Consider the following 288,358-nt stretch of genomic DNA (forward strand, 5'->3'; position numbering starts at 1 on the left):
ACTCACCAAAAGTAGAGACAGTGTACAAGGATGTCGACATATCGGACACGGCCATCCCGACGGTCCTGACTGGCAGCTCTGTGGGCCGCTGTTATTTGAATATAAAGTTGTTTTGGGACACTTGCTCAAATGATGCTGATCCTGTCCTTTATTTTGGTAGAGTGGTCTCTGAACGTGTCATTAAGTTTCTGCAAGTCAGTTTTTCTGGGAAAAAGTCACTTTTACACTTTGGGCCCACCCAAAATCCAGTATCTGCCCGCGACACGGCTGGAGACTTCAGTACTCACTGCTCGGTCTATCACACTCTACATCAGTGCTGCTTTTCAGAACTTTTCAGAAGTACCGTGACTATCTCTAATTGAAAATGAATCCTGCGCTTGGAGCCCGACAGTCAGTGTCAATCAGCTGATTCAAAGGGCTGGATATAAGAACATGCGAGACAGGGAGAAGGAGATAATGGGCTGAATAACTCGCTGGAAGGGAAAGGATCTATTTGACGGAGAGCCCGAGCGTGGAGAATGTGATGTTTGTGTGGAAGCGGTTATTGGGACAGAGAGTTTAGAGATCACAGCGGAATACAAAAAAGAACAACAACAACAGACGCCTACTTAGAAACACATGAAGAAATGTAGGACATCTCTGCTCTGTTCTGTTTCCTCTGTTTCACGTTCTCATTATGTTCTTTAGCAGAAACAAAAAAGAGAGCAGTGGCTTTCTAGCTTAAGTCTGCAGGCTCCCAGTCAGTAGCTCACCTTTAGTTACAGATGAGGAGGACCGATGAGTGAAACTCCAGATGCACCGATCCACTTTTTTCAGTTCCGATCCAACTGCAGTATCTGATTTTTTATATCTGCTCTTTTTTCTTGAATATCATTATTATTGTTGTTGTTGATATTATTATTATCATTATTATTATGTGTAAGGTTACATATGTGATTTACATGTGGTAAACAACACCAAACTTTAAATTAAAATCGCAACAAAATACAAAAATGCATTACATTTCAATGTATTTTCATGCAAACAGGTTTTGAGAGCAATTTCTGATGGAAACTCCCTTTTGTTTTTGAAAAATGTGAAAAAATGAAGTGCACAGCCATGAAGTATCAACTATTAGTGAGTAGATTTCTGTACATGAGCTAAGAAGTAATAGAATTTAAAAAATGCAATGGTAAACTGAAAATCAATCAATCCGACCACAGAGTCTGGGTCAGTAACTGCATCAGCCTGATATCAGATAACATCGGTAAACTGGATCGGATTGATCCCAACTCAGTGTTAAATAAGCTGCCGTACGATTTGGCTTTCAGGCAAACCTGATGCACAACATGTTGAGAACCACCTTGATACAGAACAAGCTGCCATATTCTCCACAATCTGTTCTCATTAGCTTGTTCTCTCTGGTTCCACCGGTGTGTGTGTGTGTGTGTGTGTGTGTGTGTGTGTGTGTGTGTGTGTGTGTGTGTGTGTGAGGAGAGACACGAGCGTCCGTCTCGACACATCAACAGGTACAGGGAGGCAGCTCCATGTACATCTGGACAATCCATACAAGAAAGTAAAAGGAGGGATCTTTGAAAAGCTTCGCATCCACTTAAAGGTGCACTACATAGTTTTGGAGAAAGATCTTCATTGGCTGTTGTTTTTATGCCTAAACAAACTAAATAAACACAATTTCGTACTGTTTTACTTTGTTTATATGTGGCGGACCCTGCCACCTTTCTAGCTTCAAACACTGTTCTGCGGACCTAATTTTCCTCTGAGAACAGCTTGTTTGTCAGTGATGGAAAAATGAGTTTGTGTCATTCATATTAAAAATCTATAAATGTCTCCTCCAAAACTACATAGTGCCCCTTTAAAGTGTAACTCCCTTACTCAAATATTGAAATCCAATCATCCAATAGTGAACGGCACACTGCTCTCCAACAGACTTGATTAAATTAAAAAAGATTCAAAGCCTCCATCGAAAGCAAAGGTGAGGAAGGAGCTCATTCGATATGCAAGGAGACATCCCCAGATGAGCCTGTAGCACCACTGTAATGGTCCCTGTGGGAATACTGTAATGCCATAACTGGAGGAGATCACATTATAGGGAAGTCTGGAAGTCCCTTCAGGAACATGACTGTTACATGAATAAAAAAAATACCAGGAGAACATTATAGAAACATTAATTAAGAACCATTAGCCTCTGAAGCCACTTTACTGTCCCTGCAGGGAAGCCAGTGGGATACTGGAAAGAAATTGAGGAAGTTTGTTACATGTATGACACAGATGGAAGGTGGGAAATTGCTTCTACTATCAGACTTGGATCCACTGTGTGCCTGTTCCAAACGTTTTAGGTAATTTCGACACATTTGCCACAAAAAACAGCCAGAATCATGTGAAACAAACCCTCCACTCACCCAGTGTTGTGTTGTTGAGCTCGTGTCCATCTGCCTCAGCCCTCAACATGCAGCATGCCTTTAAGTTTTCCACGCAGATGCTCTGGGACATCGTAGTACAATCATCTTTGGAGCGCACACACGCCGCGCGGACTTTTCATCGCCCTTTAAAAAAAAAAAAAAAAAGTCGCTGTTTAAACGTTCAAAAAATAAAACAACGCGTTTAAACGTCCGGCGAGCCCCAAACGCATCATTTGGTCCATGAGAGAGGTAGACATGTTACTCCACATCCACACAGTCTCCGTCACACTGTCCTCCTCTCCATCTGAGACGACGTGGCAGATGTTGCAGGGGAGTGTGTGTGTGAGTGTGTGTGAGAGTGAGTGTGTGTCTGAGTGAGTGTGTGTGTGGCTCAGGGCAGGTGAGAGGCTGTCTCCAGCTCACTGGTGGTCACACACACCGCTCAGACTGTTCAGGTGCGTCCGGAGCTGCGCGCTCAGTCCGCGCCGCGCTGCGCTCCGACAAACTGCGTCTCTGGGAAACCACGAAGCGCTTCAGTGCAATTTCACAGCAGCGTCAGGGGGAGGGTTTGTTATGTATGTCTCCTCACTGTTAGGAGACAAGCATGGACTCCTGTTATTTTTCTTGCCTTGTGGACAATTTTGGATTGTGCCATCATCCTCATATTCCTCTCTTGGCACCAAAATCTGCTTATAAAATGTGTCTGGGTTGTAAAGTTTATCACTTAGATGTCACTGGAGCTTTTGTAGGTAATTTTACAATCATACTAGCTCAGCCGAGTGTTCATATAATGTAATTTTACTGAAATGTAGTCTTCTAAATCGTTTCTGGAACACTTTGCATACATCCTTGCGCTTCAAGATCAATTTTTGGAGAGATCCACAGCTTCCCAGAGAGAAGAGCTGTCTAATAGATTGGGACATGCACACTGTGTTAGAGTGGTTCACACTGTGGCTGAGGCATCCACCACACTGGACATAAAGCCAGAGGCAGACACACCCTGCTGGTACAGTAGGTGTGGCTTTGCAGACCAGCAGGAAGAGAGCTCCTCTCTAATTTCAGGCGGGCTTGTCAACACAACGTCAGCTCAGCCGAGTGTGTTCAACATGAGAGACAATAATTGCAAGAGTCTGATTGATGCCAGAGTAAACAGTGGTGATGGCAGTAGAAGCGTCCATTTGCAGGTTATCTGCTTTGCTAAACGCCTGCTAACAGCTCAGGGTGAAATGTGGTGACATAGAAAATGGCTATCGGTGCAATTTAAATAGAAAGCATTTTCAAGGACTAAAAATAGAATCAAGGACCAGTGATTGTTTATAGAGAAACTGCTCGTCAACAAAACCCCCATTCATCATGCTGAAGTGTCCTTGAGCAAAACAACAAACACACAACAGAGGTGCTGCTCTGTGGGTGTGAGTTTGACCTCTGACCTCCCAGTAAAGGCAGAAAAAAATGAATTTTTTAGCGACTGAACTGCTTTGGGACAAAAAACACTTCATCATTCATTCTTTTACTATTTATTTGTCATGTATGCAACAAACATCATTCTGTTAAAGGAACAGTTCACTCAAAAATAAAAAAAATCAGTCATTATCCACTCACCCCAATGCTGATGGAAAGTGGGGTGAAGTTTCATAGTCCACAAAACATCTCTGGGGCTTCACAGCAAGAAAAGCGTTCATTTCTTCAAGCGAGCATTCTCCTAAACAATTGAAGTGGCTGGGGACTTGTTTTAAAAAGTAAAAAAAAAATCAATCCATCCATTATCTTCCGCTTATCCGGGGTTGGGTCGCATAGGCAGCAGGCTTAGAAGTGTATTCCAGATCTCCTCTTCCCCAGCAATGCTTTCCAGCTCCTCCTGGGGGATCCCAAGGCGTTCCCAGGCCAGAGGGGATATATAGTCCCTCCAGCGAGTTCTGGGCCTCAACAAAGGAAGCACGTAACATCTTTTCAAATTAATTTGAGACAAGACAAGGTCTATGGAGCCTTCTTCTCCTTCTCTTTTCTTTCTTTTTTGACATTTCAAAACAAGTCACCATCTACTTCAGTTGTTTGGGAGAATGCTGCAACACTGTTGTGCTGCGAAGCTCCAGATATGTTTTGTGAGCTATGAATCTTTGCCAGACTTTCCATCGGCGTAGGGGTGAGCAGATAATGACAGAATCTCCTTTCTTTTCTAGGTGAGCTTATCCTTTAACAGAATGACGTTTGTTGCATAAACCAACAGATCCACAGAGGATGCCATATCTACTGGCCTTCACTCAGTCTTTATGCACCTGGAAAATAAGTCAAACCCAGCAGTTAAGTATCAACCTCAGAATCGACGCACAGGCTGACACATGCTGACGTTTACTCCCTGGTGTGGATCAAGCACCCAAAGTACATCCATTCCCTATAATGCAGTGCCACATAAAGCAAATCTTTCCCCGCTCAGTAAATGCACCTGTCTTACAAACTCGGTGCGTGTACTCTGTAATGCTGGCTTCCTGCAAATGTTTTGTCTTCTAGTCCCAACCCAGATAACCTCGGACTAGAACAGGAGTTATTTTCTCAGACTTGGCAAAGTGCCTACAGAGTACAGTAGACATTATATAAGTATTTCCACAGACTGAGTAGCAGCCTGCCCTCCATCTGAGGACATCTGCCGCGATCATTATCATTACATTAAAGCTTGTAGCCTGATTGGACACAATGATGTATGGGTCGTTAGAAAAAATCAAGTAGAGCACCTCCAGCAACCTGTGCAGAGGAGTCGGCAAACTGCATTTGGCATTAGTTTACATTCAAAACACATACAAACATGCATACACGCATCATCATGAGACGCATCCATGGGTACAGGAGGCGTTTAAAATGTGGACAATTTTAACAGAGGTTTGCATTCTGGTGCCAGGTGGGCCGACATTTTGCCATTTTATCGAGAGGACGTGCCCCAGATCACATATTTGAAGATAATAAAAAGCTAAACGTATGTAAACTGATCCAATGACTAACTTATAACAGGTGTGTGGCACAGGTACATGATATGCTGTACTTTTTCAGCTATATTTCAAATAAAAATAAATTGAAATTCAACACATAGAACCAAAAATATAATGAAATATCTAAATGAATATGAAACAATGAATCACCAACAATGACTTTTGCTGTTTTCATTCCATCCTTTTCTTTCTCTCCCTCTGTTTTAGTCTCATTTGCCATCTTCTTTCCTCTCAGACACTGTGGTGACAGTGGTGACAGTGTCTGACCTACCTTGACTGAGCTCCCCGGCACCAGCACTTCAATGAATAGTTAACGTCAGCAGGGCATTTGTGTTTATGTGTCCAATAATGGATGAAAGGGTATAAAGGAGTCCTGCCTTTATACCCTTCATGCCTTTTTGTTTGCTTCACTTGTTCCTTCGTTACCTCTTTCCATCCCTTTCTTTCTTTATTCAATATTTTCTTCTTTATTCAATATTCTCTCTTTTTGTGGGGACAGTGTCTGACCCATCTTAACTGAGCTGCTCGGCACCGGCACTTGGCAATGACTAATAAACGTTAGCAGCGCACTTATGTGTATGTGTGTCTGAAACCCCGAGTTGATATGAGCAAGGGTGTATTTTATTTAATCAACTTTTCCTTTGTAGGAGGAAGAATGGGTTATTTCTTCTTTCAAAAATCACACAGCCTGGCTTTAAAAAATAACAGGAAGCAGGCAGATAATCAACACCAGTGGCAGCCGCCTTAAAGTAATGTGTTGTTTGAAATGGCGACATTTGTTCTTTTTTATTCACTTATCTCTGACATGCCACTCCTGCCCTGACTTTGGAGAACTGCACAAAGTACCAAGTCTGCACCATTAAGGAACAAAAATTTCATATCTTGCACTATCTACAGGGTAAAATGTCCTGACTCGAGTCAGAAATAGCCCAATAGGGACACTTTGGGGACAAAAGGCCATAAAGAGCTGATAGAGAGAGAGACCTTAAATTTGGGAAAAGTTAATTGGACTTTTTATTCGAGTGGGGAAACTCACACAGTCAGCGATACAAAGAAACCCTGTAGACATTCCCTGTAGGAGTTATGAACTCCGCGAGTCTGTTCCTCTTTGTTTGTGTCTCTCACTTTAGTTGGTTTGTGTCTTCGGTTAATTCCAGCTCACATCAAGGTAAGAGATCCTCCCAGGCTCCGTTTGTTGGCCGACAGACATTATTAATCTGCCATCCGTTCCCCTTTATTCATCTCTCCCTCGCACAAAAGCCAGACTCCAGACTTCTCTCGTCCCTGTGCGTGAACTTGTTATTCAAAGTTTTCTCAGTTCACGTCACTTGATGAAATGAAAAAGGAAGTCTGTTGTGTAAAATCATGTTTAATTCAGCCGTTCTGAGACAGGCGGCTGTTTTAAGTTTTCATCCATTACACAGAAAGCTTACTCATACATACAAACATATAGCAGGCAAAAAAAACAACCCCCAGCACAATGAGTTTCCTGCCTGAGAGTTAAGTAACCATAAGTTACGCTGATACAGCTATTAGCCGCTCTCCACGAGTGCCTGACATTGATGAATTACCATGCTGGAAATATGCTGCATCAGCCATGTTGGTACATAATAAACGTTGACTTCATCATCTCACTCCTCTCCCTCCCTCTGTGGGGGGATGATGTGACTAGATTGTGAGTTACAAGCTGATAAACCTGCGATTATGGTCACAACATGTTTCCAGCCTTGAGCCCTCTAAGGCCTGAACGTGTACAGAGAAGAGCCAATAAATTAATAAATAAATAAAAGGCCTTGTTCTCCAGACAAAGCAGGACCAAGAAGTGTTTGCCGTCGATTAATGGTGTTTGTTCCCGCTAATGTCCACAGAAAGGATTTTTTGTTGGTCTTAACGGATCATCACCAATGTTTTAGTTAAGTGTTGTAGAGGGTTGGCCATGTTGTATTTACCAAACAGTCTAGGTCAGTAAGTTGTCTCAGATGTTTCCCTACAGCTCTGTCAGATGAACTCTGTATTGTTACAGTATTGTATTCATACAATTGAATTGAAATTCTTTGATGGTTTGGTTAATTTTGCATTTGTACTACGATCAACTGGACCCACAGAGGCTGGACATTTCAACCATTTATTCATTATTTTTAGCTAACTACTAGAAGACATATTGAATCAACTCATCTTTTCTCATTAACTTAAGTTGATTAAACTTAAAATTTATAGTTTTTATTTTCAGACCACTTCGGAACTTCGTTTTGAAACATTACAAAATTACCTCTACTTGTCTTTTTCAAATTCAGTCAAGTTAAAATTTGAAGTTTAAACAAATTGTTTGTTTTTACAGTTTCAACCATTAATCCTTTATTTTTGGCTTTCTGTTTCAACTGTCCTTTGCTTTTAGCAAACTATTTCAATTATTTATCTTTTCCACCAATGTAATTATGTCTAACTACAGTATGTTCCATTCATGTTGACTTGAGCATAGCTTTTCCACTTGGTAACAGTTGTGCACTCGGGTGTGTATACAGAGGAATTCATTTTAATGCCTATATTTTTTAATCAGTTGACAGCAGAAGTGCCTCATGGGCTACGAGAACCCCGGGTTGAGAATCACTGACATATATGTCTCAATGTGCTGCTAATTAAAACTCATGAGCTTTGTTGTGTCTCGTTGCTATGTGAGCTGTTGAAAGCAGGTCATAGGTTAGCCTATTGTTTTTAATAATACTGTTTCCTCTACAGTATTGATTAAAAACGTTTGTACAGGTTTTCATTCGGTCCTGCTGGGGATATTGATCCATTTCCTCTAATGGGTTCTTTTTTTCAAGGGCACAGCAGCTCTACCTGAGTGAACACGTGTGGCCTCCTTCCACGATGTAAATTATGAATCAGCTAATACCAGGTTTGGCCTTATGATTACGACCTGCAGTCTTAATGAGATGCGCACCCTGAGGGAGATCTCGTCATGACCCCAGGCCCGGCAGAGAGGGCTTCAGTATTAATGACGCAAGCTGTTGATGTGCCTACCTATCAGTCCTCTGGCGCTCATCTCGCAGCTTGTTGATATTAGGCGGAGCAGAGACCTTCTGGTGAAGGAAGAAGGATGAGCTCAGAGTCTGAAGACAGACACGTCCTTGTAAACAGTCAGTAAAGTTGTTGATGTTGTCCAAGTTCACAGACTAAGGGAGTGTGTGTTGATAGGGTTGATTTAGTCCTTCATCCAGAGTGCTGTCGTTACATCTAACTCTGTGAATAAACATAATTACTTTGATTTACTTTTAATCCTTGTTCGTGCACCCTACCTTCAAACTGTGGAACATGTACTCAGTATAAGGTGATATCACATTATTTCTGTGCAGTTTTCACGGCTGTGTCACAGCAAAAACAGGCAGATTCAACGCGCTTAATTTCACTGCCTCACACCACAATGAACACATTTCTACGGCACAGCAGAGACACAGTGATCTAAACACAAATAGACGTGCAGATATAATTTGTCAAACATAATGGAATAGAGTTGTTCCATTACTTTTTCACTCTGAAGACCAAGGCGAGACAAGCAGTCACTGGGGCAACAGCTAATGGGGATCTGAGCAGAAATAAAGCTGCAAAATAAATGCTTATACAAGTGGAAAAAAGCCAAATGTCACCTCTGAATGGCATTCATTCCCACATCAGCCTCGCAGCCATTTACCTTTTCTCGCTGCATTTTCCTTTAAGTGAAAAGATATATCCGTCCTGTTCTGCAGAAGGTCTGACATGCCAACATCCAGCAATCATTATGAGATAATGAGTCATGGTCAAATGGTTTAAGAAAAAAGGCACTTTAGACTTGAATAAATTACATAGATGCATTCCATTGTGAGCACTTTTCCTCTCCTTTTATGGACTTTTACTTAAATGTCAGTTCGACTCTGAGCGGAAGGAGGGGGTCAGCAAGTATCAATCAAGGCCAGACCTTGTCACTGAGAGGCAGCACAGAGAGACAAGAGCTGAATCTGTAGCCAAGGTTGTGCTGGTGATTAATGTGCTCTTATGCATCGATATGCAATATTTAAAAAGGCGAACTGTCTTCAGTCTTTATAAGATACTTATTCACATTAATGGGACTGTATATGCATTAATTATATTATCATAAACACTTTAATTGTTAGATAATAAGACATTTATGAGCTTTATTAAACAATTTCTGAGCTTGAGCTTGTTAAATGAGTTAGTCTTATTTGTTTATCAAAACAGCTTTCTCCAGGCCTAATAAATATAATTTATGGCGGTGCAGTCTTCTGTTAGACTGCCTCGTTACGTGCCTCTCTTGTGTGCAGCAAGCCGGAGAGAAAACAGCTCTGTGACCACACTGAAAATGTTATTTTTAAGGCTAAACAGCAACTAATTTCGAGTGAGGCAGAATATTTCATTAGACAAAAATGTGTTGCAAATTTTTGACTTTTGGACTTTTCAAAGGTGAGCAAGGCCGAAGCGCTACTAGATTCATACATGCAAAGTTTGCAGACATAGTAGCTTCTGTAAATCAGTGCAGTGTCGGCCTACTTGCTGGAGTGAACTTGTTTTTATTACAAATAGGAGTCTGCTGACATGACTCATTGTTTTCCAGTTTTTAGTCAGAGCCCATGTATTTCCAGGGACTAGCAAAGGGTTATTTTCATTTTGACATGATTATTTTGATTTTATCTTTAATTTTGTTGGTAAAAGGCGTATAAATGCAACATTACACTCGAAGTTGATGCGGTCAGAACCAAGGCGCTTGTGCACCCTCACATAGCTTTTTCTCTCACAAAAATAAAACTGCATAAACAGACATTTTAAATCATAATTATTTAAAGGTGCAATATGTAAGAATATATGTATATAACAATAACAACAAATAGGGGGGAGCTTTTCACGGGAGTTATTAATAGTAGCTGCCATTAGCTAGTTAACTCCGGTAGCAATGGAGCTCATGGTCTGGGCTGTGAGCTTGGAGCACTGCACGGAAGCTTTGGACTATGACAGGCCAGACCAAGGCTAGCTGGTTAGCATGCTAACTTCATTAGATACCTCTTCAACATGATTCTTCACATTGGGTCAATCATTTTAGTTCTTTTTTAAAAAAATTCTAACATATTGCATCTTTACATTTTTTTTTTTTCCAGAAACATCTGGCGGACCGATTTGAGCCTTATGCCAACTATGGCCCATGGGCCCACTTTGGGACTAGAGATTCATGGTAGAAACACATCTCTGAATGAATGTTAATGATGTTCTGTATCAGCTGGATGTGTAACAAGTGTGGTTATCATTTGCTAGATTGGTGATATAATATCTGAAAGCTGTTGTGTTTTGCAGTAGCTTGTTCTCTCAAGTGGATAAATATGGAGAACTACTGCTTCAACCCCCTCACTGAAAACAATGGAAATGATGTTTTACTTTCAGGGCCATGAACAGCTTTCATTGTGAGACCTGCTGTAACAGTACATGGTCGGTTTGTTGAGACGGGCTCTGATTGTGAATTTAAAGACTATTTGCTGAAAGAAATGCCTTCAGGCCATACTAAAATGAAAAAAGAAAAGTCAATACTTTAGGTTTCTGGTGAGCTAAGGCGCCATTATCCTGAAAAATTGTGCAAATGGCACCCACAGGATACAGGGCACTGGTGGCAGCTCCCCATGGACTCAACCTTTTGTAGAATATAGAATTTATATGATTCAAGACATTGGAAGCGATAACGATGTGGACGTCTGAGTAGCTGTTTGTAGGTCTGTTGGCAAGAGAAACATAGATTTAGAGGGGACAGAAGTGCAGCCCAGCTCACAGTAATCTCAGTGTTGAAGATTGTTTCATCTGGAGTCGCAGCGATAAGAGTGTTGAAGAAAGTAAATAATGTAGAATCTCCTGGCAAGCTTTCCTCGTGGTATCACATCCCATCAGAGAACAGGTCCTTCTCTGTCTTTATTGGCCCCATCATGTTGACAAGAGCTCTGCTGCTGTTGTGCAATATTGAAGAGAAGGGAGAGGAACAGAGGGAAGAAATCCCCTCACCATCCTCCGTCCTCCAATACTGTGAATACTGTGTATTTTTTTTCCTTTATGTCACAATCACGTCCTCCTGAGATGAGGAAAATCTAATCTTTACAAAGCCTGGGAGATGAAACGATCCCTCCGTCCACCACAGACAGAACTTCTCCGGGCCGTTTTAATGGTGCCAGATTGTGTACAGTAGGTGTACACATTGTGCAAATGTGCATTAACATGTGTGGGATCTAGACCTGAGCGTGGCTCGATTTGATTTGGAGGGAAACTGGCAGGAGAGGAAAATGTCACCGGGAAACACAAAAGCTCCGGCGTCTGAAGAAGGAGGAAACACGGCACTTACTGCACAGTTTACGTCAGCTGTTCTACCACGGCACATCCTCGACTTGCAACAGTCCCCCGAGTCGGAGATGAATAAGGAACTGCTTGCACAATCTGACATCCCTCGTCAAACAGCATGCACAAAGAGGAGCTCTGCTGGCATCAGAGAGCAGCCTCAGCAGCAGCTGGATCTCTGGATGAACCCCCAACCGCTGACAACCTGGACTGCTTTGTTTTACACACAGGCTGGCTCTCTTCCCTGGCAGCAAAAAAGAGCTTAATGAGAATCAGCCTATACACTGTCTTAACAATTCTCACATCGAGCTTTAAGTCTTATTTTTCTTGAAACAAAATGGGTTGCCAGCGGGATAACTCCATGTGCTGCCAGTGCAGTTGTAGCAGGCCAACATCTTGAGACGAGATTAAATCACTGCACTGGAAATGAGGGAGTTCTTTACACGAGCTGATCTGGTTGGCAAAGAGGGAAAAGGAATTCATAGTAAAACAGATCATCTTTGCTTTTTGGAGGAAACTTTGGGACTAAAAAACTCCACGGTGGTAATACTGGCAGTGTATTGACAAGATAAAAAACAAACTAAAATTATTAATTTAAAGCCAAATATTCACCATTGTGGTTAGAGTATTTGCATCACTTCAGGCACCATACTGAGGTTGTAAGTTGTGAAGTCGTTCTTCCGACTTTGATGAAGTCATGTGGAAACAAGATGGACACCAACTTTTCTAACCAATCTAGGTCACTCTCTACATCAACCATCAACCAGCTAATGGTTACAAACTAGAACCGTAATACCTGAGTCTTAAGCATGTGGGCCACAAAACTTGGACATTTTTTATTCTTTAAAACATGTTGATGTGTCTGAAAGTTCACATTGACATGAACCCAACAAATTATCAGCAAACACTAACTTGAAAAAATATTGAATTTAAACCACACTTACCTTGAAAAATGTTGTCGACCCCTGCCATATTATAACCACACGTAAATCTTTAAATAAAAATGTAGATGGGATATGTGATTAAACAATTTCTTACTATCTACTGAACGTTTACTATTATCAGCCACGTTTCTGTGTACGTGACCTCAAGGTCGGCAAGACGTGCACCGAAAATACATTGACTTTCAATACATACAATGTACTCTGAAGATCAAATCAATGAACATTGATTTCATTATTTTAAGTCAAAGTTCTGGATGTCTCATGGAGGGATGATTTTTTTCCCCTCCCAGCCTGTCAGAGCATCTGTGTGTTCGATGCCCTTCATCGTCAGCGTGGCTCCGGTGTCAGAGACAATCAGCACCCAGCTGCAGACAGGCGTGTGGGGCGGATTCATGGGGTGGCACTGTCTGCCACATTTGTTACTCCTGTCACCAGCTGCAGGAGACGCCTCATAAATGGAGTGGGCTGCGGGTGTCAGAGGACGTCCGTCTCGTCACACAGAAACGTTCAGCTCTGCCTGTGCCTACACCCCCCCTCACCCTCACCCTCACCCTCACCCTCACCACAACCACCACCTCCCTTCACCATCCGTCTGCTTCCCTGCTCATTGTTTCTGTACGACATTGAAAGATGGTCAGAGCTGCACAGAATACAATGCAGTGATTTGCAAAGTGACAGTTCCTGAGAGGAAGCAAAATTAATTATATTTATTATGGAGAGTGCACTTTAATCAACATTTGACTCGACACAGACCAGGATTAGCAATGAAACTGCAAACAGACAATCATGGTCCCGAGAGGATAAGTCATTGTGACTTTAATGATCCTCCGACTTTTCCTCTGGCATTCACAGCAGATCAGAGGTTTCACTCAAGTGAGAAGTGTGCCACCATATTTCTTTCATTCGTGGTTCCCAGATGATGTAGCCTAATCACTTTTGGGATCCCCTGAGGTTGACAGTTGTGAGTTGTCATCAGGTCAGAAAATTCAGTATCTAATCCTTAACTTCATGACCAAATACTTGTTATATGCATCAGTCTCAGCTGTGATTGGTGTTTAATGCTAATGTTAGCATGCTAAAACACTAAACTAAGGGCATTGTCACACCAGCAGTTGGCCGCTTGGTTCGTTTGTGTTCACAGGACAATTTTCAATCGTGGTCCAAAAGTTGTAAACAGATGCCAAGAGAAAGCAAGCTGTTCTCTCATCTGTCAGAAACATCCGCGGGAAGAATCACCACAATGCCTCCTCCTCTTCCTTTGTATTCCACTTAATTATGGAGCACCAGCAGCATGTATTAGTAATTGTTCTCATTGTGTTTATGTGGTTCATATACCAGTGTTAATTAAATTGTACCCAGTTGCTGAGAGCATCCAGACTGCGACTAGGAAACAGTGTCCTGATGCGTGTTATTGGGAGATGTGTCGCCTCAAGAGTCTGTTGTCTGAGATGGTCTCTGATGGCTGCATACCAGCACAAACTTGCTCATCAGATGGTCAGGTGCACTGGATTAGATTATGTTTTAATCATCGGGCAACTCGTTTCAGATCTGTTTGCATTCTGACCGCAGACAAACCGCTCCAGAGTTCGAGTGTTCTCCGCCTTCTTGTTTTGCCCCGCATCTGAGCGCAACTGCAACTAACCCTAATCTTGTAGACTTTATAAGAGAGGAAATGAGCCACTTAAAGTATTCAAATAGAAAACTGTGCACATGTGCAGTTGAAGCACAACCTGTGGTGGAAAAAAACTTATTTTTGAGCAAAGTCACCCACCTTTTTAAAGGTTTAATCAGATTTGACTGTTGATTTTACACGTGCAGTCTTTATGTCTTGGTGACCATTAAAAGTGAAGTTATTGCTCTCTCCCCATTCATTTAGATAGAGAACTGTCCTTGTTAGCCAAAAATGACTGCCTGGTGGCGTTGCCAAGATGGCTGCTTAGCTGCGAGACTTGCCTAAAAGGACTCAAAGCACAGCCTGGCTTTAGTCTTGTTATGTAATTCCTTCTTCAGATTGGCTGTCATGCAGAATAACCTTCAGCTTCCTGCGCTTTCGAGATGAAATATCTGAAATAGAAAATATGAAGTTATTCTCGTGTGCACAAACAGTAGAAATTCCCTCTTCCTGCTGTATGTCCTCCTCCTTCCTAAGGCAATGGTGGCATCTTAAAATGCTGGATTAATGAAAAAAGGCCTGTAAAGCAGCTTATTTCCATCAGGGTAATTGATACCTGCCGTTAACCAGACGGTTTGCTGCTGTTGCATTTAAGAGTCATAAAGTGTTCTTTTACAGCAAACCAATAAGCCCTGCACACATTTAGGCAATCAGGGCTGAGCACTAAGCATGACTTGACTTGCTGGGGTAATAATAACCTGATAAAGTCCGGCTTCTCCTGCAGTAAAGCCACTTCCTGATTAATTAACCCTGGTCTGCGTGGCTTTTCTATCTATGGCTGGGACATGAGAGAGCGCTCCGTGGCTCCCCTCTGAAGCCCGGGGCCACTGGCTTTATGAGGACTCTAAATCAAAGCAGCACAGATGTGTAATTTTTCACCAAGTTTTGTTTTTTATTGGAGGATCGTGTGGATGATTGTGCTGGTTGTGTACCTGCTGCTCCTTTTGGTGCGAATACAATGAATAAAATATAAACTTCTCTCCGCTGTCTATCACTAATGGTGCCGATGATATAACTCCCCTTGTTATCAAGGTTGGCATCCCAGCTGCTGTGTGAAATCATGATTAGTGATATATATTACCTCCGATATGATTATCCCATTAAGTATCAGCCATCTAATCAAATCATAATGATGTTTATATCATCCAGGGTGTGCGGTTCACTCATCAACTGTAAAAAATGAAGTCTCCTGACAGCCAGTAGGGCATGAAAACACAGATGAACATTTTCTACTCCCTTTATTGTCAAACTGCTTGTTAGCAGGATCATAAACCTCTTGTTTTTAACTTGAGGGATGGTAATAGGAAAGTAAAATTGTATCATCCATTGGTGTGGACGTGATTGGAGTATTACCTTTAGTATTAGAATTCACATTGTCCTGCCAACAAGAAACTCTTATTCTGATGAACATTGCCTTTCTCTAACTTGTGTTTTTGTTTTCTGTTCCCCAAAGCTGCAAGCTGTGTTGCTCTCTTACTGTCCACTCTCTATAGTTTCCTCCTCCTCCTCCTCCTCCTCCTCTCTTTTCATTCAGGCTCCCTTCTGATGGACCACGGGCCCCTGGGACCATCTACCTCTCCTGGCTCCTGCTGCCTCACATATTGATGGATCTGGATCGTCACACCCTGGGCTCCACTGGTTCATTGCTCTCCTCTGTTTTACTCTCCTTATATCTGTATTTCTTTAAACATTTTTGCCTCTTCGCTCTGATGTTTTTTTTATTTTTTACTGCTAATTATCTTTTGTGGCTCAGCCTGCTCAGTCGACTCCTGGATCCACGCACTTTACATATATTATAATTTGTATCAGATATTCTGTCAATGCAACTTGTAAACTGTGATTTTGTTGTTCTCGTCTGTACATGCGACATCTACTGCATGTCTGTCCGTCCTGGGAGAGGGATCGCTCCTCTGTGGCTCCCTGAGGTTCCTTCCATCTTTTTCTCCTTGTTAAAAGGGTTTTTTTCCCTCAATATGACAGAGGGTGTCGTTCGCTGTACAGATTGTAAAGCCCACTGAGGCAATGTGATTGTGATTTTGGGCTGTATAAATAAAATTGATTTCATTTGAATATGTAGACCTGTTATGTTGCTGATCTCCCTGATACAGATCCTGGATCCAAAGGTCAACTGGAGGCCGTGATCAGTGATCCCAGGCTGAACCTCCCCAGAGAGAGGCAGAAGATACAACTGGCTCATCATAAAGCCAACAAGAGAGAGCTTGTTATCCACAATCACGCATTCGCTGCCCCAAATACTCACTCACCATTAATAAATCCCACACTCTGCAGGAAATACAGTAACCAGGGACCAGCTTTTCTTTTTGACTTGAGACAGTGGCAACGTTGTTTCTCTGATTGTGTCTTTCAACAGCAGGCTCTCTTTGAATAGTTGATAAGAAGCGTGTACTTGCCGTTGGCATTGTTTTTTGTCTTGCCTCCTACGTCCTGCTCCTCCAAATCTGTTTATTCGGTTAATAAACATCATGTTCAGCTCCATCTGCTGCGAGAAGGACATCTTTTGAGAAATCTCGATGCAGAAATGTTGGATTCTAGTGGAGTCACATGAATAAAAAAGAGCTGGATAAAATGGTCTCAGCACTTTTCACCTGTTCTGCAAGTACTGATGTGCAGTGACGTCCTATTTAGCTGCATGGGGATGAATCCATTTAAGAAGGTTGATTTGCATTGTAAACAATTGAATTAATCCACTCAATTATGACTGACGTCCATGCATTTTGAGAAAACAACATTTTAAGGCTCATCACTGAACAAATGAACATGCTAAGATGGATATTTTTTGCTCTACAGGAAGCTCAGTCAGGCTTTGTTTCTTGTGGTGTAAATCCATGTTACATAAACAGTGCATAACAGCAAACAGAGCAATGAAGAAGTCTGCCACTTCAATATGCAATCTATAAAAGTCTTTGTTTTCAGAAAATCAACAGAATATGGCAATGGACAAAAATACCCTGAGTATTAGTGAGTGCTGTATTTCTGGAGGAACGGAAATGAGCTGAGGTGTGAGATTTTGATTAATATTGCCAGCCACTAATGACTCGGGACCAGAGAGCTATTGGCTGATAAAGGCTAGATCACCCTGTGAGATGCATGTGATCTGGATATATGAAGAAACGTTCAGTCATTATGATAAGTGGTGAGCAGTGTCTTCCCTTTTTACAACACTAATTTATCAAAGCAGTGAAAGAATGAAAGAAGTAGGAATAACCCTCATTGGCTTTCTTGCCTAAAGGTCGACGAGAAGATTCATGACAAGCTAGACTGGAAGCCAGGGGAAACCGCTAGCCTGGCTCGCTCAGCAGGTTAAAGGGGGTTATCAGGTTCATAATTTTATTTTAGGTTACTGCTGGAACAGGATGACATGCCTTAGTGCTCAAAAACACATCAGTTTTCTCATACTGTCCAGTCCTGCAGCTCTGTATTCCCCCTCTGTCTGAAACGCTCTGTTTTAGCTCCTGTCTCTTTAAGAAAAGTCAGATGAGGGAGGAGGCTGGAGATGGAAGGTTGGGTTAAACAAGCACAGGACTTTGATTCAGGAGACCACTGTTCATGTCCAGTGTGAAACCAGAAGTCAACAGAGAGTTAACTTACTAACGTAGTTACATCACAAACATAACAACAGTTACTTACGTAATGCAGTTACATTTGAAATTGAAGTCACAGAAGTAACATAGTGATTTAAACCCAAACTGCAATGTTTTCCTTAACCTAACCAAGTAGTTTTATTGCCTAAACCTAACCAAACTGTGAGAGTACTGTAACATTGTGTTGGGAATGGTGATATATGAGGTTTTGGGAGTTGTGGCAATGGACCTATTCAGTAAACAAAATGCAGTGTAAAAAATTCAAGCTGTGGTTTTACAGGGACTATTTCTTGGCTGGGAGCAGTGACTTTCTGAGGTCTTGTGTTACAGATAAAACAAACAAGGTATAACGTATTATTAGTGAGTATTAGAGGTGCTCGTGGGCAGATTCTGTTACTGTACAGGCTGTCTGTTTCCCCTGTTTCCAGGTTTTATGCTAAGCTAAGCTAGACAGCTGGCTGAAGCCTTATGTTTACCAGCTGTATGAGAGTGCTATCAATTCTTCTTAACTAAGCCCCATTTACACTTAATCACTCCATGTCTCTTGGGCCGACTGGATGGGTATCTGATCTCAAAAAAAGTATAAATGTGTGTAAGTGTAAATGAATGCAAGAAGCGCTCAAGATGGATTGAAATTCGATTCAAACCTTGAGAGGTGGTTCATCTAATCATCTGCAGGCTGTAGCTTCACATTTAGTGGACAGACATGAGAGTGGTATCGACCTTCTCATCTAAATCTGTGCCAGTAAGCAGAAAAGGGTATTTCTCAAAAAGCCGCACTATTCCTTCAGTCAGATCAGCGTCGATTAAAAAAAAAAGGCTCAATTTAAGCTCACTATTGAAAGAAAGAACAATGAGACACAGTTTCCTGACCTGGCCCAGATATCAGCTCTACATTTCTTAGATCTACACATTTTATTAAAATAGTGCCTGTCATTTATTTCTGGAAACTATTAAAAACCAACTTTATCAGTCACTTTATTGACCTGTTTTAAAAAGTGGGCTTCAGTCTGTCAGTCTGCGTCCGCCTTGACTTTTAGTTAGTTGGAAAAGGAACATATCGGTTATTCTGAACATGCCCTCAAGCTGTGAAATCACAAGTCTGACTTGATTTATCATGTTTCATTATGCAGCTTTGAGCTCATGCTGTTATCCATCTTGGTAAGTTACACGGGGGATGATTGATTATCATGGTCGTGGACCTTGTGTAAGGACTTTCCAGTAAAACCATTTCAGAGATTTTGACGGATTACATGGCTGGGAACATACGCATCATACAGGGTCTGTACAGTAATAATGATAACGGAGCGATGCGTTCAAGTTGCCACTGCTCAGACAGTTGCTGATGAAGCTCAGAGGCTTCAGTGTGCTTCCTGTAACCAGCAACAATTTAAGATAAGGTTAAATTTAGTGTTGGTAATTCAAACAGGATAAACGATGCTCTAATCCCAAGTGTAGGACCAGTTTTACCTCATTTATTTTCATGGGAAGCGATGCTTATTTAACAGACTGAGTCAATATCAGTGGATGCTGTAATGGCCTGCTAAAATCTGAGTAATCAGTCGTGTTCATTCAGCTCGCAGCGATTTACAGCCACTGTCACCTCCCCCTGCTGCCCTACATACTGTACCATAACAGCTGCTGCACGTCTGCAGTCTGCTGATGAAAGGTGTGAGAGGGTCGGACAACCTTTGATCTGAGCCTTGTTGTGATTCTTCACCTGGTTTTACCTTTGAGATGCACTTGCATGACTCAAGATGTGGAAATAAACACATTCATATTTCACGGTCTGGTGAATGACAGATTGAGCATCGGTCACATCTTCTGCAACTGTAGGTTTGTTTCCATCCAAAAAGTTTCACGCTTAATGTGACAAAGTGCGATAAAAGCAACAACAGACAGATAAATCATGACGTACATGAAGAAGGTGAGGTAAATGTCCACTGAGGCGGACTAAACATCAGGTCTATGAGGAGCGATGAGGCAACCCAATCACCGGATTGAATTTTAGTCAAGTACGTGTCTGTTAAACCACAGATAGGTTCAAACTGAACGTTTCTTTATGTTGCAACTTTCCGTTTGGTGAGATTGAATTTTCTATTTCTCTTTTGTGACAACTCTGCTTGTGTTCTGTTTATGTTTAGGCACAAGAACCCCTTGCTTAGGGTTAGGCGAGCATAATGGTTTGGCTTAAAATACCGGTTTTGATTGCCATGCTCAGGGACGGAGATGGTGCGACTTCCTGTGAAAAATAGCTGGTTTTGGTCCCCACAGAAACACTCTCATGTCACCGGATGTCCCTAAAAATATCCAGTGGTGTGACTCAAACTCTGGTTGTCCACATGGCAGCCTTGTTGGCTTGTATGTAATAACACCAGCACCCTTCCCCTCACCTCCTGCTGCACTAGGTGGCTAATGAGCACATAATGTGAACGTGATATGTCATGTTTGCTCCACATGTCAACCAGGTTAACTACTAACATTATATTCTAAATACCAAGACTTTGAGTTGGTAGCTGCCATCCAAGGCTCCAGCATTGGATGACCTCACCATGAGGCTCAACAACCAACCATCTACCTCCAAAATCGCTTAGGTAGGAATTGTTGGTGTTGGTCTGTGACAAGTGGGAGAGAACATTGTTTTTTTGCTGCTCAATGCACTAACATGACGACATGTTTCAAGCTTCAGAGGCTGAATGCAACTAAGTTATGGACATGTGGTTCGGAGACAAGGACGCTTCTAATCGTCACAATCGTCTGATATATAGCTAAGATGTATCTCGGACGCTCGCCCAGCTGGGTTGTGAGAGTTGATCTGCCAGCTCCCTTTGCTAGTGACGGGAGACAAAGTTTCATGGCTGTGCGGGACAGTTAAAGGTTGCCGTCAGAGCGACAGTGGTGTCTATCATGGTGAGCTGATAAGCAACTCCAGCCTTACAGCAACTCCTAGAGGCACACTACCTCATGCACAGAAACACAGAGTAATCACCCCCCACACACACACATCCTCCAAAAACAATGTCATCATCCATTGCAATGTTTCATTGTGGACCTTATCATATGCATTTTGGTCGACATCAACCAGCAGCAACTGACAAATCCAGCGTAGTATGCCTTTAAGATGCTTCTGATGACTCACAAAATTGTAAAGGAGCTCTCCCCATTATACCTGTCTGACCTCATTAAGCCGTATATCCCACCTAGTACATTACACTCTTTGCAAGGCTCCTGTCTGTCCACAGAGTTAACAGAGAACAGCAGGCTGCAGAGCCTTTTCCAATCATGCCCACTTCCCCTGTAATAACCTCCCTGCTGACATCAGACAGTCTGACTACACTGAGGCCATTCAATCCAAACTTAAAACTCCTTTTTTTGCCTTAATCTTCACTTGGTGCTTATTCTTAGATTCAATTTGTTATCAATGATCCTTTTGATGGGTGGGTCTTAGAGTCTCCATGAATTTATGGACCCTTCTCTCTGTCTATGTTTTCTCCTTTGTCTCTTCGCCCTCTCTCCTGTAACATCAGCTCGCCTGGCTCATCCAGATGTTTGGACCTGGATCACGGTCTCCCAGGAGATTCAGCCTCTCCTCTTTCCCCCCTCTGTGTGATTGTCTGTCTCTCCTATCCGTGTGAATGCTGTGCTGCCTCTTCTTTGTTTATGCTGTCTGTCCTCCTTCCAGGTCTCCATGGTTGAGAGGAGGTCGTGTGGCTCAGGTTTTACCGAAAGCTGCTCAACGACCCTCTGGATCCATTTTGCTTTGCCTTGCTTTCTTTGTGTGGCCTCTCTTCCAGGTCTCCATGGCTTAGGGTTCACTTTGCAACACCTAAAGTTAGTCAGAGCCCTCCTGGAGCCACACTCTTCACATATATTTTTTAATCTACTTGTATGTTGAAATGTTGTCAAGTTATTTTATACACTAATTTTGTTGGGCTGCTCCGTACATGGGTATAAAAATTGAAGAAACATCAGGAAGAGCCACATGGGGATAGATATTTGCCTCCCCTGTGGCTCTTCCTGAGGTTTCTTCAATTTTTCCCCATTTAAAGGTTTGGAGGATCTAAGGACAGATGGTGTTGTATGCTGAACAGATTGTAAAGTCCCGTGAAGCAAACTGTGGTTGGTGATTTTGGTCTGTATAAATAAAAACTGACTCGACACATAGCTTGTTTACAAATACTCCTGCATTTAGACAGTCACTCAGATTATTGGGTATTATCCTGTGTCGCTGAGAATTAAGCCTTCAGACTCTCTCCATAATGTGCCATGATCAAAAGTGCAAGAAGAAAAGGAGCTTAACAAATCACCTTCAGTGTTCTGTTTACAAATTACATTTAGGGAAACCCAGAACCACAATCACAATAAATAAACAAAATAAGTCTTGGTTTATGTGAAGAGATATAAACTTTTTGTTGTAGATAACACAAAAAGTGACCCAAAAGCAAGACACAAGGAGGCAGGCAGGTAAACGAACAAAAGGAGAGATTTAATGACAAAGCTTAAGTCCCAAACACAAAAATCCAAGAAAACCAAAATACAGGTATAAAAGGAAGTAGACAAAAGACTGGCAGCAAAAGGAAACACAAACAGAGGAAGCAGGCAAACACAAGAACATGAGGTACACGAGAAAGACAGGGAACAATGGGAACACAGGGAGCACAAGAAACACAGGACTGATACCAGGACACAGAACAGGAACTCAGGATATAAGACTAAGACAGAAAAACAGGCTTAAATAGACAGGACTAATTAACAAATGAAACTGGTGAACAGGAAAAAAGCGGGAAAAGGACAAAAGAAGGAAGTGAAAAGTAAAACGTGACACACAAGGAGCATGAGGAACTTCAAAATAAAACAGGAAATAATTGAAAAAAAGACTCAAACCATGACACTTACAAGGCTTTTGGAACAAAAATTTGCCCATATGATCAAAAGCCACCCTTAAATACTTTTGTCTTGTCCAATCAACACAAACAAGCCAACTGGCTACCAAATCTGGCAACCTTGTTTTTACATGGACTCACACAGGGAGATATGTGGGACTCTTTTCACTCTGCGTCCTACATACACATTATTCCCACTCCTCGACATCTCAGTTAACTATTAACTTGGCAATGGGGGTGATGACGATGGCAGATGTTAATTATCATGATGATAGTTGTAATGATAATGATGATCGGGACAATGACAATGTCATTATTAATCTGATTTTCATTACTATCCATCAAGGTGCATTTGTGTGAAAGGACTATATAGATGATCATGAAAATGATGATTATGATTACACTATTATTCACTTCACCTACAGCTCTCTGAGTTGTGTGTCATCATGTGTACCCTCAGTTCTCAGGACCATAAACTTACACCCTACTCATGCACAGTAACACAGCAGTACAGCCAACATATTGTACATTTGTTAAGGTGTTTGGCCAGTAGAAAGTCACGTAAATGGTTAACAGACCAATGAGAGAAAGACAATGTTAATCAGAACTGGTGCTCAGCTTTGAGTTCCTTTCTTCAGCGTCACTGTCTGAGCTATCATCCCTGAGCAGAACTCTGCAGAGACACTGCAAGTGGAACAGAGATCTGACCTCAAGTGCCAATCAAACCAAAGTTTTTCATTGGCTTCATGGATTATCTATCACATCCAGGTCTCGCCACCTTCGGGAGGAAGACAAAAGAAGAAAATCAGACTCAGCAGAAGTAAGATCAGAGATATGAAGGAGTATCCTTGGGAAGGCACCAGTGGGAGCGGCTGTCACTCACCAGTGAAGGAAACATTTTTCATGTTGGTGGAGGACATCTGGAGAAAAGAGTGATGTTAAAGGGTAACATCTGCATGCTCATCTGCATTTCAGGTCTTGCCACACAGCTAGAGGTTTGCAGGTTATTTCAGAATAAAGCACACGACTTCAAACGAGACTGACAGAATAGTTTTAAGTCATGGTCCACCTACAAATATTTCCAGAGCTTTCAACTGTGTCACGGTTTTTCTTCCTTGAAAACTTGAAAGCCTGGTCAGTATTACAATGTACTTCAAATGAATCGCCAGGATTACCACATTTGCTCACAGATCTTGCTTCTTGTCAAATTTTGATCATAACTAAGTACCAAAATTTATCCAAACAGAGAGCTGGAGAGTCAAAAACAGAGGAGGCTAACATAGGCTAGCATATTAGCTGTCTATACTCGCCTGCTCTGGGCACTAACTGGGCAAAACTTCTTCTGCTCATACAGAATGTAAGACCATGTACGGAGGTATGAAGCTCTGTAAAAAGCTACTATGTGGACATTGAGTTAAAGTTGTTTGAATTAGTTGCTCCCGTTTTGTTTATCCTGTGTGAGGGCAGTAACACATCAAGATACTGCCCGCTCCAACAAAGACAGGGAAGAAGAAGACTGCTGCCCAGTATAAAAAAAAAAAGGATGTACATGCAGGATGCAGGATTTAAAAATGCTTTAACCAACTGTCTTTGTAAATGTTTTATGAGGTGGAAAATGCATTCAACACATTTGCTGGACCTCAAGGATTCACACAATGTGTTTGGGTGAGTCACACTGAATGTAAAAAAAAATGTTCTTTGTTCCACAGGGCACCTTTAAGATATTCAGCCTCCTGTTGTTCTTACTGTTCTCAGTGTCTTTAATCTCTGTAAACACTCTTGCTGAACCTTATTTTGGGTGTATTTTTTTCAAAGGTTGAAACCATGTAACACCAAGTCTGCGATGCTTAGCAGCTTTGTTTCAAATGGCGGGATGCCAGTGGATTATGAAGTACTGTGTGATTTTGAACTCTTCTGTAACTGAGGGAGGAAAATTGTAGCAATTTGCGTCTGTATTAAAACCAAAACTCAAAGCACAAGTTCATTCTCTTCCTTGACATCAGTAGTCAGCCACTTACAGATTCATAACACAAACATTTCACTTTCCTTTGATTCTTTTGTAAGATTGTTGAGAGCTCTGTTTTACTTTGTCTGTTTTTTATCCGGGGCTGATTGGACATTTAAGTGCACAATACAATCAATAATGCGTTCTGATGCATGCTTTTAGGAAATTCTGTTGGTAGGTGGTGCTTTTATCTTTTTGTGCTGAGCCACTGAATAGTTATCACTCATAGTAACTACGCAGGTGTCATAGTATTTATTCCCAGCATGCTCCTGTTGTTGCTTCGCCCAGTGACGCCCGTGAAAATGTAGCCCAGAAAAATAACATCACTTAAGGTTTATGGGTTGCTCATTTTATGATTTTACATAGGTCACTTGCTTTAGATTGTATCTTCAACCATAAGCCATGTTAGGACCATCTTATTTAGGCTTAAAGTAGACCTATTATGCTTCTTCGTTTTCTTTTCCTTTAGTGTCTTGTATATGTTCTTGAATGTTGAAAAGGTCCACATTAACAGAAGCTCCTCTCTCCCACAGAAAACACTGCTCCTGAAACGCCTCGTCAGTAGTCCTGCCTTAAAATTTGTGACGGTGTGACATCACACTACGCCACCATGTCACACATTTGCATAATTTATGCCTAGTGGCTAGTTTGGCTAATTTATTTAGCACAGCTGCTCGTTGTTGGGTCAGGCATGTGTGAGCTGACCAATCAGAGCAGACTGGGTATTCAGGAGGGAGGGCCTTAAAGAGACAGGAGCTATAACAGAGTTTCAGACAGAGGGGGAATACAGAGCTGCAGAACTGGACAGTATGAGAAAAACTGATTTGTTTTTTGAGCGTAAAGCATGTTAACCTGTTCTAGTAGTAACCAAAAATAAAAACTGTGAAAATGAGCATAATATGTCTCCTTTAATCACCTTCATGGATCATAAACACAAAACAAGATGGCATTTATTTACATTCAAATGTGGACAGCACTGACCACTGTGGCTCTGTGAGAAAAAAATACACCCTGGAGGAAAATACTGCCTTATCACAGGATAAACAGCTCTCTGTTTATTGCTGTTTGCTTTGGCCTTGGAGGCAGTGGATCATCAGGCGTTCCGGGAAAGAAACGCACCGAGCACCATAACAGAGCCGCTACAGCGTCATGCTTTTAATAGGCTTTATGAGCTTGACTTCTTCTGCTCTGTACTGTGCAGTCAACATCACACAAGGATGAATTACGGGTTTTTATTTTGTTTGGGTTACACCTGATCCTGTTGTATTTATTTGTAAGAGAATGAAATGTCATACTCTTCCCCACCACATATTATTCTTTCGGCCCTTCTTTCTTTTCCCTTCCTGCATCTAAAATTGCAAACTGATGACTCGTGCCGTCTGTCCAATGATGAGGCCACTTGTCTCAGTGTAATAAGAAGGAAAACAGGTCTGTCGCAGGCTGAAACATATTTGCTACACACGTATCAACCCAGGCGGCAAGATGGAACGAGGCCTAATGGTTCTGGTGTGGTTTTCATGTCACAGAGCCCATTTAACTGAGTGGTGAGCCCTGGAGGGAGTCTCATAGCCCCACACACATTATGATTCTAAAGAAGAGGCTGCAAAAAGAAAAAAAAGCTAATGTGCTTTGTCTTTGTACGATTTAGTGATTTGGGAACACAGAGAGAATTTCCTGCACGCCATCCTCTTTGGGATGCAGAAAAAAGAACAACTCTGGATCCAGTCGCGTTACTTAGAAACATCTTTATTTAATGAAAGTATCTTTTCTGTCAGGGTCAAGTAGGAAATAGACTTTACAAATACTTTACATGTCAGTTGTTTGATTGAGAATCATAAAACCACCACAAACACGAACCAAACAAAAGGGGATGACTGTCACTGTGAAAGGAACACTGTGATATTTTTTTGAAGGTGAAGGTGAATAATTTATTGGTAGAGATTCAAACAGACATCTGCTCTCATGACAGTTATTTATTTATACAGCCGAAATGCAGAAGAAGGAAGATCTTTCACTGTTTAAACTCCTGAACGAGACAAAAAAAGTCAGTGCTGTGGGTTTTAAAGAACATCAACAGTAAATGTAAGCAACCTTGGTACAACATGTATGTTCCATTAGAGTCAAACGAGGCAACTTTACACAACGGTGGTGAGAAAACACAGTGAAAATGGAAGCGTTTGATCTACAATACGCAGAAATCCTGCAATGTTAGTAAAGTGCATTTACCAACCAGGCTGGTTTGAACCAAAGAACAGCAAAGGGATGAGATGCTGGTGAGTCCTGCTCTCTCTGCCACTATCTGTGAGTTTACTGCTTCCTTTGGACAGACAAGAACAACTTTACATTTTTAGGGATATTTTTATCCTCTTGAGGCATCTTGCCTCATGCAGGTTTCAAAGAGTCTGTTAACCCAACTTAACCCAAAACATGTTATCTAACTTACCTCTAGTGGTATCTAACATGCAGATATTTTTGTCTCTGAGATTTCTGCTGCACCCCAATACCACAGAGGTGAATTGAATTTGTTCTGGGCGTTCTCATCATTAGAAAAAAGAAGATTCTGAGTCACATATCTCTCCAGAATCAATGTCCTTGTGAAAGGTTTGTTTCTGGAGCCACTTTCAGCTTATTCGTGAGCTTGTATAAAAATAGTTGACAGCACTCACTGGACTGAATCAACAGGGACAATTATTCTGGAGAAAGGTGATAACTTGAATCTTTTAAATGTAGCTTTTCAATGATACAAGCACCACAAAACTGTATTAAGACCCTCGGAGTTCATATGGTAAGAAAAGATACTGGCCTGTAAATCCTCACACAGAGGACTCAGTCAAAATATAATGAATCTGACTGAACTTTTGCATCAACGCCACCTAACACCACCTGACAGGATGGTGTGTTGGCCAAACAACTGTGTGCAAGCTAACATTCCTGTTAGATTATATATAACGTGAGCGCTGCATTTCTGTTTACTTCACAATACATGAATAAAGATGTCACAGTTATAACCTTCTGTCACTCAAATGAAACTTTATGAATCGTATTTCATTCTCTCATTAGTACTGACACCAACACACCTTCACCAATGCAGCCACAACTGATTTATTTTTAAACACAGGGCTGTTTTTGGTTGCCTCATAGAAAGGCTGTTTATATACAACTAATTTGCAACAGCTAATTTGTTTTGAAGGAAACATTTCTTCACTTTTTTCTCTCGTTTTTTTTAAATAATGGGGAAATTGCTGTATTTATATGGCACTTTTGTCCAAAGAGCAATTTGTCTCTCATCTACCCATTCACACTTTCACACTAATGGCAGCACTGAAGCTGCCTAGGTTGTTGAAATGTTGCTCATAATATAACCGGCAAGTCACAGTTACAAACATCTATTCTTCATTTGTTTTCTGACAAAATATCCAATCTTACAGAGCAATATCTGCTCAGTGGCAAAAGCATTAGTAAAAATGTTAAGGTTATGTTTGGGCACAGGCAGCACTTAGTTAAGATTGGAGGGTGATTGGAGTTTTGCTTTGAGTTGATACAAAAAGTCCAAAGTGGCTTAAACAAGAAGATTTTTAAAACCAAAATCTTTTCCAAACCTCAACTAAAGTGCTGTTATGGCACTAACCCATACCCGCCATCCACCCCGATGACCACCTGCGGCTCGCTCCTTTGTTGTACATAAATGCAGTGCTTGATTTACACGTTGCCTCTGAAAATCATCAAGCTAGCGATTACAGTTCTAGTGACAACATGTTAGCCTCATAAATGAATCACCATCCATTCACTCAGTTTAGTTTTAGTTCTGAAGATTTCCACATCAATATACATATATTTTCTACAATATGAACCCCCTGGGCCCTCCATACGACTGTGAAGGTGTAAATGCTGAAGCGTCCCCCCCGCCCCCCCAAAAAAACTATCTGCATAGCTGGATAACACTAAAGGTAGAATATGTTGATTTTTTTGTAATTTGGGTGAACTTACCCTTCAGGGCTTCACAAGCTATAAGCTCCAGTGTACACAAGCAGAGGTCTGGTGAGAGTGCCTGTCCTTCTGAACTGTACAATATCGATAGTACTGTAGAAGTGGGTCGCCAAGGGACAGGTGAACTAACACTTATGAAACACATGATAATAAACTGGGAGTTGAGTTAGAAGAATAGGTTCACACTGTTAATGCACCGAGGGGCTGGTTTTCACAAAGACTGAGAAACTGACCTTACTGTTATGCTATCAAAAGTACAAACACCATGAGGAGGAAGAAATGACTCAAGGAAAACACATTCAAATGTCTAGATCCGCTGGTTGCATTTATGACCCTAAAAAACTGTTGAGGCCAAAAGAAAAGTAAAACTGGAAGTCCAGAGTAAAATGTTTAGCTGCACGCCTTGGCAAACCTATTCCAAACTCTTTGGCATGTACGACCAGCAAAATGTACGGTTTATAATTTCATTTATCTTTTCATCATCAATATAAAAATTGAAATAGAAAAAAGTAAAACAAAAAAAGGTATCAAATTCATGTCTCCTATGGTTTGTTATCTTACAATAAAATGTTAACATCAAAGTGTTTTATGCCAAAAAGGGCCATATATCAATGCTACAAAAAAAATCTAAGCCTTTATTTACACCGCAACAAGTCATTTCTGTACAGGACATTCATTTTTATTACAGCACACACTCATGGCTCATACATCCTAAGTACACACCGATTCCAAAGCAGAAAAATAGGATTTTTAGGTACCACTTGTAGGGGCGACTGGGGCTGATTTTTTGTTGTCCTCTTCCTGTGACTGAGTCCCTTCATTTTCCAAGTCACATAAAGTCATTGAGCTCCGCCTCCAAGGCAGCGGCCATCTCGTCCGCCTCTGAGCTGCTGCCGCCTTCTTCCTCATTGGAGTCTTTAGAAGACTCGTCAGCAGATTCCTCTGCCGCCTCCTTCTTCTCATCGTCACCCTCCTCCTCCTTGGCTTCATCATGCTTTCGTTTGTGTCCCCTGTAGAAATAAAAAAAGATGATTTAGAAAGAGAACTGTCAACCTTTAACCTGAGGGACATTTCTACTGCTGCCTAAAAGAGGATTTACATCAAACATGAATGTCTCTGTAGTTTTTATTACAAGATAAAATGCAACCAGAGAAAAAGCTGAAAGTGAAATTTGAAAATAATCACAAAACCATGGACTGCACTCGTTTACTTGGTTACTTAGGAAGTTTAGTCATGTGCAACTATTTTGGTTGCACATGACTAAACATTTATCTTGGTTGCACTGGTGCAAGTGCAATTTGGCAGTTGTTTTTTTTTAAACAATTGATGTTATTGAAATGTATTTGCACCTTTTTTCCCATTTACAATCATTTACATCATGTGTTAAGAAATTAAATTAAAATGCACCTCATTTCTGTGCTGGTGCACCCAAATGAAAAAGTTAGGCTCACCAGTGCAACCAATGTGAAAAACTAGTCTGCAGACCTCTATACATTCACAGGTTTAGCCTAACAAACCCATTTCACATTTTAAGGGATTAGATAAACTGATGACATGGTCGTTTGCTAGCTGGCTAACCAAATGGCTAGGTTGGTTAGCCAGCAAGTTGCCCCAGAAGTAGACCCCATGTACTTAGCTACACATGCTAATGTGTGTTTACTTTTGTTTGGACTCTGAAACAAGCATTTTGAAATGATTTATGTAAAATGGAAGTTTACTTGAAAAGCTCTAAGAAGCTTGCGCAGGCTGCCTCGATATGCCGTCTTGCTTGAGTCATGTTTCCAGAATCTCAACAACAGAGACGGTGAGGGCAACATTAGCATGGCCCATTAGTCGGAATGGACACAGTTTTGAAGCCAAAGTGGAAAAATACCAAATTTCTCACAGAGAAAGGCATCCTCCCCCACACCTGATTCAGACTGCAACTCTACCAGCTGATGTTGCTTTTTGCTTTCAATTTTCTAAGTAAAAACACAAGGCTGCTGTTCTAGAAATATATGGTTTTATAAACCAACCATCAAAATCTGCTTCTGAATCAATGCCAGGCAAAATAAAAAGTTAGCCTAGTTTCAAGAGTTATTCAAGTGTTTGTGGGGGCGTCATCACCTAAACATTTGAGAAGTGGTCATGTGCGTATCTGAATGAAGTCTCAAGTGGATGTTTTCCAGCTAGGAAAGTGAGCTCTCGAGATGTAGTCAATGAATAGCATTTCATAATGAATAAAAAAAATAAACAAAAGACCAGTTGTTTTTCCTGGAATATGAAAGAAATACAGTATACTGCATTTAAAAAAACAGAACATATAAAGAAAAGGGAAGAATTCGCTGGGATGCTTGTTCAGCACAGCATGTCCCCTTGAGAATATCACAATGCAATTAACAAGGGCTTGTTCTACACACAGACTGTATCCGGTGCACAGCCGAACTCCTCACAAGCTGAAGACATTCACAAAGGACTGACAGGAGCTGCTAGGAGATGTGAAGGCCCTCCAACATTAAAGAACAAAACAGTACTGTGGTGATGAGGGATTCAGAACAATCAGGAAAGCAGGGACTCGGAGATGGAGGAGACATGAAAAGAGAGACAGCAGGAGGAGAGAGATAAAGATTGTTAGGAAAAGCAAAGAGGACGAGATAAGAAGGAAACACCTTTGGGAAAAGAAAGCAAATTGGGGGGAAAAGATAAATCTCATGAAATTTAAGTGCAAATGAGGCCCAGGGTGCTGTAAAGATCCAAACCACTCTGGAGATGGTCACATTAAAATCAAAATGAAGACACTGTGTCTTAATTAACTAAATAAATACAGAAACAAAAATAACCTTCCAATAAAGTAGACATTGCAAATCAAACATGAGCTGTAGTAGGCTATCTGAGAAACACATACAAAAACAATGAGTTATCAACAAAAGCTCTCCAAAGTTCGAAATTTTTTAAAGAAACAGTAAACATTTATAGAAAATATGCGTAGGTGCTTTCTTTCTGGGCGTGACATGAAAAAGTTTATATCTCTCTCGTGTGTTCAGTATTAAGTCTGGACAAGGTTAGCGTAGCTTAGCTTGAAGAGTGGAGGCATGAAGAAACAGCCAGACAGGTTCTTGAAGGCTGTGGCTCTCTGGACTGTGGTGCGTCAGTGGAAAAAAGCAGTGGCACGTTTGAGCAGAAGTGAGGTTTGAATTTCAAAAATCAATCACAAACTTTTACCTTAACATTTCTTTTTGTGTACGATTTAAACAAATAACAAAGTACAATGTGTTAATTAGTGTGCTTAAAAGCTGCTCGTATGTATACATTTCCAATTTTGGTCAAAGTCAGGCCAGCTTTCTCTTATGATACAGTCAGTAGGTCGATATTTATCTGCTAAGCTACGCTAACCATGTTCTGACTCCAGCTCTTTACCTAAAAAACAGCCATGATATTGCATTAATCTTCTCACCACACTCTCAGAGGACATTAAAAGCAATAACAAAACTTTGCCAAAATAAAATAAAAAATTGCTAAATTATGATTTAAATCTGAAAATTTCAGATAAAATGTTAAGAACAGTAGGAATCTGAGCAGCATTTGGTTCCTGCTTTAATACTTGACATTTCTCGATAGTCTGTGCTATGGCAACATCTCACACACAACCAAAAAAGGTACTGAGGTTTGATACCCAGCCCTAGGCTATATGTTGACCACAAGGACTAAAATATATATCAGTTTTAGATGTGTATGCTGGAGACGCATGTTCATTAAAGTTTCAAATGGAACGAATCTTACATGTTTCTGTAAACATGGCACTCAAGTGGATTCAAGATGAACCCAGAGAAAAAAAGAAATGGAAGCACAAATTCCTAAGTGTCCGACGAATTCTTCGCTATGGCTGTAAACATGCCATCCCTCTTTCCACTCCATTTTAGCTTCTCCATGACAACGTCTGCAGAGTGGCTTATTAGCATGATGCTAATGAGGGCTTGGAGGGCTTCTGTATGGATATTGTGGAGGACTGACACCGCCTCTGCTGAGAGGGCCCCTCTCATTAGACCACACTGCTGTCAGACAGCCTCGCTAACATCCCACAACAGCGGGGCTCTGGTTGTGTGTTCATTAAAGGTCAGATGTCGGCTAATATCAGCAGAGAGGCTCTGTGACATGCGGACGTTACACTGGACCCCTGTGGACTGTGTGGTTAGTGTGGGAGTGTTTGTGTTACAACAGCACAGCTCTGATCCTCCAAATTGACAAGATGTTTAATTTTCAGAGCCACAACATGGAGGCTCAGTGGTCAGAGGGTTAATGTGAGGCTGAGCTGTAATGAGATGAGCGATTAATGATTATTTATTTGGCAACAATGTGAGAAAATGAGCCAATATACCACAATCAGTGATACTGTTCCTGCTACCTGGGCTGCTGGGTGACAATGTATGAGTCACTGCAGTTGAGTGTATATGTGTGTGTATATATACACACTGTGAGGATGAGTAAAAACTTGTTGTGTGTGTGATTTTACACCCATACCCCACCATCTCTCTCCCATTTCCAAATATTAACAGTTGAGACAGCGGGGGGTGAGGGGGGCGCGTTCTTTCATTGCATTCTGCTTCGCATCATTACATCCAATCTAAATTCTCTTCGTCTATTAATCCAACCACCCACAGACGTACACGCGGCAGACTCACCACGTTCACTCGTGTCAGCTCCGAAGCGGGCTTCAGTTGTAAATCCACTTTTATTAGATTTTTGCTGCTTTCACATGCTGTTAAAGTGCACTGTTATGAAGGGGGGGTTCCTGCAGTCAACACTTAGAGTAGAGTAATCAATAACAAATAGTCTTGTCCAGACTTAATTTGGAATTTTACAAATTTCATTTTCATTTTGATTTTAAATAGCAATGGTTCAGGCATTATGCATAATCTGCAAAGCAACAATGCTCGTAAAAAGGCTTAACAAAGGATCGATGAAGCTGGATGTTCCCACCACAGAAGATGTTTACTTTCAATTCTGGTAAGAATTAGGGATGCACTGATGGGCTGATGATCCTCACTGCATACATCAATGTTATTATAAAATTTGGTGGGACCCCACATAGCAATCTCTGTCTCTAACTTTACATAACAATGATCTGAATGAGATCCATGTAGAGCCAAGGGTACTAGAATTGGATCAAGAATCTGTATCTGTTGATTGCCTGAGTAGGTATCTGAATTGGTACTGGAAGACAAAAAGGTGAGATTGGTGGATCACAAGTGAGAACATGTATATTTTTTGATGCCCGAGCACCACAGTTGTGGCTGTGCGAACCATGCCCTGACAAATGTATCAGGTTTGGCCACTTTGTACCGACATCTGGAAAACCCAGACCATTTGCCAATCTTCTGTGTTCTCTTGGCACTGTGTCGAAGCCATTCACAGGATCTGGCGGCAAACCGAGGAACAAGGAGACCAGATACTCTCCGAAATGGACACTGATGCTGAATCGTGGAATTATGGACGTGAACACAGTTCTAAACATATTGTAGGTTTTTGCATTGGGATGAGTTCCACACTTACCATCTGACAACGAGTAATATGAGTTCTTTCGTTGTATTATTGAACAAGGCATCGGATGTCTTTATATTTCTGTGCAGCGAGTGTACGTAGAGTACAGTATGCATGGACATTATCAGCTAATGAAATTCCTGTCACATGTACCTAAAAGTATATTTTTGGCTTGGTGTTTTTGATGGTTTTATATACTTCTTTGTGCATGACTCTACAGCTACACCAAATCGTATTGTAATCCATCCAACAGTTGTAGAGACATTTCACTCTGAACCACGAATGTTCATCTGCTCACAGAGCTGAAGAAAAAGTCTGGAAAGTCATTGTGATTCAACATCTGGGCGCCTTGACTATCAATATCAAATTTCATAGCAATCCATCCCATAGTTGTCATGGTGGTGCTAGAGGGAACATAAAGGTATCACCAAAGTTGGTAGACTTCATCTTTTGGGAGCCATAAATGTCTCCATCAAATTTAATGGCTATCTATCCAACAGTAGTTCAGATATTTCAGTCCGGACAAAAATGGTGGACTGAACACCTGACACCGACATCCCTAGAGCCACACCAGTAGCATAGCAGGAAATGATTTATGTCAGTACTGAAATTATTCCTCAAGGACAAACAACTCAAGGACACATTATTCTTTTCGATCTGATAAAATTCCCATTTGAATACAAATATTCTCATGAAAACTGCACACGTGGTGCCCCGAGGACGCAGGTACTTCTTCTTTGCCAATATCATCGAACACACGATCAAATCTAAAATCGAAAGTACTGTAATCATTACCATCTAACCTTTCCGAAGGCCTGAGGGGTTTGTGGTTTTGACCAATTTGCCCTTTGAAATTCTCGGTATAGTCCAACACCCCACTCTCTCTTAAAGGAGTACAGTCCTATTGTTTTAAGTGACTCCTTAGGAAAAATCAAAGACTGAGCATAATCAAATCAACCATCACAACTTCAGAGGGCAGTCGCAAGAAAGTGTACTTTTATGTGTCAAGAGGAACTTTTGACTTGGTTATATTTCTCAGTGAGAGACAGTATACAATAAAGAAAAACTGCCTTGTCCAATAGTTCTAAAATGTTGACAGTTAAATAAATGTACCCAAGACTGAGACAGAACCTTAGCCCTGAGGGGGCACTTAAAATCAAGCTGCTATCAATGACAGATGAAGCCCTGACCCCACAGATAGAAAACATCAGGTGGAGCTCTGGTTATTTATGCAACGATTAGGGACCTCGATTTGGGTGAAAACTGCGGCCAAAACAAAAACAAAAAACAGATTTATTGCTGAAATCTTGCATTATAAGCTCTCCAGATGGTTTACAAAATTAAATTTGTGCATGGAACAAAATTCTGTGTCTTACAAAAAGCAACAAATGTCGGTTATGAGAGTGCAAATGGTGAAAATGTGTCTATTATTATAGACACAGATGTTGAGGTCATTACATTGAGATGTTATTATCTCTGTGTACTATGGGAGGATGATTGCATTAGGGATGTCAAGAGGACATGCTACAGAGTACCTGCTGGTGAACAAACAGCCTGCAGCTACACCTGCCTCAACACATCATTAGAGATGCATTAGAAACATAAGATGTCTCGTACAAGTCAGGAAAACTGCATCTGCTCTGAGCCGAGATACATTTATAGGCACTGTGGACCTAACGCCACCCAAGGGAGAAATCAGAGATGCAAAGTCGCAGAAAGAATTTACAGAACGGCCAGGACTACAGTTTAATCTTGTGACACAGAGAAACTAATACCGCTTAAAAAGAAGTAAGCTCTTACTTAAGTCCAAGGCTGCAAACTCTACCCAAGGCATCCTAATCTAGGACTGGTGAGGAAGGAAGCAGAGAAAAATGGGGAGAGGAAGAAGTAAAAGCAAAGACTTCAAATGCCTCTGACAACTCTGCTCACAGCAGAAGGAGGGGAGTGAGGGGAAAGAGGCAGCAAAAGGGCAAATGGAGGAAATTAAGTGTGAAAGAGGAGGAAACAGAGCACGGAATACAGAACAGTGAGCTAATGAACTCGATAATGAACTCACAACTTTTAGGACTCAGACCAAGTTTCCTCCGGTGTGTGTAGGAGGATCGACATTGACAGGTCTTATCCCGAGAGACAATGATCCGAATAACTGACCATGACTTAGATTTATGATGTATCCTTCCACACTCTTCAATAGCTTCCATCCATACGGGTCAATTAGTTACAAAAGCATCTACGGACTCTGTATTAGCCGACTCCAAATGTGGGCCTGATCTTTACAGTTACTGAGTTATTGCTTTGAAAAGAAGCCCAACAAGCACGTTTGCAACTCAGCAATGCTGGTCATCACTGTCCTGTATCATAACAGTACCTTCCCCCACAATCCAATATCATTTACAGCAGATGTGTCAAATGCAGATGGCGAGATATAATCACCCCCGTCCCTCATGCATTCAACAGCTCCATATGCAGTGAGCTGATAAGCGGTGCAGTTAAATGATTGTTTTTATACAGGCATTATCTTTCCCTGCCCCTCGTTATATTATCTTACTATGAAAACTGACAAACAGGAGGATAAAAGAGACAGGCGCTGTTGTGGGGGAGAGGAGGATTTATGAGGGACGTGTCAGTTTTGCTTAGCAACGTTTCAAAAACTCTCTGACTTTCAGCCGTGTTGCAAGGAAAAGGGAGACAGAGATGCATGATGGTGCAACAATAAAGCCCTCAAACAATGACTGAGAAGTTTTTTTGAGGTTGCCTGCTTTTAAGTTTCACTTGTGACAAATATTTTAGGTGGGATGTTCACGGTGGAAAGATTCAGTTTGCATTGGAGCAGCGTTGTGCACAGCTGTAAATCACAGATCTTCAGCAGCTCTGGATATGTGGAAGAGCTGGTTAATTGTTGCTTTGCCCTACTTGGAGTACAGTATATGGCCAGCTACTGTAAGGATAATTTCACATTATCTGTCTTTTAGTCTTAAAACAATACTCACATAATCAATAAAAAATCTAATTTTATGAAGTTGACATGTTCTTTGGGTTTGCAGCCCTAGCTTAACCTGATGCCCCAGATGGGTTGTTGCAGAGAACCATCTGGAAAGGAGCCTCTAGAAACTGTTTGGAAAAGGGCAGGCACTTTCAAATAACAGACAACAAATCAGATCAACAGTAGCAGAGCTTTAATCAAACTCATACCAAATCCATTTGGGAGAAGATTCAAAACATATTTTCCATCGAGAAAAGTCTTCAGCGCTAATATATTCTCCAATTCTGATGTAACTGATGCTATAGCAGCATCTATGCTAACCTCTTGAGGAGCCGCCATTGTTATGTATTTTCAAACAACAGTCACATCTCTTGCTGGTCATTAAACGCTGAATAATCAGCTTGCGGGACACAATTACATGATCACACGACCGTGCGAATCCAGTTTCCTCCCGAGCTAAACCCCGTCTATGCCCCCAAAATAAAGCAGATTTGCTTGATTTTTGTTGGCCATCTGGGGGTAGGGGAACAAGCTGTAAGCTGTAAACACTGACTTGTCAGCTTTTAAAGTTGGTGTGGTAAATGTGTTAGCAAACATTTGCCAAATTGCCACTCGACAAATGCAGGTCAAGTAGTCATCTCCTTTTAGCTCTGTATCCTGTGGGATATATGCATTACTTTAGCTGCTAAATGCCTAAGTGTGTTCACCGAGAAGCCCCTAACTTTGACTTTATGCTGTTTGGTGATGGGCAGGAAGAATACAGTGGTTTGTGGACTGCTTTTTTTGTTCGTTTTTTGGCAGCCATCTGCTGTGTCCGGTAATGAGTTGATGAGAGCAGTGAGAGTGAAAAAGAAGAGTGAAGCTGGGGGATGTAAAACCAAAACAAAGAACTTTAAAACACTCATGACACTCTACTCAAAAACACATGTAAACACTCAATGCTGGTGGTCGTACCATACAAGAAAACTGTGTTCGTTTTATTTCTTTGGCCACTAACCTGTATTTGATGTTGGCTGTGTTGTGTGGCTCATAAAGGAATAACAGGAAAGTCTATCTCATGCAAATTTAATGGTCATGGCCATTTTTGAAACGCGAGGCTTAAACCTGTGTGGCTTGTGTTTAATTCAAGGGTAAGAACTTTATGGACTACAAATGGCTTTCCACAGTAATATGGTTGTCATACATAGATTTACTATTCCTGAGACTAAAACTAGCCATTGTGTTGAGGTTACCTAGAGATTTGTTTTTGCCTGCATCGTGGCCTTGATATAATCGCTATAAACTGTGAATGTAAAATTGACATACAGCTGGGTTTGATACCTGCTCTATCAGAGAGTAAAACAGTGAGCAGACTTTTCACATTAAACAAAAGGTAAATTAATGTGACAGGTTTATTAGACCATAGACGATACATAGAAGAAAAAGCCTTGCTAACAGCAGCATCCTAGAGTGTGACAAAGGTATGATGCAGCATGTCAACTGGGTGATTCACTGTCAGTGTCATTTATATCTCCCCAGTCACCCATGTCTGCATCAAACCAACCTAATCTCTGGCTCAGCCACAGGCAGCAGAATCAGATTAAAGCCCCCAGGCATCCTTTCATAGGAGATACTTCTTTTCTTTCTCTGCTTACTGGCAGCACTGGTTTTGACAAGGCTGTAGGAATCTTTTTCACAGGCGCTCGAGACAAATTTGGACTCAGAACTCTGGAGTTGGTTCAAAGAGTAGGGGAACAAAAAGTATATGCCTCCGTTCTTTTTACAAACCAGCAAGGTGGGACATTAGTTAAAGGCACTTTCCCATAAAGAAGAGGCCTCAGGCTTGATCCACACTCAGTGTGCCAATAAACAACCATAAAATGTTCACACTGTCCTTGAGAAAGGGTGGAGAAGACAAATTGTTTGGACTTTGATTGGTAAGGTTTAAAGTTTTTTTAAAGGAAGTTCTCTTTGGACCAGTTCCAAAGCTGCTTAATTCATTTATCAGCTCAGAGGGTCCCTGCTCATAAAATATTTGAGATGAGTTTTTGCTTTGGGGTTATTCGTTTCTACACTCTAGCAGAGCTTTGCAAACAACTCTGTTGCCCCTGCTCTCTGCGTTCCTTCTTGTATCTCCCAAATATTAAAACCTACTCAAGCAAGCCCACAATGACAGGTGACACATGCAAGCTGGGCCGAGGAATAAAATTCAAAATAGTAGAGAGGAAAATTTAATGCGACTATGCGGAGCTCAAACAGCTCTGAGATTTTTTTTTTGCATGAGTGCCTTTGATGCCGATGAAACTCAAACCCTGGCACACAAATGCGAATGTTACACAAAGTAATCAAAGCGCATTGGCAGAAACAGAACACTTCACTTGATTCATCGATTGTTCTTTCATTGGGGGAGTGACTCTGTGTTCATATGTTCAGTTCAGTCAATTGGAAAAGCGTAGAGTTAAAACGTTAATCTATGTAAAGGCGAGGTGTCGAGAATCAAGTCACCAAAACAATGGGAAATGTGCCTGGCAGAAGAAGGCTGGACATGTTGAAAGGAGTTTGTGAATACATTGTGTGAGTGGGATGTTTAAAGGTGCACTCCAGCAATTCAGTACTGCGTTTTGATAATGCTGGGTGACTTACAAGAAACACATTTAAGGACTGATCATCAAACTGAAGCAGCAGATCTTAAGATGTCCTGAATGTACTGGCATCAGATGTACATCAAGCTATCAAAAACACAGAATCCTACATTTCCCACAATGAAACTCAACAGCACCCTTTGTTCTAAACAACAAACTACAACCCTAAGTTTGTAGTCTAATAGGACTCTTTGATGCATGAACTGAAATCAGTAGAGTACCCCATCTAAAAAAACAGTTTACAACATATGCTTATTTCCTATGGGAACTAAACTGTGTCCAAAATCAATCTCTACTCACTTTAGACACTACTGTCAGAATTACAGACGGGTAAAAAGTGTAAATAGGATCATGTGTGCGAAAAGACAAGGAAGAAGAATGGGCCAACTCCTCAGGTCAAGACTCTGCTGTCCACTTAAATCTGAAGGACAAAGGTCATTTCTTTAAGGACAACAATATTCACATCTTGGTCAGAGAGGTAGTGTATACCTATTGTCTCTTCAAGGTCTTCCATCAATTCATACTTTGGGTCTGAGGTAATTATGACGGTGGTTTACAGCTTAAATACTCAGATCTGCTCGACTCTGAAGCAGGATACCTGCTGAGGCAGAAAGCTCAGATGGATATTGTTTGATTGGACATGAATGAAACAGAATTTGAAACCTCTCATCTAAGAGAATATGTAAGAGAGGCGGTGGTGAGAGACAATAAGGGGAATGATCTTGAATAAGGTATACATTACAGAGGCTAATTAAAATGAGGTTTATACAGTACTATGAACACTAGCAGCAACTAAGATATCAGTGTTCAAAGAAAATTTGTGGATGAAATCATGGTTGAAGTGAAAATGATTTCTGAACGTGAACATGAAGGTTTTATAACAAAGCTGCCATAAAACCATGACTACTTTGATACTCCCACCTTCCCACCACCCCTGTTCTCCTCATCAGTCCATGCAGTGGGTGGAGAGCACTGAGCAGCGTCTGAGCTCAAAGCATTTTCTCCCAAGCCGACTAATTGCCCCACTATGACGAGGTGGCTCCTAATGAGGTACTCTTCTCTTCATACCTCCATTGTTGGTAGCTGTCCAGGAACAAACCTAATGGTAATCTATTTCTCAATATTCAGCCCGATGCAAAGACCACACTCAGGCTCTTCAGTCAGCTGTGGGTGAAGCATGGAAGCGTATGCGTTTTGATAAAAACAAGGAAGGTTTATTTTGTTTTGATTCTGGCGTGGCTTATTCATCTTTTATTATTTGAACAAGTCCAATAATCTGAACGTTTCCATTGGAATGAATTAAAATAGCAGCAACAAGGAAGTATAACTCAAAGTGTACTACCTGTATCACATTTCATATTCTGCTTGGTACCTGAAGAACCAGCCCACACCAACGCAGCCCCCTTGTGTTGCTTTAACAGACTTCTATTTTCAGTCTGAACGCCCACTGACATTAAACCTCAGACCCTTCTCTTTCTGGACTCAGGATCAATGGTGCACATTGCAGCACTGCTAAGAATTTGGGGTATGTCTGTGCAGACTCTCATACGTAGGCCAGGGACTAGCTCAGTCAGGAGCCTTTTGGAAAAGAGACAAAACACCTTCAAGAACCCAAAGCAGGCCTAGTTGCCTTGGAACATCACACTTTTAGATCAAAACTTTGGATGTCTTCGGCTTTTCTTTTTCCACATAGCCATAAAATGTTCAGCTGACAGTAACAGGTTACCTGAGGACGCTTAACGTTATTCTGGGTATACAAAGTGCATATACCACAAAAATACATTCAACATTTTCTCGCAAAATAACCGTCCACATGCACTGGACATAACAACATGGCAAAATCTAACAGTGCAAGAGATAAAGTTGGAGATAAAGCTGGAGAATGAAGATAATAAATCTACAGATGGTCCTCAAGGGCATTGCAAAAGCTATTTTTCCTATGCAGATAAAAATACTATATGCACTTTTCTGTGTGAGGAAAAAAAAGCTTATGCATGTGTATGGGTGCTGATAAACAATGGCTATTAACAGGCCAGCCTTCCCCTGAGATGCATCTCGTTGCCACATAGTGAGATCAATCCGAAGCAGAGAGCATAAATAGAAAAACTGCTTGCATCACCAGCTCGAAGCCACGAGCCAGCGGGAAAAAAATGGGTCAGATTACTAGCAGTTTTTTTTCCTACTTACGTATTCCTCCTTCCTCCTCTTTTCATATATGTGAAAAGCCTGAGTAAGCAATCCTATTCCTCACAGCCTGCCCTCTCTCTCGCACTGCTGGGCTGTGTTTGTCAGGGACAGGGAGCACGGGGATCATCGCGTCGTTTCTCCACACTGCTCCGCTGAGAAACACACACTCCTGGATTCAGTGTGCTCACAAGGGGCAGCCGGGCAAGGCGGACTGCTGTCAATGTCTTTTAAACCCGCGTTACATTCATAATCCTCCCTTCCTGCGTGTGACACCTTTCAAAGCACCTTTGGGATTCAGGTGTCAGGCTTCATTGTCAGACTAACAGGACAGCTGGGTGTCACTAGACAAAATGTCCCGTGGGCCAGACTGATGGATCTGATCGACTCCATGAGGCGAGACCAGGCTTTAAAATTACTTCTCACAACACATTCACACAGTGTTGTATAACTATACTTGTGAATATCTCCATGGCTTTTAGTTTTGGGCACTCCAGGCTTCTGAGTAAACATGTATAGAAGACAACCACTATTAAATACTGACCCATGGCTAAACCTTGCAATGAAATAAGAATATGGTCACCTGTGTTAATGGACTGTCACTTATTGTTGTGTTTTATGGGACAAAGATCTCTGGAAACTGTCAGGAAAACATAACAGCAGAGCAGGAAACAACAGCCGAAGCACAGAAAGAACAGTGTCAGGCCAATAATGTTGAAGCATTGAACAAATTTAGAGAAAATAACTTTACAGCAACGCTATTTGTCCAGAGTACACTTCTGAAAATCATATGTCGAGAAAAATAATGATGTCATGACATTTCTGACCATGTAAGGACCCTTGGAACAAGACCTTTACTTATGGATTTCTACTGTACGGTGTCTTGATATGAGCAGGGTACAGTACATGACTATTAAGGTTTGTTACCACTGCAGGAAAGTAGTCAGCGATCACGCTCAGCTTTATTTGGAGCAATAAGGCATTTAGGATTGGTCAGCATAATAGCATCATTTTTAAAAAGCTTTTTTACTCTGGGAGGGTTCACTAAAACTAATTTTCTCTTTTTGTAGGAATTCCCTTATCACACTCACTCAGTTCACAGTCTTATCTAAACATGATGTATTGTCAAGCACTTTGTAACTCTGGCATTTTGTATTAATCTTATTATCTATGATATCATCTATTGGCTACACTGGAATAGTTGAGTATTATGAGCCTTGCTCAAGGGCATCTCAGTGGAGATAATGAGGGAGGGGCAAGTGCTGCTCTTCTAGAGCGGCAAGAAATTCTGGGTAGACCTCTGGGGATGTACATATTTTTCTTCTTTTCATTACACAGATAAAGCAATTTATCAGTGTTTCTCTTACAGTACTTCATTATATGGTAAAGAGCTTTCATATTGCGAATGCCTGAACCCTAGTCCCTACTAGGACTGCAATGATCAGTTGATTAATCGATCAGTAAATCAAACTTACGTTTTTTTGCCAACTATGATGACAATCGGTTAATCTTTTTGTTTTCCAAGCAAAAATGTCAAACATCTGCTGGTTCTGGCTTCTCAAATGCAAGGATCTGCTGCCTTTTCTTGACGTTTATAGTAAATAAAGAGTCGTAACAAAAGAATGAAGCAATTTGAAGAAGTAATTTTGGAGTCTGGGTTATGTGAATTGTCCATATCAACTTTATTTTATTATTTTACATTTTATAAACCCAGGGTTTTCAAGGTTATTCAAGCTAAGGGCCTCTATTTTATTATTATTATTTTTTTAAATGGACGGAGCAGGGACCCACTACTACATATGAATATTGTATGAAATTCTGTTGCATAATAAACTGGGCCTACAATAATGTGCAGGGTTGCCTATAGTGCCATGTTGAAACAAGTCAGCAGCAGTTGCAGCGTGGCTAATGTTAGGTGTGTCAGCCTCACACTCTGCACTTTCTCTGGTGGTTTCTGAGGTGGAGGGTATGTCAGACTCTCTTGCTCAGTGAGGTGCAAAACAATCCATTGCGGTTCACAAGAATGTCCGTACATTTGGGATAATAATACAGCCAATATGATTAAATAATACATCATTTGCTGACTAGTTCCCCATTATACGACGATCACTCTGGTGTAAAACATTTTTATTTTAAAATAACATATCTTTGCTTATAATATATTGGATTCATGCTAGTGTGTATTTGTAGACACATTATAATTTTTGACAGAACTTAAACTTTATGTTTGCTCTGTTGAAGACCCAGGTTACAGACTAAACAATTAATTGATTAATCACGAAAATGATATGTAGATGAATCAAAAATGATAAACTATGCAATCAATGACGAAATGGTAAGTCGATTTTTTCAACTATGTAATGTGAAATCACTTTTAAATAACCTCAAACAGTTTTACACTTAAATTTGTTGTTACCTAATGGCCGTCATTAATGACAATACATATCCATCTGTGATAAATTAAAATAGTTGGATAATACAGGTCGGCAGGAACTTTTGTGGGAACAGAAAGAAGTAGATTTATAGGCAAGCACATTTGGGGAAAAAGCTGCAGTAGCACAGAGTTACAGGTTTTTAACCATTCGGCACCCAAAAACCCTTTACAATCCTGTAACAATAAATGTCAAGGGGAACCACTGTGCACACTCACACCTTACCTGTTCAACTCATCGGACAGCTGACCTTTTAGCAACTCAAACACACTGTTACTCACGTTTCAGGCAACAGTTTGTCTGAAAACGAATTCTAGACAGCAAGGCAGAAGGAAACAGAGGCTTTGTTCCCTGAATCAACGGGCTACAGCTGCCAAGGAGTGTTTGTACCTGACAAATCACATAATCACAGAGGCCGGTCCAACAGAAGCAGCTCTGACTACGTGCCGCAAGAAAAAGAACAGAATCACTGCAGCCAGCTGTTTTTAGATATGAATCAGGTGTAGAGGAAAAACTGTTGCAAGTGACGAGCTAAATTCAATTAGGATGTTTATTTCAGTCTCAATGTGAATGTCAGACACTCGTATAAATTCCAGCTGTAATGGTAGACATTTAATTAATCTGCAGCAAGCATCAACGTGCCCTGCGACAGAGGACAGATATAAAAGCTTTGCCTTCAGAGGGGAAAAAAAGCATTCCTGGTACAACAAACAACATTTATCTCTGAGCTCAACACAACAGCTTCCATAAATGTAAATAGAATAATTTGAGCTCATGCTGGTGAGATACAGTGCCATTACAGCAGTCTTCAGGGTATTAGCCAATCCTTAAAAACAATTACCCACAACAGGGCCCTCGGGTGCAGATGTTCTAATTGGAAAGCTCATGGAGTCTAACTTACAATACAGGCATGGAGATAACAGCCTGATTTTCCCATTTACACTCCAATCATCTTCTCTGGTAGAAAATGTGGAGTGAGACATTCACAAACACCAGCTACTCAAATTTAAATCAACATCATGATGAAGCTCAGTGTTAAGTAGCAATTCTGTTACATTTCACCACATTAACAAGGTTTATGTGCTGAATGCCTAAACAGTGAACTCAAAGACCCAACAGTTTTCAGCATTAGGGCCCTGACACACCAGGCAGAAGGTCAGGTGTCGGCCGATGACGGGGCCGTTGGTAAGCGTTTGTGTCATTGGTTGTTGTGTTGTGACCCGCACAGTTAGCACTAATTCGTTGACATCTTTATGGTCGATTGGGTACGTACAATCGGCTGTGGGCCTGTTGGTGAGAGAAATCCCTCTGATTGGCTGTTCAGTTAAGCGAATCAGTGCATGAGAAGAGAAAGACAAATGACAAGAAAAGCCCCCTTAGTCTGTTACTGTAGTATCCATGACTTCGCTCACTGCAGTTTCACCTCTGCCCTTCACCAGTGCCATTTGAAACTTTTTATCAGACATGTCCTCGACAAGGAGTGGTTATATTAAGAGTGGTGTCAATAATTTCAGGCCATATTGCCTAGCCCTATAGTATAGATACATATACTGTACATGTTTTCATTTATAATGGCAGTCAAAAAAACAATACAAAAAACAAACAAACAAAAAAACCCTACATGTATATAAATTAATGTGCTGAGACTACTTAAAGTTCTTACACACCATGAGGACATTTTGACCATGAGTAGTGCTATGGAGCAATACCGAGTAGAGTCTATGAAGCCAGATATTTGAAAACTATAAAACTACATGGGAAGAACATTGTGAATCAATTTTGTTTGGGCTGATTTCTACACTAAAAATAAGTGTATATTGTGCTCAGAACAAAACACATTCAGACAGAGGAAAACCCTCACAGAAAGCAAAGAAAGAAGACGCATATTAGCTGCAATGTTTACTGGCAGAAAACCTCACAGTTGATCTGCATGCACAGTTAAATTAAATGGAGCAGTCACTGTTGGAAGAAGGTTTTATTGGCCTTTGGAAAATTGCATCTCTTACTCATGTGTCACAAAATACGTAAGACTGGATGTGTAGGTTGTTGCACAATTTCTCTAATAGTTTTGCTAAATCCACTCAGTAGGAAGACAATAACACCTTGCATAGAAAGCTAATAATTACAATATTTAGGACATTAGAATTTGTTTAAGCCTTCATGCTGTGAACAGATAATTAGTGTTAAACTGCTTAAAGAGTAATGCCCACAAATAAGTCCAACAGGACAGGAATAATTAAGACTAGCAATAATTACATAACAGGCTCTGTGAAGGAATTGAGAATTCACACTGAATGATTAAAAGCCCTAGAACAAGGACAGACGTTTCATGAGACTGTGTAGTCCATATATGAGGCTCTCTGTTAATTCCCAGTATAAGGAAGGGCAGAGTGCCAGACTACAGCCAGCTCCACGTACAACTATAGCCTGGATATGAGGAACGAAAACCTACTGGGGTGGGAGAAGAAAGCAAGGCAAGAGTGAGTGGAAGAAAGCGAGAGTCCAATTCACAGAACACCAAGATGGGTTGTATTTTTATTTTTCTCTTTCATCTCGGTCAGCGCACACACTGAACAAAAGGCGGCAAATGCTGATGAGACCAACCAGGCCGACCATGTGGTTTGTGCTCCGGTGTTTGGTGAGGAGGAGGATCAGCAGTGGGATTTAGATAACCAGGTTTGGTTCGACAGTGTTTTATTAAAACACAGTAGCAGAGCTGCACTTTAAACTCACGGTGAAGTTTATTTTCCCTTTAATAAATATACTTTTTTAGATCAGAATTTTCTGTACCTTGTGAATATTTACTTTTAGATGTGGAGTGAAAAATTAACCATACTGAATCTCATTTTATGTAACCATGCCATTACCAAGACTGAGGTGTCTTTACAAGGCAAAGCAGCTGTAAACACCATGAATGCATCACCAGCAAGCAAGGTGTGTGTTTGTGTCCTACTTGTCTTTTTTCAAACAAATCCTCAAACAACAAATCTCGCACTAAATCTAAAAAGCTCATTTAGTCTTATTTGTTCTAAGTGCCACTTAAGTTCAGGCCACGACTAAATCAGCAGAAGTCGTGTTGGCTAAGCAGTGAGGGGGCAGTTGCATTGCAATTTGATGAGGTGATGAATGTCGAGTATGGTAATTTACTGTAGCTGCACAAACTGTTCACTGAGAAAAGTTGACTCTGGGGAACTTCTATGTTGTGAAAGCATCTATTATTTAATTAGGCAAATCGCAGTTCTGGTGGGTGGTCAGGGTTCACTGCAAACAAACACACCATCACTGACAGACCATTTACAGTCAGCAAGATGGCAGTGAGATATAAGGAGTGGGTTTGAAGACAATGATATATTGTTAGTTGCACTGATGTTTAGCTTCATGGCATCAAAAAGGCATTTATACATGTTACAGGGTAGTGTGGAGAGTGTTATATAATCTTGTAACACCAACTGTTTGAAAACAGTTTTATCAGTTGCAGAGAAGCATGTTTTAACAAATTGATTTAAAGTGTTATTTCAAATGTCCTAAATTGACTGGGACATAATTTGTGATTCACATTTAGTCCTGTTTTGCATAATTCCATGAAACTGCAAGATGAGAACTGAAGACAAAACTGCCCTAAGGAACTGATGGCACCACTGTAATATCATTATTATAGTATGAAAGAGGCTTTGAAGTTGCCTTTTTAATAAAGCCAACTATACTACTGATTACACCTTAATGAAATATATTGGCCCTGCCAAAAAACAAAGCAACAGACCATCTTGCGATGGGATCACACCAGCTGCAGCGCCTGTCAACATGTTCACATTTAGACCCATGAGCAGTCAGTAGTCATTACTACAATATTAATTTAGAACTTAGTACTCGTGGGTCGCATCTCAACTACACACCTGTAAGGTTTCCTGACTTCCTTTTTTATTTTGTTATGATTCTATCACGCTGACAAAATCAGTCTAGACAGAAATATAAACAACTGGCCAATTACTAAAAACTGCTTCTGTGGTAGTTCCCACTAAAAAATGGTGCCTCCAGGCCCACATTTTGTCATGATGACAAAAAAAAACAAAAACCAAAAAAAACAAAAAACAAAAAAAAAACACGGATTTACAAGGTAACTGAAAACATAATCAGCCAGTGCTGTCACAGCTGGTAAAATTGAGTAGGAATCAGCTGCCTTTGCAACGATACACAGCAATGTGTTATTGTTATAATGTATGTATACATGTATAGCTAATGCCAGTACCTAGCTTAGTAGTCCAATAGAGCGCGCTAGCATTTTGTTACCAGACGCCAGCACGAACACCGTTTATCTGTCACTTAACTTATTCATTACCAAAGAGCAAGCTTTTTTGAGAAAGAGTATTAGCTGTTTCCATTAAACTAACAGACGGCTTCTAGTTGACCAAACAAACAGTGTTAGGTACTGCCAACAGCCACCAAGGCTATGTTCATGTAGCATAGCCACCCAAGCCCTAATAAAGCATTGCTAATCTTTCCTGTCTCCCTCACTTAAGCTATCTATGCCAAGCTTCCTTAACCTGTAAGGAACTAGCCTGTATCTATATCCATCTCTATTTTGGCAGACAGCAAATCACTACCAAACAATACCTATCATTATGGACACTTCTAAGGTGTGTTTGATACGTGCTGTGAGCAGCATCCATACATTCTGAATTATTTATGCTGCTTTATCTGCCAGGCTAGCTTAGTATTCATGGATACAAACGTTATCAGGGAACACAGGTTACAGATAAGTAACTTTAAGTTTCTGGAGTGTAGCTGGTGAAGGAGACAGATGAAGCAGCACTTTGATAAAGCTGCATAAGACAAGAGTTGACCTAGATTTGATGTAAGAACATCACTCTTTAAACGTCTTTGAAATATCAGTTTCACCTTATACCTGAGGCCCTGTAGATTTACCTTATTTGTCCAGAAATCAGTCTACACCCCATGTAGAGAATAACAGTCTCAAGAGTGAAATACAAGTTTCCACTGAGCAGTAAACAAGAAAGAGCTCTGTCCAGTTAGACTGTTAGATGTTGTGCCTCCTTTCTCCCTGTGGCTCTTTTGCATAAGGCATCACAGACTGGCTGGGTTGGCAGACATGAGCTTGCTGTATCCAGCTTACTGATGTCATGTTGGATGATTTCTGGAAATGAAGTTAAACTTTATCAAAGAGTTCTGGGTACCACTTGGAGATGCCAGTTTAAAACTCTGCAAATCAATTTTGTGGGTCCTGTACTGAAATGACCAAACGAGACAATGGTGCAATCAGCCCGAACAGTTTCATCAGCCCAGGTCTAAAGCTTTGGCAGGGTGGAGGTGTGTGGGCTGGATGTCCTGAGCAGTCAAGAGAATATAGGGCTGAAACACTTTCCCCTGGAAGGAAAGCTGAGCTTTATCAAAGAAAGAACAAAAAAGCCGTGCCAAGTGATGTCTGGAAAATGAACTGGCTCTCCTTTGGAGCCGGGGGACATCTGAAAGCACTGCAGAAATGGGGGGATAGGGTGGATTTGGTACAAAATGAGTTTCAGTGTGAGGATGGGGAGGCAGTGGGTTTTCTGTTTGTCTTGGGGGCTTTGATTTGACTGCCTGGCTTTCAGCTAATGGCCACGAGAAAGAGAGAGGCCCAGACATCAGGTGTCATCCTCCAGAAAAACAAACAATGAACTGATTCATCAAGCGACTAATGCCTCGGTGAGCAACAGTAGCTTCCATGTACTACACGCAAAATAAATTATTTCTGCACTAATCAGTGTAATTTTCTTGATGCTCCTGACAAACTGCCCAATGTTACAAGCAATTTTACTCTAATGAATCTCGGGTGCCAAGAACAACAGGCTGTACTTGCTGCAGGAAATACACGCTTCCCAAGAAATTTAGTAATGATGCCAGCATGAGAGATGACAAATGAAACTGGTGGGAGAGAGTGGTTATAGACACAGAATAGAAAAACAACTCTCAAACCATGGACTCCATTCATCGAGGTGTGCTACATTACACAGCCTACTATATACTCGCCAGCCCATGTGCGCACAAAGACACACAAGTTGCAACCACATATGGACTCTCCATACAACTTAGAGACCTGTAGGAGTATTAAGGGTTACTACCAATTGACATTAGAAGCAGCGCCAACATGTGGTGAAATTTACATGAGTCTTGGGTTATAAATATGGTGCATCAGCCTTCAGTGTGTCTACAGCACTCAGACCAACTAACACACCAGTCACACTTTACCATAATTCATACAACAAGATTTAAGCCCTGATCTCCCACTTGCAGATGTTTTTTGGAGATTACCGACAAAAAGCCCCAGATCAGAGGCAGATCGGTGCACCCTCCTGTGAATGACGAACAGTATATGTGAACTGTTCAAAGATACGACTCAGTTGCTCAGGGACAGCTCGCCGACGCCTGCTGGAAATCTAGCAGGTAAATATCTGGTTGAGTTGCACACAGGTCGAGGAGCCATGAACGAGCTACACGCTCTCTCCTCTACTCTCATTTGCGGGAGCTCTCTGTACCCAGTCTAATCGTGCATCTATGTATATGGACTGAGCACATTAATAGCCCATAGTTTCTCTCAGAATATATACACTCGAGCTGCTCAGTCTTTGTAACAGTGTCGCCCTTGCTGAACCACAAAATGAGCAGACAGTTTCATGTCTGTGCAACATTAGTCCTTGCTGTCTGAGCATCCAAACCCATCCTCTCAACTATATTCTTTTCTTCTTCCTCTTTGGCACAAAAATAACTTTGACTGTTTGGACAGCGTCATTCCCGTGTCATGTGATCTTCTAGTATGCGACCCCCTGTCGCGGATCAGTCAGCAAGACTCCGATTACAAGACAGAAAGTTGTGCAGTGTGAGTAGAACAATGATCTGACGACTTTGAAAGTTATGTAGTGCGACCAAGGCATTATAGATGTATAAAGTGACTAGAAAGCTTGCAACTACATACATGTTTTTATACCTGTTAGTTTACAAATGTTACTGTTTGGCTAGAATAAATCTTCAAAACCTTTGTAATTGAGATCTAAGACAAAATTGCACTGTGTTGGTCAAATATGTGCAAATACACCTTCCCACCTTGTAATAAGGACTTGGTAATTATGGTATTTTGCTTTGCTATAGTTGAGTTATAGGATAAAATAACGGTCACTTTAATGACTTTCCAGTGTTGTATAATTCTGCCTCAGAGTAATACAAACTGCTGTGTAGTGTGTTTTGACATCTGATAAGCCTTAAAACTTATAGATGGTATCCTTCAAACTGGCCTGTCAGGATCAGATTCAATCTTTTCACCAGTAACTGTAGAAATACACAGTTACTGGTGTAAAATGTATTTTTATTTTACTGGAGTTCTATTTTCCGTCTTTAAACGCCTGCTCATGACTGCTGCTATGATTTTTATGGCAGAAATCTTGCCTGTTTTTCAAGTAGTGTGGACACAATATTATTTTATACAGTAATGCATTTATCCTATACACATACCTATGGGGATGTCTGATGACACCTGTTCTAATCTTTGAACAGAGAAAAAGTACAAGATCCACATATTAAAACAATGGACATGAAATAAAAATGGAGAGCTTTGCTCCGACTTTAAAGCCGGTTGAAGACTTAACAGCACAGCACCTTCGAGAGTGTGAGGCCATCATAAATCTCATGACTACATACAGTGGGAATACACTGGGGAATCCCTTATGTAGAAACACTGATGTAAAAGCTTTGATAATAATTCATCCAAACCTACAGTATAACAAATACTGCTAAATCAGCACAAATGGCAAATACAGTAGTGTTGCTCAGAACCTGTTATGGTGCCGGAGGCAGGATACATCCCATGCTGTGCTGTGATTCCTTTCCTTTACACAGCAGTGGCCCATTTGTTTGAACCCATTTTTAAAATGTGCCTCAGGTTTATTGCTGTGGCACCAACAGCGTCCACTGAGGAAAAAGTGGACATGCGTCATTATGTGAAACATTTCCCAGGGTGCCTCTTATTCGCAAACATCATGTTACTTAAGAACAGCCACCACGTCTGCAGTACGTTCTTGCAGAGGCACAAGCTGACGAAGCTTGTCGGAAAACATTTACAAGAGTGGCTGGTACATACTGTAAGGTCACTCAGAACTGTCGTCTCTGCAGAAAAGCTTTCTTTTTCATTTACGAAGCAGACACCTCGGCCTGAATCAGATTTATGAGAATTACATATTAATACTGATGAGTGTCAAACAATAATCATTTATTACAGCCCACTGAGGGGAGAAACTAGGTAGTAAAGTAATATGCAAGCAGGGCAGGTGTGTCAGCTGTGACAAATTAATGTAAATGCTTCAGTGCACAAGATTTATCAGTGATTTTTTATTTCACACTAGATCTGAATGTGCCACTTTCAATTGCAATACAAGTTAACGTATAGAATAATGTCTGAAAGAGCTGTAGGAGGTGGTTCCTGGTTCAAAAATGTGAGGACCTGCTGTATTTTGTTTTATAACACTGTAAATAGAACATCTTTGGGATTTGTCGGACAGTGACTAGCTTGAAGATGAAAAATGTGGGAAGTAATTCATAGACAAACAATTGATCAACTAAAAAAAAAAGTTATTGATTGTTAACATTAACAAGCATTAGTTGTATCCCAATCCCCCAAATCAGTTCTTATTCTGCTAATGCTGAAGAATGTGAGGGAATATTTTAGGCCAAATTAACTTTATTAATCCCTAAGGGGAATCTGGGGCATTGCGGCAGCTAACGACAGAGAATGAGAGAGATATTCAACAGGCAGCAAACTGCTCTGGGTCATATAAACTGGAGTATGCGGAGGTGGTTTGCTTCATTATCAGAAGCCTTCAAAAAGGCTTGTCCAAGAGCCTAAATGTCTGTGACTATGCTGTTAATGATTTAAGGATAAAATGGTACAGGATAAAATCCTCTTTTTAACATCTGGCTATCCATAGCCTCCGTCCCAGTTGAACTATAAGCAGACAGCCCCTCTAGGATTGCCCAGAAAAACTTTAAACTTTTCACGAGTAGAATGGTTAAAATGGGATCGGGACTATAAATCTTTAAAATGTAAGAAAAGTAGAGCATCATCAGCTTCTATTCTTCACTGGGGTCAAAAGGTTTAAGCTACAGTCCAGCAACAGGAAAAGTGAACGAAAAAAATAGTGTAAGCATCTTGGTAGGTCCGGTGCTCTGTGTTTCATTCATGTTTAATCGGCTCTCAGACCAAAGCACCTCTTTGATATCACACAGTGGGTGCGGTGGGTTGAATGGTGCCATTTCAATTTTTTCTCCAAGAGTAGAAGTTTTAGAAACCTGCCCTGTGTAAGGAACAGGCATCATTTCCTAGAACCGTCATTTTTGTCACTCTAACCAGACTGACACTTTGAGCATAGGTTTGTCCGTCCACGTATACGTTTGGGTGCTGTAGAAACAACTTTACACATACACAGGTTTGAATTGATCATACGTGAACTGCAGGAAACAGCAAATCAGGCAACCTCAGGTTCAGACATCCAACAAAGAGCATCAAAGAGGATGAAACACATTCTGAATTTCACACTCTGCTGCCTGACAACCTGAATGGAAAACTTTACAACCCATCTGCCTCCTCCATCACCTCTGCTCTGATGATGTTATAATAACATGCTCACTCAAGCTGACAACTTTCACACTTTCATTTTCACTCTGACATAAATACACTCCAGAGGTACACGGTGTAGAAAAGAGGAGTGATGGAGCATCTGAATGAAAGCCTATCACCAAGAGACACAGGAAATTAAAAGTGAGGAGAGCTGATAACAGCAGATGTGTTGGAGTGGTGAATGGGTCTAATTGCCGGGTCTTTATTGCTGTAGAAGTCATGACAGAAAGTCTGTGATGTAATACGTTGAATTGAATGGAAAGGTAATGGTAATGAGAGATGGGAAGCTACCTAGTTAATCAGTGACCTTCATTTTATTCAAAAGACTAAAGCTTGGCCAATTATTTAAAATGACTCCTGAAGAATGGACGTACTTCCTGTCCTTGTTTAAGTACAGTCTTTATCAATGAGGAAAAAAAAAAATCTCTCATCAGTTGAATCTCTTGACTATGACACTAACTGCCACATATATCAAGTGTCTATCTGTAAACACATGCATGGACACGTTCAAATGTGATCATCTTGGTCGTAAAAGTGTAGCAGTACTGATGAGTAAATCCCTGAGCTGTGCATTACTTGGCACCAAGAGTTCCACACATACACACTAATCCTCAGTTGAAAGCCTGCTTGTTGTTTGGCTTCAGCTCCATAATCAGTCTGCAGTATGCAGTCTCAGAATTCCTCCTAATAAACTGAGCATAGTGCTGTTCAATCCCTCATAATGTAAAACTACTTTTTATAGAGCATACCCAAAGACAAATGGGAGCAACCAGAACCTAAGCCAATGCAATAAATACATAAGCATAATCACTCTATAAATGGCTCAAGAGGTGATCAGTGATCCACCTCAACTAGGACCCCATCTAAAGTGACATTTTAAAGCACTTAACATGGTGACCATAAGTAGTGTGTGAGCCAGGGCTGTCTGGAAGGGGGCCAGAATGGGCTCTTAGTACTTATTCTAGGGGTTACTTCTCCTCCAAGGTCGACAATAAACGATCCTACGAAAACTGTGCATTAGTGAGTGCTACATTTATTATTATTCAGCATATTCTAACAGACACAGAGCTGCTTTTGTTTTTAGTAGTTATGGCCATGTATTTGTCTACTTAGGGTAACTGAGAGTAAGGTGATAGTTAAAGCTCAAGTTATCAGATATCATCTAAATGATATATACCAAGCCTGCCAACGGCATTGATTCTACCCTTGCTTTTATGGGCGACAATTTATGGGTGCACGGAGGTTGCAGTGATGGGACATTTTATGTTTTAAGGGCGTCATTTTCGCAACGGCTTGCTCTGGTTCAAACCTTGCATATGAGTTGTGGATGGTGGTTTGAAAGTTGTAAAGTGAAAGCACTTAAACATTCTGTGGCAACATAATTTTTCTCCATTGCTGTGTATCGACTATACTTCTCTCCAGCCCATTGCACTTTTACTTGATAAAACCCATTTCCTTATTACCTCCGCCAAGGAGGTTATGTTTGAAGCCGTTTCCATTTGTAGGTTGGTTGGTCAGCGAAAGTACTGTACCTAGGTACAAATTTGAGGTACTTTACTTCAGTATTTCTTTTTTCTGCTACTTTATACTTCCTCTCCACTAAACTTGGTTTTAAGTTACTTTGCAGATTGTTATCATTTTAGTGTTTATAGGCTTTTTTTATGTGTTACCATACAGATAGTATAGTGGGCAAAGATATTATGTGATAACATGTTGCATCAGAGCCAAAGTAGCACATCTTTAAATTCATTTATTTTACCAGCAATCTGACCGAAAAAACCATTGATACCTGTCACCTCCTGTCAACTTTAGTAAGACGAACCTTAAATCTGCCACTGAATACAAGATTTTTCCAAATGCATGTACATTTTCGGCAAGAAGCACCATATGCCAAATTAATATAACACATCTGCAACATGGTTTGGAATGGAAAAGATGTTAGCAGGCCTGTATGTGATGCTGGGTAAGAGAAATAAGAAACAAGTCTGAGAGGAGACCCAAGGTCATTCAGCCTTCATTAAAAGCCTACATGTGCCCTGTTGGATGTACCATTCATTGTTGCAGTTCCTAGCAGGGAGGACTATCAATTATTCATACTGTTCATATTACTTTAAGAATAACCTAATTTGAGAAACCTTCTACTTGAAGGCTGAAATTTACAGCCTAATAATTCCACTGACCGATCCCTGGTGTATGAGAAACAATAATGTGTGAACTTGTGAAGACATATGTAAACTGTATGTCTGGACTGAAACTGGGGCAGCACTGCTTTAACCAGGATGTGACAACAGTTTCTGTGAGCCTGTGGGAAAGGAAAGTTCATCCACCTTTTATATCAACCCTGCAACCTCCTTGTTAAATCTTAAATCTGTTAGAGCCCTAAGTGCCACTGCTCACCATAAATCATTCACATCAATCCGCACTAACAGCTAATGACTGCCAACACATCCACAAGTGGGCTGAAATAACAGCTTGTTGGAAACCTTCCTCATTTCTGAGTTATAGAGATGCATCCAACTTGCATTAAAGCACTTCAATATCAAGGAGCCCAGACAGGAGCACAAAAGACAGAGTTAAGATGGTTGGGGCTAAGCCAGTTCAAGGATAACTTTGATTGCACAAGGTCAGTAAACTCTTCCTTTAGCTCAGCAGCTAATTAGAGCAGACGGTAATGGAAGGGTGTATGCTCAAAACGCATTAGCAATGATTCTTCCCTGCATCACACTTGATTCCCCAGTACACTCATGATGTGCCAGTCATGCAAGGGGAGCTTTGTGGACTACTAGACCCTTATGTATCTACTCAAGAAACAACCAAACATAAAAAATATTGCAAATAATAACAGTATTTATTCAATTCTTTGATATGTACATATATACCATAAATGCTCCCAAGGAGAAGAACAGAGTGGTTAATTTGGTAGAAACAGGTTTTAAGCTCAGGGATCTTAAAGCAGGTTATTTGCTCAGTACTGACTGTATGTCGGTGCAACTTGACATGTATCACCCACCCAAAAACTGTGACCAAGTACACTTCCTCATGGAAGTGGCCCTCCCAGTAGGAGGATGCACCCTGGGACACCACAAAAACTTGTAAGTGACAAAGAGCTCAAGGTGTTAAACTGGCTTCAAAATTCCCCAGATCTCAATCTGATCAAGCACCTGTGGGATGCAATGGAACAAGTGTGGATTGGACTTGGATCTGACCCATTGACACATAAACACAGGACCTCTAAGGGCATCCTGTGGTGCACTGGCAGTGGATCTTTTGAGTCCTGTGGGTTATGAGGTGGGACCTCTGTGGATAAGATTAGGGATTGGGATCTGGGGAAATCTAGTGGCCAGTTTGATGCCTTGAAGTCTTTTTCATGTTCCTTGGGCCTGCTTATTCCTGAACAGTTTTTGCCGATCAATGTTAATCACTTCACCTGTCAGTGGTTTTAATGTTATTGCTTGTTGGTGAATTTTCCCCCAGAATTGCTTACTCCACCTTTAATACAATTCAAATTGTGCTTGACTGGACCTGAGAGATTGAAATACTTTGGACTTCATTAGATCCCTGCTTAAGACGTATTAAGACTTTGAGGGTCTGCAGATATGCTGGTATGTGCCACATGATTTGTGCCTGTGGCAGTGTGGCAATGTGGCAGAAAATTGATTCACTAAAATAAAGAACTTGAAACCGACAAACAAAAAAGCAGAATCAGCCCGATGCAGATTCTTATTAGCCCATTATGCCTTCATGGATTTGAAAAAGACAGAGCATGTAATTATCCATGTGAAAAGATTTAAAAAGCTTACGCACGACCATGCAATGATGTTAAAGAAGCTAAGAGCTGTGTGAGTATGACTTATCCTTTTCAAAATGTGCAGGGAAATAAAACATCTTTGGATCACCTTTGTTAAGGCTAATTAATTTAATTTTCCTCAAGCAATGGTTCCAAACACTGGTCCTTGATACCTACAGTACGGCTTATTTTCAACAAAACTAGAATGCAACTTGCTTTAAACAAGCTTTGTGGGTGTAAATTCCTCCATGCTTAATATTAGGCAGGACATTATTTCCATGCATTTAGTCTAAATGTAGCCGAAACAGGTAACAAATAAATCCTGTTAATGTGGATATGGCTGCATTTCCAGTGTTACCTTTGTGGATTAGAGCAGAATGAACAGAAATAAGAGCAACGTTGTTTTACTTTAGAGGGAAACAATAAAGAAAGGCAGGAGCAGATAGTGAATGAGAACAAAACAGAGACATTCACATCACTACAGTATCTTAGCAACAGATGTATGTCTATTTTGTGCTAAATATGAGAAGGTGGTGAGGCCAGGGATGGAGACTGACAGAATGACAACTATTAAGCCAGCTCCTGGGGGAGTGGAGGTCCCACAGAGTCTTGTCTGAATCAGGAAGCAGCTATACGACGTCTTGTATGAATCTTAAAATGCCTCTAATGGCCTACTGGGCAACAATACAGTCAAGTTCTTTTCTCTGTTAGACAGGAGAATTACATTAAAGCAGCCTGGAAGACAGTTAAAGGTGGATGTCAGACTTCATTTGTACTTGTACCTTTGCTATTCCTTGCAAAATATAGTGTGTACACCTGTTGTTCATGCTGTTGAAAATAAAAATCAAGGTTGATTCTCAGTAGAGTTGAATGTATGAAAGTATTCTCATCTTTGACATCTGATAAATTTTCTGATGTGAATATTTGGCACTTATGTTGTAGTGAAGATGAATGTGTTTTAAATCTTATTTTGGGGCAAAGTCACCAAACTTGTTAAGAGTTGTTTCATCAGATTTGACTTGTTATTCTACACATGCAGTTTGTTATGTCCCAGTGACCACTGAAAATGAAGTTACGGCTATCGCCAATTTAATTTAAATAGGGTTCTGGTCTTGTTAGCAGGAAATAAATGTCCAGGGTCATTGCCAAGATGACTGCTGAGTGGAAAGACTTGCCTAAAAGGACTTAAGTGACAATCTGGATCCTTTCCAACCTGGACAATCAATGTCCCTGATTTCCAAAAATAATTTGAGATGTGGACTCGTCAGACTAAAGCAGAATGTTCCACTTTCCATCAGTCAATCTCAGATGAGCTCAGGCCTAGAGAAATCAACAGTGTTCCTGAATGCTGTAGATATATACCTTTGCTTTGCAAGGCAGTTTTAACTTGCATTTATAAATGCAGCAACAAAACTGTGTTGACAGGCAATGGTTTTCGGAAGTGTTCCGGTGCCCATGTAGTAATATCCTTTATCCAATCATGTCAGTTTTTAATGCAATGCCGCCTGAGGGATCAACAATTTTATTTATGATTTATTCAGCTTCCCAGCTTCTTTGAAATCAAGGTCATAGGGTCTAGTATTTCTGGAGCTTGACCATTCTTTTAATCATTTTTCTTGTGAGTCCTCCAACTTTATGGAAGTACAGCACTTTTGCATCTCAATGTAGCTTGAGGGAATGTAGTACAAACTTTGTTGTCATTCCAGGCTATTGCGAATGTGTAATTGATGAAGAAACTATATTTTTAGAATGAGTATTCCTTTAAGGCAACATTGTGGTTCAGAATAGACTGTACAAGATGGCATGCAAGCATGTCTTTCCTTCTTTTAAATCTTTCATTTTTATGTTGCTCTAATAGCACGCAAGGACATCAGTTCTTTTGCAGTTCTTTTATTCATACAGGACTCCTATAGTAGTGTGAGAGCAGAGCCAAGGGAGGGGATAGAAGTAGATGTTAGTTCATGTTGCTCAAAAACAAAAAACTGAACCAAAAGCAGTTTCTTGGTTTTAAAAAGTGATATCAGAAGCACATTCCGGTGAAGAGAAAGAGTTGTCATGGCATCATCGTAGTTAAAAATATAGACAAAAGACGAAGACAGAGGTAGAGGGACAGAGGGCTCAGAGCGTTTCAGCACCTGGTAAGCTGTAATATAAACAGACCGTCTCTCTGGTATCTTTATGTGGAAGGACCAAAGACCTACCTACCAATTTGAGTGGACAGTGCTCTCAGAATCAAACATACACTCCTCCCCTTGTGTGTCATGCCTGTGCTGCTGCTGATTGGAGCTGGACTTCCAGAGGTTTTCAGCAATAAGTAATCAACACAGCAGACGGTGTATTTCAGGGTTGGCTCATTAGCAGCAACCAATGGTGTCAGACCAGGTGTCAGACAGACTGATGTATTCAAAAGAGGTAGGCAAAGGATCATCATCATAAATCATTATGCCGATGCCTGCTGAGGCCTGGGTAGCCATGGATACCGAGGCACAACCAAGACCATTAAACAAAAAAAGGTTTTTGAGAGTGTTACTGGTGTAAAAAAGCACCCAACATTAGGGCTATTACAGAGGAGCTCAAGAATACAGGCTATAATTTTTGTTTGGTCAGCCGAGGCGTAATGGCTCTTATTTCTCCATCTAGCCAGTGAAATTTGGGCTTGTATAGATATTTTCCCAGGGGACATTTGGACTTGTTAATAACAGGTGTAAATAATAACATTATCAACTGCTGCATTGCAATAGTTGCTATAAAGGTGCATTTATGTTATTAGATCCACCCGTGTCTTTACTGCTATAAACAGTACATGACGTGTACGAATTTGTTGTGTGAAACATATGCACTATGACCTCGTGTCAGAGATTCCAACAACTAGACAAAAAGTCTGAGCGCAAAGCATAAGTCTGAAATCACATTTCCATGCATTTACAGAGTAAATAATTGAGCGACTACTTCATAGGGAAAAGGGATAAGTGAAGTGAACACATCTTCAGAATCTGATTCATTCAGGAACAATAAAGAAAACAAGAGTATTCTGATGCTGGGACGACTATCACAATTGAGGTTAGAAAAATAACATGAAGCCAAAGATGAGTGAGTATTCCCACTGAAGAAGGGAGAAACTGGTGTTTCTCATCAAGCACATACTGGTCAATTCCAGGATTTAAAGAAGCACATCTTACTCTTGAGTTCACTTTCAAACAGCAGGGGAGCACCTTGTGTCTTTACTGCATGTGGAAAATATTTGGTAGTAGCAAAAGTTTGATTTGCATTTTTCATTTGCACACCACAAACTAGAAGGTAGACTACAGAAACATTCAGAACAATAATGCAGCTTATGCTCTTGCTAATGTTATTTTTTGCGTTAATCGTTTAGTTTTTCAACTTTCAAAGTTGGGCTGTGACAAAATAAGCTTGGAAACCTCTGTTGTGCCTCACATGATTTACTTTTGTCTTGTGTTTTTCTTTCTTTCTATATACTTTTTTTAATGTTTGACCTTTGGTTAGTTTGGTGCTATATGAATGTTTATTTATTTATTGTTTTACGCATGAAAGCACTGTAAAATGTATGATGTAATGTATTTCACTGACTAGCCTGGGTGGTTTTTGTATTTGCATCTGTATTTGCTCAAGGTGCTTTGCTCACCAGTCAAACTAATTGTGTCCTTTAATTGGATATCTGAGGCAGCTTCTATGTGCATATACTATATGGAACTGTTATGATGCTTGCCAACATATCCAATGAAGGCCAAACAGACCGAACGTATTCAATAAAATATACCAGCAGTAAGCGTGACAGTGTGCTAGAATGTTCTCATTGCTTATTCCGGTTGTGCTTTTCTCTGATGCACTTGTCACATATTCAGGTGTGCCCTGCGTTATTGTTCTTATAATAATAGGAAATGGAAAGTTTTTTCCTGATGAACAACCCACTTTGTGTTCCACTTGTCTTTAGAGAGCAACACTGCATTACCTCGCCTGTCTAGATAAAATTAAACAGATAAAGAGAGCACAGATAAAGTTCCATCCACTATAAAGCCACCACAGGTGTCAGGTGTGTCATATTTAAAATCACCACATAGTGCTTAAACAAACATAACAGCACCAGAGGAGGTTTCCAAAGGTCCTAGGCCAAAGTCATTTAACTATGGGACTCAACAGATCCTACAGTATTATGCAAGAAAGTTACAGTAACTGTAGAAATGCATATTATTTGTGTCGGAAGAATGAGCAATGAGAGAAAAGAGAAAGTAAACGTAGCAACAGACAACTGTACTGAATTTCACTTACTTTTACTCTTTTTCTGGGTTTATTTCATGTTCTTTCCCATGTTGATGTTTTCGATGTGGAGACATTTGTTACTGAACTTTGAAATAAACTGCACAAGCTTCTATTTATGGAAAACTTCAAATGAATTCTCTACAGCAATATCACAATGCTGAGGATTTAAATAAGTCAACAAAATCAACTGCCAGGAGAGAGCGAATCTAACAGCTCGGCTCAACTCAGGCCCATCTCTCAGCAATAAGAGCCTCTTATATGTTCAGAAATGTTCGACTGCCTGCTGTCTGTTTGAAATGTGTCTCCATGACAACCGACCAGGCTGTCTGGCTTCAGCATGGTAGCGCTGATTAAGTGGTGTGTTATGATATTGGAGAAGTAGGATCTGAAAATATACAATGCATTTGTACGGGTTCTCAATGGATTTAGATTCTTGCCAACTGCAATTTATGTGAAGCATCCTTCTCGCCCGCAGGTGTTTGTGCAAGATGCAGAGGAGCGACAGTGAAAGAGGAGAGTGCCAAGAGTGATGAGAAAGGAAACACATAATTGTAAATATTTGGGCTGAAGAGAGACAGAGAAAAGAGAGTTGTCCATGTTCAACATTTTACGTAAGAGGGGATGCTGCAGTGGAAAGAGTCAGGGCACAAAAAAAAGGGTCAGCGAGGTGGGAATACTGAAAAAAAGCAACAGTAAATGACGAGATATGAAGGTGAAATTGGCAATGAAGTTCGGTGTCTCACCTTGGCACACTATCCGGCATACTGGCCTCACTGGGTGACGTCTGCATCCCCTCCTCCAGCGCCTGAGGGCCAGGCCCTCCTCCTGCAATCTGTCCAGCTCCTGTCTGCTGCTGCTGCTGCGGCTGCTGCTCCTCCTCGTCATCCTCCACCTCTTCATTACCTGGCTTCTCCTTCCCTCTGCCCTCACTTTCGTTGTCGCTCTCCTCGCCTAAGATGTCGTCCACCTATTTTGAAAATAAAGGAGCTTTTGTGAGATGTTGTTTTAAGCTTTGGACAGAACGAGGTCATGAAATTTATGCGTCACTACAGCCTCAGACAAATCCTCTTTCTACTTTCAGTTTTGTTTTGAGTTTATATATCAATATTTCAAAGTGCATATATAGCGTGTAGATACTACCAAAAATATCCAAGCACTTTGCATATGGATTACTGTGCATTACACGCACAAATGATTAATTACTGTCTCTCCTTTCACTGAATACCAATTAGTTTGGCCTTTAATGATTTTGTATAAGATATCCACTAACAAATTTCATGGAATAACTTATTTGTAGGTGATCAAACTTCTGTTCAATTAATAATCTCTGCTTAACGTGTCATGAAGAGGAACCATGTGTGTTAGTCCATTCCCTTGACGCACTGCAGATTCCAATTATGCATCTCATTATATCTGGAAAGTGGTTTTCCTTCTAGAAATAATTAGGCTACATACTGTACTGTAACCTTGGAAGGTGATTAAACTTGAGGCCAACAGTTAAGAGTCTCATTTAAAGAACAGAGACTGGCCGATAACATTTTTTTTTTAATGCCGATATTGTACTATGTTTGAGGGTTTAGAACCAATATATATGTGTATATATGTGTATATATGTGTATACATATATATATATATATATATATATATACATATATATATGCTTTTTTACACAACTGCATAAAATGAAACTGTTTGATGTGGATCCCTTAATGAAATAGTTTGAAAATTTGGGAAATACACACTTTCTTACGAGTTAAGTGGCAAAATTGAAACCATTCTTACATCTCATATATGTACAGTAATATGGCTACAGTGAGCAGCCTGTTAGCTTGACACCGAAAGTGAAAAAAGAAGAAGAAAAAATCCAACTACCAGCAAGGACATACAGAAAAACCACAACCTGTAATTGTTATACTTCTTTTTGAGAAGCTAACTGGCTGCTGGTAGTAGTATCATATTTAACGCCAGACATGAGCGTTGTCAATCATCCGTCTCATCAAGGAAGCCATTAGTTAAAATGTCTAACTATTTCTTGAACTTTGATAATTAAAGATTTATCCATAAGCCGATATTGGCTGTGCTGGTATATTGCTCAAGTTCTGAAAGTAAACTGTTTGGTTGGATTGGGTTGTTTATTCAATTAATGCAACAATGCAGGATGTGGATACAGCCCAATAATTAATATAATGTTGACAAATACAAGAAGAAAAACCATAGATCAAAAATCACATCAGTTTTTCAACTACTCTTTCATATATAAAACCAAATATTATTAAAAGTAAAAAAATGTGTCTTAATTAGTTGTTATAGTAATGGATAATAAATTGAACAGGGTTGGATTGGTGTAGTCCACCCTCATACAGATGGAATAATATTTGAGGTAGAGTGATAAACTCATCACATCAAATTTCTACCATGAGGAAACAATCTGGAGCCGAATAAACAAAGTTAATCTATCCAGCGGGATATGCTGCCAGCCATAGAAAGAGAAATTGTCAGCTCCACCAGCTCATCAATGTTTGATTCCTCGAGCAGCTCATAATTTATCATGCCCCAAGGTTACTGACCATTTACAGCAGGTTAGCTAATTGACAACCATTAGATCAATGGAAATCAGAGGTGAATATTACCACAGCAAATATGCAGCATCCCATCCACTGCCTCATTAGCAGCGCGTGGCTGAGGGAAAACTGGGATGAATGCAGGAGGACACTCTCTTGGGGCTGGAGTCAGGATCATTACTGGCATCAAGCCAGTCTAATTAAAGCCTTGTTGTTGGTTATTTGGACAACCACAGAGAGCCCTGGTGAAAGTAGAAGGTAACAGTGCCTGAGGCCGGGCTGCTCTGAAGGGAAAAAAAAGGAACAAGAAACTTGGTTGTCCTCCATTTCTAACTGCCGCATCAAATTTTAATTGAGAGTGACCCTGCAGGGCACCAACAAATTACTGGGTAGGACACAAATAAGAAAGGGGTTTTGTTTGTTCCCTCACTGTTGTCAACAGACAATTTAAGATTTCATCCCAACACAAACAGCTTTTTTTGTCTCCACTAAAATGTTTCTCCTCTCATGGCATTTTCCCCATCACTAGCTCTCACGAGCGCCAGCTGCGACAATTTGTTTGGCCTCGCCTTTGTGACAGCTGCTAAAGATTTAAAAAGAGGTTTATTTTCAAGTCAATACAGTGAAAATACAGAGAGCTGAATATAGACAGATGTAAGAAGGCCACAGGTTGACTTTCAGGCAGCAGATTGGCTGACGGAAAAAGTATGTGCTAAAAGTTCATATAATAACACTCAGATATTTATGAAAACAGAAAGAAAGATATTTCAGTTGAGTAAAACTAATATTAGCAGGTTAACATTCATAAATAAGCAGGTGCATGGTACAAATCAAGCATATTATTCATGAAAATGTTGATTTTGGACACCATCGCTACAGTAATTTGATTAATGCAATATCTGTGTGGACGAGAAATAACACCTTAATTCTGACGGCTATGCAACATTCAACCAGCTGGGGGCCAGAGTTGTAAGCTTTGAGCACTCACTTTGTAACACACTGTGTTATACCAGTAATTCATATCACAAAGTGATGTGACCATCTCCACAACTAAAACCATGTAGCAGAGACAGCTAACGCTTGCCAGACCCCCTCCTTTGTATAAGCTGTCCATGACTCAGCGGATGAGTATATAATCATAAAATGTAATGTTTAGTGGGAATCAGTGCTGACATATTCAAGCTGGATTAACTAGCTTTCCCTTTTCCAAACAACATTTTGCAAGTGAAAGCTACTTAGCCTTGCATGCCTGCTTGTAATTCAAATAAAAAAGAAAAAAACATGTTTACAATCATTTACATAAAATGTTAATTAATTTAAAATGCACCTAAATTCTGTGCTGGTGCACCTAAATGAAAAAGACAGGTGCACCAGTGTAACCAGTGTGAAAAATTAGTCTGGAGCCATGCCAGAGGTTTGAAGCTTTGACATTGTTGGCACTAAAAATTTCAAAAAATAGTTTGATCTTTTTTTAATAAAATGGAAAAAATATAAGAACAAGCTTTGACAAACTTCTGAGCAAACAAGGCCAAACTTCAAGCAGAGATAGGAAAAGGATAAGAAGTCGTTTTGGTCCATTTCTCCAACACCAACAAGGGCAAACATATGAAAATTTAAGGGCAAAGACTTTCTCTGTGTGGATCAGAGAAGTTCTTATCTACCACTGACAAATAGCTCTGAGGCACTGTACAGTAAATGGCCAGTGTAGCTGTGTCTGCTTCAGATCACAGCCATTTAAAAACCAATCTACAGTTCACTGTGTCAGGAGGGGTCTTATAACCTTCGCAAAAATGGAAGCATTAACAATCTCTCACAAACGGCGTGGTCAACTTCCCACAGCATCTTTTTCCTGGCTGTAATCAAAGGCCAAGCAAAGAGCACACCATGAAACTTTTCAAAGCACAGCACGGCACCCCCCCAAAGCTAGTTTGCAGTAAGGCTACTGGTCTCATCACTGCAAGCTGCAAATAGAGCTTCGTACAAGTGTTATTCCAGGGCAGAGATTTTATTTTTGGCTGAGTGTTTCAGTGGCTGCACTATTGTGTTTGGCACAGTTTGTGACTACCCTGTTGTCTCCTGTGATGATTTATCTGTTGCGGGGAAGATGTACTGATGTGGAGAACAGAATAGCAAACATGACATAGAGCACACTTTTTTGTGCACACAAGAGGACATTGACTGGTTTCAACACAAAAAAACAGAATATAATGGGGCTGACAAATAAAAACATACATCAATTGCAGTTAAGGAAGATTAGATGTTTCCTGTCCAGCAAAGGTATTTAGATTTCATTTCTAACTTCCGGACATGGGTTTTTTAACTCCAGACTCAAACCTGGCCTGAGGTGTTACTCAAACTAAAAGATTCATGTGCAGCAAAAGCGGCCGACAGTCATTCATTTTAAATGAAAGCTGGCAATTTAGAGTAGCTGTTACTGTGGGAGCAGTGAACTGCTGTTGCCCACAGCAATGAGCTTTAGCTAGTGCTGAGCCCAACTTAATGAAAATTAGCAGCCATTGCACAGGGCTTTGATTAAGTTGCTACGGCAATATATTTTACATCTAGACAGGTTGGAGCCTTAAGATTTATTGATGATGTAATTTGATCCTGATTTATTGCCATACATGTGCCAAAATTAAATGTTTTTGTTGCCTTTTCAAAGGTATCTTACTTCAGATACAAGAGTACAGAATAAGGCTGTAGCTAATCCCATGTCTAGACAGTAGTTGTCACGTCAGTGTCGCTCTTGCATGATGACAGCGTTAATGTGCCACACAAACATCTTCAGTCTCACTGAGAAGACAAGAAGCTGTAACAAAACATCCTGGACAAAAGATACACACATGGAGGTCAGTCCACCAGCATTTGTATAAACGTAAGCTAATGTTAAAGAGTAACACAAGCCTGGAAACTAGTGTTTCACTGCCCTCTGTGACTGTTAAATCCTGTTTTATCTTTAACCACAACCAGGTCACTGATAGGTGTGGTTGGATGTGGTCAGAAGTGATGTCCCAGTGTACTGACACACCCTGGAGAGCACGTCTACCTCAGGGCAGCAAGGTGAGAAGGTAGTAGGGGTGTCACAATCCATGAAACAGGATCAATATATCGATTCAGTGATTAATAATCCAATGTGATCAACGAAAAGTGAAAACATCGAGACATATTATTTTTCAGATATGCCTTTAGTTTGACCGTCTGTGTGACATTGGCCGTCCAAGCACACCTCCTTCCTCATCATTCAAACAGGGATAGTGGCAGGAAGATGGACAAGACAATGAGGATATTTACTCCCCTCTCAGGAATGAATCAGTAATGTGTAAATATTTTGGATTCTGGAGAAAAGACAGGACCAACAAACAAACAGCATCTCACTCAGCAATCCACTAACTTGTTGCTCTCACTCTGGCATTATTAGCTGCTCAGTTTTAACAAGGTCAGGCTGAATAATTGGGCATGCAGACTAAAATTCAGCAGTGGTGTTCGGAGGGGATATGCAGTGACTTCGACCAGCGGAGTGTAAGAAAAACTTTAAATAAAGCATGTAATTTTATAAGATATGTGTACAGAAAAAAAATGCTGTACACATATTAAGCCTATGGCAATGTAAAAGGCCATAGGCTTAAGCTAGTAATAGTGACTAGCAAAAAAGAAAAACGATGGTTTTGTCTCCTTGACAGTTAATATTGACCCAAATCTACTCTTGTTAATTGTTCCTGTTATTGAGGCACATTTTTCAAGTACATTTTTAACTTAACCGCTTACATTTATTTATAATTAGAAGTAAAGGGTGGAAACTTCTTCTGTAACTGACTTTGTTATATGGGCCCTCAAAGCAGGCCCCTGAATTGAACTGATTTCGTATTGTGGCAGACGTGCAGTGAAATCAGCAAATATCACATAGTTTTCCAAAGAATCAACATAATATCACATCGTGATGAAACAGGGGATTTATACCAATAAACAAAACTAGACTAAAAATAATAAACTCAAACTAAATATGACTAAAACAAATAAAACATTGAACGTTGTTATGAATTATGTATGATGAGTGAGACACACTAGGTAATGCCAGCTGAGATGGCCTTTAGCTGCTTTCAGCAACACAGCAGAGCTTCACATGCACTGAAGTTGTCCAAGCAAAAACTTTCATGTTCACAAAGGAGTTGTTCTTTCAAGTTTTTGAATAGCACAGGTTCACAACCTCAGGTCTGGCTTTAAAAGAAAAATATCAGTGTCTCAGTACATTAACATAACTCAGAAGAGACAATAGTATACCTGCCAGTAAAAATCAGCAGCAGAATAGGTGAAGCAGGAGCTCACAGTGAGAGCTCAACACATTTCCGTGCAGTCAGTCAATCGTCTCTCATTGTCCTGACCAATTTCTGTTTGCGCTGTGTTATTGTTCAAGGCTGAGGACTGCACAGGGAGAAATTTTCATAGCCAATTCCCACTGAAGGGGGTTTGTAACAAGCTTTATTCCCTCCCAAAATTACTGAATCCATCTGTGAGAGGTAGTCAGAGGTGGTAATAGGGCAGACGTTTGATTGCTGAGTGGAGTAAGACCGTTGACGGGTCATTATTTGTGGGTGTGAAGGAAAAGAAGGGCTTTGTATGTAGAGGAAAGCTCACCTGAGGCCAATGGGAGAAGGAAATTAATGCAAATGTATACAAGGAGAGGTAGACGTGAGGATATGAAGCATCACCGGCAAACCCACAAAAGTCAAGTTATGAATTAAAATTTGTTGGAACCAGTGAAACAGGAGAACAAAGACTTCAACCACCTCCTGCTCATAACTGTATTCAACCTGAGTTGTTCACTAAGGTCACATCAAACGCCAAAAGCCATACGGCCATAGAGTCAAGGACAAGCCCCATTCTGATGAGAACAATCGTAAACAAGAGTTCTCATCTTCACTCCACCTCTGCCTACTCCTACATGAAGGAAGCACTCATATGCAGAGAATACAACCATCTTTTCAGAGCACGGCGCCTCTGCAAACAGGAAGATATTGGCTTCTTTTCACCATCATCTCAGAAAGATGTGCTACACTGCAGCTGAGGTTAGGCAAGGCTAGTTACATAAGGCTGAACTGAAAACATTACTTTGGAATGGAACAGCCTCAGACATGAAATACTTCAGAGTTCATTCAGAGACTTCAGATTTCAGGGGGCTTTTATATCAATGATGTGCTTTTCTGAATCTGTATGGTTCAGAAAGAATTTCCTACCAATTTACTCCTCATTGAATGGATAAGAAAGGAGCAAAACTGGACATGTTGTCACAGTCAGATGACTGAAGAGATTTCTGTAAGGCTGCCAAGGACTGTATCCAAATGGAAAGTGGAGGAGAGGGAATATTCACAGTGGTCCAGGTTTAGGGACAGAGGATTGAGTCTGGTTTGGATGATGAAGAGGCTTGTCTGGGAGCAGCAATTTGCTGGTTGTGTGGGCATGATGGTTGACTGCATTTGACCCTGTAGCGCTGGTCTGATATCTTAAAACTCGCTGCTTTCTAAACTGTGGCTGTAAAACTCAGTGAAATGTATGAACATTTTCAGGACCATGGACAGCACCACAGACTCAGCTCAGGGCAACAGACCGATGATTTCATCTTTACTGTTGCATTTTGGGATATTAATATACTTAAAAAAATCTATATCTAAATATTTTTTTGGTTTTAAAAACAATGGTTTTGGACAAAACAAGAAATCTGAATATGTCACTTTGGGAAGTTTGTTGTAGGATTTTCTAATTAAATACGGACATTTGATGGGCCAGAAAAATACAGAAAAAAATAGTAGCAAAAAGTTCAAGGTTGACTTAAGTAACATTATTAAGAACATAAACTACATGTTTCTTTTCATGCATGTTCCAATGTTAAATGCAAATTTAAAAAGAAAACTTTATCTTTATTCTGAATAGGGATGGGACATATGCAAGACTTTATTATGGATTGCGATAAAAACCACTGAGGATAAGTTGATCATGGTGAATTTACCAGGATAACCATGAAAAGTCCTAAGGGGGAGCCTGCATCTTTCTAGTCACTCCAAAATCCTACACCTGTCACCATGGCTGAAGTACACAAAAAAGTACAAATCAAATGTGTGGAAATGCTACGGCTTCAAAACTAACAACAGGGAGATGAGGTGCCCACGGACAGAACCTGCTTTAAGAAGGCATCTGCCCTGGGGTAATATTGTGAATCGCAATTATATTGGCCCGGATAATCATGACCTAAAATGTTCATATTGCCCCAATCCTATTTCTGAATAAATCTTCTTAACTTTAATCTTCCCAACTTTAATCTTCAAAGCATAACGTTTGTTTTGTCTTTGTTGTTCACTAATGAATTAGATTCATAGACCTTGCTACAAGGGGAACTAATTTCAGTAATAATTGCAATGAAATTGTAGCAATTAATGATGTTATTTGTTGCACCATGTAAATGAGAGAAAGTCAAAATGGCTGGTTAACGACCTTCGGTTAGTTGGTCAGGAAACTGTATACTATTGAGCATTTCAAGTCATTTTTCAATCATAATTGTTTAACAATACGTTGTTTTTTCTTGTGGGGTTGGTAATCTGAGGACAGAGTGTGCCGTACACTGTACTCTTTGGACTATGTAAATAAAGTTGACTTTGTCCAACAACTCAAATGTGACAATTAGTTGCATTTCTTTGTCTTACAGTTTGTAGTAAACTGAACATGTATGTGTGTGTTGGATTTCTTGTCAGACAATAAATACATTAAGAATGTCACTGTGGGCTTCGGGAAAATTGTGATGCTCTTTTTGCATTACTTTTAAAGACCAAATTATTTATCGAAAAAATAATATGATGATAAATGACATAATTAGGTGCAGTTCTAGTCTGTTGTGTACCACCTAAGCCAATTAATCAACTTATTGTTTGAGCCCTAAATAGCAGCCTGAGGTAACATTAAAAAAGTTCTACTTGATTAATGTGATTTCAGTCCCACTGTTAACGTCAGTATTGATGGAAATAAACATTTGACACCATCCGATCAGATAGTCAAAATGACATGACATGGTCACATCATAACCACTAATAACATCTGCTCCACAAGGCCTATAAAAAGCAGCAGTTGCCATGTTTAATCTCTGTGGACTCCACGCCAAACAAGTGAAATCATCACCATAGTATTTCTTTATTCCACAACATTCACATCTTATCAGAGCCTGGGCCTTTGTGTTGATACTGTCTGTGAAATGTCAACTTGACAAGACTATCAGACCGTGGCAGCATGGCCAGCTGACAAGGAGCTTCAAACGAGAGTAAACATGGGACTTTATTGCAAAGAGAAGAATAAATGAGGCTTTTAAATCAACAGAAACCTCTTCATCAGCTGAATCAAATCCTTGAAACCATTTTATATCTGTGGAAGCTCTGTTGGGACTGCTTCAACTCTTCACACTGAAGCTGTAATTACAAGTCTGCAGCCCCAGAGTAATAAAGCCTTTCATTCTGTATAATACGTACTGCATACTGGATTACTTGACTCGTTTAGTTCATATTGGCCATAGCAGGGTGCACCAGGCAAAACACAGTCCTGGGACCCAACGGACTAGAAACACATTGCCAGGCTTGGTCGTAAAGTCTACTCTTCTCAGATGTATTAACTTACACTTATACAGTCATACAACAACATTTCTCTGTCTTTTTAGAATATTTTAAGGGGAATAAGCTGAAGGAGTACTTGGCCATCACCTAACGGAAAAATGAAAATTGTTGCAAAACACTACTGAGCTAAGCGCTAGGTAGAATGTTAACACAGACATAGGTGATCTGTGTTGCTTTACCCATGCTAACGTTCCCATGAACATTGTCAGACCGACCCAAACACAGCCTTCATGACCAACGTCCATCAGGAAATTGGGTAAATCTTTGAGATTATACGCTTTAGGTCCAGAAAATGTCAGAATACAAACCTGTACTATTTTGTTGGTCGATTTTAAATCTTGCTTCGGTAAAAGAAAGAAAATTGAATTCAGAAGGCATACAGTTATATTTTTCTGTTGAGTATGAAAAATAGCAATCAAAAATTTCCTTTATTGACATTGTGTGAGTCTATTTTGTTTACTTGTTAGACAAAGAGAAAAAAAACTTTGAAAACATTGCAAACTTGCCTGGCTATATCTTACCTACAAAATATGTATTTGTCATTGTTGGGCCAGATACTAGCAAATAGATGAAGACTAACAGAATGTGCGTAATACAAAAACTTAAACATCCTTCCTAATAAGCCTCTATATTCTGCACACTCATGCAGAAGCTTGTCCTCCCCGGTAACTCCCAAGGATTATGTCTCACCAAGGATGTGGGAGATCAATACCTGCAGGCAGAGGGAGAGCGAAGATCACTGTGACTGATGACTGTGTTAGATCTCCTATGATCTCAGGCTTAATGAGCCATGTCTCTGAGGGCCCCGATGGCGTCACACGTGCCACACCAACATGTTTCTAAATCCTCACCTGTAAAATAATCATTCACATCCAGTTCACCCCTGTAGCCTACACTCATCAGGATTTAAATTTCATTTTCTTTTTGTGAGCCAGAACAGTTGAAAGATGATAATAAATCCACTTCCTGACAGAAATGAAGGAAGTTTCAATATTAACTCCAGCAGGAGCTCAAATCCAGCCAATTTAACATTCACATTCAACTCTATTAATAGTGACTTGTGTTTTAACTCCTAAGAAATTCTGTTTAAATGCCCTGTTTTAAAACTGTAATGGTGCAAGAAATCAATATTGAATTGGAAAAATAAATTCTTAGTTATTTACATATTTTATATTTCATATCTGAAGAGGCTGACACAGATTATATCACGCACTGTGTACTGACTCAATGCTGTACTGGCAGAGAATGCAGACTAGAGGGATGGAGAGCCAGTCAAATTCATATTACTCAATAGACCATTTATTTAACAGAAATGTTGGCATGCTAGGGCAGAAACAGCACAGGCGTAATTAACAACATTATATACGACTGCATTCTATTTAGGTGATTAATTTCCAGGGTCCTGGTGTTGTGCATATTGGCTAAATGGGACACTTAATGGAACTGATCCATCATTAACTAAATTTGTATTAACTGTGCTTTATTTCTAGAACAAATGTCAAAATGTCTGCTGTGAAAATGGCTATTATCCTTTTAATCGTAACAAAGAACAGAAATCTAGAGAAATGATTAAATGTGAGCGAAGGACAACTTTTAATAAATGGTAAATAGTTCATTTAGGCAGTTCTGACAACACTACAAATCAAGATGGAGACAGCAGACAGCCCTGTCTGGACCGCTCAGACTGCACATGGTTCTACTAGAAAAACATTTTTTATGCTGCAGGAACATCAGTGACTGGGAAACTCATAATTCTGCCCTTAACAATATTATTGCATGAACAATGGGGTCAAGTGACTGGAACATAAAAGGAGTTACTTGCACTAATGAACACAGACTTTGCAGTTTCCCTCAATTCTCTGGAGCATTTTAATGACTTCTGGTTTTATGGCCCACAGCTTTAAAGCATAATTCACCTCAGGAGGTGGTGGAGACCAAAATAGAGCTACAAGGGGAGTGAATATTTGAATTTTAAAAGATTTACACAGTAATCAATATGCAAACATTACAAGTCTAGCCCAGTTCTGACATTACAGCGTCCTGTAGGAACCTGCAGAGTCACAGGTTAATCAGCATATATTTAGCACAGCCTGCTGGTGGGCTAGTTTTCTTATTTTTCATGATTGCTATTACAGAGTTTGAGAACAATATCTTTTTTTCAACAGCCACCTTAAACAAGTGTACAACTTTTCATTTGTTTCAACAGATCCTTTGATGCTTGTGTTAAATGCAAGTACAGAGGGAGAAATAGGTCATTCAAGAAGCTATTGCCTAAAACGAAATACACCCGCAAGGCAAAACTGTCTTAAGTAAGACTGATCATAGATCATCCAAGGTTAAACTGTAAGAGTATATGAGAGTGACATATAGGAAGCTGCTGATCTTACATAATTCACTTCTAAAACCCAAGAGATTTCTTTAAAAGCGTCCTCAGGCAGTACTTTTGATATTAACATTTCATCAAATGACTCCCTCTAATGTGCAAAGGTTGCTAGCAATGCTAATCCCACTGGCAACATTCATCTAATTCAGGAGACCTTAGCTGTGTTTAGTTGATTATTTTTCCCATAGCTGAGTGTCGACTTCACAGTTGTTAGATTTCATGTGCACTGTGACTTCTGTATAACTGAGGTAAAGTTAAGAATAGGCCACTAAAAAGGGTGGTTAAGGTTAAGTAGACTGTAAACATGGTTAAATATTAACAATGCCTGTATGACCCATTGTTCAATGTTATCCTGTCAATGAGATTGGGGCTGATGTGACTCAGCCACTCCCAAGTAGAAAACGATGGAAGCAGATGGGTGAGAGTGTTAGTGGAGCACCTCTATCAATCAGGACTACTGTCATACGTCATATTTTTATTTGTCACAACAACCATCCAACTTAAATTTTCTTCTTCTGAAGTCTAACATCAAAATAACTGGCAGAGTGCAACTTTAGAAATGGTGGCAGTAGCCACATTTAATTGCTTCTGGGAACCTTGCAAGTCAATAACTTATCTACAGTACATTCCTGCAAGTGTTTCACAATAAAAGCCTTGTTGAGAAATTAAGGGTTTCTTTCCACTGAAACGCTAGGAGGCTTTAAATCTGAAACTGATACATATATTGTGCACTAATTGCACATTATATATCGGAATAGCTGCTAATGTTTCTTACAACTGCTCACTTCAGTCTAACATAGAGAGACATCTAAGACTCACAATATGCACAATGCCACTTACTTTTTATGCCTATTTTACAGCTATACCTATTCATAACGCTATTTTTTGTACTTCATGTGTATATTTCATGTTTACATTTATATCCATGCTTATATTTTATGTTTCTATTTCTGATCTATTCCTTCTTGTAGCTTGGTAAGGCACACTGATTCTCGTGCATGTACAATGACAATAAAGGTATTGTATTCTAGGAAGTGTTCAGTTTTATTTAACAGTGTAACGCTAATACCTATAAAAGGGCAAACTGGTCTGGATTAAAACAAGGCTTTGTGATAAAGTGTTGTAGTGTGTGACATAGACAGCATCACCCGCACCAAGTCGTTACTGATGACAGTTCTCTCTTGTGGATGTCAGTCAGAGTAGTATAGTGGTACTGCGCACAAAATGCTCAACTCTAGTACATCAAAAAAAAAAGGCAGACCACCCTAAGGTGCTGAGATACTTTGCTGCCCTGGGGCTCCTGCTAACAAGCCACATGCTGCCAACTCTTTCCACTTACACCTGCCAAAAGCTGGTTCAGTTAGTTCACATAAAATCAAACCAGTTTAAGCTTGTACAATCGGACTGGACCGGCAAAACTGAATGCCTGGCCAACCCTACCTAGGCTATTTTTGTTCTGTTTGGTAACACTAAATGGTGAAAATGAGCCATCATTTTGGATTCAAGCACATGTGAGGATAAAGGTACGGCCTTGTGCCAGCTTTATGACATGCAACTGTTCGTCAAGTTTTCTTGTCACTCAAGACAACACTTATTGTTGAATGAGACAATGTGGGTTACGTTCTGAATGGAATTTGCATTAACAGGGTATTTGTTCCAACTAGAGTTTTGCAAAAAGCAACATTCCTAGAGTAGACTACACAAGACCACTTTTCCTGACTAATATTATCGAGTAAAGCACTAATAGTCCATGTGATGCATTATCGTTTTACTGGAAGTAGCAGAGGACCAAGAATCCAGCCAAACCCAGTCATCACACAGCCAACAAGGGAACAGCAATTTCAAAGAAAGGTCACCCAGTTGGTACACTGCTGTGATTCATAGCTGGGCGACTCTGCACATGTTGCTCCAGGTAAACTGACACATACCACCATGTAACCATTGGTGACATTTAAATGTAAGGCTGTCTACCTGACTCAGATGTATACCTTGCTCCAGCCAATTAAACCTGATTCTCTCCCTTTGCCCTGAGGATCCACTGCGTTTAAGAACGTCAAAGACTGCCCTTTAGCGAAAGCAGTCTGAGGAGGATGACATTTGAAATGCAGTGCATCTACAAAAGATCCTTCTTTTGAGTCAATTTCTTTACTTTTCCTGAAGTACAAAAGATGTTGGACAAGGATTTAATTATGGTTCCAAGAAGTTAATAGTCCTACTTTCAAATTAGGATGACGCCTGACAGAATTACTTGAGCCTTGGTGGTATTAAGCATCTTAAATCACAAATGTATAGCCCAGTATCAGGTGGGCTCATTTGGGTTGGGTCTTAAAGATGCAAGTACATGTTAAGTTCACAACTTTTAGTAACACTTGACATTTTTAATATTAGCGCCTGAATATGTGCCTGCCATTTTCATTTTGAATATATTATAACATTGAAAGAATGTTTATGTCTTCCAAATGAACAACATGAGCTTTTCCCTAAACCAACTGTGGGGACAGTGCCTTTTAGAAAACAAAAGCAACCACATGGGAAAAAACATGATAAAATCTTCCCCGCTCACTGGTGAACTTCACTCAGCTTTATGCTCAAGCCTTCTAAATGTCACATTTACACAATAAGTGCTGTTGGTGTTCTTGGAACGATGCCTAGTGTGAGCACTGAACATCTAATTAACCAACTTGATCTTCAACTATGACAAAGCTACATTACTGAGAGGCTGGCCTTTAATAAAATAAATGTTAGGTCCATGCTACCATAACAATGCTTGCACAATGGTATTGATTACAACAAAGGCCTTAAAGCACAGTGCACCTGAAATTAATGAAGTAGTTCTGGCAACTTTTTAACCATTCCAAGAGTGTTGACTGAGGCTGGATTGATCTCGTCATTGTGGGAATTCACAGAAGATGAATAACTATCAGAATGATCGAGCACATCTTCATAAGAGTGAAGTAACTCTTAATACAGTTAAAGAGACCTTCATAATTTTGACAAAACAGCACATGTTATAGGTGGGAACACATCCATCTGAGATCCATCGTTCTAAGTGCAAGACCACTTCTACTCAAGATCCTCTCTGATGAAAAACCCAACCATTCCAAAGTTCACATTATATTGTTAACATTTAAATTTATCTTGATGATAATGATGAATATGCTTTTCAAACACCACGTTCTCTCCTTTTAAATTACCCCACATTCTCCGATGAAGCAGAGACAGAGAACATTTCTAACTACCTCGGCTCAGACTCAATGATACAAAAGGCTTGACCCAACCCCTGACATAATGTACCATTTCCAGATTAATAATAGAAACACAATTTCCAGGTTGCTTCCTGCTGCAGTCATCATGATGTCTAATAGGCACAAACACAGATGTGATCTTTGAAAACGTGTCATACTTTTGCCATCGCTGCTGTGTATCAGGAACAATTACCATAAGAATGATCTTATCTCCAGACGAGACAGGGAGGAGGATTGGGTTCAAATACCATTAAGTCTTTTGTGTCATTTATTTAAAAAGAAATACAAAATTTTGATTTTTTCTTTAAGTTATCAGTTGATTATTCACTACACTGGTCTTTCAACTCGCAGTTATCCAATCATAGATTACCTACTGACACTAAGCATGGCAGGCCTGTCAAGCTTTGGGTTTCTCAGAAAGCCTAACCCAGCATTTAAAGAATTTGGGTGGGTGATTTTTTTTTTCTACACTACAAAAACACAGAAGCAAAAGTACGAGGGATGGATAATGGATAGAATTGGAATGAATTAATCTTCCCCTGATATAAATTGTAAACGTTGCATGATCTGCTAACTAGCCAACTTTGACCTGAGCTGCCTTGACCTTTGTGGGCACAGCCAAGGACTCCCAACCATTGTATGAACTGAAACATCAACTCATTAGATACGTTTCCATATTACCAGAACAATACAATAACAAACAGATTAATTACTGATAAGACCAGATAAAAAAGATATTCCCTAGGCAAAATACAAACATGCAGAGGCAGCTACTTGGTTTGATACAAAAGCACTGTTTGAGTCTCTGTAATGAAGTTGATGTCTGCCAGCAGTGTGCAGCTCAACACCCTTGTTATTCCGCTGTAATGTGAACATGCCTTAGGCAACGATAGTCTTTTTCTACAAAGATTAACTGGTGAAGATGCTTCCTTTCCTTTTAGACGTTCAATTATATAATAATAAAAATTATGATATGTAGCCATCAAGTGTAAATTTAAGACACTTAAGACAAGATTCTCGTTTTAAGACGAGTCAGGTGGAAACAGATAAAAGGTCAAACAGAGACCAAACTTTTAATCAACAGATGAAGCTTATGTTAGCTCAATAAGCGAGCTAGCTACAGGTATCATCAGTTGCAGCTATAGAAGAAAAAGTTTTAATCTGTCTATGAATTTATGAATTGTTAACTGACAAGTTGTTACAGAAACCTGGGATTTGTATTTAAGACAGTGGTCCTGCACTCAGAAACTGTAGGGTTGCCAAACCATCAACCTACCAACCCTTCATAATGCTGCTTCAACAGAGGGAAGCAAAACAATGTTTTGTGGTACCTGAGTATAATGACAATAAGATTAATCTGAATGTGAAAGCTCAGAGATATGGATAGAAAATGAAAAGAGAAATGTTAATAGTGTCAGCTTTGGCATTTCTCCAGTTCAATATTTTTTAGAGATTATAGGTGGCAGCCCTGCATCTTCTTTAAACACATAAGTGTAGATGAAAAAAGGAGAAGAAAATCTATTCCAGAAAGTCATGGCACAGCACTTCCCAGATGGAGCTGTCACCTGCAGCTACAGAGCTGCGCTTAACTCAGAATTCAACAAAATTAATAACTGGGCAGACTGATTTGCATCCCAGTAGCAGGAGTCAGTCTTCATTAACAGCATAACCAATCACACTGACATCAAGATCATTCTATTTAACTAAACAAAGTCCCATTTCCTTGTCGGATCTATACCCTGAGGTTTAAGGAGAGAAGGCCACAAAGCTACTATATTGTCTCTTTCTTTATATCCATCGTTTCTCACCAAAAGTCATTATGTGCAAAGCACACTTATAAGGCAAAGGCTCTTTTGGAAACTTTCTCTGCCTCTTTACTGGCACATTGCTTGACTCAACAGTTTGCAGCACATTAGCTCCATCAAAAGTCATTAAGCACAACACCCCTATGCAGTAAATGTACTCATGCTGAACCAATGGGTTCAATACATAAACCAGAAAAAGGGACAACACAATTACTTATCTTTAAAAAAACAACAACAAAAAAACAAACAAACTGCATATACATTGCCCAAAGCTATTTTCCCCTACCAATAAACACCACAGTAATTCCAGTGTTTCGCCAGGAAACCAGGGTTAATGAGAGCTGTGAGTGAGACAGAAGAGTTGCTTGCCTAAAAACCAAAACAATGTGCTGAACCACAGACTGATAAACATTCTCTGTGGGTTTGTTACTTCTAGCAAACCCTTTTTCACACATATTGTCATTTTATTAATTGCTAATTGTGCAGCTTCAAGATGGCTATAATATTAGGCAAAACAGAGTCAAAATTGCATACACTACTATTTACAGTATGTATACTTTATAATACAGACTACTGCATACAATTAGCCTCACTTTTTTTAGGTGATGTTAAGGTGAGAAATAAAAGCACCTGGGTGGAGACCAACACAAGAGTTCCAATGAGATATCCCTATAAATACAACAAAGAGACCTATGAAAATAACCACTAGCCAAAACGTGACCTCACTTCAATAATGGCTTGTCACATGTCATGTCCCACGTGAACAAGCCACAAAGCTCTTTTTTCAGAATAATAGCCTGCTGAGAGGCTCTTGACATATTTCAAGACTCCACTTTCCCCCCGCTGAAGCATTAGCAGAACTCAGACTCCATTATAGAGTATTATCCAAGCAGGAGGTGCAGAGCTTTCAGACGTTAGTTACCATGTCACCTGCCTTGCAAAGATGGCAAAAAATAGAAAATGCAGAAAGTAGACTGACATGGCAGCATAAGGCTTTAAATCTGCCTGGGTGGCGGTGGCTGGAAATGTAAGGAAGCAGCATTAAATGATGTGTTGCTCTCATGGTTTCATTGATGTTTATGGATCTCAGCATACACCTATCTGTCATTAACATTTACCTAAAGCTGCCTGATAAATTGTATTCAACTGCGATTTCATTTCATCCCTCTACACCATCTCATCCATAAATGACAATGCAGGGAGATCCAATCTCTCAAACAAAGTTCTCCAACCTATCAATAAGTTGCACCTACAAATGACAAGATGGGATAACGTGACACACACAGGCACAGGATAGCAGTCAACCCGACACAGCACCACAAATACCCCCAACACTTTTCTTATAGGGTAAGTGTCCATGTATCAAATCAACTTTTATTTGTATGGCACTTTTCATACATCAAGTAGCACAAAGTGCCTCACAGAGGATAAAAACAACAAAGAAAAACCATGAACAACAAAGAATAACCATGAAAACCCAAACCTCCCACCCCCACAAATATACACACAGAGATACACAAATACATACACACTCAGGCACATACGCAGGCGCGCACACACACACACACACACACACACACACACACACACACACACACACACACACACACACACACACACACACACACACACACACACACTAGCTGTCACTGAGGAGACATGGCTGGGCACCGAGATCTGAGGTGAGGAAGAAGCTACCTTTGGGGGCCGCACACACCAAGAGGAATCATGGTCCATGACCGCAGGGGGCGCCGCCACAGGGACCACCCCAGCCCAGGCAGACAGGAGGCTCCACACCAAGGTGCAGAGCCCTCTAGCCACCCGGGCCAGAGCCGTCCACGGGACTAAAACATTAAAATAAAACAATAAAACAGTATGATAGGGTAAAAGGTAAAAAAGAAATTGGATTAAGAAAGTAAAAGCTAAATTAAATAATATAAAATAGAATAATAAAAAATGTAAGAATAGGGGTATGAGCATAAAAGGAATTAGAAAGCATAGTATAGCAACTGACCACTAACCTTGGTCAACACGCCATGCAACCGCTTACCAATAAAAGTGCCAGCGGTTTGTATAGTGAAAGACTTTTATTGTGGAATAAGCGAGTAGTAAGTGCTGAGTTGGTAAATAAATACTTCATTACAGCTCCACCAGCACAACAAAAGAAGGCAGATTGGAAGGTTTTCAAATCAGACAAAGTTAAGAACAGGAACGAAAGAGCGAAAGAGGAGTTCAACCGAAAAGGAACATTTATGCAGGAGCTTTGAATCTACACACACAACACAGCAAGACTTCTGAAAATCAAGATGTTTATTGCAACATCGACAAAGCTTGTTTGATTGTGCACAGTTTGGCCCTCCAATGTAGAGCAATAATGTTGCAGGTGGATGCACTTATCCCCTGCTGTGAGGTTGCAAGGGAAATCTAAGAGCACAGACTCACCGCTGAGACAAGAGTACTTGAATTCCTCAGTTACTGTATATAAAGTCTCTGCTTAGTGCCTCATTTTTGGCCACGTAATATCTGCCACTGTGGGCAAATTACCACAAGAAATTCAACCAGACTACTGAGCAGCTTATTTCCTCAGGCTGTGAGACTCAATTCATCACCCACACTCCACTCCATAAAATAGTTTGTTTTGTTTCTCTTATGTAGCATAAACAGACTTAAACTCTTTTGTTTTGCATCCCTGGTGACAAATAAATGAACCGTTAACCTTATCAACATATAAGAGACTCACTAACTAATAGATGTCCAAACCTTTCTGGACATTTCTTCTCATTCTTTTCTTTTTGTAGCAGTAATGGTCACTCCCCCCCCCCCTCCTTACCTCTTTGTCCATACTCTCCAGGTCCTCCTTGCAAAGCGTGTACAGAGGCATAGTTTCTGACATGCTCGGCTGTCGTTTCCGACGAGACGGTCCGGGCTGCTCGTCATCTTGGCTCGACCCTGCTACGTCATCTTGCTGACTCTTTGAAGTTCCCCTGTTGTACAATAACAAATACATGAGCATAAAACACCATGAGTGCAAACTCCTTCGGTGCAGTCAAATAGGTGGACTAGCTAGCTAGTTACCCAAGTAGACAGAAAGATAAGGATGGCAGATTTTGATCTATTGTGTCAATATAATTAGTAGCTCAAGAGTTGTTTAGACTTGTCTTCATACAATTATTCTATCCCTCTATTCCCATTTGATACTGTAATAATCCTCCCAAGTTAGTATTTATATGATTTTATATCAATTGCCTTATTACCTCCACTAAAGGAGGTTATGTTTTCACCCTTGTCCGTTTGTTGGTTGGTTTGTCAGCAGGATTACACAAAAACTACTGAATGGATTTCACCCAAAACTTGGATGGAGGATGGGTCTTGGACGAGAATAGTGCCCATTAACTTTTGGTGCCGATCCAGATAAAGAGGCGGAATCCAGGATTTTTTTCTCACTTTAACATTGTGAGATGGGGCGTTTCTTGCCATATTCGTTAAATCTCAGGGAATGATACATGGATATGGATGAAAAATCTGGCGTATTTAGGTGGCTGTTACCTATGAGGGACTAGTGATGCGGATACTAGATCTGGTGAGCTCAAATTATGCTTAAGCAGTTGGGGTGGTTTAAAATTTAGAGTGATACAGAGAGGATTAGCCTTGATTGAATTAAAGGGGACTGTTGCATCTACTACTGCATCTATTTCTGGCTATGTAAGATAATAATATGGAGTCAACTTTGAGTAGTGTACCGTACCACCAGGCAGCACAATAGCTTTTTTCCTCAGGCTGCGAGATACCTCAATTCATCATCATAAAAAATAGTTTTCATTTTATGACTCCAACCCAGTGATCTCAGTGCTTGTCTTGTTTACTTATGAAGGCCATGTAGCATCAGTAGTAAATAGAGACTATTTTATAACTAGTTAAAAGTTTCTTGATGTTCGTTAAAAATCTTTTTAAAAAAAACTGATTTAAACTGACAAATTATTAACAAAGTCAATAAAGAAACGTGCTTATGTATCTGAAAATCGATCAATCCTCACAGTCTCACAAAGAATAATAATCACTTGCTTTTGTTTTGTTTATTTTTTACAGTCAAGATAACAGCAGAGTACATTGTTTCCCTGCTGCTTTGCTTGTTCTATTTCTATATGCATTCTAGTGTTACAGTCATCTTCACAGGAACCGAAAGGAAACAGTACTCATTCGCCAACGTTTTGCATACTGTAATCAGCACATTATTCACAACACAGACAATTTGTGGATGTAGAGAACAGGGTGAGAGTGAAAGTTGTGGCTGGGAACCAACGATGAGACGTGCAAAGGCTGTCTCTATCTAACGAGGGCCCTTTAAATGTAAATCTTATGCAAGTGGGAAGAGGAAGTTTCCACACTTTCACTTGGCAGTGCTTAATTGAACAGATCTTCTTTGATGATTTAATCCAAGTTCACGCAACTCCCAGAAAACTGCACGCTGCCTCCAATCCATTAATTATGTGGGCCAATTTTATGCTTGTGATTATTAATTAGAGTATCATCATAGACATTTCAAAACATTTGAAGCCACCGTGACTGTCTAGTAAAACGATGCCTAAAGTAAGCTTTTATTACTCTGGTGTTAAGTGAGAAACAGTGCGGCCACAGCTCCAATGACAAACAAATACACACTCTTCATTTGCATCTGTGACTGACAGATGAATGACGACTGGCGTGAAAGAGCACAGAGGTGACTTTGAGGAAGTGTGAAGCTTTTCTTTCACCTGTCACATCAAACTGTTGGTGGAAATTAAATGAGAACATGGCTGGAAAATCTAATATTTATATGACTGAATGAGTATGAAACGTATTTTAAGGTTAGTATTTTACACTGCTGAAGAGAGAATTCATCCCTTGTTGTATAAACTACCCTGAATTTTATTGTGCCTTTATTTATGGCCCAACATGCAGATAAAAATAACACAACCCAAGCTTGGAGGCTCGTCTGGGAGCTACACTACACACTCCGGGTTGACAGGTTTCCCCCGTCACCAAATGCTATAAACAATCCATACAATAAAAGCTTTGTTGGGGGCTTTATTGTGCCTCAGTTGATATTTGAAGCTGCTGCATGTCTCCTTTGAGGGTAATTCCTGTCAATTCAAAGCAGCGTTACACCACACCAACAGCTGTTTTAGTTTACAGAGAAGGGAGGGATGGAAATGAGGCCCAGAGGAAAGATCCATACATTTAAGATCTGTTATGAGCGATTCTGCAGTCAGTACTAAACAGAGAAACGTCAATAGCATAACTCTCACGATTTTACATGCTATAGTTCTGCAGGAGCCACAGGGGTTTTTCTGGATACAGTGCAACGGGATGCCTACTATTTCTGTCAGCAACAAAGGTCGAAAGTGAAGAAGAGAAAATGCAATAGTGTCACGATTTTTTTGACGATAGAAAATTAACTTAACGGTTGTAATTCCAACTGATTATCAGTTTAGCCATGACTAAGCAGTACAACTCGTGGAAACTGCTATATAATGTCTTTTGTGGCTCTAGATGAGCTTTGTGATCAGAGATATCAACATCATGATGCAACGCAAATGACACAGACACGCTAAACTTGTCTCATTCATGTATTCACACGAGTCGAAAATATTCCATTTTCAGCAAAAAATTCAGGTGTGTGTCAGCTTCTCAGAGCCAGCCAGCTGTGGAGGAGAGATTCAGGTGCAGAGTCAGACCTTCTGAAGGACTAAACAGCCAGAGTCACATCTGATTCTGCCTCCGATCCGGAGTCGTTTGACAACGATAAAATAGCTCAGAGATCACTTTTTAAATTTTGGGATTAAAAAGCGGATATATCTTCACTCCTATTTATCAACCTGACTACAGCAGTGATTTGCAGATGACCTCCATTGTCGGGTGTTTATGTACTGTAATGTTGATTGCTTGAGCGGGAGGGGAATTTTTTTTTTTATTCCACAAATGGCATTACAGAGAGGAGAGGGGGAAAGGGTTTCTGGGAAGTGCTGAGTTTAGTGAGGGGCTGGATTGTATTCAAACACATAGACACACACACACCGTCAGTGTGTGCCATTGCTCGCTAGCTTACAGCTGATGTACAGTAAAGTATTGTGGTTGTTGAACAATATTTTATCATTATAATGCACTGTTCCACTTCTGCTGTTACCTGAGACAAGTTTGCTCTCTCTTATCAGACAGCAACAAGGACCCTGATGGCTGGGAGTAGGGCGGTGGCCGTGAAACCTGAGGGCCCCTTCGGATCAGCTTCCCTGTGACGGGGTCGTAGGTCCGAACCTCAGGGGCTGGAGGTGGAGGTCTGTGGTGGATGGCAGCTGGGTGGAAAATAGGCTTCTGCAGGGAGCCTAGATGGTCAAGGAATGCTGCAGGACTGTTGCTCCTATAACAGGCAAGAAAAAGATGTCAGACTTGGAATTATCTTCAAGAAAGGTTAATGTATTGCAGCTCATACATTAGCAATATCTGTAATGCTTTTAAGTAAGCAGTTCAAATCTACAAGGTTTGGGGTGGCTTTTAAGACAACTGCTCCTTTACCGTGGCGTTTTGGAGTAGTCCTCCTTCAGTGGGTACAGCTGCTCCTCCACCCTCTCCCAGCGCTCCAGACAGCTCCACAGCCAGTCAGGGTTGACAACATGGAGGTGTTTGCAGCCTTGTGCCTGGCGAACCTTCTCGGTGCCTGGGTGACAGGAATGAACGAGAAAAAAGGTCAAAATTAAGAACAGGTTTCGACCTTGCGATCAAAAGCTATTAACCAAATACACAAACACGGGCACTGGTGAATAATTGAGATCAATGATGAGGCTGTCTTTGCTGGAAGAAAACAGAGGAAATAATTGCTTGGTCAATATTATTAGAAAGATAAAAACTAAAATGTCACTTGAGTCACTGTCCTTACACTTTTCTGCCAACTCAGTGGTTTTTATGTTGTCTTGGGTGAGCGCAATGTTTGTGCTTGAATAAGACCTATTGATGTTTGACACAAAGGAAGTCTAAAAGCTCATTAACCCCAGGTTATTTTGGTCATGCATGGCTAACGATGGCACACTGTTCACATATTGACACCCAGTGCTTGTTCACATGTCCTGTTCAGTTGGTTGAGATATTTCAGCCTGGAACAAAGATATTCCACTAGCATGGCAAAAAAATAACAAAGGGGGAAAATGTGGTTTATCAACAAAAAGTAAAGAAAAGTAATTTCTAACATCAGTCTGTGTATTAAAAACGAATGATGACTTGTGTGTCCATCTAAATCTGTGAACAATAACTTTTTGGCTGCCACAACTCATAATTCTGTCCACAAGAAAGAAAATGGATCCCACCGAAGTGCAAAGCATGCTGTTGAAAAAGCTTAGTTACTGTGTATCTGTAGCCACTCACTGAGTGAACACAATGTGAAACATAACAAAAACATATGCACATATGATACTTTTGTGACATGGACCTGATAAAAACCTGTCAAATGTGCTGTTCTGACAACACAGTGGACATTTTCAGCAGCTCTTTCCAGACTAAGTGCCATGCTGCTTATATTGTCCTGATTCCATCTTTGGCTGATTTTTCTCTCCTTCTGATGTACAACATGAGTGATTGCCAAGTGCTGCTCTCAGCCGGGATGGCTCCCAAGGCAACGGTGCCACTTCCTGTGTTTGTTTTCAGAAGGTAAACGGGACTAGCAACAATAGAGGAGTGAATGCAGTCTTTGGTGCTCTTCAGATAGAATAACCATTTTCTAAGCTGAGCAGAAGCTGTATTGTTTGTATCTCGTCAACTACCAGAAAATGTATGAAAGCGTGATGCATGTCTCTGCCGACAGCACTATTAGTTGATGACAAGAATGTATGAAGGGTGCTTAATAAACAACTGGCCTCATCAGCACTCAAAGCAAAACAGGACATTTTACAAACAACAGGTTTACACATGATGGGTTGGGCACATGTCTGTCAAGGCAGTACATTATTTTCAGCCTCATTATAATCAGCTTACAAATACAAACTAGCCTCCAAGTTATCAATTTTTCACAAACATTGCCACCAGCATTCACATGGTTCTCTAATGTCAGAGTGCAGTGAACTGTGTTCCCCTCAATCAAGTGGGCCTAATTACAGAAAAGGAGCTGTCTCAAGGAACTATATGTAAATCAATTTGAAGCATTATTATTTACAGCTGCATGAATCAATTTAGGCTATTAGTTCACAGGATAACTTCAAAACAAGCTGACCAGTAAGGAGCAGCAAGTCCAGATTCACAGCTGGGGCACCCAGCAACAATACAATACAACCTTAAAGCTCCTATTTGTAAGAAAAGCTGATTTTTGAGTCTCATTTCCAACTCATCAAATAATCTCTAAGCTCTGGGTTTTCCAGCTCGTCAGAATGCTTTGGGATTGTAGGATGGGCTGGCTGCCATCCCAAAGCGTCTTAGGAGTGAGACTCAAAAATAAATTTTTCTTACAAATAGGTTAACATACAGAAGTTATAATACTTCAGACTTCTATGAAATCAACTCCCATTTTTAATAATAGTAATGTAATTTTCTGCAAAAGCCATTCAATGTATTTTAGGGATGTTCCGATCAGGTTTTTTTTACCCCGATCCCGATCTGAGTCATTTAATATTTAGTATCTGCCGATACCGAGTCCCGATCCAATACTTAGCCCTAACTAATATTTTCTTAGATAATACAGCTGCATTAAGAAGAAAATCACCTGCATCCAAGCTGTTCTTAATAGCTTTTTTTATTTTGTTGAAACAAAGTAAATACTTTCATATGGCTCTTTCTTATTCTGCATATCCTATTGCAACATTGGTTTTCATTAGTTTTGTTTTTTTTTTTTTAACAAAAACAACAAGTAAACAAAGTCAGTAACTAAACCCTGATCCTCTACCACAGAGGTGGGCTGGTTATCCAGAGTGATGAATTCAATGACCTTCTCTGTAATATTTGTGGCCATGTCGCTGACTCGAGGATATTTCTCTTTCCTTTTGAAAGTATCCACGAGTGTTTGTTGCTTCGGTGCCTTTGCCTGTATTGCTTGAGTGAACTCATGTTTTTGTTTATGTGCCGTATCAAATTTGTAGTATTAAATGCAGCTCTTTTGTTACCAGCTCGTGAAACGGTCGTATTGCAGATGTTACATGTCGCCGTTGGACCGCGTTCACTTTCTAATTTGAATATTTCCACACTGCAGACATTTTATCCACAGGTTCTCCAGACTAACGTTACGAGCACGACTGCATTCTGCCACAAATTGTGCTCCGTTGACGACAGCTGACGTAAAAATAATCGGGCTTGGGTCCACATTCCTAATGTATTTACATTCTGTAAACATTGATAAATACACAATACACATTATTGTGTATTGGTAGTAGTGGATTCATGCTGCCTACCTAAATGACAGACTCACAAGAGATGATGCTCAGATGCAATTATGCACACATTTATCTCACTGATATCATCCTCACTGCTGAGGGGGTGAGAATCTTTGGCAGATTCAATTTCTTGCCTGTACGATTCAATTCAGAATCGATTTTTGATTTGGCATCGATTCGCGGGTGGATGAATAGATAAGGGGTCAGTATTTTTAGTCTCTTGCTCCAGTCCTGTGTGCTCAACCATTCACTGGTGTCCTTAATCTACTTTTTTGAAGATTAACTACAAGACAGCTTTAGCATGTGCGCACTGTAAATTGTCCAGGTGCTGCTCTGCCCTTGCAGTTGAGTTCGGCCTTTTTAATTCTGTCAACATCATGCTGTTAATGAACATTTAGAAAATCGATTTTGATATTTGTGAATCTCTTCTGAATCTTAGGAGATAAGAATCTCGATTCTTATGTGAATCGATTTTTTTGCCCACCCCTACGATATATCAGTCCAGAGCTGTATTAATTTGTTGCTAATGCAAATGTAACATTTCCAACTGCTGTTGCTGCTGGTGCTAGGAATTTAGCCAAGGTGTCTGCAGTGGTATATTCCTACAGCATTATTGTCATATGTTAACCAGAGCTCATCACACCAGCACTTTCCTAGAACTGCTGACCTACGAGATGCAGTAATTGTGATAACAGTGTATTAAATCTCAATTATCTCTGCTCAACCAAAGTTCTGACAAGGCTCACTTAACACAAATCTGCCAATGTGTCAGTAAGCCTGGCATTTAAACGAGCTGTACATGACTCTTCTTGAATTCAAGCCTCATTAGCAGACCTTTCCTTGCATCAGTTATGAGTGATTCTGGCACACGGCAACAAAAATACCTCAAATATATTCTGCAAAAGGAACAAACAGGCTCTGAATAGGAATTGTGGTTAAAAACTATGTTTGAGAAAAATAGCATGAAAGTTTGGAAAGACCAATTCAATGTCAGATTTGACCTTAATACGGCTACTGCTGTATGCTTGGTCAACAGCATACATACATTTCTACATACCAGCTCTTGCTGCGATGAGATGCGTCGTCCGGATGGGATCTTGGGAGCTCAGAATCAGACTCTTGCCAATCTTAGCCCCCAGTGCTTTGGCATGGTAGGACTCCCGGGTTCTCTCCATGGGGTAATTTGTTGGGTACAGGCCACTGAACACTATCATTGTGCCCTCCAGTGTCTTGCTTTTCAGCTCCGGGACAATCTTGCGGATGTCCGGCGTTTCAGAGGCCTCCTTCCTCAGGTAGGTCTCGTAACGTGCGTAGTACTCTGCATGGATCCTTTCCAGCACTTCCTCCAGGTAGATCAGGTGATCGTCCTGGTCGATATCAGCTTCCTCCTCCTCCTCCTCCTCATCCTCCATACTCTGGTCCAGCAGCTCCTCCCCCATAGTGACCCCAGATTGTTCACTATTCTGAGATTCTGTTTCTGGCTCTCTCCTATCAGAACAGCCATTACCCAGCTCAGGGTCAGGGAGAAGAACTCCTGAAGGTTCTGCTGCATCAGAGCTGGGTTCACCGTCACTTCGACCTTTACCGTCCCCCTCCCTTGCCCCATCCCCATGCTCTTGCGTGACTCCATCATGCCCAGATTTCTTTGCCTGGCAAGACTTGCCTTCACTATCACTCTCTGATGACGGAGGCTTTTCTGTAATGGAATCATTGTCGCTGTCACTGGAAAGGTCAAAGTCCAAGTTATTGGACTCATGTCCCGGTGCTGATGAGTTTGCACTGCCCTGTGCCTCTTGTGTCACCAGTGTCCTGTTACTATCATCTTCCTTGACATTTGTTCTGTCACCCACCTGAGTTTCCCTCGATCTCGCCCCAGACTCCATCTCAGTCTGCGAGCCTTTACCTTTCCCTGATTCATCTTCCACAACCCCTGTCGGATGTGTCCGTTCATTTGTTGGTACTCCCTGAGAAGATTGAGATGTTGTAGACTCTTCCTTTCCAGAAATGTCTTTCGCCCTTTTCCTGGGGCCATTATTTTGCTCATCGGCACCAAGTGACCCTACTGGTTCTGCGCTCTCTGCTGATCGACTCGACGGGCCTCCTGCTGGAACAAGACAAGGTGATCACACAGTATTCAAGGACACATGCATCAGAATCAATAGGTGAGGTGACAGCAAGATCCGCTATAGATTAAAGGATTATAATGAGTTAAATTTAATAATTTCTTCAATTATTTCACAAGTTGGCTCATTTATATATTTTACACAGTTTGTTCATGTGATTATTAATTTTATATTGAGAGTGAAGCCACATAGTAAACAGTGTATGGATGATTTAAATTTTAGTACCTGCCCTGGCTTTTGATTTTTTATTTGTTGTTTTTTAAGCAATAGGACGTTAGAGGGAAAAGAATAAAGCTTTATATTTCTTTGATCACTCCTTTTATGCATTCAGTTATATTTTCAACTTCTCTGATAACCTTTCACTACATTTTGTTAGTGTTCAAACTTAACCTTAACTCACCACCTATGACTCACCGTGATAATATAAAACCGATTTTGATACATTCAAGTAAAATTTAGGACCCAAATTTCTAGCTAGCAAACTTCAACAAACTCATCTTTTAAATGCTCTATCATGACTATCACGATCTATCAAGACCATAAAACCTCATCCGCAGTGATGGTGATGACCCATTTCATCATGAACTGAGCGTTAATGCTTTCTGGAAGGTCTGTGACCCTGTGATTATAAATCTCTTGGCAATGACCTTCCTAACGTTTCACACTAGTACATTTCACCCAGGGGATAACCCAAGGAGCTGGTCTGGCGGCCCCTGTTGGCACACACCTCTTGGTGTAAAATCTTCCTCTAAGGCAAATCAGAGTGATCTTGGTACACTGAGTCACTCCAGTGCAAGTAACTCTATTTGAGCATGAAATACAATCGAGCGATAACGTGTCAACAACACAGAATAATCCACATGACAGTGGTACTGATTCTGAGAAAGTCAAACTTGACAAATAAGAATTGTGTTTTGATATAGAAATGATATAGAAAGATGTACTGTAAACCCTGCATCACACAGAAGCACAGGGCTAGACGAACAAGAGAGGGCAGCTAAATACTCTGAGCAGCACAGCACACTAGGGCAGACACGGGCCAGTGGACACCAGCCTTCAGAACAAGAAAGCAGCAAATTAGACTGTGGGCAAAACTTTTCTATAGCATTTAATACATTCTCAAAAACAAAGTTTCCTTTTAAGACTTACATTTTTGCAGGATCTCAATATCAAGAATTGTTGACTGTCTACAGTGCAGTGGCTCAGCTCATGGATTGATACATTGAGTGATATAATATTCAACAGCACATAATGATTCAAATGGTCTTAGTGAAAGTTGTCCACAAGCCACATATGCGCCCTCTGCATTCAAAAATATACTGGCACATGGAATTTACCGTTTTTAAGTGTACTTAAAGCTGCAATAATTTTTTTGTTTTGAAGTTTTCTAATAACAACACACCAAATGACAGTGTGTGATGTGACAGGGATCGTTCGCAGCGATGAACCCACAAAGAATTATCACCCAAGTCTCCAGGTCTCCTCAGCTCTATGGAGCGTTTTAGTACCACTCAGCTCATTGTTTTGGTTTTAATGGCCCTCAACCCTCAGCTTCTTGTGCTGCTCCACTGTGGCAATGATAAACAAGCCGTAAATGTTCCTTCTTGAATTCTAGCCTCATTGGCAGATGATTCTAGCTCACGTTTAGCTTGTCATGTTAAGCTAGTCATGTTAAACTAGCTTTAGAGTCAAGTCCCTACCGAACATTGTGTCGTTGAGTGATGCTTCACTTCCCAACTTAGTAGGACAACAGAACAATTGTTAGTTTTGTCTTGACCACCAATGAAAATTATTCTCATTTCAAAATATCTATTCCATATTCATTTCATGTCTCCACATGTTACAAATAAAAAAATATCTATATATTTCATAACATATTTGAGTTAAGGGGTCACTGCTGGCTGCAGTTGCTTCACACATGACTAGTTAATGTTGCCTTGTTTATGCACTTTATTTTGAAATGTATTAGTTTGTTGATAAGATTTGATGTAGTCCTATCATGCGTTAGTTGCTGCTATTTGACCCTGTGTTGGCTAGGTGGCACTCGTAAGAGAATCTCAATGTGACTTCCTAGTTAAATGAAATTTACATACTGTATACAGTTTATGATTCAGATATACAGGTGCAACTGTTAATAGTAGTAATACAAATCACATAAGCAGCCACCAAGAGAACTTCTGATTTAGTAAAATCCTTTATGTAAATGTCTCCTTGTTGTTCATGTGATAGAGATTACTGGAACATGTACAGATAATTGTATCTATTTGCCTTGCAAAGCAGCAAGAGAGCTGCCTGAGGCAAAACAATGTCATATATCAAGATTTGAATTTGCATTGGACCAAATCTGCCTTAGGCAAATTGAAGCTTGTGTTTCAACAACTCTATTCTATCTTTGTATTTATCAACAACACAAGGGCCATTAGTGAGCCTGACAGCTGTTGTAACATGGGATCAGTACAACCAGGAGTTATCATTAATTGATGTGACAGCCGGGAGTGGGTGTAAATGAGGGGGGTCCTGCAACAGTCCCAAAGGAGACACACTGGCTGGCTCCACGCAGCTTGTTTCCTGCTATAATAATGAAGAGAACAGTGTCTTTGAGAGGATTCCCTTGTGAGTACAACACAGGAGGACATACAAAGGTGAAAGTATAGGAAGCCTTTAAGACGGTATCCTTGTCCATTGATAGGTACCTTTGACTCATAAAGAGCTTTGTGAATAGAGGTGTGTAGGCTCATCATGTGAACTCAGGATGTTGGCTGCACATCAATACAGCATTGATGAGTATTATATATTGTCTGGATCCTGAGTGGCTCTCAATAATAAATGATAAATGAATACCCTAATAAAGCAATCATTTACCTAATACCTAATATAAATGTAAATAGTATGTTATTAATTTCTTATCCATTTCCCCTGCAGCTCTAAGATCCACTGTTCAATGTTTAAAACCATCTTTTTCTTCCTCCTACTGCTAATTTATTCAGATGTTAGAATTCACACAATCATCAAACATATTTTAAAAGAAATTTGTTTAGGAACTACAGTATTTGTTTATTGTAGTTCATTGGTTTCACAAGTATTCACCTTCGCTCTAAGCTATTTAGCCAAACCTCACAGCTGCTTGTCACTCCCAGATCTGAGTAGTTGCATGATTTGAGTAAAGCATGCGCCAGTTTGTCTGCCACCTTGGAGAGTCAGGTATGGCAAAACCCCTTGAACAAACCACACATTGAACAGCAACATAATCAGAAATTTGTTAAGTGAATTTATGATCATGATAACATTTGCTTATGATTATATTGGACAGCGGAGCATGGTTGCCTGGTGTAGCATAGCATTTTTTCAATACAATTTAATTCAATTCCATTCAAAGGAGCTCTATTGACATGGAAGTTTCAGAAACCATATTGCCAAAGCATCACAGCACAATTTGTTGATATATTTGGACAGTACACAATAAAAGTGACATGAAAATTGAAACAAATACGATGCTATGACAGGCAACCATGCAACCCGAAATTATTATTTGCAAATGTAATCAGAACTAAAAAATCACAAATTTGAATGAAGTTCTGCATGTGATTTGTCCAAAGTGTTGCTGTACATAGCAGACCAGGCAGTGATGCTGCTGTATTTATTTTTTGTTTATTGCCGGTACATTAATCAAAGAACAAGATACATCATTTGTATATGGTTGTACTGTATGATTAGAAGTATTCACCTGCCAGCCAATCAGAATAAGGCATTCTCAGTGGCCATGTTATAAAACAAAATTAACTAACAAAATCGTGTATGTTCAACTGACAGACATTTGAAAAAAATATTTTGTACATACAAATAAATGTACAAAAAAAATACTATGTCTGCAATTCACCTCGAGGCACAGAGTTTACTGTCCTGTTCCTCACTGACACGGAGCTCTGACACCATTTCCAACTAAACAGAATAAATGACTGAAACATTCAGCATTAGCACTGTGAACTATGAGAGCAGCCCTAGCTCAGTGACTGACTTGCTTGTTAACCTTAGCTAAAAGTGTCTCTCGGGGGAATGTGCACAGTACTGGAAACGACTCATTGGACAGTGCAGTCGTTGTTGTCCATTTGACCCTCAGTGTTGCATAAACAGGCAGTTTGTTATCAAAGATGTGTGTTCACTGTACCTTTCTTTGCCATCTGAGCTTCCCGTGATCCAGGAGGAGCATTGATGTCCCCCGTGCCCTGGAAGTAGATGTATTTCTTCACAGTAATGAGGTTGGGTGCAAACTTCCACACATCCTCTCGGTCATCGATAATGCAGACCATTGAGTCACCACAAGGGAAAAGATTCCTGTCAGGAGAATTATGCAGAAGACACCAGTAAGACTGAGGAGCTTTTTGACAGATGTCCGAACTTTTACAGATAAACACTTTGAGGACATTATTCATGTTTCTTTGGCTGTGGTGACGTTGCAGTGACAGATTGTGTGTTTAGCTATGAATAAAAATAAGGGGCGCATCAATTTCTTACATCATCCATCCAATTTTTTTTTATTTGCAAGGAGATGTCAAAGACAACCTTTCAAAGTGACACTGAAAGAGAATAATAGATCTCCTCTCTTTGTGTTCATCTGCAGTCACTGACGACATAGACAGATGGTTACACAAGCTTAGAAAAGTAAAAAAAGACTGAAATAATGTCTAGAAAGTGGACAGGTGCAGGGTCACCACAGACTAAACTGCCAACGATCGATCTAGTTGTCATCTTTAGCAGAAGGCAATTCCCACCTAAGATTCCCCGTCTTGGAGAAAGGATCAATGCATTCGTCTCGAGAAAGGATCCGATGAGAGAAAAGCTTCTTTTCAGGATCCAGGAAGCCTGAAAAAGAGAAAAGGGTAAAATGAGGAAAAAGAGATGCATATTTAAATGCTAAATGAGAAATCATAAAGTACCTCTCTAAGGCTGCAGAAGGAATGTATGTAGTACAATCTACTACAGCACTTGCATTCAAATATGCCGTTTCATTTCTACACCATTTCCATGCCACATTAACAAAACTATCGACCTCTAAAGAAAAGAGCACTTTCTTCTATTTTAAAACATTTTCACTACTTTCTCTCCAGTATTTTCTCATGGAATCAAGCACTGAAAAACCTAACTTTCTCAGGCTTTCTTACTATGCCTGAAAAGAAATAAACAGTTTGAAGAAAACTTGGACAAAGATAGAACAAGACAGCCTGGCCAGAGTCTCCTTTACCCACAACAGAAGACGTCAATAACTTGAGCGCTGCTCTGAAACCTGCCGACCTCCCTGAATCAGGGCCAGTAGTAAAATCCAATTCAAAATGCATTAAACATTCATCATATGGAGGCAGAACAGTGCTAGACAGGGGCTGCTGCTATTATATACAGTATGATGAAAAATTGCAGCCTGCATACCAAAGAGACAGCCTATAAACACACTACCTACACTTCAATATAATCCAGCATTGAATCATAAACTGAAATATTTTCATCAGTCAGCTCCCACAAATGCTGCAAAACTAAGCTGGAATTTGACGATTGTGTTGTAAGGCTGCACATTTAGCAGGAGAGCATCCAAAATGTTAATGCACAACATTAACTGGCTTTACATGCATTTTAAAATTGCGCATCCCTGCTGCTTGCAAATAATACCAGGAGACATTAGATATACACCAGTGAACCAACATAACATCAGCTGAACCCAGAACATGAGCAGATACTTCCCTCTTATGGACACAAACAGGCAGTACAAGTAGCAGACCAAGAGTTTCCCTAAATTCAGACTTGAAATAGTTTGCATTCTATGGCATTTTAATTTCAATAATTTCATCAGGGCCTATAATGTGGGAAACGTGCTGTAAAATGTAAAACAATGAGTCCATTACCGGCAATGGTGTGTGCGTAAAGGCGGCTCCCGAATGTGAAGACGTGTAACTCATAGAGTTTGGCGATTTTCTCCAGGAATTCCTTGCAGTGTGGGCGTAGTCGTGTGTGGAGCATTGGCTCTCCTCGCCCGAGCTGGAAGTGGAAAATGCCCTGGAGGAAACAACAAGAGTGCTAACTGTGACAAACAGTTAATAAGCAGATTTTGTCGTCAACATCTGCTCTTAAAGGACGACTTTGAATAAGAGCTTTGGTTTAATAACAGTTCTGTGCTTTTACAGAATTACAACTAGATCTTTTTCTAATGATAAATGGAGTGACCCTGAGTGGAAATTACAGCGTGTTCTTAACACATAGTCACTTCTACTGAAGCTTTGCCATTATACTGGCAGACAGCCCTCTGATCTAGCACAGAATAATAATTCTGAATCCATCCACCTCCTGTGTGTCAGAAACTCAGACAGCTCTATTATGCTCATCAGAAACCAAAAGGGATTATAGTTATCATGAATGGCCATTCAAAGGTGGGGTGAAAAGCCAACTGCCATAGAGAGAGGAGAGACGCAAACTTATAACACACACTTTCAGACAGTCGTACTAGCAGCGAGTACACACATTTTACCTCATGTAACCCATAGATTAAGATTAAGGTTTTCACTAGTAGCACTTCAGAACAATGTTTGTATCGTGAATATGCATGAGGATGTAGGCGGTTCAATTTACATCTTGATGTTTATTTCACCCTATAGCACTCATTGACAGTTGCTGATGGTAACATGCTAATAAATGTAGCGATGCACCAAACTACTTAACAATCTTTCACGTCTTAAAACAGTTTTAATATTCAGCCTTACAAATATTTTAAGAGGAAATAATTGTGCATTTGCCGTACATGTTAGGCCTGCAATGAATATAAAAACTGTTGTTTGTTTGTTGACAAGATACCTCCAGGACTCACCCTTAGGTTCCTCTCGGACAGGTTTATTCATGTCAATACAAAGCCTCAAATCTGTACAGCTTGATGTTAAACATTTATTCTTGATGCATAAAATCCAGTTTGAGGTGAGACACTGAGTGCGCCTCTTCATCACAGTGATGACAGTATAGAGGATTGATGTGATGGGATAATACCTTATTAGACATACGCTGGCAGTGCTGTTCAGTGGTGTGGATCAGCGTCTGGTCCAGATCCACCATCAGGACCAGCTTTTTGTTCCGGTGGAGTCTCTGCTGGTCTTCTCTGCCCAGCTGTTCTGCTTGCTGTTGGAGCGAATAAAGATAACGAACAGACTGTCAGAAAAAGTGAGCAACAGCACATTGCTTTTTACATAATTATTTATTATTATCAAGTATTTGTCACTAGAATTTCGATTATGGTTTTAAGCTTACATCTTTTGGTCCCTTTAAGCTATGTTATTAACGGTTTTCCCCCCATTCTGTGTGCATGTGTATTCCTTGGTAGGGCACTGCCAGGGCTAACAGGGTTGTAAAGTTGTATCTAACTGGATTGAATTTAACTAGTTCATGGATGCAACTAAGTAAAGGGGTCAGCTGTTGCCCTGGCCTTGATTTTGGAGGGAATAAGACACATCATTCACATCCACCTTTGATATGGTAGAATACAGAATTTGCAATATATGATTACACATTTGCTGCTTAATTAAATTAGTTGTCTATGGAAACCTTGACCTAAACTTTTCTTATGCACAACTATATTATTATCATTTGTTTTTATCTGAAAGGTACATGCTTCTGCTGTGGCTAATGCTTTTTAAACTGATTTTAACCCTGAAATACCTAAAATTCCCCAGGAAACAGTGAGTATTTGTTACATTTTTCTGCATGAAAATGTATTACATTTGATGACAGAATATCTGAACAAACAAAACAGTTTATATATAATATCTTGGAAATGTATTGCAAAGACCGAAGGCACTGAGCTTCAAGAGCAATGCACATGCACACACAGGTCTTATAATGGAATGAATGTAAGGTATATCTGCCCCACTAACCCAGTCTTCCAGGTATCTCCTGCATGAGACTCACCTCTGAGCTGACCATCAGCTCGGGAACACTGTGCACCATGGAGACCGTTGCTGTGGAGATGGGAGTTTGCTGCTTCCCATTTGTGCTCTGCAGCCTGAGAAGGAAAAAAAAAAAGAAGAAGAGTGGGAGTCATGAATTTTGTGGTATGTGTATCTCTTGGTCCTTGAACACATTGTGACTGAGAAGAAAAGCAGCTTTCACAAACATGCAAATCAAATTTTGTCAGACAGCAGCTGATAGTGGTTTGATTTGAGCAAACATTCTTAGTGAGCCCAAAATGTACTCCAGTGAGCAAGTGATTAGTCTGATTGTTCAGACTCACCGTTTGGTCTATCAATACACAAAACATGTAATCAAATAACATGCCGTTTACCATTTCAGTAACAGGCAATAATTTTTAATAGCAGCCACACATTTCCCTCACAATAATAATGCACAGGAACTATGTTTCTTTATGTAAAATCTGTGATAAATTCAGCATGTCTTGGAGTCTAACTGACAGCTGTAAATTTTACATCTCTATCAAACTGACAGCAGAGACAGTGCAGAGGGGGAGCACTTGATTTATGACCTGAGTTTTACTCAGTTCTCCCTGTATGATATCTGGTGCCCCCTGATGGTGTTAAATAATACAGGATCCACCACAAATACTTTGGGTCAGATATATTTAGTCTGTTTTAAGGCACAGGAATGTAACATCCTTACAAAGACAAAGTCTAATCAGCTCTAAATTGTTTTGTTTACTAAATGACAGTGTGATAGTGTAAGCATCAACTTTCACATTCTTTTGGTTTGGGTGTTCTGCAATCAGTGCAGTGTTAGGGTCAATGTGTGAGCAAAAGTGTCAAACACATCATGAGTAAGTGTAATTTAAAAAAAAAGTAGAAAGTGTTTGCATTTCCTTACTGAGTCAGGTCCTGGCCACATTCAGCACATAAACCCTTCATAACTATTGGATGGCTGCATTCTTCTATTCTGACGATGACACCCCTGGAAAAAAAAGACAAGAAACATTAGTGTAAATACTTTTCTGTAAACCAGCAATAGTGCAGTGGTTCCATCTTTCTGCTTGCTTGCTTGCTTTGTGGCATGCAAGGGCTAGGTATAAGTTAATTCGATGTTTCATGTTTTAGCATTGGTACCTCACAGATAAGGTGTGAGCCTTGAATCTTTATAGTAGCAATTTGCCAACTGACAAATGCTATTACTGAGTTATTACTTTGAGAACAAGTTGTAAATCCAGCAAGCATGACTGTACTTACTGTAATAAACAGCTTGACATAATGCACTCAGTCGCTTTGTTTTGTAATTCACACAGTTGATAATGCCCTTTTTAAAAACATTACAATAGCTAATCACTCTGTTGTGTGTAATTGCTTTGTTGCTTGCCAGACCAAATTCCACCTGATTTTTAAAAGCAGAAGCTTTTGACACATGGTCTTTTTTGATATTATTTCAGTCTGAGGGCACTTTACTATCGCAACAAGCATGATGGGTTTTCAAACTCAGGTGTAGGAGTTTTACAAGCCGCACCTGAAGGCAGCACAAGCCCTTCTCTCAGTGGTATGGCAGCAAATCATTTTAACTTTTAAATAAGAGCCGTTAATGACATCAGAGGTGTTTTAATTTTAATTAAAAACTCAAATTTTACATACAAATATGCAACGTATTTTATATTAGGTACACTTCACTGACGCGCAATTTCAAGACCAAAAGCAAAAAAAGACAAGTGAAGCCAAGTAGTGATAATTAAAATATGTGCTTGTTTGTTCCTACGCAGCTGTTGTAAAACACATCTACTGTTGCTCTGAAATAAAAGGCGGTGAGGAGGAAGCAGGAGGGAACGACGGCCGTGTTAGATTCACTGGGACATCGGGAGACTTGGACCAGTCCTCCACCTGTCAACCTACACAGCATGTACACACTCCGTGCACGCGAGGAGCGGCTGCGTCAAGGCAAACACAACGAGACGGCGCTTCACGTGATTTTGCCTTCAAAATAAAAGCGTAAAATAATGTTAAGCCCGTAAACTTGACTGCACGTACATTCAAGTGACAGTTCAAGATATCATATAATGTTTACTGAATTTCTGCTTGCGACTGGTTTTCATTTCCAACACGTTTGCAAATCCGAAAAGGTCCAGAAAGGGTTAGTAGGTTACTATCTAACTAAATACACTTTTATTTTGAAAGCTCTGGCCAAAAGTCTCCTTGTTTGTTTTGACTGACTTGACACGAGCAAGTGCCGTGAGTGATTTGAGTACAGCTAGCAAACAAGCTAATGTTAACTTAGCACCTATATGTAGCAATGTTAGCTCGTTAGCTAGCTAACGTTGCACTGCGGGTTAAGTCTGAAGCTGGCAAAGCGGTACCAAAACTACAGCTGACATGCTGCCTGTAGCCTTTCCCGGCAATGGTTGGGTCAGTGAACATAGTTAGCTATAGCAAGCAGAGTGACTCACCCCGGGGGTATGACTTGTCCAAGTTGACAGCATAGCTCCTTGACTACTCCAGCACGGTCCGATTTCACCTTCTTCTCTGGCAGCCTGGCAGCCTCTGCCCCCTTCTCCTGAGGTATGGGAGCGCACAGTGCTAGCACGGAGTCCACGTTAATTAGAGACCCGGGTTTGACTTTCCACTCTAGGAGCCGTAGAGGGAGAGCCCCTGTCGGCCAGCAGATATCTGCCACCTGCACCGCGGGGCCCTCCGCTGCTGCACCGCCGCCACCACCGCCAGAATCTGCAGGAGGATCCTCCATCTGCCCCGCACTCTCAAAAAATCCCTCTAGTTTTTAGCAACGGCCCGCCTAAAAGGTATCCACGAGAGCTCGCAGTGCCCCGTGTATCATTAAAACGTGCAAACCATTAGCATGAAGGAAAATTAAAACAAATGTGCTGCCAATTTAAACCCAGTAGCTTCCACAGTCAGCTACGTTCGCTCTTCCCGCCCGTAAACAGGAAAGCGCAACACTGCAGCGACACGGGTCGCCACTGCATCCGGTGGACCATGCAGCCTGCTACAGCAAAACACACCGTCCACTCTGCTTTCAAAACAAAAGCCTTCGTGAAATACTCGGGCCATGTGGTTTATTAACACGTTTTCTTTTTGTTTGTTTTTTTTTAAAAACTACAGTTTCACATACGCTATCTAATCATCCCATTGGTTGATTTGAGTCCGGATGCTTGTTGTTATGATCAGTAACTATATCTGTTAGGTGCGAGTGAACTATTTTTCAACCTTTATTTTGAAGGCCGATTCATGTTTCCGGTTTCGTGCTGGCTGAATCTGTGTCATTTGATACGCTGTTATTCTGTACACACTGACAGCAATGCACTTGCGACAGCCGCAAAAAAACATTTTTACATTTGGTAATAATGTATTGTCTTTTAACACGAGAAACAAAATCTGGTCATAGTGATCTCTATGAATGAACTCTTAAAATCGACTCTAGTTATACCATCCTTTGTTTTTTCTTTGCTACTACTTTCCATAAAGCTTGAGATGAGGACTGTGGAACCCACAGAGACCTAAGTGATGTAAGATGATGAAACTCAGAAATAATACTTCAGCATATCTCATGTGGCACCTTTGGTGGTAACAGGCTCACTAGGTGCGTCATTATTATAAGCAATGGCACTCTTGTTACAGCCTACATTACTGACTCTTCAAGGTCATATCATTTTTGGGGGATACATTTTAAACAATTTAGTACAATAAAAAGTACAAGGGCATGCCTCGAACCACTCCGTATAACCAATGACGCATCATTAGGCACCTCCTACCAGAGAGTCCTCCACCAAGATGCATCTCTGCCCACCTAACAAACTTCACTTTAAATTTCACCCACTTTGTCAGGGGTATTTACCCCTGGGTTGGGTTGGACTTTCTTTAATTAGTCTCACTAAATGTTAATTAAAAAATGTTTTTTGTTTGTTTGTTTCGAACAGTGAGCGTTGCTTGATGTTACTTCACTTTGAAGTGTCATTGTGAAGCTTCGCTGTGAAGTTTTACATGCATCAGCTCCAGGGGGGAGTTTTTCTGTGCTTGCCTTAATTATGAGATGAAGATATTTACATGAGCACGACTTTTGTCACATCCCAACTATTTTGGAAGCCAATATTGTATCAGTAGCCTATGCATTTAATATAATATGTATATGTATCAAAATTACACAAGTGTGATGTCCAGTGCACATCATGTATCTACCAGTTTTTCTGTATTTTTCAGTAAGTAATTTTCCATTAAAAGGCAGAATAATGAAATAGAACTACATTCAACAATGCCTTAACAACTATTTTACCAGTAGTTTTCAATTACACTAATAAAATATATTCATTAACCTCACCACTAGCCTATTTTTATTTTTTCAAATAAAAACTCAAATTCATAATTATAATGAACAATTAATAAACTGTTAATGCTGATTTTTACGATTGTACACTCCATGCTCCATGTATTTGAGTGTCTCTACAGAGAAAACACACAGACCTGTGGACAAATAAAGCTCTCAATGACCCCCGGAAAAGTATTTTGACTAAATAACAAGCTTTAAACGAAAGCGGAAGTAAGAAGTTGGGAGCGCACCCTCTCGTTCTCGTACTCTTTGGCTAATGCTCGTGGCTATGTGCTGATTAATGAAGGAGGTGGCTCCACTAGACGGCTACAATCTCAACAGGAAGGACACTCTGGACACTAATTCATCACAGTGAGAGGAGCCTTGTTACTATCCCAGGAAACATGACAGGGGAGACGAACAGAGTGGTAAATAAACGTCATTTCTATATAATTTCAGCTTAGTTTGATAGTGGCGTTAGCTTAAGTTAGCGGCTTGACCAGCAGCTAGCTACGATAACTGTAATTAGCTGGTCCTGTTAGCAGTAGATACCAGTGGACTGTTGCAAGGGCACAGAGATAATGCTGTGAGCTATTTTGTGTAAAAGACGAACTGGAATATTCAAAGGAATATATTTGTCAAGGTTACACAACTGTATTTCACATTACAGTTGGGAACTGGAACTTAGTTTAACAGCAACAATCAGTCACATGCTCCCACAACATGAGTGTGAATGGGATTAGACCAAATATCAGCTGGCGTTTGCTCCTCGTTCACTGTTTATGTTATTCACCGTGGTGATGGGAAACACTCTTCAGACTTGTGTTGCTCAGTGTGTGAGTGACACAGAGTTTGTTTGATATGTCAGTGCTCTGGTCCCTGACATCACTGCTATCTGTACATCAATTTGTCAACACTGGAGACATTTTGTCCCTCAGATGCAGACAGCGAACAAAAACAACAAAGTACCCCGGCCTGTCATATTGGCCTTGATCTAGGACCACCTCAACCCACACACACACACAGACACACAGACACACACACACACACACACACACACACACACACACACACACACACACTCACTTTTCCTGCTGTTACTCAACATTACTGGGCCTGATTTTGATTTGATTTGCCTCAGATCTTGAGAAATCAGATTGAAAAATCTGTCAAAAGAAGGTGAAGGTCGCATTTTATTCAACATTTGAGACAGTGAATGAAGAGTCTTTGACTTTTGGACTGTTGGCTTGACAAAATAAGTCATTTGAAGACGTGACTTTGTGCAAACACATTTTATGGACTAAATAATTAATGGATTATTTGTGAAAATAATAGGCCTATTAGTCCCAATTGTGAGCAATTGCTGCTTTTCTCTGTTTTATATTATTCTGCAATGATGCTCTTTGGGTTTTGGACTGTTGGTCAGATAAAATAAGTGATATGAAGTTTAAAAAACTATGAGAGTTTTTTTCAACTTTTTATAATTTGTATTGACCATACAATCAAGATCAAGGGATTGGTCAAGAAAATAACTTTCAGATTAATCAATAATTGAAATGATCAATAGTTCCGCTCTAATTTTGGGGAAACCATCACGGCAGCACCAGAAAGCTTTGGATCCTGCAGGGAGAAGCAATCAGAACAAGCACAAGACTTTAGAATAAACACAAACTATTCTAAAACATAAAATGGAGAAAGTAATAATGCTAATAAGGTTAACCTAAGCCCAGGGCCATACGATTCACACTGCACTTATACTGGCCCTGGGTTAAATGAAGCTAATGTTAACATTTAGAATGTTGTGTGACTACTCTGTTTATTTAAGCCCCGTTTCACACTGGAATCACAAGCTTTCTTAGCTTGGGGCTGGGGTTAGGGCCAGGCTAAGAAAGTGTTCACACTGGCACAGTCCTGGCACATTCCAAAGGTGGCTAAGCCCGACCTTAGCCCAGGGCTCACTGGCTAGTTAGCCTCGAGTTTGTGTATTATTCCCTAAAAGTCAGCTAACACAGGCTGCCAGTGTGAAACGGCTTCAGTAAACGGAGTAATCACATGACTTCTTGAATGTTAACATTAGCTGTGTATTCCAACAGACTTTTAACCCAGGTTGAGTAGAATTGCATTATGAATCATAAAGCCCTGGGCTAAGGTTAACCCTGGGTTGGTTATCCCAGGGTTAACCTTAGCCCTGGGCTGAGTCTTTGCAGGGCTATTAGCTCCCATAGCCTGGGGCTAAGTGCAGTGTGAGACACATCAGTGGGCTAATCGGAGTAAGTAGACACTGTAAGTGGGAATAATGGGAAAGGGATTGATTGCCAACAACCCTGTTCTCCAAACAAGAGCATTTTATTTTAATGAATAACAGTGTGTGATCCAGATCATAATAACAGTAATACTCTTTAGTGAAATACAGTTGCTGCTGACAAGCCCAGCAGGAAATTTGCAGCTCTTGTAAATGGGAACATGAATGTGTTTTATTGCTGCCTGCTCATTATGGCACAGTTAACACACTTTTCATAGAAACAATGGTGTTGCCAATCTGCGGCTGTAAAAATACTGCATGCAGTGTTATTTTATGTTAATGTTCATGGCCAATTGCCAAAAGTGACAAGCCTCTTTTTAAGCTGTCCTCCAGAGCATGACAGGGCGTACTAGTAGTTTACATAGGAGATGTTTCTGTTAAAAAATAAGCCAACACTATGAGAGTGGTAGAGCCAGAGTCCACTGCCTGTCCGAAACCTAGTAATGTGTCCACAGGTTTCTGGTTAATATGGTGTTAGACTGAAAGTAGGGATGGGCGATCTGATGATTGATGATCTGATCGATCGTGAAGGCGTCCACAATCTACCTCTTTCAGGTGAATCAAGATTGAATAGTAGAGATTACAGTATTTCACGTCCCTTTCCTTCTGTTTCCATACTTTCTCTACGTGACCAAACCAATAGAGTAATATAGCCAACTAGATGGCTATGCTGATCGGACAAGCTACTTCAAGTGGCTCGTCCATTGGTGACGAATTGTAAACAATGCAACAGTCACAGTCATATTTCATACAGCACTTGTTTCCCTCTGTAGTTAAGGTTGTGTCTGCATCACATGGCTCTGCGCCGAAGATGCCCGCTTCCCGGCTCCCCACTGCGACCAGTCAGATCCTTCAGTTCACTCAGGTACCAAATAGCAACAAACCATGATCACAGATTAACTTCCCGTAATGATGGTGCAGTCTTGATGAATGGGACTGTCTCCTGCTTCCAGGGAAGGTAAGCGCAGAGGGCTGTTATGGAAGACACTTGTTGGCCTCTCTGTCGGTGTACCTGTGGCAGTGGGTGTCCAGTACGCAGTGTCAGAACCAAGAAAGAGGAGGAAGATGAGGATTGTCATTGAAGGATTTGGTCGCCTGTGCAGGTTAGTCTGTATCTTTGTCATCATTTGTGCAGTATAAGGCTGCCTGTTACTCTGATGACTTTATGAAATCCTTCCATCCATTCACATACTTAAAGTAAGACCATGTACCTTTTGCAGTACAGCAACAACCCCGTCTACGAGTTACACTAATGTTTTAACATTTATCAAGCAATTGTAACAGTGAAGTGACTCAGTAATATCAGTGGCTCTGTTTAAAGTTAGCTAACATTAGCCACATTACAATATGAGTTACAGGTATATTGCAGTCAGTCAGTCCGTTATGTGATAAATCCGTGAGATTCATTTTTAGATAAAAACATGATTTGTGTGACCACCATTCGAGTGTGTGAAAACGGACTGGTGGATAGTGTTGTGAATCGCTCACATTCCTGTTCATGTCACGTCACAAGTCAAACCTTTTGAAGTCCCAGCGAGCCTCTTATCTGTGCGTCCTCAGATCTCTCTCTGTGGGAATCTTTATCTCTGTGGATTACTGGTGGACCACCAATGTGGCTGTTCGGGGCCTGGATGAGGTAAGTTCCATGTCATGAAAATGGTTGGAGGAAGGTTTAATCAGTTTGTTTGTAGATGTCACGCTCCTGCTGGACATGGAAGGATGATAAATCGTTCCATTGTTGTTAGGCACTTGCTGATTGCTTCAAATGGCATTTAAAAAAAAAACACAAGAGATTTAATGCCTTTCTTATCACTGGTGCAATATTAGTTGAATTTGGGTGGATGATGAGGCATTTGAGGAGCCGAGTTCTGGAGATTCTCTGCTATTGAGAATCTTTTTAGATTTTCTGTTTAGATTCAGTGAAAGAGGGAAAAAGGACAAATCCTGGGACACATGTGGAACCCTAAATCAGTTGATGATGAAATGATCAGTCAATTACTGTGTTTTTAGTTGCATTATAATTGTCTGATTAGTTGACTGACAGGAAATGAATTGACAACAATTGCAATATTTCTGAACATTTTAAGTTCCTGCTTCTCAGATGTGACTATCTGCTCTGTTTTATACATTTTCTGTTGTCAGACAGAAAAATCAGTAATGACGGTTAGTTGCATTCTCTCGTGCAAAAAGTTAATCGGTTACTGTAAATTGTCCGTAGGTGTTAATGTGAGCGTGAATGGCTGTTTGTCCCTATATGTCAGCCCTGTGATAAACTGGTGACTTATCTAGGGTGTACCCCACCGCTCACCCAGTGTCAGCTGGGATCGGCTCCAGCCCCCCCGTGACCCTGAAAAGGATAAGCGGTTACAGACGATGGATGGATGGATGGATGGATGGATGGATATACGATTGTGCATTAACAGACAAGATGTTGCCACTCCAGGAAGAGACGCAGTGTACTTACTTTCAATGATTAACACACATATTTTTGTGTGTCTTTGGGATCTGAGTGTCATAACACGTCCCCAGTTCATACACAGTGAGGGAAATTTGTTGGCTATGGGGCCCCTCACTCACCCCACATTTCCTTCCACATCTCTTGTGCACCCAGAAATAAAGAACAACACCACAGGTTTACTGCTGCTTATGTACACTCTTGTCTTACTGCTGTCCTCCCCTGCTAGAGCAGCCCATCCTACTTGGCTGAGATGTCAGCCTGCCATCAGAGGGCAGCAGAATGCATGGTGGAAGGAGCCATAAGGAACGGAGGAATATACATCAAGCTTGGCCAAGGTCTGTGTTCCTTCAACCACCTCCTACCCCCCGAGTACATCCGCACCCTGCAAATACTAGAAGACAAGGCCTTGAACAGGAGGTACAAAGAGGTGAGAACCGCAATACAAACAAGGCACAAGGTTCATGGACGGTGGACTGTTTGAATTTTCTCAGGACTGTGTTTGTCTCTGTGATAGGTGGATGCTCTCTTCCAAGAAGACTTCAACAAAACCCCAGAGCAGCTTTTTAAAACGTTTGACCATGAGCCCATCGCTGCTGCCAGCCTGGCTCAGGTTCATAAAGCAGAACTGTTTGATGGGACTCCTGTCGCTGTTAAGGTGAGCATTGATTCTGAGACCACAACTTATTTCAGGGTTTCTGCAAAAACAATCAAAATTTTAGGCCTTACAATGTCTTAAAAGGGATTTTGGTGGTCCTGGTGGTCTTAAAGATTGACTGGAATATGCAGTAAACTTTACCTTTACGAAATTGCATTAACTTAAAAGTGCAATATTATGAATTGGCCACCTGTCAAATTCATACTCCACACAAATGGGGGGCAGCATATCACCAGAGTAACTGCTGAACTACTGCTCATAACTCTAGCTGCCCTTAGCTAGTTAGCTCAGTTAGCCCTGCAGCTAGCAGTTTAGACTGGAAGCTTAGGGACCAGGGGAGTGTTCACACTACACCCATGTGGGCTTTGGACCAGGATGGGCAGCTGGTTAGCATGCTTACTTCAGTAGATATCTCTGCAAAACAATACAGACATCATAATGTCAGAAACTGCTATTTGTTCACATTCTGATGATAATCCTAGTTAATTTTTCAACAAAAAATCTTACATATTGCCCCTTTTAAGATTAACTTTTAAATGTGTTTTTGGGAAATGTTTACCAGCTGCGAGATGGTCTACATGTTCACATTGTGACCCATGAGTACTAAGTAGATTTATCACTTCATTATTACTTCAGTAGTCAGACCTGATGGTACAGACTGCGCCCATCTTCTACCTCGGGCTTCATTTCATTTCACAAAAATCTGTCCACAGACATAAACACCTGGCAAAGACCTCAAAACCACATCTGTGTTAGTTCCTGTTACAATATGTAACTCAAGGAAAACATTATCCATGATGACTCACCGTGCACTCAGACTCACAAGGTGAAAAATAACACCAGGCGACACTGTCTGGGCTGGTAACTAGTAACCACAAATGTATCGGGGCGGGCCACACCCAGTTATTTTGTCTCAATGGGATGAAATAGAAGTGGCTACTTTTAGAAGTAATAAGTTAAACTGGTTTCTGTCAGTATTACTTTCAACTAAAATGTGTAGGAGAAGACTGCATTTTAGTGTTTGGTGGAAGCCTGTTGAAAATAATTAACTGCTCAGATTAGGAACTGGGTATGAAAGCATTAAAGTTGCATGGAGAGTTGGAAAAACACAAGCTGCTATAAAAAGCCAACAGCAAACAACACACCACTCAGTTCTGTGCAGTCATGTACAGTTGAATGTGAATAAATGAATTTACATTACAAGTAATTCTGGGGCTGATTTTGTTTTCTTTTGCCAGGACCTGAAATGGCTCTTACATTCATAAATATCTTAAAATGATCAGAAAAAGTCTTAAAATGAACTTGCTGAAACCAGCTGAATCCCTGTAGTTCCATTTTTGCCTGTGTTTTGGCTCGGCCATTCTCACTTACAGAACTCCAAAGTGATGGATAATATTGAATAGTTTACACAAATCCAGGACTCAAGGCAAATTTTAAATCACACTGATCCTAGTTTTTAGTACCAACCAACTTGAAAAAGTTTCCCGGTTTTTCACTTTCAGTAGGGGGAATCTTAAAGTTACATGAAAAAAGGTCTAATCATGAATCTTTTTGCTTTTAGACTGTGGACTGACCAAAATGTTCAACACAATCATTTAACAGCCTGTTTGTGTTCACTTCGGGTCCCCACAGGTGCAGTACATCGACCTCAGGGATCGGTTTGATGGTGATATCAGAACATTGGAGATCCTCCTGGATATTGTCAAGTTCATGCACCCCAGCTTTGGATTCAGATGGGTGCTTAAGGTCAGGAAATAGTTGTATTTCTTGACTAACCTACTGTAAAAGTATGGGGGGAGATGTTTAGCTAAATGACTGAGTTTAGACAAAGTCAATTATAGGATTTTTTTGGACTTTCTGTAGGACTTGAAGGGTACGTTGGCTCAAGAGCTGGACTTTGAGAACGAGGGCAAGAATTCTGAGAGGTGTGCAGAGGAGCTGAAACACTTCAGCTTTGTTACTGTTCCCAAAGTCTTCTGGGAGCTGACAAGTAAGGTGAGGATGTTATTGTTAATAGTACCACATAAAGAGACGTCATCCTGTTCTTGGCTAAAGCTTTGTCATTATTTTCTCTTCTTTTCAAAGAGAGTGTTGACAGCAGAGTTCTGCAACGGCTGCAAAATCAACAATGTGGAAGAAATCAAAAGACAAGGATTAAGTTTGAAAGATGTGAGTTGATGCACTCTACACAACACACTCAGACTGGAGTTTTGTTATAGAAAAGCTGTCTCAAACACCTCATCAAATATTTGTTTTTCAGACTGCAGATAAACTGATCCGAACATTCGCTGAACAAATATTCTACACTGGTTTCATCCACGCTGATCCTCACCCTGGAAATGGTGGGTATGACAGAAAGTCATTATTAGTATTTAGCATCAGTGACAAGGGCCCAATCCCATCTCTGTCTCCCTCTATATAATGATATTTAAAGTAAGCTATCAGAAGTGATTAAAAGAGGATGCTGATTCTGCAAGTCTGACTTGATCCATCAGGTCATTCCATGCTAACAGTTTCTTTTTGTTGGCAGTTCTAGTGAGACGAGGTCCTGATAACAAGGCAGAGCTGGTGCTCCTGGACCACGGCTTGTATGAGTACCTCAGTCAACGGTAAGATTTGACGGTTTAGTCTGTTTAGTAAAGAAACATCTGAGAATGCTGTGCTATGAGCTCTAACTGTGACCTTTTACTCCAGTGACAGAGTGGCCCTTTGTAAACTGTGGAGGTCCATAGTCCTGAGAGATGAGGCAGCAATGGAAAAGTACTCCACTGCACTCGGTGTCAAAGGTGAGGACACTGACCCGTACAGTATGTCATCAGTTATCCACTCGGTGTTGCCATCTCACAATAAAACAATAATCAGACTTCTCCTAATTTGCTCTGCAGAGTACTTCCTGTTCTGCGAGATGCTGCTACAGCGCCCCATCAACATGCGGCAGCTAGGTCTGTCCAACATCCTGAGTCGAGAGGAGACGGCCTACATGCGCCAGATGGCCAGCCACCGCTTCGACAGCATCATGCAGGTGCTCAAGTCGATGCCTCGGCCCATGCTGCTCGTCTTCCGCAACATCAACACGGTCCGAAGCATCAACATCTCTCTGGGAGCTCCGGTGGACCGCTACTTCGTCATGGCCAAGAGGTGAGTGCAGCCGCCTGTTACACTCAACACACACTAGCACCTGTAGGTTAATCCCCCTACAGGTGCTTTTATTTATGGCTTTGATTTTATTTCTTATCTGTTTATACTCTTTTAATGTATTTTATGACTGTGTAGCTTTTCTGTGTTTGAGCTCACCAAGACAAATTTCAATCAGTTATGTTGATATGGCACTGCAGTAAGGAATCTTGAATACAGAGCCGATGTCCCTCTTGTCATTTAGTGCGGTGCGAGGCTGGGGGAGGATCCAGGCAGAGCGGACAGGGATGCTGCCCCAGCTCTGGGTCTTCAGCTGGGTGAGGACGACGTGGGAGAGCCTCAAGTTTGAACTGGCTCTGAGGTAAAGACTCAGTTTGCATCAATCATACAAATCATGTTTTGTGATTGGAGCCTCAGAATATTAACGGCACGACTCGTTCACAGATGGGAGATGGCATCCATGAGTGTGACGCGCTCTTTCCTGAGCATGTTGTCGTACTTTGGCCTCATATCTTTGGACGCAGAGATGTACGAGTACCTGAGATAACGCACGTATGTCGCACTCTGAAGGAACAGAGTAGCAGAAGTTCATGCAATCCGTCAGCAGGGAGCCTTTCAGTACTGTAACAGCTCAGAAAGCTGTCAGTAATGGTGCTGCTCAAGTGTGGGCGCGTTTCCAAACCAAATCACCGTGATCACTTCTTTAGAACTGAACTGCAGGACTGTAAAGCACCAAACCCACTCCAGAGTAAACTTCCTGTCATTTTAATTAAATTATTAGAACTTTTTTTAGTGTAATTTTAGTACAGCAAATTGTTTTGAAATTCTAATGAGATATTTTAAGCTGCAGTTTGTTTTTAAAAAAAATAAAAAATGGTGACATTTATTCCAGGAGACGATTATTTGTAGCAGCTGCAGCATTCTGGCTAAGCAATAAATCAAACAGCCAATGTATTCAGGAGTAATGTGTAATAATTGCACCTCAGCTGTAAAGAAAAAAAAAAACCTACAATATAACTGTTTTATGGGTTGGTCTGAAACTACACTGCAGCTTTAATGACAGCAGTACAGATTCTAGATACATGTTAATCAGTCTGTGATAAAAGAATGGATGTTTGTGTTGGAGTAACTCTTTTTGTTGAGTGTTAATTGGATGAAAGCTACCCTGTCAGTGTTTTTGTCTTCTGAGTTGAGCAGGAGTACACTCCTTTCAGGTCCAGTGCCACCTCAACAAATGTTTTTAAGTTAATTTAACAATATTAATAAAATGTTCTACCTCCTTTTCTGAAGCATTCCTGTCTTATTCACTTCAAGCTCAATAAACACACACACAAGACTTGTGTAAATTACTTTTTACTGATTTTTGTTTTTATACAAAATATCCTAAGAAAACATGGCTGCCCTCTTTTTTTCATCAAACAAGTAAGAAAAACAAATCAGGTTTGCACAAAGAAAAAACATTTCTCCTTCTGGTATAAAAAGAGCGTTCAGTGGACGAGACGTGGGAATGTGGCTCTCAGAAGTGAGCTGTGACTCTGTCCATCTCCAGGAGGTCATCCAGGATCTGGTGATGAAAGAAGGGTAAAATGAGAGGGACATCAGAGTAAGAGGACTGACTTCACTGCATCCTCTCCTCTGTCAGTGTGTACTTACTATGTCCTGAGTGGTACCGATCTTCTTGGCCAGCTCACTGCGCTCCATCGTGCTGAGGTACAAGTACTTGTTGAGGAGTTCTCCATCCAGGATGTTTCTCACAGCGTTCTGCAGGCATCGTCTGTCAGAGTGCATCATTCTGGACCAAAGACAAAGAGTCGGTTATATCGAATACAAAATAACGCAATCTGTCACTCATACTAAATTATGAGTGATATATGATCCCAACAGTGGCTACTAATATGTGACAAGTACTGTACGTAGATATATACCTGAAGGCCTTTGGGTTCAGACCAGCGTGATGAGGCAGCATAGTGTTGAGAGCATTTTGCAACATCAGCAGACGGCGATAAGTCTTCTCCTGCATGGGGAGGAGCAAGCCCATGCCTCCGTCTAGGGTTGCTGAGGGGAAAAGGACACAAAAAAACAGGTTTAGTCCACATTTAACATTTGGGAATTTGAAGCTGAATTTCAAGATTTCTTTCCAATCCTCGAATTTCCTTTTTTTTCTTATCTTTTTATTGAGTACAGAAGCAGATAAGGATCAATAAAGTAAATAAAAATACAGGTACAACATAGAAAATCAAATACAAAATTGAAACTAAACTGCTGAGGTACGCCTTCAGCACAGTCAAATCACTTTACCGGAAATTATAACAGTAATTCAAATGAAACAAATGATGGTTGTATTAGATTAATGTACACAATCCAACTTTCCCATGTTTTCATACACTTGTTCTGTTGCAGTCAAATAGAAAAGGTTATTTGTTCCAGCCTAAAGATATCATAAATAATGTTACTCTAATTATCCGCTGTAGGTGTATCTGGTTTTAATTAACCACTTCCTTCCTGCCAACTGTGCTTATAATCCCAAATAAATATCTAACATGAAAACTCCAATCTTCTAATTTCCATGTGATTTAGAAAAGCCTGATTAAACTAGAAAATTAGATCTTTCAACGCATGACAAACACATTTCTTGAAATACACATTATATGACATCTTTCCCCAATGAACCAGACTGTGTTCCAAATTCTGTAATCACCAACTAAATGTGTGTCCAATAGGAATAAGCAATAATTTAATATTATCTTATCTCCTCTTAGTGGAAGTGTATTGATGTGATGATATGATCATATCAAGATATCACTTTAAACACTTCTGCCTAACTCAATGATTCGAAGCTAACTGGAAATACAAAATGTGTCCAAGCTTTTTGACTGGTTTGGGCATTTTTTGCTGACACTGTGTTGCACTCACTGGAAATTGTTTATCATTGTCTTAATTCATCAATTAAATGCTATCTGACAAACTCTTTGTTTGTCAGTTCTTTCTTTCTTTGTGCAAGAATCCATTGGATCACTCGTCCCAGAGATCTACGTGTTTTTTATGCATATAGAGTTGGGAAGTGAGATTCAACCACAAATGGTCATGTCAAGACGCAACTCACTCGACTCTAATAAAACTATTAGCTAAGACATGTGACACGTACCAAACCACGTTATGTGCTTGTTGTCCCAGGTCAGAGACTTTTTGCTGCCCGTGTCCAGGGTTCCTCTGCACGGCATCCGCCAGAAAGTGTTAATGTTGGCTCCAGCGTTGAAGTCAGCTCGCCTCAGCAGGCGCATTCCTCCAAAGCTCTCCTTAGCTGCAAACACAGACAACACATTACATGAGTGGATACACATTTGATGCAGAGTTACATGACATTTGCGTCACATGTACCAGCATTATCACATACCTTCAGGTAAATACATGTAAACATAAAGGTTCTTGTCTCGATCGGACACTAAAAGGAAAACAAAATAAAGGGTCATGAGAACAAGGGTTTGCAGAACTGTATTGAATTTAGTCATAAAGGCTTAACAAACATTACCCAGGAAGCCAAGCTGGTTGTTATCCACCATGAATTCAATGCTGTAAACCTCCAGGGGCTTTGCATCCTGTCAGCAAAACAATGAGAAAACAATTACAGACAGATACAGTCCCTGAGACACAACTGAATCCAACACCCACAGGCAGGAGACACACCATCAACACTTACTTGTACATCTTAATCAATAAACACTCCACTAGGTTTTCTGCATGCCGCAGGTTATAGTAAGTAAATACAACACTGAAACCTGATTGTTTGGGTCCAAACTTCTAACTGGAAAAGGGTACAATTAAATGTCTGCTATAATTGAAAACTGCCTTTGATACTGAAGAAAATATATTCATCAACAAAACAATCCCTTTTATAATAATGATACAGAAAATGACTGTTTCAGTGGTGTCATTTCCTCACCCTGCTGACGAGCGACAACGTCTTGCTCTCCTCCTGGTAGCGGAGCAGCGAGATGCTCTTCATCAGATCTGCGGCCAAGATGAAGTTCTTGATGCTGAACATCTGGTGGATGTAGAGCTGAGTGTCGATGAAGGCCATACCCGTCAGGTCGTTGTCCTTCAAGACCCACAGGAAGATCTGCAGGGACATCGAGGAAGTTACACCTCATTTCTACATATTTACCCGCAACATTAATACCCCTTTTCCACTGGTCAAAAATCCCACTTAAACCCGCTAAGATCGGGCTCTTGTGTTCAATGGGGATGTGTAAACTCTGCATTTAGACCCGGGTCAATTGACTCGGCAGTAGACACAGGTTTTTTTATCACCTTGGCTCGGATCAGCTTTGATCTAAACGTAAGACCCGGGTGAACACGCTAAATTCTGACGTATTTGGGGTCAAATTTGAGGGCAAACTTCTGCAGGTTGACCCGCATTTAAAAACCTGTGTAGACCCGCTTGTTTTTGGTGGAAAAGCGGCATCAGTTGATTTGTCATTAGTTTTAAGTCAAAATTTCGCACAAGATTTGTTATCAGTTTAGGGCAGAAATTAAAGAATTTAATATTTCATTTCATTTCAGATCCAGTTCTATTCAATGTGTTTTTCTAATTCCAGTTCTGTGAATTCCCAGAGTTATGCTGAGATACCTTCTGTCCGATGGCTGACACCAGGTATCCGTTGCAGTGGCACATAGCCGTCACCGGTCCCTTCTGTTCCTTCTCATACAGCACTTTGAACTTGTTCTTGGTGAGTGGCTGGCCCGGCTCTGGCACCACCTCAATCACATCCAGGATCACAATCTGAACACAAGAATCAAATGTCAAGCCATCAGCAGATGTTTCCATTTCTTATTGTCACCATTTCTTACAAATAGAAAGAAGTTAGTAGTGAAATTGTTGTTATGTGCTGCTCACCCGGCCCCTGCAGGTGACCTCCTCCCCCTGCATCAGGCAGGTCCCTGCTGCGATGTAGCCCTTCAGTCCAGACACCGTCTCCTGACTCCTCAGAGCCACCGTCTTCATACAGGTCACATGTTCCCACTCCTCCAGGTCAAACCTTATGCAGACAGAGAGGGGACAGCTTATTAAGTTTGTCTTCTTCACAAATGGTGAATTTTACTGAAATCTGTTATGATACATTGTTTTAAACACATAATCAAACATACATCTGGTATAACAGTAAGCTGACCAGCTAATCCGGATGCTTTGCAGGAGAACTGATAAAATCAGTGCCGCTTTGTAAAAAGCAGTCAATGTTTGTCAGACTGTTGTAGAAGAAAGTCTATTGTTTTCTTTAAGTTCTGTTAGTCCTTAACCATGAACAAAATTTTAGAAAACAATTCAGATATTTGCTCAAACGTAGGCCGAAGGTGATCACAAACAGAAGGTGTCAACTTAAACACGACACATTCCCACTTTTAAAGCAGACAAGCTAAAAGTTGAAAAAAAATGTACAGTCGATAGGATCAGTTGTTTCAAGATGGTAGTGCATTCACATGAATGGGGGCATAATGTTAGTTTGATAGTATATCAAGAGCAAAATGTGCTTGGGGGCCTTGACCCCATAATCCTTAATTTCTCACACTTTTTTAATTGTATTTTGTTATCTGCTTGGGGTATGTAGTTTGTGGGGCTGTTGAACTGTTGTTTCTATTATTTTAAGTCAGTGAGGGTAGGCTGTACACTATTATATATATTTTGTTGAGTTTCATATTGATTTGACCTTGAATTTCTTCAATTAACACAATTTATTGCATACTGAAAATGTATTAAAATGAATTCATAAAATGTATGTGGAAAAACAAATATGGACTTAGGGCAAACACAAGCATCTGTGTGGAAAAAGTGCTGCATCCTGCGTTACTTTTAAGGTGACCTCATTATGACTCATCACAATAAAAGAGGGGCATTACACAGTACAAGGGTGGCTGACACTGCAGGACGACAACAAGCAAGGGAAAAAGTAGAGAAGAAGCCCTCCTCTTCTGCATTTTGCCTTTATTGGTCGGATGGTGCTGAAAGCGTAACAGAAAATATTGAAGGAAAAAATGGATGCTTGAGTGTGGACATCATATTTAAAAGGTTCTGTGTTTTTACAGGCTTAAGAACCAACAGGATGCTCCAGTTAGCAAAGTAGGTAACTCAAATTCACTCTGTTTACAAGTGCCAAGGCTTTGCTGTCTCAGCTTTATAATACATCTCAGTAAAAAGAAAGGCTAAGTTAAAGTTAAGATGGTGATACAGAGACTACCGCATTTAGTTTACATACAGTATTGTGCTGAAATACTGCAAGCCAGACTGACTTTAGTGCTTTAGCTCCTTGTAGAAAAGCCTCACAGTGGTGGTGGGTAACGATTACGCAGAGAAACTAAATGACCAGGGACTTGTACAAATGACCTGACATTTCCAACTGACCCTCCTGAAATGAGGGAAGGCAGCCATGTGAGACTACACTAATTGTCTACAACACAGGATAAATGACCCAAGATTTTCAATTAATCCCCACAATTCTTTAGAAGCTGCACAAAGCCTCCACTGAGATGAGCCAGTGCAGAGAAAATGAGAAAACAAAAGTGTGGACCTCTTTATTCATAGGTGCCTAATGTCTATTAAAACAAGACTTTCTTATTGATTTTGCAAGGAGCACTCTTGTTTTGCAAAGGGGTGAGATATATAAAGAAAACAGCTTTTACCGCGTGTTTGGAATGGCCTCCCAGCTGACTGGAGAGATGAGCTGGATGGAGAACTTCTCCTGCTGAGGATTAATGTAACGTTCATCTGCAGGGTGACAGAGGAGAAACAACAGTAATATATACACATATTTGTGTTCAAGTGGAAAACAGTCAAATATGGTTACAAATAGCTAAAAGAAACAAATATTAAGCTAAAGGAAACAAATAATTGAAATAATAAAGAAAATAAATTAATATTGAATATGAAATAGTTCATTACAGAAATAAATACCTTCAGTTCTCTAAAAGAGCTGGATAAAAGGTTGAAATGGCTAAAGGAAACAAATACTAAAATAATTAAATAAAATACATTGATAAAATATTTGAAATAGGTAGGTAAAGGAAACAAACAGCTGTAATATAGTCAGATAACAGAATGAATAAATGGTTAAAATAGTTAGCTTAGGAAAAAATAAGAACAATGCATAAATGGTTGAAATATGTAGCTAAAGAAAGCATATAGTTGAAATAATCAGATAAAAGAAATTGATAAATTCTTGAAAGAGCGAGCTAAAAAGAAACAAATAGTTGAAATAGCTAAAAGTAATACATTAAATGGTTAAAATAGTACCTAAAACTCATGGATAAGAGGTTTAAAGGTAGCTGTAAGTAATTAATAAACAGTTCAAATTGTTAGCTAGAAGAAAGAAACAGTTGAAATAGTGAAAAAAATTGATAAATGGTTAAAATAATATATATAAATATGAAACAACAAACGGTTGGAAAATGAATTTCATTATTTTATTTTAATTCTGTTTTTATATTCATGGCAGGTGGTCTTGTTGAACAAGTACTTAAGTTCACCTGGCAGGGCTGTGAGTATGTATGTGTGCGTGCATGTGCGTCTGTGTGTGTTCATGTCTGACCTCGTTCTATGGTTTCGTACTCCTTCTCCTCTCCTGTCATCCTGGGGATGCGTGTGCAGAGCTCTTTCACACTGGTGCACACAGCATACACCTAACAGGGAAAAAGCCAAAATCACACAGAAAACTTTACATCAAAGGCTAATCCCTTCAAAGTCACCCTCATTGATTTTTTTTCTCTAGCAGTACGAAAAACTTTCAGGCCAGAGGGCTTTCATCTCAAACTTTTCAAAGCCTCTCGATCGATGCGCTTTTATTTTGCATCACGTTATGCAAGTGGAGGTGTGTGTGTGTGTCCAGGGAATGTGTTTCAGCTTGAATTTGTGTCACGTCGCTGCTCTGGTGCCCCTGGTGCTGTGTGGGCTGAGTGAGAGGAGCCTTGCCTTGGACTCGACGTGGTAGGAGACGTAGTGGACCGTGCACCTCAGTGGGATCTTTCGGACAGGCCAAGGGGCATCGTAGGACAGGTAGGTGGGCAGGACGCTGATCCTCAGCTCGCCCTGTGGGAAATACACACAGACACACACACTGAAGACTGCCTGAGGAATAAGAAATTACAGATAACGGTTGCTTTTTAAATTTGCTGAAGCTCTGATTTGTGTCTCTGGCTTCATTTTTTATCCATAGCAGAATCAACTCACTGTCAGTCACAAAACATGTTCTCTTTCAAATCTCACTCAGTATCTCACTATGGGAAGCACCTTCTGGCATAACCAATATTAGAAGCTCCAATACCACCATGTCTGTCAGGAGGCAAACCAAACATCTAGAGTTGCACGGGCCAGCCCTTTAAAAACACCCCTGGTGCCCTATTTAACATTCTTGCTTTCTTCTGTGTGAAAATGATTAGAGTTCCTCAAATACCCCTAAGTCTGGATTTTCATTTATCTGCTCTCCGATGCAGCTGCAAGGTAGTCACCAAGCGTGGAGGATTTTGGAAAATCTCATTTTAGTTTATTCATTGTTGGTTCAGGTCGATGTTATCGTGTTTTGCCGGGCTTCTACCTGAGTCGAACAGTGTTTCAGAGCTAGACAGCATGTCAGGGTGAGGTGTGTGTGCATTATTACTTGCTGCTAGCTGTGGTTTTATCTAGCTATGGCAACCAGCTCATCCTCTAAGTGGAACGCTGGTTGAATAATAATAATCATTTGATCATTTAATAACAGATCTAAGTTGTATTTTTGTTTCCCTTTAGAGTGACATACAAATACCTACTCTACCAATACCAAGGTGACAGTGTGTCCTCTGTGTACCTGTTTGTTGAAGTAGAGGAAACCTTTGGGACAGTTGATGTTATGGAAGGGTGAGAAAGACTCGATGGAGCCATCAATGCTCATGGGGTGAAGCCTCATAGCTCCACGTGACGTGACCAGCATCCAGTGAGGAGATGGACCACAGATAAACACCTGGGACAACGGGGAAATGTGGACAGTTATTTGGCAAATCAAAGAGCATTATAAAGTTCTGATATCTGTATTTAAAAAACCTGTTCCTTACCCCTGAGTATCCAGAGATGTCCTCAAAGTATCTGAATCTGGCGATCCGACTTTTGGCAGCTGAGCTCTCCTCTGTGGCCCCGCTCTCTGCCTTCTTATCTTTCTTCAGCTTTGATTTCTTCTCTCTGAAGTTAATGTTGTGGGGCACCTAAGCAGAGGAATGTAGCACAGTAAAGACTCACTTCGTTCAAACTTGTCTGTAGTAGCATATGTTCACTGGTCTGAGCTCTTACTTTTTTGAAGCGCACTTTCAGGTTGTTCTGTGGCTGCTGCTGATCATACGGGAACGCTTCATAGATCAGAAGCTCCTGCTCCACATGGACCTAGAACAAGAAAACATTTTGTCATACACGGCTTTCATTCAATGTCAGTTTCTTTTTATTTTCTCTGTATGAAGCACTAAACACTCACCAGTAAATATGGTCTGCTGTGATTGTAGCCGAGTGAAACCAAAGACACCTCTTTGACCAGTGGTATCTCTCCTTGACGTGTCACTTCCTCTTTTTTACCTTCCCCTTGTGTTGCTGATTGGCCAGACGAACTGTCCACCAGCACTCTCTGACCAACTGGGAAGTTCTTCACCAGGAACACCAGTCGCCAGTCTGGGAGCTGGTAAATCTGATCAAATTAAAACAAAGGAGTGTGAAAAAAGGAAGTATGGAAACATCACTTTGATAGTGATTATAACAGTTCATATAATCCTCTGATATAACATTCAGTTCATACCTCCATTACACCATTCTCCCTGGTGATCATGCACCAGTGGCTGGGCTCTGCTTTGCTCGAGCTTCCGTCACTCCCAAAAGCCCCTGCTCCCATGTAGCTGCGGCCGAATTCATCCTTCGAAGGCGCCGCACTGGCGTTTGAGTCTCCGTACAGCATTTCCTCCTCATCATCCACTGCGTTGCTGCACACAGATTTAACAACAATCAATCCATCAATCAATAATCAGGACATGTTGCGAATGGTTGCATGTTTCAGAATGGAGGTGCTGCTCTCACCTGAGGTCCTGGATGATGGTCTCTGCTTCAGACTGACTCCTAATGATGGTGTCTTCTTTAACGGAGGAGTTAGCTTTGTTTTCTGTGGTGAACATCCCACTGACATCTCTGTACGCACACAGTGCGATCACACGGGATTGCTGTTGAATGAGAGGCAGTTTTAAACAAGGTAATTACTGATACAAGCTATTAAGTGAATGTTGTGAATCTAGTTTCTGAATGAGGGAGTTTAATGATGCTGTGCATTTGTGTGTTGCCATTATTGAAGCTCCGGACTGAACAACAGAACCAGCTACTCTAGATCAGAGCTTCAGTTTGGCCAGCAGGGGGCAGATTTGGTAAAGAAAAGGGAGTATTGTGCTGATGGTTCACTCACAGTGGGGATCTGTGGTTTCTGCAGGGCCAGCCGATGTGTCTTCCCCATGTAGGAATCAGTCTTCAGCACAAACATGGTGACCACGCCCTCTGCTGTCATGATGACCACGTAAGGGTCTGCCACAGAGCAATGCACTATGGGAGAGCCCAGGTCCACGGGGATGAAGTGGAGCTGTGTCACTGAGAAAGAGAAAAGAGAAACAGACTGTTACTATATTTAATACCTTTAAATTAGGTTTAATATTTTACATGTATTCTCCTTTACTCCCTTATTGTTTGCTAATGCCACAAGCAAATGTAAAAATATAATTATCACTTGTTTCACTTTCTTTAACTAACTTTTTTATACTATTTTACCTCCTTCCAGCAGCCGGATACCCATGGGGGACACTTGGATGATGTACTTGTTGTCACCGATGTTTCCAGCAAACACAGTTGGTCCCTGGGTGGCAAAACCACTGGTGTCCAGCTCCATGATCTCCTGACCTGTCTGAAGGATCTACACAACAACACACAATCAGTTTAGTTCCATTAGAAAACATCCAAATGATATAATGCTTTGGTTTAGTAGGTTTGTTTTCCCGAGGATCAAACAGCTCATCTTTGCATTTGTTCAAATCAAAATTGGGACATAAGATGTGTATTGATGTGTGTTTTTACCATGGTTGAATCCTCTCTGCTCAGAATGAGAAAGCCGTGCTTCTTCGTATCATCCTCCAGCTGAGGCTCCGTCTTCTCCTCCACCTCTTTCTCCTTCTCCTCTTTGTCTTTCTCTCCCTCTTCACCATCCTCGCCGGTCTCTGTCTCTGCCCCGTCCTCTGAATCATCGCTTTTTACAGCCTGGGAAAGGATCGACAAAGATCTTACTGCAAAGAAAAGGTGCTACCATAGTAATGAACATAGTGAACATTCATTAGAGGGAACTCATGAAGCTTCCACAGTACTTTTTTGTCTTCCTTGACTTCACTTGAGATGACTGTCCACATGTCGTGGCAGCCTGGCAACTCAAACGTGGTGACTACTTGGGGTCGGATGCTTCTCTGAAAACAGAATGGAAACCAATCAATGCACATTTCCAGGTTTTAGACTCTTGCACATATACCCCACAACATGCTAGTGTTACAAATCACAAGAGTATTTGAACTGTGAGCACGTCAGCTTGTGTCTGGGGTGTTTACAGGCTACTCCGTCGATCTCTGAGGCAGCCCTGGTAGACCCAGACTTCACTGTAGCACCATCACTGGACCTGTGGCAGACGGCCCTCGCGACCACAGGTTTTAGGATGGTGCAGTAACATTTATCATGCACATATCTAACCAGCTACACATGCATTACAACAACAAATAAACATCAGTGGGGGGAATTACCTGAAGCACAGACAGCGCACCGTTCTTGCCAAAGCCAGAGCACACAACGACCTCCAGGTCGGGCTCGGGGTTGCTCTGGAACTGTGGGGAAGATGAAGTCAGAAACCTTAAAATACAATTGTTGAGAGAATAAATGCTCGGTAAGAGACATTAGGAAGTTTTATTGTGTGTACCTCTTCGGACAAGAAGGCAGGTTCACCCATGGAGGCCATTGCACAAGGTCCAATGTTGAGTATGCTATCACACACCTGGATGAAAACACAGAAGACCCCGTGTCAGTTTCAAACAAAGACATAAAAGGCAACTAAGCTTTTGCTTTTTATTTATTTTTTAACCTCAAAGGAGTAGGTGGCCAGCTGAGTGCCTGACTGGGCCTCACTTCCGTACACTTCTATCTCATCCACCTCATCTGGCAAAACAAAGAAGTAGAGTGAAAACACAGATTGGCAGATCACACACACATTTCTGGAACATATCATGAATAAAATCTGACCATACCCGTCCAGTTGGTGGAAGATTCTACTCGCTTCTTTTTGCTTGGTGGTTCTTCCTGGAATTCATTAGAGATGATGATTTAGTTTTATTGGAGGACAAGCTGTCAAATAAGATGGTATTCCTTCTGACATGTATTCTGAAAAGCTGTCAAGCTCAGTATCAAAATTAATGGCTGCATCCACACAAGAGAAAGGGAAAATAAAGATGGATTTCAATGTTGCTTCACAACAAAATCACAAACATACCGGTTTATCTTTATCCTTCTCCTTCTCTTTTTCTTTGTCCAGCTTTTCTTTGCCCTCCTCAGGTGGCGTCTCCTGAAGTTTCTCGGTGTACTTGAGCAGCAGAGAGTTTCCGAGGCGGGAGCCCAAGAAAAGGTAGCCGGGCTCCATGGTAACCATCTGGAGGAGGAGAGCCCAGAGTGTGAGGCATTACTGTGACAGACTGTCTGTTCTAAATCCTCGAAAGCTGGCAGACTTCATATATATTCCGTATCTACTGAACACCCCAAAAGGTCCGCCAGATATAAGAAACTACCTACAGGTTTTGAGTGAAGTGGAATCATCGCCCTGCTGATATATTTTTGGTGTAAAAATGGTAATTTCTATGGCATTCTGCTGCTCTAATCTTAAAGTACTGGCATTAGCTTTCAAAACCTCATCCTCAACCCCTCCAGCATTTTCTGTTTGTTCACAGGAACAGAAAGAAAAAAATGTTGTTGTTTTTTAATGGGACATTTTTTTGGAGCTTTGAGCACAACAAGCTGAGTGCCATCTAGTTCCATTATATTGGAGAGAAGGCAGACATCTCTTTGGCTGATATCTCCAAACCTCTGTGACCTACACAAAAACAATCTGGATGGATTAATAACACTACCAGTAAGAGAAAAAAAAACTATTTTTGATTTTGGAGTTAACTGCCCCTTTGAGATAGAGACTTCCTGTCTCATCAGACCCTGTTGCTACTTACACAGGTTGTCAGGACGCTGGCAGCAGCTTTGTCGAAATGGAAAGCCCGAACACTTCTCATTCCGTCAGTAATGAGGGTCAACACGTAACTGCAAGACAACAACAGTTAGTGAAGAATCATAAACTGCCAGCATCGCTCATGTACATTCTGGTGGTATTTACAATGACTTACATTTCTCCTCCTTTCAAAGAGATGACCATCTTGTCATAGGCAATGAAGTCAGACTGGGAACAGTCGAGTGTGATCTTCACTTCTTCCTGTACACCTGGGTAGCCAAAACATGTCATCCAGTGATGAGCATCACAAAATATCAAAGGTACGTTAAGTCCAGGTGTCCAGATAGAATTGCAGATGATCGCACTTACGCAGAGGGAAGGCTGTCGTCCCATTCGTCTGAGAATTGAGAGAAACTCCATATGGTGGAACACTCTGGTTCAGATACAGCAATGAATTCACAGCAAACACCACCACACCACCTAAAAAGATTTGACATGTGATCAGAGGAGCAACAACACAACACACTTCATCATAGTGTATATTCATATCCACTCTTTTCAATCAGAAAAGATCTCTACAGAGAACTGAGAGCTTTAGCGACCACATTGTACATAAATAGTGACAGAAGAGAGAATTCACTGAGCTCACCGATTGGCTTGGGAACAGCCATGACCTGCGTACAGTCAAAAGGCAGATTACTGAGGGACCAGATGACAGGATGAACCTTCTGCATTATGTTGAGGGAGATGGCGACGATGCTGCAGGTGTCCTGACGCACGGCCACACGCCTGGCAGAGTGATCCAAAAACACAAGTTAAACATGAAATCAAATCTGGCATACTTAGAAACGTAAGGTTAGATTTATTTGTGGCAACCCAAAACCATGTGTTCAAGACAACCTTGTCAATATATCTATTGTTTGAATAAAACAAAAAAAGGTTGTGGTTATAGCTGATAATGTGGACTGACCCCGGCCATGTCTGGTTGGGCTCAAACAGGATGAGCAACGTGGGCTCATAATAGCCATGGAGGAACTTCATGTCGATGATGTTGAGCAGCTTCTCATCCAGCTCGCGGACGTCAATGATGTAGCTGGGCAGGAAGCTGGATTTAGGTCTGTAGATGCAATACAGAGATAAAAGGTGCTCAAAATTAGACAATTACACGTACATGTCTGAAGTCTATTCTTTTCATGGTCAGAAAGTAGTCGAACATTTGAATAAAGTGGCATTTTCCATCATTTTGTTTTATTCTTCGAACCATGGATACACATAGTGCTACTACAATATAAACATTTGACTCCAACAAAACCAAGATAAACTTTCAGTCCAACAGGGGAATCAACATGTAAGTATTTATGGTTCAGTGAGGCCACTAAAAGACATTAATGAGCAGAACGTAGAGTGAACTGCAGGCTTACCCTTCTCCAACTCCACCCTCCTGTTCATCAGTGAGAGTGTCCTTCCTGAATGGCAACACCACCAGCTGGGTGCCATATACAAGCATCACAGCACAGCGATTCTCTGGATCTACACGGACAATGGGAATATGTACATTCTGTACAAAACCATCCTGAAAATGTAGAAAAGAGGCCAAATCTGTTTAGCAATTCATTCACTTGAGCATGTCAACATCTAGTTTGAGTTTTCAGATATTTACTGTGTTCTTGTTTCTACTGTACATACTCTGAGCTCTGGCTCCTCAAAGAAATGAAGAGACAGCGTCTTGAGGTCATGTGTCCCGGGGTCGTACTCCACTACAGACAACTGGAGAAAGGACAAACACACCCAGAGGTCAGTCAAAAATAATTTCAGGCTGTTAAAAATGCAGTTAGGCAGTGCACGGCTTGAACAATGATACCTTGGCATCTTTGAAACTGAGAAGGAGCGCATCTCTGCTGGCTCCAACAAGCTGTACACTGGCCATGGACATGACATTGCCAAAGAGAGAGAAGGAGGCCACCTGCTCCAGCTTCTCCTTACGAGATTTGGAATCTGAAGCAGGAAAGAGTGAAGTCAGACCACGAATTCACTCTCACATTAAATTAATATCATTCTTTAACAGTACTTTGAGTATGAAGTCTGGATGTACCTGAAGACTTGTCAGCCTTTGATGTACTCTGAAATTACAACAGAAATATACATATCATGAAAAGCTTTTAATGGTTGTATTTCAAAACTTGACACAATGAAATATGGAGACTCATGGTTACCTCCACATCGTGGATAATCCTGTAGACAAACAGCTGAGATGTTCCAGCAACGACCAAGTTCTTCTCCTTGCTGGATATGAAGTTGCAGTAGACAGAAAACTCCACTGCAGTGGGGGTGTGTGCTTGTCTGTACACTGCATACATCCTGGAAGGTTCCCCTGAGCATCTGACAGGTGAGACCATTCATGTCAACATCTATTGATTTCATTTTGAGAGCTGCTGCTCGATTAAGATTCACAGAATTAACCAAACACTTGACGTTGTTCTTCTTCCTCAAGAGTAAACTCGGCTAGTGGTAAGTTAACTGGCTAGCAGTGGGAAACAATGCTAACCAAAGATGAAGTAACTTAGTGCAAAAGCATCATCATTCAGAAAAAGTTTAGCTTTACTTTATAGCCACATATTATTACTGAATTTTAAAATGTTTCCATGATAAACAAACGCTAACTAGCTTGTAATTTACCAAAGATAACGTTGGAGTTTGACCCTTGGCAACTAGTTAGCCACATAATCAATATTCCCCCTGTTAGCTAGCGTATATTTAAAAACACAATATAATGTTTGTAGCAGTAGCCATTCAGTCATGTTGTTATGATCAGTGTGCGTCTCCGTTAGCTGTTAGCTTCAGAAAACGAGCGTATGGATAAGCCGGTAACGTTAGCTATCTTAGCAACACTCTAACGTTCCTATTAGTAGCTAGCATGTTAGCTGGCATGGCACAGCGCCTGCACCTGATAGTTTTATGGCATATTTGTGCAAATTGTCAATTAAACTTGTGAACGTACCTATATGAAACACGTTATCAGAGTCTGCAGCTTTATTGTTCCTTCCTCTTTGTACATTTAAGGTGTCATGTTGTGTGGGTTACTAACTTAAGATAGCTATGCAATAGCTAGGTAAGCTAGCAGTTAGTTGCCGTGTTGTGTTATGGGAGCTCCAGTCTTCTTCGTCTTTTCTATTTCCGGCGGACTAGTTACTCGGAGGTCTGCTGCTGCCCCCTACAGTTTAAAATCTCGCTAGAAGCTGAATCCCACTAGTTTGATCATACTTGGCCATTTTATTTATTTATTAATTTGCCTTTTCTTGGCTTTATTACATAAGACAGATAAAGAGTTGGCACTCTCACAAGGTGAGAGAGGGGATGGCGTGCAGCAGAGGGCCACAGGTCGGGTTAGAAACTCTGGGCTGCTGCAGCGAGGACAGGGCCCCTGTACACAGGACACACACTACCAAATGGACTACTGAGGCACCACCCCACATAGTCGCAGAAATTATTGGCATGTGTTACTGTGTACAGGTAACAGGTTTATTCCAATACTCAGAGCTAAATTGCCGTAATAAAATCATTTTTCAAAGCACAAGTCTTTATAAGTGACGGGCCAGAACCATCAGTTTCCTTTGAGTTCAGAGGTGCCTAGGGTAGGGATAATTTTGTCTCAGTTTATTGGAAGAAATTTAGCAAGGACAAAATATAGGCCAACATAAACTACTCTTGAAATGATCAACTTCACTCTTCTGTTAAAATTCCTTTAAAATCAGTTGCATTTCTATAGAAAACCACTGAAGTGTGGTGCACTAAAAAAGTCTTGTCTTTGTGTCGACCTGTGTCAACACGTTGCACACAAATTACACTGTAGATTTAAAATAATTGCACATTTTCAACCTGGTAAAAATGTTTTACTGTGGCAAAAATGTTAAAGTTATTAACTCATAACAGTAGTGAAACAAAAGGCACAATGCAGCTTTACATTTACAGCTGAATTATACTTCTGCAATACAGAAGTGTAAACTAGTAGTTGAATAATCCGTTACTCTTTTTCCATTTTTGGTGGCTTGCTGTGTGCAATAATTTCATCATACAATCTACTAAGCAAATATTCCATACAGTAGCAAGACATTTTTAGATGACCAAGAGCACATGAGCCTTTAAAATGCAGCTCACCAATGGCTGATCCCAAAAAACACACTCCCAAGAAACTCCTAATGGTTTTTCATCTTAAGAAGCTTTATTTTTCTTAAAAATAATGATGATCTTTCTTGCAACTGCAAATTCTTAATGTTTTATAATAACAAAAACAAACAAAACAAAAAAATGAGATCTTTGGTAAAAACATTTCTGGGCACAAATCACAAACATAAGGAAACCCAAAGATCTGCAATCAAAGTACTTAATTAATGAAAAAAACAAACGCCCAAACAGGCACTGTCGGTCAATCATGATCTCCACAAACACTACACTTCGTGTTACCGCACTAAGTTAGGGCAACTGGAAGGTGGCTATCAAGACCCATCATGTTCTGTACACGATACACAAAGGTTAACTGACAGATTATTTTATTTTATTAAAATAATAATACACATTCTTTAAAGTGCGCACTAGATGTGATCGATGCACAAGGCTTCAAATGTACAATAGATTATAGATAATAAAAAAATCATAATTAGTTGTATTAGGATTAAGTATAATTACGCTTATTTTCAATCTAGGCCTAAGTTTTGCTTCTTTTGTAAACATGGTGATCATCTTCTCAATAACATTTTCTTCAGGGTAGATCAGTGGACCACAGGTCAGGGAAATTCAAAAAGCTGAACCCAAAAGCAAATAAATACATATACTATAGGCCATATTCTCATTTCAAATCTATGTGTATAGTTTGTGGTAACTATAGTTTGACATCAGAGTATTTAGCATTGTCGGCGAGCTAAAGAATTACAAATCAAAACAGTAACATTCATATCAATACAATTACATCAGTTGAGGGGTATCAAGAAATATGTGCAACAAATAATTTATGATGTTTTAAAATCATAAATACCACATATTTTGGATGCTTGCAAGTTTAAGCAAGGACAATAAATGTTGAAGTGTGTGAGCAAATCCCCACAACTACCAAGTTTACTATTACAAGTCAACCCCTCAGTGCAACGGCCAATGTTCTGAGGGCTACCTATTGCCTGAGGCCAGCAGATATCCAGATAACGGATGTGTGGGCCAAGAGTTCCTCCTCAGTGTGCTTGTCATTGTTTACAGTCCGATAAGCAATCTAGGATTTCATCAGCTACTGCTGACACCAATTTAGCTCATCTTTATAACAAATATCTGCATATGAATGCAGATGACCGTTTTTAAAAGCTAATAAGAAGCCACCAACCAATGAGGCTCAAATGTGACTTGTCAATACTACTCAGATGCATTCATGTGAAGATATCTCTTTATAGAGATCAAATAACTGCCATGCAATAACTGCTGAGTCACACCTATTTAAAGATGTGGCACAATGAGCCTTATTGGGTTTAGCTGTTTGAGTTTCTCTTGATCAAACTTCACTAAACTGAAGAAGGTGTATGAATGGTCACGAAGATCAGGAAAGTCAAAATATCAACTGTGCACTACAACACATCAGCCCTTTATAAATCAAATACACTTTTAATCAAGGCAGAAACTATGATGATTATCATCTGACCAGTAATCCTTTCTCTCTCTCAGCGGTGGATTCTCTGACATGTAATGAGATACTCAGGAAAAGCCTGTGTGTCATTGAAGATGACAAACATTGTCGGCTTAGTGATGTCATCAGTCACGCTGTCATATCTGAGGGGAATGTCACCAGTCTCCTTCAGCGGGGCTGTCTTCATCGAATGGCAGCCTTTCGTGTAGTCTCCCGTTAGAACCTTCGACACAAAAATGTACTTGTATCCGTCTGTGTTTGGGGGTGAATACTGATCCTGGACAGACAGCGCAGAGTTCACCGCAAAATACACCCCCTGACCATAGACGGTGGCTGTGTGGAGAAAACAAGATGTCAGAAATTTATACCCAAGATGAGACAAATTGAGTCAGGTGAGAGAACGCAAGTATCAAAAACATACCATTCTTTCCACAGAAGCTTCTGTTGAATCCATGAACGCAGATCTCCTTCACACTCGACTCGCTTGTGCCATGGTAGAGAGTCTGTTCGATTACCGGATACGTGGCGCGCTGCAGTACGCTCGCCTTCTTCAACTTGTACTGATTGTACAGCAGTCGATTCATCAGCTTCTCCACCTGGAGAAAACACTGTGTTAATACGGACACGCCAAATAATTTGTTCGAAATATATATAGCTCATTTTTTCACCTGTATGATTCTGATTTTGCTGTGGTACTCCTGTATGGTTTCATAGAAGCTCTTCACCACATTCTGAAATTCATCAGATTCCTCGTCCACTTTGGATGCTTCAGGCAAGTTTGACAGCAGAGAGAATTCCTCTTCTGTAAACAAAGGATTCAGTTTTCAGTCAGTAACAGACGATCAGATGGGTCATTGATAAAACTGTTCACAAAAACAACTGTTATCAAAATGAGTAAAATGGAGTACAATTATAGGAATTATACTCTCGGTCTGTAAATATGATAAATTTCTTCATCAGAGGGTGTACGCATTGGCTCTGTACATAAAACCATGAACCTCCACTCCTCTACAACAGGCTACTGAATACATCTGTGCATCTGTGAAATGTTCCCATCGAGCGGGTGTGAATGGATGAATGTGACAAGTCTTGTAAAGCGCTTTGAGCTGTCAGTAGACTGGAAAAGCACCATAGTCCTTTTACCATTTATGGTTAAGCAGTTAGTGTTTCTGCAAACCACAGATACTTCCAAACATTACTTTTTCCAAACGCCTAAACCTAACTAGAGCATAAGAACAGTGTGGTGGCAAGAGAAGAATTTAAAATTTTTTCCTAAATTTGTAATATAAAGAAACGTAAAGTTTCAGCTAACGTGTGATTTTGCAGGAATTCGCCAGCATGTATTCTTATGACTGGGTCGGATGTCCACAGTTGTCAATGTATGCATTCAGAGTGTAATCCAGGCCTAACAAATATAGCTAGCTAATGGAAATTGGAAGCTTTAAGTTTAGTTTGACATTTAATTCGAGAGTAAACATTAAACTCAAGACAATGAAGTCCAAGAGCTTTTCCATTTTGGTTTCTAACAGAGACAAAAGACATGCATTTGAGAACAAAGTTAATGTTATCAAGATAGAAGCTTTGTGTCTGCATTAGCTAGCCAACTTCTTCAACATTTGGATGTTACCTAAAATGGTGCATTCAATTATAATCCCGACTTGTCTGACAATCTTTCACTAGATTTAGTTGATTTTGGGCTTTATAAGCAGATCATTCTACAGAAAACACAAGGCACAAGAACACTATAAAGTCCACTTTACCTGGTACACCCTCGACCAAATCCTCTAAATTAACCAACTTCCTGGCGATTTTCACAGATTTCCCTGAAGCTATGTTGTGTTCTTGCATCTTCTCAAAGTTTATGGTGTGGGGCTGATTGTCTAACAAGATATCCATCTTCTTCAGCTTCAACCTCCAAACATTCTCGATGAAAACTGTAGCATCAGGTGAATACGGGGTCGTATCTGAAGTGACCGGGTCATGAAACACCCACTGGACAGCTCTCAGGATCTCCTTGTCAGATACACCATTGGACAATTTCTCCAGCAGGAGCTTTACATCACACAGTGCTTCGGTCACAAAGTCCTTGAAGCCAGAAACTGTGATTATGGTGCCCTGAACTTGAATCTCGACTGCGTGCTTCCTCTTGATCAACTCCAGACAATTCCTGTGGTACTCGGACAAGTTCTTCACAGTCCTGTGCTCCAGTTTCTCTTCCACCTGCCTCTGGCTGACCTTCTTCCCGAAGGCTATGTCCACCCGAATCAGGTCACAACTATAACCTGCAAACACAAACAGCTGTAGGGTGTTGGCTGCCTTGATGGTGTCCTGTAAAGACATACTGATGCCCTTTTTCAGCTGTTCCGTTTTGGTGCCCTTGTCAGTACTACCAGAAGATTCTTCACATTGCATCATTTTCTTGGACAGCTCCAAGGCTTTTTGCAACTGTTCCTCCTCATCCTCGAGGGACCAAGGGCCTGACTCCATAGAGTACTGGATGGCTAGAGAAAGTTGGGCGTCTTCTTCAAGGTCTATACAGGAAGGATGCTTTTTGCGGGAAGGTTGTTTGGGACCGGGAGGCAGGAACAGAAATCCATCCTTCAACACCATTAACCCACTCGTAGTTTCCACGAAATTTAAGGGCTCTGAAGCATCGTCAGTTAATCCATCAGAGCCCTGGTCTGTCTGGCTGGCCGGTTCATCTGCTGTGTACAGGTCCAGGTTATCCATGTCATCAAGTTGGTCTGGAGCAGACACACCCTCCTCATCAACGGCTGAGATGATTTTCTTCGCCTCCTCTAAAAGGCCTACAAAGAGACAAGACAGATTGTTTGAAACTGCAGAGAAATATAACCCCAATCCTGAAACAGTTGGGACACTGTGTAAAACAGAGTTTAATTACTTTCAAATTAACTGTGTTCACCAACAATGGTTTTATTAATTGTTCCTGAGCCGATGTAGTAATATCCTTTATACAATCAGGTGAACCTCGTCCCATACTTGCTTGTGAACGACTGAGCCTTTTCGAGGTTGCCCCTTTCATACCCAATCATGATACTATCCCGTTAACAATGAAGCAGTTTGCCTGTGGAATGTTCCAAACAGGTGTATTATGAGCATCCCTAAACTTTCCCAATTCCTGTCCCATCTTCAAAAAACGAAGAGCAAAATCTTCACATTCCGGTTTATTCATGTTTTACACAGCTTCTTAACTTTTTTGTGATCAGAGATATAAGAGAAATGTTTTCAGTTATAACTGAAATTATTTATTACCTCCGCCCGAAGCTCCATTCTGATCAGTTTGCATTGAATCTGAATTTAACTCCTGTGCAGAATCATCCAAAGACACTCTCTGGAAGTTTTTGTTTGACATCATCATCCATGCAGCTTCAAAAATGTCCTGAAATAATAAACAGAATGTTTCTGTGAAGACAAAATGTTTCTGCAGCAGGGTAGCCTGATTTACTTCACATTTCCATGTTATTTAGTAGGTTCTGACATGATGGTACAATAATGTAATGTTAGTGAACTGTCTATTACCTTCCCTATTTCTGACCAATTTGTATAACAATTCATCGTTTGGTGCAAATGTGTTCAAATAGAGGTTGCTTTGTTTTTTTGGTTTTTAAGCAAGGAAGTGTCTCTACTTCCATGACTTACTGAATATGCTGTAAGTGATGATATTTCATTAATACTGCAGAATGCTGTTTATTCATAAGGTATCCTCAGTTAGGTTGTGTTTCAACATAGTGTGACAACGCATTTTTATCAGTTAGGGCGCCTGAAGTGCAATAACTCACAGCAAGCAAAGGACCCGGAAAGGGATTAGGCTTTGTAAACACACACTGCCATTAAAGGAAAATGCTGACATTTTAAGAAATGCTTATCTGTTTTCTTGCAGAGAGTTAGATGAGATCAGTACCACTCAAATCTGTCCAAAAAATATGGAGCAAATGGCCAAATAGCATAGCTTAGCAGAAAAACTTACACTTACAGTCAATACAGCTAGCCTTACTCTGTCCTAAAGGAAAACAAAATCCACCCTCAGCCACCTCTCAAGTTCACTAAATAACATGCTACATCTTCTTTGTTCAACAAGCACCAAACAAGTTGTAGTTTTAAGGAGAGTTATGTGCTGGAACTATGTCTTCTCGGCCCGGCGCAGTGACTCTGTCAGAAAGACAGCAAATAAGAATATCTCCTGCAATGTAAAACTACTCCAAGGAAAAAAATGCAGCGATTGGCACATTACTCAAGCTTGCTAATTGGCTCAGGACAAAGTGACATTTTCATTGTGTGGTGTTCATCGAGTTTCAACATTTAGTCAACTATTTATACTATAACTGATTCATTACAGGACTTCATTTTGACAGAAATAAAACAGAACTAAGTCAACTAAGTTGATTCTCATACAAGCATGAATTGAAACCAGTGACAGGAGGGTCAGACATTGCATTCAGCAATCTTTAAAATGGGCATGCTTTGGAAAATGGCAAGCAATAATGTAGTTAAAAGAAGTTAAATGTAGTAAGAAAAAAAGATGTATGTTTTTTTAATAGAACACAATATGTCACAAATTATTAATCTGTCTCTATAACTGTTTTGACGTTTGTGAGTATAAGTATTATTTTATATGTTTTGAGCTCGGGATGACAACAAAGCAGCAGTAAGAAAACGAAGCACAGTGACGTTAAAACATCTAGCAGGCAGGACTTGCTGGGAAACACAGTAAACACCAGTGTTTCACTTCTTTGTTGTGTATGCTGGTAAACTCAGCCTCAGGCTATGCTGGATAAGGCTTCAAGTTAGACAGCTCATCAAGATGAATGACAACCAATATAAATGGCCTGCTTGGAGGAAGCGTAGAGGGATGAAGTTGCATATCTAGCTCCAAAAACACAGAAGGATACAAAGAATACAAAGAAAGCTCTTGCTTTGTTCCATCATTACCTGGTGTGGCAGCGGCTCCCAGGGCACATGCTTTGGGTTAATATAGACCGTAAACTTTGTCTCCATCTCTTTTAGGATGCTCTTGCACTCCTTATCATGTAAAAACCGGGTCACTCCTGGAGCGTTCACTGTGATGGTTCTGGTGCAGATAGAGGCGATGACACCTTGCAACACCTCCTCAGCCATTTGACAAGCAACCACCTGGCCATGGATCTAGCAGGTACATTAAAAACAAGATATCAAATGATAAAACAATCTGATGGGCCTACAAACTTTGAGGACAATGTTAAAATGGCACCAGAAATTACTTAAACAGAAGCTTGAAAAATGTCCTGCAGTCAATAATCTCTGCTTCTACATGTGATACTGATGCAATACATACCTTTAACCCGCAAAAATGCTCTTCTTCTACCGGAAAGATAGACACTTGGTCCATGTCAGCCAGTAGCTGATGACAATGGATCTGAATGTATTTCAGCATGCCTGGCTGCATAGAGAGGACTGTCTCCCTTTCAATAGGTGTGGTAAGAAACTCCAGGATTGCAGTGCGCTTCTCACTCTCCATCCCTTTCAGAGTCAACACATCAATATTCCCCCCTCGTTCTGACACCTTTGCAGAGGAGAAACCCAGAGCCTTCAGGAACTGAGACCATTCTCTGCAACAAAAAATCCCTTCATACTGCGGGTCCACCGGCATGCTGAAGTGAGCCACCTGGGATTTCAAAAAGCTACAAGCCTGGTTAGCCGAGTTCCGGGATAGGGAGGTTACCACAATGTCGCAGTCTGATACAGTGTACATAGTAGGTGACCCTGTTTGATTTATGGTTTGCAGAAGTCGCTCTTTTACATCTTTTTTTGCGAGGAACTGAGCATTTTCCTTCTCGAGGGTGAAATGAGCCTCAGCCATTTTGTCAAAATAGTCTGAGATGGAGTGTTCTATCTGCTCAAATGTCTGTCTGTCAGTACCTTCAATGTACACACCATTGTCTTTGATTTGGATGGTGACATTTGGGTGAGCCTTTTCAGTCATATCCTGTTGAAAGGTGCCGAGCTGAAACAAAGCAAGCTTCTCTGGCTTAGTGATAGCAATATGGGTTGACAGTTTATCTTCTTCCTCTGGTTGATCCTCCATGACTTCCTCTGCTACGTCCTCTATTGGCTCAGGGGCGGCGAGGGTCTCCAGGGCAGTCTGAGCGGAGGACTGGCTGTTTGCACTGTCCACCGTGGCAGGATTAGTCTCCATATCAATCAAATCCTCGGAATTGCTCTCAGCCATATCTTGGCTTCCAACAGCAGAGTCTTGTGGTGTTAAACTTTGTATAGGTTGTAGAAAATCAAAGTATGGCATCACCACAAGATCGGCGCCTTCCAGTTTGTGCGGGTGTTCAAGGACAGAGCCAATAGCTGGTAAAAGAAATACAGACATTTTGTTAAATAAAAAAAACTACCATGAAAAAAACTGTTTAAAAGGTTGTATAATACAACACTTACAGTCATAATTGACAAAGGACACCTTGGCTGTACCCTCTGAAAGCATTGTGACCTCCTTCGCCTTCGGATTCCCACCAACCTTGGTCTCAAAGTACAATGTGAGCGTATCTGGAGTGGTGCCAGGGTTCAGGTTCTTCACAAGGATGGAGTCAGTTTGCTCAATCTGTTCAAGAGTCACCTTGGCCCCAGAAAGTTTCCTCTTGGAGATTTTTGCACTAAGGTTTTGGAAATCTATAAAACAAAAAATATATCTTAAACAATGCCATGAAAGAAAATGACAATGTTGAACATTTGGAAAGAAAAACATTAGTGATTTTAAGACAAAAAGAAAACATGTGCCTTTAATGTACCTTCCGAGAGGGGTTGGCTGAGGTGAATGAGGATGAGATCTCTCCCCGGTGAGGGATGCAGAGTGTAGTCATTCACGTTCAGGTTCAGCATGTTCTCCACATAGAGCTCTATCATGTCAGTGATGGTGGTGGGGTCGATCCCCTTCAGCAGCAGTCTACGCGGGTCCTTAGAGGCAGGCTTTCTCACACTCAGCTCTACATTATGCAGAACGTGGTGCCCTTTAGACAGCACTTGGGCAGCAGCTGTCAAAATGATCGGAGCAGAAGTAAAGGCAAAGTTAGCATATTGTATGTCAATAATAAATCATTATGCTGTTTCCATTCAATGCTTTTACGGAGAATTTTAGTTGAAGTACAGTAATGCTTTCTTTAAGTAGTGTTTATCATTTGAGAGGTTAAATGTTTAATGTCTACTTTGGTGCTTAAGAAGAATGTATGTTTAAAAACGTTTAAACTGATAGGGCGTCTGGGTCATTGTAGGGAGGCAATTTTTTTATGTTTTATAAAATTGTAGGATGCCATTTCTCCTTTAATAGCTAAATTTAAATTGTAGAAGCTTATATAAATATGAAGACAAGACAGTTATTGGATTTGAAAGGCTGTGTAGAGTTGTGTCTGAATAAGATACTGTAAATATCCTACCTTTAAAAAGTGCGACCACACCAGTGCTGCCAATGATATTGTTTTTTTCAGTTCCTAAAGTTTGGAGATGTTCCGATACCATTTTTTCCTTACATGATACCAATTCCAATATATAGTAAGCTCACTTTCTTTAACTTATTTAAAGCCATCACATATATTATTATTTTTTAACAGATGTGTACTACTAACCCTGTATAGATGGGATATGATTGCTATCATTGTTTTATGGCCTGGCTTTAAAAGCCCTTTGTAAAACATGAACAAACATAGAACTTACTTTTATTATCTAGAACAAAAATACTAATAAGCGCAAGTCTACTAACATGAACTTTATGTTTATTGGCTACTTGTGCTGTAAAAAATCTGTTAACTTGCCTACAGATGAAGATGCTGTTGGGAAGCACTAGGATCCTTCTTCAGGGAAAATAGCTATGAGGTATCAGATCAGTGCATAGACTCAAGTGCTGATACCGATATCTGATATCCATCAATTTAGGCAGTATTAGAGGCATATCCAATATGGCTATCGATATCAGAAGAACACTATTTTTAGGTCATTTAGACGATGCACATTAAAGATTTTAGAAGCAGCTAAATTTAAGGCTAACAAATCAAATGTGCGGATATGTGCCCAGACTTGCAAAATACATTCTATATTGCCACTTACCCACTGCCTCTTCAAACACCAGTATGGCAGTATCACCCTTCTTCTCCACAGAGACAAGTGCACCTCCCCCAGAGCGCCGCCTATTCTCAAAGTACAGAAAGAGCAGCTCCTCATCCACTCCTGGGGGCAGCGCCAGCACCTCCACCGTCCTGTCCTCCACGCTTTCAACAGACATCCTGTAAAACACATACAGGTTATACTGTACTAGATAAAGTGGTTCAAATCATTTGTTTACAGCTTTCTGGCTCTGTGGGAAAGCTGTAACCTGACTTCTGCACACAACCCTATTTTGCACTGTGGCATGTAACTGTAAACTGAACATCTTTGGGTTTTCTGAAAATTGATGTGGAGTATTATTCCCCATTTTCTGACATATTCTGATCATACATATTATTCCACAGTGTAAATAATGCAGCACTACATATAACACCATATGTCAAAATTCTAATATGAACATATCATTACTCAGTTTCTAATGTTTACATGAATGACACTTAAAGCTGTCACTGTACGGCATCCTCATTACCTCTTCATTACCTAAGCCATAGATGCATTTGTAAAATTGAAGTTATCAAGTGTCTCATTGACCATAAACTTTTTACCATGTCAGTAATATTTGAATAATGTCCGAACATATTGATGACACGATAATACTGTGATAACTACTCACAGTAGTACCACTAATACTATCGTTCCTCAGTCCTCTACTTGAACCTTTTTTTTTATTTATTACATATAATTTAATTGATAAATTATACAACAAAATTGCGCTATCCATGAGCAGTTTAACTGTGATAACTACTCACAGTAGTACCACTAATACTATCGTTCCTCAGTCCTCTGCTTGAACCTTTTTTTTTATTTATTACATATAATTTAATTGATAAATTATACAACAAAATTGCGCTATCCATGAGCAGTTTAACAGAAAATTGCTATTGGAAACATTATGTTTTGATTAACTTTAATTTAACATTGCTTCACATACATTACAACAAGTCATTGAACTTTATAAAGTATAATATGGTCAGTCACTAAACAACAGGGAAAGATCAGACTGTGTGTTCTCTCTTATAACCACAGAAAGAATAAGTCTTAGTTACACATATACTTTCTCATACACAACGTAGCCTACTTTTTACAGTAGTAATCACAAAGTTTAAATTCTGCTCATTTAAACTTTAGGACTTAATAGTAAAACATCAGCATTCCCTGTCTGAAGCCACCTTAAGTATTTCTTCACATTTACGTGGAGAAACTATGGACATGAGCCTGTGTGACAGAGATCATGGCCTACCTACCACGGTCAGGTTCAGAGCTGGAGAACAGGAAGCTCGGCCTGTTGTTTTATTTTCCAGCTACTATACTTTAGGAGCTAAATTTAACGGTGGTGTATTTGTTACAAGAACCTATTTCCTAAGCAGTTCACAAATAGAGTTACAGTCGCTCTGTTGCTGTTATTTTTAACTGCGCAGTGATCCCGTAGTTCATGAACGTGCCTATATACATTTCCCCAGACTGGAAAGTGAAACCAGTCGCCACAGTTGCCATGTTTAAACACTGAAGCTGCAGTTTATCACAACTGTGTTTTATTCTGGCGACGGAATGAGAAATTCATTTTCACCGAGTATTAACACGGTTTTGGAGCATTACCTACCTGTACTACAGGGTAGACATTTGCTCGGAAAGTCGTTTCGTCCAAACGGGTTGAACTGGACTCTGAACACTTCCTTGTTGTGCTGCTTGTTGAACGGCGGGAGGCGTCATCAGCACCACGTGGTAAAGAGGAACATACGTCATCACAGAGCTTACAGTCATATTTATACTACCTTCATTTTGTAACATAATATGATATAAATAGCATAATATAATGTAATATAATATAATATAAAACAATATAATATAATACAGCATAATATAATGTAATATAATATGATATAAAACAATATAATATAATATACAATATATATATATATATATATATATATATATATATATATATATATATATATATATATATATATATATAAATGTAATATCATATCATATCATATCATATAATATAACATAAAATAATATAATATAATACAATACAATACAATATACAATATAATATAATATAATATTCATTTAAACGCTATTATATTATTTTATTAAACTATATATATAGTGAATACTGTATTGTAGATAGATATATTAGATATCCCATATTTCTTTAGTTTATTTATTTATTTATTTATTTATTTATTTATTTATTCCACTACTGAAGCTCATGTTATATCATCACATAGACCATGTGCTGAAATTTTTTTGTGCTGCTGTTTCCAGGAGTTTAAAATGAACTTTGTTATTATATTATATTATATTATATTATATTATATTATATTATATTATATTATATTATATTACATTACATTACATTAAATTACATTATATTATATTATATTATATTATATTATATTATATTATATTATATATAGCAACTGTATGACAGTGGTGGAGAGAAAGAAAGAAAGAAAGAAAGAAAGAAAGATAGATAGATAGATAGATAGATAGATAGATAGATAGATAGATAGATAGATAGATAGATAGATAGATAGATAGATAGATAGATAGAAAAAAAGAAAGAAAGAAATGTTAATGCATCAATAATTATAATGCAGTAATGTATATAATGATGTGCAGTCTTCTATTCTATTTTTTTGTGTTGATAATACCTTTTTTTCATGCAGGACTTTTACTTTAATGGGTTATTTTTAAATTGTAGTTAAAGATTTAAATACTTCCACCACAACTGCTATTTGAACACAGATTGTAATGTAAGCAAATGAAAATGCCATACAGTATTTCATAACTTAAACTCATAGGGCTAGAAGAATTGAATCATGCTGAAGCACGTTTCTTGACCATATGATTATTAGGCTTAAGAAACCTGAAGGCAGTCATGGTGTATAATGTATAAAGTTATAGGCAGAAGAGAATGAAGCTCTTTAGCACTTAGATGCCTTTTGTGTCTCACAATAAAGTCATCATTTTACCAGAAGGCCACTCTGAATATTTTAAACTACATTGTATTCAATCACTTATTTATAGCGTGGGTACTACAGTAGCAACATGGACTGCATGCATGAACATATATGGTTGACTGGTATGCAGCTGTGAGCTTTAAGTTATTTGAATGGCCCTTGTATATAATGTCTGAGGTATACACGCAATGTCTGCAAGTCCCACTGATTTCCATGCACTATATCCTACAGCTCTTTATCATGAGCTTATATACAGTATGCTTGATCTGTTTTCCACACTGGATGTTATCTTCTGGAGTTGTATTGATATAAAATGAGTTCTGAGACTCGTATAGGCTGTAATTCAGTGCATAACTTTAAATAATTCAAATGGCTTTATTATGTATGTGTGAAATGGGATGTAAAGGGGTGCCAGCAAGTTCAGAACTATCTTATATCTCATAAACTATAAATGTTTTCATTATAAGCAGAGTTTGTGTGATTGATTAGTTTTCCATACTGAGTATCTTAAAATAAATGGATAAGTACAGTCGGAGTGACCTGAGCGCCATAAGCTTTACAAAATCATGTAACTCATTATAATTTAAAAATTATAAATGTCATCACAATGTGCTCAGAAGCAGCTGATCAGTGTGCAGTACCGAACATTTTGATAGGAGTGTGTCCTTATACATTGGCTGAAATATAAATAAAGTTGTGACTAAACAGACTCCATTCAGTTCAATGCATTCTGTATCTCATTACCTTTTCATGTCATTATTAGGAGCTTATACATAGATAATCAGTGTGCCAAAATGAGCATTTTGAAATTTTAATGTGACATGTACTGCATATAAAGGCTGAGCTATAAATACAATGTGAGTGAATGGGTCCACAGCCTTTAATGCATTCAGATTCTACAGTGATCACATTGCGATCAGTCTGGATGTTTGAATGAGGTTTGTGCTGTTAACAACGGACATGATATTAAAACAACGGATGAAAACAGTATAAAGTGATTGCTGATCCGGCACGTTAATTATACTAATTTGTGAAAGTTTCTCCCACAGCAGCCGCAAAACAGCTGCACTGTGAAGTCAAGCTGAGAAACTGAGCTGCTTAATAATAAACAAAAAAGCAAAGAGCATAAATGTGTAGCAGTTCACTTGTGGCCAATTCCTCCAGGATAACAACTGTAGCTTCTCTTATTTTCCCTTTTAATCTAATTTAAGCATCTGATGTAAAACTCAAACAGCCTGTTGGTGCACAGTTTCATTACTGTGATAAGAGAATCAACAGTGTGTAATAGGAAGGATAAATAATAACCTCAGCAACCTGCTGGCATTCACATATTTTTTAATTTTTTATTCGAGTCTATTAGCTGTAGCGTGTGATGGTGGAACAGACTTACCTCATAGAGAGGGGCACTCAAATGAACACCCACCCCCTCACCAATTAAAGCTGACTAATGGCCATGTTTCTGATTTCATCCTTTAAAAGAAAATAATTTAAATTGGCAGACATGAGATGAATATCTATGAGGCAAAACACAATCTTCACAACAGCAGAAACCAGAGAGACACATTCAAAGTTGTTGCCACAGGGCATACAATCTTGATATTTTTATTTTTAATTATCATACTGGCTAGAAACACTGATTTTTCTTCAAATCATGGACATTGTTTATGTATAATTATCCATATTTTACTTTGTCTCATTAAATTATTTAAACTACTCTTAAAGTATGTAGTAGTAGGTTCAATACGTAAGAATTGGCCACATGTCCAATTCAACTTTAACTTCCAAACTTCGATGCCTCTAACTCATCTTGACTGTTGTAAACTGATTTATTTCCCTCTGGTCTCCGTAGCCTATATACGTTTGCATACAAGCCAGCTATTTACATTACAGTTTACCCACACAAATTCTGCATAAAGGTCTGAAATGTATTATTTAGAATGAATTAACCTCCTTGTCCTTTTCAGACATTTCAGCAAGAAAAGCTCCAATTTTGTTTTACCACAAAATTTTACCACAATGTAGAAGTCCACTCAAAAATGCAAGACTGCATTATACATCTCTCCCACACAAGTCAGTGTCAGTGACCTGAGACTTCTTCAGACCACGGAAATTTCACAACGAATATAAACATTAGATTTTTCTGAATGTGCTGCTTTAATGGGTTTTACATAACTATTCAACATTAAAGAGCTCACCGGGATGGAAAAATAGAACAAATACAGGTGAGAGACAGACTTTGTATTTGAACATTAAACACTGAATGAAGTTTGAAAAGTGCCAGTTAACACTAAGTCATCACATCAGTCATGTAAAGGACAAATCAAGGGATGTTAATGCTGATACACGTTCTTGTCCACTAGGTGACAGTGTCCCCTGCAGAACAGACGTACACCACTGTGGCTGACATATTTGAATTAAACAAATATTGTGGCTCCTCTTTTCATCAGCCTGCTCTCATGTGGAGAAAAAAACGATCAGGAAGATGCTGACAATACGGGCAAATGTCCCATTATGTTTCAAGGCACATGGAGCAAATCATAGCCTATTACAGAAGCACCACCGAGCTCAAGTTCTGACGAATCAGAGGTAACACAACATTTCAGATGTTCAGATTTGTTGGTGTAAAATGATAACATGAAGGCAGGATAAGAGCGTGTGTGTTTCAGGAAGGCATAAAGCATTCAGTCTTGACACATCTACAACAAGTTCAGCAAGTGCAGCAGATAATTTCAAGCCTGGACAAAACAACATAGCTGTTATTAATCAAAACTAGAGAGGCGAAGCTGTTGACACACCTACTCAACATGTAACCAGCATTTTGTCCTGTGGTATATACAAAAGAAAATCTTACTCACAAATACTTAAGATGGTTATAATATCATGCTTTTGATTTGTTAAATCAATACTGCATACACAAAAATAACAAAAGCTTGTAAAGGTTGCTGACAATTAAATACAAATGATAATTACAGTACACATAATTACAACAATTTGATGGTGAAATTAAGTCTTAAAAAATTCCATTAAAGGCACTTAACACCCACGTTTCATGAACAATATGTCACAACGTACATCAAAAATGTTCAGTACATCATTGATTTTAATGATAAGGCACCCCTGTTTAGGCTGTTTCATATATCAGATTCCCGTGATGAATAATGAATGTCGACAACTTAATAAAGAAGCTGGTGTTTGAGGAACACCTTGAGCATTTAAAAGCTTTAAATCATTTTTTTTTTTACAACAGAGAGTGATGAAAATCTCATCAACGGCTTCGCTATTGCACGACTCTTTAAAACAGGTCTCCAGTAGAACCCTTCAGGGCCCAATAAACGTTTCAAAAATCCACCCCAAGCATTGTTATCTCACCACCGACTTCTCATTTTGCCATGTAGTCAAAAGGATGTGAGTAAAAATACTCCATAATATGAGGTTGTTAAAACAGTTTTGATTCTGCCTTTGACATTGCTTCAACACTGTGCTGATAGCTGCAGCCACAGTTTCCATGTTCAGCTGGAGCTGGAGGGGAGAACAAGACTAAGAATCTGCAGCCACGCTCTTTTACCATGGATGTATTATTTAGAAGTGGATACTGTGCCCAAAGATGGTGGCTATTAATTCCAATTAGAGTTGCTCCCCTTGTGCATGAGCCCAAAGTGTTGTCTAGCTTCTAGGTTTACTTCCTGGTTAGATTTTACATTGTGATGACTTCACAGATTTTTAAATCCATATCCTTGACCCAAGGAAAACTTTAGATCAATTAAACTTCCATGGATCAAAACTTCATAATAGAGAGAGTCATAATTAACCTTGTTGCTGTTTGAGGTGTTCTGTCAACAGATCTGCAGACGTCTATTTTCTAATGGTGATTTTCTGATGCAATACTGCTAATGGCCACTTGGCAAAATTTTAATCTGAGTTGTGGCGAAGTATCCAGGTATATGTACAGTATGTACAGTATCCATTGTACATCCATTACTGTGACGCTCATTTAGGCCCAGCACAGCCTCGAGCTAAATGCTAATAATAGCATACTAACACGCTCACAGTGACAATGCTAACATGCTGATGTGGAGCAGGTATATTTACCATGTTCATCAAGTTTTGCTTGATAGCATGCTAATTGGCATCAAAGCAAAACTACAACAGAGGCTCATGGGAATGCCATTAGTTTTGCATTTTAGATTTGAATGTCACTAGTGATTTGGTGAAGTATTGGATTTAATCATATATTTTTGGGCTGATGATGGAGTTAGATGAAAAGATATCACCAAATTTATTAAAATTCGTCCTGCGGGTGACGTAAATGTGTGTGTTGACTTTCATCTTAATCCAATCAATAGTTGTTGAGATATCTCGCTCAACACCCATGATGTTAGAAGGAGAAGTCAGGGGATCATGAAAGTTACTGATATTCATCTTCTGGGGAACATGAATGTTTCGTTGAGCGATTTACCAGACACTGCTAGCATGGCTACAAATGTGCACAAGGTGGGAATTGGGGGGCTGAGTTAATAATTTCAGACTCAATATGTTAAAATTTGTCAACTCTTGCTGCAGTGGCTGTGTTTTGTAGTCAGCCTAATTTAAATTCTGGCAGTGTGGACAGGGCTTTCAAACACCATTTTGTCGGTCATGTTGAGAACAAATTATCAGGAAATATCTGTAATTGAAAATGTGGTCAATAGTTTTTGAGAGGGGGAGACGCTCTGACCTGAGCATTTCTAAAACTCTGGCTGAGGCCGTGTGGGTAATCTATAAATGCCACACATTAGGGCTGACTTTGGACCTGATTGTAAGTGTCCCTTGGCCTTATCAAACTATATTTTACAGCTCAGTTCAGACAAGCAAGAAACAAGGAGCTCTGTAGTGCAGGCAGTTTATAAGAGTTTGGTCAGTATGATGAAAAAGAGCTCTCTCTCTCTCTCATACCTGCCATTGTAAAATGTAAAACACATTCTCATTTGGTGATAATTTATACTGAAGTGAAATTTATGGTACAGTCGGTGGTGTGTTTTGTTGTGAAGCTCATTAAAATGCTTTTAAGTATGTTGTTCGTCAATTTGGACTCAAACTGCCTCCCATATACACCAATTAAATCAGCAGACAGTGGTTATATTTCTCAGATGCTCTTCCTGCATGAATGACAATGATGAACTTTGCACAATATCCCTCTTGCTATGTCTATAAATCAACAGAGTAATATGGCACTTTGTCTGACTGCTGCTGTCAACAGGACTTATTTTGTGTCAATAGCCATTAAGACACAAAGCTTCAAGTAGCCACAATGCTAACCAATTATAGAAAAAGCAAGTTTACACAGACAATATAACTAAAGCTTTTTATGTATAGCATGCTTGTTGATAAGACATATTCTCCTGTCTTCTGTGTGTTCACTCCCAGACACTCAGTTTCTGAAACAAGTGGCAGTGTTGCTTTTGCCCTGTCTGTTGGTTTGTCGATCGGAGTGACATTTCTTTAACAGTAGCTTCAGTGAAGAAAAAAAAGAGTTCATGTGTCTTTGGAAATCATGGCAAACATGTTCTTCCAGCGTGAGAGGAAGTAAAAATAGACATTAAAAGGCTGCTGAAGTTCATCTGATAGCCATCCCAACGAACATACGGGCTTGGTATCATCTGCCTTTAAACATTTGGATTTTGTGCTTGTCTGCCAGCAGCAGGGTGACATTATATTCATAATCTCCATCATGGACTCCTGTGTGTCGGAAAGCTCCAGCCAAATGGTTCTCCTCCCAGTAGTGGTGCCAGTTTCCATACTGGTCTGCACCGAATCCAAACACGCTGACCTGGAGCAGACGAGGAACAAAAGCACAGACTTTCACATCGCTTCAGATGCACATATTTTTGATTCTGAATCCTCCAATTTACTGTGGAATTTCAGTACTGTACTGCACTCACTGCAGCAGTTCAACTTACCTCATCGCATATGTGGATAGCGAGCAGTAAGCTGAGGAATCCGGTGGAAGGATATCGTCCATGACCCTCGAGCCACGACTCGTAGACGTATTTGAAAAATGTGGGACTGTAAATCAACACCTGAAAAGGAGTCAGAGGAATTTCTATTATTTTGTCATTTACGGAGGCAAGAGGTAAAGATTCATTTCTTTATAAAGAATTGTTTACAAAAGAAAAAAAAAGAAAAAAAGTATCAGGAGGAAAGATTCAAGTTGTTAGTGGTTTGCGCCCGGCATCTTATTTCGATATAAAATGTTAATGTTACAGCAACACCAAGATTGACAAGTGGCTGATAGTATGCATCACTTGTTTTGTATGCTGTAAGTAATTCAAGCCAATATATTTACAAAAGCAGCCAAGGTCAGTAGAGGACAAGTGGCATGCCATTTTTATTTGGCAGAGCAGTGACATACAGCAGTGATACATTCCTGTAAAGAATCACCTTATGCTGGCAGTAACGTTATGTGTCAGTGACAAGCGCCATATGCGCTTTTAACTGCAGCAACAAACCACTTGTCAAATTGAAAAATACTCCGATCCTCAATCAAGTAAAAGTAGAAACACCTTTGTCTAAAAATACACTATATACTGAATACAACAAGTTAAAGTCCTGCGTCCAAAATGTTACTCAAGTAAAAGTACTTATGATGCAGAAACACTATTTTCAGAGTGTTACACTATTAATAATACATTATATAATTGGATAGTATTACATAATGTTGTAATTTGAGTTAAGCCAATATAGTTTCTTCGTAAAAAATAATGAATTATTACATAAATTAAGCACTGCACCATAATTTATAAGCTCATCACATCTTTTGCATGTAAAATCTTTGAAGAGTAACTAGTAAGAGATCAAATCAAATAAATGCAGTGCAGTAAAATGTACAAGTGCTGTACTTAGTACAGTACTTGAGTAAATGTACTAAATTACTTTCCACCATTGGAAGCACCACTAAGAATCAGAATGTATCTGTCACACTGCCATCAGTATACAGTGATTGATGCCCCTTCTTTTGAAATGAGAAGTTCAACAATCACATGTAAGTATCAGATGTGGTTGTCCATGTACAAGTTTTTTTTAAATTAATTTAAAAAAAATAGAATCCATAAAGTCCCAATATAAGTAAAGCCATGTTTAATAAAAGACTTTTTGTAACTCACCTTATCTTTGTTTGCCTTTATCCTGGACGTGACAGGTATATATGTCCTGTAACACAAGAAAACACCAGGAGCCTGAAATCTGGGCTTCACTTGCCTTGAGAAACCCTGAAAGACTGTTCTCACAAAAAACAATTCTGCTTGTTTGTCCCCAATCACTGCTATCACATCCACAATCTCAGCATGATCCATCCATTCATGCTTTTGATCTCATTTTATTGAGGACATGTCTAAAAATACATGCACAGCATTCTTCCTTATTACAACTGTATGAAAGAAGCTGATTAAATATCATGGGCAGATTTAGCAGTCATCACATTAACATATGCTCACTGTCAGTTTTTCTTTTTTTTTTGCTTTCTGACTCATCAGATAAGAGCCTGCAGAGCTGAGCTGTTCGTCATCACGCTCAGAAAAATAATTTGCCTTAAACAAAGCGGACTGAGATGGATGGTTGGATAAAACAAAGCTGTGGTTAGATGGACGATATTTCTTCAATCTGATGGATTGATTAGAGATTCCAACTTAACTGTTTACATGGACTCTAAATAAAGTGATCCCTTGTGTTTAGCCTACAGGCTGCAAAGCATTTATTCAGAATATAATATTTTTGTCATGCATCTGCTGTTTAATATAACAGAAGAAGAAGACGTTTTTCCCCAAACTTTATTGAGAAAATTCAATTCATCCATTCATCCATCCATCCATCCATCCATTCATTCATTCATTCATTCATTCATTCATTCATTCATTCATTCATTCATTCATCCATTCATTCATTCGCTCCGCCTGTTAATACAATTTTTAAGATGGACCCACATCCTGTCATTAGAGGACCGTTACAGTTCATCAGGAACCGTTTTTTAATTTAGATTCCAGCTCTGTTCATTTCTTCAAACACTTGTTTGAACTCGTTGTTTCGAGCCTTTCAACCATCAACAATCATGAAGTCTTTTAAGATCTCCAACACAAAAAGTTTGATCTGCCACCAGGTTCTGTTTTGCTAACGCCATATTTCTGTCGCTCCAGGAAGAAACGTCACCTGATGTTACTCCCATGTGAGGCGAGCACGCACAGAAAGAATATAAGTGTTCAAATTAGAAAGAAACAACCAGATCATGCATTTACATGGTTATTAGGCGTTAATATTTCCCTACTCAACGAATTATCTAAAGTTTACACCACCCCTCTCAGTCTGACTGAAAATGTATTCAGATCAGGCTGGATCGAATCAGGACAAGTACAGTTTTAATTCTATTCAATGAATTCAATCTGAAGGGTCTGAAGAATTTCCCCATAACTTTAAATGCAATGATTTAATAAAAACACAAGGTTTATGTATGCATTAATTCAATTTAACCAGACTAAGTAATTTAGTTTATTCACATTGACTCAGCATGATAAAAAAATCCATTAAATGTAACATTGAACTGACATTTCATTAAAATACTGTTTAAAATACTGTCACTGTTTCAGGTTGGTGAAGAAAGTGATAAATGAAACCATAAAAATGTGCGAGGCTCTTTGTTTAATGCTGTGTGCTGCTCCTTGAGTTGTCAACATTCAGTTTGCATATGAAAATGTTTTAATTTTCATACGCAATTAATTCATATTTATACAATTTTCATGAATGAAGGAGCTACAAAAACAAGCACACTGAGCTGACAAAGTGTAAATTTAAAGTCAGTGTCAGTCCTACACCACACCCGTGCAGACTTGGTTGAAAGCGTTATAATAATGACTATATGGTGAGATACAAATGTTTCCAATTAAGGGAAGGTTTATCAAGGCTATTGCCTCTGCAGCTATGAGTCTCATTAAAATTCAGAGATTATACAGACTGGTCTAATGCCATTTAGAAATGTGTGCTGTACAATAACTGGCTCCAACTGGCTCCTCTGCATGTTGTGGTGAACGAATATGAAAACTGTCCCTCATATCTCTTGTGAGTTATAATATACGCTACACCCATATGGTGAAAAGTCCTTCAACACACATAGGCTTAACATTTTTGCACAGAGAAGTGCCTTATTTAGACTGTGCACTATTCTAAGTCAGTCCTGTGCCCCCTCACACAGCTCTGCCCTTTCATAGAGCCCCTTTTTATTTAACAAGACCAGGAAATGTAACAAAATATTTCACAACACTCAGTTAAGAGCTAATGGCTGTTGGGCTAATGCTGACATTACTGCCAGTAAAATGAAATTTAATGGCGCATAATGATTGCTTTGGCAGAGTTGGAAGACAACCGCACATTTATAGGAAACATTTGTTTGGATTTACTCGTCCCTCTACCATCTTACATGTTGCCGTGTTTGAGTTATTGGCAGTGGCATTCATTGGCAGTGCCTTCACTTTTTTTCCCCTGGATGTCCAGTAATCAAGCTAATGATTACGGGTCATTGAGAGTGAAACAGCTGAAGGTGAAATTTACTGGAAGATTAAAACTGAGTGATTATCCTTGTTATGGCAACCTGACAAATAGCAGCACTGAGTGAGTGTGATTGTTATGACAATCTGGTATTTGGAGAGTGTAAATGAATCTGGGAGTGCGACACATGCATGATGCATGGTGATACATTCACAGCCTTTCTTAGGACAATTCAGCTCTCGAACATGCACATTTTTTCATTCATTTAAAAATTGGAGGGCCTTTCGTATTGGATGCACAATAAGTATTACTTGGTAAATCATTTTGGTAAATCTTGGTAAATCATTTCTTCATTTTAAGACTGTGCTTATGGTCTGGTTAGGATTAGGCACAAAAACCACTGAGTTGATATCGTCACGACATTAAAATGTCAGCTTGTATACAGTAAAGGTAATGTGAATGTGATGTGACACCTATTGTATAAATGTTGATATGATAAGCATGACACATGCAAATTTTAAATGTATCTGTGGTTTGCAGACATGTGAAATGCCAGCATTTTATTCTGCCAACTGAGCTGTGTATATTTACAGAAAATTTGAAGAATTTCTGCTTTGAAACAAGACTAAATAATGTCTACAGAAATGATGCCCATGCATCGATGACGGGACAGTTAAAAAAAATAAAAAAATAACCATGGAATGACAATCAAACATATGCGAACGTGTTTACTTGACGTGTCTTAAGATATGAATGAGCTGTGGCATCAAACCCCTGCCCCCCTTATGTCATGTTGTTGTCAGTTCTTTTAATATTTTATTTCTTGCCATTGTTTCTTCATTAATATCTGAGCATTGCTGTCCAGCTCAGTGGCCAAGAGCATAGATCTAATGTTCAAGCACTGGACCACCACTTCGAATGTTGACTGTTGGTAAGGCATTGTGAGGCAATATCTGCATTTCTAGCAATGGGCTTAAATTAAATTTAAGGTTTGTTTAAGTTGGCAATAAAAAGTATTTTAAACATGCACATTCATGCCTCAATTTCAAACCTGCATTCACTTATTTATTTTGGTTACTTGGTGGCAGTGCAACAACCTATAAGGCAACACTGTCATATTATCAGAAGTTATACAGAAATATAAGTTTTCCTTGTAGCTCTGTTTAGGTCTCCACCGACTCCTGACACTAGCGCCTTAGCTGCTTACTTTGTCCGTGGGTTGTGTGGTGCTGGAGAGGTAGTGTAGAGCGTGTTTATCAGAGGTTTTTTTTCTGTGGTTGGAAGTGAGGTCGATGAGAGCACTGAAATAACAAATCACCCTGACAACACGGTAAATTTGCAGGTTGTAAAATCAAAACAATAAGCTGAAAGACACTAAAACACTGCGGGGAGCTGCAGAGTCAGGTGATTATTCTTCATGGGTTCGTCATTATTACCAACACTTTCACATTACACACAGTCATTTAATCCATTCTCAATACATAAATATTGATTGGCTGCAGCTTTAACATTTGATGAGTACACTTACTGTTTAATGGTACCCGTGGTCAGAGCACTAATGATCCACTGCAGGTCCAGAGTCTTGAAAGGGATCAGCACCAGACTGGTGGTGTTGTCCAGGTCTATGGCACTTTCTGGATACATGACATGATGTGTTGTTCTGGCGCCCACATCCTCCTCAAAACCAGAGGTGGGAGCCTGGTTCATTCTGAGGGGAACAAAGAAGCAGAGATATTTATTTCTGGGCTATTTATATCACATCCCTCATTCCCTCTTTTTTTTAGTTGCTTTGCCATCTTTGTCTTTTCCAGCCTTTTGTTGTACCAATAGCCATAATCTATAAATGGGCTTGTTTTCATGAATTCCCCAAGTCAGCCAAACAACATGGCACCGAGACATGGAAATCCAGCCATGTTCGCTTATTTAAGAAACGAATTAAACATGTAAAAATAAAGAGAAAGCACAATTTGTCCTGCTTCGGCATGTTTTGGACATTCAAACACCAATTCAGTACAATCCAGTGTCCATTTAGAGCTCAACAATTACCGCTTGGCAAGCCAGGCGATGCGTCTCTATTATTATGTCCGACAATACTCACTCAAGCTGGAGCAGTAATTGGCAGACACATAGTTTGACAGTAGCAGTTGCTTTCGGTCAGTGGAAGGAGGTGACACATGGAGGAAAAATCACGAAGCTGACCCCCGGTGCGACTAGCATCACCTGTTTGGGCACTGCGGTCTGAGCAATATCATTCTCCTCATTACTGACTCTGAGATGACAGCTATATAACAACTTGACATTTCAAGCCTGAGCCTGTCAGGACTCAAAACAACCTCCTGCAAGAGGCATTTTGTTTCCAGGCTACCTCATAGTTGATGCTTTTACATGTTGTATCTTTCCATGATGTGGCCTCTAGGTTAAGTGATGACCAGGACCTTGCACAATTGGAACACCCTCTATCCTTGGACTGAATTTGAATAATAATAATAAAAAAGATAATTTGTCCTCGAAGCAGTTTTTAAAATGCTTTGGCCAATCGAGGGCAAACATTTAACGATCATATTGAAAATCTCATCACCAAACTGTGGCAAAACCTCAGATTTTTTGTAGAGAAACAGATCCAGCTTTCCTTTAAACTGCAGGACAGTATAGTGAGGCGGTCTTTCTATCCCTCAAACCCCTACACTCAGTTTATCACTCTGCCCTCAGATTCATCACTGCAGATCCTTCTGACACTCACAATTGTATTCTGTATAACAAAGTTGGTCCTCTGTGGCACAGGGGTGTGATAAACTCCGGTATCGGCTGTATCTTTTCATCCACAAATCCCTTATTAGACATTCATCACCATGTATAACGTCTATGCTGCAGGATCCTGTAGTCCGGCAGCTCTACTAACTGTCTTATGCTTCATATCTCACGGCTTTATTCTGAACTTGGAAACTCTGCCTTCAGTTTTCGCGCACTGAACACATGGAATTATTTGCAAAGCTTTCTTAAGATCAATACTTATTACCTCTGGCCAATTCAAGATGATGATGATGTCTAAACTCTTCACCTCAGTGTTCAATTGTTTTCACCGAGTGTTGTTTTTTTTGTTGAATATTTTAATTCTGCATATTTTTGTGAATCTCAACATCATTATAATTCATCTCTCTTGTTTTATCACTTTTGTGTGAAGTGTTTTTTTATTACCTCCACCAAGGACATTATGTTTTCACCCATGTCAGTTTGTTGGTTAGTTTGTCAGCAGGATTGTTCAGATAAAGATCCAGGATTTTTTTCACTTCTTTTATTAGTCTGAGATAGGGTGTTTTTCGAAAATGTTGTTAATTTCTCAGGGAATAATGCATGGATCTTGACGAAAACTAGAAAATATAACTTTCTTGCACTTGTATGCCTCCAGGCACCAGTCAAGCAGTGGTTCCTGAGCTTTGGCACTAAATAATGGCCAGAACATTTTTTGCAGAATGTTGTGATGATGAATTCTTGAGTAACGGCCAAAAATATGTTTTTCTAAGGGCACAGTGACCTTTGACCTTTGACCACCAAAATCTATTATTTTCATCTTGCGTTCGAGTGGGTGTTTGGGCCAAATTTGTAAAAATTCCCTCAAGGTGTTTCTGAGATATCGCATTCACGAGAATGGGACGCATGACATCACTTCTACCTTGACCCTTGACCTTTGACCACCAAAATGGAATCAGTTCATCCTTGAATCCAAAGCGTTCTTGAGATATTGTGTTTACAAGAATGGGATGGATGGACAACCTGAAAATGTAATGCCCCCGGCCAATGGGTATTGCCTGTGCAGAGATCTGGTGGTCTTAAATTATTAGCTGTTATTTACAACAACATTGAAGGTGCAATATGTCAGATTTTTTGTTAAAAACATAAAAAATAATAACTACAATCATCCACAGAATGTGAAGGAATAACAGTTTTCATGTTTGTGATGACGCAATATTTACTGAGGTTAGCATGCTAACCAGCTATCCCCAGCCCATCCCGGTCCAAAACTCCTGAGCTCGCAGTCTAAGTACCAACTCTCTCCTGGTGCTCCAAGCTCACTGTCTGGACTGCTAGCGGCATAGCTAGATGAGCTAACTAGCTGCAGTTAGCAGCAATTAGTGTTGACTCTGGTTATGTGCTGCCCCCTGCTGCTTGTTTTGAGCATGACTTTGACAGGCTGCCAATTCTTACATGTTGCTCCTTTATTTTTATTTTTTTCTGGCCATCTGGTAAATGTTCTCTCTTAGCTCTTTCTTAATGTCTACTAGTTCACTTTTAAAGCTTGACTGTTCGCCAGCTAGTCGCTAACTTGGTTTAACAGCTGTTTGATGCCGGGCAGGTAGCTCACAGTGGGTTTATCTGAGTTTATCACTGCCAACAGATGTGTGCTGCATCTCGAAACAAAGCTGATGAGAACAGTGAGTGGGAATATAACACAAGTTGAAAGGTTGATATGTGGACTTAATCTAAATTAAGGCTGAATGAAAAACACACATTAAATTAGCTTATAAAAACAGGAGGGACATGGAGGCACAATGCACAGCTGCCTTTGATGCAACAGCTGACCAAAGCAATGCTACAGCTGGGAAATGTTAGGGAGGCCACTCAGTCCCAGAGGACAGGAGTGTTGTGTCACCACCACTGATGAAGCTGCTGCACCAGATGTGGTTATTATCAACACAGTAATTAGTATTGTGATAGTGCATCATCAGTTGTGGCATTCTAAGGGAAAAGAAGCTGTAGAGAATAACGACGTCATTTTCTGTGAACACATCTACAAAACTCACAGCACAGACTGTTCGGCCCATTTTACATCTAAAACTGAGAGAAGGTGGAGAAAGAGAAATTGGTTTACTCTCCATTAACAAGCAATGCGTACTGTTTCCTTCGAAGCAGACCAGGTTTGCGGCACTGACTGAGCTAAAACTGCAATGTATGGAAGAAGAGAAGTATTGGCTCGAGCTTTTATGGTGCAATACCTCAACAGAAAAGAACAGTTTCTGACAGAACTACATTCGCGGATTTCTCCTTTAATGACAACTACAGCTTCTGGGAATTTAAGAATTGCTCGGCGAATGGATCCCTGCCGTCCAGAGCAGATGAAAAAGTATGGCAGCGAGGGCAGAGGAGCAGCATGCCACATATTAAACAGTATAATGTGAGGAATCCATCACTTCTGCAGCACATCCAGAGATATTCTCCTGTAACACCACATTACTCCGTGTTAGCTCTTGCAGGTAGTTTTCGTTAGACTAAGCTTTGATGGAACCTCATGTGACGTTCTCTTCAACTCACACACAGTAGGAAAACAAAACTGGACTCTGCCTTATTTTCTTCATCTCCTTTTGACTTGTTTTCTTCTTTTTTTATGACCTAATTATATCCCATTTTAACTGGACATAAAAAGAAAAAGGGCAAGGCACTTTTCTGATGTTGAACACAGGGCTCCAGACTAACATTTTCACCACTGACCTGGAACTGTCCCAAAAAACAATTTCAACCATGACTGCAAACCATCCCAAAATCTATTCCTGTTTATTGTGATTATCATCCATAGTTATTAGTTAAAAGCATAAGAATTAAAAGTACTTTTACCTCCAAATTGTTCTTAAGACACCACATAGAATAGGCAGGCACCCAGTGTAATAAACTGGAAGCTGTCCAACATGTACTGATGTTGGAGAATCACAACTAACAGATGAAACAACTAACAACTTACTCACAACTAACTGAAAAACACAATATACATTGTAGAGTCTGTTAGGAAAGACATCATGGAAAGTATGCAGTCTTCTAATTAATTAAGCTACTTAAAGCAACATTATGTAGAAGTTGTCAATTTGTGAGATTTGGCGCCCCACACAGTTTGTGAGTGCAATACTACTGTCGTAAATACAAATCCCAGGTCCGTAACAATTTGTCAGACATAATGTAGGTGCTGACTACAAACAAAACTCATTGTAACAATGCCATGTGTTGACAACTTATATACGTATATTGAAGTAAACATGTATGTAACACTGATCCTACCCTCTCACTGAAGTTACACGGTGCAGATACAAGTGATGGGGGGCTGAGTGGCTGAGACACCATTCACCCTATTACAAGACACTGTACCATCACAGTGATTTTGAAACTGTTGTTTGAAGGCAAAAAAGTTACATAATGAATAATAGAGAGGATTTAATTAATTTTTTTCTGCCAATCACCTGCTATGATCCAGTCCAGTAGGTGGCGGTAATGCAACTATATGCTGGTTTGCCAACCGCATTTAAAACTGAAAGAAGTAAAACTCGAAGAAGAAAACTTGTTGTGTTGTCACATTAATCTGCAGTTGTTTAACATTTCTTGTTCCACTCTCAGTCCTGCTGTGTGTTAAGCTCTGTTAGCTGATAGCTCAGTTAGCCAAACATACCACAGAACTCTGCTGCCCACCAGCTGCTAACAGCTCTCCTTCTGCTAACATCAACACAAATGTGTTGCTCACAAGATCGATATCAGGGAAAAAATATGTTGTGTCCCCTGTTGATATAGCTTACTCTTCTTTTTGGATTTCAACGTGTCACTTTTTTCTTAAATCTTGTGGCGAGTAGTCTGCCAGCGACTTTAACTAGTGCTGACAAGCGCTGTAGAGAGATATCTATTAACAACATGCGAAGACGTGCTTCGTTGTAGTCAGCACTTGGTTCAGTTTGTCATTTGCTAATTGATAGTCATAGTGTACACATACAACAACCCCTTTCATCCCGGAGGCAACCCAGGGAATATCTCTCTTAGTCCCCAGGAAGACGGGACAATGTTAAACAGAATGGACACACTCTTTACTTCACATATATTTTGTCAGCTTTTTGTCTTTGTCCTTAGCTGTCCAATCCTGTGTGAGTCCTTTAAAAACAATGATAAAACAGTCAAATGCGTTCTCTTCCTTGTTTGTCTATACTTGCCGATAAAGCTGATTCAGACTTGTCTTTGAACAGTTTTTACCCATTGTGTGACTCAAAAGATTCTCTTCAGATCTGATGAAAGACTGCATAGATCATCTCATTACTCACTGCAGAGGTCAATGCCACAATAATGCAAGTCTGTAAGGCCACTCAAGAAGTTAACTTAAGTTGTTGAATGGATTCACTGGGCTGCCCGTTCACTTAATCTTGCGGGGGCGTGTGGTGTCAACCGCTCTAAGGAGGCGAATATTTCAGATTGGTCTAATCAATATTCAACTTCTGCTCTAACTCCCCTCTGGCACTGGAAAATTGTACCAGATGGACTTGAAACAAACTGGAGCAGATGTATTGGGCCTTTGAAAAGCCCATCTCACCAACAAGATGGTCTGCACAGGAAAAGAAGGCTTTTTACCTGAAGTACACAAATAGTCAGAAAACTGAATATAAAAGAACGTTTCGAGATATTTAAGTGGAATCCTCGGGATCAATATTTTTGTGTATGTCAAACATTATCTGATGTGAAGATTTTGATGTGGCTCTCCATTCAAACAAATCTGAAGAATAATAAAGCAGTATCTGTGATGCTCTTCCACAGAAAGTCTGAAATCCAGCACAGATGACTCATTCTGAGTGGAGGAGTGAAATTCAGAGTAAAGGTCTTTTCACTGATGACAGATATCTTGACCAGGGATTTCTAGCAGGGCTATATTGAGGCTACAAGTATAAAGTGTTGGTACTTTGAGCATCAATCAACTTCACTCAGCTTAAGTGAGTCTTAAAAGCTCAAGTTGAAGGTTTTCTCATTGCAAACAGCAGCAGCACTGTTGTGTCTATAGATATTTTCAGTGTTTTTTTGTGTGTTTTTTTTATGATTTTGCCGTGAGTGGGTGAATGCTACCAAGGCTGTTAGATCACAAGGATTGCACCAAAAACATCAATGACTTCCCTCCAGATAAAAAGAAGACAATAAATTAATGAAACATCACTGAGGCAGGTATTTTAATTGTTTAACAGGCTGGTGTGGGCCTGATATTGCGGCACATCTGCTAGTGTGGCTGTTGTGATATCTATGCAATGCTTGATCTATTACATTGACATCAGGCCTCAGTGCTTGGTTATTGAGAGATAAAATTAAACAGATGGGGGAGCTGCTATAAGGGACTTGAGCTCCCCCGAAAACAACAAAAGATCCAGTTTGAGGGACTCAACTGATTAATTATGAACTATTATCTAAAGTGAAAACTTCAGAAATAATTTCAATCAAATGAAACTTAAATGTCCTGTCATCTGTAGTTTTAAAAGTGAGCAGCTCTGCCCTGGTCAGTGTAGCTGACTTTAACTTTGCTTTGGGGAATTGTTTTCCCAATGGCAATCTCCTCCCCTTCCACTATCGGCATGTTACCGTTTTGCAAAGGCATTGTTGCTTCATCCTGGGCATAGTGCCATCCAAGAAGTTTGTGGATTTGATTGTGATTGATTTAAAGAAATACAAACAAGCCAGACTATCTTTATCCCCAATAGAAATCGCAGGTTCAGTTGAATGGAGCAGCAGCTGGCCGGCAGGATGCTGAAGAGGTTGGTGTGTTTACAGGGGAAAACACAGATCATATACCGCTGTATCTCCAAAAAAAGGGCCTCACATAATAAGGTCTATGCTTTACTCAAAATGTTAACTCATAGTCATATTCATTCCCAAACTAAACCAAGAAAATTGCTTGCTGTAAACAGCTGGAAAGAAAGACTGTTTGAAATAAAATGTCAAACAGGTCATATGGACTGACAGTTTATCACTCTAAAGTTATTTTCATCACATCCATTTTTGTCATTATTTTTAACTTTCACCCTTGAGGACACCTTCCTTGAATGATAGACTACATTTTTTTTGTGTTGTGACTGATGAATGATGAATGTAAGATGTGGTAAATGATAAAACATTAATCTGTCTTCATCATGTCACGTCTTTTTTTAATCAAATTGACTTTAAATTAATCAAATCACATCAATCCAATTTTCATTTCAATGCATATTATCACCTCTAATTATCACCACCTTAAATTTTTGTTACTTCCAGCCCCCTCATAGTGAGTGTGTGGGGTGATGGTGGCGACGTCACGACCCGCCTTTACTCTGCCTCTGATTGGCTAGTACGAGAAGTGAGATTAGTTAGGGTTGGGGTAAGAATATCAGCAAGCGACAACTGGTAAAGGTGGTATGAGCGATACTGGAGAAGGAAAGTTGATTTTCTAAATGTAAATTATGAATGTTAATGTCAGGTGTCCATCCTATCCTCGTGTGTGCCGCAATATTGTTTTTTTTGTCCACCAAAAACTTGATTGTTGAGTCTTATTTCCAGGTTGTCAAATACCAACAGCGGCAGGATGGATAAATCACTTGCTGCTGAACGGTCAGGGCAACACGGTAAAACAAAATAAACCCCCCCTAAAAAGAAATCAGCTAACAGGAACACAAAATGTCAAGCTGAATAATTAAAGTCAAACAAAATGGCAGAGCAGTCGGATTATCAGACTGTTGATCAATAGGTACGGGTTTAAAGATTTTGTCTGTGTTGGCTAATTAATTGAAAGCTACATTACTATGTGTCCGCCTTCATAGTTTCAGTCAAATCGATTGTCAGGTTTGACATTAAAACATCGTCTGAGATTTCAGCAGTGTGCACTTGTCTCCGCAGGAATGTCTTCCTCTTGAAAAGTGAGAAAATTGAGACTGTGATGCTGATAAATGATTAATGGCATCTTTAATGCCAATGCCGTTTGCCTGCCAGCATGCTGTGGGACATTATTTGTCTAATTATTATTCACTTGTCCTCAAAAACGCTTAAGGCCATGAACCACAGTATTCTATAATATGGCAGAGTGCTGCAAGGTTCAGGCAGATCTCGCAGCATGACAAAGCCCACGAACACTTTAAAGGTCAGTGGTGTTTCAGGTCTGTCTCATTTCAGGCTCACTTGTTTGCGGCTGTTACCACTCCTCGCCTTTGTAAGCCTCGCTGTGTGTACATTTTCAAAATGCCTATGCAGTTCCACCTGACTAATAGGCATGATGAGGACTGAACGCGGTGTACATTTTTATCGGGTAAGAGAAGCAGACGGGCTAGAATGAGGCAACAGCAACATATGAGATGAGGGCACAGTTGCAGGTGTGGTTTAAAAGCTGGAGGCTTTGTAATTAACAGGTCGAATACTAAAGTCGCACCTAATGTGGCACTCAAGGTTGTTTTGAGAACAGTGTGGTACTGTGCCTGTATCTCGCTATAGATGTCTTGCAGTTATCCGGGAACCACAAATGACATTATCCACCAGGTTTCTAAGTGTGGACTGATGAAATACCAGCAGCCCAGGTCTGTACACCAGGAGACCAAGAGACAGGTTGTCTCATGTACTATATGCTATTTACCTATACCTCATATAGATTAATAGTATGGGAGGCTGATTAGGGTGAAAACACTTAAATATGTGCACATATGCATCAAAGAAGTGTATGCATATACATGCTGAAAATGTTCACATCCTTCACCACCTTCACACACAATGGCACACAAGCTACTTGAGCCTCTCTTGTCACAGATTGTGTATCTAGGCAACCCTCTGCACAAGTAATCATGTACTCAAAGATAAGTATATCCATAAACCTATGGGAAGAGCTATTTATTGCAGGTGCCATGGTGTCAGTGTTAACAGTGTGCATGTTCAGTGCAGCCGGTCCTCATCATCAGGAAAATGACTGTATAGGTCAACTGTGATAACAGCTCATCACGATCTATTTTGCCGTTTATTGTAAGGTGGCCGCCTCTAACAACTGTAGTAATTATTATGGCAGCAAAGGAGGAAGTTAGGTGAGGTAATACAAAACGTAACGTGAGTACTTTCGTAACTGAATTTACAAAAGTATCATAGTTATCTCAAACCAAACCACATTACTTTCCTAAACCCTCACACAATAGTTTTAGAGCATAAACTTAACCAAGTAGTTTTTGTCATGATTTGGGTTTTTGGGTTGGTTATCGTTTCCTGTTTTATTTTGTAAGGTTCATCCTCATGTGTCATGTTCTGCTACTTCCTTTCCCTTTGTCTTGTTTTCCCTCCTTGTGATTGTCCTGATTAGTTTCACCTGTCCCTGATTATCCTCCTGTGTATTTGGTCCTTGTATTTTCCTCCTCTCTTTGTCAGTTTGGCTGTTATGTTTTTCCCCACTTCAAACCAGTGTTCCTTGTGTTCCTGTCTGTGTTCCCAGTACTTCTTTGGCTTGCACTTTATTTTTTTACTTCTTTAGTTCTTCGACTTTCCCCTGTCTGCTTCTTGTGTGTTTTGCTGCCTGCCTTTTTGTTTCTTGCTATTTTGGACTTTGGACTTGTCAATTACAGCTTACTTTATTTATTTATAAGCCTTTAGTTCCTCACCCGCCTGCTGGTCTGTCTGCATTTGGGTCCTTGACCTTTTGCCAAACTCTGACAGTTTTCTTGCCTACACCTAACCAAGTGGGACTGTACAACGAAGGTCATGTACGCTGCAACGGTCATGTTGTTTTGGAAACGGTTTTATGTTGTCTTCGGAGTCACCGGCAATCGACTTTTTCAGTCGTTTAGGTATAAGGATGTATAGTTTCAGTGTGTATGTATGTACAAGTATTTCAATGACTAATAGGTATCCAAAGAAGAGTTGGAAGAGTAGACCCTATGCTGTTTCATCAAAAGCTGAATGTTTAGCTCTTTACCAGACTGCCAAGTAAGATGAATGTCCCTTCCTGACTGATTATGCGCAACCCTCACCATGTCTTACCTCACACAGCTTGTTAAAGAAGCCCTCTTTAGCGATTTGGGAACGCGTAACGATCGCTCCCTCACATTGCGAGGCTATATCACATTCATTCAGCATTCACTTGATGAGTTCGTCGATAGCTGTGCAAGCACACGGCTTTTGCTAACATTTTGGGTGCTCTCACCTTTGCTTTCATCTCCAAAGTGTCGTTTAGTGCTCATTTGTAACTTTGTAGCTATATCTTCTGTGAAAGAAGGAATCGTCAAAGCTGTAAAAGCTATTTGGCCCGGTTTAATGAAACTCCCTTTTAATAAATAGTTCATTTTTTAAATCTTGTGCTTGCTAGAAATCAAACAGGCTAATCAGACTGAATTAATAATGTAGCAGTTTCAGCTGCCATTCATGTCCGGGTTTGTTTTATTCTTGTTTCACTCTGTGTGGTATAAAAGAAAATCTCATTAATGCACACATTAAACTGCACTCCGTTCCTTGACCCATCACCAGCAAGAGGAAATAAAGACACAGCAAGAAATAATCTTCACTATTACACCGATACATTCTTATCTCTCTAATTATTATGTTAGGTGGGCAAGCAGTTATGCCAAGCTTTGTTTTGACAGATTCGAAGAAAAACAAATAAGTGAAGGTGCAACTAACGTCACCTGAGAATGATCTGCATTTAAAATAGGCAATGATTTGAATTCATGTCATGAGATGGACTTTTGATGGATGCTCTCAAGGTGGTGTGGGTAGCACAAGTGGCAATCAAGCCACTGAACTCCATTGTACTTTGTGTCACAATAACAAATACATGAGCAAAGCGCAGGGGCTGATTGCAGAGTGGCTTGTGAACACATTAAAGTGGGATCCAAATTGAAATTCTAGTGATGGTGGATCTTTGAAAGCACTATTCCCATTCTGATAAAATAATAATAATAATAATGCAAAAACAAGCTTTGATACTTGAGCTGTGTTCAAGCTTTGGTGCACTGATTACAAACACAAAGCGCAGCTTATCCGTCCTTACTCAGAGGTTGTTGGTGTTAAGAGGCACTTTTACGTAACATTCTGGTCATTCATAGTGGGCCCTCAGGAACATATCACTAAGGTAATAACACTGACAGAGGAATCAAGAAGTTCATTTTCTGAATCTTATGAACAGGTTTTTAAAGGACATCATTACTAGCTGCTTGGCAAACTCAGAAGACAGCTGACGCTGGAAAGCCGCCGTGTGTTAGTTATGTGAAAATCCTGGTTTTAAAGCCAATTTCAAGCAGGATTTTTGAGTCACAAATGTGACGTGCCTACCTATTGCATCTGCTGGCTTTAAGATCCATCTTAATGAAGTTATTTGCAAGGGCTTACATCATCGTGTAGAATATAAGCCTGACTGATCCTCAATTCAGCTGAGTAAATATGAATGATGAGACAATCACATATCCAGGACGGCCTACTTCTTTTCAGATAAAATATGCCGGTGTGCCCATAGAGCATTAAGAGGTACTGAGGGAATATGATTGCATATGATCAAATATTCTGTGTTCAAGAGAGATGTGAATGATTATGCCAAAAAAAAAAAAAAAAAAAAAAAAGTGAGTCTGGATTTGGAGAAACCTTCATCACATAAAAAAGTACTCTGTAAAAACTCGTGCCCTCAAGCATGTTTCCAAAGTTCTGTGAAATCTGTATTCCACACGTAAGTGTTAAACCGTTGTTCTGGTGTAGCTATGGTGACCTTTTGGCTGAGCACCAAGGCTTCCAACCAAGCATGAGTCGCTGCTCAGGCTAGAATAAATAAAAAGAAAACAGTATATTACCAGAGCATGCTTCTGCAGGAAACTATTCCGCTAATAGTATTAACTCTTGTCTTTTTGCTGTTCCTGCCATCCGTTAATTGAATTGGGTAGACAATGCCATGCTGTTGTCACAGCAGGAGCTGGCAAAGATGATAAGTGCAGTAATGTGGCTTTCTACAGAGGCAACATGTCACAGCAGGATGACAGAGCCATGCTGTGATAAATTAAGAGCTATGCAACAATACTGCGTGAAATTTGCTTTCGGATATTTAAGCAGTGCTCTGGTTACTGTCCTGAAAAGGATCTTTGCATCAGCCACATCATCATGAAGCCCATTTGCCATCAATCTTAACAGAGTGTCAATGTCACTCCGCTCCCGGGTGTAAAAATAGACTGAATTTCCTAACTAAATCCAGCTGTTATTCCCCAAAACTGCCAGTTTGAATAGAGTCACTCACTCATTGCCAACCTAACATTCCCACGGCAATGAGCTCTTTAGCATAGAATGATCATTGAGAAGCTGGATCCACTTACTGTAGCTTGAAGAAGCAAAACAGTTGATTTAACATTTATGTACTAATATTCCTTAAGTCTAGAATACATCTGGTATCGTGGTAAATGGACTTCATAATGGCGCGTTGCTGGAAATGCATCGCCAGCAAAAACATTGTTTTCCAAGTGCACATTACCGTCAACTAAAAGCAGCATTCACACACAGATACATTCATACACTGGTGGCACACGCTACCCAGCAAACCATAACCATTCATATGTAATCCATCCCACACCACTGGAACAGCAATCAGGAGCAATTAGGGGTTTAGTATCTTGCCCAAGGACACTTCAATGTGCAGCTGGAGCTGGGGATCAAACCACCAACCTTCCAATTAATGGACGACTAATCTACCCCCCGAGCCACAAATATTTATAGACCACCAAATTAATCCTGCACTCATTCCAAGCAACATTAAACACAAAACATATTCCACTGGAAGTAACATTGATGTTATTATAAAAGCAGTTAGCTTAGCGTTAGCATTCTTAGTTTATCATACTGTTTTTATTGTTTTGCCACTTCTTGTCTAACTTTAAAGGTGCAATGTGTAGTTTTGAAACATCTTCACTGTTTGATATTTATGACTGAATGAACTGAATAAACAAACTGTCTTCAATGGAGAACACATTGTCATACTGTTTTTCTTTGGGCCAAGAGCCACCCTCTATCCAAGTTTCATGGAAATGTGTTCACTTTTTGTGTAATCCTGCGGACAAACCAACCAACCAGCAGAAACACAACATCCTTGGCGGGGGCCATTAATTGATCAGATTACAGTTACAGGAAATTATTGTAGGAGATGTTTACGTAACAGCTGATGTTTCACTGTAAAGGTTCAGTCCAAGTCACACAAAGAGGGAATTTACAGTCACTCACATTATTCTCTCTGTTGTTTGTTGCTTTACATTGCATTATTAATCGAATCTAATCTGCTTCTGCTGTAGGTTTCATGCTATAGTAACACACAGTTTTAGTTTTGTTACTCCCCTCACCTTTGAGTTGCACTTTCCATTACACATAATTGATCATGATGTGAGACAAGCATCTACCAGGCCAGCTTTGCTTGTTGTTTGGTCCAAATTGTCCCCCCTTATCTCCTCTATGTGTCCGAGTTACTGGAGTAAGTGCGATTTCACTATCTCTGTGTCTTCAACTCCATAAAGATAGCTGTATTTTCACATTTACTAGATAAAAGAATCGACTTTGTGTCTTAAATGTGCTTTTTATCTGCAATCACATACCAACTGGAAATGGGTATGGAGGGTACTTTTAAGTTTCCCGAAGATAAGATGTCCAAAAACTGTGCTCTTAGCCAGCCCATGCATGGGTCGATCAATTAGTATGTCTGAGAAGAACAAAAACATAATTCAAATCTAATTTGAATAAATATGATGACTTATTAGTTCTTCAAACAACACGTCCTTAAATAATTCATTATTCCAGAGCCACAGAGCTCTTTTTTGTCCGTCAGAGGCAGAAGCAAAGGCTCTTTTTATGACTCAAATCTATTTTACCACTTCAATCTGTTGAGTAAACAAGAGGCTTTAGCCGATAGGCCGATGCCGCTCAATATTCATAATAGTCTATAAAGGAGGCTTTAGAAAATCTGGCAGAATTCAGTGTGGATACTTGAAAGGCATTGATTTTCAGTTCCTGTTGGCACTCACTGGTCTGTCTTTCCATATCATTTCTGGTTTGAAACATTTAGTTGTGAAATTAGTGTTATCTGCTGTTGCTCAGGATAAGTATCTTCTACATCATCCCACTGCCTCCTGAAGGCAGTCATTTCTGTGCAGAAACAATCTGAGGATACTGATTGAATTTTTATCTCCTATAGTATCTTGCAGTAGATAATGTGATCTGAGATTGTAACACTATTTAAAATTGTTATATGATAATCAAAGAACAATGGAGGGAACGCCACTCCACTGTTCGGGGATTTGCATATTCTGCCCCTGCAGCCCTAAACCAAACCTGCAAAAAGGCAGCCAACACTCAAATCTCACTTATACAGCCCGGAGATACGGCATGAACATTGAGCTGTCTGAGTGAAAATGTTTGTTTACCCTTTGACGCTCAAATTAGCTTAATTTTATCATAAAGCCAACAGTTTTGCATCAGAAAGCACACCCACACCCCTGCCGAGAAAATCCCCTTGTCGTTGTTTTCCATCTTTTTCATTTCATTTTCTGCAGAGCTGCAATTGGTATGACAGATTGCAAAGAGCGACAAACTCCTCTCTTGTTTCCTGCCGCCCTAGGACACGGGGAATAACATTTGAATACTCAAACGCTATTGTTTTTATCTGCTGCTTTGTTAAGATAATTTTTCCGAATGTTTATTGAATGCTGAACAAGGATCTGTGATGGGTGAATTGAAATCTGCTACCACACCTCTGAGCCAAGTGCAGGCTGGGACACGGCAGAAATAACGGGAGGGAGACGGGGGCACAGTGAAACAAAATGAAAGCTTTTTCCAGTGTTTTCTCTCCACTGAGTTAACTGATACAAAACAAAACAAAACAAAACAAAACATCGTTATATCATATGATGGATATGTTGCAGCTGATTCGTTTTAAAACTGATCAGTGCTACAGGAAATGGAAAAAATAAAAGCACACTCATCCTAATCCTATGAAAACCAGTTTTTGTTAGTCCAGTCAATTAAAGCTCAGTATAAGGTGCATATACTGTGATCACAGCATCAAAGGGACATTGTTTCATGTCCATTCACTTCTTGCTACCTCACTACTGTCCAGATTTAAATAAAGGCAAAAACCTCAAATCAAACACTTGGTAAGCATATGCTGAGGATAACTCCTGTGTACTAATTGGCTAAATCAGTGGTTTCTAACCTTTTATGCCCAAGGCACACCAAAAGGGCCAGCCAAAAACCTCAAGGCACACCTGTATTCATATCAGTTCAAAGTAACCTCTATATTGTGCTATCTAATGTACATGTTTATTTTTGGCTCCCTGCAGGGTTTTTAAAATAAGATACTTTACCTCTGTATCAGGAGATGTATATGCACAAAGGATTGATATTGTTAATTAAAAGCACATTCATTACTTGTTGTATTTTGACAATATTAAGCTATGCTTGTTACAAAATCCCATCTGGACTCCCCAATGCGCTGCGGCACACCATTATGGAACCACTGGTTTAAACAAGTAAAGCCAAACAAAGTTAAAAAGTCACCTTCAAAAATGTAAATATTTGCTGGTTTTCACAGCTTTCAAGTTTGATAGCAAACTGAATATCACTGGGTTTTGGACTGTTGATCGAATAGAAGAAGCACTTTGAATATTTAAGGTTGTGCTGTATATCTGACATCCAACTGACCTTATGATTAATCCAAATGTTTTTAAAAAAAATAAGCATATTACTGGATAATAAAAATAAGCATTGCATGCACGTGTGGTTAATCACTCAGTTAGTCTTACTTTTGTAGATTTGATCATCATTGCTGTTTTTAAAATATCTGTGCTGACAAAGAATAATGAATGAGTTGTGGGAATGAGGCAACATCAGATTTAAAACCCTCAGGTTAACTAAATTTATTTGGAAGGTGAGTGTTAAAATGACATCCCTAACTGTGTTGTAATCATGCATTAGTGTTTACAGACTGACTTCCGAGTTTGGACTTTGACCTTTACTTGTTGTACTTGTGTGCACACACATTTTCCTTCCGACAAGAGGGCAGGGCCAAAGCCAATTGCTTTGGCTGTATGTATTTATAAATCTTTCTACTTCATGTAACTAATTTCTTTGTTTGTTTGTTTTTAAAATCTTTTTGTAAAGTCATTGAAATGACTAAATGCTGGATCAAAGCCTTCTCCACACTGACTGGAATAATTTAATATGATTTTCAGTGGACAAGTACTTTAACATTTCTTTTTTACCTCAAAAAAGTCAAATGATGAGATATTAATTATTATTTGAACAATAGCACAAGTAGCCTTAAACAACTCCAAATGCACAGAAAAAAGCAAATGACATGACTGGATGGTACAGCCCTGAATAACATATTCAGGTAACATTTCAGGTTCACAGATTAATAAAGTTAAATTGCTGGCTTGTTTAAAGTCTGACCATCATCCTCATGCCCTGTCTAGCGTTGACACTGTATTTACAAGATTTCAGTATTTACTCTTGCAGAAAAGTGTCATCATAGCTAACAGAAATTTAGCCACAGCTACAAAAATAAGACCCAAGTTGGGAAACTGAAATAATGCCTTAAACTAAAACAACAGCACATACAGTAGGAGACTATTGTCACAAAAATAAGTGAATAAATGTCAAAGCAAATGTCAAAATTGTGTGACTGTTATTCTCAAAATAACACCACAGATTGAAGTGCTAACTGACCTTATGATGAAATCACTGGAGTCGATGAGGCCGCCGTACTGGGACCCCTTCAGGTTGCCAGAGTTCCCTACCACGGCGCAGGTCCTGCAGCGCTCGGGGCTGGCGTCCATGTAGAGCACCTCATCAGGGATGACTTGGAACAGCTCCTCCACCACTCCACTGAAATTGGCCGGCTGCCTCTCTGACTGCAACCACTGGTGACACAGCAGAGACAGGCCTCAGAGAGAGAGAGAGTGGCGGCTCCGGGGCCACTTTAAGTAGAAGTGATTGAACAAGGGCAGCGGAGCTCGAGACACCGAGCACATTTCTGAAATAACCTCAGGGGCGGCTTAGCTGCGTCTGCGGGGGCTCTTTTGGCCTGGCCTTCTTCTGGTGGCTTTGAACTCGGAGAGACAGCAAATAAATGCAGGAATGTGTGTGCACTGTATGCTGTTACATATTGTACTGCGGCTGCTGGAGACACAATGTTCTGTAACAATATCTCATGACTTTTAATGCTGGTTTTTAGTGACTCATTATTGTGGAGGCTTTTCCACCTTGACAATACAATCCTAAGGAAACCATTTAACACGTTTTAGCTTTATTTGGCACTGAATATAAGCCATTTCATTGAAACATGGCTTTTTATCAGCAGACTGTATAAAAAACCCAGATTGCACATGCACATTTCTGTCTAATTAGAAACTCTCCTTAACAGAAGCTGCATTTCGTTGTGTAACACGTACGCCCTGACATGGAACAAAGAGCCCCGGTACACCTGAAAGGTCGTGCCCTTGCCTTGCAGCAGCGCAGCCCAAACCATCTGGCCGGGCTACTGTTGATATGTGACACTTTCCTCATCAAGCTCCCTGTGAGAAGCATTTCCTGGAACGAGTAGTGACAGGAGGCAACCTTGCAGTAATTTTTCTATTCTTGCCTCTAATTGGACATGGTGTGAGGTGAATGCGGGAAAACCAAAGGCACTGGATGCCTTCCAGACAAAGGTAGGATAATTATGTGACATACATTTTGTGAAAAGGCTTTTCTAATTTAGAGGGCTGTACTCTCATAATGGGGAACACAGAAAGTACAGTATATATTGGTTGGATATATTTCAATTAAAGCTAGCATGTGATTAATAATATATCTAACATGAACTCTTTTTGTTATCCCTGTGGATTGCTGCCCGAATGCAGGTGACATAACATCTATTAAGGTAGTTCCAGTGGAGCTCAAATGGAGTTTGATATGAGGAAAGGTGTTAGCTGCACTAACAGTAAAAAAACAGGCTTTTGTGTCAGTCACTCTGTATCCAAAGGTTTCCCCCTCGGGCAGCCATTTAACAGTGACACTGAGCAATCATACAGGTGACAAAATCCATCATGGAAGGGGCAGAGATAACAATTCCTGCACTGACTGCAGTGTCAGGTAGTAGCGTAGGAGTAAAAACTAGACCAAATTAGTCTGGCACTTGATATCAGTCAGATATACATTTATATTTTTTCAATAACTTGCGAAGGAAAGGTTGAAAATGCATAAACACATTAGGTGTAATTGGAAAGGAAATCTTTCATTAAGCAAGACCAGTGTGACCATATATATCGTAACTATATATTGTGTAAGCTTTAAAGTCACTACATGTAAGAACTGCACACCTGTCTAATACATACTCTAAACAGTGGGCGGCATATCACCATACAGGGGTGGTGTCCATCCTTAACGTAAGAAACAAGGAAATGCACAGTCCCTCTCATACTGTAGTACTTAACAAACATATTAACACTGTCTGCAACATACAAGTAGCTGTGTTCATAAGCTTTGACTGAATAGCTAATGTTAGCATTATCAGCTAACTGCAGACTAGTCCAGAAGAAATGCTGCGAGTTCAGCATCAAACTTCACGTCTCCAGCACTGTTAACTCTTGCTTTGCTATTTCTGTATCTTCTTTTCTTTGCCGTCGAATGTGGTTCGTTGAGAACCCACACTCAGGGCAGCACCTCTTCTTCATCCTTGCATGTTGGACTGAGACGCTACAGCGCTCACTATTGCTCCTTGTGGTCCACGGTGATACTACAAGACTGGATGGTGCCAAGGCTAGCTGGTTAGCATGCTAACTTCCGTAAGCTAGATATCTCTGTAACATAATACAAAGATGTCTTCAATATAGCTAACTATAATGTTTTTTTCTTCACATTCTGTTGACAATGTTAGTCTATTCATGAACGTTTCAAACTAAAAAAATCTTACATATAGCTCCTTTAAAGGCTTACAAGTCTCCATAAATTGGAAGATAGATTTAAAAAACAAGTGGTCAGAATTCAAGGAAGACGATATCCTCAGAAGTGTCGTAACTTTCAGTCCCTTGGATCGATTGAGCTCCGAATACACTGGATCCTACACACCCCATAATGCAACACAACACCATCTTGTTAGACCCTTCCTGACAAGTAAAAGCCCACCTCTTTTAACTCCACATCCAGACTCCCTGTATCAAATTTTGAGTCTGATGACATCATCTGGGTTATTTTCTGAGATTTAACTAAGCTCCTCCAGAGCCGCAGACAACTGAGTAGTGCTAAACTGATCACGATTTGTAAAATTGGTGGGGAGCTACACTGCAAACATACACTTCAAAGAGATATAACCGGACCATATAACTACGTGCTGGTGTTTGTTTTAAATAAACTCTAGGGATAGCAAGAGTGAGGCTTAGCCAAAAACAGCTCAATACATCAATAACACCATCAGCCTTGTATAGTCGAGTATACCATTAAAAGAATGATGAAAGGGATAAATCAACATTTTGGTTAAGATTTGCTTTCCTGCTGAGACCGATGAGCAGATCGATACCACAGAGGGGTACTGAGCTTCTCATCTAACTCCCCGCAGGAAAGCAAACATATATTCCAAGTCAAATCAAAACAAGACATGGCCGTGGTGTAACTTATCAAATATATAAAGCTAAACACGATGTCAAAGTCGAGTCATATGAAACCTAGAAGGGATTGCAACATGTTCGTGCATTTACTTTAGGCATTACAGGAAAAGTTGGTGAGGTGGAAGAGTGGAGAAGAAAAGCAAACCAAAGTAGACCACTTTATGAAAACAGTGATTTGAATTGATAGTACAGTTGGGAGTAGCTGTAGTCAAAGCACATTCATGAACTGAAGTGTCATGTTTGCATAATGTTTGCAGCATATTTGCATTGGCAAAGAGTGATTTTAGGAGAGTGCATGCTTTATGGCATCACCCGTACACTCAAGTTATGATGGTAAATATCTCTCTTCATCTATAGATGGAAAGATGGTGAGATTGAGCAGCAATTTCCACATCCACCATCTCACTTGTTAAATGTGAACAAATTGTGCGTGGGAGTTTGCTTCACAACTTGATCCTGGTGAAGATCCCTTGGATTTGAAACAATCAATGTGGCAAAAACAAACACTTCTTGGGAGCATTACAGCAGCAGTGTGTGATCTGTGTTCTTTATTCATGATCTTTCTTTTCAGCACCTCATCTGCTTTCAGAAGCTGGTGGTGGATGTTTTTTCTCCTTCCAATCCTCTGCAACATACATTCACAAATCCCCTAAACCCATCCCATGAATCTTACCTGCCACCATTTAAAGGTTTCCTCAGAGAGGACACTGTTCTCCCTGGTCATCAGAGGGTGGATGGACTGATTGAAGCGCTCAGCAAACCAGGGGTCGTCCTCCAGCTCCGTCATGCACTGTCGACAGGCGCACATCCCTTTGGAGAAGAAGTTGTCCGACAGGCGAAAGGCGTACTTGAAGAAGTAGAGCGAGGGGTCCCGGAAAGTGTAACTGAACAGGAACGTTGTAAATGTGATGACACAAAACAGCAGAGCAAAAGTCCTGATTTTCCTTCGCTTGGGTAGAGACATGTCGCCACAGTCACGATCAGTTGGCTGGGAACTTTGGGAGTGCAACGGACAAAAATAGCATCATGATAAATCTAGAGTCCCAAAGGTGTGAGAAAAAAGCAACCTTGTTGACCACATGGTGCAAGAGGCTCAAATATATCACTGCTGTGCAATGAGCATATGCTGTTGTTCTTATTTTTCAGACAGTGCAGGATTGGGTTTATGATTGTCCTCGATATAATCCATCAACATGGTTTCTTTGCGGATTCATCCAAACCAGACGACATTAAATCCACTGTGAGTCCGTCAGCCTGATGGCTCCTGGTTAATCAGGTTCAGTCAGTTTTACTGACTACTCAGATGTTGACTCTGTGAGGTCAGTGACTGATGTGTCATCCGTTCTTTAATGATCCACCTGGGGGGCAAATAAAAAGGACATTTTTGTGACACATTCTGGGAAAAAACAGGGTAAAAACAAAGCTCCTCTAATGCTGTTTGACTTTAAAAACACTAGGGAGTGTAAAATATGCAGTATTCTGTATTCTTTTAATTTCACAGTACTAATAGTTCCAAGATTAAACTGTTTGAGTCTCTGAAGCATTACACTACTATTTTTCTGTGCCTGTGAAAAGTGTTGCATTTAAAGTGTTTTGTTTATGGCTCTGTTTGCTCTGCCAAATTACACAGGATGTGTTGCAGTCTCTCAGCTCTTAAAAAGACCATCAACGACAAAAAGTGCCTCGATTGATTGTGAAAATGATTACAGTTCTCCTGGAACAAACAGGCGACAACCTTAATCACCCTCCTGTCCCACTGTAAGGAATATGTCAATAACTGGACCCAGCTTTTGTTAACTGAGATAAAATGAAAAGTCCAAATGCACTAAGCATTGACCACCTGGGATCATACCAAAATGAGTCATTGATCCAGTGTCATAGTCACAAATGTTCAAGAGATTCACAAAGTGTGTATTAGGAAAACAGTTTGCAGTCATTTTGCTCTTTCTTACTTATTCTGGGGTGTATATACAAGTATATACTGTATGTGTATATAGTATATACTGCATATAGTAACTGTTTTTATGGAGTGTGTAAACTAAAAGCTAAATGTAATGAATAAATAGCTCAAATAGTTAGGTAAATGGATACTAGTTAAGAATAATACAGTTACTTCACTAATAAAATAGTAATGGATACACAGTTGAGATAAATAGCTAAATTGCTGCAATAGATAACAGCACTCATCAGAAAAACAACCATAACGGTCGACTCTGAAAGCAGCTTATTACTACCCATATCTACATTTACTGGCCTCTCATGGCCGCAGAAGGAGGAAGTCAGGTGTTGTGTTATAAACAGTGACCAAGTCCTCATGAAGAGGGGTTGGGGTGGACGGATGAGTCAACACAGGACTTTCACTCAGGAGAAGGTTGAAATTGGGCTGCATTATTTATGTGATGGTCGCTGTTCGTCCCCCGTGTGAAGTCAAATGTTAGCGTTGACTTATCATTTGAACCCAAACCTTGGTCTTTACCTTAATCTAACCAAGTTAGTTTTGTTGCCTAAACCTAACTAGATCATTTTCTCACCTAAACCTAACCAGATTGTCTTGTTGTCTAAATTGGATAAGTTGGGAATGAGACTTGACAATCAACTATCTTCAAATTGGAGCCTTTAAGGAATAAAAGGTCAACAAAATCTTCACAACATAATTTTAATTTATGTACGTAACGTGTGTACTCCAGTTAAGACACATGGGTACATAGGTAACATACTTATTTCGACACAAACCACATCTTTTCCTAAACCTAACCAAGTTGTAAACATACTGGCAATCAAGGGTGTGTAGAATTAAAAAGTGACATAGCTAAAGTAATGGATACTCTGAATAGTTGAATTAGCTAAATGAAACATCCAGATTCTAGTAAAAATAAGTCCAATAAAATATTCTGACAATATCCACTTTTATATAATTAGTGGTTTAAAAAAACATCCACACTCACACACAAAACATTTGTAACATGACAGGTGCTCTGTCCTTGAGATAGGGCTGTGGGAATACATCTGACAAAAAAAGACTTGGGACCCACGGGTACAAACGGTGTTCAAGCTACTATAGAGTATGCTACACAGTTTGTCAGAAAGCTGCCAGTGACAAAATTCCCAGACTAAAATAGAGAAGGGGAATGTTTTTTTCAGACCCAGGCTTTTCATGACTGAACAAGCAGGCAGACCTCCTGGGGTTTCATTTTCAACATGAAAAGGCCACCTCTGCTTTAAACAGGGCCCGGGTTTCATTCTGCTGTGCAGCTGTGTTTAGGATTCCACAAATACTTCTATATTTAGCGAACAGCAGATCCACGCTGGAGATTAACCGCTATCATCCCTACCCAGGGCGAGAGATACATCTGAAAAAATGGAGCCAAGAAAACATGCTACCTGCCCTTTGCTCTGAACAATTCCTGAGTGAGCCCTCCATATAGAAGATTTGTGGGGAACTCCATTACGACGAGAGAAAAAGGCTTCGGGTCTTTCCTGATTAGAAATTGATCAGGTCATTCAAATTCCACCCTGGAGGGAAGCAAAGAGGATTGGGTTTAAGACTGGCTGGGAAAGACTACGCTGGCGACGCAGCTCGCCTGTTGATTTCGTTCTCACTATCAGAGCAGGAAAACAAACTGTACAGCCGTTTATCAGCAGCACTGACACAGGCCGGTGCACAGGACGGCTTATAAGTGATCCTGCTGCTGTTTGGAGCTCCGTAACTCACAGCAGACCGCGAATTTGCATACAGCCCAAGGTTGGTTATTGTCTAAGGCAGCACGTTTGACAAGGATACCTGGGGACACTTATAATGGACACTTCAATGAACTATAAAGCAGGCTGTTGACTCCACTCAGTTTGAAGCCCCTTGGCATCAAGGGTCCAAGTAGATGTGAGAGCATGCAGAGTGCATTCTCAAACAGGTGGCGACGCCCCACTTTTTGACAACGCGTCGGCCATCATCTCGTTCCCCTGACCTTGTCCGACTGAAGGCTGGCAACCCTGCGCTGATCAAAGTTCGCTAAGCTGAGACAGCAAAGCGTCTGTTCACACTTCAGAGGGGCGGGAGGGAAGAAAAGGGAGAGGAAAGAAGAGAGAGGGGGTGGAAAGCAGCAGTGTGTGAACTGTGATTTTCACTCTAATCTTCAGTTTTGAGAAGTCATCAACTTTGCAGGGTGTAGTTACAGTAAAGTGTTTTGAGTTTGTGTCGTGTGGAAATTGTTTTTCTCCCCGGCTTACCTCTGTTGCTTCTGAGCAATTTGAGAAATCAGAATTCTGCAGCGTTGAGGACTCCTATGCTTTATATACTTGAGAGAGGCATTTCTGCTGAGCTCAGAGAGTATGTTTGCTGCAGATGAACAGAGCCTCTCAGCAGGAGTTAACTCCAAGAAACAACCTTGACTCTTGACACGGACATGCACGTCGTCACATAAATGGGACGGCAATTTAACACGCCAGTCATGTCTGAAAAAGACCTTGCTCATCAGCTGAACCTCTGCGTCGTGCTGGAAGTTACTTTATGTTAGCTGACTCTGTTTCTAAACTAACTTCAGCTACTGTCTCTTCCTGTTAGCATGGCGGAGAGAGGCACTGAGACAAGGCACTCGACAACGTGCATAAAGGCACATCCTTGGGACCGTTGCGGAAAATCTGACTCGAGTCCTTCACAAAGAAATCCAGTCCAGCAGCATTAAACAAATCATTCACAGGCTTGCATAGGCAACTGAGAGAGACGGGTAAGGTCTCATTTTTCATGTGGCCTATAAAAAAGTGATTAATACATGTAAGTAATAAGGGCGCAGATTCAGATTCAGTCTGACCGTGAACTCTGTCGGCTTACAAGTCTTTGAAACATTAGTAAATTTATTTGAATAACAGATTCCATTGTGTTCAAACTTTTGGCTTTTTGTTTATCACACAAAAGTTATATCATCACATCCAGTGAAAAGTCCTTGCTCCAACAACCGCATAAAAACATTCTTGAAAGTTTATTTGAACCGAGCATTGATTGAAAACAGAGTCTGGGCTGTATTGTTCCTTGATGTCTACTGCCAAGGTTGCTTGCACAAAACCTGAGACACCATCCACCTGGACCCACACACATTTCTAGGCCGTTCTCAAATACAGCTTTTACTTTAATAGCTGTGTTTTTCCCCTTCGCTTTCCTCCAGCACACTGGAAATTGTGTTTGTTAGCCCAATGTAAAACTGCTGTGAAAACGAAAATAACTGCACTGACACTGTCATGTTAATTCAACAACAACAGCACATGCCTTCCTCACAGGCAACATCTTTGCTTTTCACACGTTTGTTGTTGCTGCTATGGTATGTGGCTGCTATTTAATTTCATTCATTGGTAACACTTTCAAATAACCATCATTAATAAATAAACTTTAGTTAACAATTATTTGACTGTGAACAAACAATAAAATGCTTTATAAACCACTTTTTAAGCAATAGTAAAGGTTTATTAACATCAGTTTCAGCTTTATAATGACCATCCAAATACTGTTTATAGATGAACTACACAGAATGAACCATTTACAAAGTATTATAATGAATAATTACTGTCTCTTTACAATAAACAATTGCTTAATAACACATTTCATTGTTAACAGTGAAATAACCATTAACTAAAGTTGACCCTGCCTTCTTTTAATGGGGGGTTTCTGTGTAATCATAGCCCACTTCAACAAAGTGGCTTCATTCAAATATATGATGACCTCGTGACTTTTTGCAGAGGGTGAACATAAGTCCGCACGTGGCCCGAAGAAGAAGGCTGCATGAGGAACACTTGCATGACGGACATGTCTGAATGGCAAAATTCCAGCAGTTTTACAGACAGACATATTCTCTATTATGAACAATATTATGGCAAAGCCCGGAATAATAAAAAAAAACCTTGAATCTCTGCTATCATCAGCATTCAATATCTGAAACTCAACCCGACGGGATGAATAAGAAGAGATGTTAAAGGTATCACAGAAGAGCTCCAGAGGGATTTTTTTGTGAAATTTCCGCTCCATAACTAATAATATCACTCAGAGGGGGAAAAAATGAAAAAGCACCAGATTTTTACATTTGATGGCATCACATCTATGAGTGTTCGTACTGTAGTCTCTGGCTTTGGTGAGGAGTATTTCATTTGCTCAGATATTGACTTTCAGTCAGTACTTTATTTTGATAAAAAAAAAGAAAAAAAAAAGGAGGCTCGGTTTCTTGCTCAAGCACATAAAGAGGATTCTACAGGCAGTGAGGGATTGAAAGGTGTGGGCAAGGTCTTCTACCAAGATTGAAATAATCTTGCTAAAAAATAAAAACATGTTTGCTATAAAAAAGCCCCACCTCATCTCAGTCTTTTTTATTACTCCTCAACTGAGGGCTGAAACAGCGTGTGACCCCTGCTTTCATGAAGCCTTTTCAAAATCCAGAGGACAGAAATGTGGAGTGGTCAAATTTAAAATGCGGCTGACATTTTGAAGGTGAGAGGTTTCATTTTTGCACAACAAAGTGTTATTTATATATTTTTAAACTACCATCGTGTCCTTTTCTAGCCATTGATGTTTACACGTGCTGATTTGTGTACGTGACCAGCATCCTCACGCAGGTCATCGGGGGGGAACAAACTGCACGTCCTCATCAAAACCACCATTTACTCTTGTTTTAATTCAGTCTGGAGACCATTGGAGGTGCTTGTTATTTGTTGAAGGGTAGGGCTAGTGATTTCTTTAAAACATTTGTCTTAATGGCAACAAATCTCATGAGAAGACCAAAACCAATAAACTGATTTCAGTAACACATATTATCTCTGTATCAAAAGCCTATTTTTTGACAAACGATTCAATGAGTCAGCAGCTAGCAGCTATAATTACACATGGTGGTAATTTCAGCTAAATGCCAAAATCACACTGAAGGTGCTAACAAGCAGAGGTTAGGCAGGTTTCACTGGGTGACTGTTTATTTTTACTCAATCACACCAAAGAATCATAAGTAGGTAAAAGACTCACTAAATGTGTATTAATCCGCGTCTGAAAATAGTCCCCGAAAAGTGCTCTATTTTCTCATGTATTGTAAAGTTTGATAAAAACTACAATGCCCAGTTGTTTTAGGACATTACAGAGCCTTTTTAATTATATAATTAATACAATATTGTGTCATTATTAGTTATCTTAAAGATGCAGGTCTTCAGTAGGGGTTTATGGGCTTGGGCTGACATTGAGAATCTGACTAACCCATTGTTGGTTTTGGTCATGATTTTTTGACAACAGGAAGATGACTAAAGCCACATTCGGACCGTAATATTGTTCCACGGGGTGGTGGGAAATGAAATATTAACCAGTAATTAAAGTCATTGTTCAGTACAGCATTTTAACCAAAAGAAAATTAAATAAAATATTACAAAGATATTTGTAGTAGACATGGACATTCCACAGGACAAAGCCAAAATGAAAAGTTTTCTGTACATCCATGGTGACATTGCAAACAGGAACCGCTAATAGGTTATTTGGCTCGCTTTTATAGAGTGCTGTAGTCCTGAAACCCGGATATCAGTTAGCATTTTTGCACATTCGGTTCTCTCATTTCAAAGTCAATGGGTTTTTTGAATGGATTTTCAGTTAAATGCCTGACTTAAGGTCTGTGGCTTGAGATATTTACATGTTTTATTCTACAACATAAAATACATAATTAAATGTCCCACAATTGAATTATAAAGCACTATGGTGTTTTAAAAAAGCCGGTTGCTAACGGCGATCACCGAACATGGAGACTCCTCTACTCACTAGTCTGTCTTTACAGGCCGACTTTAGTTGCAAAATATTCTAACTCTAACTTTAAAACTTGATCAATTAACAGAAAACGTGTATAGTAATTGTGTGGTAAAACGCTTAGTGGTGGGGACGTTTAAGTCATGCGACTGCAAAGTAGTCTGTTTGTAGCCTAACATTAGCTTTTTACTTCTAGTGATTTAATTAACCCTTCGAAAGTCACAAAAGTGGTGTTCATCTGTGTAGACTTGTTGAGCAAAACATGTAAGTATCATAAACTTGTGTGTGCCACAGATCTTATTTCCAGCAATAATCCAAAATCCAATTCAAAAATCCCAGAGGGTTTCTGACGAGGGAACCAGGGCGATGCTAACTTCCAGACTAGCCAACAAAACTACCTCATCCCTACAGCACTCTATTGGTGCCAGTTTTGCAAAGTGTAAACAAATTCAGTATTCATATTGGTTCCCAAACAGGCCAAGGACTACAGTATGTGCTGGTGTTACTAATGGTTTTGAGAAAACATCTCATAGGCTGTAACATGGCTACACTTGTACATAGCAGCAGGAGTTCATCACAGATCTTTTCCATTTCTGTCTTCCCTGCTTCTTTTATGTCCTTGTTGCTGTTAGGTTTACTGTTATGAACATAACTCCAATAGACCTTTGCTCAGTGCCCTGGCACAGCAGCTTATTATATCTAATTTTATTATTGTATTATCCACCCACCCTGACATTCTCTGACTGCATTTCCACTGATTACTGCAGACTCTTATTCGTCACGTCCTTCACACCCATCCATGAACCTGTAGTTGCCAGGAGCAATAAAGTTTCCCTGGTGTGTTAACTCCCTGTGAGGCTGCCTTATTCACTTCGGGCTGGTGTCACTGAATGAAAGCACAGTGTACTGCAGTCTGAAATGAACCTTCACTCTATTATTCTGAGCAATTCCACCAGCTCCAACTTACCATTTCAAATCCCCTAAAATACATGTTTGCCTGTTTTTCCCTTAAGTGGCTTTAATTTTGGAAAAATCATCTCATTACAATGTCTGACACTATCATATATATATATTCTGAGACACCTTGTTCCACCTTTGCATATATGATGTTGAGATATATTCATTCAGATATATTCATCCCAAGACTCAATGTTTTTTACAGCTGCACCATTCCATCAAGTTAAAATATTCAAGAACCTCAAATTCAGTCTGACATGTTTGGTATCATTGGCTTCTCCACTAGAATTTAAAATGAAATTCTGTCAGTTTCAAACAATGTTTACATGCACAGCATAAGAAAGTAAAGACCAACCCACTGGTGGGTCAGCAAGGTTAAGAGTTTTGTATATCCAAGCTTTAATATATGCTGATCCATAATGTAGTTAATGCTGTCAAGGTGGAATCCATGTACTATGTATCTGGGAACTTAAATTGTAGATGCAATTTAAAAATGCATTTACAAATACCAAATGTCAAAGAAATGATGCTCTGTGCTCGGGCTGAAAGGTAAATCATCTTTATATCAGAGTCACAATGTGAAAAAGTAGAGTTTTTAAATCACAACAGCAGATTTTTAAATCGTACCTCAACCTGATTCACAAGCTGAAGTGGGTGGAAGTTTTAGCAACTGTTGATTTTCAGCTATAATGACAACTGCTGAAAGCAAATGTACTCAACTATAGTTAATTAGCGTTAATTCTATGAGTGTGCAACTGGCTGTTGCCTGGTTACCGTACACCCTGCATGCTACTGTCTATTTGCACATGGCCAAAGATGGTTTTGTAGACGAAAACTATCATTCTGTATCAGTTTTTCAGTAGTGTCTGTCTTTTTGTATAGGATTATAGATCTATATGATCGCGTTAATTTTAGACTAGCTAGCATAGCTTGACAGCTAGAGAGTGTAAATGTATTTTCTGAATATTACAGTTAAACTAAAGCAAATAATGTTTCTGTTTTAAGCTTATCACATTGATAGCTCTGAGTCTTAACATTCAAGGTTAAGACCTGTAAAGCATCAACGTTGGCTTAAGCAGCTGCAGAGCAGTCAGTCATATATTGAAACATTGACACTAGACTGGGACTGGAAACAGCCTCTGAGATTGTCGAAAGTCATTTTGAGGACGAAGGATACAGTACAGAGGTGATTTACAGTGGCTCTGACCAGGACAGTGACTCAGGGGACGAGAAGACACGGCAGGCAGGGACAGGAGAGGCCTGCAGTGGCAGAGGGCCGAGGGAAAGTCGAGTATTATAACAGCAGCTGAAAAACAGGCGTGTTGAGCCAGAATAATTCACATCTTACTCTGTGAATTGCGGATTTATTTTGACCAGAGGTGATTGTGGAAGAAAAACCAAGACTCTTTTGGGGAGCTTTATTTTATTTATAAAGAGTGTGTTTGTTTGGTTTGGTAAGAGACAGAATGTTTTTCTTTAAGATTTTCTTGTTTAGTGGCAAAAAGGTGTAAAAACATTCGAAGCTGGTTAGCATGCCAACTTTGGTAGATGTCTCTGCAACACATCTTTGACATAACGTCAGAACTGTTGTTTCTTCGCACTCTGTTGATAATGTAAGTTCATTTTTTGAAGGTTTTAAACTAAAATTCAGGCCATATCTTACAAACTGCCCCTCTAATTCTTTAGCCCTCTCCTGTGCTGTATATTAAAGAGAAAGGCATAAAATGGAAGGAAAACAATCCTTGAATATAATGAAACCTAGAAAAATGTAATGCTTATAACATGAGCTAGAGGCACAGTTTGCACAAACCAATTGCTCCAGTTCAGATTTTCAGATAAAAAAAAGCCCCTGATGTAATAAAACCAAACGTAGGTAAAGGTAGCTGCGGCTCCAGCCTCCCTTGAAAATTGGTTTTGATGTTTACTCTCAAATGGAAAATCTCCAACCATTTTGCATGCAGTCAAATGTTTTTTCCTGCACTTCAACTGATAGCAAGGTGGACTGAATGTAAAGCAGCTCTGATTATTGATGTTTGTTGTGAGGCACAGTCTCTGTCCAAAATGAGACGTCTGTCCCATTAATCATTAACAAAGCGGAAGACCGGGGACGCATGTGATGGAATGAAATGGGTAGTCCATTTGCACATTTGTCAACACAGAATACGTGTTCCCATGATGATGGTGATTTTTTTTTTTCTCCTTTCTCTCAGTTTCCAATGTTTTTATCTCTAGTTTTTTGATGAGGCCATTTTGCATGCAGACAAATGTTTTCCCTGCACTTCCACTGATAGCTAGATGCAGCCAGGAAGAGAATGTAAAACAGGCCTTAGTATTAATGTGTTTTGTCAAGGAAGTTCTTCATCCAAAAGGCGATGTCTGTCCCATTAATCATCGGCAACGTGGAAGGTGTGGGCAGCCTCAAGTGAAATAAACCCGACCATTTGCATTTTTGTCAACATAAATATGTCTGCCATGATACTGATGATTCTTTATGTTCACTCTATTTGATCATAAAAGCTTTTTTACTGCAGTTTTACACCAGAGGGATATATTTTCCACTTTATGTAGATGTGAAAAATATGAGCTACAAAAGGAGATCAGAGGGCGAAACAGCATGTTTACTGAAGGCTTACCACACATGCTAACAAGATAGCTTACAGTGTGGAAGGATTCCTCCGAGGATTGCAGAGATTTGGCACACGACTGAGAAACATGTCTCAAGCAGGACCGTTTCCAAGTGCACGGCACAGGGAAGCTCTCTCTGTCCAATTTCTCACTATCTTTATTGAGAAAACATGCTGGATATCAGATCTGTCACTATAGTTCATTAACAGGGCGTTTGTTTTTTTTCCGTATTAGATGATTTCTCTATCAGTGTCAGTCAGATCCACTGAGAACTTCAGTCTGTCTCTGATCTTGTTCCAGATCCACTTCTGCATTTGGAAAAATTCTACTTCTGTCAAGAAGAACATGAAAAGCATGCTGTCCTCTCCAGAGATACACAGCATTGGTTGTTTGTTCGAGCTTAAAAAGAACCAATGTTTATGTTCAGAATCATGGCACAACAGGAAGTTGTGTGATGTCCTTATAGTGCCATGAAAATTAATCATGTGGATGTCTGGCTGGATGGTTCAAAGTGTTAGAGACTGTGATTTGCATCACATCTTCTACCAACACTCATTAATATTTACCTTCAATAATCTAAAGTCTAAAGTCTAAAAAAGAGTTTTTGTTACCTAAACACACCCAAAGCCAAAAAACCCTTCATAGATTGAACAGCATGTATTGTTGTTCAAGTATAAATCCACTTGAAAGCCTCCACCTTGTAGATTCAGTTGTAGATTCAATCAGCGCAGTGACCATAACGCAGTATACCTACAGGGAATTGATATGGTTGTTGGTCAATACCAATGTCTCGGTGAATATGAGTGTGCGTGCTGACATTTCTGGCATTCACAGCTCTCTTTCTAGCTTGTGTTCTGTTATGGAACAAAGACTCGCTTGCCCCCCAATGATCCCAATCTTCTCTCCCACCCTGTTAGCAGCACCACGGCAAGAGATGGTGCCATAAGTGAGTAACACATCAAAGCTGTATTGGTTAAAGCTCTTTGAAGATCTATCTTTTTTTTTAAAATAAATATTGAATCAAGTAATGTGAAAGGGTTGCTAACACTACTGAACCTGAGTCAGTCAACACTTTTGCAGCATGCTAATGTCTGTCAGTCTGTCCATCACCTCGAACCAGACTGAAAGGTTGTTTATTTAAAAAAAATCCTATTTTGTGTGCCTATGACTTTTTTTAAACAAAAATATGTTGTATCAAGTACCATTTTTTCCCTGACTAGAATTGCATTGAAGATTGAAATTCTGACATCACGACAACAGATATTCGTGTTGGGATTTCTTAACTTTTCATCTTAATTAGCAGATGTTAGCATGCTAACATAAGATGGTGAACATGATAAAGACAGCATTGTAATTGGGAGCATGTTTGTATGCTGATGACAGTATTTAGCTTAAAGTACTTTTGTGCTGAAGTACAGCCTGTCTCAGCTGCTAGCATGCCCATAGTCTTGTTTACTGATACTGAATTAAATAATTCCCTGTACTTTTAGTACTGCTGAGAATCAACACCGTACTCTGCAGCTCTGTGCAGATTTCAGCCACTATTTTGCTCATTGATTTGTTTTTTCTGGTACTCACTGATGAGTTCTGACATGTCTCACCTACACTCCTGTATCAAAGTTTGATCGGTTGGCGGCTAATGTCATATTTGTGTGTGTCATATGTACTCTATTGGTGTTTCTACAATACGTGACATGTCAGGTTCAAAATGTATGTTTATGACCTGGCTTCCGTATCAGGAGGTGGGGTGGAGGTGCAGTTACAGATGAGAAGGCTGGCAAGCCAGTGACCACTGTTCAAGACTTCAACATCTGTAAGTGTTAAATCACTAATTATTTTTGATGAGGGACTGCTGCATTTCAACATACGTGTGACACCTCTGGATATTTTTAAGGAGACTTTAACGTTAACGTTGACGTTAACGTTAACGTTAGACGTTTGTGGTGTCTTTTCAGCCAAAACAAGTGTTTTTTGTACCTAAACCTAACCAGACCATGAGCACTGAGTTGTCACATTGAACCTAAAGAAAAATAAAGTTGCAAAATACAGAAATGTAAAGCTTAAACATATCCGTATCAAATAAAAGTTGGTGTTAAAACAAAGCCTCGACATGCTTGAGCAAATCCAGATTGGCTCTGTATCAAAGTTGGGGAATAAATCTGCATTTACTTTTAAACACATATAGACTATGTTATGAATGTATTAATGATTAACTACAACACTTCCTGTGCATGTTTCACGACAAAAGCCTTATAGTGAAGTGACTGTATTCTGCCAGCTGAACAGCTTTTGATATGAAACCGAGGAGGGAAGCGCTGAGTTCGTAATAATGACAACAGGGACGTGAGCAGTTTGAAATGACAACTTGGAGCACAAAGAAAGACAGTTAGGCTTCTCACTTAAATGGGCCTTAACGGTTGCCGGTCTCAAGCAAAAGCCGGATTCTCAATTCAAGATGATTTTTTTCAGTTTTGAGGAACCAGCCAACGCTCTTCGGCGGACTTCACATGCTGCAAGCTGCCACTGACTCCCTGCCACCTATGGATTTGTAACAAACGATGTCTCGAGCCAAAAATGCAAATGCAAAAACAGTGGCAGTACTTTGCATGCTGAACGAGAACTTTTGGTCGGGTCTCTGCTGTTAACTAGCTTCCTCGTCTCTGTGATGAAAACTGTGCCAGTGACAGAGCAGGGAGGGATAGTGTGGGAGGAGATATTTTCTGTCAGCGTTGTTACAAATTGTACTCGTCCTCAAGAGAAATGGATAAGAAACCCATACAATGGTTAATGGACTCATAAATATGGGCTACAGTATATATGTCTGGAGAAATCACGTTCAAATGATTGTTACTTCACTGTGGCATTAATCTCCAAAGAAAAGCAGAAAATGATCAAAAGCTCTTTTATGCTCGCCTTTATGCTCCCATTCAAAATTAACGACATCAAGGGACCTCGACAACTTTTTAAAAAACTTTCAGAACTTTATTCATTCAGGAAGCCTATGTGCAGGGAACAGATGGACTTTTTTGGCAGACTTTTACAGTGTGTGGGATTAAGACAGGCTGCATTAAATAACCTGAACCTCCCCTGGAAGAACAGCCAGCTCTGCCCTGTCTAATCTATTGCCACAGTGTTATCGGACCCCTGCAGGATGTTAATAATGTGAACCCCCCAGGTAGTCAGGACCAGCTATGTGGGATGGACTCTACGCCTTCTGGCTATGTCAGAAATCCTCCACCAGCTAGTTTGTTTTATTCCCAGCACAGCGGCGGTGCTGTGGTCAGTAAGTGGTGGAATCGGTCCGTGTCAGACGGTAATAAAATCAGTTAGTCAGGGTCCAGAAAACAGTGCGTTGACATCCAATATGGCATTTTTTACCCACCAGTTCCAATCTCAGTAACATTATTACATCTTATCCCTCTTCAATAGACGACTCTGGGCTGAAGCACAAGTAAACAGGCTGCTATTATTGCAGTGAAATACCGCTCTTACATTCTCTCTCTCTCTTACAAGATTTCACTTTTTTCAAACACTTTTTGCCAAGAAATATGCCCAGGAGATAAAGAGATGTGCAGAATGTTAATAAAATATTCATCAGATACCATTAAAATAAAAGTTATTACCTGCAAAAAAAATATCTAATTTAAAATCTAGAAAAACAGTCCACCAGCGTCTGATCCATCTGTTTCACTTTAATTCATCTCCATTAACTCCACGTTCTGTCAATGACAACTCAGTGTGCATCCTTTAAGAGTTATATTGCTATGTAGTAAGTGTAAGTGTAGTATTGTGTATTTGCAGTTAATCTACTATTACTGTATACACTGTAGGGATGGGGGATGTAGGGATGTAAGTTCAGCAAAAAAATGTTAATTCAGTCATATCTACTCACCCAAATGCCGATGGAAAGTCTGGTGAGGTTTCATAGACCACAAAACATTTCTGCATCTTCACAGCAAAACAGCGCTGCAGCATTCTCCTAAATAACTGAAGTAGATGGGGACTGGGGAGAAAAACCCCCCCACAAAATGGCTCCATTCAACTCGTCCAGCATAATAGAAGTCTCTAGAAGCCTCGAGATCTCAAATTAATTTGAAAAGATGTTATTTGCACCATTTTATAAGATGAAATCTTCACTGTTGATGCTAAGCTAAACGCGTGAAGTGGGTGCACGAGCTTGACTGCACATTGACGGTCTTCTCAAATCAATTTGGGATCTTGGTGCTTCCGGAGACTTGGGTTACGCCAGACAAGCTGTATAAAGCCATTTTTATGTTTTTTTCAGTTGTTTTTTTTACATTTTAAAACAAGTCCCCATCTACTTCAGTTGTTTAGGAGAACGCTGCAACGCCGTTTTTCCGTGAAGCTCCAGAAATGTTTTGTGGACTATGAAACTTCACAAGACTTTCCATCACCATGGGGGTGTGTAGATAATGGCAGAATTTCCAATGTTGGGTGAACTCATCCTTTAACTGTAAAACCGTATTAAATGTATTTACTTGATAATAATTTTTATTTAATAATTAACTGATAATAGGCTGTTTCTGGCCCATCACTCTGTTGCCAACCTGATGATGTTGTCAACAATAGCAAACAAGATACTTGAAAATGCAAAAAAATAACATTTTTAATGTAAATGAACTATTTCAATCAAACACTTTTCAACCAGTAGATTAATTTTAATGTAATCTAAACAGGAACAGGGTATATGAGCTATTCCTTCAGCATCTGTTGTTCACAGCTGCTTTAATGTCATATGAAAAGCTTCTTCTTCACTTCATTAAATCCCTGCAGGACACATATGTTGATAAGTCTGCAGCCTCTGAATCGAGAGGTGTTGCACCAGAGCGAGGCACCATTACACTCTGTCCACACTCTGTCCACACTCTGTCCACCATGTTTACCTGAATTAAACAATGTGTAGATGACACTGTGCCGCTACGACAGAACAACACACACCTCTACACACATCAGATGGAGACGTCAGACTAGGTGAGCTCATTTAATCCTGTGCCTCACAGCCTCCTTTCAAACTTTTCAAAAGAAAGGAAACAGTTTATTTTATTCTTGAAATGAATTACAGAGCAAATGATGGTGCGTCACGTTATTATTAGATGATGGGATCATTTAAAACATTAAAGTCAGACATAGACATTATGAAATAGATGCAAAACAGCACAATCACATAAACTGATTCACCAAACTATTTTTGAAATTATTTGTCTGTCTTCACATTACGGTGCTGTGTGTTCACATCGTGCTGCTCGACAATATGACTTCCTGGAGAGGCCGTTTCTTTATTTCCTGAGCCGTTGTGGTCCTGCGTCACAGCATGTGCCTCAGCTGTTTCATGTGTCGCTGACTGAGAGTGTTTATTAATCACCACACCTTCCAAGTTATATTCCACTTCGTCTAGACATTTTCGTTTGCTCTGCTGCACCTACATGAACCAAAATACCAGGTGTGCTTGGAGACGCCCACGCACATCACGAGTAAGTTTGGGAGTTTGTCATCTTATAATTATAAAGCGGAAAGTAAAATCTGCTCAGTTTGATAACTCTGCAGTACTTTCACATGCATACTGTTATTTTGTTCTCAAAGCCCGTGTCAAACCTAATGTCAGACTAGTGATTTGGGACTGAATAAATTCCATATCTAAATATCTGTCAAAAGGGGGCAACGCAAACATCTCTGCTTCCACTGACAGTGAAATGGTATTTATTTAGACTCTGCGGTACTGGTGTCCTCACGGAGCACATTAAAACTAGGGATGCACTGATTTATCTGCCTAACGTTGGCACTGGCCGATCTTTGCCTCCTTGACTGGCCTAGGAGGAGGGCATCACTGCAACTTTAAGGTTTCTTTTACATTTGATTGCTTTTCTCACCACTGTTACATTTTCAGGTAATTACATTTATTCATGTTTAACAAAAAGATTGTCCTTGTTGGGCTGAGCACTGAAAAACTCTCCTCGTTCAGGAGGCAGTTGTATGGCAGGCTAAAAGGGTTTTTGAAGCAGTTATGTTTCAAAAAAAGAATATTTTTCATGGGAAAAAAAGGTTATATTGAAGGTTATTTTATAAATGAGGGTGATCACAGATAGCATGATTAAAGGCTGAATGGCTTTCAAAATGTTTTTCTTCTTCGAACAGGATTTCTTAGTTTCTTTCACACAAAAGTGAGAATAAAAATAAATAAATAAATAAAATAAATGTATTGACCCAGAATTTCCATATCAGTGCAGCCCCACATAAAACCCATAAATCAGTGCTGAATTAGTCAATGCAAACTGATATTGACCAATAAACTTAACAACCCACTATAGGCAGTATATGGTATACTGTACTTTACTTCCTAAAGTCAGCAGCCAAGGAATAACTTGAACAACAAAATGATAAGGATTTATCGACTACTGCTACAGGCACCTGAAGGTACATGCCGATATTATTTTCAGTTATCAAAAATCAACAATATTCTCCACTATCGCTGATAAAAGGCACTCAAACAAACATCTCTGCATGATGCAGGATGTACTAGAATAACCTTGGTGCAAAATGCAAAGTTCAAGATGTTTCTCCAACACTCCTACACACCCCGTCACTATAGCTTAAAACCATTTTGTGCTTACACATATGAAATGTATAAAGCCTCTCCAGGTAGTATTTACCCAAACCCAAACCACTGACGCATCAAAAATGTCCTCAAAGGGACACAATAAAGAGTGATTCTGCCTGGAGTGTCCTCTCTGAACCCCACCAAATACTTTTCGCACATTCATTGTTAGAGCAACACCTACTGAAATGTGTGTAATAATTGCAGCTGCACAAGCAAAAGGTCACGGTCGATAATGAGCAGGATTACTGAGGGCTGTTACTTTCCATTTTGGGACCAAACCTTCAACCATTGGATATATTTTTAAAATATAATTCACATAAATATTGATTATCTTAGTATAACTGTAACTATTCTTCTAAATAAAAAAAAAAGGCTTCATTAAAACCCAAGGGTCTTGGACTCCAGGTCAGGTATTATCATCAACGATATATATATAGATATGTATTAAATATTGCATATGTGTGTGTGTGTGTGTGTGTGTGTGTAGGAGGGATTTTATGGGTTAGTGAAAAGAAATGGTAGAGTATAGTGCACGATGTATCAAAGGAAGGATAACACAGGGCCAAACATTGGGTCCACTGTGGGTTTGTACAGGTTTGAGCTGCAGCAGCATCCTTTGTCTCCAAGCTTTTACACTCAGACCACATTCAGAGCATATAGATTAAAGATGTAAATTATCCCAGCCGCGGTTCATCTGATTTACATAAGTGCAGCTAAAAACGGCCTGGTACATGTTGTTGCTCATTGCTGGAGAGCAGCGTCACACAAAAGGAGCTGCTGATGAACTTGGAATGGTGATTGAAGACGTGAAATGTGAACATCTCTTGCCGTAAAGTGACAGAGCTCATCAAAAGACCAGAAACGATCACAAAGAGATGCAAAATTATGACAGAGACACCCAAAAAATTAGAAAAGAGAAAGGGATTCAAAAACCACTAAAAATAATTGTCATAGTTCTGCCCACTGCTGCCTTTTTGTCTTGTATTGTGCTGACGGTACGACTAAAATGCATCTGTCTAATTCTTTAATTTGCCTGATTTGATTTTTCTTTATTGCTTTAATTAAAGTATTTTCATTGTTGAACAAATGAGACATTCACACAGTTTCTCCCTCTCTGTGTCTCTCTCACTCACTATTTCACAATAGTGGAAGAACTAATCAGATCTTATACCTAATTAAAAGTTAATTACCATAGCCTAAAATACTCTTCGACAAGTAAAAGCATTCAAAATGTTCCCCAAGTTAATGTACAGAAGTTTTATCAGCAAAACTGTACTCAAAGTATCAAAAGTAAAAGTAGTCATTCTGCAGGAGGGCTCCTTTCAAAGTGTTATGGTATACATTATCATATCACATCTTTTAAATGTAAAAAGTAACTAGTAACAGCATTACGTGTCAATACATTTTGTAGATTTAAAAGGACAATAAGTAATATATTATTATACAAACTTGATACATTATCATTAAGAAATACAACTATCTCTTAATAATGAAAAGGTCAGCATTCCTCAGTCTAGAGAATCTGTGTTCAATCAGTATAAAGAGCACTAGGTTGGTTAGTTCAGACCAAAACTGTATACAATGAGGATGATATTGTATGTAATTTGCCTAAAAAGCAAAGATCCTTATGCACCCAGCTGAGATCTGGTTGTTTACCATGCATGGTTGAAACAGAACAGTATGTCAGTCTGATGAAATTAGTTTTCATTTTGTTCAGTTCTGCCTTTTTTATGGGGAACTACTTTGTTTCCCTTTGCTGCTATATGAATAAATGGGAGACAATGTTTGTTTTGTAATGTGATGGTGTCTTGCAATCTCATGTGGGATCAGACAGATTTGGCATGACAGAAATAATAATATAAAAAGAAAAAAAAAACAAAAAAACAACACTTTCCTCTTAAATGTGGTGGAGTGTGAGTTTATAATAGTACAAGATGGAAACACTCAAGTTAAGTACGTAAAGTAAGTGGAAACAGACATCTTTTCCAATTGCCCCCTCCTCACTGGACACCGTGTGCCCCGATGTATGAAAACCCCTGCCCCTCAGACATCATGAGTCCATCACTGCCATCAGTGTTTACTCCAGAATGATGAGTCAAAGCAAAAAAGTTGTCTATTGCCAGTTTCAGCAGTAGTCTAGGTCTAATTTATCCAACACCATTCACCTGTCTCAGCTGCATGGACGTAACTTCCAAGTGAGGCATTTAAGGAACATTCGTAACTCTGTAAACTGCAGAAAATAACCTGGGTTCCACAGTACTTTAGCAAATAAGGACAAATACAATTTGACAGTTCAGTACAGCGAATCCTCAGTAAGATAAACAAATTCCCTATATATGTACATTAAGTTGGAGCTGTGACATCAGCTGTCTGCTGCTAACAATGCAGCTGTAACTTCACTGTTGAGGAGATTATCTAAAACTGACAACTCATTTATTGGAGGAAGAGGTCACTTGATCTCTGTAAAGTGACTCCTTCCTCAAACATGTCCTCATTTATCAGAAGGCGTGGTGCCTCTGCAGAGACAAACGCAGAGGAATCCCACCTGACAGCGGACCTTACAAACCATTCAGCCGTTTAATTACCGACACTGTTCCATCAGTGTTTTCTCCAGAATGATGAGTTGAAGCAAAAAAGTTGTCTGTTGCCAGTTTAAGTAGTTAAATAGTAGTTAAGTTTATCCAATAAAAGCGCCACACAGTTCACATCTGCTTTTCCCAGCTGAACAATTTCAGATGCAGTTTCTGCTGCCAAAGTGTTCAGCCTCTGGTGACACATAAAGTGCAGCGGCTATTCAAACATATTTCCAACAATCCCGTTCCTATTCTGTGCCTCTGAAAAAGAACGCATTAAGATGCATAAGAGCCTAAATGCAGTTTTCAGTGATACTTTTCTTTAACTGACGTAAAACCTCTGTGCAGTACAGTACAAATAAGGACAAATGCAATTTGACAGTTTGGTACAGCAAATCCTGAGTAAATAAACAAATATCCTATATATGTACATTAAGTTGGAGCTGTGACATCAGCTGTCTGCTGCTAACAATGCAGCCGTAACTTCACTGTTGAGGAGATTATCTAAAACTGACAACTCATTTATTGGAGGAAGAGGTCACTTGATCTCTGTAAAGTGACTCCTTCCTCAAACATGTCCTCATTTATCAGAAGGCGTGGTGCCTCCGCAGAGACAAACGCAGAGGAATCCCACCTGACAGTGGACCTTACAAACCATTCAGCCGTTTAATTACCAGTCCACAGGATTGTTTCAAACTGTGTTTGACATCCTGCTACCTGGATGACTAATATGAATGTACACAGACCTTTCCTAAAGTCATCCCTGTTCTCATCAATGTTAAACCCTGTAACTGAGGTCTCATCCTAGTGAGTTTTAAAGGTGGGAAGACGTTGAGCTCAAATGGGAGATAAGAGGACGAATGAGAGATAACAGGACGGCGCCTTGGGGTGGCCCCTGGAATGGTACCAAACGAGGCCTGTGGGCAAGATAGTCTGTAATCCAGGACACCGCGGGGGCATGCACCTGCACCGCCCCCGGCTTATCCCCCTGCACAGCAGCAGTATGCTGTTAAAGGCACAGGGAGAGAAAGGAAAAAGATCCTCGCAGTGCTATCACAGACATCTAAATGGGAGGGATATCTGTGGAGCAGCTGGGTGATGGCATCATCATCTAGGGGAACGAGCGTGGAAGGGGGATCCAGAGAGGGTCTCAGGAGGGTTTCAGATGGTCCAGGAGAAATGCACCACTGCTCCATTTACATCACTCAAAGAATCAATGTTAACCCGATAAAGACTCTGACTGCAATATTATCATTTAGATTTCTTTATCTGAGCAGTTTAAATAGAGGAAGCATTCAGTACGGTAAGCAGACACAAATACTAAAAGAAATGTCTTCAGTCTGGTGCCATCAGTAAAAAAAAAAAGAAAGAAGAAAGTCCCATTAGAAAGCCAAATCAATAGATTTTAAAATTACACTGATTACACTGATTCTTCACTTTTGTTTGTATAACTCTACTGAAGGACTCATACAGCAAGCCGGCTCTCTGGAGCTGTTTGGTATCTCTGTTTACAATGCAAGGTTAAGAGCTATTAAGATTCCTCCACATTTCCTTTTGTTCCAACACACTGATATGGGGGTTCCTTTAGTTTTCTTTCAGTACAGCTTGGGAAATCAATTGCAGCTCTTTCCCACTGCAGGAGCCTTTTTATTAGTTTCTGATTTTGTTTCTATGTACTCCACCTGCTCTCACAACAACTTCTGGAAACTCAATCATTGCATTTCTTAGCAGGTGATAGTAAATGCAAGTTCCAGGTTTTTTAAGGGTTTTTCCTGCTAGTTGTCCATCATGACCAGTCAAGCAGCTGTGTCGTGACCTCACAAGGACAGCAGCTACGCACATGTCTGGTAGAAATGGAGATTCAACACTCAGCCGTGTACAGGGACCAAACAGGTGAAAACAGAATAACAAAGGATCACAATGCACGAAGAGGAGCACATAGAAAAATACTACAAGGCCTGACACCCTGGGAGTCAAATTTCCACTTTTACTTTACTTTTTTGGTTTGTTGATTTCCTGTTTTATTCTGTAGGTATATCCTCTTGTGTCTTAATGTCACTTTCTACTTCCTGCTCACCTGGTTTCCAGTGTTCTGTTTCCCTCCTGTGTTCCTGTGCTCCTCCCCAGCCTGATTTTCCTCCCACACCTGTCAGCCTCGTCAGCACCGCCCTGTTCCCAGTGTTTCTCCATCTGCACCTCATCCCCTCATTAGCTTAGTTTGTATGTAAGCCTGTGTTGTTCCCTCACTCTTTGTAGGTTTGTCTGTTCCCGTCCACACGTCTCCTGTGCCTGTTCTCTAGTCCTCTTGTGATCCCTGTCTTCCTGATTTATCCTCAGTTTTTGTATTACTTTTGGTATTTTCCTTTGCCTGCCTTTTGGTTGTTAGTTTTTGCCACCTGCCATTCTATTATTCGCAATATGGGATTTTTGGATTTTGGACATTAGCATCAAAGCTCCCTTTGTATTCTTTTACACGCCTGCCTCTGTGTGAGTCTTGTGTTTGGGTCCTTTGTGTAAGTGTGGCATTTACTGCAGTTCTGTGTATGTTTTGTCCAAGATGGCAGACCTGCAGCCCCTCACATCGGGTAGTGACAAGGGTACTGTGCAGGCGAGGGGTATTCAGTTGGTCAGTCTGGAGCCACACAGAAGATGCCACTAAATCTTACACACTGAACCCTTTAACTTCACTCTCCTACCAAAGAACACATAAAAATTAATAAGGTTGGTCTACAATGTTCCTTTTTCGTGAAATGGATCTGAAACATCCTGGGAACCCTTCCACCAAACTTTCAACACGCTAGCTGCAATTTGCAAAATGACATCAATTCCTCTCACACTCCATGGGGAACCTTTAACCATTAGGGTGCCAGGGTGACCCCGATCTTTAATGTTATTAATGTTACAAAAGATGAACCTTGATAAGAAATTCAAGTGAACTTATAATTAATGATGAATGAGCAGACTCAGTACTCCACATATTTAATACAATGCTATGGCAGCCCTCCGAATGGAAATTCTAGCCTTGACATAGATAAGTGTCAAAGATATTTCACACCAGATGATTATGATGAAAACACATCCTACATTCAAATTTCTCAAATCTAAAGGGAGCTGCTGTGACATTTCACACGCATCCTGATGCTGAAAACATCTTAACCACAGCTGAACGGCAAGCGCCACAAAGAGCCACTCACACAATATCTCTGCCTACTCTTTTCTCCTTTCAGATGGAGCGCTTTGCATTAATGTCAAACCAGAAGTCAAATCAATATGTTTTATGCTGTAGCACAAGAGCATGTGCAAGCGAAGGTTACTGGATATATTTGATTTCTCTACAGCTCTTTTCTTTGGCAGACACATCTCTTCCAAAACGTGGGATCAGGACCGGACTGATAACTAAAAGGCCAGACATCTAAATGTTGCATGTGCTGAAGGCCAGTGTGCTTTTTACACATTTCTGTCTTACACACTCCTCTCTCTTATAAAGCAAATGTCCCATTACCTTGACAAACAAAATTATTCATGATGAACTGCTTCAGAGTTTGTTCCTGTTACTCCACTTTGACTGAGTAATATTCAAATGTCCTGGATTCTCTCTCCTCTCTCCTCTCCTTTAAAAATTTCAAAGTGCTCCGCATAAGTAGGAGAGCTCGATGATGATACATTGAAAATCCATAATTGTTGTATCACTCTGTCTACTTTTGCATCAAATCCCCTCTAGGTGTTAGCTTTTTGCTGTTGTCTGCCGATTAAAGCTTGCAATGCTTATGTTAATAATTGTGAAATATAATGAATTGCATGAATATTCAGACTGTATTAATAATAAATGAGAACTTCATTGTTAGAAATAATAATGATGAACTCTCTGAACAGCTCCAGAGAAGGTGACAGGCTTTAAAAGTCAATCAAAATCCAATAATCGATATCAGATAACATCTGTAAAGGCCAACAAACAAGCAAATAAATAAATTCATCACCTGTGTCTATTATTTACAATAACTGTAATGCTGCTTTTTCAATGTCTAAGTCTTATCCAACGATAATTAGCACATTTCCAGAGTATTAGCTCATCTCTAATCCCTCTGGGTAAGTACCTTCTTGTGCGCCACATTCTGTGGACATGTTGTACTCATCACACACCTCGGATCAGCTGCAATTTAGCTCTAGCAGCCGCATACAAATGGTGTGGGTAACATCCAGCATGTGGCTACAGCTCTATCTCTGTACTCAGGGGCTTTTAGCTGAAATGGCAAAGTAAGAAGAAATGTATAAACTCAACTTGAACACAGGAAAATGTATGTCAGATTCACGCCCCCCCTCCTCCTTCCTCTTTGTGTATCTAACATGATGCCTTCATGTGCCCCGTGCACACTACACATGACAGCTTTATCACGCTTTTCCTTCAGCCCATGAAATCAAACAGTACTCCTGTGAATAGCACCCAGCCCTATGTTTGCTGTGTGTCAAATGTAATTTAGAGTTAAAGATATAAAATGTAAGAATCCAGCATTAAATTGTCTGAAAACGACTACGCCTTTATTATGTGTTTTGTTTAGATGTGTATCCCACATGTTTCCAAAAATGTACACATTTTAAGAAATCCACAAGTTTACTAAAGGTAACGGGGTGTTTCCTTTGGTCGCCTGTTGCTATAACTTCCAGGAGAGAGTCAGAGAGCCAGCAAGGAGGTCGACTTAACGTGAATAAAACTAAAACATTACCATAAACATTTGTGCCTGAATCTCGGATAGATGTTCATCAGCGATGGTGATTGTTTAATAGTGTGTTTGCCACCACCGAAGCAAATTTGCCTGCTGGACTGTATGTATTTAAATACATTACTTGCACGAGTGTTTATTCGCCACAAACAGGCAGATTACTTTATTGTACATTACACCTTTAGTCAGCAGTCAACATTACAGTGCATAAACACCGGACAATGGAGAGCAGAATCTGATGTGGTTGTTTATTCCTCCAGAAAGTCTGGCTCTGCACACAACTCTCTCCTCCAGAGCTAGCAGGCTCTGAGCAGCAGCTGCTTATCTGAAAAGCTGATATTGCCTTTTTTTTTAACATTGACACATAATATACAAAAATATGTTTGATAAGGACTCCCTTACATTTGTTTTAAAGAATTATGGCTAAATATGTCCTGAGTGGTACATTTTAAAGTTGCTAGCCTGACCTAGATGCTAATGTCAGCATGCTAACATGCTCTCAATGACAGGGCTAATAATGATGATGTTTACATCTTAGATCAGAATGTTAGCATGCTAACCACATCAGCTGATTAGCACTAAACACAAAGTACAGCTGAGGCTGACGAATGTCTTTACCACCAAAGGATTAGAAAAAGTTTTAATGGTGCTACATGAAAAGTCAAGGGGTAACAAAAGTCATCCAATAGCTGTCAAGACACTTCACTTCAAACCTCAACTGTGAACCTGCTGGTGGCACTGTTGGAGGGAAAGTCGGGGGTCACCAAAGCCATTAACCTTAATCCTCAAGGGACCATTTATTTTGTGCCACTCCATTTAGTAGATTCTGAGATGTTTCAAAAGAAATGTGAAAACTCGTACTAGAGGGAAAGTCAGGGAATCACTTGGAGGTACATAATATAAGAATTAAGGCTTAAAACAGTCCCCAACCCATCCCGTCTCATTAATTAGTGGTTACTCTAGTGATGTGCTGCCCCCTATTAGTTTGGAGTGACTATTGACAGGTGGCCGATTTTTACACATTACACCTTTTAAGTCAATGTCATCCTCTTGGGAGCATGAATACCTAGACCACATTTCATGGAAATCCAGCTCATAGTTGTTGAGATATTTCAGTCTGGGTCAAAATGTTGGACTGTGACAAACCAACTGGCTGACATTGCCATCCCAAGAGCCACACTGCTAATGCGGCTAAAAATAAATACTCTCTGGTAAACAACCCATAAGATTGTGACACTGTATTTGGAACTCTGTATATACATATATATATATAACTATGCTGGAATTTCTTGTTACTTATCAGTTGCCACATACACCAATACGCTTTGCAATAAGCTAATATTGGTGGATATTATTGGCCTTTACATTTTAAGATGCTAACTTCAGCTGACGTCTTTGTGAAGAGATTCACGGCTGAAGACTTGGGTTGGGGGTATATTTATCTGGCTTCCTGTCCTGTGGTTAAATGTAGAGCACAGGGTGGGTGGCCGTCTTTGTTTTGATTTCGATTCGTCACAGTATGCCGTGCCTGCAGGGGGTGCTATTTTACATAATTCTTACATAATCTACCTTTGAGCTGCAGAGGGGAATTTCTGGGGATTTCTTACAGCAACAAAATATCAACTCCGAGTGAAGGTCTTATCCTCCGGAGAAGACAGCTTTTAATATTTAGCAGGAAATGCGTTTTTTCTTTTTCCTTTTTTTGTCAGCAATCTCCGTCTGGCATGCCGTACCTGCTGTAGCTCATATATCCTGAGTAAACCTATCCCTCAGTGTACTCTAAATAAGTAGGCTGCTTTTCGGGCGCTTCAAAGGTTTAGGGGGGGGCTGTGAAGGTTCCAACAGGGACCCTCTGAGGCTGCTCTCCGGTTTTTTGAAGAATGCTTTGCCTTTCTGCTCGCCTTTCCACTCACATTAACTTTTAATACAGATCCAACAGGCAGCGGAAATACGTTTTAAATCTATAGTGCTGTGTTTGTCTGTATGGGTTTCCAGTCCCAAGCAGCCCCAGCTTCACAGCAATGCATGCTGATGATGTATAACAGCCTCACTGAAAAGTTGTACCTCCTCTGTGTTTTAGGCCCTTGTCAGAACTCCTGTCTTCATAAAATATTAACTGCAGTGATGTATGCTGTGGTTTCATATTATGAATCAGCCTGAAAAGGTGAGCAGAGTGGATTCTGCTGATAAAGAGCCGGGTTAATTTGAGTTTACAGCACACCCCCGCCACCAGTATGCACAACACTTCAAATCACTCTAATGTGCAGCCATGCTCATACAATAGAGCTGATCAATAAGTAGTCATGGGCAACGAGGAGCCTTTGACAGCCTTTGATCATGATGCAGTTTTTGTGATCATGCCTCGTGTGTGTGTGAAATTGCAGGATCAAAACAGCCCTGCGTCTCTCTTTACCGTTAACACTTGCCTTGTTGCCAGCGGCGACAGGCGCATTTTAGAGATTCTGACGGATGTAAACACTGTTCATTAGTTATACAGTCTGTATTAATGAGAACATGGAGAAGCAATTCTTTTTTTTTGGCCATGTAAATTAACCAATTAGCATCGGTGTGATTTTGGTTTGTTGAGCTTCCCCTGAAATCAAAGATGAGGTTGAATCTTGATGAGGGTTACTCGCTCTCGCCTCAACACCCGACCTCTCTGTGTGGATTAGACTGATTAGCAGCACTTGATATGTATGCTTTTTAATTGAGCTATTATGCGTTTAAAAAATGGACAAGGCCGCTTATGAAGCACGGCAGCTCAAGCTAGTCAGACAGATTTTCATTCATTTCTCACATTGTTTATTTTATATCAGCATGTTTAAGTAAATTATTTAGCCTTTTCCTTAAAGTATTGACATCCCTATTCTTTAACTCACACTACACTTGAATGAAACTTGATTTAAACTTTAAATATTACTTTTTAATAGCACTACTATGTTAGAAGCAAAATCCGTAGATGAGCAAATGTACATTGTATGATAACAGACAATTTTCATACCACTGCATACCTTGAAAACAGTATATCGCTGCAAACATACTTTGTGCAATTCTACTTTGAATGGAAAGCAAAAAGAAAAAGAACACTAAGGACCTGATGGATGCTGGACAGATGCAGACAATACGGTCTTTTCTGCAGCGAAGTTCAGGTGTTTGTATCAGTCAGGACTACAGTCGGCTACAGCGTGTAAGATGCTGCATATTTAGTCCAATTATATTCAAACAAGCTCACTAGTTTATCCAAACCCTATGGCTGGATGAAGTTGTCTCCTAGAAATTACCTTGCAACAGCAAATGCCACATGGATTACCTTTCCCATCAACATAATGAGGAAATGTTGTTAATTATCTCTGCTAGAGGTAAGCCTAGAGGGGATCCTGTGTATGCTAATCTTGAATACTACTGAACCCATCAGCCTAACAATTTTTGTGCATAGTTATGCCTGTTGGTTTAAAGACCTGTCAGTGTTGCGGTGATTCTCAATTTTTTTTAGTGTTCATTTTTATACCGCCATTGTCTACTGAGTCCTTACTTCTCTTAACTAGCCTGTAGGGGACACAAGTGATCGACAACGGCCTCAGTTTGCCATCAAACACACCTGATGGAGATCTGCACTCTACTGAGCTCTTCTTGATATTGTATGTGACAAGTTGCAGAATGTTGACACTGACAGTGTTTCCCACACATATATTTTACTTGGGTGACCCATTTTAGCATTTTATACTTTTATTTTTTAATCAATCTGACACCATCCGCGATCGATTAACTAGGTGACAATCAGCCCTCGCTCTTCCCCTCGCGTCTACTGTCAATCACACATGCAGAGAGAGAGAAACACTCTCTGTTATTACACCCCTCCTGTTAATACACTGATTGTGATGTGACCTCTATTTAATGTAGGCCTACTTATGCCATTGTGTTGTACAAACACGCGTCACAAGTACACAGCCATTCTGTGGGAAACACTGCTGAACGTATCAGTAAAGTGTTCATTCATAACATATTTCTGTTTTGGGGCTCATCATATCATATTTGTTTTTTCGGCCTAAAAATATTCAATCTTACTATACAGTATCTGGTTAAGGTTATGGAAAGATCAAGATCTTGATTTACTACAAAAAACGCCAGCAGTGAACAAGCACCATCCACCCTGACCCTGAAAAAAGGCCAGAACGCTCAAAACTTGAGTTGGAGTCAGTGTGTCAAAGTACAGTTTTTAAAGTCAAGAAAGAACTTTGATGCTTATATAGTTGGTCATTTTGGGAACAGACAATGTGATCTCATGGCATGGCATATAAATAGCACGACACTTTCAAGGACACGTCCATGCATTTTAAGCTTTTTGCTTGTCGTTTAAAGCTGCCTGTATGTGTAAAGTGATGGAGTTGTAGGAAAGGATGGAGCCAGAGACCTTCATTATCATAGTAACGATAATAAACACCGGATTAACATTGTGAAACGGTTGCAGTTAGGTTCAGTTTAGGCACCAAAATGACTTGGTTAGGTTTGGGGACATATCATAGTTTGGGTTAAAATAGGTTTAATTACACTGAAAATTTAAAAGTAGACTTTAAAAACCTCTTAATTACCAAGTGAAGTAGACTATCACGTTGAACGAGCTAAAGAGTTTTAATGACTTAAAATTGTTAGTCTACTTTACTCGGTAATTTCCTCGATTTTTATAAGTAAAGTCACTTTGTCAGATTTTACAGTGTATGTTATGTACATGACGTACTGTCGATTAAATACATTATGTAAGTTAAGTTACGGAAATAAGTTAAAATAAGTTTGGTTTCACGAGGGACACGAACGCGTAACTGTTGGGCGAAATTCCTGCTTGACCTGTTCATCCGGCCCCGCCTCCTCCCAACATGGACTTCACAACTGTCTATACAGCGTCACGTGACATATTTTATTTCCACAGTGACTAAAACGACATGCAAAAAGCTATAAATTACCGCATTAAATGAATCATGGAAATAAAAAAAATGCCAAATGGCTCAAGACATTAGCTGGATCTCACGACCGATGCTCTGTTCTTACTGGTGAGGACAGCTCTGTTTTGTATACACTGTTGGTTTGGATATAAGATATTGTTTCGATAGTAATCCGCAACCACAGAAAAGGGATTAATCAATGTGAGGTTTTTAAGATTTAAAGCAGGGGGAACCTGCTGGGAGCAGAAGGTGCTGATACATAACAGATGCATCTTAGAGGCTTTTATTTATCCGCCATCACTATGCGAGAGAACACGTAGCGCTCCTCAGAGATCCACTTTATTTATATTGTAATAAAATGAACGAATGGCATTCTTTTTCGTTCAGTCAGCCCCATAAATCCTCCATATGTCGATGCAGGACTGATTCCATCAGTGTCAATATATTCATTGTCACAGTTATTATCATATATCATGAGACAGCAGCTCACCCTCAGGTCGTGTTTGAACGGGAGAGCTTGTTTTGCGAGGGGGGAGGCAGGAAAAGCTTGACTGACTGGTGATTTTCATTTTGCTTACTTTCCTCACAATCGCTCTGCTGGATTACGACAAAATATTAAGTCTCCGCTTCTGATGCACTCTGGAGGCAATGGGAGCAATAAAATGAGTTAATTCCAATTTGCGGAGAGCGAAGTGAAATCACCAGGGTGGGTACAGGAGATCACTAGCCACTGGAGATAAGGAAAAACTCAATAATGGCGGTATTATCCTTTAAGCTGATTACCAGCCCCTATGAGATGTCTAGGCCTCATCTGACAAAGAGATTGTGTGTGTTTACTTGGATGATGAGAAAGTTAGAGGTGTGATTCTCATCTTTGCCCGATCCAACGGTGAGGAAACTTTTTTTTTTTCTTTTCTGAGGACTCGGGTCATTTGATTAACTGGAGGTGAGGATCCGTCTGTTTCATTTCCTTCCCTCTGTGTTCTTTTTCTGCAGCGCGGCTTTGATAGCAGCATCGGTGACACAGACAAATTTAGCTGTTTGATCAATGAAAATGAAAGCTGCACAGTTTGAAAGCCACACAGGCACTAGTTTGTGCCTCCATTTGTAAGAAATGAGATGGAGTCTGTCACGCTGTGAAGCTCAGCGGGTGAATCGAGCACAACAGTGAATCAAAGGTGGAGTAACACAGCCAGCTTCGACACCTCAGCTATATACCACATACTGTATATTTGCACAGGAATATTTTTCAACTCTTTATTGCCTTATTATTTGAGGTGATGTAGTGTTTTAGATCCTAGCTTGTAAATGACAGAACCATTTTGTTATAGCTACTGTTTAGATTCTTACTGGTACTAGTACAGATATGTAAATACAAGGTAGGAAGACAAGAGGTTAAGGAAAAGGCATTGAGAGGAACAGTCCTGTAAATATTTATATATTATAATATTACGATACGGATTCACAGTGTCCCACAGCGGATTTTGATTAAGGTGTATGTCCTACTGACAACCCTAAATTCTCCGCTGACTCCCGCGGATGAAATGTATTCATTCAGGGCCAGAATGAGCAAATGACGCTTAGCATAAGTTCAATCAGGAAGAGTGTCTTATGCTGCCCATCATTCATTTTTCTCCCACTCCCTTTGTCTCCCTCTTCTCATCGTTTCCGTCATGATCAGCTGACTGCGGGTGTCGCTGCGAAACTTTAAATCCGTTCTCTCTGCCGCTGTCAGTTGTCATTTCAGCGCAAATCCTCGCAACCGTCCTGCAAACCATTCACCTCGACCGCCCCAGGTTTGAGCTTGACAAAAGCCCACTCTTCCTTCCATCCCTCTAGATCTCAGACATTCTCTTCATCCAATCATCTCCACCACCACCAGTGTCTACAACAGAGGGGGATCCTATAGAGAGGCTGAGTCTTTCTTCCTTCCGGTGGAACAACATGGGGCCTTATTTCAGGAAAAATATGTATGGTAGTGAATAGAGAGATAAATCATTTTTTGATCCCCTTCGAATTGTGCCACTGGTATGTAAAATATTATTTTTCAACTCGAGAAAGTCGCAGATTGTCATAAAACTCAAGTATATACAACAAACTGTGACTTTCTTCACTTGATATATTATCTTTGAAATTGACAAACTTCATTTGTGTCGTTCATGGCACAATTCGAACAGGATCAACAATGTATATGCCCCTTAACATCGACTACTGTACAAATTCTTTTTGTCTTTGTCTTTGCTCAAACTGTCTCTGTTCATTTTGTGTACAAAATGAAAAGAGAAAGAGAGATCCCTATTATTATTGAGACAACATTTTGAAATAAAGCATTAAATAAAAATACCATCCAGAGATTCATTATCTCCGTGCAATCATGTCGTGATGGAGTCTAATAGCCAAAGATTATTTCCATTTCTCATCTTTACTGCCGACACATCAATAAATACTTGTTCACTGGCAATAAGTCTCTCCTGATTGAAATGAAGGCTGGCTAGAAAACATTATACACAGGGAAGAAATTACCAATAATGTCACAGCTCACATGTTATCTTTAGAATAATGCACAGCAACAGAGTCATGTCATATTCTTCCAAGGCTGGATAATCTACTAAGCAGCTGTTCCAGGGCTCATCATTAACTGCAAATTTGTTTTTAAAATATGGACCACTAAAGCCGGGATGTGCCTTTACCTTACCGAACGTTTTGGAGATACTGTCCTGAGGGATCCTGCGTCAAAATCAAATTAAAATAGATGTATTATTCTAGTTTACAGTGTGCTTTCAGGGTGCATTTTCCTAAATTACGTTTTTAATAAAAAAATTGCCACCAAACTAAAAATAATACTGGACATGCAACCAGTGCTATGCTGCAATAATGGAGTAATTAATGGGAACTGATAATACATATTGCACGGCTTCAGGAGGGACCCAACGGCCATTTTTTAAATTTCACTGAGGGAATTAGTGCTGCATTAATGACAAACAGAGTCAAGAGCAAATCAAAACAGCAGCAGGTCAGAAAACAGTAACTGTAATTTACTGTAATATGATAAAATAAACTGGGAAAAGTCAACACCTGCATATCTCTGGAGTTTGGTAAGGTAAGGTAAAAAAAATGACAAATAGCAATATTATTGCACCTCATAATGTGAAACTTTCTTCATCTCTTTTTTTCTTTTTTTCCTTTTCCTTTTTTAATCTTAATTTAAACCATTGGTCCTGCACTTTAATTAAAACTCGGTCTTCACACATCTTAACTATGCAATTATTTTAAAGGCTGAGTTTAAAAGGGAGGACATAAGAAGATTTCCATGTCCGTGAACTCAGCCTGAAACAGAATGAAAACTGTAATCACAGACTGGAGGTGATACAGCGGCAGGATCTCGCCAGGATCAGGAGGCTCCTCCGAGATGAATGACTGCGCAGTAAGAAGCTCATCAGGGAAGCGAGGAGGCCGGCAGCATTATTAGCTACAGTACTGTACTGTGTGCCTGAGTCTTCCCGCTCCGTGGATATATGAGCTCATTTGCATGTTTGCAAGGTTTCTGGGCTGTGTGGTCAGGTGGCAAGACAGAGGCACACTTTCTCCTAAAAATAACATCCAGTTCATCTTAATTATGCAGGGAGATGCACTCAGAATGATTTCGGGGGCATCCAAGGGTCGGACGAAACTGGAGTTTGAAATTTTTGGTCTTAACTTTGAAATATTTGATAAGGAGCTAATATCATATTATACTGTGATCGTTTTCTAGGTCATTGAACTGCTATTCTCAAACTCCTGGCCTGTATTTGAAGTACACACACGATTAAATAAGATACATTTGTACCAAGCATGATGATTCATTCTTCTAAATGAAGAGCATAAGATATAAATATAATATATGGTGGTTGTTGGTGAGGTCCTCGCAGGGATTCAAGCCAGTTTGTCAAAGAAAAGTAAGCTTCCAAGTAAACTTGACTGATTTTACAACCAAATCACAAGAATAAATGCTGCAATGTCCATTTCTGCAAACAACCGATATGTTTGAACAATTAAGTTTCTTCATGTTCATTTTTTTCAATTTTATGTTATGATAACATGCTTAAGGTCTGGTTAGGGTTAGGAAAAGATCATGGTTTAGTTTAAAATGCCTGCTTTTGTTGCCACTAACGTGGCTGGAAGATGTTGGAAGCCATCTTGAACAGTCTTCTCTTGTTAAAAATATCCAGTGGTGTCACACTTACAAATGTTGAAACGCTGTCTTGAACAGTGGTCTCTGTCTTGGCAGTTGTCCCGCCCAGCCGAACTCACACACCGTTATTTGTTTTGGCTACAAATATATTTGCTAACATTTCAAATAGCAAATAACTTAAAATCCAACACATAGACTTGAAACATCTCATGAAATATCAAAATTAATTCATCACCAATGACTTCTGCTGTTTTCTGTGTAGTAAATATCATAACCTCACACAATTATAAAGTGCCCAGTTGTATAGACTAAAGTAACGGTGGCACTGCAGTAACAATTAAAAGATTTAGAGATAATAACACAAGCTGACATCTATCTGTTGACGTTTATTTCACTTGTTCCTTCTTCACCTCTTCATTTCATCCCCTTCTCTCTTTTAGCCATCTCATTTGCCATCTTAGTTTCCTCTTTCCTGTCACGTTTCCCTCCTTCCTACCTAAAACGCTCTCTGCTCAAGGCTTTTTGTGTGTGTGACCCATCCTAACTAAAATGTCTTGACACTTGTTGCAATTGTGTGCACCTGTGTGTGTGTGTGTGTGTGTGTGTTATCTGCCAATCTGCCTGGGTGCAAGGTGACAGTAAAATGAAATTGATTTGGACATTCTCCCAATAATAAGCGGACTGGATTTGATAATGAAGCACTGACACAGCGCCCTGAAAAGAGTGTGGGGGACTAAACTATTAATTTTAAAACGTGGGTGGTACTTTAATAGCTGCGATGCCCATGATCAGTGGTATGGTACTAAATGACATTCAAATACAGTAATAACAAAAGTGGTGCTATTTTGGCCAGTTATGCTAACAATGACTGCTGATGAGTCACATCTGAAACTGTTTTGATGTCTGATAAAGCAGTTTAAAATGACGCACAATGATGTGCTTAAAACTTTATTTCCGAAATCCTGGAAATACTTATTTGCTGTCTTCCGGGCAGTTGGATATCAGGATGCTAGCACTCCCATGTCTGTACGGTAAATATGAAAGTACAAAAAATAGCCGGCTAGCTTAGCTTAGCACAAAGACTGAAAACAGGAGCACTCAGCTGGCCTGGTTCTGTCCAAAGGTAACAGAATCTGCCTACCAGCACCTCTAAAGTTCATTATTTGACACTTTGTCTTATTAATTTATACCAAAGTGAACAAAGGAGCTGTTGTAGTTCCACAGGAGGCCATGTGTCAGACTTTCTTTTCATTAACAGACAGCAGCCAAGAGATTCTTATTGGTTGTTCTGCCAACTCACATTATAAACGTTAATTAGCCACGGTTGAATAAATTCACAGGTTGCAGATGTCATCGGTCAGTTAAATAAACAGCCGCTGTTTAAAACTTTCACCTGCTACAGGTTGTTGAGACACTTTTAACTTGTTAATTAATTTCCAATTAAAACTGAGGCTTTACCAATTTGAAAACTGCACTCTGTCAAATCCAGATTTGGACACAGCTCCGGGGCTTCTACCATGAAGGTGCTGTTTGTTTAAACACACTGAAAAATGAATAAATGTTAAAAGACACACAATGTCACAGACACCGATCACACTGCACAGTTCAGCAGTGTTGCGGAGAGGAGCTGAGTGAATGACCCTGGTGCAGTGTGTCATCTGCAGACGTTTCAATGTCATCAGATGACACACTGAACCAGGACACAGTCACAGAAGGTGAACAAATAGGTGGGCAAATAAATAAATTATTACACATTTAAAATCTAAAAAGAGCATGCCTTGGAAAATAATTGAGGGTCAGCAAAGTCCAGTCACCAGTCATCAATCAAAAAGTGTAAATGGCACTGGTATGCTTAAAGTGTGTGTGTGCTGCATCATGCTCCTAGGCTGGACAGGGGCTCTGGTCAGGATAGAGGGGAAGATAAATGGCTCCTGAAAGCAAGATATTTTGGGGGGAAAATCAGCTGCCCTCTGGAACAAAAACACTCTGCTCAAGTCAAAGAAGAATTCCATCCTTCAACTTGACAGCAAACCAAAGTGCACGGCCAAACCGGCTGAGACAAAAAGAAGATCTTTATGTTGGACTTCTACCTTTGTATAAACTCTGTGGATCGATCCGAGGAGAAGTGTGCATACAGAAGCCAATTTCAGTCTGAAGAGGGGAATGAGGGACAAATCACAGATTCACATGGTACAAACTCATCTGAAAAATGTCATGGTTGTTATCGAAGCAATAAGTGCGGGGTCTTCACCATTACATAAGCAGAAATTAGCTCCCTTTCATTTTTACCTTTTGCTCGTTACTTCAGCATGTCCAAACGAATATGGAGAAAATCACGTTTGATTTAATAGGTTTTCATTTCAGCCTTCAAGGCAATAATACTAGAAAATTAGACGGAGCCTGTAGACTTCTGATATTCACAGTATATCCGCCCAGAAGTCAGCCAGATGTACTCCCAATACTGATTACAGAATTACTGAAGACAGTATAATTATTCATAACCATTACAGAAGCCAACTAGCATGTGTGTGGTGCTCTGATGAAGACTTGTGCCCAGTTCTTCAAGGAAGTTTTGGCAGAGTACCCAACGAGACTGTGCACAGAAACACTGTTCAGTGAATTAGAATGTATACAGTCATTTGACAGATTTAAGTAGTTCAGAGCGATGATTGATTCTCAATATTATGAGGAACAATTCAATCATAATGCTATAAAACTACCTCAATGTGAACGTGTGTATAAGATGTACATAGAGGTATGGCTTTTTGGAACAGCTCAACATTTTGGGAAGTGAGCTGATCCTCGTTATTTCTGAGAGTGAATGCTGCTTTAATGCACATTTCTGTTATTTTCATATAACAATGGATCACACTACTACATGTATGTGAAAGCAGTCACTGGTCATGAAAACCCACAGTGGATTATCATATGTATTGCTCTTTGTTTGGTTACCACCTGCAACTTTGGTAACTATTTTGGTTCCCTCTCATCGGTGTCATTTTCATCCCCAGCAGGTGGCTGTTTTTCAAGTGAAAAAGCTCTAAAAAACCTGCCGTGTGTGACCTTCCCAGCATCAAAGGAGAGAGTTAGCAACTAGCTGGTGAACATAGTGGAGCATTTAGCAGTGGAAGAGCCAGATATTTCCCTCAGGAGCTGATGGAGTCCAACAGAGCTAAAATTAAATTTGGATTTACAACATGACACCAAATGAATGCAAATGCCGCTCCACAGCTGCTGGTTGCTAACACATTCGCCAGATCAACTTCATTAGATGGTAATACATCCAGTGCTGTGTTTACAGTATGTTTCCGCTGCCTCCAGTGGCCTGAAACAACTGTTGCAGGTTTAGGTATGGAGCTTGAGTCAGGACGTGGTTAGCCTGGCTAAGCATAAAGATTGGAGGCAGAAACTACAAATGTTCAAATTTCAAAACCAAAAAAAAAAAAAAGTAAAAATATTTGAGATTGTGCATTTCCTGCATTCTGGTGACGTTTAAAAATTACATTTAACAAAAATAATAAGTAAAATGCAACTGTATTAAGTAATATAATTTTAATTTTACTTTTAATTCTTGGTAAACAACGCAGGAAAATGCACCCTCTTGTGTAAACTTGTGTAAATCTGTGGCTTAAAGTAATATTTATCACTTTCATTCATTCATTCATTCATTTTTTTTGCCCCTGCCCTTTAGAGAGTCTGTCTTTTTTAAACAAAAGTTTTAAAGGGAAGGAAACTTGAAAACGAAACAGGAAATCTTGCCAACTTGGCGCCGACTTGGGTTAAAAAGTGTGGGAACAGAAATGTAGGTATGTCTGATGACGTCTACTGTGTCTACGTGCTCCAACTAATTTTAGGCTGTTTTTATAATAACTTATATTAACAGCCTGCAGGTGCAAGGAAGCGCTCCAGTGATTCTGCTCTGCACATTTTGCCGAAAACACAAAATTCTGCAACCAGTCATCTGATCCACTGATTAACACAATTGCATGTTCCCTTTCCAGAGCCATGGCTCTGAAGTGTAGATAGTAGACCTATGTTTTTTTTATATACTTCACCCTGACTACGTACTACCAGGTTACTAGCTTTTCACAGTCCGGACCAACTCTACTGTAAAGAATGCAGGAAGGAAGACGCCGTATGTTGGATAATCTGGGACTTTTTATTTCTCTTCTGTGGCCGTGAACACAACACACAGCCTCACTGCAAACTGAGCCTATTTACACACTTTATGGCTGACTGAAGTAAAAATAGCATGAGCTTTCCTGTGACAATGTGCTGGCACCTCTCTAACACACCGTGAGAGACTCACTTCCCCCAAGAAATCTGCTAGACTCTGTCTTAAACACAGGTTACCCACAAGACCACCGTCCTTAAAGGGGAGGCTCGGCTGGTAACACAAGTGCAAGTAGGTGTTTGTCAGACACTAAGGAGCTTAGACATTATCGCCAGTGTACTATGACCGTAATACCTGGCACTGACATTTCCATTTTATTACTATGATGTCTGAAAGTTCAGGGACAAAAAGGCTTGCTGTCCCCCTCCGTTATGTCAAAAACACAAAAAACACAGAGAGGAAATTTAATAGTCAGTTTTAGAGGTGTGTATCTTTTGACTTTCGACAGGGCCAAGCTACCTGCTTCCTTTTGCTTCCAATCTTTACGTGAAGCTGGAGTCAGGAGGTATCATCGTTGTATCTTTGTAATCTGTGATCATCAAAACATAGGGGTAGACATAACTTTTTCTGTTCTGTTATGTTGGGTTCAGAGATATAATGCAAAATACTGAATTCAGTTATAGCAGAAAGTAAAATGGCCACCATGGCTGCCACGTGGCATTTAATGATGGCTCCATATCTGATCTATCTCAGGGCCCCAAACTGTACAACAGTACCAAGATTTTTTACATATCACCTGAGCTATCTAGTTTCCTTCTCCTAATGTACCTGAATTCACCATTAACTCTTTACCTGAACAATTTGTCATGTTGTATGGTATCATTGTAATCCTTGACCATGAAAACACAGGGGTAGACATAATCTTTTCTGGGTTATCGTGTTTGGTTCAGGAGATATGATGCAAAACACATAAAATCAGTTATGGCGGGAAGTAAAATGGCAGCCATGGCCACCAAGAGGCGTTCTTGCGATGGCTCCATCTCTGAAAATGTACAACTGCACCAAGTTTCATGCTTCTAGGAAAAAAAAAAAAATTTTCACATGTCATCTGGAATGTTTGACACCTCATCAATTCGGTTTTAATGCTACTGATGGCTGAAAGAACCCATGTTGCTGTCGTCTGAGCTAGCATTAGCTTCTAAGCTATTCTCACTCTCCTTTCTCGCTGGGAAGTTTTTGCCTTGTAGCATGACGTCGCCACTTGTTTCGACTTCAACCGTGTTTATTCTCTTTAAAGGTCAAAGTTTTGGAGTTATCTGTGGCACATTGTATGTTGAAGGGGTTGGAATATAATACCAGTAATTCAAGGTGGATTCAGATGATCTAAAGTAGGATTTACTTCGGAGTTGTAACCAAACTGAGGTTCTTCGACCTCTCGGCTCAGGCTCATACCAGGAAGTCCAGTGTAAAACAGTTCCCTTTAAATGGATTTAGACGTTTTAACTTTTTTCCTGTTTGAAAGCTTCATTTCCCAACTCTCACTTGTAAAAAAAATCTTTTCTTTTTTTTTTTGACAAAGCATAATCGTCTCTTTTTCACTCCACACCTGGCCGTACTAAAATAGGCATCTCATTATGTGGCTAAATCTCAAATTTGGCTTGTCTCAGGTATTATAAGTGCCGGGGCAGTTGAGCAAAGAGGAGTATTTACATTTCATACCACTCATTATTCCTGGAATGACCTCCAGAGCAAAATTAAGCTACACTCTGCGGCTCTGTGGGTCCAGTCAAGGAGAAGTCCTGCTCGCTGAGCGGAGCTGCTGTTTTCCATAGTATGTTTAATTAATGAACTGTTATTAACGGTGGTAGCAGTGGAGCATTAGTGGAAGTAATGATTCCACTGTCAGTAATTATAGCAGCGATAGGCCTGTTTATTATGATTAGTCTGTTATACGGCAGTGATCTTTTATTTTTCTTATTATTTGTGATCCGTGTATTATTCTTTATTTTTTCCTTCTGTCGTCTGCGACTTACTTCTTACTTATTGCTGCTGCTGCCGGCTTGTGATTAAAGATGAGCTGAAAATGCTAAAAATGACCCGCGTTCTCTTGGGTAATGCATTGAACACTGTATGTATACTGTAGGATGAAATCAGACAAGTCATGCTGCAAAAGCTCGAGGCCTAAACACAACAGTTCCTGGAAAAAATAAACTACAACAACAAATCACACAGATCCAGATCATCCTTTGCTCTGCTGTACCACGTTAACACATTCTGCCTTAGGCTGCCAACACAACACAGCTACAAAGCTTCCTAACGCGTCTCTCTCTGCTCTACCCATCAAGATATAGTACATTGTCGGAATCCGCTTTACATTCTAAATTTCCATTGTGATCGGAGAACAAAGGGACGACACATTTGGGAATTAGAGTGAACTTTAAATGCTGGAGCGGCAACACAATGCAGCCCTATTGACTTTGTGATGTACAGAGACAAAGGCCTTTTGTCCTCCGGAGCACGGCGATGCGAGGCACATTTTATCAGATGGTTTGTGTCATACGCAGGACACACCTGTCTGACCTTTCCAAAGGACAAAACATCATGATTGACATGCTCTTGCACCAGTTAGTCAAGATTTACAAGAGGTCACGGGTGAATTTTTTCTCCCAGCAGCAGGAACACAACTCTGGATCATGTGCGTGCAGAGGGATCTCACACTATTCAGGCTAGTTCCCAGTGCGAGTTTCCCACTTCATTGTGAAAAGCACCTGCACTATCTCTAGATTAAATCACTGTCTTTTCTCACAGTTTCCCGCTCAGTGCTGAATAAAAGACTTAATGTGGATTGTGTTCTGGAGTGAAATTTTTTTCGCTTAAATCGATTCTAACATTCATCTTTCTGTACGGAAAACAATATGGACTCATGATTGTCCAATCAGCCTTGATTCACCCTGTATGAAACAAACACTAAAAGCCTGTCTGATACCTGCTGTTGTTCCTTCTCACGGGCTAAACTTATTTTTCCCACCAAAAAACCCCCCAAAAAACAGGTAAACAAAACCTGCACAGGCTGTGTGGAGTGTTGATGTGCTGCCACATCACATCCCCTGTGGTATTAGAAATCTGAAACAAAGAGGTGTGATGTACGGTGACGTGCGCATCAAAAGCTTCAACTAATTTCTCCGCACCTCTTCTCTCCTCATGCCAGCATGAAACGGCTTGTCTGGCGACGTGGCACTGAATAACCTTTCGCTGCAGCGCCGCCATTTTAGCAAAGTTGGCCGGCACATGTCTTTTTCTTCTCCTCTAATCTCTCCCCCTCTCTCTCTCACTCTTTCGCTGTCTGTCTTCTTTTAACAGGCCGAACCCACATAATGCCAAGGCCGACAGTCTTTTCGCTGGAAGCACCTGGTGAGTTAAAGGCTAGGCCAGGTGGTACACAGCTTTGACTGCCAATTAGAGCGGTGACCGTGTGAGAGCTGCCCGAGATAACTTCTAATTAACAATGGACCTCGGAGGCATAACAATTAGCCTTTCCTTCAAATAAACCCACAGAAAGGATGTATGTCAGGCCCACACACAAAATCTTTCTTTTCCCTTTTTAGTTGCCAAATTAGTACCCGACTGAGGACAGGACAAAGACACACAGGAAGTCACAGCAATCCTGCATTTGTCCCGACAAGGTCGTCAACGCCGCAGGCCTGTCAACATGACTATAAGGAGGATAAAAGGTACAGAAGATGCTTTCCATGGAAGATGACACTCTCAGCCTAACTGATTGCACCGGAAAACGATTAGGACAGCGAAGGGGACAATTTGCGGGGAGCGGCTGAGTTTGACAACAAAGCGGCGAGTGTCACGGATGGTTCACGTGTCAATCAAAACGAGGTATAAAAGAAGAAGGAGAACTCCCGAGGATGTTGCGATATGGAGATGTATGGTCGTGTTGCTCAGCTAGCCATCAGCAGGAAGGAACATCTGCTGCACAGTACAGTACGCTTTTACATAATGCATCCGTCCCTCTTGAAATGCACCAGCTGTGTGGATCGCCTTCCCCTGCTCCTCCGAAGACACCTGCCAATAAGTGTTATCAAACAAGCAAGTCGCAGATAAAAGCCACTCGGTGATTTGACGAGCCTAATTGCGGGAGTGATGTGCAGTCTCGACGTGGTTGATTGCGCTGGGGGGGGAGATTAAGACGGCAATCACGGGATGGCTTTCTTTGTTTTGCGGAGTTTAAATTGTCATCTGCGAACATCCTCGCGAGTGGGTGAAATGGAGATGTTGTAAATGCTCACATTCCCCACATGTGCCCAGAGTATAAGAAGTCTGCTCATGCCTGAAACAAAAAAAAAACCTGAACGGTGCTGAGGAGTTTCTTGGAAAGTAGCCAGGACTGTTAAGTGGAAACAGAGGGCAAATCAAAAAGCCAGGGAGAAGTCCAAGGGGAATACTGTGGAGGAAAAAGACTGTCTGTGACCGAGCCGAGAGGCCTGGACAAAAAAGACACTAACCATTACTGAAATATACTTGTACATGCCGCAGACACATGCAGACCACCACCCGAGGGACAGGAAACATTTTCTGCCGTTGCAGCTGCAGTCTCGGGTCCCAGACCTTGTTGGGAAGCCGTGCACTTAAAGGGTCTGATTGGGTCTGTGGTGAGCCACGGGGATTCCTCTGTCTGGAGCTGGGAGTCTGAACACCGGCGCTGAATAACTGATTACAGACTTAACTCAGCCTTCAAGCCACGGCAGCTAAAGACTAGAGGATATACCTTGCAGGAGAGACGTTAGAAGTGGAAGTTGGGATTGTTAGGAGAAAACTCGCACAAACTTTGAATGAGATGTTAGGCGCCCTCGTGGAGCACTGAACGTTTCCGTTCGGCGTGGCGCTCTTTGAAGGGGAAAGAGCGGCGCAAAGTGCGACTGCAGTTTGATCAGACTTTTTCCCCACAGCATGTCTTCATCTGGCTGGCAGCTGGCGAGAGTTGCCATGGTTCACAGTGACTCATTGCCTCTTCCATGCTCTATTGTTAAAAAGAGCCCACAAAGGACTTCCTTTCAGAGGAGCCACACGGATTCTTTAAATGTATATGCAGATGAGACTGACTATCGGAATGATACACACTCTCAAAATAGCTCCTCTTGTCTTGTATAGTGTTATAAATGGCAATTGCTAATGGCAACTACAATTTCCAGATGTAATTGGGTTCCTTGATAATGGATGCCACCAAAGCACCCTATCTCCATCTCTGCCGCCCTCCCCTCTAAATACTGCAGCGTGGTCCCCCCCCAAGGTCACGCCATCCAATCTGACTGGAGCCGTGATGAGGACCCGGCTGAGCTAATGTATTCTTCTTGCTTATTATTTATAATGGTGAGGAGAGGTTTCAGCGGAAAATTAACTGGCGCGCTGCAGACACCTTCATTAGTAAATGAGGTGACATCTCAGGCAAAAATACACAGCAGAGGGGATCATTTCAGAACTCATAACCCATGAACGAGGAGTTTACTCACACTGACAGTGAAACAGAGTGATTAATGTTTACAACAAACTAAAAAGGCTTCCCGTCAGAGGAAATTGCTGTTTTACCAAATGAGGCTGCTTCAGAGACAGCAAACAATCTCACCTACAGTGCTGTGTGCAGCTCTGATATCTCTCCTCAGCACATCTGCTGTGTATTCAACAGTTGCTCCAGCACACTGGATGGAATATAGTCTTTTTTTTCCCTTTCTTTTTTTTGAAGTGATAGAGCTGGGCACTGACTTAGCCAGCAGCCCACACCACAGAATCTAAAGGCAAGAAATCAAAAAGCAGCCCTCAAACAGAAGAAGTTGCTTTTCTCTCAACATGACACTAGAGAACCGAGTGGTGCCTGGAAACACTGGAAAATGGAGAGAAATGCGCGCAGACATGCTGGAAAGCAGCAAGAGTCTGGATTATGGAACCGAAAAGTATTCTTATAAACCCGCAGCTGTGATTTAAGCATCAAAAGCTCCTTTTTGATTCCAGAATGAAGTATAAATATGTATTTTGGCAGGAGAAAGTTGCAGAGCAACACCTGGTCAGCACCACTTTAAGACTTTAAGCCTGCGTGCGCGCTCCTCTCTCCAAGGCACTCAGATTAACAGCTATAATTAGGATATAAGGTGACACCAGCCTGCAGGGTTAAAAGCATGCCTCGTTGTTTCGATACTCACTCAAAGTCCAGCCCGGGCTCCCGAGACTCAAGTCCCGTTATCTCCGCGCGGTGTGGCAGCGGCTCCGCGGAGAGAGGGAGGCGAGCGAATCCCTGCGCCCCGGTCTCAGCTTGAAGGGTCCGATTTAAGAGAGAGGGGTGGAGGGGAACAAGCTCCAAACTGGCAACCTCACACAGCTGCCTTTTTTGAATGTAAAAAAAAGAAAGAAAGAAAAAAAAAGAAGAAGAACAAAAACACCGGGAGGAGGTTTTTCTTTTCTTTTTTACAGCCCTCCTGGAACAAGCGCATCCGTGCAGGAGAAGCAGGAGGAGGAGGAGGAGGATGAGGAGGATGGCAAGAGTTTCTTGCGTACACCGCTCCTCGCTCCCAGGCAATGAGAGGCATGCATTTTAATTCCTGAGCTCTGACCATGAGGGGCACAACACTGCTACGCCCCTCAGCATCCTCTCTCACTCACACACTCACACACACACACACACACGCACTCTCACGGCGGGATTTTTTGGCTTGCGTGACCAGGTCCTGCTGTTATAGCCTCCAGCTCATTGCTGCAGGAATGAACAATAAGCTCCTATAGACTGATAAAGAATTCATCTGCATTCATGGGACCTCTTAATATCCCACATCCGCCTTCTTTTACTGGAACTGCACCGGCCGTATTATATTATTAAACACAGGTAATAACTGACTAGTACAAGCTTTGATTGATAAATCTAATAATCTAGCTGCATGCCCCCCCATTATCTCTGTAATGTCCCTGAGGGTGCACCGTTAAAGTAAATTGCACAGTCTTTGATCCATAAAATATTTGTGGACTTCTAAATTTGCTGACAGGATCACTGCAGCTCGTTTCCATAAGTGCAGCAGACTAATAGGATAATAGAGGTGAGTGGTGGCTTAACTGGAGCAGGGTGAACTCACCCAAGCTAAAGTTCACTCAGCCATAATAGCCTCAGGCCTGCAGAGACCTGTTGGTCAGATTTATGCCCCCCAGTCAGGTGACTGCTCACCTATCCCCCCCCCCTGAGGCGACTAAAAAAGCATTTAGAGCTCTGAATATAACCCGGCTGCTATATGAAAAGCTGCAACATTGACACTAAATCCTCCCCATGATTCAACATGACTGTGTAACTAATTATTTTTGTCGGCGTTTATCAGTCCACAAAGTACGCTAAATGGTATTTTAAGGCCTGTGGATACCTGAAAGGCTTTGAAAGTGCTTTGTTGCCAACACAGACAGAGAGAGAGTGTGAATTATTCTTGCAAAGCCTGAGTCTGTGTGATTGAAGTTGGCTGGGCTTTTTTTTTTTTCTTTTCTTTTTTTTCAAGAAACATGAAATACAGTTCCTTCAAAACACCAACAAACCTGCAGGTAAAGATATTTTCTGAACACACAGAGGAATTAAATAGATTAACCCCTGATAGTAATTTAATTCAGTCAACCATAAAAGCATATCGAAAAATAGCAATACCGAGTGCCACAGTCACACAGTGATGTTTGTCTATTTAAAAGATCATTTTCCAAGTCAAGAGAGTCGCAGTTTGTCATAAAACTAATGAAAAATAAGGTGATAATAACCAACAGTCTCGTTAGTGATGTCGTCTCGTTGAACGCTCACCAAAACCCCTAACTTAAACCTTGTAGAGCTGCTCCTGTATATTAGCAGCCCGCAGAACTGACAAACTCTCCTTTCACATAACTGCAGTTGTCAGTATGAGCAGATTTATTGTGATTTTCATCTTTTTTAGTTCCTTTTCTGTCCTGAGTTTGCGGCCATGTTGGTGTTGGTGACGTCCACTGAGCGGCTTAACGCAGAACTATATTGTATTTTACTTTATTTGCCACAAACTCTCTTGACTTGGAAAATCATCTTTTAAATTGACAAACATCATATGTGTAGTTCATGGCACAATTCAAGTGGGATCAAAATATTATTTGTCTTCCTCCATTCACTACCATGGTTTCCCATACGGTCCACCGGAGGTGGCGTGACTTCAGCCCAACACATTACACTCCTTGCCTCTACCACTGTGTCTTACTTCTCCACTTTGTGCCTTCATGTCCAGGGGCAGGGTGTCCATGATTCTCATTGGGATAGCAGACTAAGGCGACGTGTTGAGGCTACTGAGATTTACAACCAGTCCAGTCGCCAGGATATGATGGTAGCAGTTAACATTTCTGCAAACCACAGATACAGCCAAGGTTGATATTTGTACCAAACCTGGCATTAGGTCAAGTTCACATTAAATGCTTGTTAGCTGGCTTTCACGTCGGGAGGTGGAGGCGATGGGGTTGGCAGTTCAAGTTGCACTGGTGGATATGTTTAAGAAGACCTGGGGATATTTCCATCGGTTTGTGTCGTGTCAAATGCGGGTGTTTGTATAAGGGGACCTGCAAACATTTTCAGCTATTTTCACAGGAAGTCAGACCATCTCCATCTGTGTTTGTGGCAACCGAAACAGATATTTGAGGCCAAACCATGTCGTTTTCCATTTTGGGGAAACCCACTCAGCCAATCACTACTAGACTGATGCATGATGGTCCTACATTTTGACATATTTCAATGTTGCATTCCCCCCCTTGATGCTTTTGAAGTTGCTGTACTTGGTACCACTCCTCTCACCCTTTTCACAGCAGACATTTGACTTGTCAAAGCAGGAAGGAAAAGCACAGGTGGAATTTATAACATTAATGATAGCTCTCGCACTGACATGGTTTATTGGGTAACTTTTTAGAATCCAGCTCTCATTAACGTTATTGGTCGCACCTGTGCTGTTCCTGCTTCGACAAGTCAGGATGTCGGCTGTGAAAAGGGTCTATATCAGTGCAGACTGGCAGGGTAGGAGCACGGGTTGCTACTGCTGCAGATAATGGAGCAGTGTTCTTTTTTATTTGATGACTTGATCGATAGTGTGAAGTTTTGAACGAATTGAGAGAGTCCATGCTTTTCTGTCTCTGTCAGATAAATGGCATTGTGATAACGCCAGGATTGTCTCATAAATGCATGAGATATCATCACAGCTGAAGACAGCATATTGGAAATACCCCGTCACACCCGCTTACATAAATGACATGACTACTGATGATATATGAGGGTCTTTACGGGTTGTTCCATGGACAGATTTCAACCACTTCCCCTTGTAACTCTATTCTGAGGGGCAACAGGGTAAAACTAGGGGTTCGGGTTAAAAGTTGGAAATGGGACTGGTTCATACAAAGTTGAAACAAAGTGCGTGTATTGCTTAACCAAGGGCAAGACTGATTCTTGCATCAGTGTTACTTTGCATTGCAGCCAGATGCACGCACATACACTACTGTAGCACGCCCTGAGGCCTCGGACCCCAGAGGCCCCCGAAAGCAACCGTCCGCATGCAGATAAGTTCTTCATCTGATAGAATGTTTCCTCTCTGGTTGGGATTTGCATGCTGTCTCGGGTTCAACAGATGGGTGGGCACTTGGCTGGATGGGGACTTGACAGGCCAGCTGAACATACACAGTGGACTGATGGCTGCTGGCAGTAAGTGTTTGTGTGTGTGTGTGTTTGCGTGTGTGTGTGTGTGTGAGGTGCAGAAACGTGGTTAAACTGGCAGTAGGGCAATGGAAATAGAGCAGGATTTAGAGTGACGTACCATCTTGTTTTTTCTTACTTTCGGCACATCTGTGGTGGTGAAGGTGATGGATGTGATGGCATTTGTTGCCATGGTGTTTCGCACCAAATGTAGACATTGTCTAAAATATTGTGTGTGTATCAGATGCACTCATTATGGCTTTGTGTAACTTATCTACCTTCAGTTATAATATTAAAAAATAGTTAGATAATATAAAATATGAACTCCTGCTATCTGGAGTTTTTAGGACATCATGCACCTTCATAATTTAAATCACTCGTGTGTGAAATCTATTTGCAAATTACCCTTTGCCGAGCTCGTTCCCTTTGCTATGCCTCTCTTGGCACACTTGCAGTTGAGAGCGATAACTAAGGCAGATTTATGAGTTAATATTCTTACTGGTTTTTAAATCATGTGTCCTAGACTTAAAAAATTTAACTGCCGACAAATTTTCCAAGCTGAAATAAGAGCTGTAGCTAACAGGTTTTATCAACTGCAGTTAGCTAGGTAATTAAGCTAACGTTAGCTCCATGAAGTGGTTAAAAATGCTCTCTCTGGCTCACGTTTAATGATTTCAACTGGTTTACAAATGTGAATTTTGTGAAAAGGGTAGTTAATAGCATATGCTAGCTCATAGCTAGATGATGCTAAAAGACTGAGGCTAAATCTGAATGTGTCAGGGCAACATTTAGCATCACAGCAGAGCATTGCGCTTGTATTGTAGTTTAGTCAAACAATAAAGGAAGAATGTAAGATTATACACAATTAACATGCTTAGCTTATGTGGGCTAGTTTCAGTTTTTAACTTAACACAAGAAAGGGCTTGTAGGATGGCCAGTAACATGTGTTTGTCACATGTAGCCTATCACAGCTAACAATTTTGGTAAAGTAAGTAAAGTTCACCAAGTTCAAAAGGATAGGAGGTACCTGCTAATGTTAGCTGCTAACGTTAGCCCAAACTGTGATAGCATGAAGGACCGGCTTTCACACAGAGTGGACATTTTTCATGGCAGACATTTTGACTTGTCATGGCAGGAAAGGTCGAGTGTAACAAATGTTGTTAACAATGGCTCTGTGCCATTAAGTTTTCCAATAAGCTTTGCACAACACCAGGGCCATGAAGGCTCACCTCAAAAGAATGCAGTTATTTTTAACCTTATCAGTTACCTGCTATCACATGCCTGTGGGAACAGGTCTATAGGCCGATTACACAGTGGATGTTTTAGTGTGAAGACCTTTGTTCTTTTGCAACTCTTACCCAACAAACTGATGAGTTGATGATGAGCTCCTGGGCCTTATTTAGGTTACAAGTTAGTCAGCTTGACATGCTAACGTTTCCTGCAGCTCATTTGCTCTTGTGTTTTTTGGTTTTGGAAGAGGTAAAGAACAGGCACCATCCAAACGGTGAGTATTCCTCTTAGTGCAGCCCCGTGCACACCGCTTCAGCGTGTGGAGAAATCCAAAGCTTGACAGCCTGCCATAGTCACAGTTGCTAAGCTAAGATTTGGACTTCTGCTAAAGGAAGAGGTTTAGCAAACTGTCAAGGAAGACTTGGCATGTAAAGCACAGTTGCTTTGAGTGTTACTTCTCCAAAAGTTTTTGGGAATTTAGATTAATTGGTTCATTCTTCGATTGACAGCCTGATTTATTTTTCTGTGGCGTGCCTTTGTCCCCAGGTCATGAAATTTTAATGTAGGGGATAATGTCAGCGCGTAATTACAAAAAAAGGGGGCAAGATTGGATTTGTGCACTCTCTGCAGCGCTGCCAATGTTACTCTGAGGACCCGGTACAGGCCAATCAATACTGTGAACATTAACAATTCTCTCCAAATGCTAGCCTGGAGATGTTCAATTAACAATGAATGGAAGATAGATTTTGTGGTCTCAAACTTTGTCAGGATTTGTAACTTCGAATGAGTTTTATTTTTTTATTACGGCCATCAGTTGTGAATTAGCGGGTGTGTTTGCCAGAGAAACGGTACAGCTCGCAGTCAGCACTTTCATCATTTTATTTTGCCATTAGACATCATAGATTAAAAGCCAAGACAATATTTTTACTCTTGTCTCAAGTCATTAATGCGGACCAAAGTGTCCCACGGCAGCGGGATATATCAAATTTGCAATGCATTGATATTGAGTTCAGTGTACTGAAACCTTGTCGGCCCAATCCTCAGGAAAGTTGGATATATATTCAGAATATATCCAGAGAAAAGGGTTCAAGGTATTCAATTAATTTTATATTGCCTGCCATTTTTCCGTGTTTGATGTTGGTAGAGTGGCTGAAAGGTTCAAATGAGGCAAGTTAATTAATTTCAGTATCTGAGCTGTGATTTTGGCTCATTTTGAACATCCGCATGGCAGTAAAAAAGTGTTTTCACTATGGGAGAATGATAACAGATGGGAAATTTCCACTCAAACACCATTTAATATGAAAAACATGTTATACTGTATACAATGTGACACGTCAGAATAAAAGAATCTCACAAGAATGTGTTTTCTTCTTTTTTTTTTTTCACAGAGTGCGATGCATGCTGGGCTTCAGCTGCAGTATCTGTGCGCCAAATAGCAATATCTCCCAGCATGAGGCGTTCAGCCCTCTGGCAATATCCTTCTCACATAGAGCCAAGGTCACTTGGCTAACTACAGTATCTCATCTCACAATGCAAAAGGATTACCAGTTTGTTGGGCTGCTCTCCGATGGGGAAGCATCTTCACTATCGCTCTTCTCCAACAGACCCTCCATCACGAAGGGCTGTCGACTCCGAGGTTGCGTGCCCTTCGTTATTCGGCATGTAAAGTGTTGCTGTCATTCTCGCCGCTGTCCACATGCACCCCTAATTACACCTGTGGAAAACAGTAGCGGAATGCTTTTTGGCTCCTCTCCAGCGACGGGTCTTTCACCTCCTCCCACTCATCCTTTTTCTCCTTCACTCTTTTTTTCCAACAGTGTACACTCAACTGCGGGGTATTGAATTCATATTTATTGCTTGCTCTTAGCGGCTTACGCTCAAGTTTCTCTTACAGCACAGTCAAATAAAATGATCGCTCTTCTGTGCTGGGATGATAAAAATGGTCTCTAAGGAGAGAAATCCACATGGCAACCCTTTTTCCACAGATTATTGTGGAGGCAAGTAAAGCTTTGTTGTCATGACAGTGCAACATTACATCAGTGATCCCCGGTGAAAAAAGCCGCAGATTATCAATCAAAACTTTCTGAGTCAGCCTCGCGGTGGCAAACTGCTCAATATTTGTGGATACTGTAAGAAATAAATAAAAGTTTGAGTCATATAATTAATTGCATTATTGGCATGTTGCTGTTTTGTGGCACAGCTGCCACGGGCAATTAGGATTAGCCGGTGTAAGATATGGAGAACTGAGTGTTGCGGTCCTGAATGCTGCCTCCACCAATTCAGCAGCGGCCCCACATGAGAGTGTCGACCCCAGGAGTATTTTACAGAGCGGATTATCAATTCACTGCTGCCAGGAGAAAAACTATCTCTCCACTGGGAGATGCCGTTATTTCAAATCTTTGTCCAATTATATTATGCTTGGAGGGGCTGGGCGTGTGCGTCTGCGCGCGTGTGCGGCCATGCAAGATATGCAGGTTGATTGGGCAGGCTCGAGAGGAGGACGCTGAGTACTGGGGATATAATCAAAAGTAGTAAGTGTTTGCAGTCAGAAGAAATAGTTGGAGAGCTACATTGCTTCTGAGGAGAGATGAGATGCGGGGGTCTCTGCGGAGGCTGTCAGAATGTGTCTTGTTGATGGGAAATCATAATCAAAAGCATTAAGAGCACTGGGGGTGAAGATGAAAATGCAGCCTGTAGAGTCCATCTAAAAACATCTGCTGTGTCTTGTGAAAACTGATTCAGTGATGCCCTTGTTTTCGATCTTGGAGCGCCGGTTTTTGTTCCTTTAGTCCCCTGTTGTCGATTTATGAAAGCGTCTCAGCATTTGGATCACAGCGTGGGCATTAGATGGGTTATTGGCGTGGTGTGACACCTGCCATGACTTCACCACTGTGAGTCCAGATTGATCAGCAGTCTTGTTTATTATAGTGAAAAGCAAAGTTCATGGAAACTTTCTTTTAAACGTTTAAAAGGAATCTTGAAATGAAGGCAGATTAAAAGTCTTAAAACCTTAAGGGCTCTGTTGAGACTGCAGTGGCTCACTCATAATGGGACTGTGGGCAACATGGCTTCATTAAAATCAGAAGGATTTATCTCCTTGGGAGTATGAATGCGCTCATAAAACTTCATGGTAATCTGCCCATTAGATTATGACATAATTGCATGAGAGGGGGACATTTTTGATCGGTGGTGGCTCTAGAGGAAAGCTCGTAGACTTTCTAAAACAGAAGGGGTCGACCCTCAGGGGAGCACGTGATGAAAAATGGTTGAAAATAGAGAAAAAAACAAAAACAAGAGTCTCCAGCCGTGCTGCGTGAGGCTGTAATTAGGCGCTTAGAGCTTTAAATATCAGCCTGCTAACATGCTCACAATGGCAATGCTAAAATGTTAAGCAGGTACGATGTTTACGTGTTCATCTTAGTTAATCTTAGCAAGCAAGATTATATTTGCTAATTAGCACTAAACACAAAGTACAGCTGAGGCCGATGGGAATTACAGTTGTTGGACACAGTAACTTTTTGTCTTGATGGCACGGGACAAGTTGTCACAATTCAACTCACAGGTAACGTGAATGTGTCGACTAAATGTTTTGCCAGTTGTTGAGACATTTCAGTCTGGACCAAAGTGGTGGACTGGCCGACTGACCACAGACCGACAGTTTCAATTATAATTTCACCTGGCTAGCTGTGAAGCCACCGTGTATCAAATCAAAGGAACAGGCAGCTCAGGCATTAAAAGTACATGACAGTGGTAAAATTGGTTAAAAAACTGCAGTGACACATATATATAAATAGCAGAGCTTCTGTTTGTTCCAGGATGAAATTACCTTTTTGGGGACAAGAATGTTTTTGAGATTGAATTTCATTGTTAACCTTGGAGACAGCAGTTGATAAACAGTCTCACCACAAGGTTCATTAATAGCTGTTTCTAAGATATGGCCTGTCAATCTCAACCTTGAAGACGACGTGATGTGGTGTCAGATGCAGGTTTTGTTGTTTAGTTGCTTGTGGTTGAATCTTGATCACTAAATCATCTCTCCACTTTTACTTTTAGAAGCATTACACTAAATCATCTCTCCACTTTTACTTTTAGAAGCATTACATTACTATCATTTGTATAATAACAATTATATACAGAATTTGCATTTTTTTTTTTTTACTTTTAAAAACTTCAGTTTTTGACGAGTTGGGAATGAGACTGAAAAATCAACTGTTCTTACAAATAACAGCTTTAAGGCTGCTGCTCGAAGCTAGGCAACTTACGGACATAAGTTAAAATGAATCAACACTGACTTTTGGTGTCAAACGGGACAAAGACCCTCGTCAACCAGCTGAAAGAGACACTGTCACGGTATACGCTACTGAATAGGTGAGTCTGTTGCATGCAGAATGCTGAAGGGAGAAGGCTGAATGCTGATGTGGTCACCTACTGTAACACGTCCTAAAGTGCAATCGAACTGTGATGCAACTGCTCAGCTTCAAAAAAGAGTGGACGAACTACACCATCAGTGATTTTCCACCTCTTGACTTCAGTCAATCTAAAATATTGGCTATAGCCCTGTGTACCAGTGGAATGTTTGACCTGATGGTGGCACGAGACTAAAGGTCGGCAGGTCAACCAAAAAAATATGATTCGCTCTGTTGGTCCCTTTATAAGCAGCACTTTTCAAGACAATCTCACCAATATTTGTGCAGACATCCTACAGTCCAAAGTGTGACAGATTGACATCACTATGACCATCTCCTGGCCCTGCTGCTAACAGAGCAAAAATCACTTCAGAGCACTTAGGGCAGACTAGTAGATTAGTATCTTTATTTTCTTTATTACATTTGTATGACAAAATAAGAATATGTTGTCAGTTGTCAGTCAATGTTAAAGTTCTCCCTCAAATGAAATGTGGAAAAACATAAATTCAGTAAACGTGAGGACGTTTGAAGAGGAAATGTCCTTGAATGTCCAGAGCAAAGTGAATTAGCATTGGTGCGTTTTATAGACAGAATGCTGTATGCAAGAAGCTCACACTGATAGAACAAAACAAAACCGCCGGGACACACGCTCACGCACAGAACTCATCTACCCCCTGCATACCTGAGGATCAAACAACCAAAACAACTTTGTGGGGATTCTGGGACCAGATGCCTCCACCGCCCCCACCGCCTCCACCCGACTCTCCTCTTCCTCCTACTTTTCTGGGATTTTTTTTTTCTTGCCTTTTCTTTCTTTCTTCCCCGCAGCCTGTTTTCCTTTCACACTCTCAACTTCTTAGCCCGAGTGCAGCGGTGTTGCCGAGGTACTAACAGGCTCTTTTGCCAGATTGCTCAGAACTTCAAAGTGTGTTTGACATGTACACTTGGGAGGCCCGCAGTGGGAGCGAGTGTGTCTCACACAGAGACCTGAGGACGGGTCTTAAAAGCACCGTGTGTATCTACACTATTAACATTCAAAGGAGCTCACTCTTTGCTGACTCTTACATGGCTGCTTTGAATTAAATATGTGTCATCTCTGTCACAGCAGCTCCAGTCATACACTGTGGATCATAATGCAGTGTCTGACTGTCGAGGGCTGCGAAGACAAAGGTTGTACGGCCTACATATCAATTAAGAAACTCTTTCTGGCATTTCATTTGGCATTTGACACACCAGAGGCACCTTTTTTGTCCTGGCTGCCATGTTTGTGTCTATCCGTTTTAATTTGAAGTGCCTCTTCTTCTGGGAGAGCCAGCTTTAATTTTTCCTGACAGCGACTGTTTAAAGGGGGGAATGCCTCTTCAGTATTTAATTTAGCTCTCCTTCCACAGAACATGACAAGTCTGCATAGGAAAAGCTTTCAAATCCGCTCAGTACACTCGAGATCTTTTCATTTCATCATGATACGCCAGGGTTTTCTTTTTTTTTACCGGCTTGTCTTTTTATCTCGGCAGCCCCCACACCGACTAGTCACAACACTCAATTTACGAAAATGCTCAAGAGGGTTTTAAAATCTGGAAAGTGCGGGGAAATGGATTAAAAGCGATAGGAAGCATGAATGAGTAATGAATTCATCAAACGCGGAGATATTACATGAGTAAAAATGAATCAGGAGATCGCTCCTCTTATTTAAATTTGGTTTCACGCTGCATGTATACCAGAGACGGTGAAAAATGATTGAGAAAGAGAAACAGAGGTCGACTGTGTTGAATTTTTCATATTATAATTGAGTCTGAAGAGGAGTCCATATGGGTTAATTTACTATTTGTGCTACATGCAGTAAGATAGAGGTTATAATATTATTTCATCTCAAATCAAAGGTTTGTCCTGATAAATACAATTGGAAAAAGAGGTTTGTGATTTGCTTGTGTCTAGCGAGTTTATTTAAAGGGTGTGGAGGTTGAGTTCGTAGATGATCTTGTAGTTCATTTGACCAATGTTTCTTGTTTTTTCAAAACTAAGTGTTGGTCTCCATTTCAAAGTAAAATGCCTGTGAGGTCTTTCGGGTCATGGTATCTAAGTGCCAAATGAAGGCAACTGCACTCGCTTGAGGTTCTTGAAGTCGTTCCAGCTCTCATCTAAAAGGCTTCTGGTCTCGCTGCGCCAATTATTATTGTGATAGGGGGATGAAAAATACTCTAGCTTGTTTGTGTTTATTTAACTCAATCACAGTTGTCTTTGGTGGTGCCAAACACAGGATGAGGCAACATTACCCTTGCAAAAATAGTGCCAGGGGAAACTTGTTCTGCATGTGAGGAGGCGAGCCTTGGCGTTAAAATGGCTAAATCTTAGCAAATGAAAAGGTAAGAGCTGCTAACTTGTGTAGCTTCATACCACCAGCCACCAGCTTTGGGTGATACCCTTAATTTAGCAGTTAGATGAACAGTAAGGGGACACGTCACTGTGCTGCTCCTGTGGGTCAGAAGTATGTTCATTTTGTTTCTAGTTCAAGCTCAGAACAAAAGTAGCCTGTGTCAATACTGAACCACAGACTTGGACTCAAAATGCAGACTCAAACACACAGCTGTCGTAAAATCACAGTCCGTTTATTGCAGCAAGGTTGGTACACAGGATATATGTCAGATCAGGCAGAGGTATCAGAGTCTGCAGGCAGAGGCGAGGTCTAAAGGCAGGCAAGGGTCAGATAACTAAGCTCACTAAACACAAAGACTCACAGGAGGAAGAGGCTGGAACGCCGTCATGGGGGAACAAGACGAGCTGGCACAGAGGGAAGGTACACAGAAACTTAACTAATATGAGTCGTGTTAGCTTATACAAACAGCTCAGATGTTACAGTTTCACCTACAGTATATGAAACACTTGTCACATTATGATTGTTTTGTTGTTTTTGCAGCCTTTTCATGAGGTTTTATAGAAGAAGTAACAAACTATCATGGCTGAGCTGACAGCAGGGCTCTCAGTCACAGCGAGGAGCTCTGCTGCTAAGAGCTACAGAAACAGTCAGCGACAATGTGATTCACTGTGGTCAGTTCATCTTGGAGATTCAGTGTTGAAGACTCATTTGTGCATGTACTGAACACCTCCGCCAGCCACCTGGTGATTATACTGTAAGTCCAATCTTACCTCCCTTTTTGGCTCTGTTTTGGTGTCATGGGTAAATGCTGAATATATCTACTAAATGCTTCTCTATGTTTACTAGCTAGTGGTTTGACTTTGTCTGTTCACTTTTGGGAGCTAGAGTACAGTGGGTTTATTATTTTTGCTGAAAAGTGCAAGTTGATGAGAGTGGTTCAGACTGAGCCAAAACAAAGGTTGTGAGATTGACAAGAAACCAAAACAATGAGCTAAAAGATGCTAAAATGCTCCATTGATTTAAAGAGTTATATACTCCGTGGGTTCGTCGCTTCAAGTGACCCCCTTTCATCTTACACATAATCATATGACCCGTTGCTTATATAAAACACTGATGAACACCTTTAATAATCTCTTGTTGACATGTAAAAAGGTTGTAGCAATCTAAAAATGAAATATCTTTGCATTGAATGATATAAAACATGGTTATTTGTCATGGTTTTGAGGAATCAACCAATACCCAGCCTCACTCTGATGACAGGGTTGATTTTCTGTGTCAAAAGGTTTTCATAATTGCTCTCATACACTGTCATAACTCACCATGACATTTACATTAAATAAGCCCCCTTATTGTCCCAGAGATAAGTGGTTAATACAAAGCATGTTCCACCATTCTATAGATTTGAAGGATGAGTGCCAGTATTTCATAAATGTCAGATGAAAATGTAAAGAGACGGGGTCTTTCAGCACATACAGGCAGCAGAACACTCCTGTCTGAGCTCTTTTCTGCCTCGACCACTGGCGATTATTTCCGATGTTGAACACCTGACTCTGGAGGACAAACACTGCAGGAAGAATGGTCAACAGACTAGTCTGCTTGATCCTCTTTCCATTCCCCATAATGCACAAACACAACAAAAATAAGTCTCTGAGCAAAGAATTTAATGGTGAGATTACTGCAGGTATCAGCAGATGATTGCCATCATTTTGTTTGGAAATGAAGTCAAACATGATTGTGCATCTGCAGGATTAAATTCCTCCAGTCAGGCGTGTGAAAACTGCTGAAATAAAGCAGTTTTGTTATGTATTTTATTCATCCATTCATGCTTGTGTTGTTGAAACTTGCTGTCGAAGCGTTTAAAGATTCATTTTGAGATCTACTGTGTGCTCTTAAAGGGTTTATGGGAACCACAAAGACTGGGATTGTCCTTGTCGAGAAATGCAGTCAAATGTGAAACAAGTGGCGAAGTCAGCGAAGAGTCCCTGCCTGGTCTCTGCCTACTTTCCTGCAGGATGGGATTTTGCGTGGAGGCTAATGATGTGTGCATCACCCCGGGTGTCATGCCGTCCTAATGGCATTACAGAGCGGATTGGGCTACCTGATGGCTGCTGATCATAATGGCTTTGGACCAGTGTGTCAACGTGACCGCCTCCCACATAACTAGATCTGAAAAAACCAGCAGGGGGAGATGAGCAGATTCACTTTCTATGGGAGGAGTTCGCTCACAACTATTCGGTACTGTGGAAACATTTTCATTAAACAGTGTGGGGTTTGCATAACATTATTTAAATGATAAGGCTGGCATTACAAAACACATCGATCATCCAACACCCACGCTGTTTGGAAATTAATGACTCTTTTTTTGAAAAATGGAACCATGTATTTTCAGACGTGTTTTTGAAGGTTTTCCACAGGGCAGGGAATATCGAAACACACTGAGAGAATAACTCATTTTTGCTTTCGATCTTTTGATGAAACTTGTTGACAACAAGATAAATAATGAATACTGTCAGTTTTTATCCTTCAAAATGTGGAGTTTTATTGCAAAGAAAAATCAAACGGTACAGTTTTATGGTGAATCATTCATATTCAGTAAAGCAATGCTGCAGCTCCAAACCCCCTGAAGTAATACTTTATAACATCCTTAGCCACGCTAGTGGGACGGCTTAAGGCATGGACGTATTGGTTGATCCACCGCTTTGGTCCAGTTGGAAATATCTCAATGGTTTGCCATATTTTTTTCAGAAATTCATAGTTCCCAGGGGATGGATCCTGCTGACATTGGCGATCCTCTTCCTGTAGAGCCACCATGACGTTGACGTTTGAGATTTTTAGTGACGTGTCTCCACAACTATTTAATAGATTTCCATAGAATTTGGTCCAAATACTCATGTCTTCCTCACAATTCATTGTAATAATTGTGTTAATCCTTTAACTTTTGAATCAACATCATCGTCAGGTCAAAACTCATTTAACCGATTGTGCAGCAAAGATAATGACATTCCCATCAGCCTCAGCTGTATTAAACTAAGATAGTACACATGGTAAACATTATATCTGCTAAACATCAGTACTGTAGCACTGTTAAAGCTCCAGTATGTGCGATTTAGAGGGAAACTAAGAGTCATTGTGTTTTTGTTCCCTTAAACTGAGCGTTTTGTATCTACAGAGGGAGCAGGTCCTCTTCTTTGGAGTCGGCCATCTTGCACAGCCATGTTTCTACAGTTGCCCCGAACAGAAAAAAACAAACACTGGCTTCGGAGAGGGCCGCTGCATCCTACACATTGGTCTGTTACTGTTTGCATGGTAACATGCTGGTGTTAACACTAAGCTCAAAGCACTGTACCAAAGTATTACCTCACACAATTACCTGCTGGCTAACTAGACTCAAAATGTCAGTTTTCCTATAATTACATAGAAATTTATTTTGATTACAAATTAGTGAATCGATCTGTGCCACTTTAGGGGAGCTTAACTCAATCTGTCAGTGCATAAAATAATTATTTTTCAGTTTCCAGGTTGGTATTAACAGAAGGCTGATTTACAAGAAGTGATGAAGCAGTGTTGGGAAGGTTACTTTAAAATGTACAAGGTCACAGATTACACATTTACCATGTTAAAAACATAATGTAATGTTACAACTTTTATTACTACAACAAAGTAATGTAACTTATTACATTTGATTACTTTTTTAAATTACTTGTCTATCAAATGTTTTAAACGGGACAATACATTTAAAGGTGCACTATGCTAGTTTTTGAGGCAACAATTTTGGTATATTGTCCTATATATGTGCTCTGTTTGATTTCACCACACCATAAGTTAATATATATTGCACTAATGTTTACAAATGTATATTAGGGGTAGACAGATTATCAGTCTGACCCATTATTGGGGCCAACATTCATGTTTACGATTATCGGTATTGGGGTTTTTTGTGTCTGATTGCCAAAATAAATTTTAATTTTGTTAAAGTTATCAAATTAATGAAGTGGAGTGAAGGTATAAAGTAGCAGAAAATGGAAATACTGAAGCAAAGTACCTCCAAATTGTATATAAGTACAGTACCTGAGTAAATTGTAGTTGTTTACAGTCCATCACTGATTATTCTCCACTCAAGATTTTTATTTTCCTGTAAAAGTATCTGTTCCTATTATCAGTTATTTGTCTCCTGGATTACTAATAATCAGTATCAGTATCGGCCCTGAAAACAACATATTGGTCGACCCCTAATACAAATATAAGTACATCTCAAACTCATGTAAGCAAACTGCTATTCCTTGTATCAATAGCTCTGTCTCTGTCTGTGTATGGGCCTGTAAGACAGTTGCATACAGTGCAGCTTTAATAAATAATGAACATGAAGCCCAGTGGACAGACACGGACAAAATATAGAGCTAAACTATGTCTTCAACACAAATAAATGTCAGTCGAATCGACCGGTCAAATCACTGCGAGTGGTGCGCATTGATTTGTTTAGCAGACAAGACTCAACTCAAACTCAAACACAAGCACCAATCAAAAACAATGCTTTAAACTCGAGCACATACCGCCCACAAATAGTGTGTCTAGATGTAGAGGCGGCTCTTGATGATGTCGGACCCAAATTTGTCTCTTCATTGTTGTCCCGTAACAGATTACAGTTACATTTATTTTAATTACATTCAACTAGTGACTCCCCAACACTGATTGTTTAATTGAAAAGTTATTTCAGGGAATTGCAGCGCACAAATGCCAACAATCAACTCAATTTGCAAATACGCTGCCAAGATACAGAGGATAATAAAAAAATCCATTTCAACACTTCAATTTCTCACCACAGCTGAGCTGCTACTTAAGAGCTGCTTTCTTTCTCCATAAAGTGTTGCGTGCTTTACTTTTCAACTCACCTTGGAAGTGTCTTTTTTTGTAAACACTGCTACCCTGTTACAGTAATTAGAGCAGGCTACGGGAGGATTCAAGGCTCTTCCTCAGATACTTCCATCATGGGCATGCCCATTAGAGGTAATTGGATTATTTCTACTCTGTTTATCTCTTAATTCCCCACATCTGTAGTTGGGGGGTTGGGACATGGATGAAGGAGAAACATGGGATCTCACCGAGGGGTTTATAGGAGTGTTCTCTCAGCGGGAATCTCATCCCTGCCCGTCAGTCTCTGGGGAACCAGCACCGAACATGTGAAACCAGAGCCAAGAGGAGGGAAAGACAAGGGCTTATCTGTCCTCGATTATACATCACGCAGCAGGGACAATGCCATGCTTTAATGTGACTATTTGATTCCTGTGACACGACACAAATGCTAGCAGACATGGTTTCCCTCTGATCTAACCAGAGATTCTAATTTTTGTATCTCAGACGTGTGGCAGCAGATCAATAAAGTGTATACTGTGAGGGAACGCAATCCAAAGCCATTGATTTTTCTCTGTATTGCATTGATCCGGCAGGCCAAAAATAGTGTTAGCTGTAGCATATCGCAGCCAAAATCAATTCATTTTTTTCTTTCCTTCTGTTTATATTTGTTTGAGTGACATTCGGGATGCCATAAACAGTGTGTTTTCTTCTTCTTCTTCTTCTCTAGTGTGTTATTCGCATACCTGCATATTTCAGCTTCAGGTCCGCGGGTGTGAAAAGCAATCCCCTCGAACCGTGTAATGTTGTCACGCTGCTTGACTTCCCTTTCATACTGGAAGAAGACTATGAAGCAAGACCTTGGCTCGCAAATAAATCGCGGCCCTGAAAAATACATTTACACACTCTGCGGGCGTGATGTTCACCTCTCTCATTTTAACCGCTCACTCACTGTTTGATTTCGGTTCTGTTTATACATTCTTTGTCTCTCGTTAGTCGGAAATTTCCTCCAGTGCTTCAATGCTGCCGATTAATTATGCATTTAGACACAACTGCAAAAGCAGCCTCTACACCACAATAATGAATTAATGATCCGCATTTGCAAGATTGTCATGTGCGACCTACATTTTTCGCTGTGATTGTTTCTTTCTATTTGAAGCTTGCGAGAATAATTACGCTCCAAAGTGTGTTCTTACATTAAAATCGATCTTAGCTCAGATGTGCTGAGAGACTATGGTGGCGCCACATCGCTGGGAGGGAAAACTTGCTCCAGGGCATGTTGCAAAATCTTTCCACAACTTCCACACATCATTCCTTTCTTCTTACACAACGGTGACTTAAGCAGTAGTCACTCTGCCTCCTCCGTCCTTTTCATTACAAAGCTTGATGTCATTGTCACTAATAATAAAGATCCAGATCTGTGCACATCACAGACTGCTCCGGTGACCTTTTCTCCAAGTGTGCAGCGTGTGACAAATTCAATGCCGCGTGAGTTCTGCATGCAGCACTGATCTGCCCATTTGTAATACTGAAATTAAAGGAGATTGCAAGGTTATACACACTGTCGACAGCAAGGAAAGAAAGAGCGGGAGAGGTTTCTTACATCGGCTACATCTTTTGCTTTCAACCTTGGCAGACCTTGAAGTGCTATCCCTGCATGACTGGCAGCAAGAAAATAGTCTTTGGTTTAGGATGGCAGTCTCATAGAGATGTGAAAGTGGGTGGTATCCATTCTCCCGGCTCCTTCTTGTATAGCGAGGTAAAGCCGCGTGAGTCACAATGAAAGCACAGGACACACATTGTTCATTCAAGGATGAACAGAAATCAGTTATTGTGTTTTTGCTGTTTTCTATTTACACACTGATTTTTTTTTTCTCCAATAATATAGTATAAACTGCAGCCCGGGGCCGCATGCTGCACCTCAGCTCGCACAGAAGAACTCAATCCAACACTGTGTTGTCATTCTCACTTATTATAAATAGCATCTTCATCGGTTCACCAGTCAACTAATTGTATGAATTACATTCCCAGGAGTAATAAAGTCATTTGCATCGCCCTGGTTTACACAGCAGTGAAAAGAGGGACGTCCATTTTTTTTCTCTCCCCCTCTTTCTGTCACAGCACTGAACTGCCTCAGCGCTGCCTCCATCCTCAGGCGCCACAGCTGTTCCCGTCCCCGCTCCCACTTTGTCAAAGTGCTAACTCAACACCCAGGGTTGACATTTGGCTACGGTGGTCCGTCTCCGAACCCATCCCCTCTCCCCACCCCGACCCGATGAAATCTCATTAGCTATCAAAACACTCGATAAACAATGTGAAACTTAATCCCGTCCGATCCGATGTGTAGCTCTGGCTGTGTTTTTTCTATTTGCTCCTGGAATGGGGTTCACAGACAGAACGCTGAGGTGCATCGCGGACTGTCTTTGTTTTGTAACTCCGCTGTGATTCACTGACAGCGCTGGAATAAATGTATGACTGGAGGCTCAGGTGAGCTCGACAACGAGAGCTGTCAGCATATTGGATGTGATGTATAGTGTTTGTGGGTGTGAATGAAATATAAAATTCAGGATAGATATTAAGACGGGCAGCTTTGATTTGATTCTCTGTCTAATATGAATGAGATCCACTTTTTTCTCTCTGTTTGGATATATATGTATACATACTCATTTTAGAGCACATACTTAACAATAGATTTACATTTAGACACGTCCCAGGCTCCTTAGCATATTGACATCTCTACAAAATGTGTCATATCATGTTTAGCTTGCATGTGTCCGACCTGACATTCGAATTAGTAGGTGCAGGGGATGGTGGTGCAGTTACAGGCAAGAAGGCTGTCAAGCCAAGTTCGAGGCCTCGGTCAAGATTTGTGAGCACCAGTGCAGTGCCCGTTCAAAACATGATTGGCACAGATTATCTGGTAATATGAGGGGTTTGATGTGCAAAATGTAAAATCAGGACGATTACATTGACACTTTCCAAGCCGGACCACAACAACCAATGAGAGAGTCATCCCGGAGCAGCTGACGGTGCTGCCAAGCAGTGGTAAACGTTATAGCCCTTCACGCTAACGTTAGCTAGCATACAACTGTTGACAGAAACTTAAAATATCACCTCCAGTCGGCTGAAGAATAGAATACCAGACTCATCCAGACTCGTTTAACCTTCTGCTTTTGTTTTTTTGTCACTGCGACATGAGCAAGTTTTGTTTATGTCTGCTTCAGATCACTTGACAGGGATCACATGTGAGGCTAGCTTCAGCCTGCAGAGCCATGAAGCCAGTGCACTGAAGCCATGCCCCTGCTGTTCGCTGTTTATTCAGAATGTAGTAATATTTCATGTGTTTTGTCTCCAAATTGCACCAAATTGTCACCGCAAATGGAAAACTAAACCTAAAGAAATGTAAAGTCACTACATAAAGAAAGTAATGTGTCCACATTTCTGTGGTTTACACATTGCCAACATTCATTCTTGGAGAGGTTGTCTACAATTAAGAATCGTAACAAAGAAAGTAAACCCTTTCTCAAAATGTTTCCAGATGTCTGACTGAAATCGCTCTGCTTCATGTTTATTAATTATAGGCGATATATCCTCCAGCTGGGAGGGGGGGAAATACAATTTGCTGCACCACAGGACAAGAAATTCTTCCTTGGGTGCTGTAGCCTCAGCCTTGTTTGTGGATTCAACGTGTGTCTTTCATTTTTACAGAGAGGAAACCGGGAGGGAGGCGGATCTGAGATTCAATTTGCGGACAAGATGGAAAGCCAACACAGATGTCAGCAGTGAAAAATAGTTTCAATTGACAAGTGAAAGAAGTTTGCAGCGTTGGGCTGTGATGGTTCTGGCAGATGGTTTTCTGTCCTTGCCACTGTGTTACAGCTGACATGCACAAGGTCCCCGGCTGGTGAAAATCCTGCATCTCGAGATTGTTTACTGTGAGATTTTCCTTTTTTTTTTTTTCCCTGGGTGCTTGAAAATCCTACAGCACAACAGGTTGGAGGGACAAGAGGAATAATTGATGTGTAGCATGTGCATAATTTATTTCCCAGCCATCGTGATCAAAGCAGTCAATGCCACGCTGTTTTCCCACCGCACTGTTAGACGACGAATGTTCTACCTGTAACAGCAGATTCTGTGACTGACACAGAAGCTGTAATCCATGTCTAGAATCACCGCCTGGAATTCACTGATATTCAAGGATATTGCATAATCAGCGCTTGTTCAGCAGGAAATGAATAGCGAGGATTTTTCATTTCAGTGGAGCCAAATAGGCCTTGAAAGATTTCCATAAATGAAACAAACATTCTTCGGTATTCAGTCCCCCACCTCTCAGATTTTATATTCTTCCCGTCAAGGTTTGTTTATTTTTAATCTCCCTTGTTAGCCATCATTTTTAAACCCCCTCCCCTCCTATCTGTGTGGAGGTGGGACATGTTTACCAGACTTACTAACTCATTCAGTCACCTGAGAATACGACTGAGTGGCAGGAAGCGTCGGCCGCCAGCTGCAAGTAATACATAAAGATGAAGCACGGTGGGCGCCTTTTGAAGACAAAACCAATTACTTGAGCAATTTCCGAGTCAGACAATGGACACAGGTCATTTCATATCATTTCATGCCGATTCTCTGGGAAATATACCTTATAATATAGTATAGAACCACCTTGTGTGAAGGCGCTCACCAAACAGCTGAGTGGAGAGGAGAGACAAAGGCAGGGGGAGCAGACAGCATGCACTAGCATAACATGAGCTTATTTTTTAATGGATTCTCTCGCATCAATGGATGCAGAACATGGTGGCAGGACCCCCATTCATGAGTTTGTGTCTCTTCTGGCTACAAGTAAAGCATGTGTGCGTTTGGTAGTCGTTTCAAAACTGACAGCTGCGTTGTTATTCTGGTAAGGATTACGATGCATTTGTGTCGGATCTGCTGTAACGTTTTACGCTTCTCGACTGTGTAAATGATACCATAAATTATGTATTTATTTTCATTTATCACCTTCAAACTAGGATCCCCCCGGGAGCGAATGTAGAATTCTCTATTTAAGCCTTCTTATGAGTATGATGGTTTTGACGGGAGCATTTTCTGTAACTGTCTCTTCTGCCACAGTGGATCGTTTCTTCTGTCAGTTTATTTTAAAATTGTTTAATATATCTGTTCCCTTTGGTTGGTAAAAAGGAACACCCTGGGAATTTTCAATCAACCCTCCCTCCCTTGTGATTTGAGGGTGAGTTAGATGTATAGTTTTGATCTCATATTCACATTTGAGTCCCAGTTGACTGCCTTTTGTTATTTGCCTTATGCTATTATATTTATGCATAATTTATAACTTAAATTTTTTTTCAGTGATTTTGTATTCATTATTTCATGATAATTGTCATGTCTTTAGCAAAGAAGGACCCAAACGCAAGACACGGAGACAAGCAAGTGAAACATCAAAAACGTAAGCATTATTATAAAGCTGAAAAACCGAAAGCAAAATGCAGGCAACAAAAGGCAGGTGACAAAAGGCTGGCAACAGAGAGGCAGGCAAAGGAGGATCCAAAGAAAGAGACCAAAGGAAATACACAAACGAAGGACAAACCAGAAACACAAAGGACACGCAAGGACTGGGGAACAGACACAGGTATGAAGACGAAACCAACAAAAGGTGAAGTAAAAACACAGATTTAAATACAGTGGGTGGGAAAGATGGCAGGAAAAAGACAAAGACAGGAGGTGGAAAGTAAAACATGAGGAGAGACTGTCAACATAAAACAGGAAAACCCAAAACCATGACAATATTTCATTATATTGCTTTTATGATAAGTTATGGACCCAGTACTGATTTACATGGTACTATGATTAACTGCAACTAACTAACTAACTAACCCTAACTGCACCCACCCCTGGGGCCCCAGTGGAGCCGCACTGCCTGCACTGTCTGTATTTATGTCCCTGGTTGTAGCCGCCCCCTTAGGAGGGACTTGACAATTAACTCAGTGACACACACCTGATTTAACTTGATGCCTCTGTACCTGGTGTCGCGACAAATTAGGCTCAAAATGTTGTGACCTATTCTTTCTAAATTTAACAAAGACACATTTTGAAACAGACAATTTATTGGGGGCCTGGATATAAAAGATGTGTGTGTGTGTGTTGCACACTGTTGGCTTGGATAGAAAACTATAAGCCATTAGGGTTGTATTGATTGAACTGATTCTTTTTGTTACGTTCCGGCCGAGGACCCGCCCCCCTTAGTCAGTGACCTGGCTGGCCTGCGTGATCCACGCCAGGTTTTTCCCTCTGCCCTGCCTCCTGGTTGACTGACAATTGAGGCATCCAATCACCAGTGCCTGCTGCTCCGCACCTGATTCTACTCTCCTCGTCGGCCTTGGCTTTAAAGCCACACCAGGACTGACAGTCTTCACCAGATTATCGCGTCTGTTTTCCAGGAGCCCTGTTCATGCCTTGCTATTTCTTGGATCTTTCTACCTTCTGACCTTAGCCTGTTTTTGACGGTGATTTTTGCCTGACAATTTTGGATACCTGTTTGCCAATCCGTTGCCAACCCTGCTTCTGTTCAACCACGTGAGTCTAGCCAAGCCCATTGTACTGCTGCCTGTATTCCCCCTGCCTGCCAGTGTACCGATCTCTGCCTGTTTTTTGACTCCTGGATTTTTGCCTCAACCCTGACTGTACCTCTGCTGTGCCTAACACTGCCTGCCTGTTAATTGAACCCTTTGCCTGGCTGTTTGACACCGGATTTTTGCCTAAGCCCTGCCTGTACTTTTGTCAGAGTTTTTTGGACTTTCTTGTTTGACCTTTTTCTTCTGTGGCCTGTGCCTGGCCTGAACTGCCTTTGTTTTGTGAATTGTTATTAAATATCCTAACCATCATTCTGCTCCTGAGTCTGCTTCTGGGTCCACAAACCTCTTTTTGCCACTTTGGGGCAGCAGAGCAAGCTAACATCACAACATCTGGCTCCTAGTGTCTGATTCAGGTATGTGGATGACACCTGTGTCAAAATCAGAACAAGGGAAGTGGAAGCCTTCGCAGAACATATAAATACTGTGGACAATAACATCAAGTTCAAGCGGGAAGATGAAAGAGGAGACGGTCTGCCCTTCTCGGACTGTGCAGTACACACTGAAGAAGACAGAAGCTTCAGAACCCCAAACCATCGGGCTGAGACCCACTAAGTCAGAGGGGAAGGAAAAGGAACAGAAGCACATCAGGGGAGCACTTAAAACCTGTGGCTACCCAAACTGGACCTTTGTCAAGACTGCTAAAAGATCCAGAGCAGACAGAGAGGAGGAGACGAGAAAATGTAACAACATTGTCATTCCCTATGTCGCAGGAACATCTGAGAAACTCAGGAGGATCTTTAATAAACATCATATCCCGGTTCACTTTAAACCTACCAACACACTGAGGCAGAAACTTGTCCATCCTAAGGACAAAACACCCAGGCATAAACAGAGTACTGTAGTTTATGCTGTTCATTGCAGCCAGGACTGCACAGATTTCTACATTGGGCAGACAAAACAACCTCTCCATAAACGAATGGCACAACACAGGAGGGCCAACTCCTCAGGTCAAGACTCTGCTGTCCACTAACATCTGAAGGAGAAAAATCATTCCTTTGAGGACAACAATGTAAACATCTTGGCCAGAGAAGACAGGTGGTTTGAAAGAGGAGTAAAAGTTCTCCCCAGACAGCTTAACAACCATTCACACCTGGGCTCACCTAGCCTTAGCAACCCACATGATGCTGGTTGGGTCAACGACCCACAAGTGGCCCTAACGACTCTGAAACTCAGAGCTCACACATGTCCTTAACGACTCTGTAAGGACACTCCCACACAGAGTTTAAAAGCCTGCAACTTCCCTCCAGTTAGTTAGAACTGATGAAGCCTCTTGGATGAGAAGTGAAACGTCTTCAAGGAACTGAAACAAGTCCAGCCTATGATACAGCACTTAGAATTACCATGACCTGGATGACTGAGAACCTTCATCAACAACATCGGACATTATTACATTATAAAGCTGTTATGGCTAACATGTTAGCAAATCATTACCTATTTACACATCCAGAAGGCACATAGTGTTAATTTGGAGTCATGTTGAAGGGGATTTGGTAAATGTCAGTCCAATAGCTCTGAAGCTCTGTTTTCCTCTATCTCTTTAGCTGCTAAATGGCCAAAATATGTTCACCTAGTCGCTAACTTTGCCTCCTGTTGGGTGCTTGATGGGTTAGCATACAGTGGATTTAACAGAGCTCTATTTTACAGAAAATAGCCGCCTATTACTTGAAAAGAGGTTGAGAGCAGTGACAGTGAAAAAGAACTGTAAAGTTTTCGGCATAAAACCAAAACAATGAGCTGAAAGATGCTAAAATGCTCTGTAGAGTTGAGGTGAGATGTGGAGTCGGGCTGATCATTCTTTGCGAGTTGTTCACTACGAGTGTCCTTTTTTTTAACTTTGCAATTAGTTATGTGATCCATTGTTGATATAAAAATACTGATTAGTGCGGCTTTAAAATAGCAAAAGAAGCTTTAAGTGATAGTTCAGGTCTTTTGATGTGGGGCTGTATGAGGTACTTGTCCCTAGTCAGTGTATTGCCTGCAGTAGATGACTGTCACCTCTCCGCCTGTGGAGAAGAAGTCTGCAGTGCTGGCAGGAAGCAGAGCATTGTACTGCTGAAACTATACCCGCAACAAGATAAATTATAGTATATATCCATTTAAGTATACGCAATGTTTTTGACATTTTTGGCACCTTATGTTGCCGTCAAACAGCCTTCTCCTTTGGCACTGCAATCCGTTTGAGCGGAGGAATATGGACGTTAAGGGAATGTAGTGAAAATAAAGTTGTGTTTTTTGTCACTTCATGAATTTAAGTAGAATATTCTCACTCTTTCAGCTGTGTTTAGCCTCCAGCAACTACTAGGAAATAAATCTGGATCTTTATTTACCACATGATCTAATTTCTTCATCAGCCTGTCGCCAGCTTTGTCTGCTCTGTTTTTGTGTTGGCCAGGTAGCTGACGGTTTATCAGAGCTATGTGGGAAAAAAACAAAACAAAAACTGCCTACTGCAGCTGGAAATGGGATTAACGACAGCTGACGTTGCAGGCCAGAAAACCAAACAATGAGCTAAAAGTGTCTAAAAGGCTGCATAAAGCCGAGAGGAACTGCAGTGATTATTCTCTGTTGATTTGTCGCTACAAGAAACTGCTTTAAAACTGCACATAGCGGTGGTCATTTAATCCATTGCTCGCATAAATATATTGATCAGTGCAGCTCTAATGTCTCATTACACTCATACATAGGCGACTGCTGGCTTTCCACACATGCCCACTGATAGTATTAACAACAATTCAGTATCTGATAATGCCATGCTGACTTCTGGTGCGAATCCCGTTGCATTGATACTAAAACCTCTGTTATTGGGCTTTGCCCTTCACTGTCTTAAGTGATAGAGTCACTATGTAGATGGCCCCATTCTGGCAGAGCAAGTCAGCGGATCATTAATCATCTATCAGAAGGGACTTGGCTGGTGTGTAAGGTTATAAAAACCCAGCCAACGCCGACGTGGTCCTGAATGGCTAAAGGGTGAATCAAACCATTTTCATTTCATCAGCGCATACAGTATTTAAAGTACATAAGATAAATAGTGTATGGGACGGAGGGTGTTTATTCATGTGATAAGTATCCTGCAGCTGTTGGTTGGTAGAAGGCTGTGACATGAACATGACAAATGCTTTCTTTCAAAATACAAAAGAAAAGATTTGGTACTTACCTCTGGAGGAGCAATGTTCAATTAAACACTTCACAGTCTGGAGGATTTCACAATTTACTGTTTGAGAATTTGCTGTAATACACAACTGAGATGACTGTATATTTCCCTCAGCTATTATTGAGCTCTGAAAAAAAGAAAAGAAATACAACCTGCACTTTTTTCAATTTGGTGAAATATTTGTACAGATTTGGACCATATAGCTCTGGTTTCTGGGTCCATTAATCATTTGTTCTTTTTTTTCATATCTGACTGCTTGCCCAGTCGCCAGAATTAATTTAATGGCAGTTAATGTTTCTGCAAACCACTCCCATGTGTAATTGTCATAGGCTACATATCGTACTGACACTTCAACAAAACATGTCATATCGCCTTCACATTACATGTTTATGACCTGACTTTCATACCAAGGGGAGGAGGTGATGGTGTTGGAGTTACAGGCAAGGAGGCTGCCAAGCCAGTGACCACAGTTCACAGTGGGTTTCCATGTTTTTAAGTGTGAAACTACTGAGACCTTGCAACAATTACCAGCCGTGTTTGTGGCTCCAAAATCAGGTATTCTTTTCCTAATCACACACAATGTTTTTCATGCCTAAACCAAACCAGATCAGGAGCACAGCGTTGTCACAATCAACATAAAGAAATGTAAAGTTTCAACATGAAGAAATGTAAAGTTTTAACATAAAGAAATGTAAAGTTTTAACATAAAGAAACAAAGTTTTAACATAAAGAAATGTAAAGTTTCAACATCAAGAAACGTAAAGTTTTAACAGAAAGACATGTAAAGTTTTAACAGAAAGAAATGTAAAGTTTTAACAGAAAGACATGTAAAGTTTTAACAGAAAGACATGTAAAGTTTTAACAGAAAAATGTAAAGTTTTAACAGAAAGAAATGTAAAGTTTTAACAGAAAGAAATGTAAAGTTTTAACAGAAAGACATGTAAAGTTTTAACAGAAAGAAATGTAAAGTTTTAACAGAAAGAAATGTAAAGTTTTAACAAAGAAATGTAAAGTTTTAACAGAAAGAAATGTGAAGTTTCAACATAAAGAAACATAAAGTTTCAACATATCAGTGGTTTGCAGAAATGTACACTGGCAACACTTTATGTGGCAATTGTTGACTGCTGTAGAATCAGAGAAGACGTCCTCTCTCCGGGAGCAAATGAGTTCATGTCATGTCAGGGTGAGCTCAACAAAAATTGAAGATCCTGTATTCAAGAGCAAAGTCACCCTTAAACACTATCTGATATATAATGTGGATGATCTGTGACTGTTAATTCGAAGAGTTATAAATAACGGGCGACAGTGAGGCAGGAGCGCGCTAAGTGTCCCCTGAGCCTGGAATTAAACTTGCTCTCTTAATAACCCGATGATTAACACATTCACAAGGCCTGGCTGCAGGCTCCTCGTGGCTACATGGCACATTCATAAATACTGATTTATGACTCGTGCCAGCCTCATCACAATTGAAATGATCATTTGCGACGGACCATGGAACAATGTGTCAAAACTGTTTGGCTAAATGAAAAGAATAAAGGTCTTCCTGTCACTTAACATTTCCAGCAGAAAAACACAGCTCGAATTTAAGTTTGTTCTTTAGATTAATGATTCTCTCGTTCTTTATCACCTGCTGCTCTGCCCATCCTCCTCTCCGGTCGTGGACTGATCAAAGAGTCGCTTCATCTTTTCAGCTGAGTGTGTGCGTGCATGTGTGTCCTTCATTTCGAAAAGAGAAACATTTAGATTTCCCTTCAGTCTCCCTTCATTCGTACTGACAGTGAATTTAACTAACACTGTGTTCTGTGTTGTTCAGCAATGGTTTTTCAATTTGATTTGTCATTAACTTTTGATTTCTCATTTAAAGGAGGAGGAAAGAAAAACATTCTGAGGTACATTTAATTTCAGGTAACAGTGAAAAAAAAAAAACCTCCCCGCACAGCAAATGACACACGTTTCATTCGTGTCAATGTGACCTCCATCTGAATTATGGGACCTGCAATCCTACAAAGAGAGAGTTAAAAGTAGCCCTTCACATGCTGAAATTCTGAATTTATTCAGTTTGTGTAAAGCCACTGATGTATCGGTCACAGCACTCCTGGCTCTGACCTTGCATCAAGTGTCTCTGCAGTGGCCACCACTGCTGCACACTTATTAAAATCTTGGCTCTCTTTTGCCTTTCTGCCTCGATAACCTTCATATTCTGTGGACATTAAGGTACAGATGACACAGTATGCAGTAAGCTGACTCTTTTCATTTATTATATGTGCAGGAAAATGATGAGTTTAATGCCTTTTTTGTTCTGTTCCACATATGAGTCACTTCAGGAGATTGGCCTGTTCTGAATTGGGATGAATATCAGCCACATTTAAGTCCTTTTTTCACTGAGAACAATACTCCAGCTGAATCTAGGTGGAAATTACCCCAAAATGTAATGGGCAAAATGAAATAGTAGATAAAAAAATTAGATTTTGACACAAGGCACCTCCGTAAGACAGGACTCAAGATTGGGTAAGAACAAAGTGTGAACCCACCACCAGGACATCACATATTGGTTTGTGGACTACTTCTGAAGCCTCGTGTTTGGCATTTCAACCGTCACCATCTTGTTGTTTTGGAGCCAGAGGTGAATGTATTTGGATGAGAGGGTGAAGCTGGAGAGAATATCCTGATTAGATCTGACTGAGAACCCCGAGGACACGCCTTGTAGAGACTTGTCAATCATAAGGTAGCCACACCCTAAAACGTACCCTGCTTTATTGTCTTTTTAACTCTAAATGGGACCATAATGTAAAACAATGAACATCATGCTGTAATGAAGAAGACTTGAATCTAGCAATTGAGACCATAAACTCATTAGGAAACTGTTTATTGATGTAGTAAATCAATCAATACAATCACATTTAATTTTGAAACCAGTGAAGGCGCTGGCCATTAGAAATTAATTAATAATTCGAATTTAAGACACTTTCACATTGACTTCACTTTTCAGACCAGGAAGCTCTGTCCATGTTGTTTACTGTCAGTGGTAACAACACTATTCTGATGTTGAGCAGCGTGGTTATCTCAGCCAAAGATGTTGTGTTTTCAAGCATGTCCATTTGTTGGTTGGTTTGTTGGTTTTTCAGCAGGATTACGAAAAATGACTGAACTGATTTCCACAATGCTTTGATGGAGGTTGTGTCTCGGTCCACGATAGACCCCATTAACCTTTGGTGCAGATCTGGATAAAAGTACGGATCCAGGAACTAACAATAAAGTTGTATCATATTGTTTTGTATTGTCTTGTCTCATCTCATCTGGTATCATATCGTATAGTTTCGTATTGTTTCTTTTCATTTCGTCTCGTATAGAATCTTTTTTATCGTTTCATTTTGTTTCATACCGTATTGTATCGTATCGTATCGTATCGTATCGTATTGTATTGCATCGTATCGTATCGTATCGTATCGTATCGTATCGTATCGTATCGTAATGTTTTACATACATACAGCTGAGGCAATGGCAATGTCATTAGTTTTGCAGGTATTTTTTTTTCAATAAACACAGTGCTGTAGAAATGACAATTTTGGCCTGATGATGGCACCAAATAAAAAGAACAAAAATCCAGGATGCTCAATCACCAAAGTTAATGCAAATCATCCTGTTTGGAAGATGAGGATACATCATCTGGGAATCCTGGATATCTGTAAAACAATGTTCAATCCATCCATGAGTTCTTCTTTATGGACTAAAGTCAGGGATCAACCACAACACTGCCATCCCCAGGAAGCACAAATGTGTCTAAAAAAAGCAGGAGCTCCCTGAAGACTCTTATCATTTCAGCTGACATCATGCCAAGTTTGCAATTAATCATATTAACACATACTAATTGCCATCAGGGCAACCTTGGGACTTTGGAGCCCCTGAGGGTCGGGGCCATCCGGGGCAGTTACTTTCTCTGCCTGATTGATAATCCAGCTTGGTCAGCAATAAATAGCTGCAGAGAAGGAATCTATCCTCACAAGCAGGTGAACAGATCTCTGCGGATTTTTATCTGCAGATTTATAGCTGAGACATCTGAAAATACACCAACAAATATGTGTTTAGGCACGTCTCATGCTGCCCTGTCAGTGACAGATATGATCTCAGTTGGGTCTGAGAGTGTGGATGATAGTTGAAAAGAAAAAATAAAGAATAAGGACAGTAACCACCACACAGTGTGCAGATGTCCATCATGAAAGTGTTCTTGTGTGGTGTTAGCATAAAATACGCCTCACTGTTTAATGAATATGATTAGCCTTACATGCAACTCTCAGTCAAAAGAGATTAAGTTGGGCAAGTGTTCAGTCAGAACGGTGAAATCAGCCCTGCGAACGCTCACTGCTGTGATGCTTGAATTAAACAGACACCTCCACACATCGCAAGTTCCCTTGATTGTTCGCTTGATTGTTTCTTAATAAAACAGGAAGGAGGAGGAACGAGCGGCCTGTCTAATAATTTTCATGTCTTTTTTTTCCCTCTCTGCTTGTCATCACCTTGACTACAAGAGAAAAAAAAAATTAAACATTAGTGTGATGACTTCCTGACTGCTATTTAATTAAACACAACCGCGGTTTATCCGCAGACTTGCATTTTAAATGGCAATAGTAAAAGTTCCAGTGCTTTGTAATTCTCAGACAAGACTATCAGCTCTGCCTCACACTGCTTTAATTAGAAATTTAACTCCTTGCATGCCACAGATAGGCCACCTGTATACAGGCATTGAGCTTCCTCTAACTAAATGAACACCCCGTGCTTAGAATAGCTGACAACAGAGCAGCAGAAGACAATATTGTCACATTCATCAGTGAAGTTTATCATGTATTGTGTGAAACGTGCTCATTGTGAAGCCATTTTTTTAATGTAACAATGATGATGTTTACAAATGATTAAAAAAATGAGGGCGAGAGAGGTGACGAGAGGAACAGCTGAACATATGAATTATGAATGTCATGCTGATAAATGTTCACAAAACAAGTCAAAGCCTCCTTATCTTTGTAAATTCCCCTCAAAGACTCATGTAGGCTTGTATTTTGTTTTTTCTTACCCTGTTCTAACAGTGAGCATCAAGTACCTCACATCATTTGATTCAGGAGAACCTTCATTTTCAGTCTGGCTCCTTTGGAGTCCCAGTTGCTCTTCTGAGAATGGATTAACTTTTAGTTGTTTTTTTGGTTGTTGTTTTTGTTACTGAACTCAGACAGAACTTCAAGAAGGTTAGTGTTTGTAATTAAAAAGAGGCACTTTGATGTTCTAGACTTCATATGAATTTTTGACAACATCATCATCTTTCCAAAGCAAGTTACCACCATATTTTATAATATTATCCCCTGTGTTTTTCAAAAACAGGCTCAATCCTATAATTAATTTTCTACGAAGGCCCATTCCTGTCAGTCAAAGAAAAAAAAACGATTCAAAATATTCCCATGGTAAATCCAAATTATGAGATAAACATTCAAAATTATGAGAAAGAAATTTGAAATTTTGAGATAAAAAGTTGAAAATATAAAAATCAACATTTCGAGTTAATTTTTTAAATCGTATAATTTACAGTGAACTTACAGTGAACTGACAATATTTTTTTTATCAAGTTTAGTTGTCATCTTATTTCTTCTTTAACTGGCAGAAATGGGCTTCCATATTTTACTATAGACATGTCCTAAGAATTTCAGAAAAAAGAACAACACACGGAAGAAGACACTGAAGCAAAAGTGACTGTTTTCAGAGAAATATATCATCCATTGAACATGAACAAGTAGCTTGGCTGTGACCCTTGCCTGTTGGCCCAGAGGAAGAAACTTGATGAATCAATGCTGCAGAACGTGATGGTGCATCCAGAACCCCTGGATTGTCCAAACAAGACATGTGTGTGATACTGAAAAGGTGAGAAACCCCGCTTTACCTACGTTTTTAGAGCATAAGGATAGGATTAGCAGTTAAAAAGTTATTAAATTAAATCTTAGATCAATATCTGTTTTAGCTGCCAGCGGCTAACAAACAGTATTAATCAGGTTTTTCCCTTCTGTGGTCGATGCTCATGTAACCATGGCAGCTCCTGCGTAAGCAGCAGAGTGAGAGAATCTCCTGAAGTCTCCTCTGGCAAATGATTCTCAAGTTCAGGCATCCACTCCTCAGAGTAAACTGCATGATTGGTTGACATTAGACATTTGAATACCCCGTAAAATGCCATAAATCTTACATGTGCACCCATGCTCATCAGTGCAAAGCCACAGATGATTAAAGATTCAGGTATTCACGAAAAATGAAAATGCCAGCCATGGAATCATTTAATGATTAACTGTCTTTTTAAAAAACCCTGCAGTAGAGGTGGGAGTGATCGGAGGCTGCAGTGCAGTCATAAAACTCTAGGTGCTGCTTAAACTGGGCCTATTTACCCATGACAGAGTGTGCTGTGAGCCTGTAACAAAGCTTTAATGATGTGTGTTGATGCGGGAGGCACTTCATTAAAATGGGCCCATGTTGTTGTGTGCACCAAGGACCACTAGAGGGCACTGAAAGCAATGGCTGCCATCAAATCAACACATGTTTTACACCTATCTATCTATCTATCTATCTATCTATCTATCTATCTATCTAAAGAAGCAGCTCATCTTGATAACATTCAAGGTAATTTTGTCATATAATATAAAGTATAGCCTGTTATAACACTAAATGAGCTTGTGATGTTTTATACTAATTCACAATATGGAAAGAACAGAAAGAATTTGCTGGGATTAACAAAAATTGCACCCCAGACTTACAAATTCCAACAGACAAAGCCACCAGAGAGGCAAAATCTTACAAATCACTCACTCACAGTTGTTGTGCATATGAGAAAAGACAACTTGAAAGTTGACACTGGGTGTCATCAGCTGTCATCGGGGATGAGCCTGTCATCCGCCGCTGCAATCGTCTCCTTGTGCTGACTGACACTTATTTGCAAAGCCATTCACTCAAGGAGAGGGAAGAAGGAGAAAGCCACAGTTGTAACGTAAAACATATTTATGGATGGAAATTAGAGTTGGCACATTTTCATAAATTACTCATAAAGATTTGAATGTAAAAAGGTCAAATATGAAGAATAAAAATCCCTGATATATGTCCAATGAGCCTTCATTTTGTGGTATTTGCAGCATTATAGGGGCAATATGTAAGAATTTTGGTTGAAAACATTCAAAAAACAACTAAAAGTAACAATAGAACATAAATAAATAACATTTTTGGCATTATGATGTCTATGTATGGTGTTTCAGGGATATATGCAGAAGTTAGCATGCTAACCAGCTAGCCCCCGACCCATCCTGGTCCAAAGCTCCTGTGTAAACACTAAGAGTCTCACTGGTCTCTGAGCTCCCATTCCCAACCTCTAACTGAGCTAACTAGCAGCTAAGGGCAGCTATAGTTAGCAGCAGTTAGGGGTTACCCTGGTGATACACTGAACAAAAATATAAACGCAACACTTTTGTTTTTGCTCCCATTTTTCATGAGCTGAACTCAAAGATCTAAAACATTTTCTATATACACAAAAGATCCATTTCTCTCAAATATTGTTCACAAATCTGTCTAAATCTGTGTTAGTGAGCACTTCTCCTTTAGACAGCATGATTATTGCACAGGTGTGCCTTAGGCTGGCCACAATAAAAGGCCACTCTGAAATGTGCAGTTTTGCTTTATTGGGGGGGTCTGGGGGGGTCAGAAAACCAGTCAGTATCTGGTGTGACCACCATTTGCCCACCAGAGCTGTTGCCCTTGAATTGAATGTTCATTTCTCTATCATAAGCCGTCTCCAAAGGCGTTTCAGACAATTTGGCAGTACATCCAACCGGCCTCACAACCGCAGACCACGTGTAACCACACCAGCCCAGGACCTCCACATCCAGCATGTTCACCTCCAAGATCGTCTGAGACCAGCCACCCGGACAGCTACTGCAACAATCGGTTTGCATAACCAAAGAATTTCTGCACAAACTGTCAGAAACCATCTCAGGGAAGCTCATCTGTATGCTTGTCGTCCTCATCGGGGTCTCGACCTGACTGCAGTTTGTTGTCGTAACCGACTTGAGTGGGCAAATGCTCACATTCGATGGCGTCTGGCACGTTGGAGAGGTGTTCTCTTCACGGATGAATCCCGGTTTTCACTGTTCAGGGCAGATGGCAGACAGCGTGTGTGGCGTTGTGTGGGTGAGCGGTTTGCTGATGTCAACGTTGTGGCCCATGGTGGCGGTGGGGTTATGGTATGGGCAGGCGTATGTTATGGACAACGAACACAGGTGTATTTTATTGATGGCATTGTGAATGCACAGAGATACCGTGACGAGATCCTGAGGCCCATTGTTGTGCCATTCATCCACGACCATCACCTCATGTTGCAGCATGATAATGCAAGGCCCCATGTTGCATGGATCTGTACACAATTCCTGGAAGCTGAAAACATCCCAGTTCTTGCATGGCCAGCATACTCACCGGACATGTCACCCATTGAGCATGTTTGGGACGCTCTGGATCGGCGTATACGACAGCGTGTTCCAGTTCCTGCCAATATCCGGCAACTTCGCACAGCCATTGAAGAGGAGTGGACCAACATTCCACAGGCCACAATCAACAACCTGATCAACTCTATGCGAAGGAGATGTGTTGCACTGCGTGAGGCAAATGGTGGTCACACCAGATACTGACTGGTTTTCTGACCCCCCCAGACCCCCCCAATAAAGCAAAACTGCACATTTCAGAGTGGCCTTTTATTGTGGCCAGCCTAAGGCACACCTGTGCAATAATCATGCTGTCTAATCAGCATCTTGATATGCCACACCTGTGAGGTGGGATGGATTATCTCGGCAGAGGAGAAGTGCTCACTAACACAGATTTAGACAGGTTTGTGAACAATATTTGAGGGAAATGGATCTTTTGTGTGTATAGAAAAAGTTTTAGATCTTTAAGTTCAGCTCATGAAAAATGGGAGCAAAAACAAAAGTGTTGTGTTTATATTTTTGTTCAGTGTATGATGGGGGGCTTTCAACATTTGTTTTTTAAGACGCAGAATGATTATTGAAATATTATGATAATATTATAGGAACACTACAGTCAGTCAGCAGTGTGTCTCTATGATCCTCTTGGTCTTCCACAACTATGTGTTGCTTCTTGTCGCTTCTGGTCATGAAGGTGACACTATAGAGTCTATAGAGGATGTGTGTATGCTACATTGTAGTTTATAACGTATTATTTATATGATAAAGTTTAGAGAAGGTTATAGATTAGACATGAAACTGACAGAAGCTTGGGACAGTCCAGCTGCTTCTTTCACAGTAGTTAGGCTACTTATATTTCTGAGCCATGATTCTAACTTGTACAGACCTCAGTCAGATAAAGATCAATAGGTCTGGCAGTCAGACCACACCAACATATTCAACTAAGCAACCCCTCTGCCCCCACGCTCCCTCTGATACTAAGGATGGAGAGGAGGGGGAAAACAAAGGGAATGCATTTTGATCATTTGCTAACAAGGGGGATGTCACCTCCCAAACATAAATGCAATCATTTTGTTTCTGCTCCCATTTTTTCATGAGTTGAAGTAAAATAAATGAATAATACACTCTCAGCTGTTGGACACAAATTTGTTAAAATCTGTGTTGGTGAGCTTCTCTTTTTTCAAGATAATCCATCCACCTGCCAGGTGTGACATATCAACATGCTGATTATACAGCAGGATCAGTGTGCAGGTGTGCTTATAAAAGGCCACTCTGAAGTGTGCAGCTCTATTTCAAAACCACATTTGGAGGGCACTGAACAATGGACATCACATGACTTACAGCATATGCATTTTGTGGTCACAGAACAAGGGAGAGGCGGGCACGATTAAGAAAACCAGCATTTGGCTTGTGGAGTGTTCGTCCACTCCTCCTCAGCGGCTGATATTACTGGATATTGGCAGGAAGTGAAACATGCTGTTGCACACGTCGATCCAGAGCATCCCAACATGCTCAGTGGCTGACTTGTCTGGTGAGTATGCAGGCAGGGGGATATTTTCAGATTCTCGTAACACGGGGCTGTGTATTGTCCTGCTGCAAGATGAGGTGACGCTGGTGGATGACTGGTGTGACAATAGGCCTCAGGATCTCGTCACGACATCTGTGTGCGTTCAGGTTGCCATATGAATAATGAGAGGCACCTGTGCTTGTTGTCCATTATGCCTGCCCATACCATACACTCTCTGACAGTTTCTGTGCAGAGATCCTCTGATTTTACAAATCAACTGTTGCATCAGCTGTCTAGGCGGCCACGATCAGACATTCATGCAGGCGAAGAAGCCGAGTGCAGAGGTCCTGTGCTGACGTGGTTACATGCGCTCTGTATGAGGCCAGTTGGATGTACTGTTATGGGAGACAGCTTATGGTTGTGAAAAAAACATCAGATAAGTGGGCAACAGCTCTGGAGGACAATCCTGCTGTCAGCACGACAGCTGCACACTTCCTCAAAACATGTGACATCTGTGGCATTGTGTTGTGAGATAAAGCTGCACATTTTAGAGTGAGCGGTCCAAAGCACACCTGTGCACTAATGGTGATGTTTAGTCAGCATCTTGATACGCCACACCTGTCAGGTGGATGGATTATCTCGGCCAAGGAGAGGTGCTCAACAGCTTGAGAAAAATGAGTCTTCTACGTGTATGAAAAAAAGGATTAAAACTTTTATTTCAACTTGAGAAAATGGGAGCAAAAACAAAAGGTTATATTTTTGTTCAGTATATATTACAGATTTGTCTTTATCTGTATTAACCATGAAATCCATCCAGTTTCTATTTCTATGTCAGTTAGCAAGTTGTAAAAAAAAAAGTCATCAGAAAAAAGATTTCCCAAAATGCATGAATAAAAACAAAACAGACAAACTTAAGCTTATAGTTTACTGACAAAACTGATCTTGAATTTGAGATAAAAGTTCTTTGTCACACTGGTTTCGCAACGATGTGCGACAAATGGTGTATTACAGTCTGTCTGTAAGAAAAAAAAGGAAGTCTTGTAACAATAATGACAGTGGAACGATGTACTTTTATTTCTGCTTATAGCGTTTTCTTTTCAGTATCTGAGTGCCAATTTGAAAGTGAGCTTCCATGACCCCATGATGAGAAATTCACATTTTTGATTTGACCTTTTCAGTTTGCACACATAATGTCAAAAAATGGCAGTTTTTCTTCTAAAAGACAAAATTAGCAAGAATTAGCTGTTCAGAGTGAAACCTGGCTTAATGAAGTTGTAGTTATAGCACTATAATTGCTGTACCATTAACATGAATGAACAGTTTAATCTGTAACTCTAGTTGTGTTGTATCCAGGCTGTGATGTTCATGTGTATGTTTCTACATGGGCAGCAACAAGAGAGAGTCAACCCTGCCTCTTAGAAGTCTGTCTACAGACATGCTAGCAGCTCTATAGGGCTGCGGTGATTTTTGCTAATGCTAACTACGGCATGCTAACATGCTCACAATAACAATGCCAGCGTGCTGATGTTCAACAGGTACGTTTCCCATGTTTATCATTTTAGTTAAGTGTGCTAGCATGCTAACATGTTTCTTATTAGCACTAGACACAAAGTAAAGCTGTGGCTGATGTATTTGGTCATAAATATTACCAACAACATTCAGAGGTGCAGCATGTAAAAACTGACCATCTGTCAAATTCACACTCAAAACAAATCGGGGTTAGGCATTATTACCAGAGTAACTGCATACTGCTGCTGTTAGCTAGTTAGCTCAGTTAGCCGTGCAGCTAGAGGTTTGGACTGGGAGCTCGGGGTTTGTGTTTACACTGCTAGCACAGGAGCTTTAAAATGGGCGGGGCAAGCTGGTTAGCATGCTGACTTTAGTATATATCTCAGCAACACAACAGGCTACGTAGCCAGCACAATGTCAAACTGCTTTTTCTACACATTGTTATTGAATTTTTTAAGGTTTTGAACTAAATTCTTACATATTGCCCCTTTTTTAAAGAAAACACCACAGACAACCAGTGTTCATAATGTCTCAATTATCAAAACTACTTGTAACTCCAATCCAAAGTTATCAAAGTATAACATAATATAATGCTGTTATAATATAATTATAACAGCTTTGTTGCATTTCTATTTAGTAGCATTGTGCTGGTGTGACATCAGATAACATCCCCTCAAACACTTTGGTTCAGAAAATGTTAGAAATTGCTCAGGAACTCTTGCCACAATATATCAGTTTATGACAGCAGACCAGGAGAACCTGAAGCCATCACTTTATCAGTTTATCTGAGAACCAGAGGCGGTGCTACACAGAATGATAAAGACGGACTCAGCAGGCAAACACACCACTCAGCGGGGATGATGGAGACTTTGTTGTTTGGAGCCGAACTCGGAAGGATACATGTGAGGAAAGGTGACAAATTAGTTCACAGGTCATCAGTTAAGTAACGTTTAATTAACAGTTACTTAATACAGTAACTGATATGTGATTAAGTTAGCTGGATTACAGTTACATTAAGGTTTATTTATCTTTATCTAACCGTGCATGTATTTCTGTTTATCTGCTATCAGAGAGGCTGAGCAAATCTAAAGTCCAGTTTTATGACTTTAATGTTGTGACAACAGAAATTCATGCTCCATCCTGAGTTAACTTCCTGCATTAAATCATCACGAGTCCAGTAAAAGTTAAGCAGTAGATGCATGAAGTGTGATTTGTACCCTCAATATAAAGCGTCACCCCAGAAAACCTGCAGCAGTGTTGTGCAACACAGTCTGTGAGAAATTCTAATAGAAATCGTGAGCAGCTTTGTGAGATGAGAGGGTACAAAGGCAATCACAGGGCAATTATTGCCACAAATGGACTTCACTGGGATTTGAGAGTAATTAGCAAGGACTTCCCTTAACCAGACCCATGCTGTCTAATTCCTCCATCCACAGAGAGCAAAACTGGCGGAGCAGCCTAATTTTAAAAGCAATCTCCCGGTCCCATCATAAGACTGGGATTTTCATTAGCATCTTGTTACTGCTCAACAGCAGTGCAATTACCTCTTAATTGGAGCTCATTTTGCACTTATTTATGGAATAATAATCAAGACTGCATCCTGCTGAGCTGAGAATTAGGTGGAAATGGCTACATGTTTGAATCCATAGAGATGACTGAGCCTGTAAGAGAAAACCTTTCCAACGTATGCTGTCGCGACATTTGAATAAAGGACACTAAAGGACACTTACAGTTAAATCACAACAGGAAAAACAAAACCAGGGCTCAATCCTATTTTCAGCTTTTACCCCTACTTCTTGATTTTGAGTGCCCCCTTGCCCCTCAGAACAGTTACAAGTCTCCCTCAAGACCCTCATATGTCATCAGTAGTCCTCCATGGTCGTTAAACTAGTGTTGTAGTACTCGAGATCGGTCTTGGTCTCGAGATCATTTTTTGAGGTTCTTGGTCTTGTCTTGGAATTGAGGGGATTTTTACTCGGTCTTGTCTTGGTCTTGGACTGGGCGGACTCTGGTTTTTTTAACGAGACCGGTCAAGACCACCGCTGATAGGATTTTTGTCCATGCCTTACTGATAAGAGTGAAAAACAGCTCTCTCAAAAACAGCTAATAACTTCAAATCATTGGTAAAGATTTCCCCCAGCTAAAACAAAAGAAAACTCACATTTTGATGTTTTGTTATGATTTTCCTTTGATATATATGGTCTTGGTCTTGTCTCGGTCTCGACCTCTAAAAGTCTTAGTCTTGTCTTGGTCTCGACCTCTAAATGTCTTGGCCCTGTCTCGGTCTCGGTACTCTCTGGTCTCAGTAATGTCTTGGTCTCGGTTGGTGTGGTCTTGACTACAACACTACGTTAAACAGATGTGACTGGCCATTTCCAATATACCATCTTCAGCTGTGGTGATTTCTCTTGCATTGCTGTGGCGATCCTGGTATAAACATAATGCCATTTTCAATTTATATGGTGGAAAGAAAAGCATGGGCGCTCACAGGTTAACATTAGCAACCAGTGCTCCTCCCCCGCCAGTCTGCACTGATATTAGAGAAGTGGTACCAGGTGAAGCGCCTTCACTGCTGGATGTTATGTGCGGGCCTATAGGGATAATCATTGTGCCCGACTGGTTGCGTTCTCCCTCTCTGTCTCTTTCTCTCTGTTGCGCTCTGGCGCCCCCCTTTCCTGTTTGTGTCTGTTTTCTTTCAGGAAGACACACCTGTCCAGGTGTGTCGCAATTAACCTGAGAGCATTTGAGGAGGATCGAGTGGAAGCCACGGGGCAGAAGTCACTGCCCAGCTGACATCAAAAGGAGATCTTTCACCTTGTCTCCTTTGTTACTTTTTCCCCCATGTTTTTAGTGATGGGGTTTTTGCTTTGTTAATTTGGTTGTAGTTTTTGTTTTGGAGATCACCAGCAGTCTAGTTTTTCAGTCTTTTTGGTTAATCTAGGATTAGGATAATTTCCTTCTTTTTGTTTAGTTTAGAGGGGATAGCTGGGTGCGACGGCCCATTGCGTGGCTGGCCCAGCGATTTCCCCCCCTTTTGTTTATTTCGGCTGGATTCTCCAACCTTTTCTGTTGGTACGTAGTGTTACCTTCTTCTTGGTTTATGAATAAAATTTGGCTTATATATTGATTTGTTTGTCCGAGTGTCCTTTTGAATATGCTGCACCCTCTTTACGAGTTTTTCTAATAGAGGGTCCGTAACACTGGACTTTAGTTACATTTGGGGCATCCTATCCGAACGAAGGTGGTAACCCTAACACTTCACCCTCTATCCCGACATGAAGTGGGGCACACTACCACTAGACGTGAACGCACAAACGGAGGGGTAGGGATACGTGGTAGGGGCAAGGGGTGTATTTGGATTGGGGCTATAAGGCTGCACTTGCTAACATCAGTATGGTAACATGCTCTCGATTGATTAGTGGGTAAAGTTTAGCACGGCCACCATTTTGCTTCATTTGATGGCATGCAACAATCAGCTAATTAGCACTAAACAAAATACAGGCTGATGAAAATATCAAAAGTTATTAGAATCCATCCTATGAGGGGCATTTTCACGTGGTAGGTGAAAAGAGAGGCTGGCGGCACTAGATAAAAAGGTCAGAGGGTCAACAAAGTTGGTCAGCTTCATCCTCTGGGGACTATGAATGTGTGCAAAATGTCATGACAGTCAAGCTTGTGGTTATTGAAGTATTTCAGTCTGAAGGACCAAGTGAAGACAGAGGTGGCCTGAAAAACACTTACAGTACATTCAATGAACAGAATCTGTCATGAATCTCATTTGAATCGTACTACACACCATAAAGACACTGTTAGCCCTGTATGCTGAAGGACTGAGACACATGATGTCACCAGCTCAACCAATCCAATCCCTCTACATCTCTTCTCTTCTCTCATTGTGTGTGATATCATATTCCTATATGGAGAGATTAATCACACCCGATTGTCAGAATAAAGTGCCTTAGTGAGGGATTTCCCGACCTTCCATACATGAAACAAAACTATAAAAATAATAAGGCAGTCATAGCGGTGCACTCGGCAAGCCAGAAAAAATGACCAGGCCTTCGTTGGGCTCTGTTCTAATTGCATCCCATAGATCAGGTGGACAGAGCCGGAGCCAGAACTAATTGAGCGCGGCTCCTTCTCCTGCTGGACTTGGGCGATTCCCCCTCCATGACTGATGGATGTGTCTCAGAGGAAGAGCCTGGCCCCTCTGCTCCTATCAAACTGATGACTAGCATCTGTTGGATCACACTCTCAACTCGATGAAAAATATGAACGTGTATTAATATATATATATATATATTTTTAAAAATGTTCTGCTGGGGGGCAGAGCGGTAATGAGTTCATCTAATCATTTCAGTGAAGAAATCTCAGCCTTACGTGCCTGGGATGAATGTTTACCTGCAGCAGTCAAGCCAAAAGAAAAAAAAAAAAAGACAGCTCTGCAGTTTCATCCACTAAGTATGAATTAACTCAGCTACAATCCCAAATGCTTTGCCCAAAGATTCCTAATTCATATGTATCTGCTGTAACAGAATGATCTAAATAGCGCCATCTGGAGAAGTAAGTGAAGATGTCACTGTTTTACAGCAGGATTAAGAGTCTAAAGCCATGCTAGCAGCTCTGTGAGGCTGCCCTAATTATTGATCCTGCCACTGCAGCTTTAAAGGAGACATATTATTCTCAGATTCATAATATTATTTTGGGTTACTACTACACTAGCTTTACATGCTTCAATGCCAAAAAACACATCAGTCCTCTCATACTGTCCAGTCCTGCAGCTCTGTATTACCCCTCTGTCTGAGATGCTCTGTTTTGGCTACTGTCTCTTTAAGGACTCCCATTCTAATACCCCGTCTGATCTGATTGGTCAGCTCGTACACGCCTGAACCAGCACTGCTCACTGCTTTAATTTTTTGTTTGCCGGATCGAATTAGATAATTGTGTAGGATATACTCTACTAATAAATGTAATTTATTAATCACTTGCGATTAATAAAACACTCGTAAATGGGGCACCACCTCCGTTATTTTATCTATTTGAATAATTTGGAGGGAATTAATCAAATTCGACTGGACAAGGTCAACTTGGAACAATTCTAATCAATTTTAGACCAATTTATTCAATCTCAAACTGAAGCAGTGACTTCTACACAGTTTCCATCAGTTCTCCACATTAAAACAAACCTGCACAGACAACGACGTACGGTTAAATATGTTTATTGACTAAATTATTCAGAGTAAATAAATGAAATGGCAATTTAAACGATAAACGATAAACAATAACAGGTAACAGAAAGATGAGGAGTCTGTAATAACTAAAGTAACGGGATTATTAGTGAAATATGTGCGGATGGTGAAATCAGGGGTTGGCTGAAAGCATTTAAATATTACGAGAGTAATTTAAATACTAACGAAAACCTGACCGGATTTCTCTTAAGCTCAAAAGACCTGAGCCACAGCCAAAGACACCAACTCGTATTTCATGTGTGAATCCAGCAAGATGAATGATGGTTATCCTACTTTATTTGAAGAGTTGTGAAGTCAGCGGGCTGCGGCTTTCGTTTTCAGCGGGTGTTTGTAGCTCAACTGCAGGCTGGCAGTCTCGGCCCAACAGCCGGAGTGACGTCGCGACTCGTCCGGTTCCACAGTGGGTGACGACCTCTAATCATCTAATCAAATAAAGTTCTTCTTGCCAGATGGAGGTAGGGTAGACTGCAAGGCGCCTTTAGTTGAAAACACAATCAGCTTGCATCTTTAAGGAATGTTTGCCTTCCAGAAAACAAGGCCTCAATTAATAGAAGAGACATGAAGAGAGGCAACTATGGAAGGATGTAATATTATGGCATCAAAAATATATTACGTACAGACTGGACGGCTTTCTTTCTTTCTTTCTTTCTTTCTTTCTAAGGCCAATTGGATACTAATTTTAGGTGACAACAATTCAACTACTCTAGATATGGAGGTAGATACTGAGTTGGACTGGAAAGTCTTGGCTTTGTATTCAGTATGCTTTACCAGCATCATCACATTACATCAGTGTTGTAAACAGTGGAATATTTCAGTATAGCCAGTATATCAACATTCCTCATCTCCCTCTCTTTTCTTTTTCTCAAGCCTTTGTTCTTTGGCAGATGAATAACTGTCAACATTGCCAAAGAGATAGACAAATAGACCATCCATCCACCACCATCACCTCTGCACATACACCACACCACACCGCACCACACCACCCCCCTCCAAACCTGTTCCGCATACGTGCTCATCCTACTCACAGAAGACTTGAAGCCTATCACTGCACATTGTGGATTGACGCTGATCAGGTGAGATGAAATATAATCATAATTAATACATTTTAACTGATGATACTTTTGATTCATTTGACAAGTGACAGTATGATTTTTGTGGATTTTACGTGTATTTGGCTCATAAATGAATGGAATTATTGTTCATACTTTCTTATGAACACTATTTGATCAACTTCTTATGAACACTATCTTAACAGCTTCTTTATAACAATAATGACAATAGAAATAATTATAACAATATATTGGTATTATTATTATTATTAATGTTATATCAGAAGACATATGTTTTTCCTCATGAGAGTAATACTGCCTGCTGTGATGATTCACAGAGACTAGCAGCTGTTTTTGCCTGATATAAAGATGAGTTTATGTAGTGAACTCTCCAGCACCAAACTACCTCGCAGCAGCACTGGCAGGAAAATGCCTGACAGCTAGTCCCAAACCTCACAAATACTTCAGTGATAATAAAAAAAATGCATCTTCAGAGATAAAGAAAAAAATTCACATTAATGTATAATTAGATAATGCCTTTTTAGGGCTAATTAGATATTGCCTATTCAGGGGTAATGTAAAAATGTCTCTTCAGGGATAATTGGATAATGCTGCTTCAGAATCTCTCTCATCCTGCACAACAGGTGATCTGACTCTATAAAAAATCTGATTCATGACTTTAGACTTGCGTGTTTATTTCGACAGACACTCTTCACAGATTGGAACTGATTCCCAGTGTGGAGCATCACAGAGCCGAGATGAAATTGCGAATGAAGGTGCTCTTTGCACTGCTTTGTGTCACTGGCATTGGTGTGATTCTGAACGGACGTGTTTTAAGAGGGCTTGCAGAATACGCACTGCCTGAGGACACCAGCCCCTGCACTAAACGTTTATCAGAAGATGATCGGAGGTTGATGCACTGCTTCAACAAATCTGTTGAACCTTTTTTGTCAGCAAATTACAGTCTCCCAGAGGATGCTTTCAACTGGTGGAAGGTGAGCTGTCAAGGAAACAGTGTCAGTCTTTCATAAGGCCATCAAACTTTGTTTTGTTTCACAATTTGATGTCATTATACAACTCATAACTGGTTTAACAGCAATGTACTTTTGGTTTGTGCGTCAGCGTTTACAGGTTGAGCAGCGCAGCTTCCGTGCCTACACTGAAACAGTGGACAGGCTGTTTGAGATCATCCCACCCAGTCCAGGTCTGACCGAGCCCAGTCCTGACTGCTGCAGGACCTGTGCTGTGGTGGGGAATTCTGTTAACTTGAACGGATCGCATTACGGACCTGACATAGATTCTCATGACATTGTCATCAGGTAAATAAGCTGGCTAAGGAAAGCTGTTTTAAAGGAACAGTTCACCCAAAACTGAAAATGCAGTCATCATCTCCTCACCCCCATGCTGATGGAAAGTTGAGTGAAGTTTTGCAGTCCACGAACACTTCTGGAGCTTCACAACAAAACAGTGGTGCAGCATTCTCCTTAAGAACTGAGGTAGACGGGGACTTGTTTTAAAATGTAGTAGAAACTGACTGGATTCATTTTTGGGTGAACTTCCTTTAATCCTTTAATCACTGATTTGAAACAGTGGGACGAACATGCGAAACATTTCCTCAATGTCAGAAAAAAAAAATTCAAGCAATCCTTTGAACAGTATATCCCTCTGTACTGTTTAGAATGAACCATGGTCATACCAAAGGCTACGAAGCAGATGTTGGGACCAGAACAACTCATCATGTCATGTATCCAGAAAGTGCTGTGGACTTGGATATCACCACCCACCTCGTGCTGGTACCTTTTAAGATACTGGATCTTGAGTGGCTCATGAAGGCCTTGACCACAGGATTCTATGGAAAGTGAGTCATATTTTATTTATGGACTACATACAGTAAATGTGACCATGTGTCCAAAGTGTTGGATACAGAGAGACAGAGACAGAGAGAATATTTGGTAAGAACAAAATTGGGAAAGAATCCAAAACTGGTCAATAATGTGAAGTGTTTTTGTGAGTCATTTATTTTATTCCAACATTCCTAAAATATGCTTATGAGCATTAAATACAAAGAACAGCTAAGACAGATGAGGATCACAGTAGTTTTGTGTGTATTTCATTACAAACCAATGTAAAGGGAAAAAATAATCATTTTGACCTGATTATGGTGTTAAGGGATCAACAAAACTATAACATTTTCTTCCTGAAGGGGGACAGTGGCTCATGAGGCAGAGCAGATCAACTCAGCAATGATAACATGTCAAAGTTAGCTAAACCTAAATATGTAGTTTTGTTCGCTAAACTGAAATATGTACTTTTATAAACTTAACCAAATATTTTTGTCAGCTAAACCTAAATAGTTTTGTTAGCTAAACATAACTTGAATTTTGTTGGTTAAACCTTATTATGTAGTTTTGTTAGTTAAGCCTAACCAAGTAGTTTTGTTATCTGAACCAGAAGGTTTTGTCAGCTAAACCGAAATATGTAGTTTTTTTTGTTTTTTTTTAGTTAAATCTAACCAAGTTGCTTTGTTGGCTGAACCTAATCCGGTAGTTTTGTAAGTTAAAGTGAAATATGTAGTTTTTTTAACTAAACAGTGTAAACCTAACTTTACTGTGATAACCTAGGAATATTATGCAAGCATCCTGGGAAGGGCACTCAAATCAAGAATCACAGTTTTCTTTTGGGGTGCCTGTTATATCATCTTACTGACAAAAGTATTTCATTGCATGTTAAGTTTGACATTTCATTGTATTTTCAATCAGGTCATATGCGCCAGTAAAATCAAATATCACAGCTAACAGGGAGTTGGTGAGTTATTTTGAATGCATTCGACAATGAACTGTATTGGCTAAACATGTGACACTTGTGCAAAAATAATTTTAAAGGCCAATCCTGATTTATAACAGGTGATGGTGGTAAATCCAGCTTTTATGAGATGGGTTCATGACAGCTGGCTGATGAAGAAGGGCCAGTATCCCTCTACCGGCTTCATGGTTTTGATTCTTGCCCTACGTATTTGTGATGAGGTAAGTTCATTTTAAAATTGGGAGTTTTCCTCGTGAAAGCCACCACTGTCACTGTGACAGATTAATGATTGACAATTAGATGAAAATATCAGATGGAAATAGCAAGCAAATGTATGTGATTCAGGGAGACGTTAAGCAGGCTTTCACTAGGTTTTCAGTTCCTAAAAAGTCCTCCAATGTCACTGATGAAATATGTTTGTCAGAGCCTTTCAAAATGATCACTGCAGCAGTGCCTCTCTGAACAAACATGGCAACTCCCTGGGAACAAAAAGAAAGCAAACATTTTTTCTTTTTTTAGGAAGTTGTCACGTTTGGTGTAGATTCATAGTCTGTAACAGTAATGTCATAGCCTAGCACCTCGAGGGGAAAAGAGGCTACAATAATACGCACATGGGATAAGTTATCCTTTCAAACACGTTACACATTGTGAAAGGGTCTATATTAACCCAAACCATGTTTTCCTTAATCTAAACAAGTATTTTTGCTGCCTTGACCAAACAAAGTATTTGAGTTCCCTATACCTAACCAAACAGCTGAATAATACTCAATAATACACTGAATAATACGTGTTTCTGGCCTCAATCTTCTCTTCAGAATGTTTGATTTTCTCTTTTGGTCCATGGTCCACACATTCATGCAGGTATAATAAAAGAAAAACCTAACCAAGTCATGTAGTTCCCTAAACTGAAACCAAACAATGACAGAAAAACTGTAAAGACAATGAAAGTATAAAATTATATACCAAGCAGGATTCGATCCACATGACTCCTAAGTCCCATACGTAGTATAGTTTTTGTCAATTTCCCTTGATTTAAGTTACAATGATGGCTCTGGAACAACATTCATACTGATATAGGAACAACACCAACACTGCAACCAATGCACCCACGGGAACCACTGGCTAAGGTCAAGTTAGCAGAGTTGGTATGAGTTGTTGGAGCTTTCTTCAGTTAATGTTCAGGAGTTACTCTTTGTTATCAATAAACATATACACCAAAGTTGACCCTACAGGGGTGTATTAGCCCGAGTGGCAGAAATGTACTGAGCCCTCTGACAGGTGACGCCATTCTCTTACCCTGCCCTAACTTTAAAACTGCCTTTGAGTTGATTGAATGGTATAACTGGCTTGATAGTTTAATCTGAACATTATGGCCCAGTCAGTGCTCATTTCTTGTGTTCGTTTCCAAAATGAACATCCTGACATTAGTAATGAACATCTTTCTGTCTTAAGTGATGCAGTTGATTATCATATGTTTGTATTTGTTTTCCCAGGTCCATGTGTTCGGTTACGGAGCAGACAAAGATGGAAACTGGAGTCATTACTGGGAAAAACTCAAAAACAAAAAGTTTAAAACTGGAATACACCCTGGAACTCATGAGTATGGTATCATCAGGAAGCTAGCAGAGCAACAAAAGCTCAAGTTTTATGAAGGGTGCTGATGTTTCTCTCAGTATATAAATCATGCAAAGTCCTGATGGGAGATAGAGAGTAAGACTCAAAAGCCCCTTTTAGAAAGCTTCAGTTCAAACACGAGCACATTTGTTTGTCTGATCTTATCAGATCTGTTTTTGCATATTATAGTTTAGGAAAACTCCCCACCTTTGCAAGAGCTGTAAATTATTTGAATATATCACTGGCTGGTAGCCTATTTTGACTATTAACTGTATAGGTTCAGGATAAAAATTTGTTTTGGTCTTCTTTTATCGAGCAAATAGATTGCTCACATGCAGTGAAAAAGGTCTGACAAATGTGTGTGTGTGTACAGTAAGTGTGCTATAGTTGAGTTTTCGTCAACTTCATCCACAAATCGGTCAAGTTAACCTAAAAATGAAAATTCTGTCCGTATCCAATCACCCCCATGATCCAAAACAACTGAAGTGTGTATATGGGGAGTTGTTTTAAAACATAAAATAACAACTGAAAAAAAGTATAAAATGGCTCCATACATCTTGTCCGGTGTAATCCAAATTGATGTGTAAAGAAGTTATTTACACCCTTTTTAAAGCAGAAATCTTCACTGTAGCTGCTGAGCTAAAAGTGCTAAAGCATCTGATGGGAGTGCACGAGCTCAACCGGTGTAAATAGCATTTTTTCCAACGCAGTTTGGGATCTCAGCTTCTGGAGATAAGGCCGGTCCAGCTGTATGGAGCCATTTTACAGTTTTTTCATCCCCATTTACGTACTTCAGAATGCTGCAACGTTGTTTTGCTGTGAAGCTCCAGAAATGTTTGTGGACTATGAAACTTCACCCCGCTTCCCATCACAGCATGGGGCTGAATAGATAATGACTGAATTTTCATTTTTGGGTGAACTTATCCTTTAAAGCCCCAATCCTTCATTTCTGACTATGTAAACGTATCATATTTAGTTTAATAGTTTGGCTGCGATGTCACATTCAGTGGTCATCTGTTCATTGGTCTGTTTTGAGGAAGTTTTTCTGCACCTGTTATCAGACTAATATGAGCAACAAGCCAGAGGACCACAGACCACCTTTACTACATATTTCATTCAGCTGTTGTTTGGCACTATGAGTTTTAAGTCATACATACCACGATACATTTTAAAGTAAAGGGGTGCAGAAAGAAACTTCCACAGAGGATACACTTGTGCATCCTGGCTCATAGCTCCTCTGTAAGGCCTCCTCTGTCCTCCCTCCTCTCCCCTCAAAGAGCATTTCAGGAATTGAGACATCCTTCAGTATGGTCTGCTGAAATCGATTTCCAGGTCACAGGCAGGAGGCCGGAGGAGCGAGGAGATAAGGAGGCACAGAACAGAGAAATGAGAGGAGCCGCTTGACTAAACACACTCTGACATTGACTGAACAGCTCTCTCTGGTGGACGGTATGTAGCCTCCAGTATGTGAATGTGAGTGGGTTACAGATCTTGCTTCATAAAAGACTCATTTAGTTCCCACCACTAAATGAAAATACCAAAAGACAATACTTATGAATACATTTTTGTTAAATCCTTACTACAAGATGAAAACATATTTTTAAAACGTAAGCATTTGTCTCTAGCGTTCAATATTAACATCCTGAGGTGTTGAGCTAACACACAAACCTGTGTGGGTGTGACTTGATTAGATGTGATGTGACCTGTCCCACAACACCACCACAACTGTCAGCATCTTGAATTGTTGGCTCCTGATTGTGCATGGAAGTGGCGACCTGCCCTGTTCAAAACAAAATGTGATGAAGGTGCCCTGTGGAGGGGAAAACAGACGTTCAGAAAAGAGAAAAATCTGAGCCCCAATCCTTTTTTTTTTTTAGGATTTTAGGTTTAAAAGCCTTTATTTAGATGGTTATTTCATGCTGAAATTCTTAAAAACATTTACCATGCACGTAACAAATGAGCCAGCCACAGTTGGCAGCACAAACCTGGTATTTTTGAACCATTTTGCCAGAAGAGTGACTTGTCATACACAGATGTGGCTGATAAATGTAAATATGACTTTTTGTATTGTGTATACTGGCAGCCGGAATGCAGTTATTGTTGCTATTGATGCTTTAGTGCCTTTTGTGCAATAACAAGTCTGTAGTGAGAATACTTTGTAATTAAAGTAATGCTGGAATATGTAACACTGCCTGCTTCACCAAGCTGTTAAATTGATGCTATTTGTCATTTGGACGCAGCCTGACCTCAGACGCTGCTTACAGCTTTATTCTGGCAGGAAATGATATTGCAGAGTAGTTGGCACCTGATGCAAGGTGAATTATTTTGCTGTTGAGTCCTTGATTATCTCTGGCCATTCTCTAATAAATCCCTGATAACTTTTTTCATTAATTTGATGATTTATTAGAGAATGATAGCAGCTACCTACAGTGGACAATCCAAGAGGTCATGGTGGAAATGTTTGATTATTTCTACCATGTTTTTTGTGAGCGTGCATGCAAGAGGTGCTGCTTGATCCAAGCAAATTGTGTTTATTGGATTTCTGTGACAATGTTTGGATGAACAGATTTAGACCGGATGGGTTTTTATCCGCCTGTTATATATTAAAAAAAGTGATCACAAACACTTGGGACGCTTCATTGATTTCTATTTGCTGTATTTAAAGCATTTTTTAAAATATATTTGTTCATTAATGTAAGCTGCCAGGGTTAAAAACTGAAAGTATAAGGACGGAATGCTGGTCCGATAATGACAATCGCAGCAGGAAGTAAAAAGATGATTACTTTTCTTAATTCTCATTCTGGAGATGTGCTGTAAGACTCCTTACAGCTTCTAAATCAATGGGAAAATGGACATAAAACTCAGGATTATGTGGATCATTGTTCTGTTCGTCTTTGTGACCTTGTCTATGAACAAATGAAAAAATGCTGTGCGGTAGAAAATGTTTTGAAGAAGCCACGCAGAAACACTGAACATACTGGAATAAATGAAATGAATGAGGTTTGACTTAACTTGCACTCAGCAGTAAATGTTGAGTGGAAGGACCAGAGCGAGAGAAGGAATCTAAAATATGAGAAAACATTTTGCTGAAGAATTTGGTTTTTGTAAAATGTTTCAGGAGGAGGCAAACGTCTCCGGTTAGAAAAATTACAAATCAGTAATCCCTAGTGAAAAATGGAAAAATAAGGGAAATGCATAAACTGGGTTCAAAAAGCAGAAAGCTGATTCCAGTAAAGATGAATAGAAAATAATGAATCTTCATGTGAGCCTGACCAGTTTAAGTCATGACGATAAATAACAGATGAAATACTAAACGTAGCTTATTCAGGTTAAAGCAGCTACACTGTTTTAAATAAAGCTGAAAAACTAAATGAGATATACAACATGCACCCAGAATCCCCCTCTGTGCTGACATGCCAAATAACACACCATGGTCAGTTAACCTGATTTGTCCCCATGCATCAGAGGTAGTTGTGTTTCCAGCTGCCAGAGAACACTGTTGGCAGCAGTTTACAGTGATCAGGCTCAATCTCAGGTAAAGACAGAGCAGACAAAACCTCTGCTATGTATCTGAGTAATATTGGACTGGATTTCTGTGTAATAGGCTACTAATGGGTATAAGAATATGTGTAATATGAGGCAACACATTTAAAGATAGCAAGGAGGCAAAATATACGAATCCTTTGGGAACAATACTGTAACCTGCCAACAATAAAATGGTTAGAGCAGTACAATACCTGGATTCAAATAAAATTATTATAAATAATAAACTGCAGTAATAGTAGACAGTGATAAACTGCTAAAATGACCATATATATACATATATAACATTCCCTGATGTTCCAAGGTAATGCTTTACAAATATGCTTAAAGCTGTGACCTGCTACCTGGAAACACTTGTGGTAGTTTCTGTGTAATGACCATAACATCTGTGCTGCAAAATGCCAAACCTGTTTTTATTTCCCTTTTCTCATGATATCAGATTAAACCAAGCATCAAGAGGTAGAAGTGATTACCTGGAAACACAAGACAGCGCTGAGCTGATTGACGGCAACTCAATTAGGACAAATTCACATCCTGAAAATGGATGTGCAACTGGAAAGCAACACTTTTATAACTGTGAACTCCAGTCCAGTAACAAGACGTTGTAGGCTTCAATATGTATAAGCATCTTACACTGCCTTTTAGAAAAGACAATTTAAGGTGGACATATCAAGAAGCAGAAACAGAATGGATAGCCCTTTGAGAAAGAGGTGATTTAACTTTACCACCTGTAGCAGTAGCAGTAGCAGTAGTAGTAGCAGTCAGGGACGGACTGGCCATTGGGCAATGTGGGCAAATGCCACTGCGGCCGCCTGGTGATGCGGCCGCATCACAAACAAATAAATAAATAAATGAATAGCCTAAATATAAAGCGGAGCGGAGCGGCCGCATCAATAGGCGGCCGCGGTGGGCGGCCGGCAAATGAATAAATAGGCTTAATAAATAAATAAATAAAGCGGAGAGGCTGCGTCAATAGGCGGCCGCAAATCAATAAATGAATAAATAAAAATAATAAAAAATAATGCGGAGCTGAAGGCGGCCACAAAAAAGAGGGGAAAAAGCAAACAAACAAACAAAACGGCCTGTTAACTCTGACAAATAATAGGCCTACTAAACTAAATAATAATAATAATGACGTTTTTTATTTTTCCTGTAAAGGACAAATAGCCTAAATTTATCTCTAATCTATTATAAGGTTTTTTGGATGTTTTTCGGTCGTCAGTGGATTTTCTCGCGATTGTTGACCTGGTGAGATGATAGGTCAAATGACAATTGAATGATGGGTAGTGCGAGCAGTGTGTTGCTACTTCCTCCTCCAGCAGCTGAAGTTTTTCTCACATGCATACCACAAAATACAGTTGGCCTACAAATATTTGTTGACCTTGTCCTGCACACAAGTGGCATGTGAAAGAAGCTTCTCGACACTTAAGTTCATTAAGAGTCGTCTCAGGAGCAGAATGCGAGAGGAAAATTTGGAAGCCTTCATGTTAATGGCAACAGAGAAGGAGATCCTCATGAGACTGGATTCGGATGATGTGATTGATAGAGTGGCAGAGAAAAGCAAATTATTGCGCAACCTGCTACTGTAACTACATAAAGGTAAAAAACATTTATTTTTCATGTTCTGGTTAAGCTATACTATTATGTTCTGTGGCAGTGTAATGTTTATGTTTCTGTTGGTTGCAGATGACCTGAGAAGACAAACGTGGCCTCTCTGTCAAAATTGCCAGGGCCTCTTTTTGGTGCCAGTCCGCCACTGGTAGCAGTACTAGTAGTAGTAGTAGTAGTAGTAGTAATAAATGAAGAGCGTTACCAACCAGAAAGACAAAACAAGATCTAGTGTTGTTAGACTGACAACCATGACGCTTTAACAAAGAAACTAACAAAGTGTCAGTTGTCTAAGATTGTATTTTTACCGTCATACTGAACTGAAAGCCACTGTTTGTTTAGATGCATCGTGAGCCCGGAATCTGCTGAGACAAACTGTCAAAACAACTGTGTCCTGGAGGGACTTCTGTTTCCTTTAGTCTCATGTTGAAGCTACCTGATCAGTAACTCACCACTGACAGTGAGCTGTATGAAGTACAGTCCTGATCGAATAGTAGGACAAGACTGACATCTAGTGGTGAACATATGGTATGTGCAGCATTAGACTGAGCATGGCAAAAATCTAATCTGCTGTGTGTTGCACTATTTGACCTAAAAGTTTATATTTTATCATGCAAAAAGAGATTAACTGATTTAAATACATACATGTATGTTATGAGTGAATACATTGATTTGTTTGAATCAAACAAACTTTCACTATATTTGACTCTTTTATGATGATCTGGTGATTACTTGTTTGTACTCATTCATAAAAATCTTAATTTTACCACTCGCAAACATGTTTATGAAGATGTCTATTTCATCAGTTCTCTTGTGGTGATGCTATATACATATATATAATATTAGTTGTTTGGTTGTACTATAAAAGTCTGACAGCATACATTCTGATTTTTCATGTCATTTTTATTGATTTCAACATTCAGGTTACTAACAAAATCTTCATTCTGCTTGAACAAAACTCCAGAACAAGAAATCATACATTTACCCATCAATCAACACCCCAGTGATACAAAGTCAGTTAACAATTAAGTGGTGCACTGGAGTAACACAGGCACAAATTATGGTAAAAATAAACTCCTCATTTACTCACCAACCTACCTACTCATGCTGATTAATGGATGTATCCAGAAATTAGACTGCTCCGTAAGGCCCTGGCAGGGTCTCTATTTATAGACTCTATTTAAGAGGTCAACATGAAGCAGGAACAGGAAATCTGTTGGAGCTAAAGTGCGGCTCATCCACCGATACAAACCTCAGATGATCTTTTATCTTTTACTCCTGTGTTTTGGCCTGTAATGTTTTACAAAACCATGTTTTTATATCTTCCAAACAATCTCTTGTAATTTTATTTGAAATTTTTTATGTCCAACCACTTGTATTACGCTGACAGGAGTACATGACAAAGGTTCACACAAGACACGTTGTTTCAAGGAATGAAGAATTGATTGATTATCATCATGATAACATCATATATTTAAGCTGTCTTGCATACTTTTAATGCCAGCAGTCAACACTGTTACACAACAGGCAAGCTCTGACTTTAAGAGGGCTCACAGTATCACATTTCTTTTGTTTAGTCTGAGCGGAAAGAAAACATAAAAGCACCACACACAGTCACCAAGGAAAGAAGGTAATGAGCATAATCTACACTTGTTGTACCATCCAATTTGTATATTACGGCTGCAACTGATGATTATTTTAATTATTAATTACATTATTGTAATCAATAGCATATGAAATGTCAAACAAGATCTCAAAGCTCAAGATGACATCTTCTATAGCTGTCTAAATAACATTCCACAAGGTTTTTATTTACAGTGGTATGAAATAAAAATGAAAAAAGTACACAAATATATAAGTATCCTGCGACTACAAATGTTGGTATTTTTACTGAATCGGTCTCAAAATTCTTGTGTTTTTAAATGGAGTAATTGACTTGATAAACCTGTGACGTATGACCTTGATGTGGATGCCCTTCGGTCAGCTCGCTTTATGCCAAAGTGTCACTTTCAGCCAGTTCAAGTAAACAACCTTCTCTCAGCCTCTGCTGCAACCGATTACAGCTGAGTGTAGGATGTTTACATGAACTGAGTCTGAACAACTGATATTGAAGATATAAGTTAGGTACTAACACGACCTACAAGGCCTGATTAACACACTGAGTATTAATACAACCTTCCCAGACAAATAAGTTTGGATTTGAAAATGGACACAGCACATTTACCTCACTCTTCCATTGCTGTGGAGCTGGAGGCAGTCGGCGGCGGTAAACATCAGACTGAAAGCTCTGTGGATAGACAGCTTCCAGTCGGGGATGTTTACAGCCCCAAACTACCGTGTGCATATGTAACCTCAGTTGCAGACGACACAATGTTGGACAAGTAATGGATGACACTAACATTAGGCACAGAACTCCAAAGTTGATGACATTGTCTTTTCTAAGTGTTGATATTTCTATCAAGCATGCTGAAAGCTGTGCGGGCTCCTTCCTGCAGGTGTAACCTGGTAAGGGCAGGAAACTATGGAAAATGGCCATCTGGCCAGTATAACGCAGCGTCACTGTAGATGATGTCTGTAGAGAATCCAGACTCCAGTGTCAAAGACATTATGGTCTGTGGTCTTGTATTGTCCTAAAAACATGCAGAAGAAGAGAAGTCAGCCTGACCTCATTACCATCACCCTGCACAAGACTGACTGATGCTGAGGACGACTTTCAATGACAACGCACAGGGTTATTCAACCTCAAGCTCACTGCCAAGCATCTATTAACACTAATGATGTACGAGCAACTGCTCTGTGTCACTATGAATTATGAGTCAATTAAACAAACTTTGTTTATCTGAACTCACTGCACTGCCTTGCAAAGATTAACAAGCTAGCTTAATGTCATACAAACCTGCAGCAATGACATTAGCTGTAACACTGAGGTTATATACACAGTTATCAGACAGTGTTGTAGTATAACGGCTCTGTAATGTCAGAGAAGTTACACAGCTGGGGAACATTGACTAATGCAAGGCCAGCTACTGTGTCCTCTCCTGACTGACTGCAACACTGGAAAAGCTAACTTAAACAGCGAGATAGCATTCAGTAACAAGCTCCAGTTGCCATAAGTGAATTTCTACCGCGTGCGAAGCAGTTAAAGTAACTTTGCCTCGTCGGGCAGCCTGCCAGAGCAAACAATGTTAATGTGGTAGGTGTTAGCACTAGCTCCTAGTTAGCCAACGACCTAGGCTGGCTAGCTAGCTCGCTGACACGGCTAGCTTCTGTTAGCTCGTCTGTGACCCTAACCTTCTGCTGTCTGACGTTTCCTTACCGGCGAATAAAAACGATGATTCCCGCGCGACATACGGGTCGACAACCGCTGCGATGTGTCAGATTGAAGTTTGAGTCGATTCGGTCATGTTCTGTCCTATTCCTGGCAGCCTGTTAAGTTTCCTTCCGTTTTCATTCACTTGTCTTTATTTTGACCTTTGGTTACTCGACACCAACATTGACGTCATTGTCATGGCAACAAAGCCCCGCCTACCGTGAGCGGAATAATTGCATTTACATTTTACACCTGACATCCAGCTGCATGTGACGCTCAGTGCCAGGAGTACAAGTTAAAGAAATACTCCGTTTGAGGCGCAAGTTTTGTGTCAAAGTTTGGTTGAAGTTGAAGTTAAAAGTATTTTGAAAGAAGAAGTGTGTAGCCTATAGCATACTGGATTATTATTATCACTGATGGATTAACATTCTGCATGTTAATCCATCCAGTTAGTTGTGGCTCATTTTTAAACTTCATTTAATCTTTATCAGTGTGTCATATATCATATTCAGCCTATGCATAAAGACCTAGCTGTTTTTTAAATTACACCTCACCATTGTTTTTACCATTGTCTGTTTGGTAGCCCGCTTTTATTTTGTATATCATCATCAAAAATCAAGTAATCGATGAGCAGTCTCTCCGTTTAAAGGAAATATGGGGTCGACAGTTTGTTTAATACAAGTGTGTTTAGAGCCTTTTCAGGTGTCATCAAAAAGATGTATGTAATAGCAAAAGATTGCCATTAATAGCTGTTCTTTACATTCAATATCCCATAGTGACTGCACAAATGTGCCTAAACATGTGTTCATAATCTCCATTGGGGTTATTTATTCTTTAACATTACATTATAACTTTAAAAAAAAAAATAATTCGTCCTTTTTTCTCTTATTTTAATGTCCTGATTGTGAACCTTTAGCACATTTAGGTATATATTTTTTTCACTTATCCTCAATATTCATGTTTATTTCTTTTATATAATGGCTTAAAGTTGAAGTTTGGTTCACTGTCCTAAACTACCTGCTGATTAATAAGAAAGGAAATTGATCAGTACAAATCTTGATAATCAATTGCATAAGTACATTATTGATTATAATGTTAAATATAAAAAATATGCTAGTAACACTTCCTAAAACTGAAATATTTGCTAACCAAACTGCATTCGGGCTGTTGGATTTTCTGACACACTAAGGTGGCAACCATATGCTACCTGGAAAATAAATGATCTGATCTTACCTTTGCGTTTACACCTGGTATTTTCAAAGCGTTCTTGTTGTCCTCACTGAGATCAGATCTCTGTCCTCCAGAGCAAAACCTGTGTATGAATTTTAGGTGATGGCAAATCAACTGTCTAAACTTTGTGTAACACTGTTCTTAAAGGAGCAATCAACAATTCTGGAGGCAGATGATCTTGTCTCAATCCCAGGTAGTCAAATACCACAGCTGGTGACCAGTTCAACCCACCGACACACAGCATTTGTGTTTGAAGACTTTACAAACAACCATCTTACACATTGCTCCTTTAAATATTGAAGTTATTAATTTCTTTGCATACAAAATTACTGTGTCAGTTTGTCCTGGTGTGTTGCAGCACCGGCCTGTAGGCTGCTCTGATGTACTGCAGAAATGTATAATGTCAACAATATTCACAGTCATTTCCCACTTGTATTGCTTTTATTTTTCACAAAGTTCTGTTGGATAACACATCTTTTGGCAGGGTCATAACACAAAATATGTCAAATCAATAACAATATTAATAAATCAGTTCGTCCCATTAGCCTTCTCGCTAGCTCTCTAAATTTGAAAACCAACCTTCATTTTCTTTTACCTTAAAACAAATCAGTGTTTAACATGCATTTTCCCTTATCTAGATAACGTGTCCAGATACAGATTACTTTAATACCAGGTTGGGGCCTCAAAGGCATCAATTCATTTTCTTTTGTCAATATCCCAAGTAAATAATTGAAACACACTAAACAGGTCATTCACTTCTGCATTAACTTGTAATTCCACAATGTTTCTCCAGATTGCTGGCCTCTGCTCTGCTTGAGTGGACTAACCAGTTTACTAATCAGTGCTTGAGGGAAATGCCCGGTCCAAATCAGTTATCTGGTCTGTCAGTGACCAGCTGGAAATCACTAACCATTAACATCACTGACGTGTCACCTGGGTGAAAAATACCTTGTGGCTTTGAGCATTGACGAGCTGATGTGCCTCTGCTCTAGGCTGCCTCCTTCATGCGTTTATCCACTCCTGTGTTAGCTGATGACAACTATGTTAACATGTCTTGATAAGCAGTGCATTTACTAGCCTAATTAATAACTTCAACTATTCAGAGTGATCCGTTTGGACAGTTTGACTCTCCTCTTTACCTGTGCACGTGTCTTTGTGACCATCGACTGCACATTGCTTCAGAATAGGGAGCAATTTTCTGAGTTTTCCAGGTAGAGATGGAGGGCTTACCTTTTTCTGACATTACCAGTAGAATAAGCAAAGCGTCAGCCCTTACAGAGACTATGTTGTAGTTTTTGTATACTGCCTTGTACAGTTTCCTCCACATGAGGTCAGGCTGGATCCATCTAACGTTCCATCTCTTCATTATTCAATGGAGCCAAGTTAACCGGGAGCTTCTGTGATGGATCGCAGGACATTTATCCATTATTTTATATTCAGTGCACATGAATGTGTTGTTAGATTACTTTAAGTATCCAATTTTTAGTCCAAAATGTAAAGCAAGATCAGCAAATGCAAATGTCTGAAATTCTCTCTACATGTAGGGTACACTAATAACAATATTCATTAGGTTTAAGGAGAGTGGTGTGTAGCCCACTATATGTAACACCGCTGAGGATTTCTTAATAATTTATATAACATATCTCAGTTATTTCTTATGAAAAGAGCGGGTGAAGAAAATCCATCTATAACCTAACCAGGAAAATTGATTCCCTTGTCATTCTGTGTGGTCTGAAATTGCCCAGAGCTATTATGAGAGAGACTGATTTTCTCTGTGCAGTGGACTGGAACATTTTCTCCTTGTAGAGCTTTTTGTGAGATGTGAACAGATTCATAAGCAACAGCGCTGTTAAAGAGGTGTGTTGTCATGTGCTCTCAGACAGAAATCCTTAACATGTTAAACGCTATTGAGTCATTTAACCAAATGTTGTCTCCGGTAAGAGGTGCAACTTATATATCATTTGATTTTATTGTATTGTTTTTATCTTATGTCTTTTTTTTATCATATTGTATATATATGTATATCTCACATTCAGATTTCTTTTTAAAATCATACAAATAAAAATGTTTAGGATATGTGCTAATCTAATGGTAGTAATAGCAAAATATCTGTAGAAAGATATGAAAGATATATGTAAAGAGAATAAAAGGTCTATTGAGTCTACACTGTAAAATCTGATGAAGTGATCTGAATTCTAGGAAACCAATTACCTCAAAATTACCAGGTAAACTAGAATAATAAGTTTAAGTTGTTAAATTATTTTAGCTCGCACAACTTAATAGTTAATAGTTAGAAGCAATTGGCTAATCACACAACAAAATAAGAGAACAATGCTGAGGAAATGCAGAATTGAATACACACAAATATCATGCATTTTATTGATATGAAATTCATACATTTGAACAGATTACAGAAAGGGCCTTGATATTAGCACAAATGATTTACTAACCAAACTACACTGTCAAGAGTGACTTTACTTAAAATATTTAAGGAGACTGATTACCTCAGAATTAAAAACTACATTTACAGTAATAGTCTACTTTACTTGGTAATTCTAGGGTTAAAAGTTTCCTGGCTTTTTAAAGTAAAGTCAGCTTTTTAAAATCTACAGTGTAGAATGATATTCAGCGGAGCACATACTTCCACCTAGGCCCAACGGTCCACTTTTGAAATCACTGATAGATACCAGCAACCTTAATATGCCTGACTTTTTTTCAATAAAATCCATGTGATATTCCCTCAGAAATAAACAACAATGTTTTTTAAAAAGTTGGTGGGGTCTATTCTGGGCTGATACCCATCCTCCATCCAAGTTTGGTGAAAATCAGTTTGTTAATTTTCTTGTAATCGTGCTTACAAACCAACCAAGGAGTGAAAACATAACCTGCTTAGCGGAGGTAACTAAGCATGTGGGGCGATTACATCATAAAATGTTCTTTTATGAATTTAAAAGTCGTTCTTTGTGAATTGATGTATACAAAAGTCAATACAGGCTCTGAGTCAGTAAATGCGTGTCTTGATGGTTTTACTGTGGAGGCTGTCAGGGCTTAAAAAATGTATGTTAGGAGTCAAGTGTGCTTGATTGACAGCTCACTCATGCTTGAACACTTAGCGGTGGTGGTGCTGCTCGCTCTTTTTAACTGAAGTTCACCACGCTCCACCTAGTTGCTGAAACAAAGATGTTTTTGTTTCTGGGTATTATTTTACTTTGACGTTACAATCAATCAGTGTATCCATATACTAATAAATGAAAAATGAATAGGGTCTTTTAAAAGTTACAACGTTTGGTTTTAGAACAAGGACAGAGAGGTTATGAAGTTTGTCAGCTGCTTTTTTTTGCTCATATAATATAACTCACTTCTGTGATTTTTAACCTTATATACAGGTCATAATATTCACTATAAAATATTTATTGTAAGATTTTTTTTCTATGCATGTGCTTTATATATGTAACACTGAGTTGACTTGACACCTGACTTAAGTGGATGCACATACACAATAGAGAAATTTCATTTTCCAACACCTCAGAAAGTACACCTATGCATAATACAACACACTATGCAGGCATTGTTGTTCTAAACCAAGTGCGTGATAGACACCAGAACAGCGCAGGCCACAACGACGAGGCCGGGTCGCACCAGCATTTGAAACAGTGTAAACAGCATTTAAAATTTTTTTATGAATTGAAATCCATTCGACGGGTCAGAGAGTTTATTTACCCTCCTCTGTTGGAGAAAAGAGTGTTCTGCAAAAGAGCAATGGTTCGCTTGGTCCAAACCCCAGCAACACTTTCTTCAGAGAGAAAATAGAGCTACTGTGGCTGATGAGTGCGAGCCCAGCCAGCCAACGAGTTGGCGTTTAACTCAGAGACACTTCACTACTAGTTCTGAAAGTCTAGTCATTACATCACCAAGCCTCTGGACATATTTTTACAAAGCTGCATGGATTAAAACTTTTCCTGGTGTGGGCAGAGGTCAAAACTCAAGCAACACTTGTATTGTACAGAACAACTCGTGTTATATTGTAAAACAGCAGTCGGAGTGTGAGGAAGGAAAAGAACGGATTTCATTTTACAGGAAAATGTTTTTTGGACCATGACCACTGTGACTTTGACCTTTACCGTCAAACGCGTTTCAGCTTGTTGCCTTTGACCTGATGTTTTGACCTCTTCAGACTTTTTCCCTTCTCCATGCACTTTGGAAGTTGGTGAAATTGTGCCAGGAACTTCTAACTCTGCTTTTCAGGCCTTTAGGCAGTTAGCACATGTACAGCTGCTCATTAGAGCCATCTTACACTGTGAGGCCTGGCTTGGCTCAGTTTAGAGACTGGGGCACCACTGAGACTGGGCTGGCTTTGAGAATGTTCCTCGTAGCGTGGTGTCTTCAAAAAACTGCCGTGACATGTATACAACAATTAGTTGCCTGAGGTTAGGTAGCTTAATCATTAAAGGGTAACTCCACCATTTTTAAACATTAAAGTATGTTTACAGGTCTTGGAGTACTAAAAAAGTAGCATAAAGCCTTTCGTGGCTCCAGAGGAAGCTGCATGAGATCTTATAAGTTGCCTCCGCTGAGGTCACTCAGTGCTAATTTGCTTGCATTGTGGGTAATGTAGGCACCAGGTTTTGAAAAGGAAGAGGAATAAAAAAGGTGTTGTATCAATTATGACAATTTGTTTTTAAATGCTCTATAACCAGTCCACCAGTTTTATAGGAGTGTAACACTAGACTGGTGTACTGCTTTTCAAAACCTGGCATCACATTACACACGATGAAACTTAGCCACTGAGTGAAATCACTGGAGGTAATTTATCAGATAACATGCAGCTTCCTCTGGAGCCACAAAAGGCTTTATACTACTTTTTTCACATATGCATTAGTACTCCCCACGACCTGTAAACACACTTAAATGTGTAAAAATGGTGGCATTACCCCTTAAATAACTATTTTAGGAACTTCTGGTTCTGAAAGCAAAAGTCCCATCACTTTCTCCCATAGATAGTGTTGTCTGACTAACAGTTAGAACACTTCTACCACTGCCCACCCCAATGCATTTTGGTCCGAGGTGTATTCATGTTGGTCTGAGTGTCACCACATGCAGACAACAGTGTTAAAAGGCCCTTCCACTAGTAAACACAGAAGGGGTTTCTGTACAATGTGTTCTGTTTGGAAACCGATCGCACCATTTTCAGATCCTGATTTACAAAACGAATGGTTCTGCATTTCCATCAGGCATATTGTGACATGGCCAGAGACCGCTGAGAGGTTTGGGAGGAATCTGTTGTAATAATTCAGGCCCAAGAATAATTAAAGCCAGCTCACGATTCCTGGCTTTCATAAGTCCCAGGCTGTAATGTTTGTTTCCTCAGTAAGATTGCACATTTGCTCTTCTTGGCTTCCAGTTGATGTCCAGTCAGATACCTGTAGGTTTAAATGATCAAGTAGAATACAACACTAAGGATATATTTTGCTTTGTTGCCCTGCAGTAGGAAGCCTGATGATGCTGAAAATATCTCAGAGCTTGGCAACACTATGTTTTGATTGTAACATGCTTCTCTTCTGTTCTCTTCTCTTGTCTTGTTCTCTGAAAAAGGCAGTAAAAAAATAATGTTCAAAAGATTCTTACTTGTTTGTTACTTCAATTCCTCCAGTGTTTCCCATGTTTTTACAGTTAGACTATTCAACCACCTCTCCATGCTGTTCAGTGTGTTGGGGGGCGGGAGCTTATTCCAGCATGCACTGGGCAAAAGGTAGATGACATCATGGACAAGCCACCAGTCTGTCACACACTTGGACAATGGATGGTCAATTCAAAGTGTCCAATTTCGTTGATGTGTATGTTTTTAGAGTTTCGGAGGAAACTGGAGCGCCAACGCAGACACGTGACAAGCCAAAACTTTCTTGCTGTGAGAGGACAACGCTGTCGACTGCGGCACTGTGCTGCCTGGAACTCAGCAGTCACACAACGGTGTTTAATGTAGCTGTGAAACCACTTCACATATATTGGAAATGTCCCTATGTTAACATTAAAGTCAAAGTTGGCAACAACACAACATTTACATTTTGTAGTACTGCACAATGGTCTGTTGCCATCTTGCAGTGCTGACCGTTACGGCATTTTTCAGGCCATGGTGTGAACACGGCATGAACACAACATTTTTAGGGACTCTATGGGGTTCTATAATCACACTCAAAGGACTATGGGAGCTTTTTATACAACGGCTGGTTCCAGCCATTAAATTTGATTGGTTAACATACATACCAGCCTTGATGTTCATTCCCTTAGCTTCGGGTCCCCTTCACTCTCCTTCAAAGAAAGTGGGTTACTCAGGGGCTGGGTGGGGAGGGATGGATGGGGTGGGCGTTATTCAGGGAACGCGGAGCTACAGTATGTATTCACTCCCAATATAACCAGAGAAAATCGCTCACAGACCTTGTGACCCAGCAGACGTAATAGTGCACAGAGGCTTCATGTAGGTGTTCATTGAAGCGCAGAGGGTTGCTGGTGGTGCTTGGAAAAAGTGAATCTCTCTCTGCTGTGTCTTTTTCAAGTTGGCTGTGCACAGCTTCCTGGAAATAGCACAGGCATGCACTCGGAGTCTGAGAGACGCTGACAGAGCTCAGCCTATTTAAGTTTTGTGTAAGATAAATGCCAGTGATGGAGATGGAAGCATCTGAACCCCCCAGCTTCTCTTCAACAACTCCTGAGGGAAATATCTTAGGCTGCTAAATGCTCCACTGTCTTCAGGAGGTAGCTGCTAATTTTGTCTGTCTGCTGTGTGTTGATGGGTGGGTATGTACAGTGAGTTTATCAAAGCTTTTTCACTGCAAACAGCTGCCTGCTAGGTCTGGAAACAAAGCAGATGAGAGTGAGAAAATAGTATAGGGCCATGAAACCAAAACAGTAAGTCGGGGGAAGAGAAACAAAAACAACAAGAAAAGCTAAAATGCTCTGCAGAGCTGAGGGGCGATAATTATAGGAGGATGATAATTCCAGCTACAAGCCCTGATGCATTCACTGCTGACATCATTCAGTACTGTATGTTCGACTTGACCAAGCGGCAGTCTTGGGGTCAGGAAAATGAAGTCAATGCTCAGGTGTCAAAAGCTGCAGTTTCTCAAATGGCCGCTTGAGGCTGACTACAAAAGCAAGTAAATCTCTCACGTGTTTAAATTATGTTAAGGCGAGCTGTGAGCTGGTGAGCCATTGGCAGAGCCTGCAGCTTCTGGAGGAATGAACACCCATAGTCATCGGATTCTGCCCTGAGTCAGAGCCATTTAGAGTTCAGAGGAGAGCACAGAGTTTAATTACTAAACCTCAGGGATTGAAAAGTTGAAATATCTTCACTCTCGCTTTTTAACCTTCTGCGGAATTCAGCCACGGACGTGCAGAAATCCATGTAAAAATGAAATGTACTCTCCTTCATGAATGTAAAGTGAGGGAAGGGTCAAAAGAAAAGACACTGAAGGATAACAGAAAGAACTGGAGTGCTGTAGTACATGCTTGCTGCCGTGGACTGTTCCTTTACATGTTCAACTGCGACCTGTGTGACGAAATATCGAAGAGAGGGTAAAAAGCATGAGGTATGCCTCATCATGGGAACGCAGGCAGCTGTGGAGCAAATTTGTGATGGACCGACCAGGAGGTCTCATCTTCCTTCGTCTGAAAGAAAGTTTAAAGTAGATCCGTCTTAAATGTCATGTAGCAGCACACCAAAGCCGGTCAAATCCAAAAGTTCAAAGTGGGCTTAGAGAATGTATATGTAGCACTGTGACAGCTCTTATGAAGGATCAAGTGGATTATGCCCCACGTTTTAGGTAAAGTGCACCTTTCAGGAACAGGATGACGAGGTGATATTTTTACCAGCAATATGAAAATGTGTCAGGTGTAGAAGGATCATCACCTTTCCTGGTGTGGACAATGCATGAAGCAGTCAGTCATACAGTGAAGGTTTTATCTTCAAGGAAACTTTATCCATTCAGGAAAAAGAAGACTGTCATGAATTCGAGTAGAGAATTACGAGGTCTAGTGGTTTATTATCTCAGCTCTCTGTACTTCCCGCCCTCCACACTCCTCTTCACCAGTGTTTGCCACTTTGACGTTCAATTGTCAAGAGAGCAAATCACGTCTTCTAAAATAGGAATGTATTTATTTAACATTTGACATTAGTTTTATGATGGAAATCATATAGAGATCAATAAGCTAAACTTGTTCTGACACTGCATGCGGTATTATATACAAAAAATAAATTCATGTGTCAGTGGTGTGCTTCGCTAAAAGCTCAGAATAACTCACTGCCCATACTGCTCTTCCTCAATGGCCTTGGAGGATTTATGTTTTGTGTTAAGTAAGGCTGAAGCTACTCATGTTATCTCACTCCATCAATAGCAAATACATTAACAATATCTAGTCGCTGCAAGCACACTATTAATTTACCACGACCTGTCCCTACAGGGGCAGAATGATTGTTGGAGGCAACGAGGTGTATCTGCTTACCCCTCCCTGGGACACAGTGTCGCTGCCGGGGATCAATGTCCATTGAGCTTGGAGGAAGAGGGGCACGCAGGCAGCCAAGCAGCCGGCTGGAGGAAGCCCTCAACCTCAGCTCGAGTGACGCTGTCACCTAAGAGGTCCCGGCAGGCCCTGCAGAGACAGAGAGGGATGTGCCGCCTGATGCTGGAGCCATGTCCTTTCACACAGAAACATGGGCCATCATTTCTCAAAGGTTGAAGAGGACAGAGGTAATAGATATTGCAACCTCCGGTTCACAATCAGGACAGGATAAACCCAGACTGCCAATGACAGTTAACTGTCAGTCAGATGGAATAAAATGTATCACCTGGTGAAGTGCAGTAGCTCTCAATCAAAACACGACAGAGTAACATTTGAAAGAAGAAAGCTTAAATACTTAAAGGTTTTGTTGCCAGATATTTACTTGGTCTGGTATGACCAATGGATTGTAGTGGCTGTTAGCTCATACTAACAAACTTAAGGTAGTTATTGCTGTTTTACTGACATTATTCCGTCAGTTCACTGTCATTATGACTAGCTAGCTGTTGATTGTAAGTAAAAACCTTGAAAATGTTAGCTAGCTGCTTGATAAACTACAATATTTCTTTTTCTTTTTCTACACAGGTTAAAGTGAAAACTAACAACTTTTGGTTGAACATGCAGCTTTCATTTATTCTATGATGGCGACTAAAAAGCAGATAGAAATGGTGACAATTAACCTTCATTTTCCTGGAAGATGCCGTGCCCAGTGGGAAGCAAAATTGCATATTGAAAGCTATGGAGAATCGAAGTGAAAGACTGATGTGTCATTATTCTACAGCAATTACATTTACTTCATAATGGTACATTTAAGCAAAAAACATGTCTCTTGCCAGTTTATGAGGTGTTTGGATGTGGAGGATTTCATTTGTTGTAAGAAACCTTTGACAGAGCTGTGCTGAGAAACTAAAGTGATGGAAAGGGTAATGTACATTATTATTTTTGCAGTTTAATTTAGTTATTTTATCGTGTAGTTTGCCCAACACTGTTGATGACTGAATTTTTTTTACATAGGCTTTCTTTAATGCTGAGCTCAATACCCTCACGCTGACAGAAGCTAGTTCTTGGCTCACTTTTGAATATGTAAAAGGAAAAACAATCTTCCACTGATAGAGTCTTAACATATGAAATAAAAGATCATCCAGGTCATGGTAATTCTAAGTGCTGTATCGTGGGCAACTGGACTTGTTTCAGTTTCTTGAAGATGCTTCACCTCTCATCCAAGAGGGCAGAGTGGCCCTAACAACTCACACATGTCCATGACTCTGTAAGGACACTCCCACACAGAGTTTAAAAGCCTGCAACTCCCCTCTAGTTAGTTAGAACTGAAGAAGCCTCTTGGATGAGGGGTGAAACGTCTTCGAGGAACTGAAACAAGTCCAGTTGCCTACGATACAGCACTTAGAATATGAAATAAAACTTAACCCAGTGGCCCCTAGCAAGTTTAGCGCTTTAAAGCACTGTCTGTTTGAAAAAGAAAAATGCATATTCCAACCTACACTCCAGCCAACAATAACTTCCTCGCTTCTCTGCACATAAACCTCTCTTTTGACCCCTCTGATTCAAAACAGACCAGTTCAAGTTCTCCAGCCTGCTGCTGTATAAATAAGAGTGTATGTTGGAACTGATAGCCCCTGGAGAATAGCTACTGCATCAGCGAGTTCCTCAACATCTCGACTGTTGCCCTGGGTGAGGGTTATGGGTCAATAATAGAGCAATCGCAAGCAGAACATGAAACACTGGGGTTTGTGGGAGTGGAATTCACTTTGGTGGAAGTGTGTAAATACAGGATGGAGTATGATATAAATCCAAGGAAGAAGAGATTTACAGAAACCGGCCCTCCGCAGCAAACATCAGTGCAGGCACATGGTTATTCCAGTGGGTGGTCAGCCTGCAAGAACGTTGAAATAAACCTTCCCTGCAAATAGTTTTGACATTGAAATATCAGACAAGCAGAAAATTGAGTCTTTGATCTGATCCATCACGAGGGATCGCTTGGTCATATCAAAATCATGGCTCAAAGGATGTGTTGCAGATACAAGAGCACATCATGAATCAAAGGAGGGATACTCGGCGCTGTGCTGATAGGAGCAGTCAAATTCAATGTGATTTTACGGTAATAAATCCTGATTCTTTCATCTCTTCCCATTTAGCTGTTTCACACCAAAACAATCTCGCGCGTCCTCTCTCTGAAAAGCCACAATTCCTTGCGTGTGACGCTCCCAGCTGCCAGCCTGCGAACCGCTCTCGCAGGGGCCCTCACTTGATGTGCCTTTGTCTTCTCCGTTGCTCTGGAGGGGATTGAAATTCCTTGTGTGAAATGATATTTGAAGTGATTAAAGAGAGTCATTCAGTGGAGCTGACAGTTCTAATGGAGAGCAGAAACCGCTCGTCCAGCCCCTAATAGCCAGACAGGCCTCTTGACAGCCGCTGGAGGAGCTCAGAAGCTCTCAAAGCGCCGAGAAGGATATGTCCTCTGATTTAATTTACAAAGACGTTGTTTGTTAAGTTGGTTGCGCCGTGTGAGAGACTGAAAGATGGAGACAGAATCATGGAAACAGTAAACACGGAGCTTTTAAGTCTTATTTGGCGCCACAAGCTTTAGATATCATGGTGGTCTAAGAACACACAGCTGGTGGTCGCACGCTTCAAAGTCATTTTTGACAGAAACTTAAACTTCTTTACTTTTCTTACTTTACTTCCAGAACTTTTCAGATATCTAAAAATCTAGTCTTTGTGCCTTTGCTTTTATTTCCTTTACTTATGCTTCGGTGCAGTCACAGTACAGGTTGCAGCAAAGCAAACCATACGTGATGTATTCCTACAATTAGCATCTCCTCTGTTAAAATTAACAGTTTATTTTACTGATCATAATTTTTTCATATTCATCATGCTAACACGTCATATGAAGGAGATTTCATGTTTTTTGGCACTTGGAAAGGGGTGATGAAGTCAGGCAAAAATGTGAGAAGAAAACCTTCTCTTCACTTCTCCGCTATTACAACCCCTTGACTATCATTTTTATCTTCACAGCTTCACATGAACTAGAACCTGGTTAGCTTTGGGAGAAAAAAAAAACACAAGCACGGCAACTTTAAAGGGGCAGTATTTAGTTTTGGAGAAAAAATTAAAACTCAGAATTTTAATATTTGCAATATTAATGAGGTAATAATACAAATTCAGAAATATTTTTTTTCCATAACTGATTAACAAGCTGTTCCCAGAGGACAAAAGGTCCCCAGAACACTGTTTTGAAGCTAGAAAGGTGGCAGGGTGCACAATCAAGATGATAAATATGAGTCTTCTTTGGGCGATTAGGCCACATTGTGATATCAGTATATTGGGGCGTTGAAGCCTTGATTAGGAAACCCCCTGCTGGAGCTGAGACACTTGTGGGGGTGATGGGCTGAAGATGTGCATAAAATGAAGAATGGACTTTGATGAGCTCATCCAGGGCACTGAACGTGGGTGGACTTTACACTGAAACTATAGCCTCCAACAGCAGAGGGGAAACCAGACAGCAACTACATGACTTGTAATAAAACCGTGGTGAAATCTGGTTTGATTAACTGAACGAATAAAGGCCTATAGTCAATAGTCAGCTGATACAGATGAAGTAGAGAGAGATTAAACGTAGGTTGAGGTTCATTATTCTACTTCAATCACATGACAGGTTTCCATCCACATGCAGCATAAAGTTGATCAAATTTAAAGAAAATCGACAAAAGACAATAAAATGTCAAATGTCACTCAATTGATAACAGAAAAACGTTTAAATATCGTTCAAGTACCTGCACTTTGTAAGTGGTACAAAAATGTACTTCAGTTTACTGACCTGCAGAACTGGACAGAAACTAGTTGGAAATTAAGCTGCAACAATTCATTTCAATCGAGTGGCCT

The 288,358-nt window shown here is 40.2% G+C and overlaps 6 protein-coding genes across 8 annotated transcripts; 2 read left to right on the top strand and 4 right to left on the bottom strand.

Annotated features, from left to right (window-relative positions):
- Nucleotides 1-29,143: 29,143 nt before the first annotated feature.
- Nucleotides 29,144-102,303, bottom strand: ctdp1 (CTD (carboxy-terminal domain, RNA polymerase II, polypeptide A) phosphatase, subunit 1). 2 transcript variants are annotated; one of them, XM_073463540.1, is made up of 13 exons: nucleotides 101,833-102,303; nucleotides 100,278-100,361; nucleotides 99,372-99,465; nucleotides 98,457-98,585; nucleotides 97,328-97,478; nucleotides 96,206-96,296; nucleotides 95,602-95,768; nucleotides 90,371-91,414; nucleotides 86,480-86,621; nucleotides 86,094-86,324; nucleotides 82,761-82,914; nucleotides 63,034-63,257; nucleotides 29,144-29,840 (listed from the first exon to the last, which is right to left on the bottom strand). In XM_073463540.1, exons 1-13 carry the CDS (start codon nucleotides 102,126-102,128, stop codon nucleotides 29,660-29,662), a joined length of 2,988 nt encoding a protein of 995 aa, XP_073319641.1. In that variant the 5' UTR covers nucleotides 102,129-102,303; the 3' UTR covers nucleotides 29,144-29,659. The 2 variants fall into 2 exon arrangements, with proteins under 2 accessions (XP_073319641.1, XP_073319640.1); XM_073463539.1 differs by having other exon boundaries at nucleotides 90,371-91,417.
- A 1,721-nt stretch (nucleotides 102,304-104,024) lies between these two features.
- Nucleotides 104,025-113,542, top strand: adck5 (aarF domain containing kinase 5). 2 transcript variants are annotated; one of them, XM_073462889.1, is made up of 15 exons: nucleotides 104,025-104,131; nucleotides 106,779-106,870; nucleotides 106,959-107,108; nucleotides 107,566-107,641; nucleotides 108,695-108,890; nucleotides 108,978-109,118; nucleotides 110,751-110,864; nucleotides 110,982-111,113; nucleotides 111,204-111,287; nucleotides 111,379-111,460; nucleotides 111,649-111,727; nucleotides 111,813-111,904; nucleotides 112,004-112,256; nucleotides 112,498-112,614; nucleotides 112,698-113,542. In XM_073462889.1, exons 4-15 carry the CDS (start codon nucleotides 107,616-107,618, stop codon nucleotides 112,798-112,800), a joined length of 1,419 nt encoding a protein of 472 aa, XP_073318990.1. In that variant the 5' UTR covers nucleotides 104,025-104,131; nucleotides 106,779-106,870; nucleotides 106,959-107,108; nucleotides 107,566-107,615; the 3' UTR covers nucleotides 112,801-113,542. The 2 variants fall into 2 exon arrangements, with proteins under 2 accessions (XP_073318990.1, XP_073318989.1); XM_073462888.1 differs by having other exon boundaries at nucleotides 104,038-104,131; nucleotides 108,690-108,890.
- Nucleotides 113,543-113,596: 54 nt separating this feature from the next.
- Nucleotides 113,597-128,647, bottom strand: cpsf1 (cleavage and polyadenylation specific factor 1). The gene is made up of 38 exons (XM_073462887.1): nucleotides 128,526-128,647; nucleotides 127,741-127,906; nucleotides 127,620-127,647; nucleotides 127,389-127,522; nucleotides 127,214-127,294; nucleotides 126,949-127,100; nucleotides 126,498-126,644; nucleotides 126,177-126,316; nucleotides 125,897-126,007; nucleotides 125,703-125,796; nucleotides 125,532-125,619; nucleotides 124,808-124,963; nucleotides 124,566-124,617; nucleotides 124,403-124,476; nucleotides 124,241-124,315; nucleotides 124,068-124,148; nucleotides 123,645-123,740; nucleotides 123,361-123,540; nucleotides 123,058-123,199; nucleotides 122,702-122,880; nucleotides 122,326-122,465; nucleotides 122,051-122,231; nucleotides 121,736-121,942; nucleotides 121,558-121,647; nucleotides 121,326-121,472; nucleotides 121,082-121,234; nucleotides 120,211-120,327; nucleotides 119,831-119,921; nucleotides 118,926-119,010; nucleotides 117,148-117,289; nucleotides 116,881-117,033; nucleotides 116,194-116,370; nucleotides 115,783-115,849; nucleotides 115,648-115,695; nucleotides 115,399-115,554; nucleotides 114,179-114,308; nucleotides 113,907-114,045; nucleotides 113,597-113,817 (listed from the first exon to the last, which is right to left on the bottom strand). The coding sequence occupies exons 2-38, from the start codon at nucleotides 127,882-127,884 to the stop codon at nucleotides 113,770-113,772; spliced, it is 4,425 nt and encodes a 1,474-aa protein (XP_073318988.1). The 5' UTR covers nucleotides 127,885-127,906; nucleotides 128,526-128,647; the 3' UTR covers nucleotides 113,597-113,769.
- Nucleotides 128,648-129,723: 1,076 nt separating this feature from the next.
- On the bottom strand, nucleotides 129,724-141,020 carry parp10 (poly(ADP-ribose) polymerase family member 10). The gene is made up of 11 exons (XM_073463143.1): nucleotides 140,947-141,020; nucleotides 139,290-139,465; nucleotides 137,981-138,223; nucleotides 137,631-137,861; nucleotides 136,522-137,543; nucleotides 136,140-136,352; nucleotides 134,463-134,589; nucleotides 132,950-133,996; nucleotides 131,858-131,991; nucleotides 131,611-131,785; nucleotides 129,724-131,522 (listed from the first exon to the last, which is right to left on the bottom strand). Exons 2-11 carry the CDS (start codon nucleotides 139,462-139,464, stop codon nucleotides 131,224-131,226), a joined length of 3,666 nt encoding a protein of 1,221 aa, XP_073319244.1. The 5' UTR covers nucleotide 139,465; nucleotides 140,947-141,020; the 3' UTR covers nucleotides 129,724-131,223.
- Nucleotides 141,021-144,450: 3,430 nt separating this feature from the next.
- LOC140993424 (CMP-N-acetylneuraminate-beta-galactosamide-alpha-2,3-sialyltransferase 1-like) lies at nucleotides 144,451-174,424 on the bottom strand. The gene is made up of 6 exons (XM_073462852.1): nucleotides 173,867-174,424; nucleotides 170,276-170,469; nucleotides 153,351-153,530; nucleotides 149,455-149,500; nucleotides 148,252-148,371; nucleotides 144,451-148,121 (listed from the first exon to the last, which is right to left on the bottom strand). The coding sequence occupies exons 1-6, from the start codon at nucleotides 174,155-174,157 to the stop codon at nucleotides 147,948-147,950; spliced, it is 1,005 nt and encodes a 334-aa protein (XP_073318953.1). The 5' UTR covers nucleotides 174,158-174,424; the 3' UTR covers nucleotides 144,451-147,947.
- An 88,135-nt stretch (nucleotides 174,425-262,559) lies between these two features.
- LOC140993497 (CMP-N-acetylneuraminate-beta-galactosamide-alpha-2,3-sialyltransferase 1-like) lies at nucleotides 262,560-266,264 on the top strand. Its single transcript, XM_073462954.1, has 6 exons — nucleotides 262,560-262,796; nucleotides 262,924-263,120; nucleotides 263,480-263,659; nucleotides 264,561-264,606; nucleotides 264,705-264,824; nucleotides 266,097-266,264. Exons 1-6 carry the CDS (start codon nucleotides 262,560-262,562, stop codon nucleotides 266,262-266,264), a joined length of 948 nt encoding a protein of 315 aa, XP_073319055.1.
- The last annotated feature ends 22,094 nt before the right edge of the window (nucleotides 266,265-288,358 follow it).

This window comes from Pagrus major, chromosome 3 (assembly GCF_040436345.1).
Source record: "Pagrus major chromosome 3, Pma_NU_1.0".
NCBI lineage: Eukaryota > Metazoa > Chordata > Actinopteri > Spariformes > Sparidae > Pagrus > Pagrus major.

What these genes read in the sequence shown, in the direction of transcription:
- adck5 (XM_073462888.1), top strand. Translation starts at nt 104,108, where the DNA reads ATGACAGGGGAGACGAACAGAGTG. An exon ending in TCTGGGAGCTGACAAGTAAG is followed by an intron (nt 111,114 to 111,203) that starts GTGAGGATGTTA and finishes TTCTTTTCAAAG; the next exon opens with AGAGTGTTGACAGCAGAGTT. An exon ending in AAGTTTGAACTGGCTCTGAG is followed by an intron (nt 112,615 to 112,697) that starts GTAAAGACTCAG and finishes ACTCGTTCACAG; the next exon opens with ATGGGAGATGGCATCCATGA.
- LOC140993424 (XM_073462852.1), bottom strand. Translation starts at nt 174,157, where the DNA reads ATGTCTCTACCCAAGCGAAGGAAAATCAGGACTTTTGCTCTGCTGTTT. An exon ending in ACCACGGGTACCATTAAACA is followed by an intron (nt 149,501 to 153,350) that starts GTAAGTGTACTC and finishes CTTGTGTTACAG; the next exon opens with GACATATATACCTGTCACGT. An exon ending in TAAAGGCAAACAAAGATAAG is followed by an intron (nt 148,372 to 149,454) that starts GTGAGTTACAAA and finishes ACTCCTTTTCAG; the next exon opens with GTGTTGATTTACAGTCCCAC.
- ctdp1 (XM_073463539.1), bottom strand. Translation starts at nt 102,128, where the DNA reads ATGGAGGATCCTCCTGCAGATTCTGGCGGTGGTGGCGGCGGTGCAGCA. An exon ending in AGCTGATGGTCAGCTCAGAG is followed by an intron (nt 98,586 to 99,371) that starts GTGAGTCTCATG and finishes TCGCTCCAACAG; the next exon opens with CAAGCAGAACAGCTGGGCAG. An exon ending in TCCAAGACGGGGAATCTTAG is followed by an intron (nt 95,769 to 96,205) that starts GTGGGAATTGCC and finishes TTCTCCTGACAG; the next exon opens with GAATCTTTTCCCTTGTGGTG.
- cpsf1 (XM_073462887.1), bottom strand. Translation starts at nt 127,884, where the DNA reads ATGTATGCAGTGTACAGACAAGCACACACCCCCACTGCAGTGGAGTTT. An exon ending in ACAGCAGACCATATTTACTG is followed by an intron (nt 121,648 to 121,735) that starts GTGAGTGTTTAG and finishes TTCTTGTTCTAG; the next exon opens with GTCCATGTGGAGCAGGAGCT. An exon ending in AGGTCACCTGCAGGGGCCGG is followed by an intron (nt 117,034 to 117,147) that starts GTGAGCAGCACA and finishes TCTTGTGTTCAG; the next exon opens with ATTGTGATCCTGGATGTGAT.
- parp10 (XM_073463143.1), bottom strand. Translation starts at nt 139,464, where the DNA reads ATGTCTGTTGAAAGCGTGGAGGACAGGACGGTGGAGGTGCTGGCGCTG. An exon ending in AGCATTTTTGCGGGTTAAAG is followed by an intron (nt 136,353 to 136,521) that starts GTATGTATTGCA and finishes TGTACCTGCTAG; the next exon opens with ATCCATGGCCAGGTGGTTGC. An exon ending in TTTGGTCGAGGGTGTACCAG is followed by an intron (nt 131,992 to 132,949) that starts GTAAAGTGGACT and finishes CTTTGTTTACAG; the next exon opens with AAGAGGAATTCTCTCTGCTG.
- LOC140993497 (XM_073462954.1), top strand. Translation starts at nt 262,560, where the DNA reads ATGAAATTGCGAATGAAGGTGCTCTTTGCACTGCTTTGTGTCACTGGC. An exon ending in ATGCTTTCAACTGGTGGAAG is followed by an intron (nt 262,797 to 262,923) that starts GTGAGCTGTCAA and finishes TTTGTGCGTCAG; the next exon opens with CGTTTACAGGTTGAGCAGCG. An exon ending in TCACAGCTAACAGGGAGTTG is followed by an intron (nt 264,607 to 264,704) that starts GTGAGTTATTTT and finishes GATTTATAACAG; the next exon opens with GTGATGGTGGTAAATCCAGC.